Below are 288,358 nucleotides of genomic sequence, written 5' to 3'. Positions count from 1 at the left end.
CTATATCTGCCTTATATTTTATAAACACAAAGAATCAATTTATTAATATTCTTATTCATAAAACCAAGTCAAGAAGGTAACCATAAGTTTGATTTCTAATTTTTCTCTTCAAATTGAATGATTTGATTTAATTTTTGAAGTCAGCAAAAACTCCAAGATACCAGATCTTACATACTGTACTTCTACATCTAAATGGAATACAAAGACAAACCTAGAAGATTTATTACAGGTTGTAAATATGTCTAATGCAGAATTACTGGACAGTACACATACAGCTGGTGCCAAAAAAGCTTTTAGCTTTGTTGCTGAACTGGATTCTTTACTGCTGAGAAAATGAATTAATGGAGGAATTGAAAAGGTGGGGGGAGAAACTTTCCCGTCTTTGCTAGTAAATCAACTAGAATATACTGTTAAGAACTATATAGAAGTTTTTTTTTTTTTTAAAGTAGTTCTAGAGATAAACAGGATTTCAAGAATTTATACAAAAAATAATATGTAAGTTATAAATAATTACTAGAATCATAACATTTTCCCATTCTGAGATTTATATAATATATGGAATACCAATTATCTGAAAAAGGTTTAAGAGAAAAAAAACTCAAAGATAGTAAGGTCTGGCTCACTTTCATAATTTCAACTCGAATTCTGTTCTCTCTAATTTGTGTGACAAAGGTAGTGTGACAAACTTCAGGAATACAACAGCAAACACATAAAATAAAAAGAAATAAAATCTTACCAATTCCTGTTTTACTGGATGTTCCTTAGGATTAACTCCTTGAGTTGCCAAATAAACTAAAATAGAAAAATTTCATGGAATAAAATGGTGAATGTATTAATTTAAAATATTCCAATTAAAGAAACTAGTTGTTCACAAAAAAGGAAAGTCCTACAAACAATTAAACTTTAAATTATTCAATCTCCATGTAATACTAAATCTATGTGTGGCTCACTGGCATCCAGATTTAAAAATAAATATCTATTAAAATTGTTATGAAGTATAATTGTATGTAAATTGTTAGCATTTTAAAAATAAATCATCTTTCACACAATAAGTAATTTGCTTTCTAATGAATTCCAAAGTAGCACACATACCCCAAAACATTGAATTTAATGTGTATGCAGAAACCAAATCCACTTTCGCTTGTTCAAGTGGGTCCAACTGTTAAAAAAGAAAAAGAGAGAGAGGGAAAGAGAGAAAGTGAGACAGAAAAAAAATACACAAACTTGGAACACCATCTGATAACATTTTAAACTTTTACCAAGTACAACGTATCAAAGAATTTTTTTCACTTCATATAATCCAATAACCAAATGATCTGAAAATAATTTGTAAAAAGAAGTTTTCTTAATAAGTGACTTTTGTCCACAAATTTTCACCTTAGGGTATCATCTTTAGTTAGACAAGGAAAGTGTACAACCCAAGAAAAATTCTTTTGAATTATTTTAATTTCGAGAGTTACTGATCTGGGTTTTGTATGTCAAAAGTAATTTATCAATATAAACATTGTACATGATGCATTTATGTATAAGAAGCAGGCTAAGATGCTTAGGCAATACCAAAGACAGAAGAAACATAATGAGATTTGTTTTAGACTGTCAAAGTCAATTTACTGTTTTTGTCCTATAGGGTTTCCAGAAACCCTGATCACATCATTGTAATACTTAAAAGGTCAAAGATAGAGTCTGTCAAAAAGAATACTGTGAGTGCTCCTTTTTTTTCCAAAACCAAGTTAAAAACACAGTCAGGAGGTTATTTCCTAAGGCTGGAGTTGTGTTTTGTTTCCCCCCTAAAAATACCCAAACACTAATAAAATTGAAATAAAGGGGAAAAGGGGCATAGGTCATTAATCTGTTTCTTCTTCCACATGTTTCATAAAATAGCACTCTGTTTTATGAAATTCATTTTTAGGAAATTACATTTTTAAAATACCTTCTGCAACAACTCATTTCTAGAAACAGACATCATGGTCTTCAGCATCTCATCCACAGCACCAATGGAATTCTCAAACGCTGACAAATACTCGTGAATTTCTACTGGATAGTCTTCATTAATTTCTTCACCTGCCATTATGGCTGACTGGAAAAAATTAAATTCTTTGAATTCGTATTAGAGACACAGCTTGTTCTTTAGTTTATTTCAAAAAAAAAAATCAATAGGTCATATCATGTATTTCAAAGGCACTAAGAGTTAAAACCTGAAGATAAACAAATCTTTTTAGAATTTAATTCCAGATTAGATACATTCCAATTTGTCCCCTTCTTAAGTTTCCCGGGGGGCTGTGGAAGAAGAACCAACCGAAGCCCACTAATGCTATGCACACCAAACTCTCAACATTTTTGTTTTGTTTTGTTTTGAGATGGGGTCTCTCTCTGTCGCCCAGGATAATGCAATCACCACTCACTGCAACTTCCGCCTGCTGGGCCCAAGGGATCCCCCCACCTCAGCCTCCCGGGTTGCTGGACTACAGGCCCATTGCCACCATGCCCAGCTAATTTTTTTGTATTTTAAAGAACTTTTAAAGAACTAAAGACATGATTACCAAACATGAGATAGCAATAATCAAAATCCTACATTTTAAAAACTGTTGAATTAGTAAAGCAATTAAAGTTTGATAAAGAGATCTCCTAATGATTGCTGAAGAAATAGTAAGCAAAGCACTTTTTTAAGAAAAATATGTATTTCAGTCCTTCTAAATATAGGTGTCGATCTAAGAGCATGTTATATTAAACAAAAAAAGTAAAAATATTAGGTCTAAAATATGTATCACAGAAATCATTTTTCAAGCCTATATATATTTATATTTATATTCCTTAAGCTTCTTTAAAATATTAATAGGAAATCCAAAGAGTCCATAAATCACATAAAGTCCATAAGCAGAAAAGAGGAAACTTGGGGCAAATAAACAATATGGTTTTCATTTGTGCTAGTGTATACTCTGACAGCCCATACTTTAAAAATTCACCTATATCAATGTATTATTAAAGTATCTAAGTCCAAATTTTAGAAGCAATTCTAAGCCATAGGTAACATCTTTAGAATAAAAAAAAATTGTATTAACAGAAATACCTCTTTATCACATAGGTAAGGAGGACAGCATGAATGTGTATGACAGCAAAGAGCATAGCAGAATGGAAGTAAAGAGACTCGGGCTTTCCGTCTTGCTCACCAACTTTGTCACCTGAGATAAATCACTGAATCTCTCTCGGCCTCAAATTCCTCATCTATAAAATAAGGCAGTTGTTCTTACGATCTGTAAAGTCCCTTACAGTTCTAAATGTCAGGATTACTTTTAAGTTTGAAAAGTACTATTTGAGTATTCAGTGACAACATATCAACATTTCTTCTGAATGAGTATATTCCACTAAGACATCTGGTTTCATTAAAAAAATAAAGTGAAGTCTATCTATTACTACTTGAGTTGTGAAGTTACTATCCAACTATTGTGCAACCAGCAATTAAACAAGGCAATAAGAAAACTACACAGAAAAGAATTGATTTCCAATTTCAAAAGGTTAACTGAACATATGCATTTGCCTCTCATCCCTCCCCAAATCCCTACAATATGACAGAAGAAATATAAAAACATGAAAATAAAAATGCTGGAAACCAAGAAAAGCACAGATCTACCAGCAGACTTCAACAGTAGAAACTGTGTAAGCTAAAGAGCAAACTGGGCTGGACATGGTGGCTCATGCTGTAATCCCAGCACTTTGGGAGGGAGGCTGAGGCGGGCAGATCACCTGAGGTCAGGAGTTCGAGACCAGCCTGGCCAACATGGGGAAATCCCGTCTCTACTAAAAATACAAAAATTAGCCAGGCATGGTGGTGCACGCCTGTAATCCCAGCTACTTGGGAGTCTGAGGCAGGAGAATTGCTTGATCCTGGGAGGCAGAGGTTGCAGTGAGCCAAGACTGTGCCACTACACTCCAGCCTGGACCACTACACTCCAGCCTGGGCAACAGAGCTAGACTGTCTCCCAAAAAAAAAAAAAAAAAGAGCAAATGAGATCAGACTGGAAACAGGAAACAAAGCCAAGAAACCTTACAAACAAAAGAGAATGAGAATTTAGAAATATCCCCAAGAACAGAGCCATTAAGGGCTGAAAATAGCTAACCTAATCTCCAGATCTGTGAAAGGACAGCTCCAGCATTTATTGCCTAGATATTTCCTCACTTTATGTAGAATTTTGAACCAATAAATTTGAAAATGTAAATGAAAAGAATGACGTTCTTGGGAAGATATCAATTACCAAAACTAAAAAGAAGTACATAAAAACCATACAGATCATTAACCACAGAAAAAGAATTACACAGTAGTCAAAGACCTACCCTCCAGAGAGACTCTAGTCCTATAAGATTTTACAGGTAATTTCTTTCAAACCTTCAAGAAACAGTTAACTCCTATGGTATTTAGCTGTTTAAGAATATAGAGAAAAATGGAAAACTTTTTTCTTAACATACACAAAAATAAACTCCAAATGAATTAAAAATGTAAATGTATAAACATATTAGATTATATCAAATATTTATATCTAAATGAAACCCAAATGCTATAAAAGGAAATGGCTGACAAACCACATAAAAACTTTTTTGAAAAGTCATACATGGTAAAAGGATACCATAAGCAAAGTTAAAAGGCAAGAGACAGCTAGGAGAAAGTATCTGACAAAATATCACAAAGAATTAGACAGACTAAATAAACAGTTCCTAGAAAGCAATAAAACAAATTAAAATAATGAAGATATCATCACCTATCAGATTGGCAATAATTCTGAAGATTAAGAATGTTCAGTGTTAGAAAGGTTATACACTGAAAGTGGAATATAAATTGGTACAGGTTTTTAAAATGCACATACCCTTTGACTCAGGAAATTCTTTTAAGAATCTAGCCTATAAAAATCCTTGCACATATGCATATAAATTAAAATGTCCTCCTTAAATTTGTCTCTGAATTTCCTCCAGTTTGTCTTGTATCAAATTGTCCCTTTGCTGGACTATTACCCATAAGTTTAAATGTTTTACTTCTCCATCTAAGAAAGAAACCAAAAAAAGAAAAAAAAAAAATCTTGACTTCATATCACCCCCCAGCTAAGGCCCCATTTTCTCCCTTTTACAACAAACTCCTCAAAAGAGGTGCTTATACTAAGTCTCTAATTCCCCTCCTTCCATCCTTTCTCAAATCTCTTACAAACATACGACCTTACTTTTCTCTCAAAATTGTACTTAGCAAGGTCACCCACACTGCCACATGGTTAAATTCAATGGTCAATTCTCAGTTCTCCTTGAGTGACACTGTTGACTCCCTTCTCTTGGTTTTCTTGGTTTCCCTTCTATCTCACTGGCTCCTTTCTTGGTCTCTTAGATACAGCCTTCTCCCATTCTCAGCCCCTTAACCAAGCTTGAAGTGCCCAGAGGCTGTTCCTGACTCTTTCTTCTCTAATTTACTCCTAGGTGAGCTGAGGATTTTAAATTGCTTTAGTAAACTGAAGACTCCAACATTTGTTTCTCCAACCCTGACCTCTCCATTGAAATTCATATTTACATTTCCAACTGCAGAGATACTCAGCTGGAAATGTAAATATGAAATTCATATTTACATTTCCTACCAGAGATACTCAGTGTCTCTGGTAGGATGTCTAATAAATTCTCGAATGGAACCTGCCCAAAGCCAAATTCCTAACCTTGCCTACTGCAGTTTTCATCATTTCATTTCATGGCAACTCCAACTTTCCAATTGTTCAGTCCCAAAATTTCAGAGTGATCCTTGACAACTCTCTCTCACTTCATCTTTAATACACACCCAGAATTTAACCATGTCCTACCACCTCAACTGCTACTATCCTGGTCCAAACCACCATCAAACCATGCCTGAATGCCCTCCTAAATAGCTTTCTTGCTTCTGGCCGAAGTCTATTATCAAGAATATAGAGAGATCATTAAAAATGTAAATCAGATTACGCCATGCTTCTGCTCAGAAACTTCCAAAGGCTTGTCACCTCATTCGAAATAAGACAAAAATGCTTACAGTGGGCCCGGCAAGGTGGCTCATGCCTGTAAACCCAGCACTTTGGGAGGCCAAGGCAGGAGGATAGCTCGAGCCCAGGAGTTCGAGACCAACCTGGGCAACATGGCAAGACCCCATATCTATAATTAAAATATATATTTATAGGTTGGGTGCGGTGGCTTATGCCTGTAATCCCAGCACTTTGGGAGGTGAAGGTGGAAGGACTGTTTGAGACTAGGAGTTCAAGACCAGCTTGGGCAACACAGCGAGACCCCAATTCTATTTTTTAAATCAAAAAAATAAATAAATATTTATCTTTTAAAAATCCTTACAGCGGGTTCAAAAAGCTCAATACAATTTGCCCTGACTCCCTATCACCTTCTGTGACTTCATCTCCCACTCTCCCTTGCTTATTTCACTCCAGCCACAATAGCCTCATTGTTCTTCCCCCATGACATCAGGCACATGCCTACCTCCCTTTAGACTTCTCTCCTTCCTAGGATAATCTATTCCTCTCTTCCTCCCTTACCAACACCTTCAGAGCTTATTATGTTACCTTCACCAGATCTCCACTCAAATGTTATCTATTGGTATCTCTCTCCTAACCACCCTATTTTAAAATGCACACCACTCCCCCTCACTCCCTATCTCCTTCCCCACCTTACATTCCTCAAGTATCAACTAACATGTATTTATTTGTTGCCAGTCTATCTCCAAAAGGCAACTACATGAGAGCAGGAATTTTTGTGATTTGTTCACAAGCACTGCCTGACAGTCAATAAACATTTGTTGAAATAAACTATAACAAAATATTGGAAATAATCTAGATATTCATCGACAGGGAAACAGTTAAATGAATTACAGCATATTCATCCTTGAGAATATTACATGTCTTCTAAAAATAAACAAGTAAATCTATATACAGTAACACACAATGAGAAGGAAAAAGTCAGAGAACAGAGAACATTGTATATAACACATAATGTACCTAATATATGCCATTTGGCTTTAAAAAAAAAAAAAACTATATACATACATGTAGAAAAAAGTCTGGAAGGAGCATACAAAAAATAGACATTTTTTCTGAAAAGAGACAAGGATTAGGGAATAGGTTCAAAGCAGACTCATTTTTTTAACTCTTCATTCTTCATTGTTTATATTTTATTTCAAAAAGCACATATTAAATTTTTAATAAAAAACATTTAAATAAAGGCACAATAAAGTATTTTGGCTTTTAACAAATACTGTATGTATTTTTTAAAAACACAAAAGGTCTTTATTTAAATGTGAATTTTTTCATCAAATTTTCCTATTAGAAAACATTTCTTTTCTTCAGAAGAACATAGTAGAGATTTTTCCTGCAATTATTCCCTGTCCCTAAGCCCCAATAAACAAGCAGTTATTTGTTGTTAGAAAAGGCAAGGGGGACTAAAAAATAAAGGCTCTTCTATTATGAGAAATTCCTCCTAATTCAAGCGATTTCTACTAACATTTTATATAGGCAGTTGCTGAATATTTATTCCTTCCACAGAAAAAGCACAGAAATTTCCCTCCGTCCCCTTAGCTACTCTGACCCCAGGATCAAGCAATGACTCTACGGTATCAGCAGCAAACACCTGAATAGCACTGATTATGTGCCAGGCACTATTCTAAGCATTCCACATGGACTTGTTCATTAAACTCCAGATGCAAGAAGTGGCCAATGAAGTAAAGACATGCTAGGCCGGCCGTGGCTCAAGCCTGTATCCCAGACTTGGGACCTGACGGGGATCACGATGAGGAGATCGGAACCATCTGTGGAAACCCGTCCTACTAAAATACAAAACTGAGTGGCGGGCGCCTTGTCCCACTACTCCGAGCTGAAGGAGAATGCGTGAACCGGAGGCGAGCTTAAGCAGTGAGCTGAGTCCGCCCTGCCCCATCCGGGCACAGAGCGGACTCGCCTAAAAAAAAAAAAAAAAAAAAAAAAAAAAAGAACATGCCTAAAGTTGTAAATGTTAAAATTTCCAAAGAAGAAAATAACTCACCCAGCTCTGCTCCTCACCCTCCTCCCGGGTTCTATAGGTACTCCTCGCCCTTCCACACACTCCTTCTAAAACACTGGCTGCAGAGGTAGAGACAGACGGAGAAGGCGTGAGAAAACTTGCTTCTCTTCACCACTCAGTAGGGTGTGGCTGAGACTAAGGACCTGGGTTGGGGGGATGCTGCCCAGTAACCCTAACAGATGTTACTGCCACTCAGTCCCTCCTCTCACTGGTTATACAGAAGCCAAAGTACCGATAGCAGAAAAGAAGAGTGCATAGCATCACATACAGAACTGAAGTCATCAGCTACCTCTTTTCTTCAATTCTCCACTTCAGGGTGGCCAATCCAGGCATAAACCTGGGAGGCACCCCAAATCCAATCAGTTCCTGGCAATATGGCTTCCTTAATCTCCTCACACCACAAGCTTTCCTCCATTCTCACTGACTAGATTATTTCAACAGCCCTTGAGTAGTGTCCCTATTATCAATTTTTCTCCACTCCCAGTTTTAGAATATTACAAAACATGCTTTAAATAGTCTGGTAATGGTACTCCTCTGTTTAAAATTCTGCAGCAGTTCCCTACCACATGGAAGATAGTTCCAAACCTCTCAGCATAGATGCAAGGCCCATTATGATGTGGCCCTTGCTTGTCTGCCTAACCTCATCTCTCATGGCTCCCCTCTTTGAATCCTAGAGCTGTGGCCATGATGGCAGTTTTCCAAATGTGCCATGCTCTCTCACTCTCAACTTGCACCTGTGTGACACTCTAAGCCTGAAATGCCCTTCCAACTCCACTTTGTTCAAATCCTGCTTATCTTTGGAGGTAAAAAATAGCTTTCAGTTCGGCCAATGAAGACTTCTCTGCATGCTCTCCTTCTATGCTCTCTGTCTGGACAAATATAACAACTATAAGCTGTCATGTCACTTAAAACACTATCTCTTAATGTATTTTTATTTACTTGACTTCCCTTTTGACTACAAGTTCCTTGAGGGGCTGTGTCATGTTCATATTGTATCCCCAGTGGCTGACACACAAGGTGACTGTATCTCTCAATTTGCCCAAGACAGTTCCACCTTATGCCTGTTGTTTCAGCTTGCCATCAACTCGGCTCCTTTCCTTCTCCGAAGTCCCAGTTTGAACAAAAAAATTATATGGTTACCCTAAACAACGTGGTTCTCTGACCCTTATTACCACTTCCCACCCCATTTAGCTGGAGAACAGGAGCATCAGAGGAGTTACCCTTTGCACCAGTCAGGTTTCAACTAGAGAAGCAGAACCAGTAGGAGATATGTATTAACAGAGTTAAGGCAAGAAACTGGTTTACATACGGCAAGCTATCAAGGAAGGAACTCATGCTGGACCTCTTGGCTACTAGCTGAAACTGCTGTCTACAAGTGAAATTTCTTCTTTTGGGTCAGGGAAACCTCAGCTCTGCTTCTAAAGCCTTTCAACTCATTGAATGAGGCCCACTCAGATTATCTAGAATAATCTCCCTTACTTAACTGATTATGGATTTTAATCATAGCTTCGAAATACTTTCACAGCAACACCTATATTCATGTTTAACTGAGTATCTGCGGGCTACAGCCAAACCAAGTTGAAACATTAAAAAGACAATCACAGCCAGGCACCATGGCTCACACCTGTAATTCCAACACTTTGGGAGACTGACAGGAGGATCACTTGAGCTCAGGAGTTCAAGACCAACCTGGGAAACACAGATCCATCTCTAAAAAAGAAAATATTTTTAATTAGCTAGGCATGATGGCATGCACCTGTAGTCCTAGCTACTCAGGAGGCTGAGGTGAGAGAATCACTTGAGTCCAGGAGTTCGAGGCTGCAGTAAGCTATGATTACACTACTGCACTCCAGCCTGGGCAACGAAGCAACACCTGCACCCCTTTAAAAAAAAAAAAAGACTATTTCACTAAGATATATTCCTGGCATCACAAATACTATTGCTCTGACAATACTTTCTCACAACAAGCTTGTTATTTTGATTATCAGGTTCCCAAGTAACAGAACTAGACTTCAAATTCTAGCTAACAAATGTAGAAGAAATGACAACTTAAAAAAGAATCACGACTTTGCAACCCCTAATGAAATTATAGGTTTAGGCAATGACCACCAATAGATCACTAAAAGTAGGTGAAACACACATATTATGAACCTCCTGATGCGAGGCAATATAACACACACAGCACCATCTGCAAAGCATTCCCAACTCCCAAAAAAGCTGAATCTGAACAATTAAGCCTACAGAGCTAACTTCCATTTTACCGGAAATATAAAGGATAGAAAAACAAATTAACACCACAAGAAAGCAAACAAATATGGAGTGAGAAATACAGTACTCTATAGGACAACTGATCAGGTTTCTATAACAAGTCAATGGCATGAAGCAAAAAAAAATGGGGGAAGAAAGAGGAAGAAGAGATTGAAGAGATTTAAGAGACATAACAACCAAATGAAATACATAGACCTTGTTTGGATCTTGATTCAAATAAACCAAGCGTAAAAAGATAGTTCTGTGAGAAAGAAATCTGAACATGGACCAAGTATTAGATGACACCAACAAATTATTGATAATTCTGTCATCTATGATAATAGTAATACAGTTATATAAGAAAATTTCCCTGTCTTTTGAGGATGCACACTAAAGTATAGAGGGGTAAAATTAGGTAGTAACATTTTGAATTTGCTTTAAAAAAAAAAAAAAAAAGTAGCCTCCACGAATTATTACAACTTTGAGAGAAAAGATAAGAACCTATGTACATTATTTCTATAGTGAAATTAGATGGCTAACTCACAAACTAGCCTTTAGAATACAACTCAGTTCATATATAGGGGAATAACTAAAGAGAAGGTGTCATCTAGAATATTTAAGCAGCTCCATTATATCTCATTTCAATTCCAGACATAACTAGGGTGAGGAAGAGGAAGGTTACTGGGTGCTCACTATATCTGTGATACTTGCTGAACATATAGTCTCAAATGAAGTTTGTATTACTAACACTTCCAACAAAAGGCTGACATTCTAAAGTGTCTATTTATTTCAAGAGTATCACAAATTCCTTATTTTTTTTTTTTTTTTTTTGAGGTAAAGTCTTGCTCTCTTGCCCAGGCAGTGGCTCGATCTCAGTTCACTGCGACCTCTGCCTCCCAAGTTCAAGCAATTCTCCTGCCTCAGCCTCCCGAGTAGCTGGGATTACAGGTGCACACCACCACGCCCAGCTAATTTTTGTATTTTTTTAGGAGAGACAGGGTTTCACCATGTTGGCCAGGCTGTCTCGAAATCCTGACCTTGTGATCTGCCCACCTCAGCCTCCCAAAGTGCTGGGATTACAGGTGTGAGACACTGATCCCATCAAATTCCCTTTAAAAAAAAAAAAAAAATCCTAATTTCTTATATTTTTACCTGGCCCTTAAAAATGTGGGCAAAATAAACAAATAAATAAACACCCAAGAGTAATGCCAAATAAAAAACTAAAAAAAGACATATGCAACACAAAGATTTTTTTAAGCCTCTATGAATCAATTTAACAATAACAAAAAAAAGTACACACAATCGAAAAGAAAAATGGGCAAAGAAAATCAACAGTTCACAAATAATCCAGATGACCAATAAGCGTAAAGAAAGCTACTCAACCTTACTGATAATTAAGGAAACATAAATTGCTAGAATATGATGCCATTCTAAAAATTAAAGAGATTAACAGTACTAAAATGGACAAAGGTGAGCTGAGAACAGCCTCCCATTCACTATTAGTCAGGGTATAAATTAGTTTAGCATTTTTGTGGGGTAATCTGCACTATGCTTCAAAATCACCTATGTACACCTCCTTTGACCTAGCAATTTTACTTCTCAAAGTATATTTTAATGCAAGATAATGTTTAAGGACTTCCACTGCAATGATCTTTAAAACAGTAAACTTTAAAACAGAACAACCCACACATCCATTATTAGAACCTGGTTAAATAAATTATGGTATGCCCACCTATTAAAATACTATGCAGTAGTGAAAAGGTACGAGGTACAGCTTAGAAAGATTCCTAAGATATATTAATTAAGTGAACAAAAGTTGAAGAACATCATATATAAAACATCCTATTTATTTATTTATTTATTTATTTGAGATGAAGTTTCGTTTCTGTTACCCAGGCTGGAGTCCAGTGGTGCGATCTCAACTCACTGCAACCTCCCCTACTGGGTTCAAGTGATTCTCCTGACTCAGCCTCCCAAGTAGGTGGGATTTCAGGCATCCACCACCACGCCTGGCTACTTTTTTTTTTTTTTTTTTTTTTTGTATTTTTAGTAGAGATGAGGTTTCACCACGTTGGCCAGGCTGGTCTCAAACTCCTGACCTCAGGTGATCTGCCCGCCTCAGCCTCCCACAGTGCTGGGATTAGAGGTGTGAGCCACCATACCCAGCCCATCCTATTTATTTTGAAGAAAATAAGATATATGAGTATGGAGGCATATTTGTATGGTATATGCATACAAGTTTTCTTAAAGGATCCAAAAGAAGCTGTTAACTGTGGTCACTTCTGGGAAACAAAACGCAAGAAAGTGAGGAAGTACATTTTGTTACACTCTCTGAATTACAATTTTTAAAGAATAAAATATGTAACATAATACTTAAGTTTATAAATAAAAAGTTCAATCATCTCAAATTTTGAAATTTACTTTATTCTCAAACATACCAGATAAAAATGTCATTTCCCCCTACTTAGCAGCAACAATTAAACCTACGTTCTTTACCACTATTACATTCAAAGAACCATATAAATGTTTTTTCTACCTCTAAATTGTCTAGCCACCAAGTGGCTATTTTCCTCTATTCTCATGGTACAAAAGCCTCCTCTGGCCTGCTTGCTACATGGCTAAACATCCCAGTCAACTGGTTTAAAGATGCTTTTGCAAGTTCTCATCTTCTCTTCCTGCCCCCTAGCCAAACATTCTGGCTCTAGGCCTACTGAACATTCATTCTTAACGAAATTCAAAAAAGACATAAATTAATGCTACCCAACCTCAAGAGGTCCTCTGTCAGTTGCCTGACAGTTCCTTTATTTATCCCTGATACCTCCTCAGCACTTACTGCACAATGTCTTGTAAATGAATAATATTTACTGAGCATTTACCACATGCCAGTCACTAAGGACTCTCTTACTCAATAGATATTTAATGAGCCTCTATGACAGGCAGCCCTGATACTTGGAAGATAATAGGAAGCAAAAACTTGAATGCTCTGCACTTACTGTTTAGTGTGGATGATAGACACTAATCAAAGAATCACGGAAATATAAAATTACAACAGTAATATGAAGAAATAAATTGTGCTATGAGATAGTGGACATGACTTAATCTGAGGGAAGACAGAATGCTTCCTCAAGAAAGCACTCGATGACAGAGACTAGTTAAGCGACAAAAACTGTAGTGCGGGCGAGGAGAGTTCTCACAACTCTACGACTGGGCACTAAAATTAGCTTCACTTTACAGATGGCACAACAGAAACAGGTCACAGGGCTGGTAAGTGGTAAAGCTCGGCAGAATGGAACTCAAATCGAATGGAGGAGGAGCATCCCTCACAAATCCCATCAGTGGATTTGTGTGGGATGCTCTCTGGACAAAATCTTTTATACAATGTAAAAGGTTTGTTCCTCCCTGAAAGTCTATTCCTGTAACCCTTCCAGCCTTAACTCCCATCTTTACCCTATTCCCCAACGTCACACTCACCTTCTGTTCCTGTCACTACTCCATGTGACCAGAATCTCCAACTTCCTTAGCAATGTTCAGTAGGCCTGGAGCTACTGAACATGGGGCATTAGCAAGTGGCCACAGAGGAAAGAGGACTGGCAAAAACATCTTTAAAACAGCTAACTAGGAGATGTGACCATGAAGGAAGGGAACTGAGGTGCTGTCATAGCCCTTTCCCTCTACTTGGAATACCCGTGTTCCTCCGTTTTGCATTGCTATGCAGGAATACCTGAGGCTGGGTAATTTAATGAAGAAAACAGGTTAGATTTGGCTCCCAGTTCTGCAGGCTACACAACAAGCACGGTGCCAGCATCTGCTTTTGGTGAGATAAAGGGGGAGCAGACATGTGGCATGGCAGGAGAAGCGGCAAGAGAGAGGAGTTTCCATGCTCTTTTAAACAACCAGCACTAGGAGTGAACTAACAGAGTGAGAACTCAACTCATTACCTCAAGGACAAAACCAAGACATTCAATCTGCCTCCATGACCCAAATATCTCCCACTAGGCCTACCTCCAACACTGGAAGTCACATTTCAACAAGAGATCTGGAGGAGACACACACCCAAATCATATCAACCTCCTCTTCATAACTGTCTCCATTTTCTTGGCCTATCAATCCTTTAAAACCCACATCAAATGGTCCCTCCTCTATAAAGGTGTCCATACCTCCCAAACAAAGGTAGTCTCTTCTTCCTCTTTGCTCCCAAGTTTCTCTGAATATAACTGTAATACAGTTATCACACTGCCGTGCAACTATCTGCTTGACTTAACGTAATCACATATCTATCAATAACACTCCTCAAGTTCTTGATAAATCCAAAGGTGTCAATCCTCATTTCACCCAATCCATCAGCTGCACCTGACAAAATTGAACATATTACTCTACTCTAAATTCCACAACACCAGACTCAAAATTGTCCTTGTCCCTCACTGGCTGCTCAGGCTGTCTCATTTGGTGGTTATTCCTCATTTTCCTAACTTGTTAATGTTAAAATGCCTAAGGACTCAGGCCTTGTGCCCCTTCTCTTTTCTGTCTACATTTACTCTTTTAACGACTGTCTCCGGTCTCACAACTTTAAATACCATCTGTTCACTGACAACTCCCAAATGTCTGTTTCCAGCAATGACCACTCTGAAGTCCAGAATGAACATACTTAACTGCCTACTCAATCTCTCCCCTTAGATGACTAACAGACATCACAAACTTATCATGTCCTTAACTGAACTCCAAACCTTCCCACAAACCTGCCCCTCCCACAGTTTTCTACTTCTCAGTTAATGGCATTTCATTCTTCTAGTTGCTCAAGCCCCAAACTTTGACAATAAGCTTATTCTTACAATTCACTTTCAATCTGTAAGCAATTCTGTTGGCTTTTCCTAGAAAATACATCTAAAATTAAACTGCTTCTCCACCTTCACTTCTTTCCAATTAAGATGTTATCATCTCATCTGAACCACAACACCTCCATGATTAGTCTCCTGGTTTTCACCTACCCCACCCCACAACAAACTATTCTTAACACAGAAGCCAGAGAAGATTCTATTAAAACCTAAGTCAGGCCAGGCGCAGTGGCTGACACCTGTAATCCCAGCACTCTGGGAGGCTGAGACAGGCAGATCACCTGAGGTCAGGAGTTTGAGACCAGCCTGGCCAACATGGTAAAACTCCATCTCTACTAAAACTACAAAAAATTAGCCGGGCGTGGTGACACGTGCCTGTAATCCCAGCTACTTAGGCGGCTGAGGCAGGAGAATCGTTGGAACCCAGGAGGCGGAGGTTGCAGTGAGCTGGGATTGCACCACTGCACTCCAGCCCGGGCAACAGACCCAGACTCCGAACGAAAAGAGGAGGGTGGGGTGGGGTGGTGCAGGGCAGGGCAGGAAAGGAAACAAAAGAAAACAAAAGAACAGAAAATAAAGTAAAGTAAAACAAAATAAAAAATAAAGTAAAATAAAATAAACCTAAGTCAGATCATGTCACTCCTCTGCTCTTACCTTTCCATTGGTTATGTACTCACTGGGCTATTCCTCAAGGTAAGATTCATGTCGAGGTACATTTTGAACTCCACATCACTAACATAATGTCTTGTCATGTATTAGGTATTTAGCAACTATTTGTTAACTAACTAAAACCAACCTGGGTAACCTAAGACCTAATTTTGGAAACTCTTAATATCAGATTACAGTTTGAGCTTACAGATACTAGAAAGTCACCACATGGATCCAAACAAACATATGATCATGTACGTTCTGGGGCTCCTCCCATTTCTACACCAAATAATTATACACAGTTATGAACTAAGCCCGAGAATAAATCCAACATGATTGTGTTTTGGAACTTGAGAGCCACTTGCTGTTGCTGCACCAGGATTCTATCACTCGTAATGAATTACTGGAATGGCTTTTTTGCACTGCATTATCTCAGGAGAAAACAACAATGAAATGTACACACAAGTTCTCAATAAATATTGCTGTCTTGGGCAAACAGTGACTCCATGTTAGTATTGTCTGTGACTCTCCTTCAGTCTCACAGTACAATTCCTGAGTACATACAGACTTCTTCCTTTTCTAAAAAAAGATATTAACATCTAAAAATAAATTTATCCAGAAGTCTAATAATAGAGGAGTATATAAATTATGAGGATATTGCTCAAGATTGAGATGAATAACTACATTCGATTAAATTTACTTCTATTCAATGTTTAAATCAAAGCATTTCCAAAATTACATCGATCAAGCAGCAAAATTACCTTCCAAAACATATGGAAGTGGCTTATTACAATCACCTCATTTCTGAAATAACAGTAGATGGGGTTGCTGCATAGATTAAATAAATAATGTAGATAAAAGCCATCAGAACAGGGCCTGGCTCAGCACTCAATACATTAGATAGTATTTTACTAAAAGTCAAAGTTATCAAATACTCTAATCCATTGTGGACTATGTAGAGCCATGTTTGAAGGGTCAACTGTTTGGAAACAGTAGTTGAGATAATATATATGAAGAGCCATTTGAAAAGGTAAAAGCAGTTAAGAAAAAAATTGCATTACTTCTGAACTGTGATACATACAACACAGCTAACTGAAGGCAGCTGCAGTATCTTTTGACTGAGAATTTTATTTTGAAAAATCATTATTCACACTTATCATTACCTTTCAAAAAAAACAATGAGTTCTATCATTTCCACTAAACACAAACATTTCTCTGTACTTCAGTAGGGCTAATCTGTTATTTCTAAATCAAAAATACAGGGTTAAATAAATGAAAGTATAATTGGATTGTTTGTAACACAAAGGGTAAGTGCCTGAAGGGATGGATACCCCATTTTCCATGTGATTATTACACATTGCATGCCTGTATCAAAACATCTCGTGTACCCCATAAATATATACACCTACTATGTAAGCACAAAAATTTTAAATTTAATTTTTTTAAAAATCACGGTTAAGTCTTGTTTCAGTCTACCATCAGGCAGTCCTAATGGGTTAATAAGTGGATAGCAGACATCTCATTGCGACAAATACGTCTGTATCAAGCCAAAACAATTGTATTCAGCAAACATGAAGACATTAAAGCTATTTTCAAACAAGTTTTAGTTACACTTAACTTTCCCGGGTCATCAAGAAAAACTGCTCTCTTGGATTACCCACTACAGATTTCAGCTAAAGGTCGAAATTAGCCCACTATCTCAGATGGGCTAATACTGCAGCGGCAAGCAGTCTGTGAATGTGAATGACAAACGGAGCTAACACAGTAAAGTTACTCCCCTAGACGTCCCACTTTAGCCTCTCTCCCTAAGCAAGATTTGAAGACAGCTGAAAACTGTGAAGTCATGTTTTTTTATTTTTGTTTTTAATTTCTTCGTCTTCCAAGATTTGAGAAGGGGGTGGTTAACAAACTAAGAAAAAGAGAAAGACCGGGGCAAGAGAGAGAAATGAGGGGCCGGGGTAAGCCAAAGCCTGCAAGCAGCCCTAAAACAAGCGGAAGTGGGGGACCTGCAGCAATGCTGCCCCAACGAAGAGCTGTGAGAGACTGCATTCCTGGAAGGCTACGCAGCCAAACTCCGATTCTCTCAGTCTGCCCAGAGGATTACAGGGGAATCCCAGGAGAGGAAAAGCGGAGTTAAACAGGAGCAGGAGACAAACTGAAAGTACAACTTTGAAAAATACCTCACGGCCTTCGACTACAGTCTCCCGGAAAGCTGTCGGGCAACGATGACGACAATCACGCGCCGGCTGTGCACGCGCCGCGAGAGGCGCTTTCTGATGATCTCACGCTGCTCGCCACGCCCCCGTTCCTTCACTCTTCTCTAAAGGCAAATCTCAAATTGAGTAGTTCAGAGCCATGTTGTGGGAGAGGATTGCGGCGGCACTCTGGAACCTTTGTCTACATTTGTACGCGGCCAACACTCACCCCAAATACAGGTTGAGTGTATTTAACCAGGAAAGAAATCTTAGTTACTGAAACTTTGTTTGGGTTTTTACTTTCCCGGAAGCTTTTCCAGGGCCCTTACTGTTACTGGGCTTTTATTGTCTGCCTCAAGATCAGCCTCTTAGAGCAGCTTCCCAGATTATCCGTGGGGAAGAATGGGTTATTTTTCCAATCTGTCAGTAAAAGATAATTCTATAAAATACAGTAAAAATGAATTAGTAGAAAAATGGGGAAAATATGTGCAAAATACAAGCCCAAATGTTTTATTATTAGTTTCAATAAATGTAAAATTGCATTTCAATGTATGCAATCAGAAGAAACATAATATAAAATAAAGGCATTAACAGAAACTGCACATACTGTTCATTGAAAGTTTAGTATAAGCGCTTGAGCATTGTCTTAACATTTGTAACTTGTCATTCCACAGTCGTAATTTGATAAAAATTTATGCCTGAAGAGTTGTCCGTATATTAAATGCATGTAAAAGCATTTTGAACAAGCACCATGTATGTAATATTTAAAGTTTTGGAGGAGGTTACAAGATGGCCGAATAGGAACAGCTCCAGTCTGTAGCTCCCAGTGTGAGTGAAGCAGAAGACAGGTGATTTCTGCATTTCCAACTGAGGTACTGGGTTCATCTTACTGGGGCTTCTCAGACAGTGGGTGCAGCCCACAGAGCAGGGCGGGGCATGACCTCACCTGGGCAGCACAAGGGGTCGGGGAATTCCGTTTCCTGGCAAAGGGAAGCCGTGATAGAGGGTACCTGGAAAATCGGTACACTCCCACCCTAATACTGCATTTTTCCAACAGTCTTAGCAAACGGCACACCAGGAAATTATATCCCGTGCCTGGATCGGAGAGTCCCACACCCACAGAGCCTCACTCACTGCTAGCACAGCAGTCTGAGATCGAACTTCAAGGCAGCAGTGAGGCTCCGGGAGGGGCGTCCTGCCATTACTGTGGCTTCAGTAGGTGAACAAAGTGGCTGGGAAGCTGGAACTGGGTGGAGCCCACCGCAGCTCAAGGAGGCCTGCCTGCCTCTGTAGACTCCACCTCTGGGGGTGGGGCATAACTGAAAAAAAGGCAGCAGAAACTTCTGCAGACTTAAACGTCCCTGTCTGACAGCTTTGAAGAGAGTACTGCTTCTCCCAGCATGGAGTTTGAGATCTGAGAACGGACAGACTGCCTCCTCAAGTGGGTCACTGACCCCTGAGTAGCCTAACTGGAGACACCTCCCTGTAGGGGCCGACTGACAACTCATACAGCTGGGTGCCCCTCTGAGATGAAGCTTCCAGGGGAAGGATCAGGCAGCAACATTTGCCATTCTGCAATATTTGCTGTTCTGCAGCCTCCGCTGGTGATTTCCAGGCAAACAGGGTCTGGAGTGGACCTCCAGCAAACCCCAACAGACCTGCAGCTGAGGGTCCTGACTGTTAGAAGGAAAACTAACAAACAAAAATGACATCCACACCAAAACCCCATCTGTATGTCACCATCATCAAAGACCAAAGGTAGTCAAAACCACAAAGATGGGGAGAAATCAGAGCAGAAAAACTGAAAATTCTAAAAATCAGAGTGCCTCTTCTCTTCCAAAGGAACACAGCCCTCACCAGCAACGGAACAAAGCTGGATGGCGAATGACTTTGAAAAGTTGAGAGAAGAAGGCTTCAGACGATCAGTAATAACACACTTCTCGAGCTAAAGGAGGATGTTCAAACCCATCGCAAAGAGCTAAAAACCTTGAAAAAAGATTAGATGAATGACTAACTAGAAAAAACAGTGTAGAGAAGTCCTTAAATGACCTGATGGAGCTGGAAACCATGGCACAAGAACAACGTGACGCATGCACAAGCTTCAGTAGCCGATTTGATCAAATGGAAGAAATGGTATCAGTGATTGAAGATCAAATGAATGAAATGAAATGAGAAGTTTAGAGAAAAAAGAGTAAAAAGAAATGAACAAAGCCTCCAAGAAATATGGGACTATGTGAAACAACCAAATCTACATCTGATTTTTGTACCTGAAAGTGATGGGGAGAATGGAAACAAGTTGGAAAACACTCTTCAGGACATTATTCAGAAGAACTTCCCCAACCTAGCAAAGCTGGCCAGCATGCAAATTCAGGAAATACAGAGAACACCACAAAGATACTCCTCGAGAAGAGCAACTCCAAGACACATCATTGTCAGATTCACCAAAGTTGAAATGAAGGAAAAAATGTTAAGGGCAGCCAGAGAGAAAGGTTGGGTTACCCACAAAGGGAAGCCCATCAGACTAACAGCGGATCTCTCAGCAGAAACTCTACAAACCAGAAGAGAGTGGGGGCCAATATTCAACATTCTTAAAGAAAAGAATTTTCAACCCAGAATATCATATCCAGCCAAACTAAGCTTCATAAAGGAAGGAGAAATAAAATCCTTTACAGACAAACAAATGCTGAGAGATTTTGTCACTGCCAGGCCTGCCTTACAAGAGTTCCTGAAGGAAGCACTAAACATGGAAAGGAACAACCGGTACCAACCACTGCAAAAACATGCCAAATTGTAAAGACCATCAATGCTAGGAAGAAACTGCATCAACTAACAAGCAAAATAACCAGCTAACATCATAATGACAAGATTAAATTCACACATAACAATATTAACCTTAAACGTAAATGGGCTAAATGCTCCAATTAAAAGACACAGACTGGCAGATTGGATAAAGAGTCAAGACCCATCAGGTGCGGTATTCAGGAGACCCATCTCACGTGCAGAGACACACATAGGCTCAAGATAAAGGGATGGAGGAAGATCTACCAAGCAAATGGAAAACAAAAAAAAGCAGGGGCTGCAATCCTAATCTCTGATAAAACAGACTTTAAACCAACAAAAGTCAAAAGAGACAAAGAAGGCCATTACATAATGCTAAATGGATCAATTCAACAAGAAGAGCTAACTATCCTAAATATATATGCACCCAATACAGGAGCACCCAGATTCATAAAGCAAGTCCTTAGAGACCTATAAAGAGACTTAGACTCCCACACAATAATACTGGGAGAGTTTAGCACCCCACTGTCAATATTAAACAGATCAACGAGACAGAAAGTTAACAAGGATATCCAGGAATTGAACTCAGCTCTGCACCAAGCAGACCTAATAGACATCTACAGAGCTCTCCACCCCAAATCAACAGAATATACATTCTTCTCAGCACCACATCACACTTATTCCAAAACTGACCACATAGTTGGAAGTAAAGCACTCCTCAGCAAATGTAAAAGAACAGAAATTATAACAAAGTGTCTCTCAGACCACAGTGCAATCAAACTAGAACTCAGGATTAAGAAACTCCCTCAAAACCACACAACTACATGGAAACTGAACAACCTGCTCCTGGATGACTACTGGGTACATAACAAAATGAAGGCAGAAATAAAGATGTTCTTTGAAACCAATGAGAACAAAGACACAACATACCAGAATCTCTGGGACACATTTAAAGCAGTGTGTAGAGGGAAATTTATAGCACTAAATGCCCACAAGAGAAAGCTGGAAAGATCTAAAATTGACCCCCTAACATCACACTTAAAAGAACTAGAGAAGTAAGAGCAAACAAATTCAAAAGCTAGCAGAAGGCAAGAAATAACTAAGATCAGAGCAGAACTGAAGGAGATAGAGACACAAAAAAACCCTTCAAAAAATCAGTGAATCCAGGAGCTGGTTTTTTGAAAAGATCAACAAAATTGATAGACTGCTATCAAGACTAATAAAGAAAAAAACAGAGAAGAATCAAATAGACGCAATAAAAAATGATAAAGGGGATATCACCACCGATCTCACAGAAATACAAACTACCATCAGAGAATATTATAAACACCTCTATGCAAATAAACTAGAGAGTCTAGAAGAAATGGATAAATTCCTGGACGCATATACCCTCTCAAGACTAAACCAGGAAGAAGTTGAATCCCTGAATAGACCAATAACATGTTCTGAAGTTGAGGCAATAATTAATAGCCTACCAACCAAAAACATCCAGGACCAGACAGATTAACAGCCGGATTCTACCAGAGGTACAAACAGGAGCTGGTACCGTTCCTTCTGAAACTATTCCCATCAACAGAAAAAGAAGGAATGTGGCCGGGCGTGGTGGCTCATGCCTGTAATCCCAGCACTTTGGGAGGCCGAGACGGGAGGATCACAAGGTCAGGAGATTGAGGCCATCCTGGCTAACACAGTGAAACCCCGTCTCTACTAAAAATACAAAAAATTAGCCAGGTGTGGTGGCGGGCACCTGTAGTCCCAGCTACACAGGAGGCTGAGGCAGGAGAATGGCGTGAACCCCGGAGGCGGAGCTTGCAGTGAGCCAAGATCACGCCACTGCACTCCAGCCTGGGCCACAGAGCCAGACTCCGTCTCAAAAAAAAAAAAAAAAAAAAAGGAAGAAAAAAAAAGAAAAAGAAGGAATCCTCCCTAATTCATTTTATGAGGCCAACATCATTCTGACACCAAAACCTGGCAAAGACACAACAAAAATAAGAGAATTTTAAACCAATATCCCTGATGAACAATTGATGTTAAAAATCCTCAATAAAATACTGGCAAACCGAATCCAGCAGCACGTCAAAAAGCTTATCCACCACAATCAAGTTGGCTTGACCCCTGGGATGCAAAGCTGGTTCAACATACACAAATCAATAAACGTAATCCATCATATAAACAGAACCAAACACAAAAACCACGTGATTATCTCGATAGATACAGAAAAGGCCTTGGCAAAATTCAACAGCCCTTCATGCTAAAAACTCTCAATAAACTAGATATTGATGAGATGTATCTCAAAATAATAAGAGCTATTTATGACAAACCCTCAGCCAATATCATACTGAATGGGCAAAAACTGAAAGCATTCCCTTTGAAAACTGGCACAAGACAGGGATGCCCTTTCTTACCACTCCTATTCAACATAGTGTTGGAAGTTCTGGCCAGGGCAATCAGGCAAGAGAAAGAAATAAAAGTATTCAATTAGGAAAAGAGGAAGTCAAATTGTCTCTGTTACTTAGAAAACCCCATCGTCTCAGCCCAAAATCTCCTTAAGCTGATAAGCAACTTCAGCAAAGTCTCCAGATACAAAATCAATGTGCAAAAATCACAAGCATTCCTACACACCAATAGCAGACAGACAGCCAAATCATGAGTGAACTCCCATTCACAATTGCTTCAAAGAGAATAAAATACTTAGAAATCCAACTAACAAGGGATGCGAAGGACCGCTTCAAGGTGAGCTACAAACCACTGCTCAATGAAATAAAAGAGGACACAAACAAAAGGAAGAACATTCCATGCTCATGGATAGGAAGAATCAATATTGTGAAAATGGCCATACTGCCCAAGGTAATTTATGGATTCAATGCCATCCCCATCAAGCTACCAATGACTTTCTTCACAGAATTGGAAAAAACTACTTTAAGGTTCATATGAAATGGAAAGAGAGCCCACATTGCCAAGACAATCCTAAGCCAAAAGAACAAAACTGGAGGCATCATGCTACCTGACTTCAAACTATACTACAAGTCTACGGTAACCAAAACAGCATGGTACTGGTACCAAAACAGAGATATAGACCAATGGAACAGAATAGAGCCCCTGGAAATAATACCACACATCTACAACCATCTGATCTTTGACAAACCTGACAAAAACAAGAAATGGGGAAAGGATTCCCTATTTAATAAATGGTGGTGGGAAAACTGGCTAGCCATATGTGGAAAGCTGAAACTGAATCCCTTCCTTACACCTTATGCAAAAATTAATTCAAGACAGATTAGAGACTTAAATATTAGACCTAAAACCATAAAAACCCTAGAAGAAAACCTAGGCAATACCATTCAGGCCATAGGCATGGGCAAGGACATCATGACTAAAACACCAAAAGCAATGGCAACACAAGTCAAAGTTGACAAATGGGATCTAATTAAACTAAAGAGCTTCTGCACAGCAAAAGAAATTATCATCAGGGTGAATAGGCAACCTACAGAATGGGAGAAAATTTTTACAATCTACCCATCTGACAAAGGGCTAATATCCAGAATCTACAAATAACTTAAACAAATTTACAAGAAAAAATCAACCCCATCAAAAAGTGGGCAAAGGATATGAACAGACACTTCTCAAAAGAAGACATTTATGCAGCCAACAGACACATGAAAAAATGCTCATCATCACTGGCCATCAGAGAAATGCAAATCAAAACCACAATGAGATACCATCTCACACCAATTAGAATGGTGATCATTAAAAAGTCAGGAAACAACAGGTGCTGGAGAGGATGTGGAGAAATAGGAACACTTTTACACTGTTGGTGGGACTGTAAACTAGTTCAACCATTGTGGAAGACAGTGTGGTGATTCCTCAAAGATCTAGAACTAGAAATACCATTTGACCCAGTCATCCCATTACTGGGTATATACCCAAAGGATTATAAATCGTGCTACTATAAAGACACATGCACATGTATGTTTATTGCAGCACTATTCACAATAGCAAAGACTTGGAACCAACCCAAATGTCCATCAGTGATAGACTGGATTAAGAAAATGTGGCACATATACACCATGGAATACTATGCAGCCATAAAAAGTGATGAGTTCATGTCCTTTGTTGGGACATGGATGAAGCTGGAAACCATCATTCTGAGCAAACTATCGCAAGGACAGAAAACCAAACACTGCATGTTCTCACTCATAGGTGGGAATTGAACAATGAGAACACTTGTACAAAAGGTGGGGAACATCATACACTGGGGCCTGTTGTGGGGTGGCGGGAATGGGGAGGGATAGCATTAGCAGATATACCTAATGTAAATGAGGAGTTAATGGGTGCAGCACACCAACATGACACATGTAGACATATGTAACAACGCTGCACGTTGTGCACATGTACCCTAGAACTTAAAGTATAATAGTAAAAAATAAAATAAAATAAAAAACGAAAGAAAGAAGGAAGGAAAAAAAGAAAGAAAAGAAAAAGGAAAGGAAAAGAAAAGAAAGAAAATAATGGTCATATCGGTAGATCTTCTGATTGGACTTAGAGAAATATAGATTAAAAACAAAAATTAAAAATATGCCCAAGATTTAAACTCAAAGTTATTAATTGTGATTTTATTGATTAGGAATAAAAATAGAGTTAAATGCAGTTTAATGATATATAGAGTGGATGCCTTAATAAGCTATGGTTTCATTGATGAGAATCTATGCAGCCACTCATAATTATTAAAAGAAAATAGAACAGCATAAAAGAAAAATCCTATAGTATATTGTTAAAGAAAAGCAAGTTATAAAATACAATGATTTCATTTTGTTTTTTTAAGTAAAAATATATCAGTGTAAAAAAGTATTTATATTTAATCCTTATCAACATGGTAAATTCCTGGTACTCTAATGAATGACAAAACTATAATTATATCAAGTGTTCACAGAAAATAAGGATTTACTGGAAAATAATAAAATGTACTACACTTGAAAAAAAAAAAGAAAGGCAAAGAGCTTTAAATTGCTAATTTACTGGGAAAAATAATTAAGTTTTCATGTTCATACCACCATAAAAGGGAAAATATACTTCATGATTTTGTTGAATAATACCTTTCAATTGTATGGTAACTAAACTACTGATTATGTATGAAAATCAAGACTGTTATTTGGGCTATTTACTTTTCAATTTTTAAAATCAGATAATAAAATGAAATATAAACTTCACAATAAAATTTCTAAAAGGCAAAAAAAATAAAGTTTTTGAGTAGCAAATAAGCTCGTTCCTGATGATTGTATAGTTGGATTAAAGACAGCGCTTCTTGCAGAGCTTACAGAGGGTAGCATATATTTTAAACGTCTCCTCCGTTTTAACACTGTAGTGGGTACCAGTCTCCCATCACTACATTGACAGGAATGAAAGGGAACATTTTAAAGCTGTTTTAGCAAGCCAAGGATGTTCATTTTTAACTACAATGAAACAAATCATGTCATATTTTCAGAATTCATATTTAGTTCTTCATCAGTTGCCATTTCCAACAATTTATCCTTTAAATTTGTCATTATGTTTAAATTGTATTTTGATAAAATAAATCAATTCCAGATTTTAGACATTGTTAGGATCACGATTACTAAACTAAGCTGAAAATATCACAAACTTTAATGTGGTCGTACTGCACATGACTAGTACACAGTTCATATGACATGGGACTCACCATATGAGTTCAGCAACATCCAAACTAGTTTACGTCGTATTCAAGATAACCGGTTCACTGATCACCATCGTTTCAGCAATGTACAATTGCTATACAATTCTCTAAGTGATTCTTCTCAATTTCTGCACTCACCTTCTGGAGAGGTAATAATAAATAGCTCATGGACTGACACTTATCCATAGACCATACTTTGAGCAGTGCTGTCCTAAAGAGTTAGGTACAAACTTCACCACAAAGACTAAAGACCTGGGAAGACTTAAATGTCGCTCAAAATAACTTAGAATCTGACGGTTTGTCCTGATAATGAGGCTTTAATGCAAATTGTCACACCTTGTGTCATTTGAGTCCTTCAGGAAGAAAACACTGAAATGGTGTTAGGAGTACAAGAGGTTAGGGGCAGGGGGCAGGTCTCTGAAAAATAAAATGTTACTTCTCTGATCCTCAGTTTCCTCTTCTGGAAAATAAAACAATAATGATATCAATTTCTTAGGTACTATGAGGACCAAATGAGACAATGTGTTTCCATGTTAATCCTAGTGCAAGGCACAGAGTAAACACTTAATAAACGTTAATAAACATTATGAGTAACAGTAGTAGTGGTACTGTGTTATCACTATAACGGAGGAAATTAGAAACTTCTGATGTCAAATTTCAGAAGTTTGTTAAACCTTAGTGTTCAAATTATGAGCAACAAAATTAACTCCCAAACAACATCAGAGTAAAATATTAGAATTCTTTTTATTTTCTGAGTGATAGCATAAGAAAATCACCATCTTACAGCTGTCATAACAATAATTGACTTGGGTGAGACTCATCAATAGATTCTGAAATTATTGTGTGAAAGTTTGATGGGGAACAGGATATTTATACCACCTTAAATCATCACATATTATTTTCAAATTAACTTTATAGTAGATAAATCTGCTAGTTAACATAGACATAGAAACAAGTTCTAACATAGACATAGAACCAATGAGACAGAATCAAGTTCTATGTTAACATCACCAAAATGGGGCAAACTGATGTCATGTGCCTCCTTTTGTGATATGCCAGGAAAGACTACAACATTGCTTCCAAACAGCTTCCAAAAAGCTATTACCTGAATCTGATCCTCGGGAAATATCAAACACACTCAAATTAAAGAATAATATTTTGTTGTTGTTGTTCTTTTTACAGATAAATCTCACTCTGTCACCCAGGCTGGAGAGTAGTGGCGTGATCATAGCTCATTACAGCTTACAACTCCTTGACTAAAGTGCCTCTCCAGTTTCAGCCTCCCGAGGACCTGGGACCACAGGGATATGCTACCATGCCCAGCTTTTTTAAAATTTTTTGTTTTTGATTTTGATTTTTAGAGAGCCAGAGTCTCACTATGTTGCTCAGGCTAGTCTTGAACTCCTGGTACTATGAGTGATCCTCCTGCCTCAGCCTCTCAAAGTGCTGGAACTGCAGGTGTATGCCATCATGGTCAGCTGAATATTCTTTAAACAACACCAACAACAAAAAAACTGGAATGTATCTCAGAATGTTAATGTCATGAAAGAAAAAAAAGTCTAGAGAACTAGATTTAAAAAGTAAGAGACATGACAGCTAAAGACAATGTGTGGTTCTGGATGGGATCCCAAATCAATAAAAAGAAATTTAATAAATAATATTATTGGAGCAACTGGAGAAAATTGTAGATAGATTGCATATTGAATAATAGTTTCAAATCAGTATTTTCTGAATTCTATCACTGTACTGTGGTATGTTAGAGAATAGTCTTGCTCCTAGGAGATGCAAACTGAAGTATTTAGATTGGTGATAGAGAGGTATTGTCTGCAATTTACTCCCAAATTGTTCAGGAAAATTTTTAATAGTAATATGTGGAGAGAGATATCAAATGTGGCAAAATGTTTGGTTCATAATTGGCAAATCTAGGTCAAGAGTATGTCAGAGTTCATTATATTAGGTTGCCATTAAAATGGCCAAAATCTCAATTACTTTTGTGCCAACCTATTATTCTTGCAACTTGTCTATACATTTGAAATACAAAATTAAAAATAAAAATCATGAGGAGTCAGGAGACGAGAGGCAGAGCGAGCCTCTGCTGACAGACAGTTGTTTAGCTTTATGGATAGTTTGCGTACAAGACTTCTTCTGGTCTTGGTTTTTTGACCTTGAGGACCTGGGGTGAAAAAAGTACCACAGGTTACAGCCTATGTATTCAAAATATTACTTTGCAGAATATTTTCCATGGTCACTCTCCATAATCCTCCCCAATTCTAAAAAAGAAAAGCACAGGGCATATTAATGTTAAGAATTCCAATATCAAGCTTTGTTTCTATGTAACATGAATTCAAAGATAACTCTGAACTGGTCCGCATGACCCTGTTGGAAGCATGTACTCATTAACTAATTTCATTCATTAATTGTTGAGCCAAATGTAGCTGAATCACTCTCCCCCACCCTTCTCTGGTTGGGTATCAAGAGTAAATAGACAAGTGAAAGCTGGTTTAACACTCAACCTCACCTCATCCCATTCCATCTTCTATCCTTGCAGGAGAGCAGGCTTTTCTCACACAGGCAGGTGCTGAGGGATGGAAATCCCTGTATGAAGCCTTAGCCCCACTAAGTGTTATGACCTGCTTATTCAGAAGACAATTGGAAATCCACTCTATCTGATTTGACTTTTCCTCTAAGAATTAGCAAAGTTCCAGAGAACAACAATTTAGTAGCCAATAAGTTCAATGGAAGTGATTAAAGTTCCATGACATCCTTAGGAAGATAGCCCAATAATGAGAACTGTCTATCTTGAAACCAAGAATGAGAGGAGCAATTGATGCTGTTCCCTCTCTTTGGTTTGTCTAAATAATCTCAATTGAATCATGGGGTGGGTCTTTCCCATGCTGTTCTCATGATAGTGAATAAGTCTCATGAGATCAGATGGTTTTATAAGGGTGAGTTTCCCTGCACAAGCTCTCTCTTTGTCTACTGCCATCCGTGTAAGACATGCCTTTTGCCTTCTGCCATGATTGTGGGGCCTCCGCAGCCACGTGGAACTTTGAGTCGATGAAACCTCTTTTTCTTTATGAATCACCCACTCTCAGGTATGTCTTTATCAGCAACATGAAAACAGGATAATACAATGGGCTTCTTCCTCTTTTTCCTACTTTTTGTTTGTTTGTTTGTTAGTCTGGGTGTTCATGACTATTTGATTCATTTGAAACATTCTGGTGGAGTAGGAAAATTTAAGATAGGTTGCCAGCTCAAAAATTATTCTAAAAACTCTGCAAAGTTGTATTTGTTCACTCATCTTCACCTCTCTGTGCTTTATTTTCCCAAATGGTTTACATCAAAAAGTGGACTAAAGACAAGGTTTCAAAACCTTGCTAGAATTCGCCATTTCAAAAGATAATTGTGAAGAGGCAATGTTTATTTAAGAAATTGGTTTGCCATACTCCTTTAAAAACCCCTTGAAACCTTGCCGCATAATAACATCCTTAAAAAAATCAATGTTTATACGCATAATGAAAATAAATATATTTATTTATTACTCCAAATAAACTCTTCCTGTAAACTGCATGCAGTTGTGTGCTGTAATTCCAAAACTGCCTCCTACCATTCCCACATCAAGAATAACCTGAAGGCCTGGCATGGTGCCTCATACTTGTAATTCCAGCACTTTGGGAGGCCAAGGCAGGCAGATCACCTGAGCTCAGGACATCAAGATCAGCCTAGGCAACATGGCAAAACCCCACCTTTACGAAAAAACACAAAAATTAGCAGGGCAGGGTGGCACATACCTGCAGTACCAGCTACTTGGGCGGGGCATGGGGAGGTGCCTGAAGCAGAAGGATCGCTTGAGATTGGGATGTCAAAGCTGCAATGAACAGTGTTCATGCTACTGCACTCCAAGCCCTGGGCGAAAAAGTGAGACCCTGTCTCAAAAAACAAAAGCAAACAAACAAACAAAAAGCACCCGAGTTTTCTGGACTGACTCTTAAGGGTATTCAGGGAAAAAGCCTTGATCCAGTTGATCCAGGGTCCAGAGATTGGATCTTACCAGAAGTGTGGGTGTGTGTGATTCAATGAAGTACACTGAACCTATATCAATCTATAAAATCGTTGATTCCTGACCTACTAATTATAAGGAAAAGTGAGACTTTTGTTTCTTGTTAGTGAGGAGAGCACCTGGTGGCCATCAAGCTGAACGTTATCTGGGGAATTTAGAAGTAATTAGACTTCCCCATTATCTAAAGCAGGCATCTGGTTCCAGGCTTCTTTCCCAGAAATTTATAAGTAACTAGAATCTCTGTACATCTTCAGAATGCATGCATGTAGAAACTCATTGTGCAACCCTTGCTGACATTAAGGCACCAAAATATCTGCAAATGTAATCATTTATCATGACTTACATGGCTAACGTGGTCCCAATTACCCTTATGCTCCCACTTTAAGGTCCATAGGTACCCCTAAGGAAAAATCCACCATGGCGCTCTCAGTCTTCTCTTGCTGAGACAGCCTACTCCACCCTTCTGCAACATTCTTTCTATTTAATAAAACTCCTTTTCAAACCTATACTGTTGTCGATAAATCCTTTATACCAACCTAGGAGTCAACCACTTTCTGATACCAGGCCTCTGACACCTCGCCTAGCAGTTGGGAGAATTGTTGGAGGAAAAAAGAAAAGGAATGTAGGAGTATACCGAAAAGTATAAAAAGGTAAGGTGTTTTAACACTCTCAGTTGATCCTTAGCTACTGCATGTTGGTAAAGATCATTTGGACAATAACTCTTACTTTCAAACTATTCAACCTGGAAATGTTCCGGAAGTCCTCGGCATATATGAATTTAATTTTCAAATGCTTGAATCTTGTAAATTATTATTATTATTATTATTATTATTATTATTTAGCAGAGTCTTGCTCTGTCGCCCATGCTGGAGTGCAATGGTGCAGTCTCGGCTCCTGCAACCTCTGTCTCCTGGGTTCAAGTGATTCTCCTGCCTCAGCCTCCCGAGGAGTTGGGATTACAGGCATGTGCCACCATACCCAGCTAATTCTTGTATTTTTAGTAGAGATAGGGTTTCACCATGTTGGCCAGGCTGGTCTCAAACTGTTGACCTCAAGTGATTCACCCACCTTGGCCTCCCAGAGTGCTGTGAGTACAGGTATGAGCCAAATATGTACTATTTCTAAAATATGAATGGAAAACTATTTTTCAGAGCTACTTAGAAAGTGTACCTAGATTGCCAACGGGCATCTCCTTTTTATCAGGTTTCTGTTCTTCTCTTTGCATCTCATATGTTGTAGCTCTAGAAAAATATACATATTGTTGTGTGTGTGTGTGTGTGTGTGTGTGAACAATGACCCCAAAAAGAAATCTAGCTGCTGGTGCAAGTAATAAAAGTGAAGAGATCAAATGGAAAATGTAATTAAAGGATAAATCTTAGTATGAAAACGCGATCTGTAGATAAATCAGAAGATGTAATGTAGAATTCCGTATTAGCTAAATGTAAGACATAAATGAGTTCACATATACAGAAGAATTATCTACTGATGATTGTAGCTAGTGCCAAAATTGTTTATCAAATGAATAATTTAACAAAAAAGTTAGTACAATTCCAAATTGCTGTTGAATCCTTTCTAAAATGTGGTGTGTTTCCTATGCAAATTTTCACACCACATATTAACCTTTTTTTTAAACTCCCACCAGTGTAGGAGTTATAAAACAATTAAAAGGCTGAAGTCAGGGTTCAGGGATTACATTTCTCAGTAGTGTTTTTCCTAAAATTTATGCCAATAATTAGGTGATATATTTTACAAACTTAAGGATTTGAAAATGTTTTCATATGATTTCTTATAAGGCCAGGCTCTACTGAATTTTCCGCATTGTAGGTAAGCTAGGCCACTGTTATGAAAAAGCTAAATAGTTTAAACAAACAGCTCATTGACTGATGAGCTTTCAGCCCTCTCTGTGACTACGTCTTCTGCCATATGACTTTGTCATTCCTTCCATCAGCGGGAAGAGTATATTTTCCCACCCCTTGATTCCAAGTTTGATCATTTCACTTGTTTTGGCCAGTGGGGTAATAGTGGATGTGATGCAAGAAGAGGCTTAAATATGTGGACTTGCCACGTTGTACTTCTGCCATCCCAGTAAGAAGGATAAGGCCAGCTAGCCCAATGTCCCAGGAGGAGGATGAGGGACCCATGGGACAAACTTGAGTTGTCCAGCCAAGACGAGCCTCAACTCACAGCTGACTCATGGCCCATTCCCTAGGTACATGAGTGAACCCAGCCAATATCAGCAGGTAGTACAACTTAGCCGAACCCTTCAGGCTCCTGAGAAATAAACATATATTGCTGTATTCACCTGCTCAGGCTGCCATAACAGAATACCACAGGCTGGGTGGTTTAAACGACAGAAATTTGTTTTCTCACAGTTCTGTAGGATAGAAGTTCAAGATCTAGTTTCTGTCATGTTGGTTTCTGGTGAGGCCTCTCTTCCTGGCTTGCAGATGGCCACCTTCTCACCATGTCCTTCTCACATGGCCTCTCCTCTGCACATGCACAGAGGAAGTGAGATCTCGGTGTTTCTCTTCCTCTTCTCATAAGGACACCAGTCCTACTGGATAAGGGCCCCAGCTTTATATCCCATATAAACTCAATTACTTCCTAAAGGCCCTGTCTCCAAATGCAGTCACATTGAGGGTTAGGGTCTCAACGTAGGAATTTTGGGGGCACTCAATTCAATCCATAACAATTGTGCACCACAAAACAATTTGGTGGTACTAACTGCCACATTCAGTAAAAATATATAATGGAGAAGTGAGTTTGGCTTCTTGGAAAATGTTAATTCTCTAAGACATAATGAGAATATTTTATCAAAGTTAAAAATTTAGATTTGCCTTACTTCTAATATATAAGCTACATATCCACTGGAGCACATTTCAGAACAGTCTAAAAGTGACATTGTTGAAGTACAAGGAATTATTTCTATAGGATAAGTTTGTTTTCCTTTTTTGAGTGTATGTAAGTCCTACTGTAGAATTTACCTTTAAGTAATATTATAGATCCTGTACAAAATGAATTTTTTAAATTCTGAAAATGACTGCATTTAGAAGACACAAACATTTATAAAGAAAAAATATCCCACTCAAACTACTCAAGGAACAATATAATATTAATCTTGGTCCGAAAGAACATAAGAATATAATCTTATTAAAATGTCAAAAGAGCCTTCTGTTTATTAGTGGAAAAATCCTATCAGTACTTACAATCTTTAAGGACATGCTGTTTTTAGTGAAGTCAAGAGCAAGTCTTTCTTTCACTTTTTAATATGTTAAAAGTCACAGGCTTTTTATAAATTTAACTATCAACCTTGCTAGCAGTCATTTGTGGCTCATTTCTGTTAGATTCAATTTATCTTTTAATTAGGAAACCAGAGCCATTTCTGAATACTCCTGAAATTAATGAAACACTCTTTTTTTTCTATAATGCTGCATATACCTGTTTGAAGGTATATATTTGTGCAACAAGAGAGTAAAGAACATCTGATAATGCAGTACTATCAGGGTTTCATCTGAGGCTTCTATCATGCACCAAAACTATTTTGCTTTATTAAATTACTTTGTATATCTCAAAGACTGCATATTACAGAGTTCACTGACTATGCACAAATCAAACTCACTTATTCTTTTCATCCATAGATCCTCATAACATGTTGTTTTACATATTTTAAGAAAGCCCTTCTAACAATTTTTGTCATTGTCCAAGACAAGTCAGTATGATGGAAATCAATTAAAGCTTTTTTTTACAAATGGGAAGCAAAATTTCACAGTAGCTTATATAAGAAATGATTTGATTTGTACTCCAATTTGAAAATTGAAATTTAAAATATGACTTAAAATGTATCATTATTTAACAAACTTCTGGTTATAACTGCAACTCACTAATTATTAAAATAAATAAAGACTGAATCAAATGTTGATTGGGATTTTTGTTACATAAAATTTTTATGAAAAAATTGTTAGGTGCTAAATGCAATGCCATATCCTGGATTTGATCCTGGAAGAGAAAAAGGACATTCATGGAGAAAAATCAGTGAAATCTGAATAAAATTGGGAGTGTAGTTAATAGTAATATACCAATGTCAGTTTCTTAGTTTTGACAAATATATCATGGTAATTTAAAATGCTAACATTAGAGAAAACTAGATAAGGGATAGGCAGGAACTCTGTATTATCTTTGCACTATAAATCTAAAATTATTTTAAAATAAAATTTACTATAAAATTATTAGATGACCTGATGTGATATTCTTCATTCAGTTTAGCAGCACAGCCATAAAGAGATTCATCTTTCCGGAAATATGTGAAGGCTGTACCAATTTTCCCAAGAGCCTCTCTTAATCCCTTGAAACACAAATCTTCCTTTCTTGAAGCACATAATCCTTGTCATAATCCTTGTAGATTTTCTCTTCTTTAACAGTAACTGCTCTTGAGTCCACTATAGCCTCATTGTCTATGACTTTCCATTTTATACATCACTTTGCTCAATTAAATGAAGTCTAACATCCTTTGCAATATTTGTGATTGCACTTTGCAGTCAATATATGCTCCCCACCCCTTCTCATAGCACTTGAAAGGCAAATGCCTGTTGAAAGATGATGAGACTCTAGAGTGAAGAGGGGAGAGAAGTTGGAGGGGAGACAAATTTTCTAAGTAGTCATTTTTTTTTTTTTTTTTTTTTTTTTTACAAAATAGCCTATATAACCTTATAACTAGAGGAATGCAGGTAATATTTGGAAGGCAAGGAACTTTATGTTTCTACCTTTCCTGTAATGTAAATATATGAAGAATTGAAGAAATAAAGCACCTAATGAGAATTGGCAGCCAATTAAAAAAGAAAAAAGACTCAAGAAAGATGCAAACAAGAGGCACAAACTATGTACAGAGATTTTCTGTACATAGAAAATGTACAGAAAATGGAGCGCCGTGTCATAAGAAAGACTCCCAGAAACAGATGACAAAAATGTCCAACTTTCAATCTTCCCATAGTTGTGGTTCCATAGAAGGTAGGGATATACATAAACCCACACTCAGGCATAAGGGAAGTTCGATACAGGCCCATACCCAGTTATAATGTGATCATCCTGACACCATTATGTTTGTTTTTTTCAGGCTATCACAAAAGGGAAGAACACAGAATCCCAGGCTAAAGTGCTGGGATTGCAGGCATGAGCCATCATGCTTGGCCCTGGCAATCTTTAAGTGGAGACATTTGTAGTAATTTGCACCATGTACTCTGCTGTGGTACAGTGTATGCTGTGATCTTTATTAATTGGAAAATAAGTAACGATTCATGAAGAGGACCCCATCCTTTGATAGATCTTCTGTAAAGCTCCTATCCCTAGAGTAAAATAGTTGCATCTGTAAACAAGAGATAATGGGTTTGAAAATCTAAATTAACAAAATCGGCTTAGTCTCATTGATAACATAGTTAATTCTCTGCACTCAGAAACAAAGTATTTGATGTAAAGGAAAAGTAGAGTGCTCTATGGTTTTATTTGCTTATTTTGCTTTGTTTTATAGGGTTGGTAGTGGAAACTTATTTTTATTAGCAACAGTTATTGATGAGTGTTTCTTGAATTCCAAATGAGGGAGAAACCTCTGTTTTTATGTCTTATTTCAATAGCATATTTTATTCCCTTCATATCAGGTAATAAATGATAACTCACTACCTTATTAGTGTTATGTTCACTTATTCCCCAAGTACCTATTAGCCCTAGGGGCAAAAATCTTGAAAGGATCAAGTCACACTGACTCTCTCCCATAGTGGCCAACATATAACTGCCCTGGGGGACCCTCCCTAGGTTGATTTCTCTATTACTCACTTTTCACTCTCACTTTTATCAGTGTCCTTGGCCACAGCTGCAGTCATCTAATAGGAGTTCAAAGGAGGTGGCATAAAAATACAATGTGCAGATAAATATAGCAGGGAATCCAATCTTTGAGTCCAGATCTGGCACTTCTTTTGTAAGCTACTCAACTAGATTTTGAAGTTCTTAAGGACAGTGACCTCTTTTCTGCCTCTTTCGTGTCTTTTTCTGTGCCTGGTATGTTTCTATAATTCTATATAGTTTTGACTGGTTAGTTGATTGATCAGATTCATTTTTCTGCCTATTATACCAAAAAGGTCTCTAAAATGTATATAAACTAGTTAATATAAAGAATTCTGGCATCATTTTCTCAACATGAACAAAAATATAGTAGAAATGTTATTATAACACAATTGTTGGCCGGAAGAAACACATCTGTATTTTGAAAGAAAAAGAATATGTTCTGTTCAGCCAGATGTGGTGGATCATGCCTGTAATTCCAGCACTTTGGGAGGCCAAAGTGGCCAGATCACGAGGTCAGGATATCGAGACCATCCTGTCTAACACGGTGAAACCCTGAAAAAAATATATATACAAAAAATTAGTTGGGCATGGTGGCAGGCGCCTGTAGTCCCAGCTATTCGGGAGGCTGAGGCAGGAGAATGGTATGAACCCAGGAGGCAGAGCTTGCAGTGAGCCCAGATCGAACCACTGCACTCCAGACTCTCTCCAGGTGACAGAGAGAGACTCCCTCTCAAAAAAAAAAAAAAAAAAAAAAAAAAGAATATGTCCTGTTTAATCAGTACAATTAAATGTAATGTGTAGAGAAACTCAGAAAAAAATATATAATTATATAAGGTAATTACATGACATTTGAGTGATGTTTTTAAATTCTATTTCTCAAATATTCTATAAAAAGTTATATTATATTAAATGTAAGAAATACAAAGGAAGAAGCATGGCAGACACAACTTCGTAGATTAAAAATGTTTCTGCTCCTTCATTAGAAAATTTTAGAATGAATAAATATTTCATTTAAAAATAGGTACACAGAGTCTGGGTGTGGTGGCTCACGCCTGTATCCCAACACTTTGGGAGGCCGAGGCGGTTGGATTGCCTGAGATCAGGAGATCGCAACCAGCCTGGCCAACATAGTGAAACCCCATTGCTATTAAAAATACAATAATTAGCTGGATGTGGTGGTGTGCACCTGTAATCCCAGCTACTCGGGAGGCTGAGGCAGGAGAATCACCTGAGGTGGAGGTTGCAGTGAGCCAAGATTGCGCCACTGCACTCCAGACTGGGCAACAGAGTGAGACTCTGTCTCAAAAAAAAAAAAAAAAAAGGTACACAAAAAAAGTTAGCCCTGAGAAACTTTCCATTGTGAAAGAGGAAGTAAAATTATATTGATTTTTAAAATTGTCATCAGTTTATTGGTAAAGCTATGGCTACTATAGCTTCGGAGGTCTTAAAAATAGACTTTGCAAAAGCAACTACAGTCACCATAGTGTTTCAGATAAAGGATCCTTTCTAAATAGGTGGTATTTACTTTATGTCCTTAAATGTAAGCCAATCCCTTGGCCTAGATCAAAATAACATAGCAGGCAGGAAAAACAGGAGAGAATTCCAAAGACTTGTGGCTTAAAAGACAGTGGAACTTGTTGAAATCACCACATGTGTAAGTCCAAACCCCATATCCCTACATTAATTTGTAAACAACTCCCAGAATTGTGTCCCCACAAAAGACGTTGAAGTCCTAACATCCAGTATTTGCGTATGTGACCTTATTTGGAAATAGGGTCTTCACAGAGGTAATCAAGTCAAATGAGGTCATTACGGCAGACTCTAACCCAATATGACTGGTATTCTTATTAAAAGAGCAAATTTGGACACACAGACAGACATGAACATGGGGAAAATGCCTTTGAACATGAAGGCAGAGATTGGGATGACGATTCTACAAGTGAGAGAACACCAAAGATTGCCAGCAAACCACAGGCTATGAGAAAGGCATGAACAGACTCTCTCTCACAGCCCTCAGAAAGAACCAACCCTGCTGGCACCTTCATATTAGATTTTGGGCCTTCAGAACTGTGAGACCACACATTTCTGTTGCTTAAGCCAGGGGTCCGCAACTCCTGAAACTGGTCCATGGCCTGTTAGGAACCAAGCTGCACAGCTTCTTCGGTGTTTACAGCCACTCCTCATCACTTTCATTACCACCTCAACTCCACCTCCTCTCAGATCAACAGCACATTAGATTCTTATAGGAGCGCGGACCCCATTGTGAACTGTGCATGCAAGGGATCTAGGTTGCATGTTCCTTATGGGAATCTAATGCCTGATGATCTGTCAATGTCTCCCATCACCCCCAGGCGGGACCGTCTAGTTACAGGAAAACAATCTCAGGGCTCTCACTGATTCTACATTATGGTGAGTTGTGGAATTATTTCATTATATATTACAATGTAATAATGATAGAAATAAAGTACACAATAAATGTAATGCACTTGAACCATCCCAAAACCATCCGCTACCAACCCAGTCCATGGAAAAATTGTCTTCCATGTAACCTGTCCCTGGTGCCAAAAAGGTTGGGAACTGCTGTTATAGACTACACAGGTGACTGAAAGAGGATGTTTAGGCTAAAAACCAGTATGGTGTGTATACACACAAAATGTATTGAAAGCGGAGAATATGTCATGAGGAACCAAGAAGGAAAGTGCTTTAGGTCATCAGATTTTTAAAAAATAGTTTTTTTCAAGATTAATTTACATACAGTAAAATGCATACATTTCAACTGTGCAATTCAATGAGTTTTGACAAACATGTAGACCATCCCAATCAAGCTATAAAACATTTCCCAGAAAGTTCACTTATGCCCTTTCCAGCCAATCCCCTCTACGGCTATAGCTGCCAACCACTACTCTTCTATTACTGTAGGTTGATACTGCCAGTTCTAGAACTTCATGTAAATAGATTTACACAATATGCACTATTTTGTCTCTCTTCTTTCACACAGAATGATGGGTTTTTTGTTTGTTTTCTTTCTTTTCCAAAACTATTTCTTAGTGTGAACAGCATGATTTTTTTTGAGTGAATAAATGAGTCAAAAAGATATGAACATTCAGATACAAGTCTTTGTGTGAACATATATTTTCCTTTCTCTTTGGTAAATACCTGACAGTAGAATAGCTGGGCCATATGGTAAGTGTATGTTTATTTTAATAAGAAACTGTCAAACTGTTTTCTAAAGTGACCATACCATTTTATATGACTACTTTTCCTACATTGGCCTTTTACAGGCCAAAGAGTAAATAAACATTTCAAGCTTTGTGGGCCACGTATGGTGTCAGTTACATATCCTTCTTTATTTTACAACCCTTTAAAACTGTAAAAATAATTCTTAAGTCAAGTGCCATACAAAAGCAGGCCATGGTTAGACTTGGCTCCAATGAAAATTATGTATCAATTCAGGGTTCAACCAGAAAAACAGGACCACCAAAAGATATATAGAGAATTAGGGATTTGTTACAAGAGTTTGGCATTATATAATTGTTGGAAGCTGGTTAAAAGTTTTGTTATTTTGTAAGGTTGTTTTCTCTATATCTTGTCCTGGAGTTTGAAATTCACAGGGCAGGCCGTCAGGAGGGAAGATGGATGTACAGTGGGGGAGGTTAGGAATAGACTGGACTTTACACACCAGTTGAAGACCATGAGGAGAGACTGACATCTGCGTCAGTTCTTGCTGCCACTGACCTTGGTAGTGTGGGTATCTGACAGAAATCAGAACCTTCAACCACAACTTCACCAACACTTGCCATGGTCAGTTTTTAGATTTTAGCCATTGTATTGAGTGTATACTGATATCTCATTTTGGCTTTAATTTGCATTTCCATGATGACTAATGATGCTGAGAATATTTTCATGTGTTATTGGCTGTTTGTAGGTCATCAGATTTTAAGGGTGCTTTTCTTTTCTTTCTTTCTTTTCTTTTTCTTTTTTTTTTTTTTTTTTTTTTTTTTTTTTTTTTTTTGATAAAGCAGTATGAGGTCAAGAATAGCTCTACATGGCTGGGTATAATGGTTCACTCCTGTAATCACAGCGCTTTGGAAGGCTGAGCCTGGCAAATTGCTTGAACTCAGGAGGTCAAGACCAGCTTGGGCTACATAGCAAAACACAGTCTCTACAAAAAAAATTAAAAATTAGCCCAGCGTTGTTGGGCACCTGTAGTCCCAGCTACTTGGGAGGCTGAGGCAGAAGGATCACTTGAGCCTGGGAGGTTGAGGCTACAATGAGCCAAGATTGAACCACCGCACTGTAGCCTGGGAGACAGAGCAAGACCCTGTCTTAAAAAAAAAGTAAGTAAAAATAGAAGAGCTCTATAGCTTATTTCAAAAAGCTACTTAGCATTTGGAACCTTAGTTAGCTTTGAGATTGCTAGACCGACAGTTAAACACCTGAGCAATGTCATCAGGTAGGCCTGGGTCAAACCCTGACCCTGCTGTCTCCTGGCTGTGTGATCTTGGGCCAGTTCCTTAACTTCTCTCAGCTTCAGCTTCCAAATACATAAAACAATACCTACCCCATGGATTGATTACGAAGCATGAATGAGACAAGATCAATTTACTATTTGGGGATTCACATGGTATGTTCACATAGATATCACAATCCTTTACAGCCTGGTACAGAGTAGATGTTCAATCAATGGTAGCACATTGGTCTGTGTCTGAAATTTAAACTTCCACCATGGGGATTGCGGAGAGACATTTAAGAAGGGAAAGACAGTTGTCTTTCCAAAAATGCTGTAGCTGTGGTAGTATACATTGTTATGCTTTCTTTTATCCCTTTTCTTCCTTCTGGATTCAGTGTCCTTCATGAAGTACATCCTTTAGAAGCTCTTTCAGAGAGGGTTTATGAATGGCACACTCAAAGCCTTTATTTGAAAGTGTCTTCATTACACTCTGTCATACGAGAGTGAGGACATAATAAAGACACTTTTACATTTTTATTCTATATCATACCGTGATTCCAAGAAGAGACTCAGCTCATTAAAAAGGACTGCTTTAGCTTCAGGAAACCACATATGTTTTAGTTAGGTGAAGCAAGTACTTTTAATTGTTGTTGGCGCTGTCATTTATACCCTTTTAAGTGGATCTACCATCTCAAAAAATGAATTTGTTCAAATTTATGTTAAGGAAATTCATCCTTAGTAAGCAAATATTGAATAATGATGGAAAATATGACCTGTATGCTAGAAATATTCCTCAGGTTTCAGGTGTCCACTGCCCATCAGAGGCAGCACTGGGCAAGGTATATTCAGCCTTTGCAGAATAGATGGACTTCTTAGAATACAGCTGACCTGGTTTGTACACCTTATCCATGCAGTGAAACAACGTGGTTAGAAAATACAACCACCACTGAGAACACACAAATGCAGTGGTTCTCAAACTCGAGCATGCACCAGAACACCCAGAGGGCTTGCTGCAACACGGCTTGCTGCCCTGACACCCCAGAGTTTCTGATTCATCAGGTGTGGGGCAGGTTGCTGAGAATTTTCACTTCTGACAGGTTCCCAGGTGACAGTGATGCTGCTGGTTCAGGACAACACTTTGAGACCCAAAGATCTATGGTATTTAAATAAACCAGGGCCATCTATGCTGATCATCAGAATCTAACAGACCTAAGTTCTTTTTTGTTTCAGGATGTAGATAAGTTCTCTCCCTGATATTGATCACTACTAAAAATAATGGAGGAAATGTTTCCAGTAGGAAAAATCATTGCCTATCTGGAAAATTATTTGAAATCAGTTATTAAAGCTTGAAGATCAACTTACTATTTGGGTTTCACATAGTATAAACAATCATAATGAAAATGACACCTAGAGCTAATGTTGAATAAGCTACTATAAAACATGTCTTTAAAATGAGACTATAGGCCAAGTGCAGTGGTTTATGCCTGTAATCTCAGCACTTTAGGAGGCTGAGGCACATAAATTGCTTGAACTAAGTTCAAGACTAGCCTGGGCAACACGGTGAAACCTTGTCTCTACAAAAAAAAATTAGCCAGGCATGGTGGCTCATGCCTGTAGTCCTGTAGTCCCAGCTACTAGGGAGGCTGAGGTGGGAGGATCACTTGAGCCCGGGAGGTCCAGAAGTTGCAATGAGCTGAGATCTGCCACCGCACTCCAGCCTGGGCAACAGAGCCAGATCCTGTCTCAAAAAAAAAAAAAAAAAGAGAGAGAGAGAGAGACTACATAATTAAGTCAATCTTACTCATTTATCCTTGTTTGGAATAAATATTCTGGGCTATAGCAGAACCCCAGGCCTGAATAGGTTAAAAATATAAATTAACATATTTAAACAGAAATTTTTTTATATTCTCATACTCTTTGTCCCTGTCTTTACCTTTCTTATCATGGTGCGCCTTTTGTTTTCTGCTCTTTCTCTTTTGGCTCCACTTTACTAAACACTTCCAATGTTTTTTTTCCTTTTCTAGGGTTTGATATGTAGTACTACATACCAAATAAACAAACAAGATAGACTTCTTAAAGAAATCTATTTCAAACAGCCAGACTTACTGGGTTGAATGAAGTTCTTGTGTCCTCTGCATGGATCTGAATAACTTTTCCAATCTAATGCTATTAAGATGTCAAGTGGAATGGCTTCTCCATCCCACCCCATCTTAATGAGATCCTGACCCTCCGTGCTTATCTAATAGTGTGTATCACACAAAGTTAGGTTGTATGTGTTTAGCTTACACATTCATTCAGAGGGGAATAGTGAAGTCATCGGAGCAGGGCTGAGCTATGAAAAGATCAACTCCTTGTGTTTAAAGGAGCACAGAGATTACATTGATTTGCGGGCTCAAACTCTGGCAATTGGATTTTACCGCTGTCACAGCAAACGTATGGAAGCTTAATGTATGTTTTAGGAGAAGAGTCATTGTAAACACAACACCTTACTTCCTTTACATAGTTGATGTTTATTCAGTGAGTTGATTTATTTTATGAAACTTGCATCAGTATGGTTTGTCAGACCGAAGCAACTAACTTTTACAGAACCGTGTTTGAACCCAGCCATCTCAGTTTGCAGGGACTGGGGGGATGCAGGTTATTCTAATGAATCTAGCACATGTGGGTGCTAAGGCATCACTTCTGATGGTAATAATCCATTTCTATGGGGCTCTCAGCCCCCACCAAAGGACATGCGATTTGTGTGAAACTCAGAGTCCTTGAATAACAAAGGCAGCTTCTACCCCAGGGTTAGCCAAACTGAGCGCTCAAGGTTCACAAGCGTTCTCTCAGAGCCGGTGACTCCTGTCATCCTGTCGCCTGTCATAAGTATACTGCTGTCTTGGCTCCTCACAAAGCTTTTTAACCTTATTTTGGTTTCTCTGTGGTGCTCTGCACCAGAATTGATAGGGTTAGAATTTCAGCTGCCTCACTTCTCTCTTGTAAGGTAGGGCTGATCATACAAATCACCCCAGGTAACCGTGTAGAGTAACAAGGTAATGAATGAAAGCACCCAGACCTTTGCCCTGTTCATGGCTCCATAACTGTTGTGCAAACGTGAATATCACCCCCCACTTTGATTTTCTACCGATACCGATAAAGAAGAAAAAAATCAGTTCATTATAACAAGCAACCTCTAACTCATTTCTTAGAGCCCAATATTTTTTGTGTGAGCTGCTTGAAATAGCTGCCCACCCCCAACCGAAAAAAATGCTTTTCATGGAAGCATTCTATGAGAACACTGCAAGTGAAATTGTCTGTTCAGAAGGTGCTGGCTTACTACATATGTTAATGAATGTTTTCTATCCTATAGACCAAATCTCAATCAGAGACCTGAGCAGAAGATGCAAATTCAGGCGCAGACCTCTGGGAGCCCTGAGATGGTCCAGATTCTGTTTAAATGGTTTGTCTTAAAGAGTTAGAGGTAAAGATGAGGCTCTCCCTGATTTCTTTACATAAACAAAAATATAGGGCAGTGGGGTAAGAGGTTTTCAAAACATTTTTATTATAAAAAAATTCAAATACACACAAAAGCAAACAAAATAGTACAATGGAGGGGGTTGTTTTAAAAAACCTGAAGCTATATTGCAATGCAGGGAGTAGAATGATAAAAAGAAAATATTTAAACACTATGTTTATGCCTTCCATGATGAATAGCTTATTTAAGTAATTATATGTTTCTATTCAAATTGTTACATGACACTCTCTTATCAGCAGTGACTAGCACAGACCACAGTAAGATATACACGTGGCCTAGACTTTATGTATGACTAAGACCAAAGTTTCATGAAATGATTCTTAGTATTTGCAGTGCTCTCTTGATTTATTCACTGACTTCTTCATTTGTTCAGTATCTATTCGTAAGATTAAATAAAATAGGTGTTACAACATTTGTTCAGAGAACATGAATATAGAAAAGAGAATACACACCCCATTTAGTGTCAATTTTCCATCCATTCTTTCTGAAGATCTAACTAAAATTCTCCAGGGGACATAATTTCTTTTCTGCCATAGAACAAAAGGTAGCCCACAAATCTAATATTCATGTGGACAGTTTATTTCAAAGGAACTTCTAAGCATTTTTATCATCATTTTGTGAATAGGAAAACCTAGAAAAATGTAACTTACATTCTATGACCTGTCTTTGGTCAAAATGCATAATCCCAAAGGAAGGGCAGGACTTGTACCTCAGGGCAACACTCTTTCCACTCCATACTCAACACTGGCCTATCGGTGGATTCAAATTTTCCACTGCAAGGTAATTATGGCCTTGTACATCCAAGCAGCTCAGAAAAATCCTAAATCTGAAACAATCAAGTGTACTTTTTGCTTAAGCATTAGGCAGACTCCCATTCACCTCTGTACCGAGAGAGAGAGGGGAGGGAGGGAGAGAGAGAGAGAGAGAGAGAGAGAGAACATTTGGATATGCCTAGCTTTGGTAATATAAATTAAATTAGAATTATTCTTTATCTACCCATCTAACACTTTTTCCCTTCCTCTTTTTTCTTAAGAAATAAGCACAAACTAGCTCATCAAGCTAGTAATGACTATTTGGTTTGAAAGAAGCAGCCCATGTTTGATGTTGCTTTGTTTCTAACAGAATTAAAAAAGAAAAACTAAACTCGAACCCTATAATTCAGCCCAACCTGTTGCTATTCTTTGATGAAAGCATTTTTAAAATAACAGATAGGAAGCTGAGATTTGCCTGAGATAAAAATAGTTAGCATAGATCAAAAGCAATCGTACACAAGTCGGTTAGATTCAGTGATCAGATGTGGTAAGTGGCTGGTCCCGTATCTAGTTACTTACGTACAACCACATTTACTGAATGCAGGCACTCTAATAGGCTAGACACTCACATATGGCAATTAATGGAAGGCAATCTATAATGGTTAGGCTGTTTGTTTTGGTATAGATCCAAGACTACATTTCTCCTAATTAGTAATATTACCATAATTTTTTATAACTGTCTATGCTGCCCCGCCCAGAATAGTAAACTATCTTTGAAAGTTTTATCTGGCATTTCTGAGGGGGTCAGCATTATCTTATAAGTACTTATATCCCACATACATAAACTTAGAATTTAGACATAGACAATTTCCCCAAGCCTATTAGAAGGAAATCCTCCCCTTAAAAAATCTATCTAGGGCATTTTTTTTGTGGGGGAGGGTGCAAGTAATATAAAATAATGTCAATATCAATAGGGCCCAGAAGAGAATGCTAAATTGGTTTTGAGGTGAAGTGGGATCGTGGAGAGGAGAGGATGAGAAGTAATGGTTTACTTGGTAAGTAAAGTGGAAGAGTCCTAACGGTGGTTATTTTTCTGGAAGGCTGAATTGCAACAGAAACATGTTGATAAAGACCACAGTTAATGCTACATGTTTCTTTGGGATGCCAGCCATACATTACCACTCGTAATGAAGATGATCTTAGATAATCAAAGCCAGGCTATAAATCACAGATATTAAAAACCCATATTAGGGAATTTCCATGCAGCTCAATATGGGGGTTGCTTCCTTACTTAATATATTCATGAAGTCTAAAATTCTAGAGCTGAATCTTTTCACTTACTTTCACCAGGCTTGAACACCCGTCATCTGTAATAATCAAGCCAAATTACCTTTTAGCTAAAATGGTGTTCTACCATTGATGATTCAATAGGCCAGGGCTAGTGTGAAGCAGCTGAGGCACTTACCTCGGGCACAAAATGTAAGGTAGGGGGTGCCCACAGCTTCAGTAATCAAGATAAATAACATTTTAACTTCTCTACCATAATCCTATCTCTGTTGAATCCTGTCTTTATTTAAAATTTTGATAGCTTGTACACCATGGATATTTTTGCACTAAATTTGAGTTTCTAAATATTATTTTTCTTTATTACTGAGGTATGGGGCACTCTTTCAAATTTTGTTCCCTGAAGCAGGTCCATAGTAGTCCTGGGCCTATAACCTTATTCTTCTATTTACATCACTTCAGATTCAAAAGTTATTGCTTACTTCTAGCCCAGAGTTTCCCAGCCTCAGCACTTTTGACATTTGGGGCCAGATAATTCTTTAGTTACAGAGGTGTCCTGTGTATGACAGGATATTCAGCAGCAACCCTGGCATCTCCCCACTCAATGCCAGTAGCAATGCCAGATGTCTCCCCGCTCCCACAGTTGTAATGGTTAGACCAAAAATGTCTCCACATATTGCCAAATCGTCCCCAGTCGAGAACCACTGATCAAACCAACACCCCTCATGCTGCAACCACCCCATTTCTTCCCATTGCTTTCCTAAGAGAGACAGGAAGCAGCTTTTCTTCATCTTCTAAACAACCTCATGAGATTCTTTGCTTTGTAGAGCATGTGTTTACTTTATAATCAGATTAGAGTGATGATAATTACATTAGCATGTCTAGACTTCCTAAGGTCAAACCTTTGGCCTCTGTAAAGTTTATTCCTGTCTAATATCTGACATCTCAGTAGGCCACTTGACCATCTGAAGCAGTGGCCTCTCCTGCAATTCAGAAATGTCTTGTGATCATAACCCCCTGTCAAACTGTAAACTCAACTCCTTCATTGCATTATGCCACAGGGATTAGTTACCCCCAACAACATTTTACTCCCTTCAAAGTGAATTTCATCTTGGAATTTATCAGTAACATTTATGTAAATCATCATATTTTCTTCCATCTCAGAAACTAAGGCTCTAATGAGTCAGCTTATATTAAATAATTCAGCAATTCACTTCAACTTCCTCTGTGATCTTAGCTTTTTAGCTACTACAATTTCAGGAAGCCATTTTGCCTATAATGAGCCAGAAAGGTATTTAGCATTTTTCTTTCTGATCATTCAAAGGAAAAATTTACTATGAAATTTATAAAGCCCAGAGTCAGATTACACTGGAAGGTAAAAGTCCATTTTTGAACACGAGTTTTATAAGAATTTACTAAAAAGTCCTATAACCATCCATGCAAATTGCCAAATGAATCATAAGTAAGTAGTCAGATGGATAAACTAGAAATTGTTCCTGATGATACACAATCTGTCACATTCACCCTCTGCTCTGTTGAACATTCACAACATTCTGGTTACTTATGTGTTTTTTTTCTTCCAGGTGAGAATGATGTATGTGAGAGTCTTATAGTCAAGATAATAAGTTTGGATATTATACCAGTCAGAGTTGTTTACTGCAAGCAACAGAAAATAACTCTACCTGATTTAAGCAGAGAAAAGCATGTGTTGCTGTGTTGTTGAATAGCTCAAGGCATTTCAACAGTGTTGAAACCAGGCTTAGAAAAGGAGGCCAGACAAGGGAAGCTAGGCAGCAGGTGGATAACTAAAATCACACCACCTAACCCACCTAATGGGGAAACAACCATCGCTCCCCTCACACTGAACATACATATCACAGGCTGACTGGCAGCCACACACACAGGACTTTGAACGGTGCTGCTGCACCTCCGTGCCTCTGGATTTGCTGCTGTCTCTATGTGTCACCAGCTCCCAGTTCAAAGGCAATAGTAGGTGCATCCATTTAGTCAAGCCTGGGTCACATACCTGCATCCTAGCTGCAAGGGAGGCTTAAAAATGTCTGGAGTTTTCAGCTCCTAAAGTGGGAGTCAAGCAGCTAAAAAAAGAGAGACAGTTTCCAGTGAGATGCGATAAGCAGAGATAATTAATAATAACAGATGAAGTCTTGGGCTCTGGAGTTAGACTGTCTGAATTTGAATCAATGCTATGTGATCTATGTGACCTTGGATAACTCACTTAAACCCTTACTTGTTTCTATTTTCTCACTTCTCAAATAGAGACAATACCATTATCTGCATTAGAAATCCCTGTGAGGGGCCGCGCGCGGTGGCTCAAGCCTGTAATCCCAGCACTTTGGGAGGCCGAGACGAGCGGATCACTAGGTCAGGAAATCGAGACCATCCTGGCTAACACGGTGAAACCCCGTCTCTACTAAAAAATACAAAAAAAAAAAAAAACTAGCCGGGTGCGGTGGCGGGCGCCTGTAGTCCCAGCTACTCGGGAGGCTGAGGTAGGAGAATGGCGTAAACCCGGGAGGCGGAGCTTGCGGTGAGCTGAGATCCGGCCACTGCACTCCAGCCTGAGCGACAGAGCGAGACTCCCTCTCAAAAAAAAAAAAAAAAAAAAAGAAATCCCTGTGAGGATGTTTGTATTTAAAACATCCATGTAAAATTTCTTAGCACAGTACATGGCACATAGTAAGTATTAATGCTTCTATATTTCTATGTGTGTTTAAATGAACACGTTTATACCAACACACAACATTGATAGCAGAAACAGAGCTTCTCTACTCCCACTCTCTTTCCCTTTTATAAACACCTACCAAATACTGAGAGAGTACCGCATATCTCAGACGTTCATTTAGTTTAATGCTAGGCAAGGCAACTCGATTTAACTTTGGTCTCCTCCCTTAAAGTATACATGATCTAGCAGAGAGACACCAAGGATGAAATAATTATAATTCTACGTATGTTATAATATAATAAAAACAAAAGTTCAGAGAAGGATAAGATTAATTTTATCTAGAGAGCTAGAAAAATCAAATAAAAGGAACCCAAAAGGGAAAGCAAAGAATAGATAACAAGAATTTTCCAGAGAATAAAGAGAGATGGTTGTTCACCAAGCAGTGAGAATACTCCCAGCACAGCAGTATAAATGCAGGGTGTCTGGGAATGGGGAAGAATTCAGAAAGACAAGAGCATGGGTTGATGGGAAAGTTAAAAGATGAATTGAGAAAGATCAGGGCCAGATTGTCAAAACCCTCTGGGGTCACGGTGGTTATCCTGTCACCTGCTAGCATGCATGCTAGCAAAACTGCTAGGAACTGACCCAAGGCCCTAGCAATGTGCCACATTATTGGCATCAATATCTTCATATCTTATTTGTTCTTTTTAAATTCATTATTCAGAAGTTAAATCCCAGGGATTAAGGTTGGCCTAAACAAAACAGTGGAAGAGGTAAAGTTTCTCCTGCTCCTTCGTTGGGTCTTCCTTTCCCCCTTAACCTCCATCCCAGCTTCCCAGTGCCTTCTGAAAGCCTCTGGCTGTGCATCACACCCATTGCAATGCTGCCAAAGCTTTAGGCCCTCATGTGTATCGCCAGCTCCAGATCCTCCCATTCTTCTTCCTCCACCAATACACCAGAGCCCTGATTTCTGTTTAGCTGACAAGACTGAGAATGGGCTAAACAGATAAACCAGACTTAACTTCCGTTCCTGTCAGTGGCCCTCTTAATAACACAGTATCCTGATAGTGACAGTGGCCTCCCCAGAACAGCTCCTCAACCTCAGTTTCTGTCAGTTGCTACACCTACATCTTCCCCAACCTCTCACCTCCCCATGCCCACCCTGCCACAGTTAGAACACATGCTCTAATACGGACAAAATAATTCTTATAGACCACAAAATAAGAATGCTCAAAAGCAGGATTGCTCCAGAAAATCTGAGGCTAGCCATTGCTTCCTGGTTTCTTCTCAGGAACCTGAATCTGCTTTTCCCTCTGGACCAGAATCTGATCTCAAGTTCTCTAAGACCATCAACTCAGGGCTAGGAGCCCAGTAACTCCAGCATCTGTGTGACCGGAAATGGGATGATGTGGCCACTTGCTGGAGACGTTTCAGCACATTGATTGCAAAGCCCAATGAGTTTCTTTCAGGTTTTGTTTCAGCTGCCAAGAGCCCAGGGCCTCAAGCCTTGTGAGCAGCTCCAGGAATCGCAGGGAATCGAGAAGAGACCCAGGGCACTGGCATTGGCAAAGATGTTGCTGGTGTGGCCGGGTGTGGTGCTGAAGTGGCCTGGAGGGTGCGGCCCATTCAGAAGAGCTGTGGCTGGAAGGAGTCTGTACATAAGGGACAGGTAAAAATGAGCAATTATATTTGAGACAGATCCGTTCATTCAGTGGCAATGTATTTTTTTCACATGCTTTTCTTTTTACAGCAAGCAAATGCACATGAAGCCAGTGACTATGAAGTCGGTCAAATTGGATTGACTCAGTTTTTCTCAAGTCTTCAAGCGTGAAGCATTGCAAACCTTCGAGTGTACACTGGGGAAAGAAAGGAAGGAAAAAAAAAAAGGACTTCACAGCGAAAACTAAGGAAAAGCCTGTGAAAAGAAAACGGCAAGATAAAGCAACACAATTTCAAATCTTAATCTCCTGAAATGGTGGTTCTAAAGCTGTACTTTCCACACTTCTAAGTGAGACTCTTCAAAACTCCATGTCGAATCATGTTACAACCTTGCTTCTTATCTGTCTGCGATGGCTTTCAAGGGCCAGTAATTCCCCACATGTGGCAGAAAGGTTCACAGTAGAGATCTGCGCACTTGGCTGAGCTTCCCGCCTTGCTTTTTGTGGAGCGCTGGTAGGGGAGAGAGATTTGTTTTCCCTTTCAGAACAAATGCAACTGCCAAGGACACAGGCTAGAAGCAAACCCAGTCACTCACTTGGACACATACTCCTCAGGACAACAACTTAATATTAGACTCTCTGCTTTTGTCCAGTAAAACACATGGCCAAGTAGAATGCCCCTGCAATTTTTTAAATTAAAAACCAGCAGACAAGACCACAACTATGGGGGAGACTTTTTTGCTGCCTTCTTGCCAGACACCCTCCCTTGCCCCATCACCAGAGATGACCTGGAGTCTTGGGCGCTGCCTGCTGGGGTGACAGCAGTGCTGGCGGCTGAGGAAAGAAGAGTCATGGAAATCTTAAACTGCAGAGAGACAACGTCATCTGCCAAAGGAAGGGTGGAGGCCAACTCACTGTCTCTTTCCCTACCTGCCTACTGGCCCTTGGACTGGCCTGAGGGTTTGCACAGGAAGAGGCAGGCGTGAAGAGATCTGAACAGCATTCCCTGCATCAGGAGCCATAAATGCAAGTGTCAGCCAGGGTCTGGCAGGTAACATCAGCAAGTAAAATGGGTGAGGTCTAAGAAAAGAAAAGGAAGGAACACATTATCTACTATGTTATTTGTTTTTATTTTTAATAAAGACTGTTTTATTTCTTTTAAAGAAAGATTAAGATGGCCGAGGCAGGTGGATGACTTGAGGTCAGGAGTTCGAGACCAGCCTGAGTAATATGGTGAAACCCCATCTCTACTAAAAATGCAAAAATTAGCCAGGCGTGGAGGTGGGCACCTATAATCCCAGCTACTCGGGAGCTGCAGCAGAATTGCTTGAACCCAGGAGGCAGAGGTTGCAATGGGCCAAGATTGCACCACTGCACTCCAGCCTGAGAGACAAAGCAAGACTCTACCTCAAAAAAAAATAAAAATAAAAATAATAAAAATTAAAATAAAGATAATATTCCAAAACAAAAACAAAATTAATTCCTCTTGGCAAGCTGATATACTTTCTTGTATTAGGCACGAGATCTATTGTTCCCATTTTCCCTTGACTTCCAAGAGGCTCAAGCCTATATTTTGTGCTTCCCTTTGATTTTTTTGGACACAACTGTCTTTTTCTAATTCCCACCTGTCTCCTCTCCCAATGTACACACACACTTTATACACACATACATAATATACACACATATATATGCCACACACATATACGAGCATCATAGGCTCTTCTATTTTTACCTCTGGCATTTTTCCCTTTATTGTAAGTTTTATCACAAATCCTTATGACAGTATGCAGTGTAAAGTAATAAATTAATAAAACTAATGCTTTCTACACTCAGGAGGCGGATGTTTCCAATTCTTTAACTAGACTACCATACCATTAGGTGCCAAGGAATCCAGACAACCTAGAAACACAGACCAGATTCCACCCTTGGTTCCTAGAGAGGTATGGAGGACAAAACCTACAGGATTCTGCCCACTCTTGGGTGAAAAAAGTCCAAAATAGAAGAATCCAGAGTCCTATTTTTTAACCACCTTGAAGCACTTTCTCCTGTTCCTCCCACTCTCACTCTCTCTCTCTCTCTCTCTCTCTCTCACACACAGACACACACACCTGGTAGTCTACACAGATGTGGCACAGATAACAGAAGTATAATACTAGTTTAAACATTCCAGAGTTCTTCATTCCTTACTATCAAGTCCTGTATTAATACGTGCCAAATTGGTCAGGCATGGTGGCTCACGCTTGTAATCCCAGTGCTTTGGGAGACTGAGGCAGGAGGATCATTTGAGCCCAGGAGTTGGAGATCAGCCTAGGCAACATAGCAAAACCACCATTTCTAAAAAAAAAAAAAAAAAAAAAAAAAAAAAAAAAAAAAAAAAAAAAAAATTAATTAGCCAGGCATAGTGATGCATGCCTGTAGTCCTCACCACTTGGGAGGCTGAGGAAGGGGGACCACTTGAGCTCAGGAGTTCAAGGCTGTAGTGAGCTGTGATCATGCCACTGCACTCCAGCCTAGGCAACAGAGAAAAACATTGTCTCTAAAACACACACACACACATATATATGCTAATGTCTTATTTTTTATTTTCTTCTGTTTTAGGTTTTTGGTTTTGTTTTGGAGATGGAGTCTCACTGTCACCTAGGCTGGAATACAGTAGCGTGATCTCATGTCACTGCAACCTCCGCCTCCTGGGTTCAAGCGATTCTCCTGCCTCAGCCTCCCGAGTAGCTGGGATTATAGGTGCCTGCCACCATGCCTGGTTAATTTTTGCATTTTTAGTAGAAATGGGGTTTTACCATGTTGGCCAGGCTGGGTCACACTCCTGACCTCAAATGATCCTCCTGTCTTGGCCTCCCAAAGTGCTGGGATTATAGGCATGAGACACTGCACGTGACCCGTTTTAGGTATTGCCATGTAAAACTCTGTACCAAATGTCCAAACTCAATGGAAAGGGCCATTAAATTAATTCCAAATTCTAACTCCAAAAGTATTCTAATTTTTTTTTTTTTTTTTTTTTTTTTTTTGAGACGGAGTCTTGCTCTGTCACCCAGGCTGGAGTGCAGTGGCCGGATCTCAGCTCACTGCAAGCTCCGCCTCCCAGGCTCACACCATTCTCCTGCCTCAGCCTCCTGAGTAGCTGGGACTACAGGCGCCCACCACCTCGCCCGGCTAATTTTTTGTATTTTTTAGTAGAGACGGGGTTTCACCGAGTTAGCCAGGATGGTCTTGATCTCCTGACCTCGTGATCCGCCCGTCTCGGCCTCCCAAAGTGCTGGGATTACAGGCTTGAGCCACCGCACCCGGCCCAAAAGTATTCTAATTTTCAAAACATCCTGTTATTTTCATTTTAAGGATTCAAAAGATTTCTCTTTGGAAATTTTTTGCTTTTGTTTCTGTTTTCACTATTTTCTCTGTCTGCAAGCCAAAATTATGACTAGAGATGATATACATTAGGAAGGAGCTATAGATTCAAAATTAATCTCCACCAAAGTTAATTCCTGCATAAATTAAGCTGAATGTGTTTTTTCAACACCATGAATCAAGTTTAATAGCTATAAATAAAACATGAACTTGAGTTTCCTCATTTATAACTTCAAATCCATGATACTTTAGCACAGGAGGGGCAACATTTTCTTTTTTCTTCTTTTTTAGAGCTCTGAGGCTAGTCATCTCAGAGATTGTAGTAAATATTGTTGGTTCAAATAAATTCCTCTCTATGGCTGAAAAAGCTAATACTAAGAAGTGCACAGAAAAACTATCTCTGCATTCCTTTGTATGCTTATGCAAAACATCATGACCCTCCTTTCAGGACCAGCAAACCAGTAGAAAAATTGCCAGAGATTTGAGCTTTGGGGATTGGGAAGGCTGTTCTGCTGCATGAAGTGCATGGCCAGTTATTGGCCTCAGGTTACTCTATAGCTATAATTAAACCATGAACTGGGATTAAAACAGGATGTCAGGGTGACCTGTTGAGACCTAACCTGTAGTAGGTGCTGTGGTGCACCCCCACCCCCTTTACTTGGCCCAGTGCACCCTCCCCAGCTGTGTGAATGTCTAGTGTCAACACACTTACCAGAGAAATTATGCCCTGCCTCACTCTCCCACCAAGGCCAAGGCAGCCCACAGTCAATAAGAGCACAAGAGGCCAACCCCCTTGCCTCCATTTTGTCTTGAGGTTTATATTCCATAACTACATTGTTTGATGTGGTAGCCATTAGCCACATTGACTATTTAAATTTACATTTAATTTAATTAAACATTTAGTCCCTCAGTTATACTAGCCACACTGTAAGTGCCCAATGGCCGTAGGTAGCCAGTGACAATTCTACTGAACAGTGCAGATTCTATAGAACATTTCCATCATCACGGTAAGTTCTAATGGCCAGCACTGCTTTAGTGTCTACCCCTATGGATCAGACCAATGTGAGGCTTCCCCTGAAGCAACGTCCTTGCTCAGCTGTTTCCCTCTCCCTATCCAGCTTTCATACCGCCCCCTTTAAGTTTTTAAATTGTGTTTCTTAAGAACACTCCTTCAATAAATCTTCAGCATTTGAATCCCTGTTGTGGACGCTGCTTCTAGGGAATTCTATCCAAGACACCATCTCTATTGCTTTCAGCTTATTGTGAACCAAAGGGTAAGCATTTATGCATGGACGCCTTGGATTTCCTTAGTCTAGAGATAAAGTGTAGTCATGTTTTCTGAAGTTTGGCTTGAAGCATCAGTGAGCCTAAATTTCATAAAAGGAAAGGGGTTCTGAGAACATAATGAAGTAGTTTCATTTCCCCACCGGAGCAGAAGTGACTGAGGGCTGCAAGTCTCTGCAGGAAGCTGGGTCCTGTGCTCCACTTGCATGCAATGGCCAGATGGGGGCACTAGCTGAGGGATGCTGGGAAAGCCGACGGTGAGAGGTATGGGTGTGAAAGTAGAATACATGGTCCGCGGTGGGAGACAAGCTGTTGACGATGTGGCCAACAAGGACTAAGCAGTAGGCCACCACCCCACTTGTATCTAGAAGTAAGGTATGCTCTAATGACAGAGGGAAGGGAGCCCCAATACTAATACTGAATAATCAGGCTGCTGAGTGGACTTCCAGAACTGGATAAAATGTGTTATAAACACACAAGTGTAGCCATCAGGGAAATGCAAATCAAAACCACAAGGAGATTTCACTTTACACCCATGAGGATGGCTATGCTCAAGAGGAAAAAAACAAATGTTGGCAAGCATGTGGAGAAACTGGAACCCTCGAGCATTGCTTGTAGGAATGTAAAATGGTGCAGTCACTTTGGAAAACAGTCCAACAGTTACTCAACAAACTACCCATAGAGTTACCATATGACCCAGCGATTCCACTCCTAGGCATGTACCCAAAAGAAATGAAACATATGAAATGATACAAAAAAAAAAGTGTGTAGGTGAATGTTCATAGCAGCATTGTTCATAATAGCCACATAGTAGAAAAAACCCAAAAGTCCATCAACTGGTGAATGGATAAATAAAATGTGGTATACCCACAAAAGATTATGCAACGACAAAAAAGAATGGCGTATTGACATGTGCTACAACGTCAACAAACCATGAAAGGACACAACATGAATGGATCTTGAAATGTCAAAAATAGATAAATCTATGGAGACATAAAGTTGATTAGTGGTTGCCAGCAGCTGGGGAGGTTTGGAGGAAGTGTGGAGTGACAGATAATGAGTTACAAAGTTTCTTTTTGGGGTGATGACAATGTTCTAAATGTGATTGTAGTGATGGTTGCACAACTCTGAAAATACTAAAAAAACACTTTAAGTGGGTGAATTGTATGGGATGTGAATTACATTTCAATAAAGCTGTTAGAAACACACACACACACACACAGACACACACAAGCAATGTGAGTTTTTTGCACCATAGCTGTGTGACAAAATCATTTACATTGCAATGTTTGTTTATCTTTAAATTTATACCTGGGGACTTCTCCTGTACTTTTTCAATGAGCCTGTGACTCAGGCTGAATGACTGGCAACGGCACAATAACCTCTCAATTTCTTGAACATGTTCTATTTTATCTTTGTCTTCTGAAGTAACTGGTCAGATAAATATTAAATCAGAAGTATTGTCTGATGAATGGGTCACCAACAGCTTCACACAAGGAATGTAAAAGCTAATGTGAAAATAAGGGCATGCCACATTCATCCTCAAACAGGAACACATACTGGGAAGATTATGAAATTTAATAGTCTCAATATAAACTTTCTCATCCTAAACAGGAAAATAGATTTTAAGTAGAGAAAATCAATGTATTCCCTGTTCTGACCTAAGTCTTCCCTTTGAGTCTTCAAATAAGTAGGTTTTCCCTTCCCAAATAGTCCAACCTGGAACAGTCCAATAGAAATAAAATGCAAGCCACCTATGTAATTTTAAATTTTCTGAAAGTCACATTTTAAAAAATCAAAATAAAGGTGTGAAATTAATTTTAAAAGTATATTTTATTTAACCAAATAGATCCAAAACATTAACAATTCAACATGCAACCAATATAAAAAAGTATTGAGACATCACTTTTTTCAGTATTAAGTCTTCAAAATCCTGTTTGTAGTTTACACTTATAATAGACCTCAACTTAAACTACATTTCAAGTGCTTGTGTTGCTGTATTGGACAGCACAGTTCCAACTAACTTAAACTTAAAATCTATGCATCAGTCTGCCTGGCACAGTGGTTCACGCCTGTAATCCCAGCACTTTGGGGACTGAGGTGGGCAGATCACCTGAGGTCAGGAGTTCGAGACCAGCCTGGCCAACATGGTGAAACCCTGTCTCTACTAAAAATACAAAAAAAAAAAAAAAAAAAAAAAAAATAGCTAGGCATGGTGCCGGGCACCTAGGCACCTATAATCCCAGCTACTCGGGAGACTGAGGCAGGAGAATCACTTGAACCCAGGAGGCAGAGGTTGCAGTGAGCTGAGATCATGCCATTGCACTCCAGCCTGGGCAACAAAACTGAAACTCTGTCTCAAAAAAAAAAAAAAAAAAAAAAAAAAAAATCTATCCATCAATCAGTAGACCAGTGATTATTTTCAGTGATCAAGTATAGATAAGTTGGTCTTCCAGGGCCTCATCTAAAACTACCTGAACCCTAAGATCCCTTTAAGCTAGAACATTCTGAGACTCTGGGATTTCTCATTCTAAAATCTCCTCCAGCATATCTAACCAGTCTGATTTTTAGTCATGCCTCCTACCAATCAACCAAGATTTGAAATACTTTTGTATGTGTTTGGGCCTGTGCAAAAATTGGCCCATTTTCAGATGATGTGGTCCATCTACATATTGAGGAATGAGACAGGTCGAGGAAAAGAGAATATTTTGGTTCATGGCTTAAGGATAATTAAATCAATTTTTAAACCATTTTTTATTTAGTCTAAAAGCGATGAGTTTTACCTACATGTGTGTGAAATGTAATAATATATCCATACAATATTAAGTAAATACAAACACACAGGCCGGGCATGGTGGCTCACACCTGTAATCCCAGCACTTTGGGAGGCTGAGGCAGGCAGATCACCTGAGGTCAGTTCGAGACCAGCCTGGCCAACATGGTGAAACCCCATCTCTACTAAATATACAAAATTTAGCTGGGTGTGGTGGCAGGTGATTGTAATCCCAGCGACTAGGGAGGCTGAGGCAAGAGAATCGCTTGAACCCAGGAGGCGGAGGTTGCAGTGAGCCGAGATGCTGCCACTGCACTCCAACTTGAGTTACAGAGTGAGATTTCATCTCAAAAACAAAAAACAAAAAAACTAACAAACATGCACACAAGGATATTTATTGCTGTGCTTTTTATTATAGTAAAATATTATAAATTAATTAAATGTTCACCCAAAGACAGTTGTTTTTTTTTTAAATCAGTGAGGCAGCTCCAGACTAAGGTTGAAAGATCCCCAAGATATTTTGTAAAGTGAAAAAAGCTAGATCCAGGACAATAGATATCTTTATGTGTATGAGGAAAAGAATGTGTTTTTATAACATATTTTATCCAGTTCTGAGCCAATTGCTTACAATTTCTTATAATAAATTTATACACACACACACACACATTTAGCTATTGATTGTTTTTCTAGAGAACCCTGACAAACATAGGTAGTTCATACAAAAGCCCATCACACAGTGGTGTTAACAAGTGTTCAATAAGTGTTATGTGGTTCTGTGGTTAAGGCTAGCTTCTTGTAACCTCAGGCATTCCTTGGCTTGTACACTCATCGCTCCAATCTTCCATCTGTACATGGGTATTTTCTGCCTATGTGTCTTCACATTATCTTCCTTCTGTGCATGTCTATCTCTATGTCTGAATTTCCCTTTTTTATGAGGACATCAGTCATGTTGAATAGGGCCTAGCCTAATTCCCTCATTTTAAATGGACTGCCCTTTTCCTGTTAAGATGCGTGACCCTATTTCCAAGCAGTTACCACATTCTGAGGTGACTGTGGGTTTGAAGTTCAATATCTATTTAGGGGGACACAAATCAGTCTATTACATGATCCAATGACAGCATCCAGGGAAGACAAAAACCTGAGAAAGCGTTGGGAGCCAGCAGCTACAGACAGAAGAACTACATTAGTCATGATGCTGTAGATTGCATTTCATTAGAGAGTTAGGGGTTTGGCGGAGAATGGAGGCAGCTAGATATGAGCATCCCCTTTCATCTTTGTTTCTAGCCAAGGAAACCAACTGCAATTCTGAAGAACACAAAGAGAAGCACTCCAAAACATACTGCAAAATGCCTGTTCCCTAAGGCCAATGCAATTGGCCTGTGCTGTACTGAAACTAAAATGAAAATAAAAAGTAGGGGAAAACGCAACTTTGTACTTATTTTTCTCCAGTCCCAAGGGTATAATGAAAGCAGACACTTTCAGCTCAAGATTTTGCTGCCAGGATTCTAGCCGGATTTGTCACAATGCCCTAGCCAACTATACATTAATTATTTATTGGGAATCCAAGTTCCGAAGGAGGCATTTTCACAACACATTCAGATCCCATCAGCATCCAAATCTTCCTAGAGGGATATTTGTTGATTTTATTTCATCCAGTTGAATATCTCGGTTGGAGCCCTTAAGTATGCATTGCTTAGATACTACTCACTCAGAGTTTCATTAAGGACCAAAGAAAGCCATCCAAACACATTCTGAAGCAATAGCCAGATCTGCTGAGCCTAAAGCAAGGAAAATTCTGGCCTTTTGTGCTTAGGAGTCTCTTCTTGGCAACCATCTTTAAAGACAGAGCATCTTTTAATGGTCTGTCAGACAAGCCCTGGATGCTGTTCATGTTTATATTTGTGAGATTACTTGTGAGGTGGGAGTGGAGGGAAGAAGGTAAAGATGAAGGCAAAAAAGGTGAGATGCACTGGGGAGGTGAAGGTGGAGATGAGTAGATTGACACCCTGACAGATGGTAATCAATGGCCTTGATTACACACAATGAACACTGTGAGGGTAAATTCAGAAGTAATAATAATAATAATAATAATTTCTCCTTACATTTACTGAACACTTACTAAGTGCTCTGAGTATTATTTTATATAAGCCTCATAATAACTATGAAGTGGGAACTACTATTGCTCCCATTTTAAGGATGAGAATACTGAGATTTAAAAAGATGAAGTGATTTACCCAAGGTTGAACAACCACTTAAGTAGTAGTGCCCGGACTGAAAATCAGACACTCCTACTTGGAAGCCAGCCTCACAACTCCCACTATTTATTATTTTGTATGTAATACTTGATATATACACAATGTATATATAAGACACATATGTTATTGTCTTAGTCTGTTTTGTGTTGCTATAAAAGAATACCTAAGGCTGAGTACAAGAAGCATGGCACTGGTACCTGCTTGGTTTCTGGTGAAAGCCTTGGACTGCTTCCACTTATGGCAGAAGGTGAAAGGGATCCAGCATGTGCAGAGATCACACGGAAAAACAGGAGGAAGCAGTGGCAGGCTGAAGGGAGTGGCAGAGAGGAGAGGTGCCAGGCTCTTTTTAACAACCGGCTCTCTTGGAAACTAATGGAGTGAGAGAGCTCACTCACTCTCAAGGGAGGGCATTAACCTTTTTATGAGAGATCCACCCCTATGACCCAAACACTTTCCATTAGGCCCCACCTCTCAACAGTACCACACTGGGCATGAGGTTTGGTGGGGACAAACAAACCTTATCTAAATTATAGCAGTTATACAGCATCATAATAACATGAACACCCATGAACCTATCATGCAACTTAAGAACTGTCACTCTTTGTCTGATACCTTTGAAGTGACCTGTGTGCCTCTACTCATCCCCTCTCCTCTCGACCCCTAGCAGGATCCATCATTTTGAATTTCGTGTTTATCATTCTCTTGGTTTTATAAAATAGCTTTACCAAATAGGTAAATATCCTTAACATTTTAGTTTTAGTTTGCTTTTTGAGCTTCTATAAAATGGGGTCAATCTTCTATATACAATTCTGTGACTTACCTTTTTTAAACTCAATGTTATTTACCTAAAATTTGTCAATGTTGTATCAGTTAGCTGTACTTTGATCATTTTCACAGAGTCCATTTGTATAAATAGACCACAATTTATTTATACATTCTCCCATTGAGGAGCATTTGGGTTATTTCCAGTTTTTGCTGTTACAAGCAATGACGCTATAAACATTCTTGAACTTGCTAATGGGTGCACATGTGCAAGAATTTCCCTGGGGTATTGCATGGTGGTAAAGCATGCTTAATTTTATGAGATAATGTCAAATTATTTTCCAAAGAGCTTATACCCATTTACACTCTTCAGTCATGTTTTAAGAGTCCTTCTTGCTCCACATACTCACCAACAATAGATATTGTCAGGCTTTCTAGTATTTGCTAAGTTAGTGGGAGTAAAATGATATCTCCTTTGGTTACAGTTTGTATTTGTACACTATTATTGTTACTATAAGTCATATCCAGACAATATTTGTTTGCATTTACCTCAGTTTAACCCTCATGTTTACTGGCTATTTCTGAAAGTGGCCCAATATCCCCATATAACTGATGCTTATGGTCTTTGGATAGACATAGAAATTGACTCTCTTGGTCTTTAAGCTTGAAATTTACATTTGTCTTATCTGAGTTCCTTTCTCAGGAAACTGGTCCTCAGGCCTCCTAGATAGTATCAAAGAAATGAAACTTACCAGATCACCACATCCATACAATAAGACACCAGACCCCTCATCTGTCATGATTGTTTCCTTACTTCTCCCTAATTCCTGTTTTCCCACACATAGTTACATTTCTTCCCTGCTATACAAATCCCTAATTTTAGTCAGTTGAGAAGACAGATTCAAGACTTACCTCCCGTTCTCCTTGGCTGCAGCACCCTGATGAAACTTTCTTCCCTGGCAGTGTTTGTTGTCTCAGTGATTGGCTTTCTGTGCAGTGAGCAACAGGACCCAGACCGAACCCCTAGCATTTCAGTAACATTTCTGTTCCTCACTTTTGCTTATATTTCTGAACTTCCTAATGGGATAATTATTCTTCTTCCTGAATTACATCCTTTAGAACTTCATTTAATTAAGAACCATTGGATGTAAATTATCTTATTCTTTGCTACCTTAAAGATGTCTATATTTAGCCCCTTTTCCTGGGAAAGTACTTTTCCTGGAATACAGTATGTTAATCAGTTGGAAGATATTATTCTATTGTTCTCTAGTTTCCCTTGTCAATGAGTCTCCTGTCAGCCAACTTGTTTTTATTTTGTAGGTGATCCTTTTCTCTGGCTATTTTTAAGATGTTCTTTTCGCCTTCAGTATTTTGTTCTATTATACAAAAATGTGCCTAGGTGTGGAATTTTAATTTGCTTAGTATTTGTTGGTCTTTATAGCTGTGGATTCATGGCTGTCATCTTATTTGGAAAATTATAATCCATGATATGTCAAATATTGTCTGTCCTCTATTTGTTCATTTTATCTTTTGTATTGCTTAACTTCTCTGCCATACTTTTTATCTCCCTATGCCCTTATCTAGCACTAACAATAATTCATCCTACTTTTTTTGATAGCTCACCAATTTTCTTGTCAGCTATTTCAAATCTGTTGTTTAACCAATCCTTTGTGTTATTAATATCTAGGTTATGGCTGGATGTGGTGGCTCATACCTATAATCCCAGCACTTTGAGAGGCCGAGGCAGGAGGATCACTTGAGCCCAGGGGTTTGAACCTAGCCTGGGCAAGATGGCAAAACCTCACCTTTACAAAAAAATTTAAAAAGTTAGCCAGGTGTGGTAGTGTGTGCCTGTAGTCCCAACTAGGAAGGCTAGGGTGGGAGGATCCCTTGAGCCCAAGAGTTCAAGGCAGCAGAGAGCTGTGATCACACCACTGCACTGCAGGCTGGGTGACAGAGTGAGACCTCATCTCTATTTTTTTAATTACAAAAATTATATATATATATAGAGAGAGAGAGGTTATAATTTTTCATTTCTTCATTTTATTTCAAATCAGAAAATGAATGCCATTTCTGATTTTCCAGGTAGCTTGCATAATCTCTTCTATGCATATTTTCTAAGTAAATTTTTTTATCTTTAAATTTTCTTTAAAATGCTAGATGTCTAATAATTACAATGTCTGAAACCTGTGGAGTATGGGTCTATATCTGTTTTTAGTTTCAGCTAACACTCAATACGTATTAATTTCCTAGTGATTTCTATAACAAATTATGATCAAATTGGTTACTTAAGACAACACAAACTTATTATCATATAGTTTGATATGATATCATATCATATCATATAGTTTGGGGTCAGAAGTCCAAAAGCACTGAGCTAAAGTCAAGGTTGATTCTTTTGGAGGCTTTTGGATTCTTTTGGAGGGAATGATGTTCCCTTGCCTTTTCTAGCTTCTAGGGGCTTCCATCATTCCGTGGCCCATGACGTCTTCCTTACATCATTCCATCCTCCAACCTCTTGCATCTCTTTTTCTTTCTTTCTTTCAGGGGCTTTCTTCTGGGATGGTTGTGCTGCGGTGATTGAGGTATGTATGTTTTTGGGGGGTGGGGAAGGGTGGCTTGAGAGAGATGTGAGGAGTTACTGAGGTCTGTAGGTATCTTCTGCGTCTACCTCTCTTCTTCTTCCTTCCTTCCTTCCTAGTCTTCCTGTCCTTCGTCTTCTTTCTTCTTTCTTTCTTTTCTTTTTTCTTTTTCTTTCTTTCTTTTCTTCTTTCTTTTTCTTCTTTTTTATTTCTTTCTTACTTTCTTCCTTTCTTCCTTTCTTCATTTTCTCTTCCTTTCTTTCTTCTTTCCTTTCTTCCTTTTTCTTTCTTTCTTTCTTTTTGTAAAATGAAATGAGATCTTGCTATGTTGCCTAGGTTGGTCTTGAACTCCTGAGCTCATGCAGTCCTCCCACCTCAGTCTCCCAAAGTGCTGGGATTGCAGGAGCCACCGCACCCAGCCAACATCCTCTGCTTCTGTAGTCACACTTTCCTCTGCCTCCCTCTTGTAAGGACACTTACACAAGTGTGATAATACAGAATAATCTCTTCACTGCAAGATCCTTAATCACATCTGCAAGGTCCTTTTTGCCATGTAACGTGATACTAACTAACAGTGCAGTGTGACAGCTTCCCCTACCAGGTTACTTAAAAGTATATGCCCGCTGCCTGAACCCCGAAGACCAGATAGTAAGCCACGGCCATGGTACCCAGCTGAGGAGCAGGTGTTCCTGAGAGCCTAAACATCCCAGGGAGTGTGTGAGAACCTACCAAAGAAAACAGTACCATCACATAAACACAGCAGGCAAAGGGCCCGAAAATTAGCTTAAAAGCAGCTTAGAGAAGGGAGATGGCACAGATCTCTAGAGCTGTGCTGCTGCCACTCAGGAGTGCCCTGCCCAATATGTCTCAATAAACTCATCTACTTGACAAGCAGGACTTCTCTAAATCATTCTTTGGTCTTCCGGCACCTTCCCAACTTGGGAGGGAAGGGGATGTTACAGTCTCAAGTTTTTCTCTTAATACACAGGATCCAGGGCTTAGGACTGAGATATTTGGGGGTGCCATTATGTAGCTCATTACACACTCTCTGTGTCAGAGACTCAGTTGACAATAAGTATCCATTCCCCAACTCCCTTTCTAGTAATGAAAATACTAATTTTTAGTCGTTTGTTGTTGGCCAGTTAAAACTCCCTAGTTTTTGTTCACGTCAAGACGTGATCATTGTGGTTGAATTTTTGACAATAAATTTTAAGTGGCAGTACTGTGTGCAACCTTCAGAATGTATTTTTTTTTTTAATAGGCATGCCCTTCATCCCTTTCCTTCCACAACTGGCCTGGAATGTGAGCATCTGGAGCTCTAGCTGCCATCTTGGGTCACAAGAACAAGGAGCATAACATAGATTTGGGAGGACTGATGAACTGTAAAGAAACAGGTCCCTGATGAATTTTTGATGAATCTGCCCTGGACACCTACCTCATGACGTCTTTTAGGTGAAAACAAATAAACTGTGTGTGTCTAAGCCACTATTATTTGTTCTGCTGCGTGAGGCTAAACTTAGTCCTAACTCATATCATCATTATGTCTTTTGTTTCTTTGTATATTGGGGGATTTTTTCATTGTAATTATCCATTTGGTTTCACATAATCTATAGGAATCCTGAAAACCTGAATTAATGACACCTTCCTCCAAAAGGGATTTGAATTTTTGTATTTCTGGAATTACATATGCTAACAACAGGGGACAGCGTTAGCCTCCTTAATTAGGGCACGGGGCCTGGCAGCAGGCTCAGAGCTTAGCTTTCAATCCCTCATTTGTGACTGACATTGGCATTTCTCCTCCAAGTTTTGCAGTTTGTTTACCACGCAATGCTAGCTTTAGCTTACTATGCATGTTTGCATGTTGTTGTTCTATTTTGTTTTGTTCACATTGGAAAGTTCCCTTTGTTTCTCGTAAGAGCTCAATGTATTAAAAAAAAAACATGTTATAATCTGATTGTATTGCCATTGTAGTGGAATATGACTTCAGAGGTTTGTTCACCATTCACCCAGAAGCAGCACTGATGCCCTTCCCATGCCAGTTTCACCATTAAATGTGTTATGAAGGCTTTATGTCTGATTGACCCATCCAAGACTTTGACGCAAGCTTGGTACAAGCAGAGCTCTTCTGAAAACAAGCTTGTTACCACTTTCTATATGTGGTAACAATTCACTCATGTATTTGTATTGGGGATTCGGTTTGCACTCATTACTATTATTTTCTTTTAAAGTTTCTGGGACCTCTTTCAAATTACACGAGTTCATTCCTCTGCCTGCAAAGATTCTGACCCCTCCCCAGGGATGTGTGTAACAGAAGTCTACTAAGGGAAATATACTATTACTCTGCAACTTGCTTTTTTCATTAATAACATGTCATTTTGCCTTTCAGTACCTATAATCACCTCATTCTTCCTTCATAGCTGAAGAGTATTCCGTGGTACGTACCACAATTTATTAAACAATTTTACCATTGATAGGCCCTTAGGTTGTTTCCAATATTTTGATATTATTAATACTGCTGTGCTATAATAAACATATATATACTTGTATATGTGCATATTTGTGAGTAAATTTATAGAAAGGCTCTGTAGAAGATAAACTTATTGGTTCAAGGGGTATGAATATTTAACGTTTTGATGGATGTTGCCAATTTGTCTCCCCTAAAAACCATGCTAATGTAATGTGTTTGTGACAGAGACTACTAATGCCAACTTAATATTAATTTTCCCGAATTCTATACTGAAAGAATCCCTGTTTTGTTTCAGAGTGGTGGTATGCCTAGCCAAAGGCAACGTTTCACAGCCTTACTCTGAGCTAAGTGTGGTCACAGGACTAACTTTTGTCCGCTGAACTATGAATGAAAGTGTTGTGTGGGGCATGCTGGAGTGCCACTTACTGGAAGACGTGCCACTTTCCGCCCTTCTACCTTTATTCCTTCTTCAAACCTTCTCAGTGGTTTGATGGCAAAGTCCTTGCAGTCATCATGAATCATGTAATCATATTGAGGATAGGGGTAGCGGAGAAGAAAGAATGGAGGCTGAATCATGGAGAGCCACTGTGCAACTTTAGACTACCTACAGCTTGACTTTCATTATATGGGAGAATTAACCCATTATTTTCCAGGTCTTTGCTCCGTGCAGGTAAATGCTATTCCTAAATAACACAGTGCCCCTTTCAATCATGTAAACAATACACCAGTTCCACTGAGTACTTGCTGTGGTCCCTGTCATGTGCTGTGGACTGTCACTGCAGTGTCCTTGCTCACTACCACAGTGGCTGTCCTTTCTGCATGGGTCGGTGCAACCAGGTAGGTGGCCTTGTACATTGACTCCTCATCCTTTCTTTCCCAACTGGTGACCTCAGTCCACAGGACTAGTAGAACAAACTTTAAATTTTCATGTTTGGCTCAGATCATCTAGGGAAATCAGTCTACACAAATACACGAACACACACACACACACACACACACACACACACACACACACACATCCAGTACATACAGAAAACCAAACGTCTTTTCAGAATCCACAAATCTTTCCATACTTGAAGCAATCCTTACTTCAGTCTGAAGAGTTTTCCAAAATAACCCTTCAGTCCCTTTTAAGAGAAGGCCTATCTAATGAAAAATGTAACCATTCTATGGAATAAAAAATTGCAGACTTAATAATTCAAAACTGCTACTAAATCAATGTACTGCTTGTTGGTTTGTCAATACAGCTTTTTCAATTAGACAGTTTTATTACAGTGATGAATACCAATGGCATAATTGAGAGACTGCTGTTCTAAATTATGGTCTGTTTAGCTTAACAATCCATATTTGCTACTGAACAAATGTGATGACTATAGCCTTCTGAAGATGAATGGTCCTCTATTGGCAGCTGACCTGTCCCTGGTGAGGACTGGGCAGGAACGATTCTCATCATATTCCTTCATGGGATCCTTCTGGCTGACCATTGTAATGGCACTTCGCCTCCCTTCACAGTGCCCTCTCCTACACCAGGAACACCTACCCTGCTGGTGATGGGTGTTGTAGATAGTGCCTTTCAAGTAAGCTCCGAGTTCCACACCAAATCCCACTTTTCCTGGTAAATAAAAACAGCACAAGGTGAGGCACATTGGCTTTTTTTCCCAGCACTTAGGGAGGTCAAAGCAGGAGGATCGCTTGAGGCCAGGAGTAACAGAGCCTGGGCCAGGTGCGGTGGCTAACATCTGTAATCCCAGCACTTTGGCAAGCCGAGATGGGTGGATCACCTGTGGTCAGGGGTTCGAGACTAAGTTGGCTAACATGGCAAAATCCGTCTCTACTAAAAATACAAAAATTAGTCAGGTGTGGTGATGCGTGCCTGTAGTCCCAGCTACTTGGGAGGCTGAGGCAGGAGAATCGCTTGAACCTGAGAGGAGGAGGTTGCAGTGAACCAAGACTGCACCATTGTATTCCAGCCTGGGTAACAGAGTGAGGCTTTGTCTCAAAAAGAAAAAACAAAACAGAAAAACCAGAACCTGGTTTCCTTATCAGCAGAATGAGGATAATCATCTCTACTTTCCAGAGTTGTAATAATTACATTCTAAGTGTGTGTACATTCCTCCGACACATAGCAGATACTCAGAAAAGGTTACTTGACTTTGAATCTATCAAACATACAGACGCAGCAAGCCCTATTCCTCAAGGAAGAGGCAGGAACCTCCACTTCTCCATGTGTTATTGCTTTCCTCCTCATCCTTATCAGAAGTACCTGCTTTGGGGCCCATGAATGTCAGTGGGCAGCATTTTTGCTTCCTCCCTGACTTTGTTGTAGGCTCTTAGCTTCCAAGTCTTCCATGTTCAATGCCAAAATGGGCTCACCTGCATTTAAGTGAATGACAAAGCACCAGAAAGCAGACAACTTGACTTCTTTCCTTGTTTTATGCCCCCAAGGCATGGGCAGGCAAGGTCCGAGTTGTCTCTGTTTGCCCTCCCTACCCACCCTTCCTGACACACTTCTGGGCCTCTCCTTGGAGCCTCCACAGAGGACAATTCAATTTAGCTCATAAAGGTGGGGTAGGGCAACCAACTCATCTTGCTTTTCCTGGGAATTTCTGTTTTTCATACTAAAAGGCCGGCAGCATCCCAGCACAGATGGTCACCCGAGGTGGGGGGCACCACGGGCATGTGGATCTGAACCTCTTCTTTTGGGGGGCTTTGCCTATTGGGTGTTGAGCAGGCCTTGTGAATCAGTGCCTGACCCTGTGGGTTTCCACTGCCTTCCGTCTTGACTTCAGAGACTCCTCTGTAAGGACCAGCACCAGGGTCACCGCCCCTGGTCTCACTAGGCCTTGTAAATAACAGTCCAGCCAGAGGGAGCAGTGGTTCTCAGCGTGCCCTTTCCTCACGGCAGATTGGCCGTTAGATGTGAGCTGCACTACTTAACAATCCCCATTTTCCCCTCACTTTCCCAGGTTGCTCATAACAGAACCATGAGGAAAGGGAGGCCCTGGGGCCCCAAACTGAAGCCTGGTCTCCCCGCTGGTAACTAATGAGAGCCTCCGAGGGCTGAGGCCCACATTTGTTACTGTGTTGACTCTTTCGTGAGGATTTATCCTTTGGTAACATATGCCCTCATACATACATATATATACACACAATTTTTTTTAAGGTATAGTTTCGCTCTGCCTCCCAGGCTGGAGTGCAGTGATGTGATCTCAGCTCACTGCAACCTCCACCTCCTGAGTTCAAGCAATTCTCCTGCCTCAGCCTCCCGAGTAGCTGGGACTATAGGCATGTGCTAACACACCTGGCTAATTTTTGTATTTTTAGTAGAGACAGGGTTTCACCATGTTAGCCGGACTGGTCTTGATCTCCTGACCTCATGATCCGCCCACCTCTGCCTCCCAAAGTGCTGGGATTACAAGTATGAGTCACCACACCTGGCCTATGCCCTCACATTTAACATCAAATAGTTACTCAGCACCCACACTAGCTGCCCAGCATGGCACCGTGGGGCATATTCCCCTGAACTTGAGGAGTCCCTTGTCTGTGTTCCTACGTCCTCTTCAGGGTTCTGTGACATCCATCCTAGGCACTTTATTTCTCATATACTTGATCTGGCTGGGCGCCATGGCTCATGACTGTAATCCCAACACTTTGGGAGGCCAAGGCAGGAGGATTGCTTGAGTCCAGGAGTTCAACACCAGCCTGGGCAACATAGGGAGATCCTGTCTATACAAAAAATAAAAAATTAGCTGTGCATGGTGGCGCATGTCTGTAGTCCCAGCTACTCAGGAGGCTGGGGTGAAAGGATTGCTTCAGCCTAAGAGGTGTTGCAGTGAGCCATGTTTGCACCACTGCACTCCAGCCTGGGCGACAGAGTGAGACCCTGTCTCAAAAAACAAAACAAGGCCAGACGTGGTGACTCACGCCTGTAATCCCAACACTTTGGGAGGCTGAGGTGGGTGGATCACTTGAGGTCAGGAGTTTGAGACCAGCCTGGCCAACATGGTGAGATCCCATCTCTAAAAATACGGGGGGAGAAATAATAGCTGCATGTAGTGGCACGCACCTGTAGTCCCAGCTACTCAGGAGGCTGAGGCAGGATAATTGCTTGAAGCCGGGAGGTGGAGGTTGCAGTGAGTGGAGATCGAGTCACTGCACTCCAGCCTGTGTGACAGAGCAAGACTCCATCTCAAAAACCAAAACAAAATAAACACACACATGTACTTGCTCTAAGTTGCTCTAAGTGTTCTTTCTTGTCTGATCAGGCTGGTCTCCTCTTAACAATGGCTCTTGAGATTTGCAGGAGGCTCTGTCTCTTCAGAAAGCCTATGCACACCTTATCCTGTTTGACTGGCAGACTCTCCATCGCCCGTTTTTCAGGTTACAGGTAGAGGCCTGCAAAGGTTGAATGACTTGTCCAAAGATCCAGAGCTTATGAAGAGCTGGGCTGGGACTGAGTCCTCCAAAGGCATCTGCTGTTCTTGCCTGCCCAGTGTCAGTTCCCCTTCTCATGGTGGCAGCCTGACTTTGCTGTGGGAACTACCTCAATACTCGATTTGTTGTTTGAAATTTATAGGCTCATGACTGGACCTGAATAATGAGAGCACCCATCCTCCCTGACTGTCACAATTAGCTCAAGGATGGGCTGGTGACCCAGCCAGGCCCATGAGCCTCAATCCCAAGGCTTTTGCAGGAACCGATGGAGGGGAAATTGTTCTCTGCCCACTGGGGTTGCTCAGCTGGGATGATATACACCCAGTCACTTTTGCCACCATGGAGGGAAAGCCTGCCTGAGAATACAGTCAACCCAGAGGAAAGAGATCCAAGACTCTAATAGACACTGCCCTAGAAGCATGATTTGAGCTTTTCATGTTTCATTCAGCCATGCCAGAAGGTAATTTATCCCTGCACTTCATGGTTTCACACCTCCTCTTTTTGTATTAACTCAATGTGAGTTGGGTTCCTGTGTCTTGAAGCCAAAAAATAATTACTGACACAATCACAGCCTCTTTCTCTGTGATCAGCGTCTCTTTCTCCCAACATGCCACACGCATTCCCATCATCAACATCTTCACTCCAAGTGATCTCCCCTGGCCTGTCCCATCATCCCTCCACCCCAGGCCAAGGCTTCTTCCCCCTCTGTCCAGCCTTCCTTAGCTTCCGCGTCCTGCACTGCTCTGCCCCCTTCTTGATTTCTGTATATGTTGGAACCACACAATTTAACACTTAATGCCACAGTTGTTGGCTCTTGTTTCCATATGTTGCTCTTGTCTCTTAGATTAAGTTTTAAGTTCTTCAAAATCAGAGATTGTGTCCCACCCTTCTACAGATCTTGAAGCAATGTTGGGAAATAGTAAGTAAATTTGTGTTGAGCACATCCTGTGCACCAGACACAAGCCTAAGACCATTACATGCACTAATCATTAAATCCTCACAACAAACCTGTGAAGTAACTATGATCATTACCTCTATTTTACAGATGAGGAAATCAAGGCATAAAAAGGTTGAGGAACTTCCTCAACAGGCTAGGAAGTGGTAGAATTAGGATTTTAACTCAGGCATTCTGGGCTTCAGCGCCCAGACTTAATTATTACACTACACAGCTTCTTAATCCATCTTTGATAAATATCAATTGATTGAACATACAGAATTGCAGAGTTACACCAAACCTAAAGCAGTAGGTGGTAGCCTCTAGGGAGTCACTCTGATCATCTGAAAGGTTTTGTATCCTTCTAGAAATTGCATGTGCGTACACATGCACACACACACACACACAAACACACACACACACATACACGCACCCCTGACAGAAGGAAGAGTGGTAACTAGAAGCCCTGATTCTGGGGCTGCTTTGCTGTCTTCACCGTAACTTCAGTTCTTTGTCATGATTAGGCTTTGGGAAGAGTATGAGAAAGATGTTGTCTTCACTCTCCAAAAGCTTGACTTCAGAGTAAGGCTAGAAGCTGACCTGAGCAGCAAAGAAATTTGTTTTCAATGCCTCCTGCCTCCCTATTCTGTAGCATTAACAGGGCAGTAAGCATTCATCATGGCTGTCTGCCCAGCATCCACTTCCCTCACTCTCATGACAGCGCTTTGGTTTCCCTTTGGGGAACCAGCATTCCCCCATTGCGTGCAATGATATTGGACAGTCAACCAAGTGTCCACCCTCCCCCGGCGAAGGAGTAAGTACATGACCCACAAGAGCCACCTGGCCTCTGCCCTGGGAATTTGAGCAGTACAAGGAGGAAATTCAGTCGGAGGTAATTCAAAGACATAGAGCATGAGTGCCCATCTGCCACAGCGAACTCCTGAGCTTCTTGCTTTCTTTCCTGTCCAAAACCTGATTCTTGAGCTTTCTCCTCAGTTCCACATGCTACCCAAGGTGCCTTTATAAATGCCAACCTGGCAAGGTTGAATTACATTTCCCAGAATTCGCTTTCCTGTATGTTTCCAGTTAGGGTGGGCCATGTAGAAGCTCCTGGTGTGAGATCTGCAGGGTGGAAGTGAAGCAGCAGCAGTTTTTGTAGCTTGTACACCTTGTCACTTTCCACTGGCTCACCGGGTCAGCAGGAGGCAGGGGCTGGGCCTGTAACTGCTCTGCCCTTCTCAGGATCCTCCTTCAGCTTTCCCGACTTCTGAGCCAGACAGGTCTGCTTAGCTCTGTGATGAAGGATCCTGACTTCTGCAGGAGACCCATGCCACCCAAATCAGAAGCACGGTTTCAGTCCCTCCTCACGGTCTCCAGTGGGTGGTTTCCAGCTTGTTCTTGCTCACCCCATCTCTCTGACCCAGCTGCCTGCCCTGCGGACTGTAAGTTCAGCATCAGACCCGAGGGCAAGAGCCTTACAGAGACTGCGTCAGCAGCTCCCATGGATGGGTAAGATCAAATCTGGGTAAGAAATCCCTAGTGCTGATTCCTGTTACAGCTGCTTCCTGGAAGGCAGTGCCATGTGGAACCTCTAAACTACAGCATTTGGAGCTCCAGGAAGGGAAAATTTCAAGTCAAATAGAATTCTATACACCATGTCTTTGGAACCTTCAGCCCTCAAGATTCCAACATCATGACCTCAGTTTCAACACAGTTGAACTTAGTTCTCATGTCACGCCTTTGATGCTGCCTATTGTCGAAGCAGCAGAAGCCAACGATGCAATCACTCTCTTGATAGGTGTGGTTCTCAGCATTACAGGCATCTATGCTTGCTTGAAGGTGTATGCAGAAAAGAGATATGGACAGATGTGACTTTGAAGGGCTTACTGAATCAAACCTCACCCTGAAAACCTTTGTGCTATTGAGGCTAAACCTGAGCTTTGGTGTCTGATAGTTTCCAAGAATCAGTAAATAAGGGAGTTTTACATTCTTCATTAAATAAGGGAGTTTTACATTCTTCATTGTTTCCATGAAATGGGAACAAACAGATACATATATAAAAATTTTAAAAAAATGTTTTCTTTACAACAAATAATGTGCGGAAAAAATGCAGCCTATAATTTGTATTTGCTGTTTAGAAAGGAAGTCAAAGAAGTAAGATGGCTGAAACTGACACAAGTAACATTTCATAGTTTTAGACTTCTCAAAGCATGTGAAATAGGAAGAAGGAAGTTCTTGCCCAGAATCTTAGGAAACCATCACTGTTCAGTTATAATCACTGCCTCCTGATTCGTTGAGGAGTCTTTTCTCCATATTTTTATTAGATTTTTGTTTTGTTGTCTTTCGAGGTAATATTGTATTTAGATATCAGATAGTCAGCCAAAAAGGGAAACTTCTATCTCTGGGGAAAAAATGTTTAGAAAAATGTATTTAAGGGCTAGGCACGGTGGCTCACGCCTGTAATCCCAGCACTTTGGGAGGCTGAGGCAGGTAGATCACAAGGTCAGGAGATTGAGACCATCCTGGTTAACACGATGAAACCCCGTCTCTACTAAAAATACAAAAAAAAAAAAAAAAAAAAAAAAAAAAATTAGCCAAGCGTGGTGGCAGGTGCCTGTAGTACCAGCTAGTCAGGAGGCTGAGGCAGGAGAATGGCTTGAACCTGGGAAGCGGAGGTTGCAGTGAGCCGGGATCCTGCCACTGCACTCCAGCCTGGGTAACAGAGCGAGACTCCGTCCCCCCCCAAAAAAAGAAAAATGTATTCAGTGTATCTAATATTGAAATGAAATGCAGAAAAGATTTAAAATTTAAAGAAAACAAAAACAAAAACAAAACACTATAGGCCGGGCACAGTGGCTCATGCCTGTAATCCCAGCACTTTGGGAAGCCAAGGCAGGTGGATCACGAGCTCAGCAGTTCAAGACCAGCCTGGCCACCATGGTGAAACCCCATCTCTACTAAAAATACAAAAATTAGCTGGGCATAGTGGCATACACCTATAATCCCAGCTACTCGGGAGGCTGAGGCAGGAGAATTGCTTGAACTGGGAGGTGGAACTTGCAGTGAGCCGAGATTGCACCACTGCACCACTCCAGCCTGGGCTACAGAGCAAGACTCCGTCTCAAAAAATAAAAATAAAAAAATAAAAATAAATAATTTTTAAAAACAGAAAAAACACTATAGACATTGACATAGAAAAGAGATTTAATGTTAAGAAAACAACTTTATATTAACTGAGTAACATCCTCCTGATGAGAAGTACTATAGTAAATACCCATTATGTTATTTAAAAAACAAAAAGGAAGAGGCCAGCTGTGGTGGCTCACATCTGTAATCCCAGCCCTTTGGGAGGCCAAGGCGGGTGGATCACTTGAGGTCAGGAGTTTGAGACCAGCCTGGCCAACATGGTGAAACCCCATCTCTACTAAAAGTACAAAAATTAGCTAGGGGTGCTGGCACATGCCTGTAATCACAGCTGCTTGGGAGGCTGAGGCAGGAGAACTGCTTGAACCTGGGAGGCAGAGGTTGCAGTGAGCCAAGATGGCACCACTGCATTCCAGCCTGGGTGAAGAAGCAAGACTCTGCCTAAAAAAGAAAAAGAAAAGAAAAGAAAGAGAAATCCCTAGTGCTTTGCTTCTCTAATTGATCCCTGACTAATTTTACTACCCTAAATCTTCCTAAGAGTCCTCTTTCATATAAGTTATTCAGTCTATTTCTGTTGCTTGCAGCCAAAAAATTCCAACTGTACACATTCCATAATATATAAGAAAATATTTACAAATTATAAAGCACCACATACACGCATGTTCCAATTACATTCGTTAGTATAGACTATGCTGGAAAGATGAAGTCTTGGATCAGACAGACAGATTCAAAACCGAATGCTGCCAGGTAATAGTTGCAGGTCTTTGGACAGTTACTTACTTTTACTGAGCCTGTTTCCCCTCTTTAAAAATTTTTACAAGTGAGTAGCTAGTAGTTAGGCTTAGGTGTCTGCTATGGTTTAGATACGGTTGGTTTGTCACCACCAAAGCTCATGTTGCAATTTGAGCCCTGATGCGGTGCTGTTGGGGTATCAGGTCCAGTGGGAAGTGTCTGGGTGACAGTGGTGGATCCCTCATAAATGGCTTGGTGCTCTTCTCCCAGTAGTGAGCTCTATCTCTTGTGAGACTGAATTAGTTCTCATAGGGATGGAATCATTCCCCTGAGAGTGGGTTGTTATAAAGTCAGGAGCCCTCCAGCTTTCCCTCTCTTCTCGCATGTCTGCTTCCCCTTTGACCTTCTCCACCATCTTGGGAGGCAGCATGAATGAGGGCCCTCACCGGAAGCCAGGGCTGTGTCCTCGAACTTCTCAGCCAGCAGCACTGTGAGCTAAATAAACGTCTTTCTTTTATAAATTATCCAACCTCAGGTATTCTTTTATAGCATTACAAAATGGAGGAAGACAGTCATCCATGCATACAAGGGAAAGCCCTAACCTCTCATTGGCTTAAACAAGAAACAAGTATTTTTGTCTATTGTCAAAGTTGTCAAGGTAAACAGCCTAGGGCAGGTATGGTGGCTTCCAAATCACCAGCGACAGACTCCTTATGCTTTTGTTTTTACCCCTCTGGACAACAGGCCCATCCTCATGCTCCACAGTGTCCACACCTTGCTGATAGGGAGACTGGGAAATACAGTCTTTATTCTGTGCTGTGATTAAAATGGGCTCCTGTTGTTGAGGTGGGAGGGGAGAGTGGACATGAGGAGGCAACCTGCTGCTCTGCTGCCACGGAGACAGTAACAGGCTGTGGCGAGAGTGTGTGGAAATCCCTTCCCTCTCCTTCCCTTTCAGGCTCCTGTGCTCTCTCCCTGTTCTCCCCAGCACCCTTCTGAATGCCAACATTCACTGTGACAACAGTTTGTAATAGGACTTTCATCCTTAAGCCCAAGTAGCAAAATGGATGAAGAAAGTGCTCTGACAACCTCAACTTCTATACAAAAATGGTGAGGTTAAGAGTTTATTATCATGCCTGTAATCCCAGAAATTTGGGAGGCCAAGGCAGGTGGATCACCTGAGGTTAGGTTAGGAACTCAAGACCAGCCTGGCCAACATGGTGAAACCCCATCTCTACTAAAAATACAAAAATTAGCCAGACATGGTGGCTAACACCTGTAATCCCGGCTACTCGAGAGGCTGAGGCAGGAGCATCACTTGAACCGGGGTGGTGGAGGTTGGAGTGAGCTGAGATCATGCCACTGCACTCCAGCCTGGGCAACACAGTGACTCCATCTCAAAATAACAACAACAAAAAATAGTACTTACCCCAGAGTTTTGTGGTGGGGATTTAAAAATATAACATATGAGAAACAATATAGTAAGCGCTCCACAAATATTAGCAGCTATTATTATTACTCTTATTGTCAACAGTATCATGTTCAAAAGGTGATCCTGATCAAGACTCTAGAGACAGGCCACTGGTTTCCCTCTGAGTTTACTCTTCACTGCCTTCTTTTTCTTTTTCTTTTCCTTTTTTTTTTTTTTTTTTTTGGTTGGAGATGGAGTCTCACTCTGTCACCCAGGCTAGAATGCAGTGGCATGATCTCAGCTCACTGCAACCTCTGCCTCCTAGGTTCAAGCGATTTTCCTGCCTCAGCCTCCTGAGTAGCTGGGACTACAGGCATGTGCCACCACATGCAGCTAATTTTTTGTATTTTTAGTAGAGATGGTGTTTCACCATGTTGGCCAGGCTGGTCTCAAACTCCTGGCCTCAAGTGATCCACCTACCTTGGCCTCCCAAAGTGATGGGATTACAGGCGTGAGCCACCGCGCCTGGCATACACTGCTTTCTTTAGCTTCCATAACCTCAACAGTGAGCAAGAGAATAAGGCTTCTGACATTCTTCCTAGGAAGCTTCATGGAGCAGATTATAAAATTCGTAACTGTTTGGACGAACGGAGGCAAGATGGCGCACTTCCGGGTTCTTCATCACCAACTTTTCTCGTGCGTGTGAAAATGCAGCCAGCGCCCGGGAAGGTGCAGACCAACCGGGCATGCACCAGGTGACGTCAATCTGAAGAGACCAAGATTTACCTGGTGGCACCTGTGGAACGCCCCCCGACATGCCCGTGCCCCGCCTATTGCCCTCCCACTCCCAGAAAAGCCGCTCCCGGCGAGCCCGCGGCGCTGACTTCCCAGCCCCCACTCCTGTCGGGACTGCATCAGGAACTCCGCCCGAGAGCTCCACCGGGTGACTCTCTTGGCCTCCTTTGCTGGAGGCTGACAGACCTCACCCCCACACCTTCTTCCCTGAAGCTGGGTGACCAAAAATAAATTTGCAGTTTTGCTCCTACCCTTGCCTACTCGCTGGTTCTTTTGTGCTCGCTCTGGTGGTCTTAGAAAAACAAATCAGTTGGTGCTGAACCTGGGAGGAGACCCCTCCTCAGGCCTCTTAAGAGTTGAGGAACCTCCTCCTGCTTCCACGCCGCGGACGGACCAGGACCTGAGACCCACTTCCCTCACTCTCACGGCCTCTCTGAGGTAAGTGCCCTTGTCTCCTCTTTACCTCCCTTGGCCAAAAATCCTGCGCAGGTCCGAGGCCCACTTTTGAGCCACCACGTGGCTCGGGAGACCCGTTCAAGATGGAGACGTCTGCCTGAAGGTAATCTCCACCTTGGCTCCAAGAGCCTCCAGTCTGTCTCTGGTGGTTCCAAAGGACGCTTTGAAGCCAGGCAGAGATCCACTTCCATTTCCATTGTGTCCATTGTGTAAGTAAAGAGGAAACAAATGGGAAACCCCTAGTCCAAATTTCCAAAGAGCACTCCCTTAGGGTGCCTCCTAGCCAATTTAAAAACCTTACAGCTTGAACAAGACCTTAGGAGGAAGTGGTTAATTTTCCTTTCCACTGTGGCGTGGCCCTGATACAAACTAGACAATCAGTCTCAGTGGCCACCAGAGGGCACCCTAGACCGCAATGTTCTGATTGACCTCAGCAATTTCTGCCAGCGGCTAGGCAAGTGGTCCGAAATTAATTACATACAAGGCTTTTGGGCCTTACACTCTCGTCCTGACCTGTGTAGCCGGTGCTCTTTGGCCCAAGTTATGCTAGCCAAGGACGCCGGCTCACAGAAACCCGAAAAAGAGGAGTCTTCATTCCTTTCTGTTCAGCCGGAGGACCTAGGGTTTCCCTCACTTCCGCCCTACACTTCTCCTCCTCCCTCCGTCCAGACTCCTCCTTCCTCTTCCTTATCTACTAGTAATCTACTCGGTCCCGTGCCTCCTTCGGGGCCCCCAACTGGCTGTCTTGAGTCTCCTGTCTTTGCCCACACCCGCTCTAAGTGCCCTGCTGATGCCCCCACTCCTGCCCCACACCCTCCTACAGTGTTAGCACCTTTGCGAGAGGTAGCTGGGGTGGAGGGGGTAGTCAGAGTACATGTCCCTTTTTCACTGGCCAGTCTTTCCAAAATTGAGAAGCATTTAGGTGATTTCTCAGCTAATCCTACCATATACATAAAGGAATTTAGATACCTTTGTCAGGCCTATGACTTAACTTGGCATGACCTCCAGGTTATCCTAACCTCTACCCTAAACCCTGAGGAGCAAGAGCGCATCCTAGCGGCCGCCAGGCAGCACGCCAACCAACTACATTTAACTGACACCGCCATTCCACTAGGGGAGCAAGCAGTCACCTTGGCAGACCCAGACTGGAACTACCAAGCAGGCCAGCCTGGGCGCCGTAGGCGGGACATAATGGTCCAGTGTTTGTTGGCTGGTATGCAAGCAGCCTCAAACAAAACTGTAAATTTTAACAAATTAAAAGAAATTGTTCAACATCCAGAAGAAAATCCAGCCAGCATTCTTAAATAGGCTGACTGAGGTTCTAACCCAATATACCTGGTTAGATCCAGCCTCCCCCACAGGGGCCACCATTTTGGCGTCTTATTTCATTTCTCAATCAGCTCCTGACATTCGTAAAAAACTTCAAAAGGTAGAGGATGGTCCTCAGGCACCAATACAAGACCTGGTTAAATTAGCCTTTAGGGTCTATAACTCCAGAGTGGAGACGGCTGAGGCACAGAGACAGGCTCGCCTCAAACAGAAAGCACAGCTCCTAGCAGCGGCTTTACAGCCCAGTCATAACCCCAGGCCAGAGAGCACACACCCCGCAGACTCCAAGGCTACAAAAGGAGCCTGTTATAAGTGCGGCAAGGCAGGACACTATGCCAACAGGTGTCCGCAAGGTCCCCGAGCCCCAACGCAGCCTTGCTATAAGTGCAAGGGATCAGGACATTGGGCCAGTGAATGTCCTAACCCTCGTCCACCAGCAACCCCCTGCCCTGCTTGCCAACAGGGAGGACACTGGAAGTCTGATTGCCCCACCCTGAGAACAGGTGCTGCGTCTCCACGTGACCCCCTTTCCCAGGATCCTGGGAGCTCCTTCCAGCTCCTATATCTGGACGACGACAACTGAAGGTGCCGAGACTCAGGGACCCCCATCACCCTCGCTGAGCCACAGGTAACTCTCCTGGTAGCGGGTAAGACAATTAATTTTTTAATCAACAGCAGGGCTACCTATTCTGTTTTGCCGTCCTTCTCTGGACCCAGCCTTCCATCCAATATCTCTGTAGTAGGAGTAGACGGAAAGCCATCCACTCCACGAAAAACTCCACTCCTTAATTGCTGCCTGGCCAACAACTACTTTGCGCACTCATTCCTCATTATACCCTCATGCCCTACCCCCTTACTAGGCCGAGACATCCTGAGCACCTTAAAGGCCTCCATATCCATTCCCACCAACCCATCCACTCCCCTTCAACCCCCTCACGACCTGTTGCTCATGCTTTGTGCAGGTGCACACGCTCCTCCTATGTCGCCCCCACCCCCCATCTTCCCTATTTCTGTACACCCTCAAGTGTGGGACACTTCCACCCCGGTCATAGCGGCCCACCACCCACCAGTTCTTGTCAAGCTCAAAGATCCCACTCGTTTTCCAAACCGCCCCCAATTCTCTCTCTCTCCGACACATCTACAAGGTTTAAAGCCAATTATCACGCGACTACTTAGCCAACATATTCTTGTCCACACACATTCCCCCTGTAACACTCCAATACTTCCAGTTAAAAAGGCAGATGGAACGTATAGGTTAGTACAGGATCTTCGGCTAGTCAATGAAGCTATCCGTCCAACGCACCCTGTAGTTCCCAACCCTTACACCCTTCTGTCCCATATCCCCACCAATTCTATTTATTTTACTGTGCTAGACCTTAAGGATGCTTTCTTTACCATACCCCTACACACAGACTGCCAGTTCCTTTTTGCTTTCACATGGGAGGACCCAGACATACCTCCACTCAACTGACATGGACAGTCCTCCCACAAGGGTTCTGGGACAGCCCCCATTTCTTTGGTCAGGCCTTAGCAAAAGACCTTGCCTCCTGCCCTCTCGCTAATAGCAAAGTTCTGCAGTCTGTAGATGACCTCCTAATCTGTAGCCCACCAAACAAGACTCTCTTCTAGACACTGTGACTCTCCTCAACCATTTAGGCTCATTAGGTTATAGAGTATCTAAACACAAGGCCCAAATTTCTTGCCAAACCGTCATATACTTAGGAATTGAAATCACCCCAACAACCCGGTCACTAACTACCGACCGTATGGCCCTCATATGAAACCTTCTTCCCCCTCAAGATGCAAAAGAAGTTCAATCTTTCCTAGGTCTAATAGGCTTCTTCAGACATTGGATCCCCAATTTTGGAATCCCAGCCAAACCTTTATACGCCGCAGTTAAAGAAACCCCACATGGGCCTTTGTCCAACCCCAAGTTAATCTCGACTCATTTCACCCACTTAAAAGCTTGCCTTCTCTCACAACCCACTCTCTCACTGCCTGATTTCCAGCGTCCCTTCCAATTCTTTACAGATGAAAGGCAGAAAGTGGCAGTTGGTATTTTAGCCCAGCCTGTCGGCAGCACCCACCGCCCTGTGGCCTACCTATCCAAACAACTAGACCCAACTGTATAAGGCTGGCAACCGTGCCTGCGTGCATTACCAGTGGCAGCCTGCCTGACCCAGGAAGCAAAAAAGCTCATTAGAGGCAGTAATCTAACAGTCCTCTCCACACACCGTCTTCAGGATCTCATCTCTCATAAAAGTATTAGCCACTTAACTCCATCCCGGCTCCAACTTTTCCATCTCTTATTCATAGAAGACCCCACTGTTACTTTAGAAGTTTGCTCCTCTCTAAATCCAGCCACTTTACTGCCAGACCCTCTTAAACCACCCCATACTAAACATTCTTGTCCTGAGGTCCTGGAGGCTCAACCCCCCAGCCACCTACACTTGCATGACCGGCCCCTTCAGAATGCACAACTAACCCTATTTGTGGATGGCAGCTCCTTTATCAACCCTCAAGGAAACAGACAGGCAGGATATGCAGTAGTTACCTCCTCCACAGTTTTAGAGGCAAAACCCCTACCACAAGGGACCACATCACAGCAGGCAGAACTCACTGCACTAACCAAGGCACTCGTCCTATCAAAAGGAAAAACAGTAATCATATACACAGATTCTAAATATGCTTTTCTAATCACACACCCATTCAGTCATCTGGAAAGAGAGAGGGTTTTTAACCACCAGCGGTACCCCTATTATTAACAAAAACCAAATACTCAAACTACTAGATGCACTGTCGGCACCTTCCAAGGTAGCCATTATACATTGTAAAGGTCACCAAACTTCATCTAACCCGGTAGCAGCTGGCAACAATTTTGCTGACGTCACTGCCAAGTCAGCCGCCGGATTTTCCACCCCTAAGCCTCCTTCTGTCTGTTTTCTCTCCCCCCAGTATGCCCCTAATTACACTCAGGAAGAAAAGGTTAAGCTATTACAAAATCCAACAGCCAAACTAACTACAGGTGACTGGATATATATTAATAACAACTTAGTTATTCCTGAAACACAACTCCATACCATTCTAACAGACATACATAATTCTTTACATATAGGACCCAAAGCCTTATATGATTTCCTAAATCCCCTCCTCCACTGTCCAACACTACAAAAACACTTACTTACAATCAACCAGCAGTGCTCTACCTGCCTAAAGGCAAATCCTCAAGGCGCATTGCATAACCCCCATCCCAGCCATCAACTCAGAGGACACCAACCAGGTGAAGATTGGCAAATTGATTTCACACATATGCCAAGACATAAAAAAATTCAAATACCTCTTAACCCTTGTGGACACCTTTTCAGGGTGGATAGAGGCCTATCCTACCACAGGAGAAACTGCTAACATTGTTGCCTCTATACTCACTGAACATGTTATCCCTAGGTTTGGCCTCCTGGTCACTCTTCAATCCAACAACGGTCCAGCATTCATCTCTAAGGTAGTCCAACAGGTGGCAGCCCTCCTACACATCACCTGGAAACTCCACATCCCTTATAGGCCTCAGTCTTCTGGTAAGGTGGAAAAGGCTAACGGACTCATCAAACAACAGCTCACCAAACTCTCAATTGAAACCCGGCTGTTGTGGGTAACTCTCCTTCCCTTAGCCCTGACCCAGCTGTGGGCAGCACCTCGAAGCCCAACAGGCCTCAGTCCGTTCGAATTAGTCTACGGACGGCCCCTAACCCTCCAGCAAATAGCTTCCCTGCCCGCCCCTTTGGCGAACTACCTCCCATATCTCACTCTTCTCAGACAACTCCTAAGACAACACGCTGAGTTAGCACACCCTCCTCCAACAGACGCCTACAACCCACATCTCTCCCTCAGTCCCGGAGACCAAGTATACATAAAAGATATCCAAGCCAAAAACTTACAGCCCAGGTGGAAAGGCCCATACACTGTCCTCCTGTCCACACATACAGCAGCAAAACTCCTAGGACACATGCATTGGATTCATATTTCCCAGCTAAAAAGGGCCCCCACCGAGAACAATCAGTGGACATCAGTTCAACTTTCCCCCATTCGCCTCAAACTTACAAAACTTCCTTAACTATCTCATGCTCCCTGACCCCTGGCGCTTAGCTCGCTTTCTCACCATCCTCTACATAAACCTATCAGACTTTCAATACATAACCCCAGACCCATATCTACCTCCAGACAATAGTCCAGAGCAGTGGTTCTCCTGTCTCCTAACCTTCATCGAACATCTTCAGTGGCAAGGGACACTCTGTGACTACACTGAGAATGAAGCAATACTTATATTGCTGTCTCACTCATACACTCAGACCTTTGCTAGTCCGCCTACTGTATGGCAAATTTTTTCATCACTGAAACTTGGTCACAAGACAGCCGAACACACTCAGTAGTACATAGTGCTGCCAGTTGTCTTCCTTAAGGCTGTCAAACTTCTCTCCGGACAATAGAGACCCCTTCTCATGGCTCACACTTATCCGCCAAGGGCTAAACTTAACTTACACTGTGAATATAACCAATCTCTCCCATTGCTTCCTCTGTGAGGCTTTAGAAGCCCCCCCCCCCCCAGGGGCAGCCCCCCTGCCCATGGCCTTCAACACAACTGGTCAAACATCCCACAATTCACTCACACTCCAGGCGCCACAATACCAAAATCCAAATAGCCCAATCCTTCCTTTTTGTTATTCAACCCCAAATTCATCCTGGTGTAATCATCCTCAGGTGCCCAATGGAGGCCAAACAGCTCCCATTGGAGGCTATTTCTGGTACAAGGGGTCCCTTTCTAAAACCTTTAACCAAACTGTCACAACTCAATCTCAATCTCTCTGTGTCCCAGTATCCTTAGTGCCCAGCCTCACCCTGTATAGCAAGGCTGAACTAGTCAAACTGACACTGCAGCTGCACCCTCCTGCCAATCGCTTACAAAAACGGGCTGTTTTCCTCCCTCTAGTTATTGGAATCAGCTGAAAGCCTGGCCTCCCTGCAGCACCAAATTACCTCAATAGCCCAAGTAGCTGCCCAAAACAGGCGAGCCCTAGACTTGCTTACAGCTGAAAAAGGAGGCACTTGTCTCTTCCTTGGAGAAGAGTGCTGCTATTATGTTAGCGAGTCAGGCCTAGTAGACACTAACATTCAAACCCTCAATAAAATAAAAACTGAAATACAGAACCTTAATACCCCAACCTTGCCGGGACCATCCTTCTGGGTTTTGCCCATATACCAACAAATGCTTCCATTCCTCATTCCTATACTAATACTGTGCCTTATTTTATGTTTCGCCCCCATTTTAATCAAATTTCTCTGTGCCAAGATTCAAGAAATCACTCGCGTCACCTTCAACCAAATGCTTCTTCATCCGTGCGTCCAAATACCAACCATAGGCCCCGACCTTAACGACGCCCCTTAACAGCAGGAAGTAGCCAGACAGACCATGGCGCCCCTTATCACTATTATCAATAAAAAGTTGGACTGTTTGGACGAACGGAGGCAAGATGGCGCACTTCCGGGTTCTTCATCACCAACTTTTCCCGCGCGCGCGAAAATGCAGCATGCGCCAGGTGACGTCAATCCGAAGAGACCAAGATTTACCTGGTCGCACCTGCGGAACGCCCCCCCCCGACACGCCAATAGTGCTCCTCCTATTGCCCTCCCACTCCCAGAAAAGCTGCTCCCCGCGAGCCCGCGGCGCGGACTTCCCAGCCCCCACTCCTGTCGGGACTGCGTCAGGAACTCCGCCCGAGAGCTCCACCGGGTGACTCTCTTGGCCTCCTTTGCCGGAGGCCGACAGACCTCACCCCCACACCTTCTTCCCTGAAGCTGAGTGACCAAAAATAAATTTGCAGTTTTGCTCCTACCCTTGCCTACTCGCTGGTTTTGTGCTCGCTCTGGTGGTCTTAGAAAAACAAATCAGTAACATGCCCTAAGTGGCCCATAGTGGATTCGTGGGGACTGTGGCCATCAGGACTCCCCTAGCTGAGGCTTCTCTGTCTGTTTTCTTAGGGCCCGTTAGCCTACGAACTCTCAGAGTGCAGGAAGACCGTCTCTTTCCCCCTGCGTGGTAACAAAATTTCCCCTGGTCCATCGTTCCTGAGCCCTAGTTCAGTTCATGTGCCGGGCTGGCCAGGTCAGTGCTCAATAGGGTTCCAAACCTGTTGGCTGCAAACACAGACTCCCTCTGCGTGTGAATGTTATCTCGCACCAGATAAGGCAGGTGCTCAGCCCAGATCAAACACTTGTTTATCTACAGGGTGGTGAGAGCCAAAACTCTGCTTCTGTTTCTCCCTGGTGGTTTATTTGCTTACCCTTAACACCTCTGAGCAGTGGTGTTGTTTGCATAGAGTTCTCGGTTTCTGGCTTGTTAAATTGAGAGGCACCCCAGCTTCTTGGAGGGATTGGAGTGTTGAGCGGCTCCTCAGGGAGGTGCAGGAGAACAGCACTGGGTGAGGGGTCAGGAGATGAGGGTCTGGGTCCGTCTTCAAATGCAGAAATTGAGAGCAGAGTTTTCGAAGGCCTCTTCCAGCACTGATGTTTTCTGACTGTGAAAGGGTTGGGTGTGATAAAGAAGAAAATTTGAAGACTTAAAAGGAGGAAGTGTGAGTGTCTTCAGCCTCCTGTGTGAGGGAGAACTGTGAGTCTCTTTTGACCACAGTTTATTTTGTGTTGCTTCTTTTAGCTGCATGGTCCATAAGCCAAAGGTGGGCAGGTGGAGGGCTGCTCCTCACTAACTTGGTAGTGTGGAAATGGCTTTTAAAAACAGTGGCTATATGGCTAGGCATGGTGGTTCATGCCTGTAATCCCAGCACTCCGGGAGACAGAGGCAGGCGGATCACCTGAGGTCAGGAGTTCAAGAACAGCCTGACCAACATGGGGAAATCCCGTCTCTACTAAAATACAAAATTAGGCGGGCATGGTGGTGGATGCCTGTAATCCCAGCTACTCGGGAGGCTGAGGCAGGAGAACTGCTTGAACCTAGAAGGCAGAGGTTGTGTTGAGCCGAGATTGTGCCATTGCACTCCAGCATGGGCGATAAGAGCAAAACTCCATCTCAAAAAAAAAGTGGCTACATCCCACGTAAATCTGGGAAGCAAAGAAGATGGGGAGAAATTCTAAAATTCCTGCAGGAAGTTAAGTGATGGTATAAAGAAGTCCTTACTCTGAGAAATACTTCATTAAAATCAGAACTTACAGAATAAATGATTGGTGGAAGATAGAGGCATATACTATTTACTTTACAAAATAATTCCTCACTTTATAAAAAGCCAAATATTTTCTCTTGGAAGTCAGCCTTGTGATGCTACCAGTAAGGCTGAATCTATAATAAAGCTAATGATCCAACTTTTGGTTAAAAAACCCATTCTGCAAAAACAAGCATAGGCATGCTATGCAATACAAAGTGGGTTTTTTTCATAAACGCAATCACATTTTTTATTGGAAGACATTTCTGTAAGATAATGTCTTTCTCAAGGTCCAATTTGGCTTGCGTGCCTCCTGGGAATTAAAAAGGACAGATTTTTCCAGCTGCATTTGAAAGACAAATTCCGTTTCCTTGTGATGAAAGGTCTGCAATGCCCACATCTCCCACAAGGGGGCAGCGCACCACTGGGTCTTCAGTTACAAGGACGGCCTGGGACGCGCGGCTGGAGGAGGGCCTCCTTCCCAGAGGAAGAAAATCCACTGCAAGTCGTGAAGAGGCGGACCTGATGTACCACGACATAATTGAATTTCATGACTCACGAACGCTGTGTATTTGCCAGAAACTTTTGGGCTGTTCTCATTCAAAAAAGGATGAAATCATTTTGTGTGTTGAACAAAATTTCTTAGACATTCCCAGAAAAAAAATATTTTTCATGTATATATACAAAGTGTATCCAGCTAAATCACAAGCAAAAGTGATTTTAAGCAGGTACCAAGACACGCCGGATCATAAAGACACTGCTCTCCCTTCAAGCTCCTTTGGTGAGTTTATGGACACGCATGATGTAAGCTGCACCGTTCATGTTCTACTGCGTGTGACTTTGTACTGACCCTGAGTGAAAAAGGTATTTGGGATTCAAAAAAAGTTATTAAGTAAAAGTAAATTTGCAAGAAAAGAAATGTAGTATGAAAGATCAATTTGAGTGTTTAGGGGGAGTTTTCCTTTCCTATTTTTGTACTGAGCTGGGCTTGCACTGGTGCACATCAAGGATAATAAAAGTAACTTAAAAAACCAAGGGATTCCACGGTGTCTCGTTTACAACAGCTGATGGAGAAGATACAATTGCTAAAAGGGAGTATTGGGTGCCAGGACCCAGATCTGGCCTAAAGAAGCATATATTGGTCGCGCCCTAGTTGTCACCTCATGGGAGGAGCAGCCAGGGAGGCTGTGTTTGATGGCTCTGTCAGGCGGCGGCAGAATCCAGTTACCCCTCCCAACATCCATTTCCCTGCTTCCTCAGTACCAGAACTCCCAAACGGTGGCCAACATCCATTTCCCTGCTTCCTCAGTCCCAGAACTCCCAAACGGTGGCCAACATCCATTTCCCTGCTTCCTCAGTACCAGAACTCCCAAACGGTGGCCAACATCCATTTCCCTGCTTCCTCAGTCCCAGAACTCCCAAACGGTGGCCAACATCCATTTCCCTGCTTCCTCAGTCCCAGAACTCCCAAACGGTGGCCAACATCCATTTCCCTGCTTCCTCAGTACCAGAACTCCCAAACAATGGCCGACATCCATTTCCCTGCTTCCTCAGTCCCAGAACTCCCAAACAATGGCCGACATCCATTTCCCTGCTTCCTCAGTCCCAGAACTCCCAAACGGTGGCCAACATCCATTTCCCTGCTTCTTCAGTACCAGAACTCGCAAACGGTGGCCAACATCCATTTCCCTGCTTCCTCAGTACCAGAACTCCCAAACAATGGCCGACATCCATTTCCCTGCTTCCTCAGTCCCAGAACTCCCAAACAATGGCCGACATCCATTTCCCTGCTTCCTCAGTCCCAGAACTCCCAAACAATGGCCGACATCCATTTCCCTGCTTCCTCAGTCCCAGAACTCCCAAACGGTGGCCAACATCCATTTCCCTGCTTCCTCAGTCCCAGAACTCCCAAACGGTGGCCAACATCCATTTCCCTGCTTCCTCAGTCCCAGAACTCCCAAACGGTGGCCAACATCCATTTCCCTGCTTCTTCAGTACCAGAACTCGCAAACGGTGGCCGGGTATATGACTGCACACAATCAGGTTTATTCTTCTCGGTCTCACTGTGATAGGTGTGAACATAGGACCACATCATGATCAATGGATACAAGCAAAAGTGTTCTTCAAAGTGGCAAGATGTTCTTTTTCTTACTTTTCCTACTTTTCTGCTGTCTGGAATGTGGATGTGATGGTTCAACTGGAGCAGGCACACTGGATGATGCGTTGGGAGATACCTCATGAGAATGGCGGGGGAAGAAGACACAGGGCGGCAGGTCCCTGGTCACTGTGGAGCCACTAGAGCAGCCCAGACTGCTTACCTAGATTTTGATGACAGACATAAAAAAAAAAATCTGTGTTTTGGGTTTTCAGTTACTTGCAGCTCAACCTAACCCTAATCAATAACAATGCCTTCAGAAAACAGGCCAGGGGTTAAGATGGACTTTTTTTTCTAATTACTTATCATTTTAATCACCAATCAACATTTTCATTTACTTATTTATTTTTGAGACAGGGTCTCTCATTTTGCCCAGGCTGAGGTGCAGTGGCACGGTCACCACTCACTGCAGCTTCAACCTCCTGGGCTCAAGCGATCCTCCTGCCTCAGCCTTCCAAGCAGCTGGTACTATAGGCTATGGTACCACACCCAGCTACTTTTTAAAAAAAAATTTCTGTAGGGACACGTGTCTCACTATGTTGCCCAGGCTGGTCTTGAACTCCTGGCCTCCCAAAGTGCTAGGATTACAAGCATAAGCCACTGTGCCTGGCCTAACATTTATTAAATGTTGTATAAAGGGGCCGGGGGCAGTGGCTCATGCTTATAATTCCAGCACTTTGGGAGGCCAAGGCAGGCAGATCACTTGAGGTGAGGAGTTTGAGACCAGCCTGGCCAACATGGTAAAACCCCATCCCTACTAAAAACAAACAAAATTAGCTGCGTGTAGTGGCACACGCCTGTAATCCCAGCTACTTGGGAGGCTGAGGTGGGAGAAGTGCTTGAATCCAGGAGGCGGAGGTTGCAGTGAGCAGAGATCACACCACTGCACTCTTCCTGGGTGACAGAATGAGACTCAATCTCAATTAAAATTAAAAAAAAAAAAAAAGTGTTGTATAAAGGGTATTGCTGAGTGATCTGGTTTTAAGCTGGCTTAGGGATAGAGTTGGATCAGAACACCATAAGCAAAGCTCAGTTGTTAAAGAATCCTTCATAAAATTGATCCACCATGACTATATAAATGCAGCTGTATTTGGTCACAGACCTTTTACCTAGAATCTCCTCTTATGCTTTAAGTTAAAAACACAAAGTCAAAATCCTGTTCCTTCATTCAAGCTTGATGTTTGATGTAAAATATACAAAACCTATGGACAACTGCATTCATGGCCATGGCACTGTGAGGACAATCTGCATCTGCTTCCTCTGTGCTGTTCTACTAACAACCATTTTTCTGATTCTGGAGTTGAGGACAAGGGTTTAGCCTCTAGATCCCTACACAGTGACAAAGATTCACAGAGTTTTCATACTGCCACTTGTTCATCCTAAACCTGGTAGGGAAAACGGATGGTTAAAGAATTTCTCACCACTCCAGGCAATATGCAGGTACTTAGGGTGGAATAACAGAGGACATTGTCCTAGCAGCTCTGAGTCCTCAGCTGGTTGGACAAGGGACAGGACTTCTGTCAGCAGGTCCTGATAACTCTGAGTGCAGCATGGGCCCAGTGCCCCCAAGCTCTCAGAAGAGCAGCATTAGGCCCCATTTTATTGGGACAGCTGGGTATGGCCCTGAGAATGGTGCCTGGCAGTCTAGTCTCATCCAAAGCAGGGAGGTGGGGCTCCACAACACAGTGAGAGTGGCCAGACATTCAGAGATAGAGGCTTCCTGGGTAAGCGTAACCAACCTGCCTTTTAAAAAACATAGCTAGCAGATGCCGACGCCGCCAGGAGCCCAGCACTACCAGCCATGGTCAACTCCACCGTGTTCTTCAAAATCGCCATTGACGGTGAGCCCTTGGGCCGCATCTCCATCGAGCTGTTTGCAGACAATATTTCAAAGACAGCAGAAAACTTCTGTGCTCTGAGCACTGGAGAGAAAGGATTTGGCTATAAGGGTTCCTGCTTTCACAGAATTATTCCAGGGTCTACATGTCAGGGTGGTGACTTCACACACCATAATGGCACCAGTCCATCTACGGGGAGAAATTTGATGACGAGAACTTCATCCTAGAACACAGAGGTTCTGGCATCTTGTCCACAGCAAATGCTAGGCCCAACACAGACGGTTTCCAGTTTTTCATCTGCACTGCCACGACTGAGTGGTTGGATGGCGAGCATGTGGTCTTTGGCAAGGTGAAAGAAGGCATGAAGATTGTGGAGGCCATGGAGCGCTCTGGGTCCAGGAATGGCAAGACCAGCAAGATCACCATTGCTGACTGTGGACAACTCTAACCAGTTTGACTCATGTTTTGTCTTAACCACCAGACCATTCCTTCTGTACCTCAGGAGAGCACCCTTCCACCCCACTTGCTCATAGTATCCTAGAATCTTTGTGCTCTTGCTGCAGTTCCATGCTTTCCTTATTCCCTTCCATGCCTTCCTTATTCCCTTCCATGCCTAGCTGGATGAATTGCAGAGTTAAGTTTATGATTATGAAATAAAAACTAAATAATAACAACAGCAACAAAAACATAGCTAAAAGCCAATTGCCCACATATTTTTCAAACGAGCCATAGCACCTGATTGCAGACTGCTATGTTATAATCAGGTTGCACAAGCCAGCTTCATATCTGAAGCCTGCATGTCTCACTTACTTTAGAGGACAGTCTGGTGGTCAAAAGAAAAAAAAAAAAAAGTCATTACAAAGTAGCATTTCCCTGGAAGGTTCCCCACCACCCCATGAGAATTATTCCAGAAATCCCTTACTAAAACAGTCTACAATTTACCACCACACCTAGCAAAGTTAAAGAATGGAAACATATTTGCAGTAAAAAGTGCACAATAGCCTACAACTTCATGGTTCTGAGACGGGTTTTTTTTTTAGGCTTCACTAAGGCCTGGATGCATTATTCTAAATACTGTCAACACCTGTCTCTAATTCCACTCTCACAGAAAGACTTCAAAACAATTACACAGAATCTCAGATAAATGGACATGAAGAAGGTTCTCAGTTGGCAAACCTAGGCATTTTGGCACCTAAGGGTTCATCCCTCACTACATATGAATGAAGTGCCATTTTGGGTTTTGCATCAGTTTGGTTTATATGGTCTAGTGCTGGAGAGCCTCATCATTTCCTGGCATACTGAAACACAAAGCCACGGACTGGGGGAGAGGGGTGTCCAGTGACTCCTGGTCCAGGAGGCTACCTGTTTTTCACTCTCTAGATTCAGGAGAGTAAATACTTTTTATCTCACTTGCCAGCAGTTGGTAGTGGCTCCTAGCAGAGTGTGATAAAGCTTGTGAGGCTCAGGGAGAATGAGTGGCATGACTGATTAGTCATGTCTGCAATAAATTAGGGGCAGGGAGGGGTGTATGTAGATGGGTGGGATAGGAGTATCTGCCTTTGAAGCAATGCATTTCATCAATTCGAATGAGAACATCCTTCTGTCCATTCACGCATCTTTGAAATTAGGATGAATCTTATAATCACTGCACCAGATTGTCTTTTCCAAAACTAGCCACAGTATTTCAAAGTCTCACATGCTTTTTTTTTTTTTTTTTTTTTTTTTTTTGAGACGGGGTCTCACTCTGTCGCACAGGCTGGAGTCCAGTGGCATGATCTCAGCTCACTACACGCCTTCGCCTCCCAGGTTCAAGCAATTCTCCCACCTCAGCCTCCCACGTAACTGGGATTACAGGGGTGTACGACCATGCCCGGCTAATTTTTGTATTTTTAGTGGAGATGGGGTTTCACCATGTTGGCCAGACTGGTCTCCAACTCCTGACCTCAGGTGATCCGCCCGCCCTGGCATTCCAAAGTGCTGGGATTCCAGGCATGAGCCACCACATCCAGCTCACATGCTCTTTCAGAACCTAGTCAAGACCCCATCAAAAAGTAGAATTTACTTCATCTTCACAAAAAAAATTTAAAAATGTAGCTGGGCGTGGCAGCACACACCTGTAGTCCCAGCTACTCTGGTAGCTGAGGTGGGAGGATTCCTTAAGCCCAGGTCGAGGCTGCAGCGAGCTATGATGGTGCCACTGCACTCCAGCCTGGGCAGCATAGCAACAGAGTAAGACCTTGTATCTCTCTCTCTCTCTCTCACACACACACACAAACACACACACACAGAAAAAGGAAGTACCATTTATGTCCTCTGCCCTTGAACTTGGGATAGGAGGTTGTGATTGCCTCAACTAATAGAGTGTGGCAAAGTGATGCTAAGTAAATTATGAAGCTAGGTCATTAATAAATCAAGATAGCTTCTGCCTGGTGTTTTCCTGGGATGCTCACCCTTGGAACCTGGCCACCATGCTCAGAAACCCTATGCCATGTGCTAAGCTCAGCCCCTGCTTCTCAGATCTGGTTGAGGTCCCAGCTAACAGCCAGCATCAACCTGCAAATAGTATGAGTGAGTGCCATCTTGGAAGCAGGTCCACCAGCCTTTAGTAGAGCTGCCTGCCTCACGCTATCTGGGGCATAGATGAGGCTTCCTTGCTGAACCCTGCCCAAATCAGACTCCTAAGCAAAATAAATGATCGTTAGTGTTATAAGATATGAAGGTCTGCAGTGGTTTGTTATACAGCAAAAGACAACTGAAATAATCGTGGTCAGCCAGGCTGCGGTCTTGACAGTTGTCACTGCCTGCATGTATGTATACACAAAAACATGTTGAAGAAGTGTAAGTAAATTGAAAGAAAACCCCCGAAGGCAATAGTGGAACATGTTTTAAAGAAATGCTACATACTGGCCGGGCGCGGTGGCTCAAGCCTGTAATCCCAGCACTTTGGGAGGCCGAGGCGGGCGGATCACAAGGTCAGGAGGTCGAGACCATCCTGGCTAACACAGTGAAACCCCGTCTCCACTTAAAAAATACAAAAAATTAGCCGGGCGAGATGGCGGCGCCTGTAGTCCCAGCTACTCGGGAGGCTGAGGCAGGAGAATGGCGTGGACCCGGGAGGCGGAGCTTGCAGTGAGCTGAGATCCGGCCACTGCACTCCAGCCTGGGCGACAGAGCGAGACTCCGTCTCAAAAAAAAAAAAAAAGAAATGCTACATACTAACATTTTTATGCACAAAGGACAATATTATAAGGAAAACCATGAACACTGATGGCTCTGAATTCAAAGTGATTTAGAAGAATTAAACTCTGAATATGAAGGAATCTGAGGAATAGCATACCAAATTTATTTTGTATAAATTTTCCTCTATTTTAATTTTTTTATTTCCATAAGTTTGGGGGAAACAAGTGGTATTTGGTTACATGAGTAAGCTATTTAGCGGTGATTTGTGAGATTTTGGTGCGCCCATCACCCGAGCAGTATACACTGAACCTGATTTGTAGTCTTTTATCCCTCATCCCCTTCCCATCTTTCCCCAAGTCCCCAAAGCCCATTGTGTCATTCTTATGCCTCTGCATCCTCATAGCTTAGCTCCCACTTAGGAGAAATGCAATGTTTGGTTTTATTAAGTTACTTTACTTAGAATAATAGTCTCCTGTATATATTTTTCTTTTTAAGGATGCACACAAGTGATACATAATGGAAAAAAAATCTATGTGTAAATAAAAAGAACACTCAATTAATATAAAGCAAACAGTAAGTGATTAAAAAAAAAGCATTTGATCATAGTTTCATCATATCAGCCTAGCATCAGTGGTATCAATGACATCTTAGATTTAATAAAATACAGGTGTTTATTGTTGTTGACTCTATTATATTACCAAATACAAGTGTCCTAGGAGAGATTTCCACAAATTTTCCATTTTTTCTTTGCAAATTAAGAAAAAGCAGATATAAACTTTTTAAAAGTTCAATTTAATTTTTACTTTCATAATTATATCCCATTGTTCTATAAAACATTGGGGCTGGGGGCAGTGGCTCACACCTGTCATCCCAACACTTTGGGAGGCTGAGGCAGGCGGATCACGAGGTCAGGAGTTTAAGACCAGCCTGGCCAACATGGCGAAACCCCATCTCTACTAAAAATACAAAAATTAGCAGGACATGGTGGCACATGCCTGTAATCCCAGCTACTCGGGAGATTGAGGCAGGAGAATTGCTTGAACCCGGGAGGCAGAGGTTGCAGTGAGCCGAGATCGTGACACTGCACTCCCGCCTGGGCAACAGAGCAAGACTCCGTCTCAAAAAAAAAAAAAAAAAATGGAAACAACAACAACAAAAATGCTTAATTTTCTCAACTTAATACTCCAAACAAGTGACTCTCCATGATGACTTGTAATCACATACATTTTACATATTATGAATGTTTTAGTTGGCTCCGTTTTCTTGAATGGCATAGCATCAATGGTATCAATGACATCTTAGATTTCATAAAATACAGGTATTTCTTGTTGTTGACTCTATTACCAAATACAAGTGTTCTAAGAGAGACTTCTACGAATTTTCCTTTTTTTCATTGCAAATTTTTAAAAAACCTGCAGATATAAGCTTTTTTAAAGTTCAATTTAATTTTTACCTTCATAATTATATCCACAGCATTATTCTATAAAACACTGGGAAAGTAAAACAAAAAAAAAGAAAACCTTTATTTTCTTAATATTCCAAATAAGTGACTCTCCATGATCCCCTGAAATCACATATATTTCACATATTATGAATGTTTTAGGTGGCTGCATTCTCTTCAATGGAGGTGGGGGAGGGTAGGCTTAATGAAAGTGTGATAAAGTCAATAATTCCAAAGGCTTAAAGGTGAACATTAAAGAAACAAAGTGAATTAACTACTAATTAAGCATTTATAAGGCAAAATGATGTAACAATGTTAACTTTATTACTACTGTTAAGGTAACAGAATCAAAGCTTCCGTAGATCTCAAAAACAGAAGTTTATTCGTAAAATGCATTTTTAAAGTATGACCAAAAATAAGATTACAAAACCCCTACAATCTTGTACATTTCACCACCACTTACCACAGTCAATAACCAAAAGTCTCACCAATTCAATTCCTGTATTTTAAGTAAAAAAGAGCTTTATAAATCATAGCATTTTGTTTTATGAATTAAATTGCTGAAAACAGTTACCCAAATCTAGACCAACCGTGCCATTTTGAGCGAGAGAGAGAGAGAGAGAGAGAGAGAGAGAGAGAGAGAGAGAGATTTTTTTTTTTTTTAAAGACAGAGTCTCACTCTGTCGCCAGGGCTGGAGTGCAGTGGTGCAATCTCGGCTCACTGCAACCTCCACTTCCCGGAGTAGCTAGGATTACAGGTGCCCGCCACTACGCCCAGCTAATTTTTTGTATTTTTAGTAGAGATGGGGTTTCATCATGTTGGCCAGGCTGGTCTCGAATTACTGACCTCGTGATTCGCCCGCCTCAGCCTCCCAAAGTGCTGGAATTACAGGCGTGAGCTACCATGTCTGGCCCACCATTTTGATATTTTATACAATAATATTATGTCCACAAACTTACTGACACTGAAATCTCTCAAAATGTATTTCTGAAGGTTAATTCAGTTTTTCCAAGGCAAACTCTTTTAAACCAAATGAAATGATTCCCACCACAACATTATAGACACTAAAACATAACACAAGCATAAAGATAAAATATAGAACTTCAGGGACATAAAACAAAACTGAAATATGTTTAATTATAGACAACTATTGACTTAGAAATGGAAGACAGAAGAAAAGAACTGGCCCTGGAGACAGTTTACTCGGTGCTTCTGATACCCACATGCAGCAGCAAGCAAGTCAGCAAACACGCCCCGAGAGGCTGGAGGCTGGCCCAGGGGCTTGTGTCTGGGGTCTTTTGTCATCAGCCAAATCCAGCTTTGTTCAATGAGGGTCAGAAGATTCCAGAACCTATCTTAAATTCTATGAGTCCAAAGTCTTGAAGTCAAATTTTATGGAGTTTCGTAACAATTAGTACTCTCACCGTTTGGTCAAATGAACTACAGACGCAAAGACCCCTTTTATCTGGACTCCAATCCAAACTTGAAACGGGCTGGGTGGACAACGTAACATTCTGCAGAAGGCTTACAGAACCTGCGACTCCCATCTCTATTCCCTCAGAATCTTTCTTTGACCGCTGAATAGGGTATTCACTGAAAACAAGATCAAAATGTTAAGAGCGCATAAATCTTAGCTTTCACCATTTTATTTCTACACATACACTTCAATGACTCTATTTCTCAGTTGGTTACTGTGACTAATAAATACTTACAGAATCTTTCTAATACTGAGTTGTTTGCAAATAAAGAGACAATTTCAACCTCAATCCTATCCCCAAAACATGTCATAAAAAGGGTTATTAGTTCTACTAAAAACTTCTAAAAGTCATTTCTGTTCAACATGTATCTACGTTTTCTCTTTTAATATGAAAGTTCTAGGTTGATCTAGGATTCTTTAATACATTTACTTGGTGCTTTTGATAATCTTTTATTTATTGTAATTTTTCTCCAGATTTAGATTGCTGGATATCACAGGCAAACAATGTGCAAAGGCAATGGCTGTGAGTAACATTTGCAGAACTTCATCTAAACACTTCCAGAATGAAAAACTGATGCCAGCTTCTAACCCCCAAGCTCCATTACACAGACCCAAGCCTAAGGACCTTTTGTATACCACTTCTATGGGAAGGCGTCACAGAGTGGAGATGTTAGACCTAAATGTAATTGTTTCAAACAAGAAAAAAGTGGTTCTGAGAACATTTGATTTTTTTCAGCTGAAAATATAAATTTATATGGTAAGAAAAGCAGAAGGTTAAAGTCATAAATCCCATTTGGTCTAGATTTGAAAAGGGGAAAGAAAACACTCCTCCCCAATGGAGATGTGTTCCTAATAAAATACAGAAGCATCACTCCTCAGAAGGCTTTTAAAACCTACTAGTATCAATTATGACAACATCTTTATTTCATAAATGCTGGCAAAGGCCAAGAACGTAAGAAGCACAAAGCCAATCAGAAGCAAAATGGAAATGGAAGAAGAATCTACAGGTAGATGAGCTACTATTTTCTCTTCCTCTCAAACCCTACAAATCAATCTAATGAAAAGAAATAAAACATTCAGATGAATAAACGGTTTAAATACAGACATCTTTCACATATCTCTTGGCAAAGGCTGCAGTTATTTAGTATTCAAAAGATAACATAAAGATTTTTTAAAACCTTCCATATTACCTGTTGAAATTTTAAAAGAATATGTGTATATGATTCAAATAATACTCAAAAAAAAATCAGCATGTTGAAGTTATTCAAAAAACAAGTCGTGAATAACTAGATGATTTCTTCTAGGAGTTGTTGGTTCAGTGGCCAATAAATATTTACAATTTAATTGCATTACTACCAAGACAGACTGGCATATGAAAATAAAACTAAATATCATTGTGCTTAAACCAATTCCCTTTGCTGGTACAATACTTGACAGTAAAACTCCAAACCGATTTGAAGATTAGACTGCACATCTGTTCTGGTTAAGTGTAAAGTTTACATTGCACTAAACTTCAAATTTGCATACAGACCTAACTTGACTGACAGAACTAAATCCACTGTAGTAAAAACTTCCAGCTGCAAAAGTGTTTGTGTGTCTCATGGAATACAAATCCACGTGTGGATTACAAAGAAAACTGGGACTAGTTCTTCAAGAAAGCAGCCTAAAGATTTGGTCACCAAGTAAAATAGTGATGTGCCACATGGCTTCACTAAGGGGACTGGCAGAGCCTAACATGGGGAGGAGACCGGGGTGGAATCAGGGAAGAACAACGGGCAAAGGTGCCCGAAGAAGGGAAAGTAGCAAGTGATCTGTCTACCCCACATTCTCCCAGAACGCCTCAAACTTTTCCTCTGCTTTTCACTCACAGAAACCATACTGTTTGTTTGTTTTTTGAGACAGAAAAGGTCTCTGTTGCTCTGTCTCACTCTGTCGCCCAGGTTGGAGTGCAGTGGTGTGATCTCGACTCACTGAGACCTCCACCTCCCAGATTCAGGCAACTCTCGTGCCTCAGCCTCCTGTGTAGCTGGGATTACAGACGTGTGCCACCACACCCAGCTAATTCTTGTATTTTTAGTAGAGACAGAGTTTTGCCATAACCATACTGTTTCGATCTAAAGCATTCACCATGGCCAGGCGCGGTGGCTCATGCCTGTAATCCCAGTACTTTGGGAGGCCGAGGCAGGTGGATCACCTGAGGTCAGGAGTTTGGGACCAGCCTGGCCAACATGGTGAAACCCCGTCTCTACTAAAAATACAAAAATTAGCCGGGCATGTTAGTGGGCACCTGTAATCTCAGCTAATCGGGAGGCTGAGGCAGGAGAAGCCCTTGAACCTGGAGGTGGAGGCTGCGGTGAGATGAGATCATGCCACTGCACTCCAGCCTGGGCAATAGAGCAAGACTCTGTCAGAAAATATAAAATAAAGCGTTCACTCTGGTTTTTTGTCAGCGGTATCCCTGCACACAGTACTTTAACAAGTACTTTCCAACTGTAGCCCTGTTTTTCAGAACCCCTTCCAGCTTCTCAAAGGAGCTAATAGAGAAGAATTTTATAAATGTGAAAGTCCCAGATATATTGAGGATGGTGTTTTTCTTCTTACATTATTAATGAAACTTTATTTTTGAAAGATCCTTCATTTATAGGCTTGCTATTTTTTCCCTGAGTGATGTTTAAGAAAGATGTAATTTTTCCCCTCCAAGTACATATTGCTTAGCTAATAAAGTATTCGGAAATACCACTAACTCACAATTTTTATCAGATCTTTAATTTTTGTTTTGTTTTGCTTTTTCTCCTTTTCACAGGCCAACCCTGAGCAAGTATATCAGACCTTTTAAATGATCTAGTCGCTACGATGTTAGCGCCCTTGGGATTCAGAGAGTAGCGTGCATAGTAAAGCATTCACTGTAACTCACCCAGCCTAGATATGCAGAAAGCAAACTCAGTAATAAGGTCTTTCCTGAAGACCAATCAGGAGCCTCAGGCTCTGTTGGGGTCTATCACAATGATGTTACTAAATTTAGGCAAGGAACCCTTTCCCCATCTTTTAGAGGCAGTGGGTGTTCTAATCACTTCAAGATAATATCTGATAAAAGTCTTGGGCCAACTTTTACATCCTTAGAAGACACAACTAAAATGATAAATAGACTTAATGTATCAAAAGAAGATTAGTGCACACTTTACTAAATGTAGTGTATTTATACAAAATGCTTAGAAAACAAGTTATGTAATACCATGAAATTTTAAATCATATCAAAATGAACTAAGTCAAAGCAGGAAAAAAAAAAAAAGACAAAAAAGTTCAATCTAATCCTACTTTACACCCACAGGTAACTTTAAAAGGAGCAGTGTGCACTGGCAGACTTACTACTTCCAGAGGTGAAGGCCGCCGGCACCTCCAGCTGTCAGAAAGAGCTCCCTGTTCTGCGGCAGGTGTCGGACCTGCCACACAGTAGATTTATGAGCCTAAACAGAACAAGAGGCACACAACTGGTTTATATGCTAAATGGTGCCCTGGAAGAGAAACTCTGCAAATAAAGAACTTTTACTACTATAATTTCAATGGTTATAAAAGTAATTAAGGTTATTTTCTGGCATGTTTCTTTATAATGGCTATAGAGATTTATAGGAGCACATAAGAAATTAGAAAAAGCATCATTTTTCTTTATTGCTTTATAAAACAAAGTTCTACTGCATTTTAAAAAAGACAGGTATTAAATTTAAAGTCCATTTAAGTTTACAGTACCAAATACATTATGGATAGATTTTACATATGTAAATTCCTCTAGTTCATTCTGAGGGGAAAACACTCAAAATATAAAAATATATACTTTTGTTTATATATACAAAAAATGTGGACTGAATTTTTAAAAATGCACTTTAGTTCTGAGAACAGTTTGAAGTTCACAGCAAAACTCAGCAATAAGTATAGAGTTCTTCTAGACTGAATTTTAACTAAAATTTATAGACTGAATTTTAACTAACAGCTCCCAGAGCCTTATTTTCAACATATTGCCACTGACCTGTCCAGTCTTCAAAATACGGACCATGAGGACTTATAGACAATGTTTACGGTCATAATAAGCTAAGGTCTTTATCATTCACATTAGACTAAAAACCAGCAGCTGGAAGGTTAACAGTTTGTTAGCACCTCAATAGCAACCTGTAAATCCATCCTGGCAATACTGCATTAACTGGGGGGAGTTTAGGAGACAAGAGAGAGACAGAGGGAGGGAGAGAAAGGAGGTGGGAGGGAATGAATGACTGCTGCTTTGTAGAAGCAGCGGGGCTGGCTATTGTGGAACACCACATTTTAGTGAGTGATTAGTCTTGACCTTTGATTTCGATAGTCTTTTGAGAGAATTACCATTAGCTGATAAAGACTCATATCTCAAAACACATATTTTAAGTGTGTAACGGTCTCCCAGTGATTAGGTTCAAGCTGTTGAAACATTTTATTTTGTAGCTTAAACTTCTCTTCTTCTTCAGGAAGTTGAGAAAACACAAAAAGCAAGAGGGGAAATGACCTCTTAAAATATACCAGAGTCATCTATTTGGCAGATTTGGCAATTACTGAGTTAACTAAATATAATTTTTAAAAACTAGGCCAGGTATAGTGGCTCACGCCTCTAATCCCAGCACTTTGGGAGGCTGAGGTGGATCACTTGAGGTCAGGTTTCAAGTCCAGACTGGGCAACACAGCAAGACTCTGTCTCTATGGAAAAAAAAAATGTCTAATTAGCCAGATGCAGTGGTGTGTGCCTATACTCCCAGCAACTTGGGAGGCTGAGGCAGGAGGATCACTTGAGCCCAGGACTGCAGTGAGCCATAATCATGCCACTGCACACCAGCCTGGGTAAGAGGGCAAGATTCTGTCTCCAAAAAAAAGAAGAAAAAAAATAAAAGCCAAACAAACAAAACAAAAAATTGGAGATGACACTATTATTTATAGATAATGATATATGTGTTGCAAATTATACATGTAACAGTTTAGTAAAGTGATCTATGTTGTTGATAGATATTTAATATATTCTGAAATGACAAAAGCAAACCAATACTTTATAATTATCTTAAGAATTTCATTTTCATAAGGCAGTGACAATAATTTACACACAATTATAATAATGAGACAAAATAGGAAGGTTCAAAAATTCTACTGAATCCACAGGAGAGAGAGAAGCAAGGGAGTAAATTCTTACTTCATGAGCAACTTGTGTATTTTAATCTTACGGAAACAAGGAATCCGTAATTGATATTTCTTTCTTTTTATACTTGAGGAAGCTCAAATCACATTTCCAATCCATTTCTTGTGAATGACAGGATCTTTTTGTATGAATTTTCTGTAATCCCCCCAGTCCAGAAACTATCTTTTTTTTTAAACCAGTATTTTCCTTTTGCCCTGCTTTCCTCATCTATTGGTCTAATGCTGCAATACCATATTTCCCTCTCAGCTACCTCAAATGCAAGGCAAAGTTAAGTAAGTAAATAAAATATTTTCGAACATCTACTATAATCATAGTACTCAGTGCTTTCAATAATTTCATTTAATATAGCAAACTGGAATATAAAATAAAATGTAATGACATCATGTACATATAGTTATATTTTGAAAAATATATAACCAGGTATTAGCATAAATATTATATACTTATTAGGAAACACGAGGATGGGTTTTGTTGATCAAATTCCTATTATCAGCTAGGCTTCTTCTAATTGCTCCTAAACTACAAAATAAGATTCCTACCTAACTGAGATCTTTATTATAATCAAGAAGTCTAAAGTTGATAAACTTTGGGGAAGTACTCTTTGCACAGAAAAACTTGTCAAGATCTCACAGGAATATATCAAAAATAGCTCCCCTCACATAAAGACCTGGAAGAAACCTTGGTGACTAATTCTACTTATCAGTCTAAACCAAGCTATCATTCTTCTTCATATAAAGACATTTCCCTCATATTTACCTTTTCTGAAACAGAGGCAAAACCTTTGGTTGGATGCTGTGTTCTCATGTCAAAAACATGGAACTTTCCTTCCAGAGATGTGGCTACTAACTTATTCATACTTATGTCTTTTCTGTCAAACTCCAAGCTACACACCTGAAAACAGAGAATATTTATTACTGGTAATCTCACCAGTATTAACTCAGGAGGCTCTTTTAAACTAAGTAAAACAGCTTTAAAATGGTCAGATAATGTGAAAGCACTCCAACAATCATTTTCTCTTTTAACTTTCACCATAAAAATTTTTTTCCAGCTGGGCGCAGTAGCTCATGCCTGTAATCCTAACACTTTGGGAGGCCAAGGCAGGTGGATCATGAGGTCAGGAGATCAAGACCAGCCTGGCCAACATGGTGAAACCCTGTCTCTACTAAAACTACAAAAATTAGCCAGGCGTGGTGTCGTGTGCCTGTAGTCCCAGCTACTTGGGAGGCTGAGGCAGGAGAATCCCTTGAACCTGGGAGGCGGAGGTTGCAGTGAGCTGAGATCATGCCCTTGCACTCTAGCCTGGGTGACAGAGTGAGACTCCGTCTCAAAAAAAAATTCTTTTTTTCTGGCCAGGCGCGGTGGCTCACGCCTGTAATCCCAGCACTTTGGGAGGCTAAGGAGGGTGGATCATGAGGTCAGGAGATTGAGACCATCCTGGCTAACATGATGAAATCCCGTCTCTACTAAAAAATATGAAAAATTAGCCGGGCATAGTGACAGGCACCTGTAGTCCCAGCTACTTGGGAGGTTGAGGCAGGAGAATGGCGTGAACCTGGGAGGCAGAGCTTGCAGTGAGCCAAGATCGCGCCACTGCACTCTAGCCTAGGCGACAGAGCAAGACGCCGTCTCAAAAAAAAAAAAAGAAAAAACCTCTTTTTTTTCCCATTAGTAAGATCAACAAAACTATCTTGGGTTCCCATGCTCAATGAATGCCTTTGGGGAATCATTATTTAACTTTTTATGTTATTTAACAGTTAAGTAAAGGCTGACAGAAAACAGGAGGAAACCACATTCTTTGCTAAGGGTGTACAACGGAGGAACCAAAAACAGAGCTGGGGAGGTGACTACTGTTTCAGGCTTTCTGTATTGGCATAAAAAGGCCTTTTACTTGCTTATTGTGAAATCTTACTACATGGCCCACAGGGGTCTGCAGACAGGCTGAAGGGGCTGGTGGCTCCCCCAGCACTGTACATACCACACGTGGGTGTGAGCCTGGTGACTCCCCCAGCACTGTACATACCACATGTGCGTGTGAGCCTGGTGACTCCCCCAGCACTGTACAAACCACACGTGGGTGTGAGCCTGGTGACTCCCCCAGCACTGTACAAACCACACGTGGGTGTGAGCCTGGTGACTCCCCCAGCACTGTACAAACCACACGTGGGTGTGAGCCTGGTCACTCCCCTAGCACTGTACGTACCACACGTGGGTGTGAGCCTGGTGACTCCCCCAGCACTGTACAAACCACACGTGGGTGTGAGCCTGGTGACTCCCCCAGCACTGTACAAACCACACGTGGGTGTGAGCCTGGTCACTCCCCTAGCACTGTACGTACCACACGTGGGTGTGAGCCTGGTGACTCCCCCAGCACTGTACAAACCATACGTGGGTGTGAGCCTGGTGACTCCCCCAGCACTGTACAAACCACACGTGGGTGTGAGCCTGGTCACTCCCCCAGCACTGTACGTACCACACGTGGGTGTGAGCCTGGTGACTCCCCCAGCACTGTACAAACCACACGTCGGTGTGAGCCTGGTGACTCCCCCAGCACTGTACATACCACATGTGGGTGTGAGCTCATTTTCTCAAGAGAGGATTCAGGATTTTCATTAGATTCTCAAACGGGTTGGGCCCCAAAAAGTTAAGAACCGTTGGCAGAGGGGCTGACTGAGATGAGTTACTAGAGGTGTCTTCCTTTTGCAGTAGTTCAGAGGTGAATGGAAACATGCGCAGAGAAACCAAAAGCATCAGAATGTACTTTACCCCATTTTTGATGTTTGTCTCCCACCGTAATGCCATATTTCTGAGATCAAATAGTTTGATATCCCCATTGTCATAACCAGCACAAACAACACGTTCTTCTTGATTATAAGCATTGCCTGGAAATCAAGATACAACATTTCACATCCTTATAAATGCATTCTTATAAAGGTTGCTTAAAAGAAATCTTATGAAACTATACATACAGTTTATACTAAATCAGATTTTAAAAATCACACTGGGTAGAATCCCATCTTACCAGTCCTGACAGGACATCAAGATTATTAATGTGGTATCACCCATTAGTTTTTTGGTTTGTTTAAATCTCTGATAAGAGTTTGGATATTTGTCCCCCCAAATCTCATGCTGACGTAAGATCCCCAATGTCGGAGGGGGGGCCTGATGGGAGGTGCTGGGTCATGGGGCTGGATCCCTCGTGAATGGTTCAGTGCTGTCTTTGTGGTAATGAGTTTTCGCTCTTCCAGTTCATACGCGGCCTGGTTGTTCAAGAGTCTGGCGCCTCCCTCCTCCCTTCTCTCTTGCTCCCCCTCTCGCCATGTGACACGCCTGCTCCCCTTTTGCCTTCTGCCATGAGCAGACACTTCCAAGGTCTCACCAGAAGCAGATACTGGCACCATGCTTCTTGCATACTCTTGCAGAACCATGAGCCAAATAAACCTCTTTTCTTTACAAACTACCCAGTCTCAGGTATTCCTTTATAGCAATAAAGGAAGTCAATGCAAAACGGACTAATATAAGCTCATTCACTGTAATTCCATACTGAAAGGATATGTGAAAGCGTTTATTGAATTCAATTTAAAGAAAATGTTTTATAGGAGATGGAGACCATCCTGGCTAACACAGTGAAACCCCATCTCTACTTAAAAAAAAAAAAAATTAGCCGGGCGTGATGGCGGGCGCCTCTAGTCCCAGCTGCTCGGGAGGCTGAGGCAGGAGAATGGCATGAACCCAGGAGGCGGAGCTTGCAGTGAGCCGAGATCCCGTCACTGCACTCCAGGCTGGGCGACAGAGCGAGACTCCGTCTCAAAAAAAAAAAAAAAAAAAAAAATGCTTTATACTATATCTGCAAAGGCTAGCAGGCCAACTATAACTCAAACACAAAGGGGTCTCAGAGAATAAACACAGTTATACTTCTGTTGCTTTCTTGGCAGTAACTATAGTTGAACGCAAACAGAAATTTTAAAACTAATTTATCTTGAAAAATGTTCTGGTGTGATCCCATCTTTACAAGGAAATCTGAAAATAAGCTGTAACACACTGTAACATATTTTTAGTAGATCATACCTGAAGTAAGTTTATAATCTGTCGTTAAACTCATCCTCCTGGAATTCAAGGATTTTTTCCAAGTACCTCTTGCTGAGGAAAGAGTGTTAAGTGAGGAGGCGGCCCCTGTCACTGTGCTAGGCTCTCTGGGCATCCTGTCCCCAAGCTTTCATTCTCTACTGCCTCTAACTTTGTTTTTCTCATAAACTCCAGCCCTGCGTTTCCACTGTGGGCCCCAATTAGATGGTACGCCATCATCTTTAACTCATGATGTCCTAAAATGACCTTACCATTTTCCCTTACAAATTATCCCACCCCTTGTATAATAACATCATTCACCCCACAATCAGCCTGAAAACTCAGTCATCTTGGACATAATCCTTTTCTTTGTTCTTCATATCCAAAAAAATTCCCCAATTCTATGTATTCTGCATAACATTATCTTCTGAATCATCCACTCTGCTCCCTTCTCAGTGCTTGTAACTTAGGTCTTCCCTGGAATACTGCAAAGAGCTCTTGAACTCATATTCACTGTGCCAGCCATCACTCCCGCTAAATACCATTAGTTCATTGTCCTAAAGCTCGGATTTCATCGCCTCCTTGCAAAAACCGTCAAAAACTTAGAACGATCTTCAGGCCATCCTAACACCTCTGGCCATTGTCCTGAGCCATCTCTAAGGATATTCCTACTATTATTCTCTTCTACCATCAGCCCTCCCTATCCATGGGTTCTGCATCTATAGGCAACCAACCATGGATCGAAAATATTTGGAAAAAAATTCGCATCCACACTAAAAATATACAGACTTCTTGTGCTTGTCATTATTCCCTAAACAATACAACGATTGATGCAACATTTACATCATATTAGGTATTATAAGTAATCTAGAGGTGATTTAAAGTATACAGGAGCATGTGTTAAACCATTCATGAGAACTCTGCCCCCATTAATCTCCTCCCACGAGGCCCCACCTCCAACACTGGGGATTACAATTCGACATGAGATTTGGTGGGGACATAGATCCAAACCATATCAAAGGGCAAATGTCAATTAGTCTTACAAAATCAATATTCATTTTAAGTAAATTAATAAAGGAACACAGTTATCAAAATTTATAAGAAATAACTTTGCAATGGCAAACTATTTTCTAGAAAATAAATATACTCTGTATACAGTGTAATGTATGATTTGTTAGGTTACCGTTTGCATCTGAGGCTTGGTTTATCCCCTTTAATGGTGTCTGATTTTAAATTAGGTCAATATTATCTAATCAAACAGAAACACATAATAATAAGCACAATTCTCAGCATTTTACATGTAATTAACTCATTGAATCTTCATGACGACACAACTAAGTAAATTCTATTATTAATTCCATTTTATAAATGAAACAACCAAGGAACAGGTAACTTTGGTAACTTGCTCCAGGCCACACAGCCAATATACTTATTGCAGGTGAGAATTCAAATCCAGGATCCAGAGGCTGACACTAACCACCATGTATATTTGCCTCAGTAAATAATCCACAAAACAGACTATAAAGAGACTAGTGTGAAATTTATTGCAGGATCGTGCTTTTTACCATCTGATAATTCAAATGCAAGAATTCTTCAATAATTTACCAAATGCCACAGTCCAACAGTCTCTCTTGTTTTCTCCTTGTACAGGTTCCATATTAGCAACAGGATCATCTTTTTGCCTTGGGTCCCATACCTTCACAGTTCCTGCCATGCATAAAAGTGAGTTGGCAAAAATTCAAAAGTGAATGATCATGTTTCTTTTCTACATTCTTCTTCTATGACTTCCTGTGTACATGGCAATATGACAGATGTTATGACATCTGAAAATATCCACATTGTTCTGACTTCTAATTGGGTAAGTTTTACTTAATATCAGAGATATCACCCATATGTGACTATCTGGCATGGTTTCCAAATTAATAGACACACAGAAAAGCCAACAAGTGTACCTAAGTTATCTACAAGTGATGACTGACAAGGCAAATGTGAATGTTATGTAATTCAAATCATGAGCCTAAAACAAATGTGTTATTTATTAGGGAAAATACCAGTGTTGCTTTCATTTTTGCTTTTTTCCTTACTACCCATTTAACCATCGGCATGAATACACTCTAATTTTGAATTAATGGTTTCTTATGTTGTGAGTTCTAGAATACTATTTCTTTTCTTTTTTTTGAGATGGAGTCTCACTCTGTCACCCAGGAGTGCAATGGCATGATCTTGGCTCACTGCAACCTCCGCCTCCCAGGTGCAAGCGATTCTCTATCCTCGGTCTCCCGAGTATATGGGACTACAGGCGCCCACCGCCACACCCAGGTAAGTTTTGTATTTTTTTAGTAGAGATGGGGTTTTGCCATGTTGGCCAGGCTGGTCTCAAACTTCTGACCTCAGGTGATCCACCTGCCCCGGCCTCCCAGAGTGCTGAGATTACAGGCATGAGCCACTGTGCCTGGTCTAGAATACTATTTCATATACAATTAAGTTTAATTTTCCTGTGGCAATAGTGAAGAGGAAAATGTTAAATAAAACTAACAAATTCCCAATTTAATTTCAACCCCCTCGTTTTAATTCATGTTATGGGACTACTTACTAAAATAGTGTCACTACCTACAAGAAATGCAAATGTATGTAATAAAATGGCTAAAAGGCAAGTACCTGAGAGAGAATAAGAAAAGGGCAAAAAAAAAAAAAAAAAAAAAAATCCTTAAAAGGAAAATAACTCAGGAAAGGTGGAGGTACAACATTAGATTTACCTCCAGGGATAAAATAAAGATCATTAAGAGGTTGCTTGCTTGACTTTAATATTTATTTATTTAGAGACAGGGTCTTGCTCTGTCACCCAGGATGGAGTGCAGTCATGAGATCATGGTTCACCGCAGCCTCGACCTCCTGGGTCCAAGTGATCCTCCTACCTCAGCCTCCCAAGTAGCTGGGACTATACCACCATGCCTGGCTAATTTTTAAAGTTTTTGTAAAGATGGCATCTCCCTATGTTGCCCAAGCTGGTTTCGAGTGATCTTCCCACCTCAGCCTCCCAAGTGCTGGGATTACAGAGATGAGCCACTGCACCCAGCAAAAGCCTGTTTAAAAAAAAAAAAAGAAAAAAAAAACCCATATATAGAGATAAGAGATTATCTTTCTCTACAGGATTTATACACATTGATAAGATTTACAGTAAGTCTGCAAAAGATAAATGAGCAAAAAACACAGACTATTCATAAAACAAAATTAACCAGTAAATATAGAAAAAACACAAATTGGAAAGGAATACCATTCTGTCTACAAAATAAGATAGAAAAAAAGAAAATCAACGCTAACAGGGTAGACTTGAAATCTACCTCATCTACTGTAGCTGACTATAAATAAGTACTTTGGAACATTTGCCAATAAATTTTAAACTTTTTTTTTTTTTTTTTTTTGAGACGGAGTCCCACTCTGTTGCCCAGGCTGGAGTGCAGTGGTGCGATCTCAGCTCACTTCAACCTCCCACTGCCAGGTTCAAGCAAAACTTGTGCCTCAGCCTCCTGAGTAGCTGGGATTACAGATGTGTGCCACCACACCTGGCTAATTTTTGTATTTTAGTAGAGACAGGGTTTCACTACGTTGCCCACGCTGGTCTCAAACTCCTGGTCTCAAGTTATCCGTCTGCTTCGACCTCCCAAAGTTGTGGGATTATAGGCGTGAACGACTGTACCTGGCCCAATAAATTTTTTTTTTTTTTTTTTGAGACGGAGTCTCGCTCTGTCGCCCAGGCTGGAGTGCAGTGGCCGGATCTCAGCTCACTGTAAGCTCCGCTTCCTGGGTTTATGCCATTCTCCTGCCTCAGCCTCCCGAGTAGCTGGGACTACAGGCGCCCGCCACCTCGCCCGGCTAGTTTTTTGTATTTTTTTAGTAGAGACGGGGTTTCACCGGGTTAGCCAGGATGGTCTCGATCTCCTGACCTTGTGATCCACCTGTCTCGGCCTCCCAAAGTGCTGGGATTACAGGCTTGAGCCACTAAATTTTTTTAAAAATCATAAAATAAAATATGTTTATTCCAAAAGAGTTACACATATGACAATACTCATTTACTCATTATTTTTAAGCCACTCTCATAAGACAACAAAAAAAGCAAACTGAAGGCTTATAGGGGAATGGCCATATGATGGAATATTATATAGTCATTAAAATGATAACTGTGGAAACAGCAATATGTGCATATGACAAAACATTAAATGAAAAAAGTTTCTAAGATACAAATTCATATTCACACTTATAACTATGCAAAATTATATATAAGACCTAAAAGGAAAAGAAAAATCTAATGGTTGTGGTAGCGTGGTAGACTGAATACTATTTTTTCCCTCTATACTCAATATTGCTTTTATGAGTAAAAAAAAATAAGTGATTTCTAAAACACAGCTGCTCTTGAGTACCTATTAGAAAATTATATCTCACTTTTCTTTTAAAGCAATTTCTTCATGGTCTTGAGCAGCCATTAAACAACTAGCCAAATCAATTATAATAGGTACCAAATTTCTCGTGTACCCCTCGTGAAGCAATAACATTTCTGACTCTATTAAAGTCATGCAGTACCACTTTGGACACCAAAAGACCTGGCCCTTCCTTGTTGGTCACTGTAGGGTAGAAGAGCTGAGCTGGTGCCTTTGGAACTCTCCAGTGGATGGATCACAGAACTTCAGTTTTCAACCAGCTGTCAATATGACAGTTTTCACAAGTACTAATTCTGCCTTTTAAAAAAAGAAAATGAAAAGCTGCCACCCACATTATATCGTCAGCTGCCTCAAAAGCCTGTAAAGACATTTTAAACCCTTCAGGGTTCAGAGGAAACCATCACTGTTAGTAGTTGAACCAGCTCAACACTAAAATAGTGTTAAGAAGTGCTATGAATCTATCTCCAAATACCCAAAAGTCTGAAACAATCGAGAGATAAGCAATCAAACTTGCCTGTTAAAAAAGTAGCAGCGAGACTGTTAGATTTAGGGAGTCAAGGTAACTGAAGGGGATTTTTACTCAGAGAGGACATACTGCTGCATAGAGATTTCCATTAAAATAAATAAACAAAATACATAGAATATATGGACTCACCATCTCGGCTGCCGGTCACAATTTCAGGTGCTCCTTCTCCAATTCCTAGTCCACCTACGCCATCTATGGCATTTATAATTTCTTTATGGCCCTTTACAGAATATACTGGCATCTCTGGAGCTTCTAAATTCCTAAACAACAAACACAGCTTTTTACACCACATGTCCCAAACATTTAAGTCTGCTACTGAAATTCAAAAATACATATTACAGTTAGATTTTTTTTTTTGTATAGAAATTAAGGTTTTGCTATGAAGATAGTTTATACATTTATTTACACTTTTGAAATTTTCTCTCCATTCAGCTTCTTTGAAGTCCCCAGTGAGAACTGTCATCATTCAACTTGAAATTCCAATCCTGAGCTCACTATACATAGTGTTCAAAGACGATCTATCCAAGACCCCCACAGATGAATTACCAGGTATGCTTGTGGATAAATGTGGACTCAAGGGCTTCTCCCCAAACATAAGGAATCAGGATCTCAGATGGGTCCCCAAAACAATGACTGTGGTACACTGAAGTCTGAAAACATACTGCTTCAAATATACAGTAAAGCCCAGGAAGGTCAAGGCTGCAGTGAGCTGAGATCATGCAACTGCCCTCCTGCCTGGGTGACAGAGCAAGACCCTATTTCAGGAAAATAAAAAAAAAAGAAAAAAACCAACCATGTATCTGAGGACCTGGCTCTCAGGACAATTCTTTTCAATTCTGGATTTTAGTGGCTGTTACAAAAATATGGGAAGTGAACAGAAGATGGACACCATTAGCTGGCCTTACTAAATTATCATACTCATTGTTAAATTCCATCCACCAAATATGCAAAGGCTTTTGTTAAAATGCAGCTAGTATATTTCTATCTAAAAATATATATATGTAAATTCGAAGTGATATAGAATTCTTCCAAAGTAGGCCTCAGTAGTTGGATCTCATGACCTTTTTAAAGCATAAAATATGAGTAGTGTTTACTTTGTACACATTTCTTCCTTTATAAGGTACTATTTTCCCACTGAAGTCCACATTGATTTTTATCTACTGACGTATTTTTCAGTGTGTCATCGTACAACAATATGTATTACTGAAAGACAGGCTGAAGTTCGTCTAATAGGTCAATTCACAGAAAGGCATTCAGGAAAGTATTGATTACCACAGCTGCACTACTGGGCAATGAATGGCTTGACTAGGTGATCCTCACACATTCCTTTTCTTGCCCATCTCCATTTCTCCCCTTCTTTTGCTTTTCTACTAGAACTTCTATTTATATTTCTCTTAATAATTTAGTTTTCAATAACTTACGGATTTTAAAATGAATGTGGCTATTCATGAAATATAATCCCAATTTATTATTGGGCCAAGATTTATTAATAAAACCTTCCTAATAAAAAAATCTGTGGCCAGGTGCAGTGGTTCATGCCTGTAATCCGAGAACTTTGGGAGGCCAAGGTAAGTAGATCACCTGAGGTCAGGAGTTTGAGACCAGCCTGGCCAACATGGCAAAACCCTGTCTCTACTAAAAACGCAAAAAACTGTCAGGCATAGTGGTGGGCACCTGTAATCCTAGCTACTCGGGAGGCTGAGGCAGGAGAATCACTTGAACCTGGGAGGTGGACGTTGCAGTGAGCCGAGATCGCATCACTATGCTCCAGCCTAGGCAACAGAGCGAGACTACATCTCAAAAACAAGAAAAATTTTTTGAGATATTTCAACCTAGTTTAGAAATTACATTTACCATCACTATGAACTAATCAAGAGATTAAACAAGATTGTGGTTCTACTTGAAATGACTATTTTACTATTTTATAGACTTTAAAACATTATTTTTTAACATGAAATTATAAGATTTATCAATGAAAGTAAGTTGGTAATATCTGTACTATACTAGGAAACTGTATTAGAAAGATGGTCAATGGTACTATTTAATATTTTGAATACTCTTGTGTTGAAATATATTTATTTTTTAAAATAGCCTTCAAACTTGCCTCTCTCCCAGTATCTCTCAAAGCATATGACAAAGCATCTAAGAACTAACGAATACATGTTAATTTAATTATTAAGGAGTTAAAGCAAGGAGAAATTAAAATAGTTTCATTTTGTTTAATGTTATGATTCTAAGACAGATAAATATGTTAAAATAATGTAATTATAAAGTAGCAGGTTCTAAGTGAGACTCAAGAAAGGTCATGTTAGAAAACATGATGCAGGAAAGATAGTTTTTCTAGAACACTCTAGAACTTTCTCCATAATATTTTAGAACACTGCTGTACACTATAAATGATTACAATAATAGATTTTCCTGCAAAGTAATTAAAAAGGAATTTCAATTCATTCCACTCTAAATAAGAAACAACTCTAGGTAAAATATGAAAAAGGCATTTGGCAGAATTGTGATTTTGCCCATTCAAAACAAGTTTATTTTGATTTGTTCAACAGATATGCTTCTAAAAAGTTGTGCTTAGATGTTAAAGCTTGAAAAAACAAACATTCTGCAGTGCTAAATCTATTGCTGAAATATAAATAATTAATATTTACTTTTTTAATGTTATTCATGTGCATTTTTATATACTGTATTTTTAAAGTTGGAGGGGGAATAGACCTTTATTTACAAATACACGGCATTAAATGCTAGCACCAAACAGCATGTGTGAAAATAAGCATTGATAATATTATCCAAAATATCTAAAGAAAAATAGGTTAGTATTTTTAAATGGATTTTGAATATGAAATCTAGAAATATGTATTAAGAGATAATTCTCATATTTTTATAGTTAAAATTGAACATATAAAGAAAGATTTTAAAATTAAAATTCTCTCTTTCAGAGAAAGAGTAATAAAACTATCAAATAAATTGCCTGTCTCATCTGTCTGAATACTGACTAAATCATCTTACCATATATGAAGGTTTCCACCAAAATCTCCAGTAGCTAAATATCTCTGCTGTAAAGATGTTGCACCAAATGTTCCACATTTAATAGGTTTGGCCTTTTCAATCTTGATAGAAAGGAGGAAGACAGGATATATTATTTATGTAAGCAGATATTTATAATCTATTAATATCATATTTACGGCTCTATTATGGCATTTAAATAAGACAATATAAAAGGCAATTAAAACATCTTCTGATGAAAATAATCATACACTTTTTCCTTTAGTCATTTTTCTTTAAAGTATGTAACTGTCAAAAAGAAAAAGTGTTAATTTGCCTTTCCTCTCCTCTCACTAATGAGACATTCAAATGCTGACAGCTCTACAATCTCTATTGCAGATATGAAAGTTTCAGCATTTCATGTGATATTCTTTAAGATCCTCAGCAGAAATGAGAACATAATGAAGATATTATCTTTCCAGATGGTTATGGGAACAAAAATGTTACGTGTCTCTTATAGTTTTCCCTGCAGAACCCTATAAACTAAAGATGTTTATGTCCCACTTTCTCTGGGGCCTTTTCAATGCAGAGAGATTTACAAACCTGTGTGTATCAAGGCACTACTATTGGTATGGATCAGCCAATCTTTTAAGGTTTCTTTACTTTAAAAGGCTACTGCTCCAAGTATCATATATAATCACATTAGTAAAACAATCCCATACAAATATATTATTTAAGGTATGGGGCTTATGGAAATCAGGTGAAGAAGACTATGTAGCCAAAAAGGTCCTTGGAAAGGATCTAATACAATACTCTCCTGTCATAAAAGGAGACCAAAGCATAGGGCTTTACAGATTTGCCCAACTCATACAACATTCAACATTTAATGGTTGCTACTACATGCAAGTCACTGAACTAGGCAAAAAAGGATACAAAGATGAATGAGATTGGCCAGTCCCTCAAAAAGCTAACAACTCAAATATCAGTTCCCATCTGGTTGCTCCAAAATATACATATTCATTATACTACTCCTACACCTCCCTGGGTCTTCTATTCACCTTCTTTTACTTCCTGATGTTTCTGGTTTCTCCACGGCCCCTCCCGCCACCAACTCTACCTGCCCAGGTCACTAAAGTCCCTCCTACAGTCTAACTGCTTTTCCTGCTGCCTTGGCTCCTGAGATCTCTGGAATCTGGAATTAGATGAGGCCACTGATGTCTGCCCCACACCACACTCTTGCCATATAACACTTCCCACTGACTGCCAGCCTCAATGGGGCAAAACTATCTCTCTTGGTCTCTAACAATTGTTACATTTTTAAATTCTTAATGTTTATAAAAGTAATACCTGCTCCCTATAAAAATTCAAACAAAAGGATGGAAGGAAAAAGTGAGTCCCTTTAACACTTTCCAGAAGTAATCCCCATCCTTCTAGATCTTCTACGCATTTACAAACACGCGTTTGTTTCAATACAAGGCAAATCACAGTACACTGTCATTTGATTTGTTTCACTTAACAATACATCTAGATAAACTTTATTCTTTTTGCAGGGTTCTCCAGTTTCCAGGACATCTCCCCTTGTAACTCTGCAGTTTTCATCCCTCCCAGGTTGGCCTGTTTCAAATAATTTTAAAAATAATTTCCCTGCCTCTTTCAGTGTTTAGCCAGGCATTTCCATATAGGTATACATACCAATTTCCATGAATAAAATAAAAGTCACTTAACACAAACTATAACAACTTTTTTTCTCTGATTCAGAAGATACCATTATATGTCATAGGGCTTTGGAAACTCCCAGACTGTTGAACTTTCCTACTATTTGTGATCTGGATAAATTGGAGTTACTATGGCCAAGTCTAAAAGCATTCATACCCTCCTCAGAATTGTCTAGTTAATGAAATCAGTCATCTACAGTAACGTCTGTAAAAGACCCTATTGATGAGAAGCACAGAACCACAGAATGTTTCTCTTTTTAATGCACAAGTGGTCTGAGATGGCATCAGTTATTCACTGTACCAGAAAATTAATACTCGTTTATTCCCATTTTCCCCCAATTTTATGAAAAAGAGTATCTTAAAATGGGGCAACACAGAGGATCAAAATTTTGTCAACTTAACAACACACACAGTTTCTAACTCCAATTTATGTTTTCCTCACCTTTCCGCTCTCCTCAAAGTACCTAAAAATATATTAATACTGCTGGCCGGGCACGGTGGCTCAAGCCTGTAATCCCAGCACTTTGGGAGGCCGAGACAGGCGGGTCACGAGGTCAGGAGATTGAGACCATCCTGGCTAACACGGTGAAACCCCGTCTCTACTAAAAATACAAAAAAACTAGCCGGGCACGGTGGCGGGCGCCTGCAGTCCCAGCTACACGGGAGGCTGAGGCAGGAGAATGGCGTGAACCCGGGAGGCGGAGCTTGCAGTGAGATTGCGCCACTGCACTCCAGCCTGGGCGACAGAGCGAGACTCCGTCTCAAAAAAAAACCATATATATATATATACAGTGCTAAAGCACTTAATCACTATTAGGGCATGGTTTCTACGGTGAAATTAATTCAGAGTTCCAACCTACACCAACTGATGAAACAGCTATCCACCTCTCCCTCCCCTTGGTCTCACACTGAACCTGGGTCTTGCCAGCTCTAAGTCATTGATAATGGCTTCCATGTTCTGAGGCAGAGGGTGGAAGCAGACCCTCTGAGGTAAGAAGCTGGTAGTCCTGATGCACAGCAATGTGGTTCCAGGAGACAGGGGATTAGAAGCTGTGCAGAGCTTGCATCATCTATTGACCCAATTCTCTGGGAACATTTTTCTCAGAGAAGCACTGGGAAGACTGGTCACCCATTTTCTTCCCCCCAACCAACTAAACCATTCTGCTTCCCAGAATTCCACTGCTATCCCCTGAAACCTCTGATGGGGGTTTCTGTGCTTCCTAGGCCATGGAAGAGGTAAAAACTAACCTACACTCTTTGGTCCCTACAGTCTTCTAAAATTTTACAGTTGGTAATAAAAAACTGGAAGCAAACACTTTCCTCCCTGTTATTCTTTTACTCAGCTTTCACTTTTAGACCCTGTAGACTAGAGAATCTCAAACTATACTCCTGGAACACACTTATCTTCTGTTACTAACATAATACATTAATTAGAAAATTCGCCAAGAACAAAAGCCGATGGATGTGTTTTTTTCAAATTTTAAAGTTTTTAAAAAAATAATTTTCTTAGCTTGCCTGGTAGAAAATACTAGCAAATGAACACCAGTTAAAAAAACTTGGACCGGCCGGGCGCGGTGGCTCAAGCCTGTAATCCCAGCGCTTTGGGAGGCCGAGACGGGCGGATCACGAGGTCAGAAGATCGAGACCATCCTGGCTAACATGGTGAAACCCCGTCTCTACTAAAAAAATACAAAAAACTAGCCGGGTGAGGTGGCGGGCGCCTGTAGTCCCAGCTACTCGGGAGGCTGAGGCAGGAGAATGGCGTAAACCCGGGAGGCGGAGCTTGCAGTGAGCTGAGATCCGGCCACTGCACTCCAGCCCGGGCGACAGAGCGAGACTCCGTCTCAAAAAAAAAAAAAAAAAAAAAAAAAAAAAAAAAAAAAAAAAAAAAAAAAAAAACTTGGACCATGCGCAATGGCTCATGCCCGTAATCTCAGCACTTTGGGAGCCCAAGGAGGATGGATCACTTGAGGTCAGGAGTTCAAGACCAGCCTGGCCAAAATGGCGAAACCCCATCTCTACTAAAACTACAAAAATTCGCCAGGCATGGTGGTGGACACCTGTAATCCCAGCTACTGGGGAGGCTGAGGCAGGAGAACTGCTTGAACCCAGAGGGCGGAGGTTGCAGTAAGCCAAGAGCGCACCACCACTCTCCAGCCTGGGCGACAGAGAGAGATTCCGTTTCAAAAAATAAATAAAAAAATAAAATAAAATAAAACAAAACAAAAAAATTAATAAAAATAAAAAACCTTGGAAGTTAAGACTTAAAAACTGTGTGGTTACTTGTGATGTAAAAATCAGAATATCTATATGTATATAGAGTCAGATTTTTCTGCTGAAAATCTCTTCCCCTGTGCAAAGATGGAACTGACTACTCCAATATTTTATGGTGTTCCAAAAACAGCACCGCAATGTACAGATTCTTTGACACCTGTACAAAAATATTTTATTCACACAATTATGTCCCCCTTTCCAAAATGTGAGCACCATGAGAGCAGAGCCTTGCCTAACTTTTTTAACACATAGCAGGCACTCAACATCTGTTGAATGAAGGTATAAATGACCATCCATGAATCTCTCAGCCCTGAGACTAGGGACGGACAAACCAGGGCTGGAGTTCACTTTCTTTGTTCTCTCTTTTCTCCTACCGTACTTTCATGTGCCAGGGTTCTGACAAACTGTTCAGTTTCTGGTGTCATTGACATTCAATCACGAAAATAGCGTCTAGCTATTGAATACCTACATATCAGATATGTTTTAGATATTCTTCCAGTCTAGACCATCCCTTTTCTAATATATAGAACACTGCAAACTAAGTGTTCAGAACACCACTTTCAAGATGACAAAACAGGTTCAGAGGACTGAGTGACTTGCCTAAGGTCCCAAGAGCCAGGTAGAACCCAGGCTTTTTCTTTTAAACTAGGCTGCCTCCAGGTTTATATGTAAATCGATTAAATAAATATTTTATTATTGGAGTCCTCATTCTGTAAACCTGAGAGTTATTGGAAGTATCAAAGGAATGTTCCAATCTTGATTGCTAAGGTAAATGGTACAATGGCATGAATTAAACCTACTTTCAGATCTCTGTCCTTTGGTTTTTACCTTCATTCATGTCTTTACAAGATATAAATATAAGATATTATGCTTCCCTCATGTTCTTTGTTCTTTTCTTATATTAAAGAAACCCAAAGATATTTATAGACACTAGTGGTCTGTTGTATAAGAACCAAATTAAACTCAAATTGTACATCTTGAACATATTAAACGTATTAAAACTGATCATTTGTGTGCACTGAGGACTGCACTTTGCTCAGAAGGGCTGAGCTCTGTTGGCAAACGGACTTACAAAGTAGGCATGTTTCCTCTTTCCTCAGACATTCATGGAAATAATAATAATAGCTAAATTAACAGGACAAAGGTGAAGCTAATTTTTCATAGTTCACAAAAGGGTTCCCTCTTTGCCCCGTTAGATAGTTTATCTACGGAAAAGAAAAGATGAAAATAAGTTGGTGGTAAATCAAAATTTTTCTTGCTAGAAAACTAACTGGCAAAAAAAAAAAAAAAAGTTCTATCTTGCAAAAATTGTTCAACAAAGAAAATCTGTATATACTAACAATTTTTGCTATATGATACTGAAAATGGCCATCACTGATGGTCATCATTGACCTAGCTGTTCGTTTTCTTGCTATAATAAGAAGTTAAAATGATTAAAGAAGCTCAAGATCAATAATTTCTGTGTGAGCTATTTTTGTTCTGCATGTGGGTGGGTCTAGTACAGCTTGTCAGTACTTCCTCCTCCACATCCTGGCAATACTTAATTAACATTAAAAGATCTAGCCAACCAAATGCTAACAAGCAGTAAATTCAGTAGCACAGGGACTAAAAAAGCAGAATTTTATTAGCTTATTGCTTTTTTTTTAATATAAACATCTACAACTGTGATTCCATTTTTCAGGGCCATCCCTAGACCATATGGTATCTTTGTGCCAATTAGAAAAAAGTTGCCCTTTAGAGGCTGATGAAGCCTCACACATGTAAGCCTTAATGAAGGAAAAAGAGCTTTTAACTCCCATTTGAGCACTCAGCCAGACACCTTTGTGTGGTGCAAAAAACTGCTCAACTGAACATGGAGGCCCTGCCCTCCATTCCTTATCTATCCTTTTAGAACTAAGATAAAGAAGACTTCGACAAAGACTGATATGCTTCCTTTACATCTTTTTTTCTTAGATGCACGGGCTTTGCGAGCTCCAAGTCAGTGATAAATTAAAAAAAAAAAAAAAGAAAGATGCATGAGCTTTGAAGCACATGACTTAGGGGTAGCTCTACAATGATAAATCAAGTCTGTTTCCTAATGTTTTAATAAGTGACCCATCTAGCTCAATGGTTCTCAGCCTTGGGACTCATTAGAATCACCTCGCAGAAGTTTAAAAAAATTCTGATTTCTAAACCTTACTTAGATGCAATAAAGACGTACCACTGTGTCAGAATTTCTAGGGGTGGGACCAAGGCACAAATGTTTTAAAACACACACACACACACACAAGCCACAAAATGCACTCAAATGATCCTGATGCACAGTAAGGAGTGGGAGTTACTGGAACAGTATTTAACCTATATTTTTAATCTTTTTTTCCATTGCACCAGAGCAGCCAAATACAATGTAAGTTCTTTTTTGTTTTGGTTTGGTTTTTAGACAGAGTCTTCCTCTGTTGCCGGGCTGGAGTGCAACGGCGGATCTCGGCTCACTGCAACTTCCGCCTCCCGGGTTCAAGTGATTCTCGTGCCTCAGCCTCCTGAGTAGCTGGGATTACAGGCACCCACCACCACGGCCAGCTAATTTTTGTATTTTTAGTAGAGATGGGGTTTCACCATGTTGGCCAGAATGGTCTCACTCTCCTGACCTTGTGATCCGCCCGCCTCAGCCTCCCTTAGTGCTGGGATTACAGGCGTGAGCACCGCACCCGGCCCACTGTAAGTTCTAAAAGGTATTTCTGTATTAGTTGTACCCTCTTTTTGGACAGTAGGCTCTTTAGAAGAAAGGACTCAACTTTTAAATATCTTTGGTCCTTGTTAAACACAGTACCTTGAAATAGTGTGTTCTCAGATAATTCATGGTAGAAAGAAAGATCTAAATGATCCAGGTGAAAACACACTTAGTGATTATTCCTGGCATTGAGATTATGGGTGATATTTCATTTTCCTATTTTCTAAATGTTCTCTCATGAATACATACTACTTTTGCTGCAAAAGAAAATTATCTTTTTAAAATTTGCTGAAACTTCCCAGAGTCTCTACGAAAGACAAAGTACTCTATTCCACTTGATGGAGTAAGTGTACTTTTGAAATACGTACAAATCATATATTTTCATTTTATTATTTTTTGAGACAGGATCTCTGTCACCCAGGACAGAGTGCGGTGGTGCGAACATGGTAGCCTTGACCTCCTGGACTCAAGAGATCCTCCCACCACAGCCTCCCAAGTAGCTGGGACTACAAGCTCGCATCACTTTGCCCAGCTAATTTTTGTATTCTTTTTTATACAAAAAATAGAGACGGAGTTTCGCCATGTTGCCCAGGTTGGTCTTGAATTCCTGGGCTCAAGCAATCCACCCCTCTGCCTCTCAAAGTGTTGAGATTGCAGGCGTTAGCCACTGCACCAGGCCTGTTCTTATTTTAAAAAGTCACAAGTCTGAGCCCTGATCCTGCCACTGCACTCCATCCTAGACAAGAGTGAGACCCTGTCTCAAAAAAAAGAAAAAAGAAAAACAATCATGTCCCATTTTTCTTTGAAAAAGGAATAAATGGCCAGGCGCGATGGCTCATCTCTGTAATCCCAGCACTTTGGGAGGCCGAGCTGAGTGGATCACCTGAGGTCAGGAGTTTGAGACCAGCCTGACCAACAGGTGAAACCCCGTCTCTATTAAAAATACAAAACAATTAGCTGGGCATGGTGGCAGGCGCCTGTAATCCCAGCTACTAGGGAGGCTGAGGCAGGAGAATCACTTGAACCTGGGAGGCAGAGGTTGCAGTGAGCCAAGATCACGCCACTGCACTCAAGCTTGGGTGACAGAGCGAGACTCCGTCTTAAAAAAAAAAAAGAAAAAGAAAAAGAAAAAGGAATAAATCCTTTAAATGCCTTTTTTTAAAAAAATGGTGGTTTACACCTGATCCAGCACTTTGGGAGGCAGAGGCGGGAGGATGGTTTGAGCTCAGGAGTTCCAGGCTGCAATGAGCTATGACAGTACCACTGCACTCCAGACTGGGACAGAGCTATGCCATCTCTAAACAACAACAACAAAAAACAAAAACAACCCAAAATGCAATGTAAAGAAATTTTACTTTGTGTAGAAATCAGGAAGGGCATCATACATTAGATAATCTGAACTAGACATCAGAATAGCAGCAGGTAGCCAGGCTTGGTGGCTCACGCCTGTAATCCCAGTATTATGGGAGGCCGAGGCAGGCAGACTGCTTAAGCCCAGGAGTCGGAGACCAGCCTGGACAACATGGCGAAACCCAATCTCTACCAAAAAAAAAAAAAAAAAAGTACAAAAAATTAGGTGTGGTGGCACACACCTGTAGTCCTAGCTACTCGGGAGGCTGGGGTGGGAGGATTCCTTGATCTGGGAAGGCGAAGGTTGCAGTGACAGTGAGCTGTGTTTGCACCACAGCACTCCGGGCTGGGTGACAGATTGAGATCCTGTCTCCAAAAAAAAAAAAAGCCACTGGTTACTGGAAGCTAAGTGATGAACAATATAAGGAAAGGTAGAAAAGAATAAGCCATGTTTCATGTTTGTCATTCAGGGAAATTTAAAGCGGAATGGGGTCTTACATACTTTTTATTCTAGGCTTAACAGTCCAAATTGTATCCATCCTTTATCTACCAGTTTAATCCCTACCTCCTCCAAGCCGATTTTCTCCATAGATTTTGATCCCCAGAGTTCTTAACCTACCCTGCACTTGTAGTCTATTACAACTCTGATCTGATTATGACTGATCTTTTTTTTTTTTTCAGGTAACCGAAATCAAGATTTTTTAAAAACTGTAAACAGCTACAAAATGCTAGTTACTGTCATTATTCTCTAATTCTTTCACTAGTAATCTTCAAAAAACAAAAAACAAAAACTTGTAAACCTAATCTCTCCACACCGTGCTTAAATCCTTTCAATCGTGTCCCGTTTTTCTTAGAAAAGAGGCATAAATCCTTTGAATGTCCTACAGATCTTGCAATGTCTGGTTCCTGCTTATCCCTCTAGTTTCTTAAGAGGATAAACTTCTTCCCATCACTGAGCTTCTGCATGTGCAGAAGCCCTGGAAACCTTGTCCTTTACTCCTAGTTTGGCCTAGTTAGCTCCCGCACATACCAAAATCTGTTTTCACTCATCCCAAATCTGTTTTCACTCTCACTGAACCGTAACCGTGTTCCTTTGTGTGAGACAACTCATCTCGGTTTGTACTTATGTATCGTTGCTTTGATTATTGAACTGAGTATCTCTCCCACTAGAAAACAAACTCCATGAGATCGGGGACATTGCCATTCACATGCCTAGGAATACCAGGCACTCAACTGATACCTGTCGAATGTGTTAGGTTGCCTCTTCCAACCACACTGCAGGCATCCTAGTGCCCGCTTTGGCTGAACTGCACTTGGGGTGGCAGGAGGGGTGGGCGCGGAGGAACTACCCCGCGGATGAGAAAGAGGTTTTAAATGGGAAACATTCCTCAGTCGGCGGTCAGCTTCTCTGGTCTCGCTCGGCTCAAGCCATGCTTTGGGGGACGCTGGACGAAGGCGCTGGCAAAGAGGAATGCAGACCCCAGGATCCGCACTCGCGCCCAACGGCAGTCCGGATCGTCGACCCGGCACCCACCTCTCGAAGCAGCTTCAGGTCCCCGTGTTGGATCTCGTACAGCTGAATGACGCCGGTACCCCGTGCGAAGTTGCCCATGGTCACAAATTTGGCGCTGCAGGGCACCCATTTACAGTCAAACACCGTGTAGTTGAAGCCCTTCTGGATATGGGCGATGATCTGAGGCTTCTCGAAGGCCGACATGGTGCAGCCGATTTCAGTTCCGCCAACCGCCACACCCAGAGCCCCCAAAACACCAACCTGGAAACCAGACTCCAAACATCGGCAATTTGTCCCTCCCGCTTTCCGTATTCTGCCCCACATGCCCTAGGAAGTTGGCTGTAGTTATCTCCAGATAATGCCAGATGTGCTCCGACGATCGCACAGAAAGTTCCTTCACACCAGCACAAATTTCTTTATTGCCTTTACCCATTGCCTTTCGCACACATACATATTAGAGATTATAAAATACTTGGGCTGGGAGTTGGACGCCTGGAGTGAGACCATGAGCATCAGGCATACCTTAGGACAGCCGAAATCCCGTTTTCCCCCTGGCCCCAAATCCTGCAGGTCCCCGGCCTGTGACGTTTTAGGAAAGGGGCGGAGCTGCGGGGTTAGTTGGCATAGGCTGGCTCCTGCGAGGTGCAGCAGCGCACGTGTTTCAGCCGGAAGCGCCTTAGGAATCCGGGGGATGGAATCCGAAATGGAAGCGCAGAGCGCCGGGGCAGAGGAGGGCTTTACCCAGGTCACCCGCAAGGGTGGCCGGCGGGCGAAGAAACGACGGGCTGAACAGCTGTCCGCATCGGGAGAGGGCGGGGATGCGGGCCGGATGGACACAGAGGAGGCCAGGCCGGCGAAGAGGCCCGTCTTCCCTCCCCTTTGTGGGGACGAGCTCCTGGTATGTGGCTAGGACCCTAGGACAGCTAACCAGGCAAGGGCCAGACGCGGATCAAGCCGGTGGCCTCTGGGGAATGTTGAAGCTGCGGTGGGGCTCTTCTACCGCGATGCTCAGAGAGAAGTGATTCTTTGAAGTGTAACTAGTTCAGTTAAAGGCAGCCCTTTATGGACCAGATGTCATTTTACAACTCCATCACCATCCCTCCATAGCCTTTTGAGTTGTGTGTTCTTTTATTACAGAGTGGAAAAGAAGAAACAAGGAAAATTCCAGTCCCAGCTAACAGATACACACCGTTGAAAGAAAACTGGATGAAGATATTTACTCCTATTGTGGAACATTTGGGACTTCAGATACGCTTTAACTTGAAATCAAGGAATGTAGAAATCAGGGTAAGGAAAATCTCAACCATTTCCCAATACACCAGGCTTTCTGTCATACAGAGATGAAAAGGCGTGAATAGACTTTAATTAATGGGACTTATTCTGTTGAATAGTTTTTGTCCAGTTTAAAAACTTGCCATATTGAGTTTGAATTCCCAAATGCCTTAAAATCTGCATTTGATACAAATATTAATTGAATTTGTAAATTAGTTCTGCGATCATACCAAAATACTGGCTCTGCTTCTGTGTATCTTTTGTAATGTTCTGTGTCAAATTGAGAAAAGGTCGAGTAAAGAGATTGTCATAAACAGAAGTAAGTAAATAATGAACATAAGTACTTGCTGCTTTACAAGAAGTATATACAGTCAGCGTCGGGGATATGTTCTGGGGTATGTTTTGTCAGATGACTTAGTCCTTGTGCGAACATTGTAGAGTGTATTTACACAAACCTAGATGGTATATGTATATTTGTTTATATATTTTTTCATATGGAAAACGAAATGTTCCAGCACCATTACTGAGTATCAGTCATTTCATCTACTTGATCTGCATTGCCAGTATCCAGTGCCATATATCAGATTTCTGTATATTTTCCATTATACAGTTATGAGACCACCATGGTATGAGCAGTTGGTCATTGATCAAAATGTCATTATGCAGTGCATGACTGTGTTTTAATGGTGCTTTTTTGATAAAACTATTATTTGATAAGAAACATATGCGCATATGTGTGTGTGTGTGTATATTTTTTTTAATTTTGCGCTTTCGCCCAAGCTGGAGTGCAGTGGCACGCTCTCGGCTCACTGTTAACAGGCGCCCGCTACCACACCTGGCTAATTTTTGTATTTTTAGTAGAGACTGGGTTTTAGCATGTTGGCCAGGCTGGTCTTGAACTCCTGACCTCAGGTGATCCGCCCATCTCAGCCTCCCAAAGTGCTGGGATTACAGGTGTGAGCTGCCCTGCCCAGCCTATATATGTGTATTTTTTTTTTTTTTTTTTTTTTTTTTTTTTGAGACGGAGTCTCGCTCTGTCGCCCAGACTGGAGTGCAGTGGCCGGATCTCAGCTCACTGCAAGCTTCGCCTCCCGGGTTTACGCCATTCTCCTGCCTCAGCCTCCCGAGTAGCTGGGACTACAGGCACCAGCCACCTCGCCCGGCTAGTTTTTTGTATTTTTTAGTAGAGACGGGGTTTCACCGTGTTAGCCAGGATGGTCTCGAACTCCTGACCTCGTGATCCGCCCGTCTCGGCCTCCCAAAGTGCTGGGATTACAGGCTTGAGCCACCGCGCCCGGCCTATATGTGTATTTTAAATTCCATGCTATCAATCCAGGAACAAGACATTTAAAATTAATTTACTTTGGGCTTTCTTTTCTGGGTACCAATTTCATACCAGAATGTCCATTTTTCAGTCATATCTTCAGTGCCTAAACTTTTCATGTGCTTTACTGTCCTATTTATTGCAGGATAATCACTTTGGATTCCACTAACATTTATTGATGCTGCCATATACCAGACACGTAGTGGTATTACAACATGCTCTACATCATTTAGTCTTCAGGATATTCCCATCTTAAAGATGTGAGGAAACTTGGCCATAGTTATCAGGCTAATAAGAGAAACTTCCTATTATACTAGTAGGGAACACTCAGGATCTTCTACTCTGACCTCCTTATTTTACTGATGAGAAAACTCAAGACCTAAAGTAACTAGGAGACTTGTCTAAGGTCACATGTAGGATTGGAACTAGGGTCTAGTTCTAAATGGGAAAGCCCGGAGGACTTTGTCATTACACAAGCCCATATGGTTTTAAATTTGTTGAGTACATGGTCTCCTCAACTAGATTGTGAATGTGCATGGTACAGTGGAAAGAACCGTTTTGAAATCAGACCTGTGTTTGAATCTTAGCTTTTTTGCTTTTTAGTACTTTAGTTTCCTCACATGCAAAGGTAGTCGTATGACTTAACATTCAAAGTTGTTGTGAAGGTTAGAGTTATGGTGTGTAAAGCATGTTATTTATAGTGCATGTTATTTACAGTGTGTGTTATTTACAGTGGTAGGCATTTTATGAATAACAGTTATTTCTGCATTTCTCAAATAAACTTTGAGGACAGGTTCAGTGCTTCTGTCATTCTTTATTTCCCCAGTCAGCGGGTGCAGGTAGTTAGGCCTGTAGCTATTGGTTTAAGAAACATCAGCATGTAAATGATAACTAAGAAGATTAAGTCAGGAATCCCAAGGAAGACTGCCTTGAGAGAGAAGAGAAGAGGACAAGCTTGGGCATTGAAGGGATGGACAGAAAGTAGAGGTTCTTCAGAATGCGAGAAATTGGGTTGTGCCAGAGGAGTCTTGCTGTTAACCCCAAAATCTGATCATATAGTGTGGTTAGTTATTTGACACTCTTTGGGTGGAACAGCCAAGCTTTGGAGCTGGAAAGGTTTTGTTTTGCCAATAAAATATAGCACTTATCCAACCAGAACCTATGTCATACAGAATATATTAGGGAAAGGTGGTGGTGAAGGAAATTCTCTGATAATGGGAAAGGACATTTCTAGTATTTTGTTAGGACATTTTCTGTTTGATTCTCAACGGTATTTTGTACCCTTTTTTGTTTTTTAACAGACTTGTAAAGAAACCAAGGATGTTAGTGCTCTGACAAAAGCAGCTGATTTTGTGAAAGCTTTTATTCTAGGCTTTCAGGTGGAGGTGAGTAATTCTATGATATCTAAAATGGGGACTTGAAAAATACTCAATGTGAACATCTCAATGGATTAGGCATTAAAAAAAAAAAAAAAAAAAAGGCCTGGCTCAGTGGCTCACACCTGTAATCCCAGCACTCTGGGAGGCCGAGGCAGGTGGATCACTTGAGGCCAGGAGTTCAAAACCAGCCTGGCCAACATGGTGATGCCCTCCATCTCTACTAAAATTACAAAAAAAATTAGCCAGGTGTGGTGGCACAAGCCTGTGATCCCAGCTACTCGGGAGTCTGAGGTGGGACAATTACTTGAACCAGGGAGGCAGAGGTTGCAGTGAGCCAAGATCACGCCACTGCACTCCAGCCTGGGCGACAGCGTAAGACTATGTCTCCAAAAAAAAAAAAAAGCTTTCTAGCTCTACAGTTTATGGATTTTCGTTCCATAGTGCTTTGCACTTTACTCTTTTTCAGGTGTGCAATGGAAGGGGCTTCACAGTGTTTGTTTTATATTATAGGATGCACTTGCCCTTATCAGGTTGGATGACCTCTTCCTAGAGTCTTTTGAAATTACAGATGGTGAGTGTGTGGTGGTTTGTGCTCTTGTGTCGCTGACTTTGTATTGTGATGTGACTCAGTTTTCTAATAGCATCAATTGAGCTGTATTTTTAGCAACTTTTCAATATGTATATATACACTTTGTGTCATTTAGATAAATTTAGTTTATAATTAAACTTCATGTGGAAGTGGGTGGTGCACTAGAATGGCTTGCCTCCTGAGATCTTGCTTTTCTTGTTTAGTTAAACCCCTAAAGGGAGACCATCTATCCAGGGCAATAGGAAGAATCGCTGGCAAAGGAGGAAAAACCAAATTCACCATAGAGAATGTGACACGGACGCGGATAGTTTTGGCTGATGTGTAAGTATCTGATCTTGAGAAAATTATTGTCATAATTTATATTTGATCTATTGATTTAAGAAAGTCGTAACAGTTGTATTTTATGTATAATGTTGCTGCTAAATTTTTGTCAGTACAGATGCTCCTCATAAACCCATTGTAAATTGAAAATATCATAAGTCTAAAGTGCATTTAATATACCTGACTTGTGGAACATTATAGCTTAGCCTAGCCTATCATAAACGTGGTCAGAACACCATTAGCCTACAGTTGGGCAAAGTCATCCAACAGAAATTCTACTTTATGACAGAGTGTTGAATATTGAATACTGTACTAAAAATGAAAAACAGAATGGTTGAATGTGTACTTGAAGTAGAGCGTTCTGAATGTGTATCACCTTTGCACCCTTGTAAAGTTGAAAGATCCCAGTTCAAACCATGTTAAGTTGGGATTCATCTGTATACTTTTGGGTGAATAGTCACCAACTTTGAAAGAGGCTTAAGTGGAGAAAATTTCAGAAATTGTGTATTTTCTCATTTAACAATGAGGAATGCTATTAAAAGAAATTATTATTACAGATGAAGATCTCAATAGTATCTCGGGTTGGGCGCAGTGGCTCACGCCTGCAATCCCAGCACTTTGGGAGGCCGAGGTGGGTGGATCACCTAATGTTAGGAGTTCGAGACCAGTCTGGCCAACATGGTGAAACCCCATCTCTACTAAAAATACAAAAATTAGCTGGGCGTGGTGGCGCACGCCTGTAGTCCCAGCTACTCGGGAGGCTGAGGCAGGAGAATCACTTGAACCTGGGAGGAGGAGGAGGTTGCAGTGATCCGAGATCGTGCCACTGCTCTCCAGCCTGGATGACAGAGCGAGACTCCATCTCAAATAAATACATACATACATACATACTCAAGGGAATCTATTAAATCAGTAGGGGAGAACAAGCAATCAGTATTTTGGATGCCCTTGTGAGTCTTTGGAAATATATATATCTATTTTATATATATACATATATATATTAAGGCCTTATATAAAAGGAGGTATCGTACATTAGGCAAAACTAGAGAGCAGTTTTATGTGAACATAAATAAGATGATAGGTGCTTAAAATAAAGGTGCCAGAAGTGAAGCTGGGATTACCCCTGTCTGAGGTTGAAGCTGCCCAGGCTGGGGATCTTACTGGCAGATGGCTCAGAGATTATATAATGCTATGAAGTTGGGAAACTGAACAGTTGACTGAGAGGAGGAGGGTTCTGCTTGCAACTAAATCATGAAATAATTTCATTTAATATCTCAGTTTTACTCTAAACTGAAGGATTCCTTATTATATAAAATCTAAATTTTGTATATTCTTTACACTTTAAGGATAACTATAGTACTGTGTTGGTGGCCCTCTTTACCTGAAGCCAGGAATATAATTTTATTTTTTGATCTTTATGGATTGAGTCTAGAGTCAGAAATACGGAGGCTTGGGAGAAGCTATTAAAAAATGTGGAAATGCACACCATATGTAAAACTGTGGCCAAGCATGGTGGCTCACGTCTGTAATCCCAGCACTTTGGAAGGCTGAGGCAGGTGGATGGCTTGATCTCAGGAGTCTGAGACTAGCCTGCCCTTCTCTAAAAAAAAAATACAGAAATTAGCCAGGTATGGCGGCCCACACTTGTAGTCCCAGCTACTTGGGAGGCCGAAGTGCGAGGATCGCCTGAGCCCAGAAGGTGAAGCTGCATTGAGCCACAGTCATGCCACTGTACTCAGCCGTTGGCGACAGAGTGAGACTCTAACAAAATAAAAAGAAAAATACCACATATAGTCTGGGCACAGTGGATCATGCCTATAATCCCAGCACTTTGGGAGGCCAAGGTGGGAGGAAGGATTGCTTGAGCCCCAAAGTTGAAGACCAATCTGGGCAACATAGGGAGATCCCATCTCTACAAAAAAAATACAAAAATTAGGCAGCCGTGATTGTGCACACCTGTAGCCCTAGCTACTCAGGAGGTTCAGGTGGGAGGATTGCTTGAACCCAGGATGTCAAGGCCACAGTGAACCATGATGGCACCGCTGGGTGCCACTAGCCTGGGTGACAGAGTGAAACCCTGTTTCCAAAAAATAAAAAATTAATTTTAAAAAATCCATATATAGATGCTCCTTACCGTATGGTGGGGTTATATCCAGATAAACCTGTTGTAAATTAAAGATCTCGTAAGTCAGAAGTTCATTTGATACTTCATTTGATATCATAGGATACTGCTCTTTGAAAATTGAAGAGCTTTCTGAATGCGTATCACTTTGGCATAATTATAAAGTCAAAAAAAAAAATCTTCAGTTAAGTCATGGACTGGCTGAGTAGCCCTGAAAGCTTTCATGAATTTAGAAATCCATGGCCTGTCGCAGTGGCTCACATCTGTCATCCTAGCACTTTGGAAGGTCGAGACGGGTGGCTCACCTGAGGTCAGGAGTTCAAAACCAGCCTGACCAACATGGTGAAACCCAGTCTCTACTAAAAATACAAAAAAACTAGCCTGGCGTGGTGGCACATGCCTGTAATCCCAGTTACTTGGGAGACTGAGGCAGGATAATTGCTTGAACCCAGGAGGCGGAGACTGCAGTGAGCCAAAATCACGCCACTGCATTCCAGCCTGGGCAACAGACTCCATCTCGAGGAAAAAAAGAAAAAAAGGCCGGTGCGGTGCCTCACACCTGTAATTTCAGCACTTTGGGAGGCTGAGGTGGGTGGATCACCTGAGGTCAGGAGTTCGAAACCAGCCTGGGCGACAGTGAGACTCTATCTCAAAAAAAAAAAAAGAATGAATTTAGAAATCTAAAACTGTAACTGATTTGCCAATGAAATTGTATAGTTAGTCTGTCCATTAAGTTTATTACTGGTAAATTTATAAGTATATTTATAAGCGTTAACCTAAAATTACTAGTTAAACCAACTTTTTAAAAGTTTATTGTGGCATAATTTACACACAATAAAATTCTCCTGTTTTGAGTATCCAGTTCAATGAGTTTTTGGCAAATGTTGTATATTGTAGTTCTATGACACTCATACAGTTCTCTTATCCTGCAAGTTCCCTCGTGCATGTTTGTAGTCAATTGCCTGCCCCCACCCTGTTCCGAGACAACCACTCCTCTAATTTCTATCACTCTTATTTTACAGTTTCTAGAAATTCATATAAATGGAATTATATGGTATGTAGGCTTTGGTGTGTGACTTCTCTTAATTAGCGTGTTATTTTGAATTTCTCCATTTTGTTGGGTGTATCAGTGGTTCCTTTTTATTGGCGAGTACTATTTCATTGCACAGGTATACTGTTGACCCCTCAATATTGCAGGGATTAGGGATGCTGAACCCCCAACATGGTTGAAAATCCATGTATGACTTGACTCTCCCAAAACTTAACTACTCCTGCTTTTGGCTGGAAGGTATTCCAATAACAAATAGTTGATAAACACATATTTTGTATATTTTACGTATTACATGCTGTACTCTTTCATAAAGTAAGCTAGAGAAAAGAAAATGTTAAGAAAATTATAAGGAAGAGAAAATCTATTTACTATTCATTAAGTGGAAGTGGATTATCATAAAGGTCTTCATCCTCGTCTTCATGGTGAATAAGCTGAGGAGGAGGAAGAAGGGTTAATCTTGCTGTCTCATGAGTGGCGGAGGTGGAAGACGTTGAAGGGGAGGCAGGAGAGGCAAGCATACTCTGGAACTTTACAGAAATACATTGTAATTTCTGACTTTTTTGTGCTTTCACTTCTCTAAAAATGTTTCTGTAGGGTACCAATCCTCCTCCACAGTTTGTTTAGTTTTAGTGCCCACATCATAAAAGGGTCTGTGTCATAAAAGACATCAAAAGCATCTTGAATAATCAGAAACCTTCTGCCAAATTGCCTAATGTCACCTTGTTTTCTGACACTGCTGCTTCTACATCATCTTTCCTCATCACCCGACACTGCTTCAGAAGCACTCACCTCCATCAAGTCGTCTTCTGTTAATTCCTCTGGCATAGTGTCTCTTAGCTCTTGATTTCTCTGAGATCTGTATCTTGAAACCCTTCACCCCTCATTTTTGGCCATATCCGCAGTTTCTTTCATGATTTCTTGTTTGGCTCTGTCGTAGATCCTGCACTGTTATGCAAAACCTCTGGACATGGTTTTCTCCAGCAGGAATTTATAGTTGCAGGCGTGAGGCTTTCACAGCTTTTCCATAATAATGACAGCATCTTCAGTGGTGTAGTACTTCCAGACTATGATGTTCTTTCCATCGAGTTCTTTTCCATAGCATTGAGACTATTTTCCATAGAGCACTGTGTGTAATGAACCTTAAAGATCTTTATGACTGCCTGTTCTGGGGGCTGAATTAGAGCGTGTTTAGGTGCAAGGAGACCACGTTGTTGCCTTTCAGTGTTGAACTCATGGGGTTCTGGGTGGCTGGGACATTGTTCAATAGCAAAAGAACTTTAAAAGGCATTCCTTACTGGCAAGACACTTCGTGACTTCAGGGACAAGGCGTCGATGGAATCAATCCAGAACAAGAGCTCTCCTTGTGCAAGCCTTCTTGTACATCCAAACAACAGGCCTCTGGTGTTACCTTTTCCCTTCAAGGATCGGGGTTAGCAGCTTTATAGATAAGAGCAGTCCTGATCGTAAACCTGACTGCATTTGCACAAAACAGTACAGTTAGCCTAGCCTTTCCTGCCTTAAATCCTGGTGCTTGCTTCTCTTCTTTACTAATAATTGCCCTTTGTGACATTTTTTTTCCAGAATAGGACATTTTTCATCTGCACAAAAAATCTGTTCAGGCAGATATTATTTCTCCTCAATGATTTTCTTAATGGCATCTGGGAACTTGTCTGCTGCCCTTTGGTGAGCAGAAGCTGCTTCTCCTGTTATCCTGACATTTTTAAAGCGACCTCTTTCTAACATTATCAAACCATCCTTTGCTGGCATTAAGTTCTCCAGCTTTAGATCGTTCACTTTCCTTTTGCTGTAAGTTGTCATATAATGACTTAATTTTTTCTCCATCATATTAGAGTCTGTAGATAGTCTTTCTTAGAACAATCCTGCACCCACATAAAAGGTGCATTTCCAATTTGAGATTGTCAACAAAAGAATGACAAGATCTATAAATTTGGAGAGGAAACGTTATTTCTTATAAAGGGTTGCATTCTGCAGGGTGGCCATTCTGACAGGCTGGGAAGTAGAGCCTTCAGCAGAGACCAAAAGCAGGCACTTTGAAGGAGGAAAGAATGAGACAGGAATTTATGCTGAATGGGTTGGCCAGTATACTTATTTAACAGGTTATAGGAGGAGCTATGAATATAAGAGGGGTCCTAATGCTTGTATACCGAATAAATGTAACATACGACCCCTGGACGCTTTGGGGTGGAGACTTAACATTTAAAATACGTGACAGTTAGGTCCTGTACAAGATGAAGTAGGGACAAGGATGTGAAGACTGAATGCACTGCCTTTGGAAGCTGGTAGAACCAGTCCATGGTCAGTGATCTCTTATCAGGAGAATGTTACTGGGATCAGTCTCTTGTCGAATCAAAGCTGTAGTTACGGTTCGTGGAACAGAGTGTGGGAAGAGGGAAGCTGGGGTCAATCTGTATCTAGCTATTGGTGAGCTGTAATTGTTTTAATATTGTTTATCACAAGGCCAGTGCTTGTTAAGCTGCTAGAGAAAAAAATATCCTGTGACAGTTAGAATGTCATTTACTCTTTAAGTGTAGGGTGCGTGACAACCCTTGCCCGGGTGGTCTTAGGTCTTGTTTACAATTTGGTGTCTTATTGCCATGGTCTGTTCTGTCTTGCCTGGGGGCCTAGGGGAAGATAAAGGGGTATTTGGCAAAACTGCAGGTGTTGTCACATCTGCTGTTGTAGCTGCAGTGACACCTTCATGAATTTTGTTTTCATTTTTTACAATGGGTCCTATGGTATAGTCATTTATCTTGAAGTGGTGGACAGCTGCAGCTGCAGGCCTCAGTCAACAGTACGTGTCGAGCAATTCAGCTTTTCTTTTTTTTTCTTTTTTTTTTTTGAGATGGAATCTCCCTCTGTCGCCAAGGCTGGAGTGCAATGGTGCAATCTCGGCTCACTGCAACCTCTGCCTCCTGGGTTCAATGGATTCTCCTGCCTCAGCCTCCCAAGTAGCTGCGACTACAGGCGTGTGCCATCACGCCTGGCTAAATTTTTTGTATTTTTAGTAGAGACGGGGTTTCACCGTGTTAGCCAGGATGGTCTCAATCTCCTGACCTCATGATCCACCCGCTTCAGCCTCCCAAAGTGCTGGGATTACAGGTGTGAGCCACCGCACTCGGCCAATTCAGCGTTTTCTTGAGGTGTCATGACTTTTGTGTGCTTCTTTGGAGCACTCCCAACATCACGAGTGACACTTTGTGTGGGACCCACGTTGTGTAGGTCACATGGTCCCAAAGCTTGCAGTATGCACTAAGATTAAAAATAGGCAAGAACCGTGAGAGATCACTTTCTACTGTAATAGACAATTTATTGGAGAGTCAAAACTGCTCATGGGAGATGATCAGCATCACATGGCATTCTAAGTGGATACTTGAAACAACTGAGCTCACCACAAGAGCAGTGGGAGGAGGCTGTGAAATTGTCGTACAGTATGCACTACAGATAATTTTGTGGAGTTATGATTTAATACTGCATCTTTGCATTTGTTTCCATTTCTCTTGACTACAGATGGCACCATATATGGCTTGTGTTTGTGTGTGTAAGTTTTGATTAATTTTAACTTTTTTATGGTAGTAAATAAGATAGACTAGTACCTACATATAATTTATGCATCATGACATAGCTTTTTCTATTTTTTTTTTTTTACATTTCTACAATACTCAGCTCCTCTCTGGGGTTTTTTCAAATCTCTAAAATACCTTCCAGTATATGTGTTGAAAAAAGTTTGTGTGTAACGACCCGTGCAGTTCAAATCTATTCTCAAAAGTCAGCTGTATTATATTTTGTTTGTCCAGTCACAGTAGATGGACATTTGGGTTGTTTTCAGTTTGTGGTTATTATGAATAATGTCGCTACTGAATTACTTATATCTTTTGTGTTTTCTTACAAACTAAATTACAGACTACTTGAAATTAAGAGATGTACTATCTCTTTTGCTATAGACAGGCTAGTTGGAAATCCACATTTAAAAGTTTATATTAATTATAATAAAGCTGTAAGATGGGCTGTTATGTACCTATAAAAGTTATTTTTGATGAGTTGCTAATAACCTGATAAAATACAGTATAATGTGAGCCAGATAGAATACTAAAAACAATTGGTTCCAGGTATATTTAACATAGCAGATGGGAAACGATGTTGCCTCTGTATCTTGAAGCCTCCATTCCTTTCCAACTGTTGCCCCATTACTTTGGCTCTTTCTGCAGCGAAACTACTCCCACTTTATCTGTTCTTTTCGTCTTTATTTCCTCATCTGTCATGCTCTGTTTTAAATAATTTTACTAAAAGTTAAACATACACATAGTTTTAAAAAGCCAAAAATTGGCCGGGTGCCGTGGCTCACGCCTGTAATCCCAGCACTTTGGGAGGCCGAGGCAGGCAGATCACTAGGTCAGGAGATTGAGACCATCCTGGCTAACACGGTGGAACCCCGTCTCCACTAAAAATACAAAGAATTAGCCAGGCGTGGTAGCGGGAGCCTGTAGTCCCAGCTGCTTGGGAGGCTGAGGCAGTAGGATGGCATGAACGTGGGAGGCGGAGCTTGCAGTGAGCTGAGATCGCTCCACTGCACTCCAGCCTGGGCAACAGAGTGAGACTCCGTCTCAAAAAAAAAAAAAAAAAAAAAAAAGTCTGCTGCCTACCTCCATTTCACCCTTTTCAGGGGAACCAATTTCAACTCTTTTAGCTTATCTTAAAAAATTATTTACCTCTGTATTTCCAGATATTTTGTTCATATACAGCCTTTTCATATACAGTTCATATACATATACAGTTCATATACAGTTCATATATAGTTTTATTTTTCAGATTCACTATTGACATTCTACCATCAAAGATGAAGATTTAGCTGTGTTTCACTCCCTTACTTCCACCACGCATACTCAGCCTTTCTGACACTCCGATTTATTCTTCTTTGCCCTCCTGATGGTCCCCTTGTGGTTTTTGTTAGATTAATGTTCAGTATTACCTGAAAACAGAAATCAGTGCTCAGTGTACTTATAGCTGAGCCAGGTGAAATACTGTGACTGCCTTATCTTTCTTTTGCAGCATTGTTTTCACTTGAGGAAGTAACTCTTATGTGTCTATCTCCTTTCTTCGCTTTCATCTTACTAATTCAGTAAGAAGCTATACATTGTATCTCCTCTTGATGTATTTGAATGCATCTAATATTTGAAAAAAATCTCTCCTGGAGATGTCTATTCCCAAAACGCCCCCATGCTCTCTGCCTGCATTCTGGCTGCACAGCCATCATCCTGGGTTCCCTGTCGCCTGCCTCTTGGAGTCTCTTTCCCGGAGTTCTGCTTCTTGATATTCCCGCTGCTGATTCAGGCAGCAGTTGACTTGGGTCTGCACAGTCAATTCCATCTCCTCCATCTGCTTTCCACCTTTCTGGACTTCACTACTGTTATCACTCTCTTCTTCCTTTTGGGCTTATATCTTTATTGTCATTTTAGTGGAGTTTGGGGAGGAGCATTTGTAAATGTTTGTTTGGTTCATCTGCAGGTGTCTGGAGAAAGAGTGTTACAGAGGAAGGGGAAAGCACAAAGATCTTAAGTCGAGGGCACATCTGGCAGTGAGTGAGGAGGCTTGGCCAAGGACAAAAGGGAGAGAGTGGAGAGTGATAGATGAGGTCAAAAATAATAGGGTCTTCAGGTCCTCATAAGGACTTCGGCTTTTACTCTGAGTGAATAGAAAGTCATTGGATGATTGTGAGCAGAGGAAGGAGGTGGGATATGAGGGGGCGAGGGGCAGTGAAGGTGGGTAGGATCCATAGATGGGAGGTCCTGGGGTGGGAGTGAAGGCTTATTTGTGTTGATAGGAGCTGGAATGACAGAAAGTGGTGGAGGGAGAGTTGGATGTTTGAAATCGAAATTATGAGGGGTTGCAGTTTTTGGTAATGACTAAGTCCAGGTTGTGACCATGGACATAAGAGGCTGGAGTAGGGTGGACGGTACCCCGTGTTGGCATAAAGAATATCAGGGACCTCAGAGACTGGCATGTTGGGATTATCATCTTCGTGGGTATTGACATGATCGAGCATGGTGATGGGAATAGCAGGAGAAAGACAGCAAGCCAGGAGCTGATGTCCTCACAGGTGATCTGCAGGGGCAGCTGAGGACCGCAGCCAGGCAGGGTGGGGGTGATGTGGCCTGAGAGTGGATCCAAAGCCAAAGGGTTTTCAGGGAGGTTGGAGGGAGAGCATGTGGTCTGGATGTGGCACGAAGGCACCTGCTCCTCCCCAGCCCCCAGAGGTACCTGGTTTGTGGAGGAAAAACGCAACCATTTGAGATCTGGCCTTAGTTAAAGCCAGAATGTGAAGGGAATATTAAGAGGGGTTGAAGATATAGAAGCTTTAGCTGGTAACTGTTGTACAGGGCACAGTGAAAACAGTTTGGAAGATGGACTCAAAAAGGCAAAATTGTATCTTGTCAGTTTTGTCATTCAGTAAAGAATGTTCATTAAAAGGGTCTAAATGATCCTCAGAGCCCTGAAGAAATTTAGATAATCTTTAGAAAACTTTGCAGTTGAAAACCAATTATGTTGAAATTGAGTACAGTGTTGCGTTTATGGGTTGTCAGTAACCAGCTCAGCCAGTGTGTCGTCTTGGGCAGGCTTTTTGATTTCTTTTAAACTTCTTTCTTTCCTCATCTGTAAAACAGGAAGGTCATGTGAGGATTAAATGAGGGCATGTATAGAAAGCCCTGGCACATAAAGCATTCATGGGATGGGAGCCATCATTAACGAATAATCTTCACACACTTTACTTTTTCAAAAAAATTCTGTCTTTTCTAATAATTTTTTATTGGGATACAATTTATATACCATAAAATTCACCCTTTTAAAAAGTGGTTTTTAGTATATTTGTGGAGTTGTCCAGCCATAACCACTGCCCTCATTAAAGAATCTGACTCAAATATGATTTTCCAGCATTTTTGGAGTACAGGACTTAGGTAAGGAAGTGCTTTTTTGTTTATAATGTCTTTTTTTTTTTTTTTAAGAGAGGGTTTTGGTCACTCAGGTTGGCATGCTGGCACTCTACAGGCACATGCTGCTACATCCAGCTGTTGAATTTTTTTGTAGAGATGGGGGTCTCATTATGCTGTGCAGGCTTGTCTGAAACTCCTGGCCACAAACCATCTACCTGCCTTGGAGTCATTGCATCCCAGCCACTAATTTGTCTCATTTTATTTCTTTCAGGAAAGTTCACATCCTTGGCTCCTTCCAAAACATCAAGATGGCAAGAACTGCCATTTGCAACCTAATCTTGGGTAATAGCAGTTTTTCTTTGGTGTTTTCTCTGGGAGGGATAGGGAGTTAATTGCGGAAGTCAAAACTACATTTGCAAAGCAATTTAGGGTAATATTAAAGATAGCAAGTAGAAACCCTTGGGAGTTGGCAAAGGTGGACCTAGAGAAGGAAGTAGAATTTTTTTTTTTTTTTTTTTTTTTTTTGAGACTGAGTCTCACTGTGTTGCCTAGGTTGGAGTGCAGTGGCATGATCTTGGCTGTCTGCAACCTCTGCCTCCCAAGTTCAAGCGATTCTCTTGCCTCAGACTCCTGAGTAGCTGAGACCAAAGGTGCATGCCACTACGCCCGGCTAATTTTTGTATTTTTAGTAGAGACGGGCTTTCACCATATTGGCCAGGCTGGTGTCGAACTCCTGACCTTGTGATCCGCCCACCTCAGCCTCCCAGAGTGCTGGGATTACAGGCGTGAGCCACCGCGCCCAGCCAGAAGTAGAAATATTTTTGCTTAGACTCCATTTGTCTGCAAGAGAAGAGAAAGTGTTTATTGGGTAATATTGCTTAAATCTTTGCTGCCTTCCTGATAAGGTGCAGAGAATAGCAGGGAACATCACATTTTAGGTTCAACCAAGGAGGAGCTGCTGAACAGCTTCAGTTAATTTAATTGATCCACTTAACCCATTTTCTTGATCCCACAGCACAGTCAGTACTTTCTGATAAGAGTTACAGGATCTTAGCGGCTTGCTCAGAAAATTGGGATTCTCTGGTTCCCAGGCCTCCGTGGCTTCTTTTTGAAATATTTTAACAACACAGTGCCTTTCGCTCTTAGAAGTTTAAAATATTTTTTGGAGAATATTTGGGTATTATTTCCTGTAAGGTTTTTTTTTTTTTTTTTGTAATTTCAAGAAAATGTCTCTGTTTTTTCTAGGGTTCTAGACCCTTTTTCATGTACAGTCTGCCCTCTGTATCTGCAAGGTCCACATCTGTGGATTAAACCAGTGGCAGATCAGATACTCAGAAAAATATATAAAAATATCACGGCAAATTAAAAATAATACAAATTTTAAAACACAATACAGTATTAACTATTTACATAGCATTTACATTGTATTAGGTATTATAAGTAATCTAGAGATGATTCAAAGTATATGGGAGGATGTGTGTAGTTAATGTGCATATTTTTTATATAAGAGACTTGAGCATTCAAGGATTGTGGTGTCTGTGAGAGTCCTGAAACCAGTCTTCCTTAGACACTGAGGGGCGACTGTAGGCTCTATACATGTGAGTCTATTTGTGTAAATACTTTTTTCCCCCTTTGCAGGAAATCCTCCTTCCAAGGTTTATGGCAATATTCGAGCTGTGGCTAGCAGATCAGCAGATCGATTGTGATTTCAAGTCAGAGACTTTTTATCTTGCCTTTGGACTCTGGAGAAAAATGCTTTATGAGTGGTCGGTCACAAGAAACCGTCTGAAGAATTTCAGTCATTTGAGGCCTCCGTCCCTTCTTCCATTCTCAGCCAGAAGCATAAACAGAAAAGAAAGATTTAAGAGTATTCACACTCAACAGGTTTTAGAATAAATTAAATATCAAAAATTGATTCTATTATACTTACACATTAGGTATAATTTATCATTTATCTGAAATTACATGTAGCAGATTACATAGTCTGTAATCCTCAGAGGGAAACTTCTTTAAATAAGAAGTTAAAACAGCTCTATATGAATTTATACTTTTATATTTATAAATTTATAACTTCATAAAAATGTATAAACATTTTCTTCTTTATAATTGTAATTTAATAGATTATCTCAGAAAAACCTCTCTGAATGATAACCCTTCCTTACTACTGGGTGATATGTAAATATTTGTTGGGGGACAGGGTCTCACTTTGTCACCCAGGCTGGAGTGCAGTGGTGTAATCTCAGCTCACTGCAGCCTCTACTTCCTGGGTTCAAGTGATCCTCCTGCCCCAGCCTCCCTAGTAGGTGGGACTACAGGTGTCCACCACCATGCCTAGCTAATTTTTTGTATTTTTTGTAGAGATGGGGTTTCACCATGTTGACCAGGCTGGTCTCAAACTCCTGACCTCAAGTGATCCATCCACCTCGGCCTCCCAAAGTGCTGGGATTACAGGCATAAGCCACTGTGCCTGGCCTTGATGTGTGAATATTTGAGAGGTCATAAGCAGTGGTTTTGGCTATACTGTACTACACCATATACATCAATAAGAGCTCATCTTGGAACCTGTTTTGCAGTTTTAAAAATTAAAGACCTACATCACAGGGTTGATGTGAAGAAAGTTTTATTTTTCAAATGAGTATTTAATGAAAGTGTACATAACCAATGTTGGGTATACAGATGCTTCTCAACTTACAATGGGTTTATGTCCAGATAAGCCCATTGTGAGTTGAAAAGACCAAACGTCGAACATCACAGCGTAGCCTACCTTAAAAGTGCTCCGAACACTACATTAGCCTACACTTGGGCAGAATCGTCTAATACAAAGCCTATTTTATAATAAAGTATGTTGAATGTCTCACGTAATTTTTGAAGATTACATTCAAAGTGAAAAACAGAATGGTTGGGTACTTGAGGTACAGCTTCTACTGAATGAATAATTCTAAAGTTGAAAAATAGAACCATCATAAGTCTGTTTCCTCTAGTAAAGGTGAGATAAATGTTTTTTCCCACCCAAAAAACTATGCTCTATAAATTCAGATTCGCTAGTTTCTGCATGTTTAAATAGTATGATTATACATTATAAAATGGAAGGAACTTACTTTATTAAACGTGACTTTGATACTTCTCTTGGGCATCTCTAAAACCCTTGATGAAAACGTAAACTTCAATGATGGGAGTATTAGAAAGTTCATGTAGGAACTAAAAGAAAAATTGTTAAGCTTATTTCCTTTCTATCAGTTACATATGCCACTGTTTTAGTTTGTACAGTACGTGGGATTGGATATACTTAAATGTTTTTAAAAATGTGATTCATTCATTAATGCTTTATCCAACTGGAAATTGCTGAGTATGTCCCACCTCCAACTATTGTTTTATCCTCTGGCAATAGCAGCATGGAGCAAGGATGTGTACAATGGTATCAGATCCTTTTACTCATACCTTTTTGAAAAAGAGATTTGGGACTTTTTTTATTCTGGAGTCTGTACAGGTTTCCAAAGGTACTTGCCTGCCTTTGTCCTTTACCCAGGAAGTTAAATTCAAAATTGTGACCACTTCATTTACTTTCCTGGGGAATGGGTCCATGCCTGTAATCAGGTTTTCCAAGCACTTGGACTGAACTGAACCATTGCTAGGTGACCATAAATGTTTTGAATCGACTTTGAAGGAACGGAGGAGGCAGGAAGTTAAAGAAGCATCATTTCAACTGGGAAAATATGGGTTATCTGTATTAAAGGGAAATAATGTTTTGGTATTATCCAAATTACTTCCTTTTGAAGATTTCCTATGTAATTACAACTATCAGTAATACAAGAGAGCAAATACATTTCCCTAGCAGCTGCTAAAATTTGGAATGCTGAAATTCGGTTTAAAGACTTGCTTTGGGCCCCCCTACTTAGTTAAGTGTTTGTATCTCCTGTTCCCCAAAAGCAGTAGTAGTACTACTTGGGGCTTTTGAAAAGGGAGAGAAAATGTTAGGGGGAACCCAACTAATAATTCTTGGGATGGGAAGGTATGAAGAAGGAATAGAGGTAATAAATTTGACCATCATACTGGCTTCCAGGTTCTTAACCTGGATCAAATAATTTCATTAAACCCTTCTCTAAGACCAAGACACTAAATCTAATACTTCCAACCTTACCTGTTTCTATGGCACTTGTCCCTCTATGTTGTAATTACTGTGTCTGCCTGCCACCCTAAGGCTTCTGACGATTTTGGATACTCAGTATCTGGTACGATTTCCTGACATATACTTTACATATGTATTCATTGATACATTGCCTGGGGGATGGGCCTGAGAGAAGAGCATTTTCTTAGGTATTCGTGGCTGACAAGGGAGACCCATGGGGTTTCCTCCCAGTCACTCGCTCCAGAAGATTGGGCTCCAACTCTCATGCCACCTAGAACTAAGATGGTATGCATGAAAGCTCATGCTCCTTGGATATTCATCTTGTCTACTTTTAAGACTTAGAAGTAGGTTAAAAAAAAGGGCCGGGTGCGGTGGCTTAAGCCTGTAATTCCAACACTGGGAGGCCAACGTGGGAGGACTGCTTGAGCCCAGTTTGAGACCAGCCTGGCAACGTAACACCCTGTCTTAACAAAACAAAACAAAAACAGCCAGGCACTGGCATGCATCTGTGGTTCCAGCTACTCTGGAGGCTGAAATGGGAGGATTGCTTGACCTCAGGAGACTGAGACTGCAGTAAGCCTTAATCATGCCACTGCACTCCAGCCCAGATGAACAAAACAAGATCCTGTCTCAAAAAAAAAGTAGGGGGGGAGGGTTTGGGGCTTAAATTCATCTACTTGCTTAGACTTAACCTTTATTCCTGGGATGTTTTAACAAGTCACATAACCCATTGTAACTAGTGCACATCTGGTGATACAGGTGTTCTGGATATAAAATATCCCCCAACTTCTCTGGGCCAGGGGTGTCATTTGCCGGAGCATCTCAAGTGCCTATTACAGTGATGGACATGTAGGGGCTGTAAATAAATGAAATAATGACTAAATGAAAGCAAAGTTACCAAATAAATGAAGTCTCAAGAAATACCAATTTTACCTTTTGCAGTGACAAAACACTGAATAGCACTTATTATAAAATCACAACCTGCATAAACAGTATCACATTATTATTTATTGGGTAAACACTAAGAGCTAGGTAATACTCTGGACAACTGGGCTGGGGCTATCAGTGAACAAGAGACAAATCACTACCCTTGTGGAGCTTTCGTTCATTTTATTCAGTAGTCGGGGAATACAAAATATGTAAGTAAACTGTGTCAGAAAAGGATAAATGCCACTGAAGGAGGAAAAATACAGAGGAAAGGAGAGCCAGGTATATCTGTATTTTTAAATAGGGTAGCCAGGACAATTCCTTTTGAGTTAGGCCATAACTGAACAAACACCTGAAGGCATTAGCTATGAGATATGGGGAGGGGAAAGGGACAAATAGCGCAAGGGCCTACGAGACGCAAACCCAAGACTCCAGGTACCACAGGAGACTAACATGGCTGGAGTAGAGAGGGGTAGTAAGGGAAGTCATGGGGAGGGGGATGGGAGAGTACTACAGGAATTTGTAGGTTTTTATAGAGATTAAATGTCACTTTACCAGGCTGTTTCTAAGAATTTAAAAGACTGGGAGGAAAAAAAATTCTCATAGCTATGGAGAGCCATTAAAGACCACTGAATACATTCAAGCAAGTTTCAAATATTTTATTTTCTTATTCATACAGTATGAAGTTTTCTAAAGATCCCACAACATGACGTATCATGCAGAAGAAAAACTAAACATTCAACATAAACCACCCCCTCCCCTACCCACCCCCACACACAAACTAAAAAAAAAGAAAAAGAAAAAAAAAAGAAAAAACCCTCATTCCCCGGTAAGGAAATAATGTTTGCACTATTTTTCTGTAACGCCAGCCAAGATATGCACAAGCAAGAGAAATAGAAAGCATTTGCTAAAATATTTGTAACAAATACTTATGTACAAAAAATTCACAAAAGACTAGTTCCCCCCTGAAGCAGAGCACATGGCAGTTGACACTGGAACAGTTCAAACCACTGGCTGGGATTATAAGCCATGCCACCGATCCAGAGGAAGAAAGTTACATGTAGTGGAGAGTTTCAGTCTGAACATTAACATTTCCAAAGTTTGGCAACATTATCTTTCAAAATTATGCAAATTATGTAAACAAGAGGTACATTTTAAATTGATCTACATGCAAAACTCCATGTCATGCAAGGACACCAAGCACCGGGATTTTTCTCTCACAGACAGAGCCCATGATGTGCAGCACTCAGTTGAAGGAACAGCGATGACAGGCAGGTGTGCTCAATTTCAGATTCATTCACCTTGATTCAACCTGCCCTTTTCTACTGATTTTAAAACCAGTTTTTATAGAAAAAACTATAAAGGGAAAGACTACTGTCATACAAAGCTAACCAAAATGTTTTTCTTCCAGCCAATAGTACCTTTGCAGAAATGGGAAGGGATAAGATCAAATGGTAGAACATGATACACTACTTTTATATCACACAAATTTATTAAGTTATCATCCATTACCAATTATATAAGCAAATCAAGAAAAAAATTATGCATGCTCTATCCCTCGTGGTAAAGAAATTTAAGACATACAAATTTGGATAAAATTTTGCTCTTCTGTGGCATATACATTATTAGCAAGATTTCTCACACTTAAACCACAAATATATGTGGGTGTTTAGATACATACATGCATATTAAATATCACCAGTTTTTTAGATTAGCTGCAAGTCTTTTGAAACACAGAAGGGAAATTCATGATTCAAACACAAGTTTAATGACAAATTATTTACCCATGTAATCAAACAAATGGATATCCTAAGTAGTTACATGATCACTTCAGGTATTCTTCAGTAAGTGATACATAACAATATTAGTCATGATTGCCTCAGACAGCATCTGGCCTTTATGTATAAAATCACAACTAGCACTTACGTTACTGAGGGACATTTAATAAATGCAATGGCTCCTAGTTACAAAGTAACAATGAAGCAGCCATAAGCACTGTGCAGTTACTATATGAACACAAGAACTAGCTCTTGGCAGTAGCAATGAACTAGACTTTCTCCTCAAGCAGAGGTGTATTAAAAGCTGCTCAGCAATGAGTAGTAGTCCCTGGAAATATATTCATAAGTATAAATAAAGTTACAGACTCCTTTGTTACAAAAATGTAATTAAGGTAAATAATAGGACGTTAACAAATGCTTTGTCAATCTCTCAGAGGAGAAAGCACAGGAAAAGGAAAATAGCTGGCCTAACACCCGGCTCAAATTGTACAGTCTTCTATCTATATATAAAACTGTGTGAAATAAAAGTAAGGATGTTTTATGTTCTGCTTGGCACTTTTGTACTCTATTGTTTTGTTTCTGAATCAAGTATATTAAATTAAAGCCAACCTACTACATATATAGAAAGCTACATATATCTATATATAAATATTTACATATGTATATATAGATACTTTCTTGTTATAAAAGATGAAGAAAAATAAATTAAAAAGCCAACCCCTTCCCTTTCTCCACCACATTGATATGCTCTTTTCATGCTGCTGTCCTTCAGACTTTAAAGTGCTACACTGAGTTATTGAGAGAATTACAGTTCAATAACACTTAGTTGGCTTCATGAGGCTCATGTTGGAAAATGTGGCTTCACAGAGAAAAATACTTCCATTTAAATACACAGAGAGCATTGCTGGACGTCTTGAGCAGATCTTCAGAGATGGAGAAGAAAGCAAAAGTGTTGGGTGGTACTCTCTTGATAAGAGTCACACATCTACCACCATCTTTTTGTGGATATCTAGGCCACCTACAACCTGCAACAGACAGGAACAAATCAAGCTTCAGTGTCTGAGAAACTCCTCATTCATGGTCTGCTTCATCAAATTGCAATTTTAAAAAATATTACTAGGGGGCTGGGCGCAGTGGCTCACACCTGTAATCCCAGCACTTTGGAAGGCCGAGGCAGGTGGATCACAAGATCAGGAGATCGAGACCATCCTGGCTAACACGATGAAACCTCGTCTCTACTAAAAAAATACAAAACATTAGCTGGGCGTGGTGGCACGTGCCTGTAATCCCAGCTACTGGGAAGGCTGATGCAGAACCGCTTGAACCTGGGAGGTGGAGGCTGCAGTGAGCTGATATCGCGCCACTGCACTCCAGACTGGGCAACAGAGCAAGACTACATCTCAAATAAATAAATAAATAAAAATTACTTTAGCTATATTCAGGTGGTGAATTTAAAGACACACAAAAAAACAAAACAACAAAACTTGAGTGACCTCCAGTTAGAATTTTCATGGTTTCTTTCTCCTAGGATAACAGGCATTATTTTTTGGGTATTCTTGTACAAGGGCCAGATAGTAAATATTTTTAAGTTTTGTAGGCTACATGTAGTTTCTTTCACATTTTCTTTTTTTTTTTTCCAAAACAACACTTGAGGTAAAAAGTATTCTTAGTTCAAAATCAGACATAAACAGGCCATGGACAGGATCTGGTTTGGTCCGTAGTTTGTTGGCCCCTACCTCAGTAGTTTAATACTACACGATAACCAGATACTATGACAAAAACTGTCCTCACAATCAAATATGCACGTCACTGTCAGTCTGTTCTAGAAAATTTAAAAATTACCAAGTAAACATTTCTGCATATTATTTTTCTGTAGAGTCAAATACATGTAGTTATACACATCTCAGTGAATACTGACATGGTAATGTGAAAGTGTTTTATCTGTATCATTTGGGGGGAATGTTTTATTACATTTAATCTACATAAAGAGAATGCATAGGTCATAAATGTCCAGTTTGATGAATTTTCACAAAGTGAACACCCAATAACCAGCACCCAGATCTTCTAGTCACCAGACATCTCCCCTCCCCCTCCTCCCACCCAACATGGACACACACACACCAGTAGCTATTTTCTGTTTCTGTACATTTTATAAATGGAATCTCTTTCATGTCTGGCTTCTCTCAACTTTATGATTGTGAGATTAATCCATATTGTCATGTATACTTGTATCTGTATTATTTTTAAATTCAAACTAAAAAATAGCCCCTTTATTTGAAAAGTAAAGCACAAAGTGCCAACTAATTCTACAACTCCTGCTGTGGAAAAAAAAGCAGTTTGTCACCCTGGCCTCATTCTCTATTTGCTTTTATGCAGTGGCAATAAAGTTTTCAGCTGACTTTCACTATTTACCTCCAGGTCTCTAAGATTTTTAGCTTTCACACACATTTCTTCCCTCCATCTCCCCCCCTACACACTTCACAAACTCTGTACCATTCCAATGGCTGTATCTTTATTTTCATTAGAAATTCAGCATTTTTCAGCCGGGTGTGGTGGCTCACGCCTGTAATCCCAGCATTTTGGGAGGCTGAGGTGGGCAGATCACTTGAGGTCAGGAGTTCAAGACAGGCCTGACCAACATGGTGAAACCAGGTCTCTAATACATTAAAAAAAAAAAAAAAAAAAAAAAAAAAGATTAGCCGGCATGCCTCCAGCCTGGGCAACAAACTGAGGCAACACTCGTTCCCCCGACTTCACCCCCCAAAAAAATCCAGCATTTTTCATTGTTATAACTATACAATACAGATAAACAGAACTAGGTATTATGATTAGTTTTTCTTTCCTGCACATTTGTTTGGTACACAGTTAATTCCTTTGCTGGGTGTTCTATGTTAATTATAATTCAACCCCTAACTTTTGTTCTAAATACATTCAACTAAAAATATTATGTAATTCTATCAATTTTATTGTCTGGAAAGCACTCCTTGAGCCTTCCAACCTGCTGCACTCTAGACTTTTTGTCTTCAGGCCTGTCATCTCTGGCGCTCTTCATCATATCGGGGATCCTCCCTCTCATGCTGGACCCTCAGATTCCTGGATCCTATACTCTCTACTTTTTTGATTTATGACCTTATTGCAGTGGGAGCACATCCTCCAGTAGTTTCCAAAATGAGAAGGCCTTACATACCTAAAAGTGTCTTTCTACTACCATTTGAGTTTATAGAGAATTTTAAGTTGGAAATAACTGTCCCTCAGAATTGCAAAGGCAAAATGCTCCATGTTCTTGTGGGTTTCTAACACTGCCACTAAGAAATCTGGTGCCATTATGACTCCTGGTTGTTTATACGAAGCCCTACTCCCACCACTCCACCCTACTACCCCAGCTCTTTGGAAATCTACAGAACCAGTTATTTGTTCCCACTGTCTCAAAATTTCATGACAGTGTGCCCAGGTCCAGATGTTTACAGACTACGCTGGATCCTCCATAAGCCCTCTCAGAAAACACATTATTTTTGACTTTGGAGTATTTCCTTGACTCATTTTTGATTATTTGTTTTCTTCCTTCCTTCTGGAATCCTAGCATTCGGGTGTTACAACTCCAAAAATAGGTATCTAAAATTGCATTCCCAAGAGCTCTTTTATGTATTATCCAACTTTTGTTTCAAAAATTCAATATACAATATCCCCGAGGATAATGACAGGTTTCGGGTTTGCTTTAAAGTTTTTACTGGTCTTGGCTAATCTGTTTGTTTTGAACTTATTTTTTTGGACCTGGTTTCATCTTTATATTCCATACATAGAGGTTTCCTTCAGTGTTTGGTGAGATCTTTGGCTTTGCTTCTGTAGAAAGGGCACTGGAACTCTGGGTGAATGATAGGGTTGTTGAGTGAGAGCTATACTTTGAGTGATCTAGTAGCACCATTTCTTTGGAGAGATAAGATTTCCTAAACAGGGCTTTTTCACATCTCTTGCCTAGACAGTATAAGTCCAGCTGCCAGGGAGTCAGGAAGTCAGCTACAGGGCACAGATGTCAATATGCAAATATGCTTACTGTCACTTAGTTCCCCAACACATATACCCCATCTCTGCCTCATGTTTGCCAGTCTAGAGACTCTCCCCAGTCTCCTGCTAGGGTGCAGGAGAGAGAGCTGTCCAGGTGAACAGAGTAGGGAAGGCGATCTTGTGTGTTCCAATTCCTTCTTAAAACAGACTTTAACCAATCTTTGATTTTAGCCTCACTCTCATCCTCACTTCCAGTTGCTTGTGCCATCAATTTCTGAGCCTTTCATGGATTCTCCATTATAACTCAGTTTGGTTCTCAGATTTCCAAGCTGATAAAGCTTAGAATCATTCTGCTAAGTTAGTTAACCATTCAACTTTCTAAATGTTCTGAATTACCACATTTAGATGCTGTCTCTTCTCTGCTCTTCATTTTTGTCCTTGTGAGTTCATAACCCTTTCTTTTGATTGGAGTTTGGGGAGGAGGTAAAAATAAATCATACATGGGTTCAATTCACCAACTTTAAGCCTGTCACTAATTATTTGTAAGAATTATTTGTATATATTAAGTACTCTGAAAATTTTGAAGTACACATATAGTATGCAATCTTTTAAAAAAACTTCCAATCTTTCACTGTTATAAATTGAGAAGTCAACATAAAAAGAACTCAATGAAGCCAAAATTACAAGTGCTTCATAGTTGGTTTTAAGCACACAAAGAACATTTTTCTCCACTCGTAAACTAGGCCCCTTAAAATTACAAGCAAAAGGCAATTGATTACAAATACTGGTGGCCAGACACAGTGGCTCGTGCTTGTAATCCCAATACTTTGCAAGGCTGAAATGGGACGATTGCTTGAAGCTATGAGTTGGAGACCAGCCTGGGCAACATAGCAAGACCCCTGTCTGCGAAAACTTAAAAACAGGCCAGGCACGGTGACTCATGCCTATAATCCCAGCACTTTGGGAGGCCAAGGTGGGCAGATCACAAGATCAGGAGATCGAGACCATCCTGGCCAACATGGTGAAACTCCCTCTCTACTAAAAATACAGAAATTAGCTGGTCATGGTGGCGTGTGCCTGTAATCCCAGCTACTCAGGAGGCTGAGGCAGGAGAATCACTTGAACCAGGGAGTCAGACGTTGCAGCGAGCCGAGATTGCGCCATTTCACTCCAGCCTGGCGATAGAGCGAGACTCCGGTCTCAAAAAAAAAAAAAAAAAAAAAAAAAAAAAAAAAAAAAAACCATGAAAACTTAAAAATAAACTAAAATAAATATTGGAAAATAAACTCAAAACTTAGCTTATGTCTTCAATATAGATAATAGCTTAATTTCCTTCCACTGATAAGTGCTATACTTATTACATTTTATATATGCAAGTAATCTTCATTTATATGAAGATTATATAAATACCATTTATATAAATATAAATACCTCTTCCAATACCACCGAAGCCAAGAATTTTCCATTTATTTTATTCCCCTAAGGCTTAGAATTTCTCCTTTCCTTCTTTTGAAAACTGGCTCCTCTTTATGATGGCACTACCAGCCTGGTCTCATGTCACACTCAACCATATGCCAGTCCACAGGAGTCTTTCAGTGATCCTTGGCAATGGTGAAGGAGGTGAAACGGAAGGGAGAGAAAAGGTTTGCGGTAGCGCCCCTTGGGAGTAGTTCAGTGTCTTAAAAGTCTCAAACCCATCTAACTCTTCCAAAGAGATGCAGTCTATTCTTTACAGTGCCACCCCACTTTTTGAAAACAAAATAAAAAGATGGTTTTTGCTTAAGGATAATATGAACTTCTACTTAAAGGTCAAAGTAGCTACACTTCAGCTCTTGCATAACAAACAACTATCAAACTCACTTGTTTTTCCTTGTGTGATTTACATTTAAAAATAAAAAGGAGAAAGAAAACCTTTCTATGGAAGCATCCAATCATTACTCACAGAAAAATGTCAAACCTTTGTTATCTTTGCCTCTACTCTAGATGCTCTAGTTTTCTCTAGTATCTCTAGCTTGCAGTTTAAAATCCTTGTAACACATCAAAAAGCCTACTATCTATATTTTTAGGGCATAAGTAGAGAAGAGAAGCTAAGTGGTTGTGGTTGTGCTTCTGTTCAGAAGCAATGAGTGATTAAATGAACCTTAAGAGTATAACCTAGTCGTAATTTGAGGGGCTATCAACAGTAAGTAAAGTAGTGTCCTTGTGGCATTTGATCAGAGGATCACTGAGAATGTTAATTCTTGAGAATAACAATTGTTAATTTTGTTAATTAATAATTACAACAAAGAACACACTTCAAAACTGAATGTGGGCAATTAGGAAAAATCAAATATATAAGTTTTTAGGACAAAATACGGAAATTCTCTATTAAGTGGTTTTTAAAATACGTTGCTGAAACATAACAGAAGAACCAGCTCTTTTGTACTTACAGCACAGAATTCTTCAAAGGATATTCTTCCATCGCCATCCTTATCTGCATTTATTATGGTTTTGTCTACAATTTGCTGTAACTGTGTATCTTTCAGATTGTTCCCCACCATCATCTTCAATACCTGGAAGAGTTCCCCATTGGAAATATAGCCATCTTTATCCATGTCATAGATACGGAAAGCAACTAAAAAAGGGAAGGAAAATCAATTCCAATTACAAAGCAATCACAAGTAAATGCTTTCAATAAGAAAGAAAATAGTAAACTGACAAACATCAAAATTACAACTATGAGGATGTCTCCTTCCTTAAAATAGAGTTGTCCTTAGGCACAGTTTAACATAGTTGGTTAAAAGTATGGGCTTTTGAGGCTGCCTGAGCAGATTTAGTGGAGCTTAGAGTAAGTTAACTGTCCCTGCTAAGCTTCAGTTTCTGCACAGAAAAAACACTAGAAATAATAACAACTCCAACCTCTCTTGTTCTTTAGAACATTTCTTCCCACTTTCACTAAAAAAAATCTCTTCTCTAAATTACAAATGTAGTTTACATGGCTGTTTTCAGTAGAAAGAAACTGTTTTGCTTCTATCCAACTAAAAGCAACAATAACACATTATTCAAATATAGTAGTGGCAAATGTCTTAAAAGGATTTTCACCAGAATGTAAAATTTCAGTTATGTCTAAGGATCTGGAATAAAAGACATCTTTTTCATTATTTTAAAAACCGTTCTATAATACGGTATGAAATGATGGTAGTGTAAGAGAATGAAGTCAGTGAAGAAAAATACTTACACCTCAACTTCTGCTCCTTATCTCCTTTGACACTGAACTGAGAGACGCCTTCAATGAATTCTGAATAAGAGTTAAAAGTGTTCACAAATCAGAACTTCCAATTTTTTACATAAAAAAACATATTTACCTTACATTCCCATAAAAGGATATTTCCTTGCTGCAAAACAAAAGTACTACTAGCAACATTTAAAAATAAAATTGTCAAATTTGAAACCTCAACAAACAAGGTCTCTCTGTATTTTTTATTTGAACTTGGAGTTCTCTAAGGTCAATTTAAACAAACGTTTGTTAAGTGCAAGATAAAAGAACACTCAAAACATATTTTAAGTTAACTCTTTCCTCTTAGAATATGACTGTGACAAGGGGCTTTAAAAAGAAACACTATAAATTGTTCTGACACTACAAAAATAATTTTAAATTTCTACTTCAAAACTGTGAACCAAATATGCTGTTAGAAGTTTCACGACAAATCATTTTTCTTCACTGCCTGATAAGCACTAAATCATAATCAGTTTTATATCCCTCCACTTATAATTCTGTTCTCCAAACTAAAATAACAAAATCTATTGACAAATCTCTAGTGAAATGTTGATTTACTTGTTAAAAAAAAAAAAAAAAAAAACTGGGCATGGTGGCTCATGCCTGTAATCCCAGCATTTTGGGAGGTTGAGGCACGTGGATCACTTGAGGTCAGGAGTTCGAGACCACAGCCTGGCCAACATAGTGAAATCTCATCTTTACTAAAAATACAAAAATTAGCCAGGTGTGGTGGTGCGCACCTGTAATCCCAGCTACTCGGGAGGCTGAGACAGGAAAATCACTTGAACCCAGGAGGCAGAAGTTGCAGTGAGCTGAGATTACACCACCACGTTCCAGCCTGGGCAAAAGAGCGAGACTCCATCTCAAAAAAATAAATAAATAAAAGGAATTGCAGTTTCTAATGTTGTATATAAGAATATACAGTATTGTCCTAAAGTGAGATTAATTTTCTAAAAAGAAAGGAAATACTGAGTCTCCCCTGCTTTTTGGTAGATTATCCTAAAGAACAACTTAATCATTTATGAACTACAAAGTAAAAGATCCTATTTCATTAAGGTGCATATACCACAGATGTTGAGGTTTTAACATAATCTATTATTGTAAGGTCACAAGAAATATAAACTTTTTTTTTTTTTACATAGAGCTGTAGGAATACAAATAGGTTATCTAACTTGTGATTATAAAAAATAACTACTTTCTTACCTTTAAAGTCTACTTCTCCATTCCCATCTGTGTCGAATATATCTATTACTCGCTGTACTAAAGGATTCTGTTGTAACTCAGGCAGAGACATGAACTCTTCCACACTCAAAGAACCAGAATTGTCCAAATCAAGCTTCTTAAATCTCTTTCCTAGCCTTTTAATTTCATCCGCATCAACTAAAAGCAAACAAAAAAGGTAGCAAGAATTTTTTTACAATGTTCCCAAATCCTTTCTAACAGGCAGTAGCAAGATTTTGAAAAAATTTTTTAATAGTTATAAGGGGAAAAAAATCCAGCAGTTATCCAATAGTTTAATTTCCAATTTGATAAAAAGAGGTATATATTATAATGTTAACTAATTTCTTCTCATAGAATAAATACAACATAAATACTTCTATTTGATTACCTTTCTGTTTGTTTGCACCTGCCATTACATACATCCGCTGTATGCTGAGTCTCAAGATATTCCAGGCCTGATAATGCTAAGCTGATCACGGAGGTCACAAAAGATTATTTCAGGACTGACAATGCCAATGCTAAGCTGATCATGGAGGTTCTACCAGACAGATTCAATCAACCTCTGTTCTGTACACCGAAGAACTTTCATTTTCATTTTTCTTGTTAAATTTTAATTTACTTTATTTCTAATAGTTCATGACTCAAAAATTCAAAGGGTATTCAAAATTCAAAGTTTCCCTCCCTTCCCACCCTGAGATATCCATTTCCTTTCCCTGAAAGCAATGTTGCCGTTTCCTGAATATTCTTCCAGAGTTACTTTACAAGTATGAGCAAATAAGCCAGCTTTTACTTAACAACCAAATAGCTAACAAAATTCACTTGTCAACACCTTTAAAAGAGAAAGAATAACTAAAAAGAAATGTTTACATTAGTTTGTAAGTACTCCATAAAAATTCAGTGTCTCTTATATACATTCTTGAAAAAGCTGGGTTTAAGCTGTTTTCTTCTAAATTACATCATTTTAATTCCTTTAAAATATCTAATACACATAAGTAATTTTGATCATGACTTAACAGAAATAGTAATTACAAATATATTTTTTAAATTACACACAACAGGCCAGGTGCAATGGCTCATGCTTGTAATCCCAGCACTTCGGGAGGCCAACGTGGGCAGATTACTAGAGGTCAGGAGTTACAGACCAGCCTGGCCAACATGGTAAAACCCCACCTCTACTAAAAATACAAAAATCAGCCGGGCATGGTGGCACGCACCTGTAATCCCAGATAGGAGGCTGAAGCAGAAGATCACTTGAACCCAGGAGGCAGAGGTTGCAGTGAGCCGAGATCACGCCACTGCTTTCCAGCCTGAGTGACAGAGTGAGACTCTGTCTCAAAAAATTAAAAATAAAAATAAAATAAATACAACAACTTTTAAAAAGAAAATTAAGAAGGCAAATGTTATACTGCCCATGAGTATATATGTATTATGGCCCACAATGCTAGAGAACAGTACAAATACAAGCTGTCTTGACAGCTTAAATATATGGCATCCTCACTGTAATAACTTAAAAATTAAAGCATATATTTTAAATATAAATTATATTAAAATAGAACTATAATTATCTATACTATCAAAGTAAAAACTACAGCTACAAGGTGGTGTTCTAATATGAATTAGTTCACACATAATTGGTAAAGAGGAAGGAGAGTAGTATTGTCAGTAATTATGGAAATTTCATTGATTCACAGGGATTTTACACAGTATGTTATAAAAGGATCAGGGGCAAGTTTCTTAAAAAAAAAAAAAAAAAAAAAAGGCCGGGCACAGTGGCTCACGCCTGTAATCCCAGCACTTTGGGAAGCTGAGGCAGGCTGAGAAACCTGAGGTCAAGAGTTTGGGACCAGCCTGGCCAACGTGGTGAAACCTCACCTCTACTAAAAATACAAAAATTAGCTGGGAGTGGTGGCGGGGTGCCTGTAATCCCAGCTACTCGGGAGACTGAGGCAGGAGAATAGCTTGAACCTGGGAGGCGGAGGTTGCAGTGAGCTGAGATGGTGCCATTGTACTCTAGCCTGGGCAACAAAAGGGAACCTCCGTCTCCAAAAAACACCTCAATATATGAAGACCTAAAGAAAACAACAGTGAAGAGGTGCCTTCCTTTAGAGAAAACAAGTTTAGTGGCTTTAAGAACCTCAAGTCTTTCTAACATTGTTATGTTGTCTGGTGAAAACTAAGGACACAGATGAAGAAGTTGTGAAGACAATTTCTTCTGTTTTTATGCTCCCTCACCCCCAAAAACTATTAATAAATGTAGCCATACATTGGCTCACCACTGAATTTTAGAAAAGTAGCTTCTACTAAAGCAAGTAACTTCAAGAACCTATACCATACCTTAATAGAAGCACAAGTCCCCATTTAAGGCTCATATGTGATGGGTTACGGTGTTTTATTTGTACAGTTAATTTGTACTTGTATTTTTAAGATCACCGTTTATGTTAATACTCTGTTACAAACAAAGCTGCATAATTTGAATGGTCTACTCTATCCATGTTTTTCCCAGATGTGATTTCATGGCATGTGAGGTTTTCTAGAAAACATGTATCAGAAATGCTGGGATAAAAAATTTATCTAAATACTGCTGCAAACAGCAAAATACATATACAGTCATGCATCACTTAACGATGGGGTTACATTGCGAAATGCATCATTAGATTTCGTCATTGTATGAACATCAGAGTGTACTTACACAAACCTATGTGGTTCAGCCCACTACACACCTAGGCTATATGGTCCAGCCTATTGCTCCCAGGCTACAAAATCTGTACAGCATCTTAATGTACTGAATACTGCAGGCAATTGTAACACAATGCTAAATATCTGTGAATCTAAACATATGTAAACATTCAAAAGCTACAGTAAAAGTATAGTATGAAAATTTTATTTAAATGGTACATCTGTATAGGGCACTTACCATGAAAGGAGCTTGTGGGACAGGAAGCTGCTCTGGGTGAGTCAGTGGTGAGTGGTGAGTTAATGTAAGGGCCTAGGACATTACTGTAGACTTTATAAACTCTGTACACTCAGGCTACACTAATGATGCATTTCTCAATGTAACCCATCGTTAAGTGACACATGACTGTATGTGTATTTTCAGCTCCATTATAATCTTACAGAACCACTGTGTATATGTGGTCAGTCACTGACCGAAAATTATTATGTAACACATTAATGTATACAAATAATCTTATCAAAAAGTTCACATAAACACTTCAAGCACATCAACTACATAAGGCATTTTATCCCTCTATTAAAGAGTATTCCTTCTTTACTGGAATATGTGACATAAATGCAAACTGTTCAAATAAACCTTATTTCCCCATTTTCTATCTATAAAATGACATACCCTTAATCCTGAAAGAGAAAAAATATAATCAAAGTCCTACAAATGCTTTTCGCTTATTTATTTACATGTCTACTCCACCTCAGGGCACAGTCCATGACTTTTTCATTGGTGCTCTGGGCATCACATATAACAGGTGCTTAATAATGGTTTTAATAATGTTTTAAGTGAGTATTAAGTATTTCAAATGTAAAACTTATTGATTAAAATGCCACCAGTATTTAAAACTACTAGCTAACCAGGTACCAATCAGCAAACCATCAGAACAGTGTCTCAAAGTTCACAGATTTTGCTGAAGAGGTACCCTCTTCAAGCTTGCCTTAATTTTTTACACATATACTAAGGATGAGTTATTCTCTTCTTCCAATCTTTAGTTTACAATCACAGACTAGGAAAGGTGATGGGGAAATTAAACATAATAGATCACAAAGGTGATATGCTATGAGTGGATAAGAAAAGACAATGTCTCCACTAAGTGGACAAATCAGGATCATTTCCTCTAGGCTGTATGATTAATGGGAAGAGGAAAGGCAGAAATGTAGTATCATAATATTTATGCAAACTATTTATTAGAGTCTATTTATTGAAGCAGGGACATTAATTATAGTTTAGAAAGTTGTTTATCAAGAAACTGAAATTGAGGCACTTAAAGGATTATGTTTTAGTTACTCAGAAAACTCCTCTAATCCAGGAGATAGCATTCTAGTCTTAATAAATGAATAAAAAATACTAAGAATACTTGAGAATAAAGAATCATAAATCAAATAAATATATTTGGCTCAATCCATCTTCTTCACACTGCCAACAGTAATCTTTCTAAAAGGCAAATTCAGTCAAACAGCTAGCTCCCGTGCTTCACATTTTCTAGTGGCTTTCTAACACAAAAAGTCTAAAGTCCTTAACAATACTAGCCTCAAAATTAAATTTCCATCTTATCTCTTTCCCCATTTCCTTTTCTTTGGCTACAATGCTTTTGGCACAACTCTCCTAGAGTACAGATTTTATACCTCATTTCCTTATAAACCTCCTGCTGGAATGTCCTTGCCTGAATCCTCCATTTATGAGACACCTGTCAATTTCTCTCTAGGGAGAAAGGTGTTTGTCACTAATGATTTATAGTTGTATCATTACCTCACTCACTGGCAAAAGCCCTTAGAAGGAGTAGTTAAATTTTATTTACTTGTTTTAATATCTTGTAAAACATTATAAAGTAGTTGATACCTGTTCTGGATGAATAGTCAAAACTTTCCTCAAAGGCAAAGCAATGTGCCAGTGATCACGTTTTACCTTGACAATAAATGACTTCTTAAAAAGCCCCTTTAATATGACTAGGAGGGAACAAGCTCTAATCTTTCCATTCATCATCATTCCCACATACCCTATGTAGCTAAAACTGATCTTGAGCTAAGAAGCCAGAGCAGTGTGTGAGGAGGCAGTATCTTTTCTCCAACCACTGATTTATTTCCTCATCTCCCTCCCCTCCTTTCAGCTAGGATTACAGTGATGAGTAAAACAGACTAAATACTCAGTATTTGCAATCTAGTTGAGACTGAGCAACTAGAGGAATCCATACCTAAATATCCGGAATATTTTTAAATGGCCAGCTTGGAAAGCAAAGCCAGGAAAAAATTTTAAAGCCAAGATCTAAGAAAGTTGTCTTTCAAAAACAAATGGTAAAAATAGTTATTTTAGGTATCAAACAAAATGATTTATTTGGTCATTACTGGCACCCGAGGGGCAGTTATTTAAGCACTTCCGTTTGCCAGCAGTGTTGCTGTGTTGCAGTAGGATATCAGAGTATGAAACAGAGTTTTAATTCTTGAAATATCAGCATTAGCAATCACCTACAAATTAGGAACAGATCTCTAAAGTAGATCAAACCCATCTTGTTCGCACCATTAAATTTAGTTTCAGTATATTTATAGAAGATCTGCACTTAGCACGAGTTAAATACTGAAGAACAAATTCCAACTTTTGGTGCCACTTTTCAGAAAATATTTTTTTTTCCTACTGCTTATGATCATATTCCCTTAAAAGAGATGGACAAGGAAAAACAAACAAACCTCACCCTCTTGACTCATCTTGTGACTCAGAGATACTCTTTTTCATATGTTTTGCCAGGCTGAAACTCATGTTATTTTTCTACTTTTTGGAAGGACAACTTTGGCAGGAATGCCTTAACAGTTGAAAATGCCTACATATTCAATTGAAATTTTATTAGACAAAATGTTAAAATAATCTTCTCAAGTCATATACTGTTATCTAAAATTTAAGCAAGGTGGCAAAAACAAGATATTTTAGTCAGAGTTTATAAAATATAAAAATTACGAACAAGAAATTGGTAGATTGCTTATACAGAAAACCGTCAATCAATGCACTCTGACGGTTCTTAGGGATAAATGTGAAATTCAGATGGTAACTCATTTAAAAAAGTGACTTCAAGAATCTTGTTAATGTTACTACATTAAAAGTATTAAGAACTTGCTCACGTTGCTACACTAAATTTGCTATACTAAATTTTAGTATTTTCAACTGGATGTATTAATACTGCACCAATATACTACTAATAGAAACAGAAGGTTACATATTCATTCATCATGCTTTCAGATGGTGAAACATAAATCATCTCCCTTATACTTATATATTTCTCTCATTTAGAAAAAAAGGAAATAAGAAATTTCAAAATAGGAAGAAACCAGTCTCCTGGTTCTGAAAGCATTCCTATTAATACACACACACACCAAGCTGCTATTCAACTGTTGAGATTAAAAGTAAAGACAACTTAAAGAAGTGTAAACTGTTTTAGGTGATGCTAAAATTTTTCAGAATGAAAAGAAAATGAAATAAACAGAATGGCAGAAAAACAAAACTTTCCTCAAATTTTAGCCAATTCTCAATAATTGTGTAGTAGAAAATAGCAACAAGACTATTGCTTCATCAGGAAATTCTTTTAATAGCTACTTTATAAATAAGTTTTACCTATTAATACACCAAATTATTAAAAACACAGCAAGTCTCTCTAAATTCTAACAATAATATTTTGAAAGAAACAACTGTATGTAATGTGGGACCCAGGAGAGAATCCTGGAAAAGAAAAACACTTTGCAAGTTTCACCATTTTTTCCAGTCATGTATGTGGTTTAATATTCTTTAGCCAATGTTAATTTCTTGATGTTGATTACTGTACCATAATTCCGTGAGATGTTAACATCCTCACATTAACGGAAGTTGGCTGAGGGGTATTCAAGAACTCTATTATCTTTGTAAGATTTTGTAATTTCTCCTGAGTCTTGGCTCCAATTTGTGACAACTCTTGATTGATTGTCCTTCATGACCTTGAAACTTTTGATCCAGTATTTTGTAAAACTTCCCTCAGTTTGAGCTTCCTGAATGCATGTGGGTAAGAATACCACAGAAATGATATTGTGTCCTCCAATACACTGTATCAAAGGGCTCATGACGTCAACATGTTAACTTTGATCAATTGGCCAAGGTGGTGGCTGCCAGATTTCTCCACTATAAATCTACTATCTTTTCCTTTGCAGTTAAAAAAATATCCTGGGCGGGGGCGGGGGGGGGGGTAGGGAATACTTTGAGACTGTGCAAATACTCTTTTCTCCTCAAACTCTGATCTAATTTTGGCATCCATCAGGGGGTCCTGTCTGATTTATTTATTATTGTGGTATTTGCCTAATAATAAATCTTTTCCCCTCTTCTCTCTACATTAATTGGGATGCTCCTGTAAAACACACACACACACACACACACACACACACACACACACACACACAAAACCAAAACCAGTGCCTTCTCTACCATTTATTAAAATACATCAGCATGGACTCATGAGTATTTTAGTACGTGAATTAAAATCCAATACTATCATTATTTTGTTAGTCACATTGTTCCAGCTTTGGTCTTTATTAGATCTTCAGGTTGGCTCCTATATGGCCTTTCAACAATCTCTCTCTTTTTTTTTAAAGTAATTCCTTAATTTCTGGCACCATAATTATGTTCAAGGCTTATCCCAACTACACATTACTATTTCTAAGACACGATCCCCCAATCTCTTTTGTACAGCAAGAAATTTAGAATCATATTATAGAATGAGAACTATTAGAAACTACTACTCCAACACAGGATCCCGGAATCTCTATCTTAGAGGTATTTTGAAAAAAAGCCATCTGACATGGCAAAATTACCTACGGAGAAGCTTGTATTGAATAACTCTTGTGAAGATCACAAGAAAAAAACCTCATAGTGTCATCAATAGAAGTTACTGAGAAGTTTTTCAACATAAAGATTAACTTAAAAGCTTTACAGTCTTTATTTATAAAGACACCTCCTACGAAGGTAAGTGGCTGTATTTTCATGTGACTCCAATGAGAAGTAAAATCCACCAGGGGGCGCAGCAGATAAAACTTTCAAAAAAGAGCTCCAAAAAAATTCTCCAGTTTTATAATGACCTTGTTGTGTACCAAGCAGAAGTTTAATATTTATATTCTGCACAGTTTGACTACCAAATGAACAAAGCAAAGAGAGCACCCTACCAATATTATGACAGACTTTAAATAGTATATTATGAAATGAACATGAACACAGTCATACATGTATGTGTTGTACCTTTTCTTAAATACATGAAGAACTTTCATCCACTTAAAAGGTCTACATTTGAGAAATATATCATAATCTTAGACTGCAAAAAGTAATGAGTCTTTTTGGAGCTCCTAGATTACATTTCTTACATACTTGAAAGATTATCATGCAACTGTCAAATATGCAAAAACTCAGTATCACCACCAACAAAAGTAGTATCAAATTGTAACAAAAATGCTAATTTCTTTCTTTTTTTTTTTTTTTTTTTTGACATGGCGTCTCACTCTGTCACCAAGGCAGGAGTCCAGTGGTGTGATCTCAGCTCACTGCAACCTCTGCCTCCTGGGTTCAAGCAATTCTTGTGCCTCAGCCTCCGGAGTAGCTGGGATTACAGGCATGTACCACCAAGCCCTGCTGATTTTTGTATTTTTGGTAGAGACAAAATTTCACCATGTTGGCCAGTCTGGTCTTGAACTTCTGACCTCAGGTGATCTGCCCACTTTGGCCTCCAAAAGTGCTGGGATTACAGGTGTGAGGCACCACGCCTGGCCTAAAAAATGCTAAAAATAATTTAAGCCAATTTTGAGAAATAACTGACCTTGAAATGATGCATTATTAAGTATATGGTTCTACAGGTTTTGACAAATGCATATACCTATGGAAGCAACACTACAATCAAGATAAAAGAATATTCCATGACCCCTAAACACTCCCTTCAGCCTGTTTGCAGTCAATCACCCTTCTCTCACCACCCTAGGCAACCAATGTTCTTTCTCTAAATTCTATCTAGAATTTCATGTCTACAGGACCATAGAGTAGGTACTTATCTATCGTCTTTTACTCACCAAGTTTTTGACACTAATCCAAGTTGTTGCATGTGTCAGTAAGTTTGTTCCTTTATACTGCAAAGCAGTATAGTCCACTATATGGATATACCACAATTTGTTTATGCATTCATCTCTTGATAGACATTCCTGTAAAGCTACTATAAACATTAATGTGTAGTTCTGTCAACAAATGTTTTCCTGGAATTGCTGGGTCACAGGGTTAAGTTTTCAGAAACTGTCAGTTTTCCAAAGTAATGTACCATTTTACTCTCCCATCAGCAATATATGATTATTCCAGCAGCTCCACATCCTTGCTCACATGTGGTATTGCCTTTTTCATATATTTTTATTAGTTAATTGTACTTTTTTTAAAAAAGCATTATCTAAAAGATTTGTGAAATTATATACTGATCCAAGTCCTTTGTTGGGTATTTTCTAATACTATTTTCTCCCAGTCTGTGAGCTGCCTTTTCATAGGTGTATTTTAAAAACCAAAACCTTTCAATATTAATGAAATCCAATTTTTTCCCCTTATGATTCCTGTTTTGCGTGCACTAAAAGTCTTTGCCCATCCTTGATCATGAAGATTTTCTCCTATGTTTTCTTCTAGATGTTCCATTGTTTTATGTTTAAATCTATGATCTATGTTATTTGCCTTTCATATATATATGTAGATAGATGACTTTTTATTCCATACAGAAATATAGCTGTTTTGTTGAAAAGGCTCCCTTTACAATGGCACCTTTGGGGGAAAAAAAAATATATATATATATACACACACACACACACACACACACACACACACACACACACACACAAATATAAATTTTCTGACTCTTCTAATACCTGTGCATGTCCACATGGAATTAACCACCAATTTGGTAAATTTTTAAAAATCTTGTTAAGAATTTGATTGGGAAGGTCTTGAAGAAGTTATAGATAAGTCTAAGTAGAACCGACACCTTTGTAACAAGTCTTCTAATCTATGAATGTGGTATGTATCTTCATTTGTGTAGGTCTTTTTAAGTTCCAATAATTTTCTGTAATTTGGTGTACCGATTTTACACATATTTGGTTAAACTTATACTTGAATACTTTACAATTTTACTCTATTATGCATGGTACTTGTCCATTTCTTTTTTCTTTTCCTTTTTTTTTTTTTTTTTTTTTTTAAGACAGAGTTTCGCTCTGTCGCCCAGGCTGGAATGCAGTGGCATGATCTTGGCTCACTGCAACCTCCGCCTCCCGGGTTCACGCCATTTTCCTGCCTCAACCTCCCGAGTAGCTGAGATTACAGACATGTGCCACTACACCCAGCTAATTTTTGTATTTTTAGTAGAGACGGGGTTTCACCATGTTGGCCAGGATGGTCTTGATCTTCTGACCTTGTGATCTGCGTGCCTCAGCCTCCCAAAGTGCTAGGATTACATGCGTGAGCCACCACGCCCGGCCCCATTTCATTTGTAATTGTTCTCTACTATTACATAGAAATTACATTGTTTAGGTATATTATCCTTGTATCCTACAATCTTGCCAAATTCACATCAGTCCTAGTAACTTAGCATTTGCTATATATATATAAAACCACGTCATCTGAGAATAAAAACAATTTTAATCCTTCCTTTCCAATCTCAGTGTCTTTTCTTTTTCTTGACCATGCTGTGACTAGGACTTCCTAATACAATGCTGATTAGAAGTGGTCAAGAGTGGAAAATCTTGCTTTCTTCCCCAATCTTAGGTAGAAACCATTCAGCCTTTCACCATGAGATATGAGTATGAATAAAGCAAAGGTTTTTTAGTAGATGCCCAGTATCTGTCTGAGGAAGTTCCCTTCTATTCCTAATTCACTAATATCATGAATTATATTAAATTTTGTCAAACACTTTACTATAATTACTGAGAAGATCACGTGTTTTTTTTCGCTTTTATTTGGTCAAAATAGAACTCATTCACCCAATGAATGATGTCCAAAGATGTCACAAAAGAAGCAGAACACTTATAACAATCCTAACAATACATTCTTAGAATTGTTTTCAGAGCTCAGTGAGCTTCACATTAATTTTTGAATGTTAAAATCACATTCCTGGTATAAAAATCCCCTTGGATGTGTTATATCATCCTTTTTACACACCACTGAATTTGACTTGCAAATACTAAATGATTGTTTGCACATATATTCTCAAATAATGTTGGTTTATATTCCATATTGATATTCTTATAATGTCTTTGGTATTACCATCAAGGTAATGCTAGCTTCTATTTTCTAAGAGTCTAGATAAGTAAGACTGGGTTTCTTTCTTTCTTGTTATTAAATGTGACAGAATTTACCAGTAAAGCTGTTTTACCCTAGTATTTTCTTTGTAGAAAGATTTTGAAATATGAATTCAATTTTATTAACTAATAAAAGGCTATTACGATTTTCTATTTCCTCTTATTGTCAGTTTTAGTAATTTGTTTTGCAAGGAATTTGTCCATTTCATCTAAGGTATAGAACTTATTGGCATAAAATTGCTTATAACATTCTTTTGTTATCCTTTTAACATCTGTAAGGATCTGTAATGATTTCAGTGCTTTCATTACTGATATTGTGATTGTGTTTTGTTTTCTAGACTGCTCCTTCAAAATACAAATACCACATATCACTGACTTCTTCCTTCCTTATATAAAAAAATGACTAAAAATGACCAACACACTAGAACTCATTGACCCAACGAATGATGTCCAAAGATGTCACAAAAGAAGCTAAACACTTATAACAATCCTAAAAATACATTCTTAGAATTATTTTCAGAGCTCAGTGAGCTTCACAAGACAATCCAGCATAGAAAAGCCATGTAACATAAACAGTCACAAGAAACCTTGAAGACAACACACTCAAGATGAGGAAACAAACCCAAGGAGTTAGGTAAGCTGCTCAATGTTATAAAGCTTGATGACAAAGTGAGGTGACTGGGATTTCTTGAAATACTTTCTGATCTAATTTCTTTTCCTATGTTAGTTCCATCTGAAGAGTCAGCAAAGAGCCCTAGACTAAGAGATACTATGCATCACTGCTATTCCCCCAACCTGCATTTCTGGGCTAAATGTGGAGAAAAGAGAGTAAGAGTCTTCCCACTCCAGGTAGACAAAAATCAGACCACGGATTTCTAAGACGTCCTTTCTAACCCTTCTCTCAACATGTATATTATGTTTATCCTACTGAAGACTTGTATATTATTGTTTTTCTCCTTTTGGTTTATCCACCTTATGGTTCAAATCAATATAGGCAGTAAGTTAATGAAAAGCATGTATTCATAGTATCATACAGATATACCTTCAAGTATTCTGACTGTTATTAATAACGCTGCTTAAAGAAATATTTTTTAAAACCAAAATGTGTATTGCCTAGTTCAATGACACATCTTATTCAAACGGTTCAAATCAAGGTAAGCAGTAAATTTAATAAAAATATAGTTATGATATCATACAAATACATCTTCAAGTATTCTCACTGTCATTAATAACCCTGCTTAATGACATACTGTTTTATTTTTTAAATGAAAATGTATATTGCCTAGTTCAATGATACATCTTATTCAAAAGATCTGGCTCCTGAAGCATTTCTTTGTTCTATATATTAAGTCCAGTCCCATCCTATTACACCACATTTTCCAGATCTTCCTCTTATTTTATCTACTGTCCTATGTGATTTTGCATTTGAATGTTAGTTGCACCTTTCTTTAGCTTTGTACCACACTCCACTCCCCACCCCATTTTCCTTTTTAAAAAATTGTATTTCCACAAAAGAATGCATATTTAAGAGTCTTCTTTTACTTTCAGCCTCCATTATTCAAGACTTACTTACACGTATGGCTCCTCCAAAGCTTAATGTGGTTTACTGCCAAGAATGTCATACTGCATCCCCCAGTTTCTTTTTTTTCTCGTTGACTTTATCTTAACATTAAAAAATTCCACGACACAATTCATATAATGGTTTTTACTTTCTTCCTAAAGACATTCTTCATAGACAACTCTGTCATTTCGTTCTAATTTGAACCAATTGCTTTCTAGGCCTACAGCATAGTTATTATCCTGAGATTTTCACTGGTGTGTTAGTTAGGAATTCCGTTTCTGGGAATTCATTTCATCCTCTTTCTTGAACTTCTACTTCATTTTGCTGGGTTCATATTCAAGAACTCACGCAAGTTAACCTTCCCAAGTCCTTAAATTTCTGAAAATGTCTTTTTTTGTTCTTACATTTGAGTGATCATTTGGCTGGTATCAAATTCTGGATTAGAAACTCAGAACTTTGAATGTTATTACTCCACTGCCTTCTACCAACTACTGCTGCTGTGAAGAAGTCCAATGCCAGCGGACTTCTATTCTTTTTAGGTAACAACTTCTACGCCTGGAGGCTTTTAGGGTTTTTTTTTTTTTTACTCTTGAAATTTTAAAATTACAAAAGAAGTTGAAACTAAATGTAGATGTTCTTTCATCTAATCTTGGCAATCAGAATGCTTTTAACCAAAAGTTTCAATTTTTCAAGAAAGAGAAATTTCTCCTTTTATTTAACTGATTATTTCCCCTTCTATTTTATCTAATATAGCTCCTGAAATTTCTTTCAGTCAGATGCTATCACTCTGTGTTCTCCAAATCATTCTTTCCTTGCACATTTTTCCATATATTTTATCTTTTGCTCTAACATTCTGAGAAAGATCCAAGAAGTTTTATTTTTGTTACACAGATAGCTAGACTTTTTCACTAGCCAAAGTAACTGACTTCTTCAAACTACTCAAATTTGTGCCAGATAACCAGATTACTATACATCAAGAACCTCATTACTGAAACTACAAATTTCTTAGTGCTGCCACAATACCAAAATTTGACAGTGCGGATAAAGAAAATAAAGCTAGTCCTTCCTTTTCTTTTCTTTTTTTTTGAGACGGAGACTCGCTCCGTCGCCCAGGCTGGAGTGCGGTGGCATGATCTCGGCTGACTGCAAGCTCCGCCTCCCAGTTTCATGCCATTCTCCTGCCTCAGCCTCCTGATTAGCTGGGACTACAGGCGCCCGCCACCACACCCGGCTAATTCGAATCCAGGGATTTTTAAAAAAGGTCTGGAACCCTCAAACAAGGTAACTCAAACCATTTAAGTCCATGTACTATACTTAAGAAAATCCTTTGTTCTTCTCGTCATTACTCAATTCTAATGCTTTACTGAGAGCAGGCAAAGCATAAGTAATTCTCAGTGACTAGGTGAAATAAATTAGAATTCAGATCACTAAACTACCAAGTAAATGACAAATGACAGCTGGTAAATTATCTAAGAAACATTAACTGTATGATATATTTATGAAGATGTTAATCTAAAGCAACAACTGCACAAGTCAATTTCAAAATTAATGGCATACAATGTTTTAATGATAAATGGCATTTTAGGGCCAGGCACAATGGCTCACGCCTGTAATCCCACCACTTTGGGAGGCCAAGGTAGGTGGAGTTCGAGGTCAGGAGTTCGAGGCCAGCCTGGCCAACATAGTAAAACCCTGTCTCTAATAAAAATACAAAATTAACCGGGTGTGGTGGCGCACGCCTGTAATCCCAGCTACTTGGGAGGCTGAGGGAGGAGAATCACTCGAACCCAGGAAGCAGAGGTTGCAGTGTGCCAAGATCGTGCCATTGCACTCCAGCCTGGGCAACAAGAAAGAAACTCTGTCTCAAAAAAAAAAAAAAAAAAAAAAAAATGCTGAAATGAAGGAAGAAATCAAATTAACTACAGATAATCTTTTTCTCTGAAAACACTGTTTTCAAAACTGCAAACCTTCTTAAGACAAACGTGATTAAGAGCAAACATTAACAGCAAAGTTATTATGCTTAAACTTTCACATCATCTGTAAATACTCAAACCAGAAACAAAACTGCTTGAATGTGAAACTGTTTACTAAAAACAGAAACAGTGTTCTAATGGCTAGAAAGGTTTCTAGTGGCAGTTCATTATGCAAAGGGAGAGGTTCCTTCAGAGTCTGCCAAGCTCTTCTTAGGGGACCTTCTAACAAAAGAATATTTTTAGATAAAAGATTTAATCTTTCACCTACATTTAGTCTACAAAACAGCCCTTGTGTTTACTAATTTTATCTAAACCATTCAGAATTATACTGGCTTTATCAACAATTAGCTGAATCTGATTTTCCACTCTTACTTTCAATTGTGCCCCAATCTAGTCCTCTGCTTAAATTATCTAAAGTAGTATCTTGAACTCAGTCACTTTTCCAAGTTATCATGTCAAGTTAGAACTAAGGCCTCCACTTTAAGCAGAACACCTCAACAGAGTATACATTTCCTAGTCCAGAGAGGTTAGTCAACAGAAATAAAGTCAGAATGGCCTAGAATAAATTTATTAAAAATTCAACACTGAATTGAATGACATATATATACACACACACATATACTGTGATATATATATATATATATATATATATATCAGAATACCTATGTCTTAGACAAATCTCGTCTTACCTAGAATTATTCATGTAGACAATTATAACATTAATTTTGTAAGATTTACTAAAGACAGACCATATAATACTGTGATTAAAAATATTGACTATGGGCCGGGCGTGGTGGCTCAAGCCTGTAATCCCAGCACTTTGGGAGGCCGAGAGGGGCGGATCACGAGGTCAGGAGATCGAGACCATCCTGGCTAACACCGTGAAACCCCGTCTCTACTAAAAAATACAAAAAACTAGCCAGGCGAGGTGGCGGGCGCCTGTAGTCCCAGCTACTCGGGAGGCTGAGGCAGGAGAATGGCGTAAACCCGGGAGGCGGAGCTTGCAGTGAGCTGAGATCCGGCCACTGCACTCCAGCCTGGGCAATAGAGCGAGACTCCGTCTCAAAAAAAATAAAAAAAAATATTGACTATGAAGCACGATGGCCTAAGATCAAATCATGGCTTTGTTACTTCACCTGCTGTGTGACTTAAGCCAGTTATTTAAAGTCTCTTTGCTTCTATTTTCTCATCTGTACAATGGGGAAAGTAACTGTGCCCCTCTCCTGAGGCTAATATGAGGATTAAAAGAATTAATGTATGTAAGGTGCTTAGAATAGTTCCTGGGACATGGTAAGCACCATACCATTATGGGTTGTTATTACGTATGAAAACAAATGGGGTGACTAGTAACTACCAGGTTTTCCCAAAGGTATACAGGCTTTAAAATTATCCGAGTTGATAATTTTATCCAGCTCTGAGCTCTTGCTAGCTGATTCAGTCAACCAATATTTACTCAGCATCTGCTTTATGCCAGGCATTATGCTTCTACTGTCAAAGTCCCAATTCTTTTACTGGTGAAAATTAGCTTAAGTAGTCACTTATTCTTATTAAAGCTCACAATCTGCATGCCATTCTGAATTGTAATTAAATAATTATTTCTTGTTGATTTTATTACTGGTTACTTCCTTCTTCCCTTTTCCATTTATTTAAAAAGCCCCCACTTTTCAATAACAGAAATTTCAAACACACACAAAGGTTGAAAAAAGAGTATAATGAATTCTATATGCTCATTATCCAGTTTCAACCACTAAACATAAGAAATATTTTATCTATATCCCACCCCAGTTATTTTAGAGCAAATCGCAGACATACCATTTCCTTGTAACTAATCAGTATATATATATATTTTTTTTTGGAGACTGAGTTTCACTCGTTGCCCAGGCTGCAGTGCAATGGCGCAATCTAGCTCACTGCCACCTCCGCCTCCCGGGTTCAAGCGATTCTCCTGCCTCAGTCTCCCAAGTAGCTGGGTTTACACGCATGCACCACCATGCCCAGCTGATTTTTTATATTTTTAGTAGGTTTCACCATGTTGGTCAGGCTAGTCTCAAACTTCTAACCTCAGGTGAACCACCCACCTTGGCCTCCCAAAGTGCTGTGATTACAACCATGAGCCACCGCACCCAGCCTAAACAGTATTATCTCTAAAAGATAAAAACTCTTTAACACATCATAACATTATCACACCTAAAAATTAATTATGTGGTATCAAATAATCAGTGTTCAAATTTCCCCAAAGGTCACAAATGATTTTGTAGATTTTTAACATCAATCCAGATGTAGCAATTAGACAATGTGTTGATAAAATGAAGATGACCTTGAGAGCAGTGTCAGTGGAGTTATAGCAGCCGAAAGCCAGACTGCAGTAGACCAAGAATTTAGCAGAAATAAGGAAATAAAAGGTAATTGTGTAGGCTCTTCTTCAAGAGGTTCAAATACAGGAAAGAACAGAGAGAAACTTCAAGGTACATGCAGGATCAAAATCAAAGAGAAGTTGACTGTGTTTATAAACTGAAGAGAGGAAGAAGCTGAAGACATATGGGAAAATAAAGATAAATTTAACAAAGTAAGATCCTAGAGATGAGATGGCACAAGATCAAAAGCACATGGTTAGCAAAGGCTAACCATGAAAACGGGAAGGCCTGATACTAAAGGAAAGGAGGTTAAGATTAAATGTGAGATCAGGCAAGTTTCTCTTGTGACAGGCAGAGGTGAGGGGGGAATGAGGCCAACACTTAATCATCCCCAAGTTTTCTTAGTCCCTAGTTTTCTCAAGCATTAGGAGCAAAATCATTTATTAAAACCAGGTAATGCAGGCAAGTTTGGGTAGAATGTTGATGATGTAGGTAACATATAAAGAGACTGAAAGAAATAACTACACAGTCAAAGAATTAATCCACATTCTAATCCTACACGGCTTTCAAATGTCACCCCTTCCACGAAGCTTTTCTTAATTTCCTTAACTAAAGGTAATTTTTCCTCCTTGGAACCTGTGTTTTTATTTCTCATAATAGTTTACTCATACTGTAATAATCTATGTATTTCCCTTTTTCCCAGTGGCTCATCTGTAAGTACTTGGTAGGTGCTTACTTATCTGTGTGGCACATGAAAGAATACAGTATGTTACAGTATGTAATTTAGAGTCCTGTTAACTTTTTTAAAAAGCAGCACAACTTTACACTGAAAGAAGAAAAGCTGAGAGGACACTGGGCCTGGGGCAATTAAACAAGGCCAAACAGAGAACACTGGCTTGAGCTAGGTATGGAAGGGATGAGAAGGCACGACAGGAATTAACCTAAATAGGGAAGTATAAATAGTGAAGTGTGTCAAGGGCTGATTTAAACAATCTTATAAAACGACAGTACTATTCACAGAAAAAAACTAAGTAAAACTAAGCTCTTCCAACAGTAAAGAGGTTTTGGAAAAAAAAAGCAAAAAAAAAAATTACTACAATGTATGGGTGAACAAAGAAAGTGGCAGTTTTAACGTGGACAAGCTCATTTGAGGAAATTGATCCAAATCATAAGTAAAATATGATAAAAAAGCATACAAGATTCTAGTGAATCAAACAGGAAAAGATAACTATATAACAGACAAAATAATTTAGGCAGATTCACAGCTGGCTGTGAACAATGACAAGTATAGCTCTTTAGTGACAAGGCTCAACAGTTTAATCAAAGTGTGGATTAAAGTGATAAAGAAGACTTACTACTAAGTTCTGAGGATTAACTGAAAAGGACAGCTTTAACAGTGTATGAAATCTATTTCAAATGCTTACCACACAAAGAAAAAACTGTGACTTTTGCCATCCCAGATATATGTAAGGAATATCCATCTGCTTTTTGCCCTAGGACATTTTTCTCTGGCCCTCAGTCCCAGATTTAAAGAATGAGCAGAAAAGAATCTGGGAACTATGGTTCCCTCAAGACCTCTGTTCCTTGACTGAGAAATAAAAAATTAATGTCCTAGTACCTCATCCCCATTGGAGTTTATGCTAGCAACAACCAATCCCAACTCTACTGCAGCCTAAAGCCTAGCTAATTACAGACCTCTGCACCTCTTTCTTTCCACTGTCAAGTGGAGGAATAATTCATGTCACACGCTCAAACTAAACGGTAAGCAGCAGCTCAATTTTGAGTGGAACTCCTTCCATTCTAGAGAAACTATAAAACAGATTCATCGCAGAGAGCAATGGCTCACACGTGCAATGCCAGCATTTTAGGAGGCCGAGGCAGGTGGCTCGCCTGGGATCAGGAGTTCGAGACAAGCCTGGCCAACATGGTGAAACCTCATCTCTACTAAAAATACAAAAATTAGCCTGGCGTGGTGGTGGGTGCCTGCGATCCCAGCTACTTGGGAGGCTGAGAGAGAATTGCTTGAACCCAGGAGGTGGAGGTGGCAGTGAGCCGAGACTGCACCATTGCACTCCAGTCTGGGCAACAAGAGCAAAACTGTCTCACCACCACCAACAACAACAAAAAATCTGACACACTGACTTTACCAGAAACAAGTATTATAGATCTACGTAACACCCAAAGCACCAGTCTGTGACTCTGTCTTGACCATATTCTGGAGATAAGTTAGCGGTGCAGTAGTGACTCAAATAATAGTTCTCAAGTCCAGAAGGCCACTATAGTCTATAAGAGGGTTCAATAAGTTTTTTTCTAATAGGCCAGATGGTAAATCTTTCAGGCTTTGTTGACCATATGGTCTCTGAGCAATTACTCAACTCTGCCACTGCAGCACAGAAAACAGAAAAATGGGCATGGCTATTTTTCTGTTTTAGTAATAAAAACTGCTGGCAGGCAGCAGTTGACCAATATTCCTGGTGTAGAGGGTAGTAATTAGGTCTAGTTTTGGTCCATTCTAACACTATTCTAGATATAACATTTTATTTCATGTTTTAAAATAGAAACATACATGCCTTCATATGATCCTAATTACATTAAAAATTCATAAAAAGGCCAGGCACAGTGGCTCATGCCTGTAATCCCAGCACTTTGGGAGGCCAAGGCAGGTGGACTGTTTGAGGCCAGGAGTTTGAGACCAGCCTGACCAACACGGTGAAAACCTATTTCTACTAAAAATACAAAAATTAGCCAGGTGTGATGGCGCTCACCTGTAATCCCAGTTTCTTGGGAGGCTGAGACACAAGAATCGCTTGAACCCAGGAGGTGGAGGCTGCAGTGAATCGAGATCATACCACTGCCCTCCAGCCTAGGTGACAGAGCAAGACTCTAAAAAAAAAAATTGTTTTTAATTTTTAAAAAATCATTTTAAAAAAAAGCCTGGGAGGAAATAGCAAAATAAAATGTCAGTAGTGATTGGGATGCAAAGATTATGGATAACTGGTCATAGATACCACCATTTTTTTTTAGTTTAAAAAACTGTGGAAGTTACAAAATAGATAAATTAATAAACAAGTAATTTGAGTTTATGTTAACTGCTATTAAAAAATAAATAAAGGCCAGGTATAGTAGCTCATGCCTGCAATCCCAATACTTTGGGAGGCTGAGATGCATGGATTGCTTGAGCCCAGAAGTTTGAGACAAGCCTGGGCAACGTCGTAAAATCCAGACTCTACAAAAAAATTTTTTAAAAGCTTAGCCAGGAGTGGTGGTACATGCCTGTGGTCCCAGCTACTCCAGAACTGAGGTAGGAGAATCGCTTGAGCCCCAGTGAGCCAGGCTGCACTGAACCATGGTTATGCCATGGCACTCCAGCCTGGGCAACAGAGGCCGACTTTGCCTCCCTCTGTCGAGTTTTAAACTCCCTCTATCCAAGTTAGTAAGACACAACAAAAAAGCCCCAACAAAAACAAATCAGGGTACTATTAATACCTGACAGTTGAAGGAGAACAAAGTCAAATAAAGAGCCGACCAAAGACCACTCTACCCAAACTCATAAACAAGCGAAGGTGGTAATAGGAATGAAAGAAATTGACATGTGTTTTTGGGGAAAAAAAGGAGATTGCTGAAACATAATGAGCAATGGGAAAGTGGTCTTAATACAAAACAGAGTGACATCTCATCTCAACGTAAGAGGTCTCCTCAAGCAAGGCAAGACCAGCCTCAAGAAACAGGGGTTGAAGAGGTTATGTCTGCTTGCAAGGAAGGCTCAGAATGGCTGTGGGAGTTCTAGAACCTCATGTTATCTTAATATATTGGCCTCTATTCCAACTTTTACAATCTCCTCTTTCCCAACCACTGTCCTTTCACACAAAAGATCTTATTATTTTTAAGCTCCCTGGTCATCTTAACTGGTCCTTCAATCAAGAACTTCTAAGTAAGTAATTTTCTTTAAGTTCTCCAATACAGCCAAAAGTAACCAGCCAATCCACACTCCTTATACTCCTCATTCTCCAAATATTTTACAATAGCAATTTGGTCTACCAAAGTTCTGCCTTCAATAAGCACTTTATTTTATGCAACCATAAAATAAGTTAATGTTTCAATTTGTTCATGATAATGGGATCATTATTATCTCCAAATCCAACTAAGTCAGATAACCAATCCAGATTTCCATTACTTTGAGAGTGTATAGCCTACAGCATTCCTGGAATTATATTTTTCATGGGTTCAACAGACAACAAAATCTAACTCTATGTAGTTGAAGCAAAGGTTGTTTTTCAATGCTAAAAATTGTTAGGAGGCTAAAAAATGAGTCTGGGTTGAACTTTTAGGAACAATTCACAAAACGACACTACAGAACGAGGCCATCAAAAAACATGGTTTGACCATCCCAAATCTAAATATCTGAAATCCAAAATATTCTGAAATATGAAACTTTTTGAGTGTTGATATGGCATGCAAAATAAATGCTTTTTGGAGCATTCTGGATTTCAAATTTTTAGATTTGGGATGCTCAGTCAGTATATATAATGCAAATACAGGCATACCTCAGAGACACTTTAAGTTTGCTTCCAGACCACCACAATAAAGTGAATAAAGTGAACTACATGAATTTTTTTGTTTTCCAGTGCATATAAAAGTTATGTTTACATATTACTGTTGTCTACAAAGTGTGCAATAACATTATGCCTAAAAAACAACATATACACCTTAATTTAAAAATACTCTACTGCAGCCGTGCACGGTGGCTCACACCTATAATCCCAGCACTTTGGGAAGCCAAGATGGGCGGATCACAAGGTCAGGAGATCGACACCATCCTGGTTAACATGGTGAAAGCCTGTCTCTACTAAAAATACAAAAACATTAGCTGGGTGTGGTGGCGGGCGCCTGTGCTCCCAGCTACTCGGGAGGCTGAGGCAGGAGAATGGCATGAACCCGCGAGGTAGAGCTTGCAGTGAGCCGAGATCGCACTACTGCCCTCTGGCCTGGGCGACAGAGCGAGACTCCGTCTCCAAATAATAATAATAATAATAATAATAATAATAATAATAATAATAATACTTTATTGCTAAAAAATGCTAAGGATCATCTGAGCTTTCAGTGAGTTATAATCGTTTTGCTGTTGGTAGGTCTCGCTTCAATGCTGATGGCCACGGACTGATCGGGGTGGCTGTGACAATTTCTTAAAATAAGACAGCAATAAAGTTTTGTCACATCATTTGACAATTCCTTTCATAAAAGATTTCCCTGTAACATACAATGCTGTTTGACAGCATTTTACCCACAGTAGAGCTTCTTTCAAAATTGGAGTCAGTCTTTTCAAATCCTGCTGCTGCTTTATCAGCCAAGTTTATGGAATATTCTAAACCCTTTGTTGTCATTTCAACAATGTTCACAGCATCTTCACCAGTAGATTCCATATCAAGAAACCACTTTCTTCACTCACCCATAAAAAGCAACTCCTCATCTATAAGTTCAAGTTCTATCATGAGATGGCAGCAGATCAGACACATTTTCAGGCTCCACTTCTAATTCTAGTTCTTCTGCTCCTTCTATGACATCTGCAGTTATTTCCTAAATGAAAGCCCTGAACCCCTCAAAATCATCCATGAGGACTGGAATCAGCTTCTTTCAAACTCTTGTTTATACTGATATTTTGACTTCCCATGAATCAAGAATGTTCTTAATGGCAAATCTATAATAGTGAATCCTTTCCAGGTTTTTTTTTTTTTTTTTTGGAGACAGGGTCTCGCTCTGTCATCCAGGCTGGAGTGCAGTGGTGTGATCTCTGTTCACTGCAACCTCTACCTCAGGAGTTCAAGCCATTCTCGTGCCTCAGCCACCTGAGTAGCTGGGATTATAGGCATATGCCAGCATGCCTGGCGAATTTTCATATTTTTGGTAGAGACGGGGTTTCACTATGTTGGCCAGGCTGGTCTCAAACGCCTGACCTCAGGTGATCCGCCCATCTTGGCCTCCCAAAGTGCTGGGATTCCAGATGTGAGCCACTGTGTCTGGCCCTTTCCAGAATGTTTTTAATTTACTTTGCCCAGATCCATCAGAGGAATGACTATCAAAGACAGCTACAGCCTTACAAAATGCATTTCTTAAGTAATAAGACTTGAAAGTCGAAATTACTCTTTACTCCATGGGTTACAAAATGGATGTCATGTTAGCAGGCATGAAAATGTTACTCTCTATATACATTTCCATCAGACCTCTTGGATGACTCGCTGCATTGTCAATGAGCAGGATTACTTTGAAAGAAATCTTTTTTTCTAAGAGGTAAGTGTCAACAGTGGGCTTAAAATATTCAGTAAACCATGCTGTAAACAGTTGTGCTGCCATTTAGGCTTTGTTGTTCCATTTATAGAGCACAGGCAGAGGAGATTTAGCATAATTCTTAAGGTCCTATGATTTACAGAATAACTGTGCACTGGGCTGTAACTTAAAGTCACCAGCTGCACTGTCCCCAAGAGGAGAGTCAGTGCCACCTTCATCTTCTGGATGACTTCCTGCAGCTTCCGCATCAGCACTTGCCGCTTGAACTTGCAAGTTATGGAGATGGCTTATCTCCTTATACTTGAAGAATCAACCTCCGCTAGCTTCAAACTTTCCTCCGGTAGCTTCCTCATCTCTCTCAGCCTTCACAGAATTGAAGAGTTAGGGCTTTGCTCTGCACTAGGCTTTGGCTTAAGGGAATGTTGTGGCTGGTGTGACCTTGTATCCAGACCATAAAACTGTACCTGTATCAGCAATAAGGCTGTTTCCTTTTCTTATCATTCGTTTGTTCACTGGAGTTAGCACTATTAATTTCCTTTAAGAACTTTTTCTTTGCATCCATATCTTGGCTAATTGTGTGGCACAAGAGGCCTAGCTTTTGGCCTATCTGGGCTTTCGACACACCTTCCTCAATATGCTTAATCATTTCTAACTTCTGATTTAAAATTAAACATATCTAATTCTTTCTCACTTGAACAATTAGAGGGCAGTGTAGGGTTATTAACTAGTCCAATTTCAATACTGCTGTCTTCAGGAACAGGGAGGCCTGAGGAAAAGGACAGAGTTGTGGGAATGGCCAGTCAGTGCAGCCGTCAGAACACAGACAACTGGACTAAGTTCACCATCTTACATGGACACTGTTCATGCTGCCCCAAAATGATTACAATAGTAACATCAAAGATCACTAACCACAGACCACCATACAGATATAATAATGAAAAAGTATGAAATACTGCAAAAATTACCAAAATGTGACACAGACAGGAAGTGAAAACATGCTGCTGGGAAAATGGCAGAGACCGACTTACTTGGCATAGTGTTACCACAAACCTTCAATTTGTAACAAACACAATTATCTGCAAAGTACAATAAATCAAAGCATAATAAAACGAGATACACCTGCATACTACCCAAAGCAATTTACAAATTCAATGCTATTTCTATTTAACTACCAATGACATTCTTCACAGAATTAGAAAAAACTATTTTAAAATCCGTATGGAACCAAAATAGCCAAGGCAATCCTAAGCAAAAAGAATAAAGCTGGAGACATCACACTACCTGATTTCAAGCTATACTACAAAGGCTACAGTAACTAAAACAGCATGGTACTGGTACAAAAACAGATACACAGACCAATGGAACAGAATAAAGAGTCCAGAAATAATGTTGCACACCTACAACAAAGTTGACAAAAGCAAGTGAAAAGGACTCCCTAATTCAACAAGTGGTGCTGGGATAACTGGGATAACTGACTAACCATATGCAGAAGATTTAAACTGCCTTCCTTATGCCATATACAAAAATCAACTCAAGATAGATAAAAGACTTAAATGTAAAACCTGAAACTATTAAAAACCCTGGAAGATAAGCTAGAAAATACCGTTCTAGATAAAGGATCTGGCAAAGATTTCATGACAAAGTCACCAAAAGCAATTGCAACAAAGACAAAAACTGACAAATTGGACCTAATTAAACTAAAGAACTTCTGCCAAAGAAACTATCAACAGAGTAAACCAGACGACCTACAGAATGGGAGAAAACATCTGCTAACTATGTATCTGTCAAAGGTCTAATATCCAGAATCTCTAAGGAACTTGAACCTAAAAGCAAAAAAACAAATAACCCCATTAAAAAGTGGGCAAAGGACACGAACAGACACTTTTCAAAATAAGGCATACATGTGGCCAACAATCATATGAAAAAAATTCTCAACATCACTGATCATTAGAGAAATGCAAATCAAAACCACAATTAGATACTGTCTTACACCAGTCAGAATGGCTATTACTAAAACGTCAAAAAGTAACAGATGCCAGCGAGGATGCAGACAAAAGGGAACGCTTATACACTACTAGTGAGAATGTAAATTAGTTCAGGCTTTGTGGGAAGCAGTGCAGCTATTTCTCAAAGAACTTAAAACAATTACCATCTGACCCAGCAATCCCATTACTGGGTATATATCCAAATGAATATAAATAATTCTACCATAAAGACACATGGACACATATATTTACATTATTCACAATTTATTATTCACAATAGCAAAGACATGGAATAAACCTAAATGCCCATGAAGAGCAGACTGGATAAAGAAAATGAGGTACATATACAACATGGTATACTACGCAGCCATAAAGACACAAGATCGTGTCTTTTGCAGCAACACGGATGCAGCTGGAACCCATTATCCTAAGTAAACACACGAACAGAAAACCAAATACTGCATGTTCTTACTTGTAAGTGGGATCTAAACAACGAGAACAGGTGGACACAAAGATGGGAACAACAGACATCAAGGCCTACTTGACAGTGGAGGGTGGGAGGAGGGAGAGGATCAAAAAATGACCTATCAGCTACTATGCTTAGTACCTGGTGGCAAAATAATCTGTATACCAAATCCCTGTGACACACAGTTTATCCATATAACAAACCTGCACATACCCATGAACCTAAAATAAAAGTTAAAAAAAAAAAAAAAAAAGAGGTACACCTGTTTTCCAAAACCCCCAAAATTCAAAACCCAAAACATTTATGGTCTCAAGATTTTTGGATAAGGAATACTCAACCTGTATTCCCTGTCCGTAAGAAAGCTGCATAGTAAATTTGAAAGCTTCTGGCTCCAGAGCATTACACATATCACATAAATCCAAATCACAACCAGAATCCTACCAGCAGAAACAATAAAAATAGGAAAATAACAAATTCTAATTCACTTCTACCTTCCATATCTCAGGAGTATATCTGTGGCAGAAATAAAGTAACATTAAGAACTCTGACTGCAAAGGAATCTGAGATACGTACTTGTGAGTTTTAGTTTCTAAAATCCCAGAAAGTTTAAATACTATTGAATACCTTTGGTAATATAACATAAAACTATGGTTTCCACATCAACAAACATACTACAATGGAAGAGTATAGAAGACAACCAAATTAAGGGAATGAAGTTGCTCAGAGGATATAAAGAAATTAGGATTCGAAGATGGAGGGGAAAGTGGGTGGGGAAAGAGGAGATGAGGCTAAATAAGTAAAACTACAATGTATATGAACAGTATAAACAAGGACTTAAGAATTACTAAGTCCTTATTTTATATTACTAAATACTAAAATATAAATAAAACACACTGTAAGAATAAATGTTGTTTTATACATCAATTAGTGGTTTTTTAGACTTAATTCTTAACCCTAAGAGCTAACAGTAACCAAATAAAATAAATTTATATTGTAATAGAAAACCATAGAGGGACAATCCTGTATTTTTTAAAGGAACGGCAAAACGAACATGCCCTTGATACAACATCCCATTAACCGGCTACAATCAAATTGGATATGGTAAGTGACCAGACCACTGGTCTAACCTAAGTCTTTAAAAAAAAAAAAAAAACAAAAAAGGCTTACTGGAATATTAATACAAGCAAATTAATTCTAAATTAACATCCAATCTTTCAAATATTAAACTTCTATCAAAGGTATACATTAAAGACCTTTTTCAAATTTAAAAATAAGACATTTTAAACATCAGAAAAAGGCTTTACACAACACTTTTATTCTGAAAGTCTGCTCTTCAGTCAGAGAAAGAATCACCCCCACCCCTCCCTAAAATGTAAAAAACAAAAAACTTAGTGATTCTATTTGTTCAAAAAATAAAAAAAAGGACTTAATGAATGCTATGTGCCTTGTCTGTCTCTCCTTCCAGAAAATACGGAAAACTGTACTTTTCAGCCCCAAACAGGGGCAGTTTGGTGGTGCTGCAAAACTAGCTCTGGCCTATAAATATGAAATATGAGCACAACTGATATAAATCACCTCTGGGCCAAGGCAGATAAAAGCACGGCCTACAGGTCCTTGGATTTCCCTCTTCCTCACTGATCTTGGGAACATGCATTAGAGATGGTGGCATTCCAAGACAAGGGAGCCTGGATCACTGAGTCATCAAAGAGAAGAGTTCCTACAAATTTGCTTTGAAACTTCACTTGAAAAACTTCTGTTAGTTTAAGACACCGAGATTTTGGGGTTTATTTATAACTATAGCACAGTGTAGATATTAGTAATAAACAAGTCTATTTAAAAATATTCCTACTTTGGTAACATAAAAAGACTGTATGTCAAATTCACTATCCATTTTAAAAGTTAAGGGCTAACATTGCTACAAAGGTAAGTAAATATACATTACAGAGGTATATGATACACACACACACAAACGCGCAGAGACAGAGATGAGTGAATAAAAGTAACTCTTGAAAACAAGAATATGACTTACAGTGTGAGCACATTTCCAAAGGATAACTTGCCTCATTTCCCTGCGGGGCGGGAGGGGGGAGAAAAAAGAAATAATTAGTCATAAAATAGGCACAAATTTCTTTAAAATATTAAACCTAAATATTTTAAGCCAAAAAACATAGGGAAATAAGCCATAAACTAATAATATGACCACATCTATAAATTACATTTATATTTTTAAAAAATAAGTAAGAAAACAAATAGTACTGTAGAAAGAGTTCTTGAATCAAACTGTTCTGATTTATGGCTCTGTCACTTAGGATTTACGTAAATATTTGATTGCAATATATTTTAAATATTTTCTACACCCTAAATATGTTATATGCCAAATTTTAACACATTAGGGACTGTCAATGCTCCAACTTGTCTTGCTAGGTGAACTGATTTTGCGGTAGAGCTTAGAACAAAGATCCCCTTGCCAACTCTAACTGAAGAGTTTCCTGAGACTGCAAAATGAGCTGTTAAAAAGAAAAAAACAGAAATCTGTTACCATTTTTCCCTGTATTGAAACGTAATTTTCTATATGCTGAGCAACTAAAATAAGAAAAATATTAATGGAAAGGTGAGTCTAACTTGACAGTCAGCCACTTGAAAACCATTTCAAATTTTTCTTTTCATACAAAATCTTATTTCATGAATAGACCCTAACTTAACATAATTTATCTGAACTCCTAATTTATATATATAAAAAAAGTAAACCTATCCGTTTTCTATACCAGGATTTTACGTTAAATATATTTAAGGAAAAAAGTGTTCTAGAAAAACTAGAAGGCCGGGCGCGGTGGCTCACGCCTGTAATCCCAGCACTTTGGGAGGCCGAGACGGGTGGATCACGAGGTCAGGAGATCGAGACCATCCTGGCTAACACGGTGAAACCCCGTCTCTATTAAAAATAAAAAAAAAAAATTAGCCGGGCGAGGTGGCGGGTGCCTGTAGTCCCAGCTGCTCAGGAAGCTGAGGCAGGAGAATGGCGTAAACCTGGGAGGCGGAGCTTGCAGTGAGCTGAGACCCGGCCACTGCACTCCAGCCTGGGCGACAGAGCGAGACTCCGTCTCAAAAAAAAAAAAAAAAGAAAAACTAGAGACCTGGGTCAATGCCTACATTTAACAACTCTGAGAACTGGGCCCAGGGAGGTCAAATATCTGCTGGAAGATCACACCATTTGATCAGCCGTGGAATCAAAAGTAGTTCTAAATCTAAAACAGTAAAAATCCCAAGTAGTGTAACAGACTCAGAAGTAGAATCATTAAGATCTTTAAAATCGTCTATAGAATTTAAAGTAACATAAGTTAAATTTTTAAAGTTCAGTGGTAAATTGAATACCAAGCATCCTATATTCTATTTATCTAACCTTGACCCTGCCTAGCAATTAAATAGCAATAAGTATACAGTTGCTATTAATTCAAGTGTACAATTAACATTGGTATATTTAAATATATATCTTCAGAAGCTATTGAAAACCTAAATTGTTTTTTTTAGTATGGCTGGCTTTTAAACTCCTCAACATACCTTTAATCCTATGTAAACTTAAAGTCTAATCAGTAAGTTACAGCATTCAATTAACTGACATGGTACCAATAGCTACTCTTTTTCTTGCAAGTTATAGCAGATAATTGCAATTTTCCATAACTGGTAATATTAGGTCACTTTAAATATCAAATGTATGTTAAAGTGAGGATAAAAGAAAGCAAACATTAATAAAGCTTGATATTAAGAGATGGATTTCTGCTTATTTTGCACATTACTTAATTGATCTTAATATTCTTACCATGATTCTTATCTTCACTGCCTTACATATTCTTGTTTGTCTTAATTTTTTTTAATGCTTTTTTTTTGTTTTCCTTATTCCACACTACCTTAAAGTTAAGTATGTTTCTTGCAAGACTCTCAAGAGCATACCAGTATTTTATTTACTAAATTTTGCACTGTCACTGTGAGGTTTTTTTTTTTTTTTTAAATAAGTATCATTACTGTTTTATAAGTAGGTAAAAAGTAGTTATGTGGTAGTTTCAAGCAGGATTTTAAAACTAGGTCCTTTTTTCTCCAGCCCACTAACCTTTAGAGTGTTATCAATTCTTTGTAAACGATACCATCTATCTCACACTAGACAACGCCCACAAGACCTAAGAACCAACCAGGCCAGGGCTCCTAAGGACTTTCCCATTAACAAGGAATAACTCGTTGTGCTCCTAAACTTGGAATCCATATATCCAAAACATTATTGCAACCACAATCTGTCCCAAACTGACCACATCACATCCCTGCTAAAATTCAATAGCTCCCACTGCCTTCACAATAAAAACTAACACTTTTTAGAAAGCTAAGTAAAATCCTTTAAGACAACTCGTATCTCTGCAGTCACTCTCCCAAGCAGCACCACCATCTCTACCCTACATTCCCCACTTTTTACTCTACAGTCTGTATTGTTTGAACTTTTACAGCAAGAATGTCTTCATAGTTTACCTTCCATTTAAAAAAGGAAACCAAAGCAAAACATGGCAATATAAAGATAATTTTGTCAATATGGTCAATATAATTTTGTTCCATGTTCAGTCTTCCTCATGCTTAGTCACTAGTAAAAAACAGGAGTTTTGGAGATTCCCCTTTATATTCCTCTCCCCACCCCCTCATGGTCAGCTTCTTAAGCTACTAGCTGGGAGTATTACATTTATCAGTAATTGTTTCATTCAGGTTTGGCGTGTGGGCTATAGTTTATTGATCCCTGAATCTAATGCATAATTACATTTAAACAAAAAATACACATCAGTTTGTAAATTATTATATCAGACTTAACTGGAAAAAATAGCATTTCTGAAGGTAAATTAATTCTTCAGTGAATTTCTAGCTGATAGCTCCAGTCTAGGATTGGGAAATACTAAAATAATGACAGATACTGTGAGAGATATACCCAATAAGGTACCTGACATTTACTTCTAAGAGAACCACTCAACTGGGGGAAAAAAAAACCATAAAATTACATCTAAATATGAAAAAAGTTCTAAAGCTAACATGTTTTAAGTTTATATAAGAAAGCTTGAAGAATTCAAGCATCATCCCACATGACCAAGTTACTGACAAGATCACTTGATGATGAGGTCCTTAAATAAACCCACTTGCCTTAAGTTCAAGATAGACTTTCCTTACACTATACTGATTTAAAAATTCAGTAACATCTGCCTATGAAGGAGAAATGCTACATGAACCACTCGACCAGTGTTTAAAAAACTACTAAATCAGAAAAATTTTATCAAACAACATTCATCAGGCATTATCTGTGATCACCTACATAAGAAAACAAAAGAGGTAAGCCCTTATCTATGTCCCAGCTTACTATCTGGAGAAAGTTTCCAGGTTGCAGCACAGGAATGGGGAACAGAAACACAGTCCCAAGACATTGCCGAATTGAGAAGTCAGAGATACATGAAGTTCGCAAGGCCAAGGAGGTTAGACTTATGAGGAAGAGTACTTTAGAAAAGGGAGACGCATGAGAGACCTTTGGAGATCTGCATAAAAGTCTCCTCCAGTCTCTGCTTAAGTCTGAGAGGAAACTTCCCAAGTCCAGGAAAAGAACTAGTAGCAGGTTGAGTAACTTTTGGGAGTTTGCGCAGAGCTAGGAATAGTTCATCATCCCATGAGCCAAAATGGAGAAACTTCTAAATACACAGGGAATTGGGTCCAGTCCTCAGAACGACTACATTGGCCATGAATTAAAGGCTGTTCTGAACTTACCTTACGAAAGATAGAAAACAAGTCTCAGATCAAATTTGGGTCTCAGTAACTTAAGCAGATGACAAAACAAACTCTTACATTCTTTAAAGGAATAAAACAAAATCTAGCACAACAGCATAAAATTCACAATGTATGACATCCAATATAAAACATAATAGGATGCTACAAAATGGATGAACCTCAAAATCATGGTAAGTAAAAGCCAAAAACAAAAGGCCACATATTTTATGATTCCATTTATATGAAATATACTGATAAAGAAAATACACAGAAACAGAATGTAGAGACTGGTGGGTGCCAGTTGCTGGGGGAGAAGGAATGGTGAACAATTACTTTTTGGCTATGGGGTTTCCTTTTAGGGTGATGAAAATATTTTCAAACAACATAGAGGTGGTGGTTGTACTACATTATAAATGTACTAAATGCCAGCCTGAGCAACATGGCAAAACACCATCTCTACAAAAAATACAAAAAAGGCTGGGCGTGGTGGCTCACGTCTGTAATCCCACCACATTGGGAGGCTGAGGTGGGCAGATCACTTGAGGTCAGGAGTTCAAGACCAGCCTGGTCAACATGGTGAAACCTCATCTCTACTAAAAATACAAAAATTAGCAGGGCATGGTGGCGGGTGCCTGTAATCCCAGCTACTCGAGAGGCTGGGGCAGGAGAATCACTTGAACCGGGGAGGTGGAAGCTGCAGTGAACAGAGATCGTACCACTGCACTCCAGCTTGGGCAACAAAGCGAGACTCCACCTCAAAAACAAAAACAAAAATATGAGCCAGGCATGTTGGCATATGCCTGTAGTCTCAGCTACTCAGGAGGGTGATAAGGGACGACTGCTTGAGCCTGGGAGGTCAAGGGTGCAGTGAGCCACGAGCACACCACTGCATTCCAGCCTGGGCAACCAAGCAAGACTTTGTCAGTAAGTAAGTAAATAAATAAATAAATAAATGTCACTGAACTGTTTACTTTTAAAATGATTTTGTTATGTGAATTTCATGTCAATAAAATGTTTTACTTTCTGTTTAAAGAAACAATGGCTCCAAATCTTCCAAATTTGATGAAAACTTTAAATCCCCAAATCCAAGAAGTTCAATGAACTCTAAGTAGAAGAAACATAAAACAAAAAACACACATACACATAATAAATTGCTGTGACACAGAAAATCCTAAATATAATCAGAGAGGAAAAAAAATTAACTACATACATATAACAAAATTACTACAGCATATTTCTTCTTAGAGACACCAAGGACAGGAAACAATGGAATCTGTTTAAAGTGTTAAAAAAAAAAAAAAAAACTATCAGTTTTTATATCCAGCAAAAACATCTTTCAAACATTATGGCAAATGCTTTTTCCAGATAACAAAAACTGAAAGGAAAGATTAGGCTCCAACATATATTCACTACAAAAAAAAAGTCAAAAGAAATTCTTCAGGCAGAAGAAAAATGGTATCAGATGGAAAGCTGGATCTAGACAAAGAAATGAAGAATATCAGAAATGGTAAATGGTAAGTATAAAAGACATTTTTCTCATTTTTAAATGTCTTTAAAATATGACTATTTAAAAGCAAAAATAATGTATTGTGGGGTATATAAAGTGAACATATGACAACAGCACAAAAGGGCAGGGAAAAAACGAATGCATGCTGTTGCCAGGATTTTACACTGTAAGAGAAACACTGTACCATTATTTGAAGTACAGCACGGTATATTAAAGATGTATATTGTAAACTCTAGAACAGCTTTAAAAAAAAGGAGACAAAATAAAATGGTATCATTGTGATGGTTAATTTTGTGTCAACCTAACTGGGTCAAGGGATGCTCAGCTATCCAGCTAAACATTATTTCTGAGTGAGAGTCTGCTAGGGTGTTTGTGGAAGAGATTAGCATCTGAACTGGTGAACTAAGTAAAACTGATTGGATAATATCCTATCTGTCCAGCACCTGAATAGAACAAAAAGGCAGAAGATTGAATTAGTTCTCTGCCTCACTGCCTGAGCTGCAAAGTCAAGCTTTTCCTTCCCTCAATGCTCCTGGTTCTCAGGTCTTCAGACTCAGACTAGAATTTACACTATCAGTTCTTTAGCTCTCAGGACTTCAAGCTACAGCACCAGCTTTCCTGGGTCTCCAGCTTACAGACAGCAGGAGCAGAACTTCTTAGCCTCCATAATCATGTGAGGCAATATCATACAATAAATCTCTTTCTAGACATATGTATCTCCTACTGGTTATTTCTCTGGAGAACCCTGACTAATATAATCAGAAAAAATAATCCAAAAAAAGGCAGACAAATAGGTACAAAGAAACAAAAAGAAAATAAGAAACATAAGAAATAGCAAGAAAGCAGATTTAAAAGCAAACATTTTGAGAATTATACATTTCATAATGCTAAAAAGAGCCAATTCATCAGAAAGATGAAGTCCAAAAACATACCAATCCTACACAAATTCTTTCAGAAAGCAGAAAGGAAGGGTACTGTCCTGAACTCATTTTATGAAGCCAGCATTACTGTGATGCCAAAATCAGACAATATCACAAAAAAAGAAAACTATGGCCGGGCATGGTGGCTCACGCCTATAATCCTAACACCTGGGGGGCCGAGGCAGGAGTATCACTTAAGGTCAGGAGTTCAAGACCAGCCTGGCCAACATGGTGAAACCCATCTCTACTAAGAATACAAAAATTAGCTGAGCATGATGGTAGGCATCTGTACAATCCCAGCTACTCAGGACGCTGAGGCAGAAGAATCGCTTGAACCTGGGAGGTGGAAGTTGCAGTGAGCTGAGATCATGCCACCACACTCCAGCCTAGGCAACAGTGCGAGACTCCGTCTCAAAAAACAACAAAAAAAAGAAAACTATATCTAATGTTTCTCTATGATCAATAATGTAAAAATCCTTCAGAATATCTTAGCAAATTGAATCCAAAAATAAACATCATGACCAACCAAGGATTATTCCAGCAATGGAAGGTTGGTTTAATACTCAAAACTAATGTGATTCACAACATTAACAGAGAAGAAAGAAAAAACGACACGGTCAACCAAACAGATACAATAAAACCATCTGACAAATTCCAACACCCATTTTTGATAAAACAAGAGTAACTCAGCAAACTAGGAATATTTCTCAATCTATAAAAGGTTATCTACAAAAATTCTTCAAAAAATGTTACATGTAGTAAGATTCTCCCTAAGATTAGAACAAGATAAAGACATCTGCACAAACACAGAAGGCAAGACAAAAGAAACAAAAGGTATACAGATTGAAAAGGAATAAACTGCCTTTAGTTGCGGATGACATAATTGTATATGTACATAAATCCTAAGCAAATTACTAAAAAGCTATCAAAGCTAATAAATGAATTAAGCAAGACGGCAAGATAAAAGGTCAATATACAAAAGTTAAATATATTTCATATTCTGGAAACAAATGGAAAACAAAATTCAGAATACACTTCCATTTATAAAATCATCAAAAATACAAAATACTTAGAAATAGTTAATAAGAGATGTGCAGGGAGAAGACTATAAGACATAGCTGAGAAAGATCTAAGAAAATCCAGCTATATTTATTAATAGATGAGAAGGCTCAATGTTGTTAAGATGGCAATTCTTCCCATAACGATCTGCATATAGAAGACAATCCCAATAAAAATCCCAGCAGAATATTTTACAGAAATCAATAAACTAATTCTAAAATCCATATGGAAATGCAAAGAACCTAAGAGCCAAGGGATCTGAATGAAAAAGAAGAACAATGGTGAAGGACTTACAATATCTGACTTAAAGAGTTATAAAGGGCTGGGTGCAGTGGCTCTTGCCTGTAATCCCAGCACTCTGGGAGGCGGAGGTGGGTGGATCACTTGAGGTCGGGAGTTTGAAACCAGCCTGGCCAACATGGTGAAACGTTGTCTCTACTGAAAATAAAAAAAATTAGCCGGGCATGGTGGCAGGCACCTGCAATCCCAGCTACTCAGGAGGCTGAGGCAGGAGAATCACTTGAACCTTGGAAGCAGAGGTTGCAGTGGGCCGAAATCGTGCCACTGCACTCCAGCCTGGACGGCAGAGCAAACTCGTCTCAGGGGGAAAAAAAAAAGTTATAAAGCTAGTCATCAAAAGAGTGGTACTGGTGTAAGAACAGACAAAGATCAATTGGACAGAATAAAGTAAACACACACAATTTTCAAGAAAGGTTTACAGGTAATTAAATGGGGGAAAAAATCTTTGCAACAAATGATGCTACAACAACTAAATAGCAATATGCAATTAAAAAAAAGGACACAAAGATTTGAACAGATATTTCACAACAAAATATATGATTAACATCAAATAAACACAAGAAAAGACGTTTAATATCACTAGACATTAGAAAAAGGCAAGTTAAAACCAAAGTGAGATATTACTATACAGGCAACTAGCATAATAAATATGTCTATACTTTTAAAATGGACATACAAAGTATTACTGAAGATGTGGAATAAATGATTATGTGGTGAACAGAATTCTTAGCCCTTTGAAATTCTGAATCCCTTGTATACATACATTTTCTCCCAATTACTAAATCAAACACTAATCTAGTTACTGCTGCAGAAGGATTTTGCACATGTAATTAAGGTCCCAAATCAACCACCTCTGGATAAGATTTATCCAGGTGGCCCTGACCCGTAAGAGCCCTTTAAAAGCAGTTTTCCTTGTGTGGTCTAAGAAGGTGAAAATGAAAGAGTCAAAGCGGGAGAGGAATTCAACACAAGGGAAGTGGAAGGACCACATGGCATTGAATGCAGGCAGCCTGACAGGGATGAGAGTGAGCTCTAGTGAACAGGAGCAAGGAAACAGAGTGCTCAATCTCACAAGGGCAAAGAGCTGAATTCCACCAATAACGTGAACAGCTTGGAAAGCAGACTTCCCCAGAACCCCTGGAAGAGCACTCGGTCTGGTTGGCACCTTGATTTCAGTCTTGTGATGCTCTGAAGAGAACCCAGTCACGCAGTGGTGAGCTTCTGATTTACGGAACTATGAAATAATAAATGAGTGCTGTTTTAAACTACTATGTTTATGGGAATTTGTTACACAGCAACAGAAAACTAATAACCAAACTTACAGTGTATGTGGCTAAAAGTAAAAACATTGACATACCAAAGTGTTGGTGAAGATGTAGAGCAAATGAAAATTTTATATCTTGCTAGTGAGAACTCAAAACTGTACTGCCATTTCAGAAAACAGTGTGTTGGACTCTTAGCGTAACCGGAAATGAAAACATGTCCACACAAAAATTTGTACTCACATGTCCACAGCAGCTTTATTCAGCTTTATTCTCAATAGACCACTCTGGAAACAACCTAAATGTCTTCAACTGGTGAACAGATACACTGTTATATCCAGACAACAGAGTACTATTCAGTAATGAACAAGGAAAAGACTACTAATACACCCAATAACATAATGAATCTCAAAAGCAATACGCTAAGTGAAAGAAACCAGACACAAAAAGCTATGCGCTGTGTGGTTCCATTTATAAATGCTACAAAAAACAAACTACAGTAACTGAAAGTTCTAGGGGTTTTGGGGTAGAGGGGGAGAGCAGGGAGTGAATGAAAAAGGTACCAGGTAACATTTCAGGGTGATAGACCTACTCTACATCTTGTCTGTGGTGATTACAAAACTATATACATTTATCAAGGCACATTAACCATACACTTAAAACTAGTTTTTATTATAGGTAAGTTGCACCTCAATAAAGCTGATTTTTTTAACTCAATATATTAAGGACCTTAGTCCCAAATATAATGGAATTGCTTAATACATAATTTAAGTCTCCAGTTAAGAAACAATCTCATCACTTTCTTTAAAATAATCAAGTTTCACAGCTGTCATATTATTCAAAATTCAAACTATATGGATTTATTTTTATAAGACACACATTTCAAGGTAATGTATTCATAGCAAATAACCTTTTCCAGATTAATCTTACAGAATCATGAGAAACCAAAAATTATTTACATTTACAGTAATCTTGACATTTGTAATTCATCCCTTAGTCTCTCCTTCCCTGATTTTAAACTCCATGAAGGCACCAACTGTCTTATTACCTTTTGATATTCTTTGCCAGATTTAACGTTGTCCTAAATTTACTTTAAAGGAAGAATTTTATTAGGTGCATGGTAAAAGTCTGGAACCGTTTAAGTCCTATTTAAGCATCAATGCGCTGAAGTACAAGGTTAGATTAAGGGCATTAGAAGACCCAAATTCTTAAAAGTCCAGTTATTAAAGCACTTTAGATTTTCTCTTTCCTTTTGATGCTCACTTTTCATAATGAGTATTAAGCATTTGGATCTGCATACATTTTAAATAAGCAAACAGTACTCTAATACTGAAGTAATATTTATAGTTCACAAAGAGTCTACAACCAAATAAGGAAATGTTGTCATCTCTTAAAGTCTACTAGATAAAGATAAATGTCTAAATATTCTGACTGCATATCCTCTGAAATATTCAAAGCTTTACAGAATGTATCCATAAAATTTATTTTTATTCTTTCAAACCTTGTCACTTTAAGATCAAAGCAACTCTAAACCAAAGAGAACCAAGTTTTTTTCATTTCTTTGCCAGAAAAATTTTTTAGATAATATTTTCCTGATTCCTACTGATTTCGGATCCCAAAACTGACAATCGTAATAGAATTTTTTTAAATGTTGAATAACATGAACTTGAAGAAAGTTACCTTAGGAATCAATCCAAATGTCTTTACCTGCTGAAAGACAGCTTGATGGCTGCACAATTAATGTAATTATTATAATGAAATTAGTTTTTTCTACAGTAAAGTCACCGACCATCTTAGTAACTGTTCTAGAACAGATTCTCCCTCTTCTTAAGAAATACAAAGCAAAAGGCATAAAACCATGGATGCGTGAATGTCAGGGACAGGGAGTGAAAAGATCAAAAGACAGAAATAGGAGATAAAAATCAATCATACCAATGACAGATCCAAGCTTCTTTAATGATTTTAGGAGGGGGGGAAAAAACCCTAAAAATTTCTAGTCTGATAAATGCTGCCGTAATTACAATCTATAACTTGTTTGAATCCATCCAGCAAATGTATGAAGGCACATAATATATGTTAACTATTTTAAAGATCCTATTACTCACTTTGACAGTTAAAACATATTTCCCATTAAATGACACCTACACCTACATTACCCCCACTCCTGTTTTTCCTTCTACTATTTAATGTTAACCACAATTTTTGTGTTTATCTTGCATTGTGCACAATTTCGCTGAACTTATTCATTAGTACTGTAAGTTATCTTTTGTAGATTTCTTGAAATTTTTCTATGTAGATAGTCATACCATCTGCAAATAGGATCTGTTTTTCTTCTTTCCAATCTGTATGCCTTTATATTCTTCTCCTGCCTTACTGCACTGGCTAGAACTTTCAGCACTATGCTGAAAAGAGCTAAAATCCTTGCTTTGTTACAGATCTTACAGAGAAAGTACTCAGTCTTTTGCCATTAAGTATGTCAGCCGTAGGTTTTCACAGATGTTCTTTATTCAACTGAGAACATCTCCCTCTACATTTTTCTAAGTTTTTGTTTTGTCTTGGGTTTTATTCTTTAGCCTGTTAATATAATTATACAGACGAAGTTTCAAACAGTGAACCAGCTTTGCACCCATAAAACACCCATAACTGATTATGGTGTATAATCTTTTAAAAGTATTAACTCTATTTGTTAATGTTTTAAGGGTTTCTGCATCTACACTGACATGAGGATGTTGATCCATAGTTATCTTTTTTGGATTTTGGTATCAAGGAAACAGGGCTACTCAAATTCTATTTCACACTGGAAGAAGTGTGATAGTTTGTGTTTAAGGAACTGGTTCATTACTTCAAAGTTGTCAAATTTATGTGTATAGAATTAGTTATAGTAATCCCTTATCTTTTTTCACATCTGCAGGGTCTACAGCGATGTTCCCTATTTCATTCCTTATAATGGTAATTTCTGTCTTATTACTTGTCAGTCTTATTTATGTTTTTGAAGAATGAGCTTTTTTTTCTGAGATGGAGTCTTGCTCTGTCGCCCAGCCTGAAGTGCAGTGGCGTGATCTAGGCTCACTGCAAGCTCCGCCTCATGGGTTCACGCCATTCTCCTGCCTCAGCCTCCAGAGGAGCTGGTACTACAGGCAACCGCCACCACGCCCGGCTAATGTTTTTGTATTTTTAGTAGAGACGGGGTTTCACCATGTTAGCCAGGATAGTCTCGATCTCCTGACCTCGTGATCCGCCCGTCTTGGCATCCCAAAGTGCTGCAATTACAGGCTTGAGCCACCACACCCAACCAGAATGAGCTTTTTTGTTTCAAAGGTTTTTCTCTATTGTTTTTGTTTTTTTATTTCATTTACTATTTCCTTCCTTCTGCTCGCTTCAGGTAGATTTTTCTCACCTTTTTTTCTAGGTTCTTGAAGTGGGAGCTTAGATTATTGATTTGAGGGGTTTTTCTTTTCTTTTTCTCAATTGTGTGCATTTAGTGCTATAAATTTCCCTCTCTGGACTGATTTAGTTGTATCCCACAACTTTTGGTATGCTGTATTCTTATTTTCGTGAAGTTCAATGTATTTTTTTAAATTTCCCTTGAGACTTCCTCTTTCACTCATAAATTATTTGGCAGTGTTTAGAGATTTTCCAGTTATCTATTATTGATTTCTAGTTTGATTCCACTTTGGTACAACACACTTGATTTCAATTCCTTAAAATGTATGTTTATGTTTTTTGGGGGGTTTTCTGAGACAGGGTCTCCCTATCGCTCAGGCTTGAGTGTAGTGGCATGACATGGCTTACTGCAGCCTTGAACTCCTGGGCTTGAGTGATCCTCTCCCACCTTAGCCACTCAACTACAGGCATATGCCATCGTGCTCAGCTAATTTTTTTTTTTTTTTTTTTTTTTCATGGAAACTGAGTCTTTTTACATTGCCCAGGCTCGTCTCAAACTCCTGGCCTCATGCAATCCTCCCACCTTAGCCTCCCCAAGCATTTAGGATTATAGGCATGAACCACCATGCCCAGCTGAGGTTTACTTTTATAGCCCAGGACATAACTTTCCTTGCTATATGTTCTCTAGTCACTTGAAAAGATGAAGCATTCTATAAATTAGATAGTCCTGGATGATTACATTGTTGAGTATCTTTCTATATCCCCCTTGCTGATTTTCTTGCTTGGTTATTCCATCATTTGCTGAGAAATAGGTGTTGACGTCTCCAACTATAATTCTGGACTTGTCTATTTCCCTTTTCAGTTCCATCAGTCTTCATGTATTTTGCAGTTCCACTGCTAACACTTTTAAAACTGCTATGTCTTCTTAGTGGATTAACCCTTTTAACATTATATAATGCCTAGTCACTTTCTCTGGTAATTGCTTTGTTATGAGGTCTACTTTATCTAATATTAAATATAACCATATCTGCTTTCTTTGGATTCATGTTTGCATGATAAATCTTTCTCCTTCCTTTCACTTTTAACATGCCTATATTGTTATATTTAAAGTACAGTTCTTACAGAAATCTTATGATTGGGTAATGTCTTTAATTCATTCTGCCAATATGTTTAATTGGGGTATGTGTGTGTGTGTGTGCATACATACATATATTTGGAAACAGGCTCTCACTCTGGAGTGTAGTGGCACAATCTTGGCTCACTGCATCCTCCACCTCCCAGGCTTAAGTGATGCCCCCATCTCAGTCTCCTGAGTAGCTTGGACCACAGGCACTCGCCACCATGCCCAGCTAATTTTTTGTATTTTTGGTTGAGACAGGTTTCACCATGTTGCCTAGACTGGTCTCAAACTCCTGAGCTCAGGCAATCCACATGCCTCAACCTTCCCAAGTGCTGGGATTACAGTTGTTAAGTCACCATGCCCAGCCTTCATTTCTGTTTTCTTTATCCGGTCTCCTGGTGGGTTAAACTTTTTTTAAATTCCATTTTGATTTATCTATAATGCTTCTGCATGTATCTCTAGAGTTTTCTTAGTGGTTGCTCTATGTACATTATACAGATAACTTTTCACTATCTTATTAGTTCATCATTTTACCCTCCCCCTGCTCACAGCTATCTTAAATATTTCCTCTACATACCTTTAGAACCACATCAGTGTTGTAATTTTTGCTTCAATACTCAAACACAATTTAAAAACTCAAAAGGAGAGTATCTATTGTATTTACCCATACTTTCACACTCTGAATTGTTCCTTCCTCTTTCCTGATGTTCCAAGATTCTTTTATCACACCCCTTCTGTTTTCAGAATGTCTTTTGTTACCTTTCTAGGGTAAGTCTGCTGGTGACATAGTCTCTTAGTTTTCCTTCATATGAGAATGTCTTGATTTCCCTTTCATTCCAGAAGGATGTTTTCTCTAGATACAGGTTTCTGAGTTGACAGTCCTTTTCTTTCAGCACTTGAAAAATGTGAAATTTCCTTCTGGCCTCTATGGTTTCTGATGAGAAAACTGCTATCATTTGAACTGTTTTCCCCATCTACATGAAGTGTAATTTCTCTCGTGCTCATTTAAAGACTTCTCTTGTTTTTATAAGTTTGACTTTGAGATGTCTTGGTCTGGATGTCTACAGGGTTTGTCCTGTTGAACATTCACTTGGCTTTTTAAAACTTAGTGTCTTTTGCCAAATTCGCAATATTTTCAGCCATTATTTCCTTAAGTACTTCTTCAATCCTGCCCTCTCTCTTCCTCTCCTTCTGTGACTCTGACAACACAAGTGTTAAATCTTTTTATAGTCTCATGGTTCCCTGAGGTTCTGTACATTTTTTTTCTTTTTCAGTCTGTTTTCTGTTGTTCAGATTGGGTAACTACTTCTGCCCGCTAGTTCACTGACCTTTCCTCAGTCTGTTTGCTATTAAGCCTACTCACTGGGCTATTGTATTGGTTATTATATTTTTCAGTTCTAAAATTACCATTTGGTTTTTCTGTATGTCTTCTATTTTTTTGCTGAAGTTTTCTTTTTTTTTTCCCCTGTTTCATGTACATCAGTTTTTTCTTTGAGTGACACAGGTTTATTTTTGAGAAAATGTGTGCCAAATACTCAAGTGTGAATAATAGATTTTATTAGTTGTTCTCGCTGTTTTGGTATCCTACGAAAAAAAGCAGCTAGTTCAGCTTATAAATCACACAAGTGCTTGTTTTTCCTCAAAACTACAATTACGATTTCACATGTAAAAGTAGTGCTTTACACTTTTTATCATAGAGAATATTTAAAATATGTGTAGTTACTGGTTGAGATTTAACAAAATAGTGCTTTATCAGTGATATTCTTAAGAAAAAGTGGTGTTTTTTAAAACTGCAAGTACACAGTAATAAAGAATACAACTTCTAGTAAAGTAGGGTGCTCCTGTTTCAATTCATGCTAAGGTACCATCAAGTTTTACTAATGATTGCTTTTGCACCATCAGTACAAATAGAAACACAGTAAAGACAAGTCATGTTTTAGTGTTATCATGAAAACAACTTTGACCTCATGTGCTCCCTAGAAAGTGTCTTGGGGATCCCCAAGTATCCATGAACCACTCTGAAAACTGCCAATCTAACCTTAAGATTTAGTTAGGCCGGGCACCGTGGCTTATGCCTATAATCCCAGCACTTTGGGAAGCCAAGGCGGGTGGATCACCTGAGGTCAGGAGTTCAAGACCAGCCTGGACAACATAGCAATACCCCATAACTACTAAAAAAAAAAAAAATAATACAAAAATTAGCCAGGCGTGATGGCAAGCATCTGTAACCCCAGCCACTCAGGAGGCTGAGGCAGGAGAATCACTTGAACCTGGGAGGTGGAGGCTGCAGTGAGCCAAGATCACACCACTGCACTCCAGCCTGGGCAACAGAGTGAGACTCTGTCTCCAAAAAAAAAAAAAAAAAGAACTGAAAGAGAAATTTATCAAAGAAAAAGAAAACGCATACAGCCACAGAACCAGTGGGCTATGGATCTACTCTATTTGTCTTAATATTCTATTATAGTGGTTTTTTTTTGTTTTTTTTTTTTTTTTGAAACAGAGTCTCGCTCTGTCGCCCAGGCTGGAGTGCAGTGGCCGGATCTCAGCTCACTGCAAGTTCCGCCTCCTAGGTTTACACCATTCTCCTGCCTCAGCCTCCCGAGTAACTGGGACTACAGGCACCCGCCACATCACCCGGCTAGTTTTTTTTTATTTTTTTTTAGTAGAGACGGGGTTTCACCGTGTTAGCCAGGATGGTCTCGATCTCCTGACCTCGTGATCCACCCGTCTCGGCCTCCCAAAGTGCTGGGATTACAGGCTTGAGCCACTGTGCCCGGCCCCTTTTTTTTTTTTTTGAGACAGTCTTGCTCTGTCACCCAGGCTGGAGTGCAGTAGCACCCAGGCTGGAGTGCAGTAGCACCCAGGCTGGAGTGCAGTAGCACCCAGGCTGGAGTGCAGTAGCACCCAGGCTGGAGTGCAGTAGCACCCAGGCTGGAGTGCAGTGGCATGATCTCAGTTCACTGCAGTCTCCACCTCACAGGTTCAAGCAAGTCTCCTGCCTCAGCCTCTCGAGTAGGTGCGATTACAGGCATGCACCACCATGCCCAGCTAATTTTTGTATTTTCTATAGAGACAGGGTTTTGCCATGTTGGCCAGGCTGGTCTCCAACACCTGATCTCAGATGATCCACCCGCCTCAGCCTCCCAAAATGCTGGGATTACAGGCTTGAGCCACCACGCCTGGTCTCTATTGTATTTCTATAATAATCTATATTATCCTATAATACATATAACAAAGATACCCTGGTAAGACTACTATCTACTATAATCTACTATAATACACAATCACAAATACTTTCTTATTTACTTCTTTCTTTCTTATTTCTTATTCACACAAAAGCAGACCACATTATTCTGAGTCTCTCTCTTATAGAAAAATATTTTCTCAGTAACCACACAATTACTTTGGCTATGGATGAGACAAGATTCTATCTTAACTAATACCTAAATTAAATGCAAAGAGATGTTTCCACACATGGCATCAGTTTCTCATTAACTCACTACACTGCAAGCTCCATGACAGCAAAGAACTTGTGTGTTTTATTTACTCTTCAGTTCATGATACAGAGAATATAATAAATATTTTTGAATTATCATTAAATATGTTTTTATAAGTACTTATTAAGTAAATCCCTTTTATTTCTTTGGGAAAATATATTGACTCCAAAACAACTGCAGTTGTAGTTTTATAGTCCACTTGCAAGTGGATCTTCCTCTGCATGCCAACCACAATTTTTCTATTTCTAGGAATGAGACCTCCAACATTTAGGCAAATTCTCAAGACTGAGTATTATGTCCAAAAAGGTAAAAATAATATTTTACAAATTGCTTAGTACACTGTAAGCAATCAATTAATAAAGCTAAATATTCAAAATCAACACCTAAAATCTGATAGCTCTTTTCTTCTAGTTTTCTTCTAACCATGGAATTTCTTTTCTACTATTCTTTAAGTTCTAAAATCCTTCAGATACCTCAGATAAACTAATTTACATTTCAAAGACTTTTTTCAAACTGAACACAGAATAAATGTTGCTTTCTCAAGTTTCAAAAGATTTTTTTTAGGTAGAAACTAATGGATCTAGAAAGTAATCCTTAAAAGTTAACTCTGTGACTACAAACAGGGATGGAAAAAAGAAAGATAAAATTTACTGAATACAAAAAAACAGAGAAATAACATTTACATGCTGAGCACTCTATTAAAAGACTTTACATACATTATCTCATTTATCCTCCCAAACAATCCCCTGGGTAAATAGAGGTTATTAAGAAGCTTAAAGCTGGGCGCAGTGGCTCACGCCTGTAATCCCAGCATTTTGGGAGGCCAAGGCAGGCGAATCACCGGGTCAGGAGATCAAGACCATCCTGGCTAACACAGTGAAACCCCATCGCTACTAAAAATACAAAAAAATTCGCTGGGCGTGGTGGTGGGCGCCTGTAGTCCCAGCTGCTACTCGGGGAGGCTGAGGCAGAAGAATGGCGTGAACCCAGGAGGCGGAGCTTGTAGTGAGCCGAGATTGCGCCACTGCACTCCAGCCTCGAGGACAGAGCAAGACTGGTCGCAAAAAAAAAAAAAAAAAAAAAAAAAAAAAAAAAAAAGAAGCTTAAGCAGCTTGCACAAGGTCACGCAGCTGGTAGTGGTAGAGACCAAATTTGAACTCAAGCTAATATAAATCCCATAACATTCTTACCAACATATAAAGCCACAGCCTTTCTGGATTATACAAGAGGAGCAAGAAGTTATTGCAGCCATTTTCTTCTCATCTTAGAACACTTAAATGCAAGTGGTTTGTTAAACTGCCAACTCACACTGGCATAGCAATTTTAAATGTCTTCCATATATCTAAAACAGTAGTCAGAATCACAGAAACATGACAGTGAGAGGGTGTCAGATAGGTGAAGACAGCTGAGGAGTAAATGGATGAAAAATGTGAAATACTATTACATGGAAACTTTCCAACAACTTCTTGCAGGTAGCAACAATAACTTGGTACTACTTTCTATTTTAAAAACACATATAATAACCCCCTCAAAAACCAGAAAATTATATATGTATGGCATTTTCAGTAATTATAACTGAGAAAATAATCTCAAAACAACAAACAAAGTCCTGGCAATGGGACAGTTCGGATAATGGTAAGATACCATATTGACTATGGCCACAGGAAATAGCTGATGTAGAGAGAAAACTAAAGGTTAGTAAAACTGAGGTGGTCAACAAACACTAAAGCTAGAATGTCCATAAAGATGTAAAGTGATGGTGGAACACAGAGGGATATGTGAGACAGGTACTTAAATTCTGAATGAAAAATTGAGTAACGAGAAAGATTTGAGTTAGCAATGAGAACAGATAAATGGCTTAGCAGGAAAATGAAGAATAATCTATTATGGGTCAGCAAGCTTTGGCCCTAGGTCAATAAGCCTACTACCTGTTTTGTTTTTATTACAGCTCTATTGAGATATAATTTATATACTACACAAACCATCCATCTAAAGTATACAACTCAATAGTTTTAGTACATTCATACCATTATGCAACCATCACCACAATCAGATTTAGAGCATATTTATTCCCCCAAAAGCCTGTATCTACTGGCAGTCATTCCCCAACTCCCCCGCGGGCCAGCCCTAAGTAACCACAAGGTCACGAAGCTGGTAGTGGTAGAGACCAAATTTGAACTCAAGCTAAGTTCAAGTCAGCCCTAAGTAATCACAAATCTACTTTCTGACTCCACATATTTGCCTATTCTGGATATTAAATACAAATGAAATTATACAATATATGATCCTTTATGACTGACTACTTAGTGGAGTATTTTCAACATTAATTTAATGTGTTGTAACAAGTATCAACACACCTTTTACTGGTGAACATTTCGTTCGTACGGACATACCATATTTATTTATTCATCAGTTAACAGACATTTGGACTGTTTCCATTTTTGGCCATTATGAGTAACATTATTATGAACATTCATGTCCAAGTTTTTCACTTCATTTCACATGTTTCATTTCTTTTAGGTATATACCTAGGAATGGAATTACTAGGTCATATGGTAACTACGTTTGACATTTTGAGGAATTATTTTCTAACGCAGTTATAAACATTTACATTCCCACCTGCAAGGTTTGAGGGTTCCAATTTCTCTACATCCTTGACAATACTTATCAGTCTTTTTTGATTATAACTATCCTAGTGGGTGTGAAGTGTTATCTTGTTGACATTTTGATTTGCAATTCTCTAATGACTAATGACGTTGAGCATCTTTTTATGCACTACTGACATCTGCATATCTTCTCTGGAGAAATATCTACTCAGAACCCTTGCCCATTTTTAAACTGAGTTATTTGTCTTTTTATTGCTGAGTTACAAGAATTATTTATATATCCTGAATAGAAGTTTCTTATCAGATATGATTTTGAGAAACTCTCCCTTTCTGAGCATTGTCTTATTTTCCTGTCCTTTGAAGCTTAGATTTGTTAATTTTGATGATATACAATTTATCTTTTTTTCTTTCATTTCTTTCAATGAAAGAAAATGGTTTTGGTATCATATATTAAGAAACTATGTGTCACCTGCATTTGTAAAGTTTTATTGGCATACTGCCATGCTCATTCATTTATGTACTGTCTATAGCTGCTTCACACTACAATGGCAGAATTGAAATGCTGCAACAGACTGTATGCCTCATAAGCCTAAAATATCTATTATCTGGTCCTTTGCAGAAAAAGTTTTCCAACTCATGATCTAAAACAATGCCAGCAACTCCTAATTACCCCTAACCTAAAATGAACAGCTATGCTCCACCTGAAAGAGCTTCAGGGGAGATGACAACCTTCAGAGAGGAAGCAGAATTTTGGTTACAGTAACTAGACAGATTATTTTGGTGAGGAGAATGACAACATGAGGGGATAGCTATGTACTGGTGAGGGAAGAGGTCAGTATAACATCAGAAGCCAGATATAGTGGTTTTTTTGTTTTGTTTTGTTTTTTTCCAGTAATCTGGGACCTTTATTCAGAGTACCTAATAAAATGGTGATGAGGTTGTTTTTACTATCATATGGCCTAGACTCCGGTGATGGAAAATAATCTAGGGGCAGGTTATAAAAACTTAAATGCCAGAGTAAGGAATGTGGCCTTTCTCTAGTATGCAAGAGCCATTGAGAATACAATGAGACCTAAGGAAAAACCTTCTATGAGACTTTTAAGAAAGTTTTGCTCCTTAATTAATAAAGAAGCATTCCTTGCTCTTCTTCGGCCAGATGTTGCTGTCTAAACTTGGGGCAGCCCTCTGCTGACATGCAGAGGAGCTTTAAAGTAAGCAGGGCTTATGTTCTTGATGAAACTGAACTGCTTTCTCAAGTTTCAAAAGATTTTTTTTAGGTAGAAACTAATGGATCTAGAAAGTAATCCTTAAAAGTTAACTCTGTGACTACAAACAGGGATGGAAAAAAGAAAGTTAACATTTACTGAACACAAAAAAAAAGAGCAATAACATTTACATGTTGAGCACTCTATTAAGAGACTTTACATACATTATCTCATTTATCCTCCCAAACTGAACTGCTGAACCAACCCTGTAACTCTCTGGCTCTGAGCTTCTCATTCTGTGAAATAACAAACTGCTTATTATTTAAGTCACTTTTAGTTAGCTATTGTTACTTGTAGCCAAAAATACCTTGATACATTCTTGACTGTTAATCACTACATTTCTGAATAGTGGGCTGCACAGAAATTAGGATTATGAAACCTAGACCTGCCAAGAATACTACATACTGGTTTCCAGTAGTTCAACTGATTCTTAAAAAAATATAAACAGCATTTTACAATTTATCAAACATCTTAATTACCTACACCAACACTCAGAAGAACTGTGAGGTGGGCAATCTTTAGGTTATTTTACAAATACAAGTTTTTTTTTAGAGTACTCCAAAACAGGCCTTCCAATTCCATAGCCCAATCTTGCTCTACCAAATCATGTTACTTCTCATAATATTAAATTAAATTTACTGATAAGCGATGTAATCAACAACAAAATTACAGTATTCTTTCAGCACTTGAACAATTACTTGACATTACACAATTCCATGAGTAATGTGACCAGAATGAATAATAAAATGCCAAAACAGCTGCTACATGTTAAGTTCAACCTGCACAAGCAGAGTAGCCAGAAGAAATCTAGCACTTTATAGTAGCTCTACTGAAGCACTCACTATAATATTTCCCTCCACAGTTTCTGGGGCTGTATCTTTTTTTCATTCATCTTTATACCTGAAACTATGTTTGATATATCCAGTAAGTGAACATTAAATGTTTGCTAAGTGAAGGATATCAAAGATGTAGACTTGTACTAACACTTTACTAGCTGTTCTAGAATCTCCAGAACAACAACCAAAAAAGGCCATGATAAATCAGCTTAGGTAAACAAAGGAAAACGCTGTTCATAAATTTTGAGTTTCCTTCATTTATGAAAATGTTTATTTACCCTTTACAAATGAAAGTAACACCCTGACATATAAGTCTCTACTCACATATGTAACAAGAATTTTGAAGCATAAAAGAGGCTCTCTTACAATCAATAGCATTTTCCCTTCTGGTAGCTCTCCCATTTGTGCCTAACACACTGGGGGTTTTCTAAACATTTGTCCACAGGACTTGCAAAGGTCTCCCTAGTCCTAGACAATAAATATAACTTAGCTCCACTGCACTTCTGCATTAAGTGACAGATACCACAACAGCCATTAGATTTACAAAGATGAAAAAAACGCATCCAACGCCCTTGAGGAGCCAACAGCTTAGGAGGGCAGGCAATTAAACATAATGAAATATGGAAGGTACCAGTGAAAGTTACTTACAAATGGCCATTAACTGCCTGGGAGAGTTGGGAACATTTTCACAGAATGCCACTGTGGATCTTGACGTTTGCCAGACAGAGAAAGGGGAGAGACATTGCCGACAGAAGAAAGAGTACAAAGGCACCAATAAGTGAAAAAGGATTAGGCATCTGAGAAAGCAGCAGTTTGAACTAATTACAGCATAAGGATGGCTAGAAGTAAGGGTCAGAGGCTGAGTGTCATGCAAAACAGTTTAGATTTTTAATTCTGGAAGATGTAGCCTTGACTCTCAAATCAAAGCACTGACATAAGATTTCCTCATCCAAAGAAACACTCTCACAGCAATAGCTAAGGCAGAATGAAGGAAGAAACTACAGGCAAAAAGAAAAAAGAATTATGTGGGCTATCAAAATAGCCCACCTGAGAAATAAATGAAAGCACGACAATGTCAGTGGCAACGGGGATGAAGAAGTAGCAGATTCAAGAGGCATTTGGGGGATCTAAACGAAAAGACATGTTTGCTATGTAATATGGTATTTATGTTTCTCAAAAAAACTTCATATTCTTAAAACCACCCATTAAAAATAACATGGCTTAAGGAAAATTTAGTCCAGAAGAGACACTTAAAAGCTATGCAACTTTGTAACCACAGTACTAACAAAAACAATACAAATCCTAATAAAAATATTAACGTGAAGATGTGCTGAATAAACATAATAAAAGACTTTTCAAAGGTACAAACGAAAGTAACAGAAAAAGGTATAACAATCATTTGAAGCAAAGTTATCAAAACAAGGAAAAAATGCATAAAGATCTAGAAGAGTTGTGCAATACACTGTTCCAACACAAATAAATAGCCAGTATGAGTCCAGAGGAAGTATGAGTCCAGAGGAAGGATGTGAACTAAATGGACTGTATACATATTCTGTAGCTTGCTGCTTTCAGCTGTGTTACTATATTTTGAATTCATCTACCACCACTTGGTGGCACAAAGCATTAATATGCTGCGAATATTATGTTTCCCTGTTTACTGAGAATAAGTCAATTTGTGTTACAGAAATAAACAATATATTAAGTGCAACTGAAAAATGCCTTAAGACTTAGTAGTGAAAAGATAAAGTATGACTGTACAAGGTTTCCAGGTAAAAGTGCATGGATAGACACTGTCTCCATTAAGAAAAAAATAGAGAATAATGAAGCATCAATATGAAGATAAATGAATGTGGTTTTGGTTATATTTAGTTGAGTTTGAGATGTCTTAGAAATATCCTTATTTAAGTAGTATCCAGTAAGCAGAACTATGAACAGGAGAAGAGAACAATGTGGACTGAAAAACATGAATGAATCATCAGTACACAGGAAATAGATGAAACTCTGAGGGAAAAAAAAGGAATTTGTGCATTCACTCAAGAAGTATTTACTGAATTTCTATAATGTGTAGGGTCCTATGCTGGCAGCGGCGGCATATAAAAGGTGTTAAATTAGCTTAAATTTGGCCTCAGGATGCCTCTGAACTTGAGTCCTTACATAACCACAGCCTGCCTCAGTAAACCAGTTGAAAACCTAAGAGTACACAGATGGTCCCTAACTTAAAGCGGTCTGACTTACGATTTTCATCTTTACAATGGTACCCATACAACCATTCTGTTTTTCACTTTCAGTACAGTATTCAATAAATTAAGTATTACAAAACAGGCTTTGTGTTATCTAGTTTACCAACTGTAGGCTAATGTAAGTGTTCTAAGCACATTTAAGGTAGGTTAGACTAAGATGTACATTAGGTGTATTCAATGCATTTTCAGCTTACAATGGGTTTATCGGGATGTAACCCCAACGTAAGTCAAGGAGCAGCTGTAATTTTACAACACAGCTGAGTCTCAGTCAATTACAGCACCCCAGCTTCAGTCAATCGCAGGCAACCCATGACTCAAATAAGGTAAATGACCTGTAACCAATTAAGCACTGTACCTCACTTCTGTCTTATACTTCACTTCTATTTTCTGTCTTTAAATACTACTTGACCATGTTGCTGGTTGGAGTTCTTAGATCTGTTCTGATTCTCAGAGCTATCCCACACACAGATTTTTCTTTCTCAAACTCTGCTAAATTGAACTTGTATAAAGATTGTTTCCTTTTAACAGATGAAAAACAAGACAGACAAGCTGCCCATTCTCACAGAGTTCACATTAAATCATGGGGAGACAGAAAGTGACCAAATACCTCAAAACTAATCAATTATGTGCTACAACGGAAACATTAAAGGTACTAAAAGACATACAACATGACCCGACCTGCTCTGGAGTGTGTGGGTCCCACTTAACTGAGGGACTTTTGAGGCATTCCTGTAACATACGCAAAGGTTCGGATGGTGGAATAAACATAGCTAACAATACTGGGTCAAATGACACGAGGCGAAGTGGCTAGAGCATAGAAAACAAGTAGGAACATGGTGGAAGAGACAGAAGTAAGCAGATGTAGAATTTATGGAGTCTTACAGGCTACGTTAAAGATTTTAGTCTTTATAATGCCAGAATTTTAAACGGGAAAGTAAGACAAACATATATGAGAGAGTCTTGGATCAAACCTAGATCAAAAGCTGGCAACAGACTAAAAATGGTCAGAGAGGTAGAAATAGCAACTAGCAACAGTAGAAAAGGTCACAGAAGCCAAAAGAGGAGAATTTCAAGAGTTCCCAACAAGGTCCAACATTACAAAGCAGAAAAATGTTAAACCAAATGCATTTAATGAATTCCTATGGGATCTCCAGACACTCTACAGTGGTCCCTCAGTATCCACTGGGAACTGGTCCCACTTCCCCACCCCCACCCCCACCCCTTAGAAACCAAACTCCACAGAGCTCAAGTCCCTGATAAAAAATGGCACAGTATTTGAATGTAACCTATGCACATCCTCCTGTATACTTTAAATCACCTCTGGATTATTTGCAATATCTAATACAACATAAACAGTATTTATACTAAATTTTTTTTGTATTATTTTTCATTATTTTTTATTTTTTTTCCAAATATTTTCAATCCATGGATCCAGAACTTATGGGTATGGAAGGCCAACAGTATACTGTCACCACAATTTAAGGTGTTGTTATTCCCGCTTTTGATACATATGTACTGCACTAAATAAGGTCTAGAGAGCTTATGATATTTGTTCAAGGTCACATTGCTAATAAATGGCAGAGCCAGAATCTAAATTCAGATGTTCCCAACTCCAAATCTCATGCTGGTAATTAGAAGATTACTGACAATGTGGCTGGGCACAGTGGCTCATGCCTATAATCCCAGCACTTTGGGAGGCTGAGGCAGGCAGATCACGAGGTCAGGAGCTCGAGAACTAGCCTGACCAACATGGTGAAACCCGTCTCTACTAAAAATACAAAAATTAACCAGGCATGGTGGCACATGCCTGTAATCCCAGCTACTCAGGAGGCTGAAGCAGAAGAATCACGTGAACACAGAAGTCGGAGGTTGCAGTGAACCGAGACTGTGCCACTGCACTCCAGCCTGGCCCACAGAGTAAGACTCCATCTCAAAAAAAAAAAAAAAGATTACTACTAATGGAAGTAAGTTTCATTGACATGCAGGTGCAAAATCATTGTAAACAAGCAGTATCTAACGGAAATTTCTGCCACAATGGATATGTTCTTTATCTACACTAACACAGTAGCCACTAGCTAAATGTAGCTATTGTGTACTTGTAGATATTGTGAATGAAGAACTGAATTTATACTTTTACTTAACTTTAATTAACTTTAAAATTTAAACAACCAATATAACTAGGGTCTTCTGAATTAAACATCACTGAACTGTGATGGACTGAAAAACAAGAAATGTGCCGGGCACGGTGGCTCACGCCTGTAATCCCAGCAATTTGGGAGACTGAGGCAGGCAGATCATGAGGTCAGGAGTTTGAGACTAGCCTGACCAACATGGTGAAACCCCATCTCTACTAAAAATACAAAAATTAGTCAGGTGTGGTGGCACACGCCTGTAACCCCAGCTACTCAGAGGCTGAGGCAGAGGAATCGCTTGAACCCGGGAGGCTGAGGTTGCACTGAGCCAAGATTGTGCCACTGCCCTCCAGCCTAGACAACAGAGCAAGACTCCATCTCAGAAAAAAAAAAAAAAGCAAGAAGAAAAAGAAAAACAAGAAATGTACGAACAGATGTTAACAGTCCAGAAGCAAGGTAAAAGCAGCGTGACTGCCAGAGAGCGAGACAGAGCTGAAGTATTCCTCTGCTTATAAGCTCACTCTTTACTTGAGAAAGAGTATGTTAGTAATTTATAATTCATGAAATTCTATTTGTTAAGGAACATAGGTACACCATGAACAAATATATAAGTACAGATTTCTCTTATTACCCATTATCACGTGTTTTTCCAGAGATTCCAATTTTTATTAAAGATTGCCTTACAAGATATACTAGACAATGCCAACCTACTGCACGCCTAAAATAGGGGCTTGCTTATGGCATTACACTCTGGAGGATATGAAAGAAAAGCATCCCTGAATCTAGACACATTAAAAATAAAGTACTAGTGGATAGTGCTAGTAAGGGCCAAGGGTAACATCCTTTCTGCAGGCTGCTATGCTTCATTCTATTGTAACTAGGTTTTAAAATGCATACCTAATTCTAACATAAAAATAAAAATGAATACTCTGTGTTTAAAGAGCTGGCCAACGCACCAGTGATTTTACTAACACCAGAAAAACAAGTCAGTGTAACATCTCATCTACCGGAATGTTTTTTGGGGATACCAACAGGGCTACCAATGTGGCCCTCTTTTCACTACTTACAAGAAATGTTTAAAAAACAAAACAAAACTCTATGAGGAAGAAAAGTGTAGGAATCTATGAATTGTTTAAATTATTAGTGCTAAACTTCAAAAGATTTCCTACAGAAATCTTCAAACATTTTAAATATTTCATAGTACAAGACTATAAAATCCAAAGACAAACCCAGGATCACATTTATCAAAATTTTATTCCTGTGCCAGACCTATAAATTAGCCAGAATTATACTGTCAACTCACAAACACTGAGGACATACGGGAGTCTATGGAGAAAATTCAGAAAGGGAAGAATAGATGAGGGCTACTGGAGAAAAGGATTATTTGGAAAGGTAAAAATGAGGAATAAATTTTAATCAGGCTTGAGTTAAAAAAGATGCTTTATCCATTATACTTCAGAGGTCATTTTCTCTTTTAAGAATTTGTTATCCATGTGATGTTTAATAAGATATTAGGTAGAAGTAAGTACAAAAAAAGGTTCTAGTAAAATGTTATTTTCCCCAGAGTAATTTCTTAAGAACATGGTCATAGTTCAGACCCTCGTTAAAGTAACAACCTCTATCATTATAAAATTGCTAATTAGAATTATCAATTGTTTCTGACTCATTGTTTACATTTCAAATACCATTAAAAACTTCGGAATAAAATTGACTGTAAGGAGTAAACTATGAGTTTACTCATAGTTTGTAATAAGTAGCATATCATTAAAACTCTTACAATCAATCTTTTAAATAAGAACTAAATTACAATAAAATCCATATGTTGCCACAGGCGAAAAAAAAAAAGGAAAAAACCCCACACAAAAAACTCTTCAAAGAATATGTAAACAAGAAACTTAGTATTGGGGGAGGAGTGGCCAGGGAAGACTTACTTTCCATTTTAAATCTTTCAATATTATTTGAATTTTTAAGTGACTATATTAATATAGTGTCTTTAGAACTTTAGGAAAAAAATTAAAATACGGATCTAAAACTGCATGTTCCCCCTTCCATAAAAGCTGAACTCAAAAAATGATTCCTTTTAGACCTATGTAAATTGATCAGAAGAACAAATAAATCTGAGTTACTAAAGCAAAGACTGCCCAAGTATTAAGCTCTTTTTTGGTTAAACCCCCTGTTTTCTAGATTTATCTCCTAGGTCACTGACCCACTGTTGCCTTCTCCGAAGTCCTAGCTACTATTTAGTTATATTTATTTACTCCTTGTTAACTGCCTAACAATTCCCCAAACTGGGTAACACAATCCTCTTCCACAGCCCTCACCCCTCAAAACCACCCCAGTTCCCTCAGCCTCAATGTCAACCTCAGCAAATTAACTTGCCTCAAATTATCCTGAGATACTAAGACGATTTAGGCCACCTGGTATGAACTCCATTATTAAAACATATCTGTTGTCATGGCCTATTTCTCTTCACTCTGATTTTTTCTCTCTCTTTTAACGTCTATCCTTTCCTTTTACCCTCTTCTTTCTAACTTTTCTAGAGCTCATTCCATTAATCACGCTCTTACAGCTCCCTCTCCTGGCTTTTCTAATTCTCAAGAACATCCACATCTTTCCCTTACCAAAACAGAACTTACTCCAACTGTAAACCACTGAGGTTAATTATCCTTTGTCTTTCATAAATGTCTCAAAAAAAAAAAAAAAAGGAACTGACACTCATTGCCTTCAACGTCCAATGAGCACCTATTTTCTCAGTCCACTTCACATACTCCTCCTTCAAAGAGTACTTACCATCTACTATATACCAAGCCTATCTGGAATATAAGAATGAAAAGACAAAGACAAGGCTTCTGCATTCACAGAGTTTACATTCCCCTGCGATCTTAAGTTTGTCACCTAGGACATGACTGAAGTTAGTCTTAAAAATTATCAATATTCCTCTAATGACCAAGTCCATCAGTATTTTCTTAATCTTCATCTTTACAACTATCCAAGCAGCTATTACCCTGACTCAAATATTTTACTTCCAGGCCAGGCCTGCTGGTTCACGCCTGTAATCCCAGCACTTTGGGAGGCTGAGGTGGTCGAATTGCTCGAGCTCAGGAGTTTGAGACCAGCCTGGGAAACATGGCAAGACCCTGTCTCTACAAAAAATACAAAAATTAGCTGGCTGTGGTGGTGTGTACCTGTAGTCTCAGCTACCTGGGAGGCTGAAGTGGGAGGATGGCTTAAGCCTGGGAGGTGGAGGCTGCAATGAGCTGAGATCGCACCACTGCACTCCAGCCTGAGCAAAATAGCAAGATTCTGTCTCCAAAAAGAAAAAAAAAATATTCTGTTTATTTTCCATATCACATTTGTTAAATAATTACAGTATAATGTCTCAAGCCTATCTAACTATCTATCTAAAACCAAGCTCACCTTCTTCTAACACTACTTCTAACCAGCAACTCACTCCTACTTTCCTGGTTTTATTTGTAGTGTGCCAGCTTTATATCTAATCACTAGGTTAGGTCATCCTTCATGACTGTTTCCTCATCAGTTTCTAACTCTTTTGAACTCTGTATTTAAAATGCCTCCATTTTTATTTGCTTTCAAATCCTCATAACTTCATACTTGTAATACTACAAAGCAGTATTCCTTTGTGGAACTCACCTCATCTAGTTTCCACCCTTTCCAAGTCACCCAGCATCTTATTTCCAGATTAATCAATGGTTCCCCAGTGGGACCAAACTGAACTCACAGTTAAACCATTTACAACTTAACACATGATTTCCTTTCCAGCCTAAACTCTTATATGACCTACATAATAGTTTTCATCTTTTTCTCCTTCCTTTTCATATTAAAAGGATAAGAAAAATTCCCCTTCTTGTCTAAGGAGAGTCATATACTCCCTTCTACCTCCTTGGAGACATTAAGTTGTCAATAATCCTGTCTTTTCTCTTTGAAAAGATGCAAAAGATAATCTCTCCTGTTTTACTGACATTTTCTTTCTTTCTTTTTTTTTTTTTTTTTTTTGAAACAGAGTCTTGCTCTTCGTCCAGGCTGGAGTGCACTGGCAGCCTGTAACTCAGCTCACTGTAACCTCCGCCTCCCGGGTTCAAGTGGTTCTTCTGCCTCAGCCTCCTAAGTAGCTGGGATTACAGGCGAGCGCCACCAAACCCGGCTAATTTTTGTATTTTTAGTAGAGAGGACTTTCACCATGTTGGTCAAGCTGGTCTCTAACTCCCGACCTCGTGATCCGCCCACCTCGGCCTCCCAAAGTGCTGGGATTACAGGAGTGAGTCACCGTGCCCGGCTTTTTTCTTTCAATCCAAAGATAAATCCTTCCTCAACACTAAATTCTCTAGCTTTCATCCTCTCTGCTACTCAGTTTTAAAGAGCAATCTAAATTCAATGTCTCACTACATCCTGGCTTCCCTTGCCACCATTACAACAAACTACTGTTGCCCAAGTCATCAAAACTCTCCTGTTATCTCCAAAAGACATCTTTTTAAGTTATCTTTCTTGATCTCTGCAGTATTTATTCACTGCTGACTCCTTCCTCCTTAAAACTCCCTTCAATCTGGTATCATGCTGCTCATTTCCCAATTCTCTCACAGGCTATTCAATGACAAACTTCACAGGCTCCTCGTCCTCTACCTGCATTTTTACGTGTACCATCTTTAGAGTTTACTCTCTTCACTTCCCATTTTATATTCTCTCTATACAGGATTTCATCCAGTTTCATGGCTTAAACTACTACCTAATATAAATGCACAGACAATGCTCAAATCTTTATTGCAAGCCCCAGATGTCTCTTCTGAGCTCCAGATACAGACAGCCAATTACCTGTTGGCCATAATCACCTAGATAACCCAAGATTAATATTCCCTCCCCACCCCCTGCCCCCCAAGACAGTCTTGCTCTGTCACCCAGGCTGCAGCGCAGTCACGCAATCTTGGCTCACCACAACCTCTCCCTCCCGAGCTCAAGCTATCGTCCCACCTCTGCCTCCTGGGTGGCTGAAACTACAGGCGTGTGCTACTTTGCCTGCCTAATTTTTGTATTTTTGTCCAGATGGGCTTTCACCATGTTGCCCAGGCTGGTCTGGAACTCCTGAGCCCAAGATCCACCTGCCTCGGACTCCCAAAGTGCTTGGACTGCAGGGATGAGCCACTGTGCCTAACCAACCCATGATTCCTTTAAATTCAACATATGCAAAAATAAAAATTCTCATCACTACCCCAAAACCTTCTCCTACATCTCCTAGGAGAATATGCATTTCTAACAAGCTCCCAGATGATACTGATGCTGCTAGTCCAGGATCCACTTCTTGAGAATCACTGTTCAAACACATGTGCCTCCTTCTACCTCCAGGCTATCAAGTTCTTTCTGCTATCTCCTAGGCCATGATATGTACCTAGCAGGCATTGTTAATATTTCACAGCACTCTATCCTATTCAACTTGGAATCTTGCAACATAGCATCCCAAACACTAATTACCAAATAATAGAAGACTAGAGATGAAACAATAGTCATCCCAGCAAACTGGAAGTTTCTCCAGGACAGGAACAGTATTCCCCATGTATCCCTAAAACCTAACCTTAACCAAGTAGGTGCTCAATAAATATTTGCTGGGTGGATAGCATTATCCAAAGCCAGAAACCAAAGCAGAATTCACCACCTCTTTTCTTCCCCATAATCCAATAGTTACCAAGTTCTTTCTTCTACCACCTAAATGTATCTCCTGTAGGGTCCCTACTATTCCCATCTGCATTGTTACTGTATTCTCCCCATCTGCATTGTTACTGTATTCTTTCACGTTCTTCTGTGTCACATAAATTACTGCAATTATTTCTTAATCCCCATGTCTAGATTCATCTATCCTATTATCCATAGGGCCATCAGAATGGTCTCTTTAAAAAAGTAAATGAGATAGTATCATTCTCCTGCTTGAAAATAACTCCCCATTGCTTTCAGGAAAGAAAAGGTTAACTCCTTCATGATACGCAAATCCCTCTATGATCTAGTGTCAAACCACCAGACACTACCCCCTTCCTCTGCAGCCACGCTAAACTAATACTTTAGTTCTCTGGATAGCTTGTATAGCTCATGCTTCCATGACTTCTAACAGAAGCTCTCTATGTGGTGTGCCCTTCCTCATTGGCTAAATACTCAAAGACTCAGTTCAGACACCGTCTCTTCCAGGAAGCTTTAAGTGACATTCATTCCCAGTGTGGATTAAGCCTCTTCCCATGTGCTCTTACAGCATCCCATGTTTGTTAATAGCACACAGCACACTGCATAATCACTGTCTTATTTACCCTACTTGATTAATTTCCTTGGAGATAACAATCATGTCTTATGTACATATAGTTAGTGCTAGGTATATTAACAGACATTTGACTAAACTTTAAATAAACACATTCCTTCCTATTCTCTAAACAGTGGTTCTCAAAGTTCAGCCCACATCACAATCATCTGGAAGACCTATAAAACTTAAGACTGTTGGCTCATCTCCAGAATTTTGGATTCAGTTGTTCCAGGGTGGGGCCTGACAAGTTTCCAGATGATGCTGTTGTTGTTGGTTTGGGAACCATTTTTTAAGAATCAGCGCTCCAAATGTACAGTTTCTTCCTACCTTTAGGATTCAAAGTGCCTTCTTCTAGATGCCTCCAACTCTGCCTACTGCAACCCTGATCTTTTTAGACCCAGCTAGCTCAATTGTCACCTCCTTCATAAAACTTGTCCTAATCCCAGGTGAAAATGATCTTGCTCCTTCCTAAATTTCTATCATGCTTTGTGTGTACTATTCATATGACACTCATCATACGCTAACTTACTTCACAGTTACTGGCATTGTCTTACATTCTCTACTTAAATGAAGGTAGGAAACCTGCCTTAATCATTGCAATATCCTCCACAACAGACAGCACAATAACCAGTAAACAGCAGACAAAATCTGCAAGTATTTGTTGATAGAAATGAATCCCTGTAGCTTGCCCCAGAGTCTGGGACCATGGTCTGACTTAATCCTCCTGGCCCAAGGTGACTTCCTTATACTGCCTTACTACCTATAACAGTTGCCTGATCCTTCCATACTTGTCTGTCCCTCTCATTGCTGACTGACCCTTAGTCAGTTTTTTTACCTTATACCTTGAGCCATTTTAATTTTCTCATTCACTATGGGACAAAATGAGTGGACAAATTTTCTCAGGACAGATGTGAATTTTAATCCCGCTGGTCATAAGACAGGTTGTTTTTTTCTAAAAAGTGGCCTTTGCCACAGAATCTGAACTAGAATATGTTGTGTAAAACTCTACATACAGTTATAGATGGCAATAAATTTGTTTTAAGTTCTAGGTGCAGATCATGGAGATGAAAAAAACTTACAAGTTTAAAAGCACAAAGACACGAAAAGGTCTTTATAAAATTTAAAGCTCCCTTAAGAAACAAAACGTAAAACTACCTTTATATTATGTTCATATAAGTATCCAGAACAAAATCCGTATTATCTATTTCAACAAAAACGGATATAAAACACCTGGTTCAGGAGAAATTCCTAGGAGCTCAGTATTTACAGAATTTTTTTTTTAACATATAACCTTCATTCTCCCTGGACACTTAACAATTTAAAACTCAAATAAGGGCCGGGCGCGGTGGCTCAAGCCTGTAATCCCAGCACTTTGGGAGGCCGAGACGGGTGGATCACGAGGTCAGGAGATCGAGACCATCCTGGCTAACACGGTGAAACCCCGTCTCTACTAAAAAAAAAACAAAAAAACTAGCCGGGCGAGGTGGCGGGCGCTTGTAGTCCCAGTTACTCGGGAGGCTGAGGCAGGAGAATGGCGTAAACCCGGGAGGCGGAGCTTGCAGTGAGCTGAGATCCGGCCACTGCACTCCAGCCCGGGCTACAGAGCGAGACTCCGTCTCAAAAAAAAAAAAAAAAAAAAAAAAAAAAAAAAAAAACTCAAATAAGGGTGAAGGGAGGGAAAGACTTTAACTTTCAGAAAACAAAAGAAATAAACTGCTTTTAAGGCACCAACTAAATACCTGTCAGAAAAGATCCTTGAGAGTTCAATTAAATCTTATAAGCCTTTTTACTTTCTCCATACTTGAAATAACTAGTGATACTTCATAAATACTGTAAATGCTGTTGACAAAATGTAAATAATAAGAGTTCTAACAGATTTTTCCAAAGGGTGTGAAAGTTTTCAGAATTGCATGTTCAATTAACCAGAAAAATTAACCAGATCATTCCAAAGCCTGATTTATTTGGGTTAATCGACATCCCATATGGCAAAGTTGAGTTACGAGTATGGTCTTGATACTTTCAAACCAGTACTGTATTCAACAGACCAAAATAACCCTAAAGTTGGAAAGCCACTGCCAACATTACGTAGGTTCTGAAATGGTATTGGGAGGATGAAAGAGGGAAAAAAGAAAAAAGAAAAAGAAAAAACCAACAGTTGAAGTAGGAAATAAACACTGAAAAGGCAGCTGGAAAGAAAAGGAACATATTGACCTGGCAGGAAACAATATCGTTTGATACATCGTAAAATATTTTAAAAGACAAGAAAACAGAGTAACAGGAAAATAAGAAATTTAAGAGCTAAAGGAGAATTTCCCAAATTCAGTCTGTTGTTCAAAAAACAGAGGAGAGGGTGCACCGCAAGAGAGTTACTATTTGGAAACCATATCACTTCGCTACATAATACATAAACAACAAAAGGCTAGATCATTGTTCCTCAAATGTGTTGTTTATAAACCTAAGTAAAAACATTCCCTGCAATGAACAAAGATCTTCAAGATCCTGACCTTCAAGTAAAGTATGTGCGTAAGGAAATTCTATTAAAGCACTGAAATGTAATTTTTCACTTCAAAAGACTATGCCAACAAAAAGATTATACGATGAATGGCTATGATCTTCCTAAAGTGTTTTGTGACTTTCGGGTGCCAAAGTTGCCTCTCAGAGCTGCCTCGCAAGTTGGCAGGGGAAAACTTTCTCTACACATCAAAATCGGCGATCATCTAAGTCTGCTTCTAATCTGGGTTTTAAGTGCACCAGTAAGCACTTACTCATTTGCCCTGTATTTTAAATAAAAGCTGACTTACCTGAACATTCTACTTTCACTTTCTTCCCTATCACCACCAAATCGATTTTAAGTTGTAAGCAACAGCTTTTCTCCCTTCAGTAATTCACCACATACACTGAAGCACTTAAATTCTACATACAGGGTGGGATACCATACAGTGAAAATATGCAAGAAATTACCCACCGTCAACCAGTTTAAGTCTTCTGACAACTGTTCAAAGACTTTTAGAGAAAGCCTAACAACTGAATCACATGATGGAGTATCTGATATACACGGAATAGCACTCTGAACTTTCTCTACTGTGTATACAACTCTTGATTACAAAGAGGAAGCTAACGACAAGGGCTTCCCCGAGCGAGAGAACCGGTAAGGTAACAGGCTAAAAGGGCGTCGTTGATTTCTTGGCTACAGCGACAGAGACGGGAGACACACCCCTAGCGTCGGTCTGAAACACTACAGCAGCAAATTCTACCTAGGGATTAATGTGAGGGTAAGGAAAGACAAATTTAATTCGCCATGATTCAAAAACAACCACTCCAAGACAGAGACACACGAAGGTAGCAAAGAAAATGAGAAAACCCTTGGTAGTAAAGAAAGCATGAAAAAGTAAGCGTCCCCATTTCTCCCAGACCAAGTTCGCGTATGTTTTCGTGAACACCTTGGATCTTTCCGGTTCGCCAGGGCAGCGAGGAAAGCAGCAGCGAAAGGAAACCCCGCAAGGCTGCGCACGGCAGCTAAACCGACGCTCGCAGGAGAGGAGAAGTGAGTGGCAGGGTTCCCTGCCAAGACTCTCTGCTGGGAAATAGGGAGTGAGTGGGAGAAGCAGCAGCTCTGGAGAGAAAGTGGGTCTTATGTAAAGCGCCATTTGTCACATATTGTTATTCTCATAGGATTTCAGAATACCCTCGAACTTGAAAAACAGAGTGAGCGTGGAGGGGAGGGGGGCTCCACGTGGAGGAGGGTCGAAAGAAGGGGAGCGCGCCGGGCTGATGGCCGGGGGTGCCGGTGGGGGTCAATGCCCGGCGGGAACGGCGCCGCGGGGGTGGGGCGATGGCGGGGCGGCGGCCGGGCGGCGGAGGGGCGCCCCGCAGAGGCCGGGGGCGGGCGCGGGGGCCCCGCCGCCGTCCTGTCAGCAGCCGCCCCGCCGCCCTCGCGGGCTCGCCCGCAACCGCCGCGGGACCCGCCGGGCCTGGGTCTCTGGAATTTTCCACGGGGGACAGCCGACCAGGGGCGTAAGGACTCGCCCCCGCACCCGACCCGGACGGCGGCAGTAGGGGGAGGGATAGTGCATCGAGGAAGCCAAGGTCTCACCATTTTGCTCGGCGGGTCGGCGGCTCGCTGGCTCGGAGAAGTGTCGCGCTCAGGCGGGCTCGCAGGAAGCGGCGGCGGCTGCCCAGCTGCGGCCCTCGGGTCGCCGGCGGGGAGGGGGCGCGCGTGGGGGAGGGGAGGCGGCGCCGCGGGGCCCGCGCCGGCCGGGTGATTGGGCACGCGACGGAACGGGCAGGGCAGAGGGAAATAAATTAAGGTCGAGATTCAGAGCCACAGAGCGCTGGAGGAGCAGCGGCGAGAGGCAGGAGAGGCAGAGAGGAAGAAAGGAGGGGGAGAAAGGGCGAAGAGGGCCAGGAGACTCGGGGGCTGCAGCCTCGCGCTCGCGCCAGAGCCGTGACGGACTCACTGCAGTGGCTCGCGCTGACCCGCAACCTCAAGGCACGAAATAGGGGGAGGGCGTAGAGGGAGGGGAGAGCGGAGAGCTGCCGCGCGCGGGGCGGAGGCGGGGGCGCGCGCGGGCCGGCGGCGGGGGCGGGGCTTCCGCGAGCGCCGCACATCCGGGAACCCGCGCGCCCCGCTCGGCGGCGGCTGCCGCGGTGCTCTGGCGAGCTCTGGTTGGGGAACGCTGCGCGCGCGGACCACGTTCGCCCCTCAGCCGGCCGTCCCATGCGTGCAGGGTTGGTGGGGGGAGACCAGGGGCGGGGGCGCGGACGTCGGTGACGTCGCGTGGCGGAGCCCTTCCTGTCATGTGGCTGGAGGCGGGCGGGGAAGAAGGCAAGACAAGGAGGGGAAGGAGGAAATGCGAGGGTTCCCGGGAGGGAGGAAGCGCCGGGGTGCGCGAGTGCTAGCGAAAGGGGGACTTCGGCCCTGGATTGGAAGCCTTGCGGGAAAGGAGGAGCAGAGGAACAGTCTTAGTGTGATGCCGCACCAAAAAAAAAACAGGAAAAATCCAAGTCCTGCGAGAGGCAGTCAAAGGTATCTGTGTATCCGTGTACCGACTTGGATCCACTACAGAATTGCACGGCCCCTCAGGACTGCTGTCGCCCCGGTGCAGCACCCGCAGGCCCATCTGTAATATGATTTGGCAGAGTCAGGAACCAGGTTGTAAAGACAGGGAAGCGAGCCAAAGCTGGCCGCAGCTCGAGGCATGGGGAGAACCTGGACAAACGAGGAGAAGAGATACTTCCCACTCGCAGAAAGACTTTCCACCCAGCTCTGCATTCGCATAAACCGTCCAGACTCCCCTTTGGCGGAGTCCATCGGTCTTTGTTTAAAAAAAAAAAAAAAAAAAAAAAGAATGTAGATTGCCCGCTTATCCTTTTAGTAGAGCTGTATCCACTCTTGTGGCAATTATCTTCCCAGAAAATTCAGATTACAATAGGAAATTACATCCGGAAAAACATAAGGAGGAAATTTATGTTCGAGAGAAGAAATAAAGCTGCCAGGAGAGGTGTGATGAGGATAACCAAGAAAACATTTTGCAACTATTTTAACCAGTTATTCCTTTTAAAGCCTTGATAATCGCGCGCGCTCTTGTGTGTTTCTGTGTGTGTGTGTGTGTGTATGTGTGTGTGTGTGTGTGAGAGAGAGAGAGAGAGAGAGAGGATGTTTTCTGAGTGATCGGAAACTCCTTATTGATAAAGTCTTTGAGTCGTTTTATAAAAAGCCATTGTGTTTTTTTTTTTTTTTAAAGTCTTAATGCTCCTTATGTGAGAACGTTATTCTTTTTCTGTGCTCATTATTTTTCCATATGATGAGCATGCATTTTTTCTAATAAACGCTCAGCGATGTGCCCTAGGAGTAAATGGTGCCTCTCTCTCTCCCCAGCCCCCACCCGCCCCTCCATGCCTCCCCTCCCCCCTTCAGGAGCTACTTTGCTTCTTTGTCAGGATGAATAAGGAAAAGAACTTAGACATAACAAGCTATGTCACACAGTGAATGTATCAAGGAAAGGCCAAGAAGGGACACTTTCTTCCACTTTCTTCAACATATTCGATTTAAATATGTTGCTATTTGGTACCAATATATTACAGAACAAGAAAAAGTCCCTAAGCTATATGTGTAACGTTTTCTAGGTGTACTATTTAAAATTAGTTTTTTTATCATAAAAAGACGTGCTTTTTAAGAAAAAGTACTATATGCAAAATACTTCCTCTCTCAACTGCATTTGTTTGTGTCCCTTGGACATTTTCAGTGAAAATCAAATTATTTTAACTAAGGGGTATGTATTAAGAAGGAATTCGAGCTATTTGGAATACAGTGGATTTAAAACAACCCATAATTTCGTTGTGTTGGAGGCAATTTATACTAGTCCGAATCCAGTAAGATAAGTAAATCCAAAAGGCACCTTTAATAGGTGCCTCAAAATGCTGGGGGGGGGGAAAGTATGATAAGCACTCATTCTCCTTTTTGTCTCTTTCCATTAAATTTTGGTGTAAAGCTTGGTATGAGTGGGAACAGGTACCAAATAGTCCTGCAGAAGCATACGTATTTTTAAATAACTAGATAAATGAATAGGTAATGGACATATCTTTGTGGCTTGTTTTTCCTAGAAAATTTAACAAGCTTTTAGATGATTATCAGAAAGAATTACATCATATAAATTGAAGGGAGAAACACTTAAGACAGGGATGCCAGTTACAAGCATTAGTAACAGGTAGGCGTGAGGTGATAAAGGATACCAATGGCAGAGGAAAGGAAAGGCGAATATGAACAACTTGAAGCAAAAATGCACTGGCTATGCAACATAGTAGATGTGTGGAACAGAGAGGGAGAAATAAAAGGTGACCAGTTTTCTTTTTGATGATAGGAAATAGTGTTACCATTAAGAGAAATGGAGAAGTCCAAAGTTTGGCTATTGAGTGAAAAGAGATGAGTTTAGATTTAAAGATGCAAAGTTTTAGTTGCTGATGAGCTATCCCAGTGGAAGCACCCAAATAGAAGCTGAAAGTGCAGGTTAGAAAGGAATACAGATATGGGAATCAACTGTAAAACAGATTAAAATGAAATCTTCAAAGTTTTCCTTATTTAATTAGTGATAGGAGAAAGAAGAGACCCAGAGATAATAATAAAGCTGCTAGGTAGAAAAAAAATTAAAGGAAAAGAAAGTTTTAAGAAACAGGGTAGACCAGGTAAAGTGGATCACGCCTGTAATCCCAGCACTTTGGGAGGCCAAGGTGAGTGGATCACCTGAGGTCAGGAGTTCGAGATCAGCCTGGCCAAACTGGTTAAACACTGTCTCTACTAAAAATGCAAAAATTAGCTGGGTGTTTTAGCATGTACATGTAATCCCAGCTACTTGGGAGGCTGAGGCAGAAGAATCGCTTGAACCTGGGAGATGGAGGTTTGCAGTGAGCCAAGATGGCACCACCATTGCAGCCTGGGCAACAGAGCAAGACTCTGTCTCAAAAAAAAAAAAAAAAAAAAAAGAGGTAATGTTTACAGTCATGTTTGACCATAGGCAGCCAGCCTCAGGCTTCTGTGTCTCCACAGTTACCGTTAGGAAGTTAGAAATGTCACAGGATATTACTTCCTCCGTAGACCTTTAAGATAATAGTGACATCCAGAAAGTTGCCTTACTCTTAAAGGACTGATCACTGCAATTAATTCATATATAATATTTAAGGGTTGCAGGAGAAACAAATTACCTTTTCTGTAGTTGTTCAAGGTATTCTTTACAGCATTACTTCCCAAATGGCCACTTTTAGTAATGATTATACTTACTACCATCAACTAGAAACTGTTTGATTTTTCTACTCTTGTACATAGGAAGAAAATGCCAATTAAAAATGAAAGTCAGTTAAAACCACTTGAAGCCAGGCGCGGTGGCTCACACCTGTAATCCCAGCACTTTGGGAGGCCAAGGCGGGCGAATCACGAGGTCAGGAGATCGAGACCATCCTGGCTAACACAGTGAAACCCCGTCTCTACTAAAAAAAAAATACAAAAAACTAGCCGGGCGAGGTGGCGGGCGCCTGTAGTCCCAGCTACTCGGGAGGCTGAGGCAGGAGAATGGCGTGAACCCGGGAGGCGGAGCTTGCAGTGAGCCAATATCACGCCACTGCACTCCAGCCTGGGCGACAGAGCGAGACTCCGTCTCAAAAAAAAAAAACCACTTGAAAGCAATGTCTGTTCCTTTTTAGAATGGAAAGTTGGAGGAAACTTCAGCTTCTCCTCTTAGATAAAATGCATGCCCCAGGTTAAGAATTCCAGGTATAAGAATACTTTGTACCTTTTTGCCACATAGTTCCATACCACAAGATTTCCTTCTCAGTGGACACTGAGATTGCATAGGGAATAGATCACCTTCCTTCCAGAATTCTTTTTTGTAGTGAGGAGAACACGGGGATGCAAGCTAGCCCTCTGCTCCAGGGTGTGGTTGAGAAAGGGTTCCCAGGCACCTGAGATGCCAAGAGAACTGGGTCATTCCCTTCCTGTTAAGCAGCAGAGGTTTTTGCCAAGGATCTAAATTCCATCTTGGAAACTCATTTCTCCATAGAAACCATTTCACAAAGAGTTCTATAAACAATGGCCTTCCTGCAGAAAGCCTACTTAAATTATAATGTAGCTGAAATTCTGTATATTTGCTACTAAAAGTTCAATAATAGAAAATAATACTCTTAAATATATGTATCTTTTTGAATCAATGCATTTGGGAAAAAAATGTATTCCAAGTACTAGATGGGTTTTTTTTCTTTAATTGTAAATATAACTACTTTTAAAATTATGGACTGAAGGCCGGGCGCGGTGGCTCAAGCCTGTAATCCCAGCACTTTGGGAGGCCGAGACGGGTGGATCACGAGGTCAGGAGATCGAGACCATCCTGGCTAACACCGTGAAACCCCATCTCTACTAAAAAATACAAAAAACTAGCTGGGCGAGGTGGCAGGCGCCTGTAGTCCCAGCTACCCGGGAGGCTGAGGCAGGAGAATGGCGTAAACCCGGGAGGCGGAGCTTGCAGTGAGCTGAGATCCGGCCACTGCACTCCAGCCTGGACGACAGAGCGAGACTCCGTCTCAAAAAAAAAAAAAAAAAAAAAAAAATTATGGACTGTATGCAACTTTTCCAATTCCCACAAGAGAATTAAGAATATTGAATTTGTTCAAAGTTAAGCCTTCTATCACTTACTTTTTAGGTGAAATACAAATTAGGACAGTTTTTAAATAAGATTTATTCCTAAACCTCTTGCATTCACATCTAATTTTGTGTGTTAGAAGAAAAGTCCACGGTGTTTTTAAACACGGTTTGTTAACACTCTTTACATAATGAGCTTTATTCTTTTTCTATGCTAATTACTTTTTCATATATAAGTACATTACAGTTGGGTAATTATCTACATAAAAATGACTTGAAATCACGAAACAGAGGACAGAAATCAGAGAGTTTAAACAGTATAGACCTGGGTCAAGGCAGAACTAAAGGGAGCATCTACATTTGAGTGGCAGAAGGAAAAAGGAGTGATAGGAAAGATGACGAACAAACCAGGAGGGCAGAAGACCCAGTAAGGATACACTGGAAGCTGAAAGGGAGGAATTCAAGATCAAAGGTTGATCAACATCATCTAGTGGCTAGCAAGGTCCAGCAGTGTGGTCAGAGAGGACCAAGACAGATGGAGGTGTCCATTGTGGTGTACTAGATTATGTCATGATGATGTTTATCTGAATTAAAAGTCTGTCTCATTTATTTGGTCTTCATCACATAAAAGTGAATACCAAGAAAAAGCCTGGTTATTTGGACTTTGATAGTATTTCCATTTTACTAGTTTAGTAAGAGTACTTTATACCATCTTCTTAAACATAACAGAAAATATGATGTAAATGTAAAACAAAACTATTATGGCACTGGAGAATACCTGTCATACTTGTTGACCCACTAATGCATGTATGCACTCAAAACTATCTGCATGCTTAGCTCCACACATGAATCAGTGACTGGAGTAAGACCCTAGTTCTAATCTCACTTCTGGTTCCAGGCCATTCCTGTGTGAATTTTGGATAGTCATCTAGCCTAAGTTGCCTAATGTGATAGTCAATAGCCACTTTTAGCTATTTAGGTTTACATTAATTTAAATGAATAAAAATTCAGTTCTGTCTTGTTAACTACATTTCAAGTGCTCAATAGCTGCATACCTAGTGGCTATGATATTGGACACTGCAGAAAGTTCTATTGGGCAGTACTCATGTAAGTTCTTTGCCTCAAAGTGTTCACCACCAACCACTAATGTAATGCTTGTTTATTACAAAGGTAGGAATGTTTCCAATATAATGAGTTAAACAACCTTAAGTAGTCTTAACAATTTGAACAAACATGCAATTAAAACCCCTTTGGGGGAAAAAAAAAAAAAAAAAAGAGGGCCCGGCACGGTGGCTCACACCTGTAATCCCAGCACTTTGGGAGGCCAAGGTGGGCGGATCACGAGGTCAGGAGTTCCAGACCAGCCTGACCAACATGGTGAAACCCTGTCTCTACTAAAAATACAAAAATTAGCCAGGCATGGTGGTGCGTGCCTGTAATCCCAGCTAGTCAGGAGGCTGAGGCAGGATAATCGCTTGAACCCAGGAGGCGGAGGTTGCAGTGAGTTGATACCACACCACTGCACTCCAGTCTGGGCAACAGCAAGACTCCATCTCAAAATATATATATATATATATATTCAAGCAAATGAAAACATACTAATATCAGAAAATATATATTAGATGTTATATATATGAGAGACTGAAGACAAATGTTAAAGAATATTGTCAGTACTTTTACCAAAATGCACGTATTCTTTATTAAAATGTGTCAGTCAAACAATATATTACAATGTAAAAAGATATTTTGCAACAAATGTAATAGAAAATTTTTGATTTATAAAAATATTTTAGCAACTGCATAAAATTAATAGTTAATTTACTTCAGAAATTGTACTTTGTTTTCATGAAAGATTTTTATTTTTCCCTATAATCCAATTTTCACATTTTACCCACAGCCTTAAGATAGATTTCAAGTAGCAATCAGAACACTATAGGAAAATTTTTAATGGCCAGGCACAGTGGCTCACACCTATAATCCCAGCACTTTGGGAGGCCAAAGTGGGTAGATCACAAGGTCAGGAGATTGAGAGCATCCTGGCCCACATGGTGAAACCCTGTCTCCACTAAAATACAAAAAATTAGCCAGGTGTGGTGGCGCACACCTGTAGTCCCAGCTACTTGGGAGGCTGAGGCAGGGGAATTGCTAGAACCCGGGAGGCAGAGGTTGCAGTGAGTCAAGATCGCTCCACCACACTCCAGCCTGGTGACAGAGAAAGACTCCATCTCAAAAAAAAAAAGAAAAAGAAAAAAGAAAAATTTTTGAATGCAGAGGGCGTGTGGTAAGGGATATTTGGGTCATCTCACAACAATTCTTAAGAGATCTTTAATAAAGGATTAGGATTTCAGTTGTTTATTCTATCTAAAAATATAAAAATAGCATTTCTTAGTACTGAATCAGGACTTGTGCATGGACATACTGAATCCAGTTCTTTCAATTGTCAAAATTTTTCTCAGGGAACTTTGATGGTAGACTGTGGCTTCCAAAGAAAAAATAAGAGTACAAGCTATTTTTGGAAGGAAAGAAAATGAGTAGACTAGTCAAAGAAGATTGGTTTGGTGTAGAATATTCATTGATTAACTTAACTCATCTGATACTTGAAAAGGTATGTACTCCAGGATCAGGCTGACCACTAGAAAAGGGAACATTATTTTCAAACTATAACTCACATGTACTAGGGATTAATTGGTTTTGGATGGCAGACCTCAAAAGTCCCCACTGACTCCTCTTGGGAATAAGGAGCCAATGCCACTGCAGTGCCATTCAGTTGTGAGTAAACAATGATGAGAACATAACTTAGGGTAGCATTTTCTAGGTGGGGATGTATACAGAGCAGGGGACACTGAGGCCATATATTAGGCATTAGTAACCTGTCTTTGCATGTCCTTTACTTCTGTTGTTTCCACTAGAAGAAAGTGCTCTGAACATCGTGCTATTGTTTTTGAGTAAGCCTGTTCTCTCTTTTGCCTGACTGTGGACACTACGTAATTGTTTAGTGGCATAAATGGAATAGCTTAATTCTGAAATATCCTTAGGGGAAACAGTATTGGATCATTAACATGGTTATTATAGAAGATGTTTTAAATATGGAAAAGGGTAAAGAAAGGAAAACCGTCTGTAATCGTAGCACCATAATCATTATTTATATTTGGATTTATAGTCAATCATATATATATATAATGTATAGTGATGTATTTATTGGTGATGTACTGTTTTATTAAATGCTTTTCCACTTAATATTTGGGGAATGTTCCTTACATCTTTCAATATTCTTTATGAATATTTTTGATTTTATATATCCAATTATGTTAGTATATGCCTTAATTTATTTAACAAATCCCTTATAAATTTTGATTTTGGTTGTTTTCATTTTTTTTCTGTTATAGATAATGATATGTTTATCTTTGACAAGGTCCCACTTTGTGGCCAGGCTGGAGTGCAGTGACACAGTTGCAACTCACTACAGCCTTGGCTTCCTGAGCTCAAGCAGTGCTCCCTCCTTAGCCTCACAAGTAGCTGGGACCGCAGGTGCATGCCACCATACCCGGCTAACTTTTGTATTTTTTTTGTAGAGAGGGGGTTTTGCCATGTTGCCCAGGCTGGTCCCAAACTCCTGAGCTCAAGAAATCAGCCTTCCTCAGCCTCCCAAAGTGCTGGGGCTATAGGTGTGGGCCACTGCACCCGGCCGGGCATAAACATTTTTTAAAGTTTGTGTCCCCGTAAATGTGTACACCCATATGGGCTGAATAATAGTGGTACTAATATATAACCCAAACATTACCATCTTTAACCTAATTATTTATTTTATTCTTACAACTACTGCATTCCTAGCACTCAACCTGAATTCAGGCACCACAACCCTATTACTATCCCGTGCCTGAAACAAACTGACATGACTAATATCCATAATTTTATCAATTTTATTATCCCTAGGGGGCTTACCCCCATTAACAGGATTCTTGCCTAAATGAATTATCCAAGAATTTACAAAAAACAAGAAGCACCCATTTTCCCACAACTATACAAGCTATATATAGATATTTCCTTTAAATGTAGGCTTTTAAACAAGTGGCATCTCATCTTAATTTGCATTTCTTGGTTTTATGGTAATATTGAATATTTTCCAAAGTTTTGACCTTTTACATCAACCACTAAGAATATATCCCTGTGACTTACCTTTTCAGTGACCACTTTTCTTGGGGAAATTTGTCTATACATTTTGTATGTGAAGGATATGATCCCCATACATTTGTTAGGATGATTCCGCCAAGTTTATAGTTTGACTTTTGTTTCCGTTTGTGGCATTTTTGAAGTTTATTTTTCATCCTGTGTGTGGGAGAAAATACAACATATGGATGACAACTAAAAAGTTCATATCCTTAATATATAGGTATCCTAGTTAAGAACTATTTTTTCTTATTATCAATCTATGACTTCTATGCTGAAAAGTGCATGTGTATATATATATTCAATGACTAGACTTGAAGGAAAAATAGTAAATTAATGAAAACTTTTACTTATAGAACATGGATTAATTCTTACTTGACATTGCCTACTTTATCTACTATTGAATAATTGATCCGATTCATCAAAAACTTCATTTTTACCTTAAAAATAAGCAAAACTAATTTATCAATCATTTTTTCAATGAAGGGTCAAATAAAGTATGCAAATACTACATTAAGGCCACATAATGAGCTACCCATACAACTGACAAATGACGTCTTCAGAGATTTTTTTTAAAAACAATTGAAGATAATATGGTCTGAAAATGTCATATGATATAGGGTCAACTGCATGTATTATTTTTATAATTTGTATCAATTGCACACATAAACCACAAATGTATTGGTTATAAAATGTTTATATGTCATATACATTGCTTTACAGCGTTTCTCTATCCAAGCACATACACCATTCTAAAAATTATGCATAATTTTTTTGGGAGGCTGAGGCAAGTGGATCATGAGGTCAGGAGATCGAGACCATCCTGCCTAACATGGTGAAAACTCATCTCTACTAAAAATACAAAAAATTAGCCAGGCATGGTGGCAGGCACCTGTAGCCCCAGCTACTCGGGAGACTGAGGCAGGAGAATGGCATGAACCCGGGAGGTGGAGCTTGCAGTGAGCCAAGATCGCGCCACTGCACTCCAGCCTGGGTTACAGAGCGAGACTCCGTCTGAAAATAAAGAAAAAATTATGCAAAATTTTATATAATGTTGTTCTTTCTCTCCATGGTACCCTAAGTAAAGCAACTGACAGAAAATAAAACCAGCCACTCATTTGTACCTAAAGTTAACTGCAATGTTGTTCCTCTATATCTATGTTCTATGAATGTAATAGAAGGATTTGCTTCAACAAAAGTAATATCATAACTAGATACAGTTACAAGTCTGATTTAAATTCTAAGTAGTTAATTCCTTCTGTTTTCCTGGTAGAACAGATTCTTCCTTGTGCAATATTCTGAATTAGAAATATCTTTTATAAGAAAGAATTGACTGCTTGTATCAGTTCTCTTTGTAATAATTAAATTTGTCATATACATTTGTTTTTTATTTTAGGGCAAACTTGTTGGAACCAAACTCAAAATATTCACTAGCACATTATCTACAATGCTGTTCTTCCAGGAAATAAGAGTAATCAAAAAGGTATATTTTGAAGAAATGTAGTTGTAGAAATAAATACATATGATATAATTTATGTATATATGATGTTGTAAATTGTTAAGGTATAGTAAATGAGCCATGCCTCCTTGTTCAAAATTATATCACGAAAATTAATCAGTGTGCTTTAAAAAATAGTCTACTCTTTTGAAAAGAATTTATAACTTTGTATAAGATACATACAATTTATAATGTAAGTAGAACTTATTTTTGCATAAATGGCAAATTGCACTAGTGCTAAAATTCTCAAGGTCAGAGCTGGAAATTGCACTGTAAATACATTTTGTGCATTGTATCAGAATGAGGAAGTTGGTTGCATTTCTAAGAAAATATTTAAAAGTGTGTATTTTTGAATAAAAATGAAATGTTTGGTAAATAAGTTTTCTTTTTCAGTGAATTCCACATGTTCTTTGATTTTTAAAGAGCATGTTCATTTCCTCACAAAATCAAAAAGTTCTGTTAACCACTCAAGTGACAAATCTGAAGGAAGAGAGGCATTAACATGTAAACAAATTACCTATATTCAAAAGTAGTAGAGTTTCAGGGCCCATTTCACTTTAGGCACAAATTTTGTCAATGGTGATTTTGCTTAGTTTCAATTTGTTTTTCCCATTATATATTAAAATTGCTGCTCATTTTAGTTCCAAGACATCACTATAGTCATTAGTTACCCTGCCTAAGAAGAAAAGATTCTTACTTTACTATAAATCATGTATTTACGATTAGCAGGGACCTGTGTCTTTTCCCATTGTCAGCATCTGTATAAGCATGGTTTGCCAAGAAAAAACAGACTTTTCAAAAAACAATGGGGAACAGTGAAGTGTGAAGAATGAAGAAGCAATAGAGCCTCCAGCATAACGATTGCAATCAGGTCCTTCCAGAAACTCATACTCGAGCTGTATGCTTTCTGGCCGTCATCCCTCCTTTGTTGCCTACACTAATCTCAAATTCTGAGCTTTGAAATCTCCACCCTACACCTGTTTCCAACCCAGTCTTCTATCTTTGCTTCTTTTTATGAGATCCTATAAAGCGCTGAAATTAGCAATTACAGTGGATCTACCCAAGAGCCAGAGGATGGTTTTATTTGCAGAAAGCAGGTAACAGAAAGCACTTTAAAATTGATTGTGCTGTCTACAATGTTGTGTAAACATTTGGTGTGACTGAACAGAACCTCCCCTGTCAGGTAATTGGATAAATTACAAAGTAAGAGTACTGCCCACTGTGATATTTTGTAATCTGCTTTTCATTTAAAAAACTGATGTTATAGAAAAAAGACCTTTCTTCTAACTTAGAAGCATTAGACCTTATGGTCCTTTAAATGTGACTACATTTCCTATTTTTAATCTTTTTTTTTTTTTTTTTTTTTGAGACAGGGTCTCTCTCTCTGTCACCCCGGCTGGAGTGCAATGGCGCAATCTCGGCTCACTGCAACTTCCACCTCCCAGGTTCAAGTGATTCTCGTGCCTCAGCCTCCCCAGTAGGTGAGATTACAGGTGCGTGCCACCACACCTGGCTAATTTATGTAATTTTAGTGGAGACATGGTTTCACCATGTTGGCCAGACTGGTCTTGAACTTCTGATCTCAAGTGATCTGCCTGCCTCAGCCTCCCAAAGTGCTGGGATTACAGGCATGAGCCACCACACCCAGCTTATTTTTATCTAAGTTACACAGCAACACAAGAAACTCTTCTTAATGGTATATCATAAAGAGAGATTGCATAAAATGAAACATTGCATAATGGTATTCATTTTAAATTAAACCTAAATATGTAAATATCCAAGGCCTAATTAGTAATGGATATTCTTAGTGTACAATAAAACTGCATTAATCTGGACACCAAAGATGTTGAATCATTTGCCTTTAGCAGATGCTTTGAGAAAAAGATTGGTCTTTGGAGACCTAAACAGAAAGATCCTGGTGTTCAAAGGATGTGTTTAAGAATAAGGATTCTCAAGCCTGTAATCCCAGCACTTTGGGAGGCCGAGACGGGCGGATCACGAGGTCAGGAGATCAAGACCATCCTGGCTAACACGGTGAAACCCCGTCTCTACTAAAAATACAAAAACTAGCCGGGCGAGGTGGCGGGCGCCTGTAGTCCCAGCTACTCGGGAGGCTGAGGCAGGAGAATGGCGTAAACCCGGGAGGCGGAGCTTGTAGTGAGCTGAGATCTGGCCACTGCACTCCAGTCCGGGCGACAGAGCGAGACTCCGCCTCAAAAAAGGATTTATGAGGCCGGGCGCGGTGGCTCAAGCCTGTAATCCCAGCACTTTGGGAGGCTGAGACGGGTGGATCACGAAGTCAGGAGATCGAGACCATCCTGGCTAACACGGTGAAACCCCGTCTCTACTAAAAAAAAATACAAAAATCTAGCCGGGCAAGGTGGCGGGCAACCTGTAGTCCCAGCTACTCTGGAGGCTGAGACAGGAGAATGGCGGGAACCTGGGAGGCGGAGCTTGCAGTGAGCTGAGATCCGGCCACTGCACTCCAGCCCCCGGCGACAGAGCGAGAAGACGTGTCAAAAAAAAAAAAAAAAAAAAAAAAACAAAGACTAAGGATTTATGAAGTTGAGGTCATGAGAGGAGTCTCAGAAAACTCAAATCAAGGAGTGGTAGAGATGGGCATGTTCTTAGAGTAACTTAGGCGTTGGCTAAAAAAGATCTACAGGATGTTTAGACAGTGATGGGTAGGCAGGTTAGACACTATGAACACTGAGTTTAAGAACTTTGAACCACAACAGCATACTCCAGGACCCAACATTGGTGGAGAAGCATTGAGAGATCTGAGCCTGGCTGGTTAGCGTGGAACTAAGAATCACAGGTATGGCTGGAAGAGCGTGGGAATGAGTATTCATAGTTTATAAAGACACAATTTTAAGCACTTTGAAGCCTCTACCATGTACTATTTTTAAGTCTTCTCAGTTGACTGAGTCTAGGAAGAGTGGAGATTAAGTGCTGGGGCTGGAAGTTTAACCTAGATCTGTGTGACTCTAAAACCCAACCTTTTCACCACTATGTTATACTGCCATTTGGTGCATAACTATGGGGCGGCGGGGGGCGGGGGGTGCGGGTGTGCGTACACACGCATTGTACATTTCATTATATATTTCATTTTCTTTTTAACATAAAATAGGAGCATGCTGTTTTGTAACTGTTTCTCTCATCAAATCTTGTGTTCACATAACGCATTAAATTTTGGAGAGCTCTGGTAACAGTGGTTCAAGGTACCTGAACCTAAGCCTAAGAACCATGTGTAAATAAAAGCCAATTCCCTCCGTAAAGAACAGTCCCAGAAGGTCATACTAAAGCTACCAATGACTTGGGCAATTTGTCTGTCATCCAGTAAGCCCAGAAGTTGCCGTGAGAAAAGAAATAATGGTCCAATTTCTTTGACTTTGTCAAAACAGTCAAATCATGGAGACATTTTAAGACATTCATGACCACAAATTCACCAACATTTTCTCATTTAGAACATTTTGGGCTGTTATGTAGAAATGGCAGAAATACAATCTTCTCTATTGTTTCCAAACAAGTTTCTACTCATTAGATGATAATATGCAATAGTAAATTTTTAAAGAATTACAATATTGCTTATACAATAAATAAATAAATGTATTTCCGAGATATATGGGAAGCAGATATGTGGAGTGAGAAAATGATCTTTTAAACTGTCGTTTTTTGTTTAAACCACAATCTTTCTTTGGTTCCATTGCTTGAGCATGTAATCCTGCCGAATACTGTTTTGTTATTTCAAAGTTGTTAGTTGTATATATAAAATATAACATTGAAATAAAAATCTGAGAAGTAATTAAAATGAAATCTGAGAATAAGGTAGGGAAATGAAAATCTGAGAAGAAAAAGGTTTTAAAAATCCATTTTTATTACTCATATCTCCAATTTCACAAGTTTAACTGTTACTCTTTTAATTAAATCCATAAAGCCCATTATAGAGATCAAAAGAGGCAATAAGCAGCTCATAAATGAAACAGCCTAAAAAAGGAAACATATTATAAGAAAACATAGAATAGGGAGAGGTTTTGTTTTGTTTTGTTTTGTTTTATGGCCTTTGTACAGATTTATCTGGAAAGGCTACTAGAGCATTTGGGATGTGGGTGAGGTCGTGTTATAGGTTAAAGCCTTTATTTTTAAAGGAATGATTTACTTACTATTTGTTATTAATAAAGTCATTATTGAATAAAGCCAGAGATCTCAGTGATTTTTGAAATGTGAAAACATTTCATTACTTTCTATTTAACATTATCATTTGTATTTCACACTTTCCAATACAGAAAGCTAAAAGAAATACCTTCTTCCTCAAAACTACATTATCCTTAACTGGTAACTATTCAAAAAGTCCATTTTAATTTTTTTGAAAGTCTTTCTTTAAAGGCTAGATGACAACAAGTTGTACTATGGTGATACATTGGTTTTAGACACAAATTTCATTTAAAACTTAGGTTTCATATTTGGAACTTTTTATCAGGTTGGTTCTGTGCTTGAGGTGCTATCCACATGTTGAAGTTGTTCTTAATTTATAATGGTAAGGAAACTTTTTAAATCGAGGTAAACAATTTGTTCTTAAATAAAAACAGACTAAACTTGATTATCAAAATCTTAGCATGGCAAGCTTTCATTTATTTACAATGACAATATAAATAATTATCCTTAAATGTGACATAATTTTTTTAAAAAACAACATACATATGACATCCTAGCCAGATCAATCAGACGAGAAAAAATAAAAGGCATCCAAATTTTAAAAGAGGAAGTCAAATTATTTGCTAGCAATATGATCTTATACCTAGAAAACTTTAAAGACTCCTCCAAAGACTCCTAGATTTAATAAGTGATTTAGTAACATTTCAAGATACAAGATCAGTGTTTACAAATCAGTTGCTTTTTTTTTTTTTTTTTTGAGACCAAGTCTCACTCTGTCACCCCGGCTGGAGTGCAGTGGCGAGATCTCGGCTCACTGCAAGCTCCGCCTCCCGGGTTCACAGCATTCTCCTGCCTCAGCTGGGACTACAGGCACCCGCTACCACGCCCGGCTAATTTTTTGCATTTTTAGTAGAGATGGGGTTTCACCGTGTTAGCCAAGATGGTCTCCATCTCCTGACCTCTTGATCCGCCCGTCTCGGCCTCCCAAAGTGCTGGGATTACAGGCGTGAGACACCGCGCCCGGCCCAGTTGCATTTTTATACAACCATAACAACCAAGCTAAGAACCAAATCAAGAAGTCAATTCCATATAGGATAGCTACAAAAAACAAAACAAAACAAAAAACCCCACACAAGATTCCTAGGAATGTATTTAACCAAGAAGGTGAAAGATCTCCACAAGGAAAATTATAAAACATTGATGAAAGAAATTGTAAATGACACAAATAAATGGAAACATCCCGTGCTCATGGATTAGAAGAATCAATATTGTTAAAATGGCCATATTTTCTAAAGCCGGGCAATCTACAGATTCAATGCAATTCCTATCAAAATACCAACTTCATTGTTTCACAAAATTAGAAAAAAACAATTCTAATATTAATATTAACCAAAAAAGATCCCAAATAGCCAAAGTAATCCTGAGCACAAAGAACAAAGCTGGAGCCATCACATTAATGGACTTCAAATTATATTATAAGGCAAGAGTAACCAAAACAGGATGGTACTAGTTTAAAAATAGACACATAGATCAATGCAACAGTATAGAGAATTTGGAAATAAAGCCACTTACCTACAGCCAACTGGTCTTTGACAGGATCGACAAAAGCATACATTGGGGAAGGGACATGCTATTCAATAAATGGTGCTGGGAAAATGTGGACTGCCATATATAGAAGAATGAAAGTGGAACCCTATTTCTCACCATATACAAAAATTAAGATGGATTAAATATTTAAATATAAGACCTGAAAATATAAAAATACTAGAAGTAAACCTAACCAAAAACTTTTCCCAACATTGGCCTTGGCAAAGAATTCATGACTAAGACCTCAAAAGCAATTGCTACAAAACCAAAAATAGACAAATGGGACTTGATTAAACTAAAAACTCTTGCACTGCAAAATAAGTAACAGAGTGAACAGGCATCCTGAACAATGGTAGAAAATATTTGCAAACCATGCACCAGACAAGGGACTAATATCCAGAATCTACAAGGAATTCAGACAACTCAACAACAACAAAAACCAAGTAACCTCATTAAAAAGTGGGCAAAAGCCATAAGCAGACATTTTTCAAAAAGAGACATATAAATGGTCAGCATCACTAATCATCAGAGAAATGCAAATTAAAATCACAATGAGATATTATCTTAGATCAGTCAGAATGGCTATGATTTAAAAAACACAGATGCTGGCAAGAAAAGGGAACACTTATACACGGTGGGAATGTAAATTAGTACAACCTCTATGAAAAACAGTGTGGAGATTTCTCAGAAAACTAAAAATAAAACTATCATTTGATCCAGCAATCCCACTACTGGGTATATACCCAAATGAAAGGAAATCATTATATCAAAAAGATACCTGCACTTGTAGGTATCTATGGCACTATTCACAATTGCAAAGATATAGACTCAACCTAAGTTTCCATCAATGGATGATTGGATAAAGAAAACGTGGTGTATATCTATACCATATATACTTAGCCATAAAAAAAGAATGAAATCATGTCTTTTGCAGCAACATGGATGGAACTGGAGGCGATTATCTTAAATGAAATAACTCTGAAAGTCAAATACTACGTGTTCTCATTTGTGAGAGCTAAAAACTATGTACACATTGACATAAAGTTTAGAAGAACAGACACTGGAGACTTGGGAGGACAGGAGGGTTGGGAAGAAAGTGAGGGATGAGAAATTACTTAATGGGTACAACATACACTATTTGGATGATGGTTACACTAAAATCCCAGACTTCATTACTATGTAATTTATCTATGTATCAAAACTACACTTATATCCCCAAATTTATACGAATAAAAAAATGGGCCTCTGAATTTGGAACACCAGACTTTGATATCCTAAGAATATATCTCTATTTTGATTTGTGTAGTTCAAAATTATCAAGTGTATATATTTTAAGTCGCTTACAGTTTTCAAAAGAAACACTTTGTGCTTGTGGTGTTGTGGCTTCTATATATAGATTGAGTAGAACATCATATAGATGTCCTTCTCACAGTAACACAGTTGGAGGATGGCAGGCCTGTAATTAAGGAGGAGTGATGTATAAAACTGAGTTCAATGCAGTTAGCTTTTGTCATCATCCTAAAATGTATCAAACATCAGTTAATATAGGATGTTTACTTGAAGGACAAATCCCTCAGAAATACTCACAGAGGCTGGATGAAGATCAGTCCTAAACATCATTAAATCCTGTTTTGATATTTTAATAATCATTCTTTGAATCTGATTTCTCCTCTTCGGCTTTTTCAAATGTGTTTGAATTAAGATCACTCATTGGTTTATCAGACTTGTAAAATGAGAAAGGGGGTCCCGAGGTGGGTGCAGTGGTGCAGATGTGTAGTCTCAGTTAACTGGGAGGCTAAGGCAGGAAGAATGCTTGAGCCCAGGAGTTCAAGGCTGCAGTGCGCCATGATGGTACATGTGAATAGCCACTGCACTTGAACATGGGCAGCAGAATGAGATCTGGTCTCTTAAAAATAAGAGAGTTCTTATGAAAGGAAGTAATCAATGCATTCTTAAAATCAGATAATGTGTTTTATTAATACAGAGGTTGGTGAATCAAATTCAGGTCTTTAAGTTTTCTGTATTTTGCTCTGCATTTTCTTAGTCCTTTCAGGGGAACAAACTAAAACTTTGCCCCAATTTCTCCACCATGTGGATAGAGCAATCACAGCACATTTTGGGGTCCCAGTCCGTTGGTAGGATATAATTTTTTTTTTTTTTTTGAAACGGAGTCTCGCTCTATCGCCCAGGCTGAAGTACAGTGGCGCAATCTCGGCTCACTGCAAGCTCCGCCTCCCGGGTTCACGCCATTCTCCTGCCTGAGCCTCCCGAGTAGCTGGGACCACAGGCGCCCACCACCATGCCAGGCTAATTTTTTTTCCTTTTTAGTAGAGACGGGGTTTCACTGTCTTAGCCAGGACGGTCTCAATCTCCTGACCTCATGATCTGCCCGCCTTGACCTCCCAAAGTGCTGGGATTACAGGCGTGAGCCGGCCGAATATAAATATTGTTAATGTGAACTTGAATTAAAAATGGCTTTTTAAAATGAGCAAAAAGTCCAGTGCAGTGGCTCATGCCTATAATCCCAGTGACTCTAGAGGCTGAGGCTTGGAGGATCTCTTGAGCCCAGAAGTTTGAGGCTGCAGTGAGCCACGATCGTGCCACTGCACTTTAGCCTGGGCAACAGAGCCAGACCTCCACTCTAATAAAAAATTTTTCTTTTGTTTTTGAGACAGAGTCTCACTCTGTTGCCCAGGCTAGAGTGCGGTGGCATGATCTTGGCTCACTGCAACCTCCGCTTCCTGGGCTCAAGTGATTCTCATGCCTCAGCCTCCCAAGTAGTTGGGATTACAGTGTGTGTCACCATGCCCAGCTAATTTTTGTATTTTTTTGTACAGACAGGGTTTCACCATGTGTTTCACCATGTTGCCCAGACTGGTCTCGAACTCCTGACCTCAGACGATCGGCCCACCTCAGCCTCCCAAAGTCCTGGGATTACAGGCGTAAGCCACCATGCCCAGCCCAAAAAAAAATTTTCTAAAAATCACAGTTCCTCTCTGGGATGCATTTTTCTCATCTCTAAACTGAGAAACTTGGAAGAGATGAAGGCTAAGCTCCATCCCTTCCACTCCTGAAGGTCTATGCTTCTGTTTTTTCCAACAGACCTTTTGAAACTTAGCAAGGCAAAACCAAGCAAGGTCCAATTGCAGCCTCTAAGAGGAACACAGAAGAGCCTCTTAATTTCTTGGGCTCAGCAACCGCAACCATTTTACTTCAGGATATTATTTTAGTCTTCTGGCTACAGAACTGAATTTCCAACGTGAATCACATGGATCAATGTCAGAGTGAATTAGGCATTCTTATTTAAAATGTACATATGAACATATATTTTAAAAATAAATCTAAATAATATACCAATATTAAAAAGTTCCCAAAACAATTTTTTTTTTTTTTTTTTTTTTTTTTTTTGAGATGGAGTCTCGCTCTGTCGCCAGGCTGGAGTGTAGTGGCACAATCTCGGCTCACTGCAACCTCCGCCTCCCAGGTTCAAGTGATTCTCCTGCCTCAGCTTCCCGAGTAGCTGGGACTACAGGCACATGCCACCATGCCCTGCTGATTTTTGTATTTTTTAGTAGAGATGGGGTTTCACCATGTTGGCCAGGATGGTCTCGATCTCTTAACTTTGTGATCCACCCACGTTGGCCTCCCAAAGTGCTGGGATTACAGACGTGAGCCACCGCGCCCAGCCACAAAGTGATTTTTAAAAGGGAAGGCAGGTAAATGGATCATCATGTGTGCCTGTAATCACCATTTACCTGGAAGGCTGAGACAGGAGAATCATTTGAGCCCAGGAGTTCAAGGCTACAGTGAGCTATGATTGTGTGACTGCACTGCAGCCTGGGTGACAAAGCAAGACCTGGTCTCTAAAAAAAATTTAAAAATAAAATTTTGTAAAAATGAGCATCAGATATCTCTGAATCACAAATTGCTTTTATTCCTGGGAATAAGACAAAACCACCAAACCTCCAAACGTCCAAAGACAGCATTCAAAGATGCCTTTTGCAGTTTCAAAAGATCCTTATTTCTGCCATGATGCAGCTAATAGAATATGTACAGGAGCTTGCTTTCTTTCTTTCTTTCTTTCTTTCTTTCTTTCTTTCTTTCTTTCTTCTTTCTTTTCTTTCTTTCTTTTTCTTTGAAGGAGAAAGGTCACTAGTAGATTAGACTTTAATGTTTAAGAGATTCCTTGGCATAGAAATTATTTTCAATGCCCAGAATTATGGAGGAATAGAAGATAAATGGGAGGGAAAATGGTTTGGATATATTTAGAAATAAAGATCTTCTAAAATAGCAAACACAAAAGGAGAACTAGTGGTAATTTTTATGTAATTGTTGAAGATGTTTGAAGGCTTTGTTGTCTTTCTTCACTTATGACCAAATTATTTTCTAAATTGTTAAAACTCAAAATACTTAATTTATCCTATATATCCTTTACATGCATTAAATTATTATGTAATAATAATTTTATTGAAGATTCAATCAGCAACACAGTTACAGCAAATGCATGGTACAAGACCTCATATTATAAATCATACTTAATGTGTGGTATCAAAAATAAATTCACAACCTAACAACCATTCTGAAATCTAACTTCTCGTCAGAGGAATGAGATGTATTTTAATTATAGGTAATTGATTAGGTTTAATAATGAATTTAGAAAGCTTCCAGGTTGCCAGCAGTCAAAGTTATAACTAGGGCATACCAGCAAAAGGTAGCACTGGAATTAACACACAGACTCAAATGTTACTTCACCCACATTCTGCCTACTATCCCTTCTCCTCCTGAACTACACCCCCATGCGTCTTTTGCATACAGAGCTCTCTTTGAAGCCAGAAAGTGTTTCATGCGTGGGAAATAAGGGGAATCAAAGCTACCTTATACAAAAGCATATGGTTAGGAGGGCAGGGGATGCTGAAAAACACTGCATACATACTTAACAGTCTCCCTATGGGGAGCTCATCTGACTGTGAGACCCTCAAGTTTTGCATTTCTTATGCCTACGGTGTTTAAATTGGTGGCCTCAATTTTATAACACCAGGGTTTGTTTTCACATTTAGTTCCCTAGGATTTTTTTAAACTGACTTTGACAAAAAGGAAAAAAAGAAAAAGAGAGTGCAAAATAGGAAAAGAAGGCAGGGAGTGGAGAAAGAATAAATCATTATGCAGCTCTCAGCCCCCACAGGGAAACAGCAGTACAAACCCACAGATCCAGAATTGTCAAGCAATGGGGCTGTTTGTTTACAAGTCACAGAATCGGTTACGTAACTAGGGAAGTTAAAGAAACCTGGTGATTGTGTGACAGACCGATTCTTTTGAAACAGTCAAGAGACTTCATCTCTGAAATAGATTCATGCAGATGTTGTTTTCTTATTTTTAGTTGCTCTATAAATTTAGTTTTTGAGTTTTCCATGTAGATAATGACCCCTTATTCTTTATTATTTTTATTAGATACATTAAAACACTTTCTTACCATAGGAGTTGCTAAAGTATCAGCATGCATTTTTAAGGGAAATTGGAATAGCTTTTTATCTTCTGACGTATTATGTTGGTAGAAAAGTAATTGCAGTTTTTGCCATTGAAAGTAAGGGCAAAACCACAATTACTTTTGTACCAACCTAATAGAACTCCTGTCTGCTTTAGCAGAAAAAATGTATTACATGACCAATAGATCAATTCTAGATTCTGTCCACCCTTCACCCCATTACTTCTTCTTTAAAACAAATATTCTTTTTACTTTTGTTCTCAAAGGAGGTGATCTTCTTTTTTTAATTGATGGTTTTTTGTTTGTTTGTTTGTTTTAGTTCTGGGACCATAAAGTGTTTATAAGATGCAGACCTTTAAAAATATTTCCATGTAAGCCAGGAACAGTTGCTCGCCCTTGTAATCCCAACAATTTGGGAGGCTGAGGCAGGAGAATCGCTTGAGGCCAGGAATTTAAGACCAGCCTGGGCAACATAGCAAGACCTCATCTTTAAAAATATAAAATGTATTTCCATGTAAATACATTTTTTTAAAGATCTGAGACAGTGTAAAAATTTCAAATCTAAAGAAAAAAATTAGAAAGTCAAATGATTTAAATAAATCATCATATTGGGTTATAATAAATTTCATAAATAAGTTATTCTCAACAAACATCTTAGATAAGAAAGTTTTTATGATCTCTTTAGTTGATATCTACATTTATATTTAATACACTTTAAAAATGTGATTTTTTTCCTGAAAACTTATAGCCACATTTCAGTGCTATATTAGTAAAACGGGAATCGACTCTGAAAGATCATAATTAATCAACTTCTGATAGCAAATTAAACTAAAACTATTGAGGTTGTGAAGTCAGTAACTTTATGAGACATTGTTTTTCTCATTCAGCTAACTCATTCTTCAGTGGGGTCAGTTTGGTGTCGTATGTTACTCTATAGGGAAAAATCCCAAAGGGATTGATAGAGTAGGAAAAATCCTAAGGGGATTAATGGAGAAGAATTATGTTTTTCACCAGGCAGAAAAAAACTCTGAATTCGGTCCCTCAGGAATCTTCTCAGGGTGTTTTCTGCTAGTGGTGCCAGAGCCCTATGGCCCTATGGTGCCAGAACTCTATCAGTTCCAGGAGGGAGCTGCGCCACTGAGACTCAATGCCCAGAAGGCTGCTCAGCTCTTGTTCCTGCTACAATAGACACTGAGAATAGGGATTAAAGCCTCATTAGTCTTTTGAGGTATGTGGGGAATGGCTATTTTGTTTTTGTTTAATTAGGGTCTTGGTATAGAGCAGGACATTTAGTCGCCTATGTCCTTCTGTCCAATTTAAAGGTAGGGCTGAGCTGATTCACTGTCCAGAGATTAGTAGTGCAATGAACTACAATTAAACAATAATAATAATAAAAACCTTTGCTCAAGGAGAATGTTTCAATAACTTATATGTTCCCAGGCCAGCAGCATCATAAAGCTTCTGCAGTTGGGCGTCTGATATTTACTATCTTAGAACAGTGGTATGAATTAGCCAAGGTCTCTCCATTTATTTAGTTGTCGGTGAATGCTAAATAGAAATAAATGAGTCAAAATTAAAGGAAAAGATGGATATCAACTTAGCATGAACTTCTCTGAATTACTATTCAAATTCTTGGGTCCTTCTGGACTTTAAGACCACATTTTTTCTATAATAGGCAAGAAAGATGATTTATACAGTTTATTTAGAAGTAAACTTTATGGAAAAAATGTTATACACATCCATACAATATGTGGGTTATAATCATTGTTTTAAGAAACAATGATAGCATACAGAGGTGCCTACAAAGTTTTTATTTAAAGAGTCAGGGTCTCTGTCACCCAGGCCAGAGTGCAGTGACATGATCCTGGCTCACTGCAACCTTGAACTCCTGGGCTCAATCAATTCTCCCTCCTCAGCCTCCCAAGTAGCTGGGACTACATGCACATGCCAACATGACCAATACATTGTTTTTTGTTTTTTTCAAGATAGGGTCTCACTGTGTTTCCCAGGTTAAATTTTAAACATTATCTTTGTCTTTTTTGCCTGCTGCCCAAAGTCATAAGAAAATATATCATTATTATTTAAAATGAAATCATAGTTGTAATAATACTTTACTAATAATATTTTAATTTCAATACGGAGCTTAAACTTTCAAAGCACTCTTAGCTATGTAGGCTAATTTATTCATGATTAGAGTTCTTTAGCACACATAGTCCATTCCTCTGAGATATGAAATGGCAATGATATGTACTCGTCTTATTACAAAGCGAAGATGGGATAGATTTTAGATATTTCAAAAAATAAGTACTTTTTTTCTGTTTGTACAGTAGTACCCCCTTATCCATGGTTTCACTTTTCACAGTTTCAGTTGCCCAACATATAATGCAATAAGATATTTTGAGAGAGAGACCACATTAACCTTTATTACAGTATATGGTTATAGTTGTTCTATTTTGTTATTTTTATTGTCAACTTCTTACTATGCCTAGTTTATAAATTAAACTTCATCAAAAAGTTATGCATGTATAAGAGAAAACAGTATATATAGGGTTCTGTACTATTTGCCATTTCAGGCACCTAGTGGGGGTCTCGGAATATATCCCCCATGAGTAAGGGGGAACCACATACTTCAATACAAAGTTGAAAAGGCTCTGACCATATAGTATTCATGTTAATTTGGTATTTAAAAAATCACTAAACCTGAGTGAACTAATTCTCAAAAAAGGATATGTGTAGCTTTTGTTTCTTCAATAAAAATGTATGGAAGTATCTTTTAAGAGTGATTTTAAACTACTTGTCTTTTAAGATAACTTTTAACTGATGATTTGGGGGCACTCATAAGCTCTCTGGGGATAAAACTAAGATTCCATTAGAATATCTTGATTTAGGTCGGGGACAGTGGCTCTTGCCTGTAATCGCAGCACTTTGGGAGGCCGAGGCAGGAGGATCGCTTGAGCCCAGAAGTTTGAGACCAGTCTGGGAAACATGGTGCGATTTCTTCTCTTAAAAAAAAAAAAAAAAATCTTAGTTTAATTTTTAAGTCAAAGAGAGAGAGAATAGGGATAAAAAGAGAAGAAATTCCTTTCTGTACAGGGCAGCTTTAAGTGTAACTTCTTGGCGGTATCTGAGGTGGCAGAGAAAGAATGGTGTCTGGGATTTGATTATCTGCACTGTGATTTAAGTTCACTGAACCTTGGTTTCCTCATCTATAAAATGAGAATGTTGTCTTGAAGAGCAGGTGCTTAGTACTATTATTGTAGGCAAAGGAGTTCAACTAAATGACTTCTTGGGTTTCTTTTAAATGCCAGAATTAAATAGTAGTAAAATAGATGAACCAATTTCCCTTCAATCGTGAGTAGTTTAAAATGCCACCGAAGATGGCAGAATGAGCCATTAAAATGGCTTTTATAAAACTTTCTTCCTTCTGTTTTTATGAACTATAAATTAAAGCTATTCTATTCATAGTCTAAAGCTGAGGAAATAAGCTTTTGTAACTTGGTAATATTTTCACCCCGGGAAAATAATTGTTCTTAGAAAAGCTAAAATGGGCCGGGCACCATGGCTCTCGCCTGTAATCCTAGCACTTTGGGAGGCAGAGGCAGGTGGATCACCTGAGGTCAGGAGTTTGAGACCAGCCTGGCCATCATGGTGAAACCCCATCTCTACTAAAAATACAAAAATTAGCCAGGAATGGTGGTGGGTGCGTGTAATCCCAGCCACTTGGGAGGCTGAGTCAGGAGCATCGCTTGGACCCAGGAGGCAGAGGTTGCAGTTAGCTGAGATCATGCCATTGCACTCCAGCCTGGGCAACAAGAGGGAAATTCCATCTCAAAAATAAAAAGAAAGAAAAGCTAAAATATTCCTATGCTTAATCCTACTGTTGGAAGCATAAAGATTTGTTATATTTCTTGCATGGTTTTAAAAACCAAGGACTGTTTTCAAAACTTAAAGCAATGATTAGGTGCCATATAAATGTCAAGTTATATATCACCTGAGGACTTTAATGGAGCACATAATAAATACTAATTAATTTAACCAACACCCCTGTGGTAAACACATTATTACCCCTCCTCCCCTTTGAACAGGCAGGGAGACTAAGGTTCCATGAGACCAAGTAACTCACCCTGGGGATGTGTGGAAGAAGTTGCTGAGCCAGAAAAAGGAATGGAATCTGAGCCCTATATATTTACAGCTTAAGAAGAGTCTTATTCTTCATGGATGAAAACATTTCTGCTTCCCTTTACATTTATATATTTGTGAGGATAGAGTGGATTGTGTATATTACTGAGACACCACCCCCCTTCCCAAATGTTAGCTCTTTGTTTCCGGGATGTGCAATGACAAATAATTTGTTGGTAATGCTAACACTTCAATTAGTTAGATCTACACTTACTTAGTAAGCTTCAAATTGTTCCTGTTGATGGATTAGAAAATGGAATTTAGTAAGAACAATGGAGACTGAAAGCAACAAGGAAAATAAAACAGATTTTTCCATTAAGCAGATAGGTAATTTTTTTATATTTTATGTTTTGAGACAGGGTCTCACTCTGTCACCCAGCCTGGAGTACAGTGGCACAGTCATAATTCCCTGCAGCCTTGATCTCCTAGGCTTGAGTGATGCTCCCACCTCAGCCTCCTAGGAAGCTGGGACTACAGGGTATGCCACAATGCCAGGTTAATTTTTTGTATTTTTAGTAGAGATGAGGTTTTGCAATGTTGCCCAGGCCGGTCTCGAACTCCTGGACTCAAGCGATTCACTTGCCTTGGCTTCCCAAAGTGTTGGGATTACAGGTGTGAGCCACCACGCCTGGCCATGCAGATAATTGATTTGCTTTTTTGTTGTGATTTTACTTTTATAATTTTTCCCAGTAATTGTTACTGGTAAGGTAGTCTAGGAATTATTTTGTGATCTCCTGTCCTACCTCCTCAGTTTATAGAGGGCACTCAATAAGGACTTATTGGCTGAAACATAATACTCCTCCCAGTCATAGATTCATCAGTGACTAAAAGGAAATGTTGTGTAATGGATAATACAATGTTTGAGCAATTTACTCATTCTAGCATTCAGTTAATATTGTGCATTTACTCATTTAATCAGGTAATTTGTGATTAGAAGAATCCAAGAAATAAACCAGAACTAGCCATGTTGATTTCAACTCAGTTAACTTTGACAAACACCCAGTGTAATTCTTTAGAAACTAAAATTTTGATAACTGGACTATGACTTATGATTTTTAAAAAACGAAAAGAGATTGAATGTGTCAAGAGCCAGCATAACATACATTTGCCCAAATTTTATTTTCCAGAGCATCACTTTTCCTAGGCAAGAATAAATGCTAGAGGCTGCCTGACTACCCCTATTGGGTAGCATAACAGAATTCACCATCACTGGGTAGTTTTTTTTTCCATACTACACTGCAATACTGGTTTATTTAGCATATGTATAAGTTCCTTTCTGTCATACTTTTGGAGTTTTGATGTATAAAATAACACCTTGAAATTGTTAGCTATAACACAGAAAAATAAAATTGAATTTGGTCAACATCAAGGTACTGCAGTACGCTTCTGAAAATAAGCCTTGCAAATGTTTTTCCACTAGAATATTTATGGATATAGCAATTTAGGTAGTCATTCACTAGAGGAGTTTATGACATGCCAGTAGCTGAAAGATGAGAATAAAACCTACAGTTTCCAGTTGCAACTAAAGAAAGATGCAAAAACAAAAACAAAAAACCCAAACACATGCACTTTTTTTAAGGACCTTTTTTTCCTTTTCTTTTCTTTTTTAGATTGGTACTAGGTTTAAGAGGTTTACACATTTGTAAAACTGTATGACTATTTCTGAAAGACCACATTCTTTCCTGTTTAAAGTTAAATAACTCCTGGAATTTTAATTTTAGTTTCTCAAACAAGACAAAACCAATTGAACTGCTTTATATTATTTCCTGAGTCAGGAATTGAGGCCAACAGTATTGAAAAGGTAACCGTGAGTTGACTTTTTGTGTTTTGTAGGTTAATAGTAGCAAAGAAAAGGGCAAGTTGTTTATGTCCTTAAAAATAATTTCAGAAGAAATTAAAGAGTTTTCATCTCACTATTAATCACATTATTTCTCACTCCTTTGTCAGAGGAAGAATTTATAAATGTCAGTAAAGTTCTTTTTATGCAGAAATTATTGAATTTAAATACATGCTAATTGCTGCTACTGATAGCTCTATCTGCAAGAGGATTAAAGCTGTTACAATATATTTTAAGAGTCTTGGCAGATGAGTGTTCTTATAATCATCACATTTTAGAGAACTTTCTAAATCACGAGTTACATGAAATAAAGAACCTAAAACAAATTAGGCAAGATCGTTTCATTTGTACGTATTATGTGCCAGGTATTTTTTTTTTAAGTAAAAAAAAAAAAAAAAAAAAAAAAGAAAGATTGTTTCAGTGGGCTTCCCTTTCCCTCTGGGGCCTATTAAATACTATACAAACAAGTCTGCCTCTTACTTTGGCTTATTTGGCATTGGTACACACCTCTTAGGCAAGTGGGGCGAGCTCTCTAGAACTGGCAGTCTCGTCTTGAACAGTTTGTTATTCATATTTCAGTCCTCTTTTTTTCACACCTGTTTTTCATTTCAGGATATTAGAGTATCTGATGTTGATCAAATCAATGGAAAGTAGACTGGGATACAAGCATTTCAGACTAGCACATTAGGACTGGGTTTATCTCACTCACTGGCATAAGCTGTATGATATCTGAGTGGGAAAATATTTGTTTAGAAATGTCTTTTCACCTCTCTGTCAGGCTTACAATGGCTTGCCAGGCCAAGCATTGAGCAGAGAAGAAAGGCATCCATTTTGAGAAGCCACATACTTTAGATGACATATGCAGAAGCAACGTGCATTGGCATTTCATCATTTAGAATCTTATCCAAGTGCCAACATTTATCCTAACCTGGAAGGGAAGGGTGCCAAAGTAAAAAAATGTGTTTACTTTGGCCTCATGAAATTCATGCTTAGGCAAATCTTAGGGGTATACAGTCTTCTGTACGTTCATGCATAACACCTATTACTGTTAATAGGAGTTACCACATAGGTCCAAAAGAAAACATAGCCTTTAGAATTGAACTTAGACCTTGGGGATCAAAAGATCTCCCCAGCTAATAGCTGACAGGAATTGTGCAGTCTCAAATTTGCTCCCTGCTAACCTGACATCATTGAATTTGGAGAAGCAGAGCCAGGTTCATTCAGGGGTAGCAGAGACAGAGAAAGTGAAAAAAAAATTGTTTTGAAAATAAAAGTGATTATAAATCAGGCTTTTAAATTAAGTCACAGAAGTCCCTACCTAATTATATCATGAAAACAAGTTCCAGCTCATAGTTCTTAGAAAAGAGAAGGTTGTGACAGATTTATTCTTGTTTACTACTTTCAACCCCAAGCACTCTTGATTAATTTTTCTCAAAACAATTAAATTAGACTCAGCTAATAAAATAATATGTCAATTTGGAGATCAATTTACTTTTAATTTTCAGGGATTCATGGTAAGGGAAATCAGATGGTCAAAATAATCTGACCTATAGAACAACACAAATTTTGATTTATATCCCATCACTAACCTTCTCGACCCCAGATGTGAACAAGGGGCCAGCGAGTTACTGAAGCAACAGAGTGTTGAGAAACTGCTGTGGGCGGAACATTGTGTGAGGTGCTGAAGGGAGACAGATGTAATAGAAAAGTATAGTTCTTGTATTCAAAGAAATGTATAATTAAGGCTGAATGTCAGTACAAAGCCTATGGATAGGTTTACATTTACTTTTGTGCTTTGACCTTGCATCTCTCCTTTGAAAATGATAGTGAACTAGGGGATGGGGGGGGGGGGAAGTAAGGTCTTCAGTAGTCCATTAATTGGGGATATGCAAAGATCTCTGAACAATTAGAGCCCTTAACTGTCTTCAGAATAGGATAGGAATTAAGAAGACAAGATTTGAAAATAGATAAACCTGAACCTGTCCCTTGAAACTTTGCAAGCCCCTGTTTTCACAATTGTAAAATGGTAGCAATAATTTTCAGGGAGGTTGAAGAAATTGAGTAAGAGAAAATATATGAAGAATTTAGCACAGGGCTTGTCAGATAGCAAAGGTTCAAGTAAACAGTAGTCTTCATGGCCAGGTGCAGTGGCTCACGCCTGTAATCCCAGCACTTTGGGAGGCTGAGGCAGGCAGATTACCTAGGTCGTGAGTTTGAAACCAGCCTGGCCATCATGGTGAAAACCCATCTCTACTTAAAAATGCAAAAATTAGTTGGGTGTGGTGGTGGGCACCTGTAATCCCAGCTGCTCAGGAGGCTGAGGCATGAGAATCTCTTGAACCCAGGAGGCGGAGGTTGCAGTGAGCTGAGATGGCACCACTGCACTCCAGCCTGGGCAACAGTGCAAGACTGTCTCAAAAGACAAACAACAAAAAAAAAGTAGTCTTCATTATTATTAATGACGGATAGTGGCTAACATCCATTCAATAGCTAATATCCTATGCATGGAATGTTCCTGACTTTCTTCTCTAGTATTTATTGGTGGCTCAATTGACCACTCAGGGAGTGTCAAATACAACTGTATAACCTTGGTCAATTTCTTCTTGGGTTCCATCCAAAAACTGACTCTGCAAACTGCCCCTGCTGGAGGTGTCGGGGTTTGGGGGTGGGGTGAGGTAAGGGGGTGAAGAGTCATGCTGTACTCAGTGAGGATTACAACCAGGAGCATGTGTTAGCCAAGTTAGAGCCACTGCAGGCACCTCCTGGCTTTGTACCTATTAGGACTGAGTAGCGTTGTGTGTGCCAGGCTGGCCCCATGGGTATCCTTAGTAGGTCATGTGAGTGTTTTCACTGTGTCCCTTCTAGACTATGCAAACTCCAGTAATGGGAATCTCGTTTTGGAATGAAGTGTTGTTTTCATACAAAGGAAAATACAGTAGCTAGTTCAGACTGTTCCGTGATATAAGAGGCAATAAGCCCTGCTTAAAAGGAAAAAAGCTTCCAGAAGTGAAATCACAAATACTGCATTATGATGGGTTGCAATAAACATGGGTGTGTGTAGAAAGAGGATGTGGCAACACTTTTGTCTCCTGCCATGTCAACTGAGGTGATGGGAAACATGACAGCCTAAAAGAATTAAGGGTAAGTGGTTGGAAAGAAAAGCCAGTCTTGGAGTTAGAGAGAACAGGTGAATAGTGCCATCACAGAGTTTCATTATTTTTGTGCATGTGATTAAGATTTGACTTGGGAATATCATTAAAGTGGAGAGCTTGAGAAATGTCTAGAAATATGTGAACCAAACTGTGTGCAGCTTAGATTGATGCAGAAAGAATACTTTTTTATACTTGTAAATGTTTTGATACAAATTAAATATAGAAAATACTACATTTTCTATCTAAGAAGGAAGAAAAATAATCTGTGGACTTTGACTCCTAAGCTCTGAAGACACATGCTAATAATAATTGGCAAAGGTATTTGTTTTACTCTGTAAAGTTAAGAAATTAAACCCATATGCAGGTGTCTAAAATTCGATGGATATGCAAGTGTCATGGATGAACACAGGAAGTGTAAAAGCTGTTCAATCTGTCCTGCCACTAGTACCACCTAGTGGTAGCCAAGAAGATGTGTAAGCATCTTTTTAAAAATTGCTTTAAAAAATTGTAAAAGCAATGCATCAATAAAACTCATTGTTAAAACAATTGAAACATGCACAATACTTCAGAGTAAATTGTCAGGGGTCTTTCAATTCCAGTCTCTCCCAACCCCACTTGTCTTCCTTATCAATAGTAATCTTGCCTTTCCTATGCATTTCCTCAAATTTCAGCCTCTCTCTCCCCTATCCTCTCTCTCTCTATGTGCTTAACACTTTTAGAATACACATGGAATCATTTAATCACATATTTTATGGGGTGATGTTTTTCACTTAACAAGTATCTTTAAACTTATTCTCTAGCACAGTAGAAACTATTGCTAATGGGCCCAGACACTAGGAGTTGCTCATAAGCTCAAGCATCAGGTCTGCTTTCAGATTCTGAGCTGGAAGAGTTATGTGGCTATTGAAAATGCCTTCCCTGGATGAGGTTCTTGACTCAGATTAGCCTTTATCAGACATGGTCAGCTTCCCACCTCCTTCTTCCCTCCTGTAGTCTCATGGTCTGTTACTCCGCCTCAGAGACCCCAGCTGCCATCATCCTCATTTAGCTTCCCCGCCCCTCACCACTGCAGAAGACTCTGTTCTCATCTCCTGCCTCCAAACTGCCTCCAGGAAGATTGCTTCATAACTCAAATATCATTCTATGATTTTACATTTAAAAACTTCCTCTGGTTCCCACTTTCTGTAGAACTAAAACTGCTCAGCATGTTTAGAAGGCTCCTCATAGCCTCGCCCCAACCCATGCCTCTCTTCCCTATGCTCCAGCCACCCAGAGTTCCTTCTTCCAGAGTGGATCATATATTTTCACATGCCAATACCCTGCAGTACCTTCTCTATGCCTGAAAGCAGCTCAAATATCATCTATGAAGCTGCTTCCAATTCCCACAGGCTCCTCCTCTATGTTTTGATGTATTTTGTATTTTTCCTAGTATAGCACTTGCCTCATTTTATTGTAATTATTTGGCTATAAGCAACTTGATTACTTATCACACTCCTATTGCTATCTCCTGCCTCCAGGGGACCTGGCACATGAATGTTTATTGAATGAATAAATGAACTTTAATAAGGAGTACAGTGAGTAAACCCTAGGGTAGTGTTTTCCAAACTTTAATATGATAAGAATCACCTAAAGTGCTTATTGAAATGCAGATGCTTTGGATTTACCCTCAGAGAGTTTGCTCAATTTAACAGGTCTAAAAAGGTAGAGTTTAGGAATCTACATTTTAACAAGCATCCCCAATAATTCTGATGGCCTGTGAGAAGCCCTCTCCTAGAATGCAAAGCAAATAATTTGGGGGCGGGGGGAAAGAAAGAACATTTGTTCCTCATGATGGCACACATTGAAGAATGTGCTTATTCTTCACATTCACATGTAAGAGAGATCCCTTGGGGTTGTTGTTCCAGGCACTCCTGAGAATAAATAGATACCAGAATAAGTTTGAGAAAACCACAGTTGGCTGGGTGCAGTGACTCACACACTTTGTAGTCCCAGCACTTGGGGAGGCCAAAGCAGGCGGATCTCTTGAGGTCAGGAGTTCCAGACCAGCCTGACCAACATGGTGAAGCCCCATCTCTACTAAAAATGCAAAAATTAGCCAGCTGTGGTAGTGGTGCACCTGTAGGCGCAGCTACTTGAGAGGCTGAGGCGGGAGAATTACTTGAAGCCGGGAGGCAGAGGTTGCAGTGAGCTGAGATTGTGCCACTGTACTCCAGCCTGAGTGACAGAGCGAGACTCTGTCTCAAAAAAAAAAAAAAAAAAAAAAAAAGAAAAGAAAAGAAAACCACAGTGAAGCGAATTCCGTGAAGACTATAAAGAAGCATCAAGCTCTGTGTAGAGGGCTAGATTGTTTCTTTGTAAGGACAATTGTCATCAACTCCCATATGTTTGTTTTGTTAAAATAGCCACTATTTAGCCAGGCCCAAGCTGTTTTCACTAATACATTGCATTTGTGTCAAGCTTCTCTTTGGATGTTCTCCAAGCGTTTTAGCAGCTTTAAGCCTGTCTTCCCTTGTTCCCTGAGGGAGGAACAAGCACAAGTTCACGACAACTCATTAGAGAGGCATTGCTCAAGAGCAGCTCCTGGGGCACCAGATGCAGGCAGGAGCGAGGGAGTGGGATCCCTTCCAGCCCCCTCCCCTCTGTGCTGTCTCATTTTCCCCACCCACCCTCCCAAATGCTCCTTATTGTCTTCAGCAGGTGGTTTCCACCCCTGCCTTCAAGTCTGCTCAGACAATCTCCCTCCCAAGATAGATAAGCTCCAAAAAGATTCACAGGTTCTAGGACAATGCAGAACTGCCAAGGACCACATTGGCCAAAGCAATACCTTCGTACAATCAACCTTAAGGCATTTTCCAGAGACAATGGTAAACGTGGATTAGGCTTTTGATCAGAAGGCAGAATGTTCATGACCAGCCTGGGCAACATGGTGAAATCCATCTCTACAAAAAATACAAGAATTAGCTGGACGTGGTGGTAGCCACCTGTGGTCCCAACTACTTGGGAGGCTGAGGTGAGAGGATCACTTGAGACTGGGAGGTCAAGGCTGCAGTGAGCCAACATCGCACCACTACACTCCAGCCTGGGCTGTTACAGAGCAAGACCCCTGTCTCAAAAAAAAAGAAGAGAAAAGAAAGGCAGAACCTTTAGGCAGCAGATGTCCACCAGATGCATGTGTGCATGTGTGTGCGTGTGCACGTGTGTGTACAGCCATGAGTTTTAATACATGTATAGATTCATTCAACCACGGCTGCTATCGGGATACAGAACAGTTCCATCACCCCTAAAAGCTCCCTCCTGCTACCCTTTTGAGTGTATCCAAGCTTCATTTTAAGGCTTTAGTCTTATAAAAATGTTCAGGGAAAGGTTAAATGCTATAGAAAAGTTAAAGGTAGTCTGTGTTCAATTATGAAGAAACTTGTCATTCAGTGTTAGATTATTTCTATAGGGTGAGGACAAATTCCCTTGACCTATATAGGTACTTAGGTTGTCTTTCCAGGCAAGTTTGGTTAGCTATCCCATCCTACCCCAGGAGCTATCTAGTCCAGGATAAACTCCCTTAGTGGAAGCCTGATTATTTAAAATTACATTACCATACCCATTATTTTTAGATTAATTAATAGGAATCCAACATCATTAGCTTGTAGCCATGAAAACTCTGAAAACAGACTCTCAGCATGGTCATATGAATTGCATTTCAAAGTGTAACCATCTAGATTTGGGGGGAAATTAAGGACCTTACACACACACACACTCATATACACATCATATAGATCTACTTCACACCAAACACAAGCCTAAAAAATAAACTGTGAAAAGATCAAGATTCCAACTGGGTTTTGAGTTACAAAAAACAACATTAGTATTTTTAATTTTTTTTTTTTTTGGTCAAAGAAGGTGACTATCTGATAAAGGTAAAGGAAAAATCAGCTGTTTCAGTTTTGGGAAATTCATAATGCTCCTAAGTTTAGTGGGCTTGTTGAACTTTTCTGAACATTCAAATATTTTTGTCAAATAATTTTGACATTTCAAATTCTGCTTCAAGCATGGAGGGAGGAGGTTGCCACTAACACCATTGTTACCTCTTGGGTCATCGTCCCCCTTGGGATGGTCATTTCAGTGGAAGGAAATACCCTTGGCTATCAGAGGCCAAGGGTCTGTAAACTTCTAGAGGAGGGTAAGCGTGTTGGAGTCATACTGATTTGGATTTTCATTCTGTCTCCTCTATTCACACTAGATATGTGACCTTGGGCAGGTAGCCTAACCTCTCTGAGCTTAATAGCCTCATTTTAAAAAATGTAAATCATATGTAATTTTCAGGGTGGTTTTGAAAATTAAATGAGATCATATATATACAAAATGTCTGCCATACAAAAGATAGTCAATGGATGCTAATTTTGACTTTCCTTTCCCCATTTAATTCATCTCTCTACCTCCAAATACAGCCTCATCAAAACTAGGTCAGTTACAATTTATCTTATTTTTTAAGACCATGGAAGGAAAAAAAGATGGTTTAATCCTTCTCCTAATCCACCTTGTGACTTCTGACTTTCCCTGGTAGGCAATGATTTCTTAGAACCAACTTCAAACTATTACTTTTTTCTTTTTGGAGAAGTTTTACTTTACTGTCTTCAGTAGAAAAGAAGAGTAGGTGGTCTGGATTCCCCAGATGCGGATCAGGAAAGGCAAAGTTATGCTGCAGTAATGAACAACCCCAGAATCTTAGTGATGGTTTATAGAATAGTTTATTGTTCATCTCTCCACCCCAAAAAAGCAGATTGATAACAACATAAAGGACAGATAAGGGATAGAGCAAATATAGCAAAATGTTAACTGTGAAATCCAGGTGATAGGTATGGGAATGTGTCTTATGCAAGTCTTTCAACTTTTCTATACATTTCAACATTTTTCACAATAAAATATTGGGAGAAAAGTTTATTTCTCACTTATGCTATGGGTCCAACAAAAGTTGGCTAGGGTTCCATGCCGTATCTTCTCACTCCAGGACATAAGATGATCAATCATCTCGAAAGTGGCTATTTGCCATGGCAAAGGGAAAAAGAGTTCTGTTGGCATTGCACAGACTGTTGGATAATTTCAGCCTGAAATGACATGTGTCACTTCTGCTTACAACTCATTAGCCAGAGCTACCAGTACATGGCCCTAGCCCAGGCCATGGAGGTCAGATCCTATCATGTGCCTTGATGGGGGAGGGCTGGAAACATTTGGTAAGCAGCACAAGTGATTACCCTGATGAAAATAAACAACTTCATAAACTTCAAAGAATAACATACCTTAGGACTATCATCATTAATAATACGAACGTGACAAGGCAAATTCACTGGAACAAAGTCAGTAAGAGAATTCAGAAACTTTTTTCTTTCTCATCCACTTTCCTACTTTTAGTCTCCTTTAAAGGGAGCAGGAGAACTAACCCCATAAAGGCTGATATATTGCAAACTTCTTGCTGGCTAGTTTGCAACCGGTCAGCCAGCTAGCCAGCCAGCCAGCTCTTTCTAGAATCTCATCACCTTTTTGTTGAGTCAGCTCATCTTCCCTGAGTCAGTAAGATGTGGAAGCTGTCCAGAGATCTTAAGAAAAGCAGAAGTTAGGTTGAGGGTTGTAAAGCTTTTCAGAAATAGGATAATAAAATATCTGAGTAAACAATATTTCAATATTTTTCTTGACTCAACGTTTTAGAGGAGTCAGGAAAGACTTCATAGTGACATTTAAGCTGGCACTTGAAGGCGTTTGCAAGGTAGGAAATGGAGTAGGGCATTCCAAGCAGAGGGAACAGGCTGTGCAGTGGCAAGAAAACTGCTTTGGACTTGGTAGATCTGCAGGAGAATAAGAAATTCACTGTAACCAGAGACTAGAATGCATGTCGGGATTACTGTTAAAGTAGGGCCAGAAATACTGTATTTTTCATTTGTTAGCAAGTGGAGAATGAAATACCCTACTTGTTAAGGAAAAATTTTAGTCTTACCTAGTGCTCTAACTGTAGTTAACATGGCTTCAAAGAGAAAATATGTGCAAGTAATTTGCTATAAAGAGAACTATAGGCAAATGAGTTTCTAGCAACCGAATACTTCTGTTTGTTGGCAACAATTGTTGGCAACAATTAATATATCCACAGTAACTTTCTTTGGGAAAACAAGCTACCTGCTAGGCTGCAAACAAATTAAGGCAAAACTACCAGGTTATAAAAACAAACACTGCAGGAGAGTGGGCAGGTAATGAGGTGATTTTAAATGAAATACATTTGTCAAGAGAACAGTGATGGGGAGAAGAAAAACAAGGAACTTTACATGTGATATATCATTTAATCCTAACACATGTTGTGAAGTGAATGTTATTATCACCATTTCATAAATGCGAAAACTAAAGATCAAATAAAGTAGCTTCTTATAAAATGAGCTGTTTAAATTTGAGCCCTTATTTTTGAATCTCTGAGACATTTTTCCTCTGTAAAATGGAGACATGACACATGCTGCCTACCTCACAGGGCTGTTAAGAGGATTAAAAGAAATAACAAAAGAAACTGACATCATTCTTGACCTTATCTTTTAAATCAGAAAATCTTAAGTTTTCTGATTGTCTTGATGTCTGTATATTCTTCAAAACTGTCTTTATATAGGAGACTTAAAATGCCTGTTTGTGGAAAAAGTCTTTCTAACATATCTTAAAATATACTATTTTAAACTATTTTTAAATAATTAAAAATGTTACCTTTCCAAGCATCAAAATAGAGTATAACCTTTGGCCATTATCTGAAATCCATTCATGGAATATTTTAGGAAAATAAGTTTTATTTTTTAAACTCCTTTAGTTTCTCTCTTGGCATTTTAAATAATTTTGTTTGAAAACGTATCACTCCTTTTCTTTTACTTTTTTTTTTTTTTTTTTTTTTTGAAACAGAGTCTTGCTGTGTCACCCAGGCTGGAGTGTAGTGGTAGGATATCAGCTCACTGCAACCTCCACCTCCAGGGCTCAAGAGATCCTTCCACCTCAGTCTCCTGAGTGGCTGGGACCACAGTTGCACACCACCACGCCCAGCTAATTTTTGTGTTTTTCAGAGACATGGTTCGGCCATGTTGCCTAGGCTGGTCTCAAACTCCTGGGCTCAAGTGAGCCGCCTGTGTTGGTCCCCCAAAGTGCTGGGATTACAGGCATGAGCCACCGTGCCTGGCCTCCCTTTCTTTCTTAATGAAATATACCGAATAATGATGTTTTGTGCCAGGAACTGTTCTAAATTTGTAATGTGCATTAACTTATTTAATCCTCATAACCATTCTGCAAGGTAAATACTATTATCTCCATTTTCCAAATGAGAAAATTGAGGCACAGAGGTATTAAGTGACTTGCCTAAAACCATTCAGCTAATAAACAGCTGAGCCGGGATTTAAATTGAGGTATTTTCACCCAGAATCTGAATTTTTTTTTTTTTTTTTTTGAGAAGGAATCCCCTCGGAAGCCCAGGCTGGAGTGCAGTGGCGTGATCCCGGCTCACTGCAACCTCCTCCTCCTGGATTCAAGTGATTCTCCTTCCTCGGCCTCCCAAGTAGCTGGGATTACAGGTGTGCTCCACCATGCTGAGTAAATTTTATATGTTTAGTAGGGATGGGGTTTTGCCATGTTGGCCAGGCTGGTCTTGACCTCCTGACCTCAAACGATCTACCCACCTCAGCTTCCCAAAGTGCTGGGATTACAGGCGTGAGCCACCACACTTGGTGGAGAATCTGAGTTTTAAACACTGAACCATGATACAATGCTGATGATAATGGGCCCTCTTTCTAAATTAATCAGGAATATCATTATGCTTATCAATTTTTGATATCTACAGAAACTACTGCGGTTTTAGTACAGGATTGTGTACCTACAGCATAGAGATGTCCCCATCTGCTATTCTTTTGACTTACTTTGTCTGCTTTTTATAGTTTTCTGTCCTCTCTGAAAAAAAGAATATTTTCAGTATATCTACTGTAGAGGTAGATATTGTCTTCTTCCAATTGTTCTACTTCCAATTTTGTAAGAGTCAGAAACCAGATCACCCCACCTGTTAGAACTGTGTCTAAAATAGGAGTCATGAGGACTTGAGAGAAGACCCAAGCCTTTAGTGAATGGACTTTGTGACATCTGACAGGGATCTTTATTTTTTGGCATGTTTTCTGTTCTTAACTGTGATCCAGATAGTTTAGATGGCTGGATAAGTGACTTCTCAATAAGCGAGGTGTCACAAAATATAAACTCAAGGCATTTCTATTCTTCCACCTGTTCAAAAGTGTTTTAGTCATCATCATAATTGGAAGGATGGCCTAGTTCCTCAAGCTTCTGGGTAGCCATCTGATGCTTGGAGGTAGAGAGACGTGGCTACAACTCGTGTAAAAATAGCCCTTCCAGATGGCTGAGGGGCAAAGTTACAACTCAGCAGCTCGATATAGCTGAGCACTCAAATTTTGGAGTAGGAGGAGAGCTATGTGAAAAGTAGCCAGAGAGACTGGGCTGGAGCCCAATCATAAGTAGAACAGTATATGCCAGGAGAGATCACTTAACGTGCAGATTAGCTGTTAAGTTTTTCTGTTACTTCATCTCCATCTCCTCCCCACCTCCCTTGATTCAACCTGACTTCTGGCCCTAAGGGAACACATACACATACAACATACACAGATATGCACACACACTTTCCTTTTTTTTTTTTTTTAAGGAGTGTAAAATAGAGGTACAAACCATAACTCTCAAAAGGCTTCAGAATTCTTCTAGTCTACCCCTTTGTTTTAGAGCTAAGCAAACTGAGACAGAGAAAGGTGTGGTGACCAGGATGTGAGCAGGACTCACACGCTCCAGGTGCTCTGCCAGGGCTCATCTTCTGGCTCGTTTGTGGGACAGTGTGAGCAGTTATCCCAGGACATGTTTCCTCCATGTCTGCCTTGACTCATTTCAAACTCTAAATAAAGCCTTTAGTTAGAAAAAAAAAAAAAGTATGGGCCCAGTGCGGTGGCTCACACCTGTAATCCCAGCCCTTTGGGAGGCCAAGACAGGCAGACCACGAAGTCAGGAGTTCAAGACCAGCCTGACCAACATAGAGAAACCCCATCTCTACTAAAAATATAAAAATTAGCTGGGCATGGTGCTACGTGCCTGTAATCCCACCTACTCAGGGGGCTGAGGCAAGAGAATTGTTTGAACCTGGGAGGTGGAGGTTGCAGTGAGACAAGACCATGCCACTGCATTCTAGCCTGGGCAACAGAGCGAGACTATCTCAAAAAAAAAAAGAAAAAAAAAAACCTATGGATTATTGCAAACGTCATGATAATGTCTCCACCCTTAACACAAATACTCAAGCTCTAGTCACTGGCTTGGAAAACTGTTTCACCAGTGAAAATATTTACTAACCAAAGTAGTAAATATTAAATTAAAATGTGTAGTTCCCACTTTTTATTTTAAATCTTTTAATCACTCTGCATTTCTATCGGATATTCTGGAAGAAAACCTAAGCCTCTGTAGTAAATCCATTGTTTTAAATATCTCAATGTCTGTTCAAATAATTGAGTGTTGGTTTTAAAAAAACAGTGATTAGGAATGGGTTAGTACTTATGTTTTAGCAATTGTAATGAAGACTTTTTTTTTTTTTTTTGAAAAACAAGCTTATTGAGAAACATGTTACACTCCTTTAACATCATTTATGATCCCCAAAGGCAAGGCATTGCTGTTCCCTGGTGGCTGCACAGCATCACTGCAGGTAAGCTATTTGCAGGTGGAAAAGGTGTTGAGTGCCAGCCTTTGAAATTCAGTTCTACAATGAATCAACTCTTTAAAATACTCCCAGCAGCTTGCATTTTCTTATAAGAAGGGTTTACAGGTAGCAAAAACAAACAATCCCCAACCAACTTTTTCCAACACAGTAGGATTTGTGCTGCCCAAGTAAATATTACAATATTATTGGAAAATAGCATGTTACTTTTCAAGAGGAAGTTTCTTGACTTCTTATGGAATTTATCCTTAAACTGTATGGTATATGGGCTTTGTGCAAGGTGCTGGAAGTAGGCAAGGAGGCCTCAACCATGATGTACACACACTATTATAGCACCATTGCTCTCCTGCTACTGAACCACATAGCTCACCAACTAGGGAGGGGTCACCACAGAAAGAGTAGTGGAGCGAGATAGGGACAAGCATTTTTTGATTGCCCACCAAGCACCTGGGCCTGTGCTAGCCCTGTTAAATTTGGCTGGAGCAATCCTGCTAAAAGGTCAGACTTGATTCATGAATAGGTGTGCTAATTCTACTCCAGATACATTCCCTCATCCTGGGTAGCATAGAGGCCTGAATGAAGCTGGCCTAGAGCAGGGATCCACCTGCGAGATAGCTATTGAGGGCATGATTTTCAATGCCTTTATTAAGAAATATCAAAAGTTGGCCGGGCGCGGTGGCTCAAGCCTGTAATCCCAGCACTTTGGGAGGCCGAGACGGGCGGATCACAAGGTCAGGAGATCGAGACCATCCTGGCTAACACGGTGAAACCCTGTCTCTACTTAAAAATACAAAAAACTAGCCGGGCGACGAGGCGGGCGCCTGTAGTCCCAGCTACTCAGGAGGCTGAGGCAGGAGAATGGCGTAAACCCGGGAGGCGGAGCTTGCAGTGAGCTGAGATCCGGCCACTGCACTCCAGCCTGGGTGGCAGAGCAAGACTCCGTCTCAAAAAAAAAAAAAAAAAAAAGAAATATCAAAAGTTGATTACAGGTCCATATGCAGTTTTACAAAGTTCAAGTGAAGAAGAATGTAGGGATGCCATCAATGTGCATGTCTGAAGACTATGGAAGCTTGTCAAAGGGGTAACCCTACAACTCCTGTCACTTTAACAATGGTCCACGGCAATGCTTTTCCCCCATTTCTACTAGGCTAGGCCATTGCACAATACCTTAAGTTACTTACAAGAGTTTTAATACATTATAAATACGTACATAATTGTCCTTCTGGTTTGTTATCATCCTTCCCTGAAAGAGTGGAGCTGTTGATAGGAAGCACAACATTGGAGCCCCATTCGCTGCTGTTTGTGTTACATTTTCACAAAGCCTGCTTTGAAAGCTGACAAACACTGCAAATTACATGTTACCGTATTACACATGGGAGGACCCATACACATGGTTATTTTTAAATTTAACATTGAACAAAAAAAAGGAGGAAATCACTTTACTTGGAAACAAAACACCATAGTCAGTCAGTGGAACAGTCAAGATCAAGATAAGCCTGCCAGTGCCACTGAACTCCGGTCACGAGTGGTCAATAGTATGACTGAGAACAACTGGATGCAGGAACATCAGCACAAAATACAGACGGAAGTATTCTCGGGGGTGGTACATCACCATCTTGAATGTGAGGGATATTGTATCAGAGGGGAATTACACTTTCAAAATAATCAGGGCTAGTAGGTCATCGGGACCAGATGGGGAACAGCAGTGGTGCAGCGTGCCTTGTTTAAGGCTTGCGCTGGTTTATCTAAAAGTGGGTTTCTGAAAAGATTGTCCAGCAGCATCAGAAAGAGCCACTTTCAGAGGAAGGACTCCTTGTTCACCCACATCAGACTGCGTGTCTCGTTGGGCTTGCATTCATACTCAATGACGGAGAAGGGGCTTCCCCACTGGCAGTGATCCCGCTTGTGGTAATTGTAGAACTTGACTTGCCACACCGTCTCGAAGGTTCCGATGTCTGTGAACTGAGGGAAGAGAAACATGCCTGATAAAAACCTCATTCTGCCATGAGCAATAGAAGAGAGCTAACATTAGTGTCATAGCTCCTGGATAATCAAGCAGACCCAGTCCGGATTCTCTTGGTCTGCAAGGCTCGGAAGCCTTTCCTTTAGTGTTCTAGCTCCCTCCTTTGTGATGGGAGATATTTTCCTAAAAAGCTGCCTGTAAACCATTCTTCTCTATAAAATCTGATTTCCATTGTATGTGTGCCACTTGCTATCATATTGCTTTTAATAAAAATAACTCCAAAGTTTATCTTGTTTTTCAAGTTTAATTTTTTGAAAACTTAGAATTTTAAAGCTTACTCTAAAATGGCCCCTGCTGGCCAGGTGCAGTGGTTCATGCCTGTAACCCCAGGCTGAGGCAGGATGCTAGCCTGAAGCCAGGGGTTCCAGAATAGCCTGAACAACAAAGCAAGATTCTGTCTCTAAAACAAACACCATGTTCACCCCCCAAATGGTCCCTGCTACAGAAGGGGAATGGCAAAGGGAAAAGGAGGAATAAGGTTTACTGGCTTTTCTCAAAATACAATGGTACAAAACAACCTATGTACAATACATCTACATAAGATATAATTTCCACCATTAGTTTTAATTCCAAAGAAAAATATTTCATTCAAAGTGATAACCAAAAATATTTCATTGGAAGTGTTTGTTAAAGGCTCTATTTTAACTACTAAACATTGAGTACTTATAAGTCAGGAGTCCATGCCTACATCTTGGGCTTATACATTATCCAAAACCATATTTGAGTATCTACTATGCATGTATAAAAATTTGTATAAGGCAGGATTGTTGCTCTTAAGAAGTTTGCATTCTACTTCCAGAAGGTAGGCCCTGTAAATCACTGCACAGAGCGCTCCTGAGGTATAAAGTACACATCTCTTGCCGCTGAGAAGAGTACACGGAATACCCTGGAGGCCACTGGGCAGATGCTCAAGTGGCCTGTGGGGTAGCCTGACCCTGCTACTGCCTTCTGGAGCTATTTAGGGGATCTGGCATTAAACCACATGATGCCTGTCGTTATTTTCTCCTCTGACCCTCCCCTGTCATGGGAGGGGACAGGGACTGACTTGGCAGTATTCTTAGACTTGTCATGAGCCAGAAGACGTGGACAGAGGAAGGCAGTGAGCATTAGGAGTCTTATGCTTCTTGCTGATACAGGAGGAGGGTGATCAGGTGCTTCCCGGATAGCTTTCCAAGATGCTCTCAAAATTATATCTTGCACCATTGCCTCATCCTGCTAATTTGATCCCAAAACAAGATCTAGGCTTTCCTTTGGGAAATTTGCTCGATTTGAAATAGTGGATGATATACCTAGAGTCCACAGACCTCCCAGGTATGAAAGTGAATTATCTCTTTTTAGAGATTCGTGGCTTACAGACCTATATAAGCATACAGTAGCTTTATTCACAATAGCCCCAGGTTGGAATTGACCCAAATGTTTATTCACCTGTTGATAGGCAAGTTTTGGTATATTTATAAAATGGCCTTTTGCTGAACAATACAGGAAGACATGCTGATTCAAGGAGCAACAGGGGTGGATTTCAAAGACATGCTGAGCAAAATAATCTAGGCCCCCAAAATACATACTGTATGAGTCCATCTACACAGTGACAGAATGCAATCTACACTGACAGGAAACATCTGTGGTTATCTAGGGCCAGGGTGAGAAGGGGAATTGATGCAAATGTACAAGAGGGAACTTTTTAGGGGTGATGGAAGCATTCTACATCTTGATTGGGGTGGTGATTACATGGCTGTACATATATGTTGGTCAAAACTCATTGAACTGTATGCTTAAGATGAGTCAATTACATGTAAACTATACCTCAAAGTTAAGAAAAATAGAAATACCCATTTTTAATGAGCTATAAGAAAACAGGTATTCTAAATGCTGCTAATGGGAATTGAATTAGTCTTTTGGAAGGATCATTTGTATGAAGCTAAAGGTGTGAGTACATTCAGGCCCAGCAATTCCATTTATAATTTATCTTAAGAACATCACAAAGTTTAGAGTAGTAAACAATGCAACACTAAAGGTCCATCATCAAGGCACTATTTGTGGCATATCTATATAATGGAATACTATGTAGTATTTTAAAATGTAAAGTATTTAATACAATTTTTATTTTATATTGTTACATGAACTAAGCAGAGTACCATGAAGAACATGAAGTATTAATTCAATTAAAATTATACTTGGCTGGGTACAGCACCTCACACCTGTAATTCCAGCACTTTGGAAGGCCAAGATGAGAGGATCGCTTGAGACCAGGAGTTTGAGACTAGCCTGGGCAATATAGTGAGACCCTGCCTCTACAAAAAATGTTTGAAAATTAGCTGGGTTTGGTGGCACACCCTGTGAGACTGAGATAGGAGGGTTGCTTGAGCCCAGGAGTTTGAGGCTGCAGTGAGTTATAATCATGCTACTGCATTCCAGCCCGGACGATAGAGAAAGACCTTGTCTCAAAAAAAAAAAAAAAGAAAAAAAAAGTATATATATGTGTGTGTGTGTATATATATTTAATATTAGAAATTCTGATAGACTGTTTTTATTTTTTCCTGTGTTCTTTTTAAATTATTATTATTTTGAGATGGAGTCTAGCTCTGTTGCCTAAGGTTGGAGTGCAGTGATCTTGGCTCACTGCAACCTCTGCTGCCCAGGTTCAAGCAATTCTCCTGCCTCAGCCTACCGAGTAGCTGGGATTACAGGCGTGTGCCACTATGCCTGGCTAATTTCTGTATTTTTAATTTTTATTTTATTTTATTTTATTTTGAGACAGAGTTTTGTTCTTGTTGCCCAGGCTGGAGTGCAGTAGCATGATTTCAGCTCACTGCAACCTCCGCCTTCTGGTTTCAAGCAATTCTCTTGCCTCAGCCTCCTGAGTAGCTGGGATTACAGGTGCCCACCACCACGCCTGGCTAATTTTTTTTTTTTTTTTTTGTATTTTTAGTGGAGACAGGGTTTCACCATGTTGGCCAGGGTGGTTTCGAACTCCTGACCTCGTGATCCACCAGCCTCGGCCTCCCAAAGTGCTGGGATTACAGGCGTGAACAACCGCACCTAACTGATTTTCTTCTATGTTCTTATTTGTATTTTCAAAAATTTAATGATTGCTAGAAAAAAAAATTAAACCAAAACTGTATTTCCCAAAAGTATTACCAAATAGTCATTATCCTTAACATAAAGGACTATATGCTTTATCAGTAAGTACTACTAAGAACATTGGAATAAAAAATTGGAACAGTTCATCAAAAAAAAAAAAAAAAAAATTGGCTGGGTGCAGTGGCTCATGCCTGTAATCCCAGCACTTTGGGAGGCCAACATGGGAGTACCACTTGAACCCAGGAGTTTAAGACCAGCTTAGACAACATAGTGAAACCCTGTCTCTACAAAAAATTAAAAACATTAGCTGGGCATGGGAGTGTGTGTCTATAGTCCCAGATACTCAGGAGGCTGAAGTGAAAGGATCACTTGAGCCCAGAAGGCAGAGGTTTCAGTGAGCTGAGATCCTGCCACTGCATTTCAGCCTGGGCAACAGGGCAAGACCCTGTCTTTAAAAAAAAAAAAAAAAAAGGAAAAAATGACTAACACCTGCAAAAACATTCAAATGTAATTAGTAATTAAAGAAATACAAACTTTTAAAGAGACACTATTCCTCTAATAACTTGGTGACAATTTCTGAACACCAGAAACAATCTAAGCATCCAACATTAGGAAAATATGAAAATGGCAGCATATCCATATGATAAATTTACAGAGCCATTAAAAAGGAGTTTAGGGTTGTCAATGCTTCAAGGAAATGCTTAGAAAAATGTTAAAAGATGAATTGGAATGGTTTATATACATTATGAGCTCACATATGTAAAATTATATAGAAAAAATGAAAAATATAACCTTCTAAGAAATTGAATTTTTCTATTTTCACTCAGATTTTTTTTATTATACTTTATGTTCTAGGGTACATGTGCACAATGTGCAGGTTTGTTACATATGTATACATGTGCCATGTTGGTGTGCTGCACCCATTAACTCATCATTTACATTAGGTATATCTCCTAATGCCATCCCTCCCACCTCCCCCCACCCCACGACAGGCCCTAATGTGCGACGTTCCCTTTCCTGTGTCCAAGTGTTCTCATTGTTCAGTTCCCACCTATGAGTGAGAATATACGGTGTTTGGTTTTCTGTTCTTGCGATAGTTTGCTGAGAATGATAGTTTCCAGCTGCATCCATGTCCCTACAAAGGACACAAACTCATCCTTTTTAATGGCTGCATAGTATTCCATGGTGTATATGTGCCACATTTTCTTAATTCAGTCTGTCATTGATGGACATTTTGGTTGATTCCAAGTCTTCGCTATTGTGAACAGTGCCACAATAAACATATGTGTGCATGTGTCTTTATAGCAGCATGATTTATAATCCTTTGGGTATATACCCAGTAGTGGGATGGCTGGGTCATATGGTATTTCTAGTTCTAGATCCTTGAGGAATCGCCACACTGTCTTCCACAATGGTTGAACTAGTTTACAGTCCCACCAACAGTGTAAAACTGTTCCTATTTCTCCACATCCTCTCCAGCACCTGTTGTTTCCTGGCTTTTTATTTTTATTTATTTATTTATTTTTTTTTTTGAGACGGAGTCTTGCTCTGCTGCCCAGGCTGGAGTGTAGTGGCCGGCTCTCAGCTCACTGCAAGCTCCGCCTCCTGGGTTCACGCCATTCTCCTGTCTCAGCCTCCCGAGTAGCTGGGACTACAGGCGCCCGCCTCGTCGCCCGGCTAGTTTTTTGTATTTTTTAGTAGAGACGGGGTTTCACCGTATTAGCCAGGATGGTCTCGATCTCCTGACCTCGTGATCCGCCCGTCTCAGCCTCCCAAAGTGCTGGGATTACAGGTTTGAGCCACCGCGCCCAGCTCCTGGCTTTTTAATAACTGCCATTCTAGCTGGTGTGAGATGGTTTCTCATTGTGGTTTTGATTTGCATTTCTCTGATGGCTAGTGATGATGAGCATTTTTTCATGTGTCTGTTGGCTGCATAAATGTCTTCTTTTGAGAAATGTCTGTTCATATCCTTTGCCCATTTTTTGATGGGGTTGTTTTTTTCTTGTAAATTTGTTCAGATTTTTTCTACAATAAATGTTACTTTTAAAATCAGAAATTTTTTAAACAGTGAAATGGATTTATCATCTTACAATAATATATACAGCCTGCAAGCCTAAGGGGTTTTATAAATTCTATTAAAAATATGTGCATTCTAAGGAAATTATGACTGTTCACAATAGGTTAGTGGTGGTATGTATAAATCAAAATCCCATTTTATACTTCACCAAGAGTTTTAGAGGATTTAGTATTCATTTATTTATTTTTTTTGAGACGGAGTCTCGCTCTGTCGCCCAGGCTGGAGCGCAGTGGCCGGATCTCAGCTCACTGCAAGCTCCGCCTCCCGGGTTTACGCCATTCTCCTGCCTCAGCCTCCCGAGTAGCTGGGACTACAGGCGCCTGCCACCTCGCCCGGCTAGATTTTTGTATTTTTTTTTTTTTTTAGTAGAGACAGGGTTTCACCGTGTTAGCCAGGATGGTCTCGATCTCCTGACCTCGTGATCCGCCCGTCTCGGCCTCCCAAAGTGCTGGGATTACAGGCTTGAGCCACTGCGCCCGGCCTAGTATTGATTATTTTTGACCAGCACAGGGCATTGCACACTTTAAGTGCAACTAAATTTTACAATTAAAATTTGAATTCTAAATTATAAAAATTTTGTAATAACATATACACGGAAATAAACTTTATACTAAAAATATTTTATAATATTTTTCAAACACCAGCTAATTTTTTGAAGGAAGCAGCTTAAAATCATGCTAGGTAAGTGAGAGAAACAATGCTGAGATTTTTATTTTTCGAAATAAAAGTCAGTTATAAAAATAAAAAGCCCACCAAGCTGATTACAACCACAGACAAGAAAAAACGTAAGGCTTATGTCTGAAAAAATTTTTAGAAGTCTCAATCTAAGAATTCTCAGTAACAAGGGAGACCAAAGTTAAAAGCTGCTGATGGCAACAGTCACAGCTAAAGATATATTTAAGTGTTCATATTAATATTTCAAATTCAGTTTATTAATGTTGGACCTAAGGTCACACTGAAGTAAATGTAAGTGCTAGTAACTATGTATATGTCTTCTTCTCCCCCATGCCTTAGCTGTTTACATTTCCCATTAGCCCTCTTCCTATTCTTTCTTTTGGAGTTCTATTTCTTGGGCCTCTTACTACCTAGCTCAGAATTTCTTCTTGTCTGGGTAGGAACAGATGGGGTCTTGAAAGCTGACATTCTTAAAGAACAGGAACAACTATACAGGCTCTTCACTCCCTCCCAGCCCATCTGTGCCTTCTAAGGAATATCTACCCAGGCAGGCTTCCTGGGTGGTACAATTTATGCATAGGTATAATTCTGTCTATTTGTATAGCACTCTATTTTATGCGATACTTTCACATACATCATTCCACTTTAATATTGTGCCTGGTTTTGTTATCTCCATTTTATGGATGAAAAAACTAAGATTCAGAGAGGTTAAATGACTTGCCCCCAGTCTAGACTCCAAAGCCAGCCAATGATAGGAGCCAGACAAGAACCTAGGTCTCCTAATTCCCAGGTAGGAGCTATTTATCACTGTACAAAACTGCTGATATGAATCCTTATAGTGGACAGTTTTTTTCCTCCCTGAATGAGAAATTACATGGATTGTTACAGGTAGAATGCTTTCGGGCATTGCTGTGGACTGAATGTTTATGCCCTCCTCCAGCCCCAATTCATATGGTGAAACCTAAATCCTAACTGTAATGGTATGTGGAGGTAGGGCCTTTGGGAAGTATGAGGGTCATGAGGGTGGAGCCCCCATGAATGGGTTCAGTGGCCTCATAAGGGACATGAGAAAGATGAACTCTTTCTCTCTCTGCCATGTGAGGATACATCAAGAAAGTGTCTATGGATGAAAAAGAGGGTCCTCACCAGACTATTGCCTTGATTTCTGGACTTCCCAGCTTCCAGAACTCTGAGAAATAGATGTTTGTTGTTTCAGCCATCCAATCTATGGTATTTTGTTTTAGTAGCCCCAGCAGAGACAGACACTCTACCTGGACATTTTATTTGCCATAGTATTCTTATGAGTTGCAAGCCTGGGTCCACTTTTTACTTCACAACTAATGTGGAAGAGAACACATCTGATTCCAAGGAGAGGAGACTCATCTGTTGTCCTCAGTAACAAATGATGAATCTAAAGAGCTTGTTTTAAACAATTTTGGTGGTCTTACAACCCATTGGCATAGAATCTCCAGTGTACTTCTTTCTATTCACCATGCCACCTACTTCTACTGCAGACATGAAATTAATCAAGATCACTTAGAAATCCATTGACTTGGGAGGACAGAACAATCTTACAAGAAACATGATGTTACTTTATTCGTAAACAAATTCAGTATAAATATATATCTGTGACTTTTAGTGTGGTGTGACCTATCAATTTCCACTGAATTTCAAGCCTTTCTATTCCTGTATTGTTTGAGGTTTTTTTAGTAAATGTTTCCCATTTCTCTTCACTAAATAGGACTAAAAGTTCTAGGTCTTATAAAGTACATTTATCTTTATAAGAAACTGTTAAACTTTTCCTAAGTGATTGTGCCCATTTTATATTCTCACCAGCAATGAGAATTTCAATTGCTCTATATCCTCTCCAACACTTGGCATTGCCAGTCCTTTCAATTTTAGCCAGTCTGGTGACTATATAGTGATAAGACAAAGAAAGGAAATAAAGAGGCTGGGTGCGGTGGCTCATGCCTGCAATCCCAGCATTTTGGGAGGCCAAGGCAGGTGGATCACAAGGTCAGGAGTTCAAGACCAGCCTGGCTGAGATGGTGAAACCCTGTTTCTACTAAAAATACAAAAATTAGCTGGGCGTGGTGGTGGCTGCCTGTAATCCCAGCTACTCGGGAGGCTGAGGCAGGAGAATCACTTGAACCTGGGAGACGGAGGTTGCAGTAAGCCAAGATTACGCCACTGCACTCCAGCCTGGGCATCCGAGCAAGACTCTGCCTTAAAAAAAAAAAAAAAAAAAAAGGAAGTAAAGAAGATATTAAGGCTGGGTATGGTAGCTCATGCCTGTCATCCCAGCACTTTGGGAGGCCGAGACAGGAAAATCACTTGAGGCAAGGAGTTCAAGACCAGACTGCGCAACACAGCAATACCATGTCTCTACTAAATATAAAAAAGTTTTGCTGGGTATGGTTGTGTGTGCCTCTGGTCCCAGCTACTTGAGAGGCTGAGGTTGGAGGATCACTTGCCAGAGGTCAAGGCTGCAGTGAGCTAGGATCATGCCACTTCACTGCAGCCTGGGCAGCAGAGACCCAACCTCTACAAAAAAAAAAAAAAAAAAAAAAAAAAAATTAGCCGGGTATGGGTCGTACACAGTGGTAGTCCCAGCTACTCAGCAGGCTGAGGTGAGAGGATTGCTTGAGTCTGGGAGGTCAAGGCTGCAGTGAGTTGTGATCATGCTGCTGCACTCCAGCCTGGGTAACAGTGAGATAACAGCCTGGTAATAGTGAGATCCTATCTAAAAAATAAATAAATAAAATAAATAGGAAAAAAAAAGAATATCAGGATACTATTTATCTCTAACTGTGTGATCCTAGACATAACTTGGTGGGCCTGAGTTTTCAATGAAAAGTGTATTCCACTATCTAATTTCTAAGGCCACTTTTAGCTCTAACATAGTATAAAGATTACAAACGGCGGTCAGGTGCAGTGGCTCATGCCTGTAATGCCAGCACTTTGGGAGGCCGAGGTGGGAGGATCATGAGGTCAGGAGATTAAGACCATCCTGGCTAACATGGTGCAAACCCCGTCTCTATTAAAAATATGAAAAAAATTAGCCGGGCTTGGTGGTGGGCGCCTGTAGTCCCAGCTACTCAGGGTGGCTGAGGCAGGAGAGTGGCGTGAACCCGGGAAGCGGAGCTTGCAGTGAGCTAAGATTGCGCCACTGCACTCCAGCCTGGGCGACAGAGCGAGACTCTGTCTCAAAGAAAAAAAAAAAAAAAAGATTACAAACTGCTGGGCATAGTGGCTCATGCCTGTAATCCCAGCATTTTGGAAGGCCAAGGTGGGCGGATCACCTGAGGTCAGGAATTTGAGACCAGACTGGCCAACATGGTGAAACCTCGTCTCTACTAAAAATACAAAACTTAGTTGGGCGTGGTGGCAGGTGCCTGTAATCCCAGCTACTCAGGAGGCTGAGGCAGGAGAATCGCTTGAACCTGGGAAGTGGAGGTCGCAGAGAGCCGAGATCGCAGTATTGCACCATAGCCTGGGTGACAGAGCAAGACTCCATCTCAAAAAAAAAAAAAATAAATAAATAAATAAATAAATAAATAAATAAATAAAACAAACTTACCCTTAAGGGTGTTGCACTAGTTATTTTTTGAAGAAAGTCAAATTCTCAAATACTGTCATTTATGATCACACCAAACAGAACAGAAAGCCATTCAAGTCCCTGTAGAATTCCTTTTTGGTTGGGCACAGAGGGGAAGGCTGGGAATGTGTCCCAGCATCTTAGATGATTTACATGATTTTAAAAAGTGAAATAAGATTCATAAATTTGAGCAGGGCGCGGTGGCTCATGCCTGTAATCCCAGCACTTTGGGAGGCCCAGGCAGGCGGATCATGAGGTCAGGAGATCGAGACCATGGTGAAACCCCGTCTCTACTAAAAATACAAAAAATTAGCTGGGCGCAGTGGTGGGCGCCTGTAGTCCTAGCTACTCGGGAGGCTGAGGCAGGAGAATGGTGTGAACCTGGGAGGTGGAGCTTGCAGTGAGCCGAGATCACGCTACTGCACTCCAGCCTGGGTGACAGAGCGACACTCTGTCTCAAAAAAAAAAAAAAAAAAAAAAAAAATTCATAAATTTGAGCAAATTTTTAAAGTGGCAGTAATCCTTACATTTTGATTCAGCTGATTTTCAGGTCCCCTTCACATAAACATATTTCACAGCTGCAATTATTTAACATTATATGTTACACAATTGTATATATTGTCTAACTACATACTCATTGTTACCATTTTGTCACAATGTTATACAGTTGTATATATTGTCTACATATTGTTACAATTTTGTCACAATGTTATATAATTGTACATATCGTCTAACTACATATTCATTGTTACAATTTTGTCACAGTGTTATACAATTGTATATGTTGTCTAACTATACATTGTTACAATTTTGTCCTTGTTTGTTGAGGCAGGATCATTCTGTGGCCCAGGCTGGAATACAGTGGTTTGATCACAGCTCACTGCAGCCTTGAATGCCTAGGCTAGAGTAACCCTCCCACCTCAGTCTCTGGAGAAGCTGAGACTACAGGAATATGTCACCACGCCTGGCTAATTTTTTTTTTTTTTTTTTTTTTTTTTTTTGAGAAATAGGATTTTGCTATATTGCTTAGGCTAGTCTTGAACTCCTGGCCACATACGATCCTCTTGCCTTATCCTCCCAAAGTGCTGGAATTACAGGTGTGAGTCACCGTGTCTGGCCTAATTGTTCCAATTTTAATGATGACATAGGACTCTATCATGATGTATCATGACAATTAGACTACTCCCCAGATATTAGATATGTCAGTTGCCCTCTAACAAAAAGTGCTTTAATAAATAATTTTGTATATATGTCTACTTTAATAGGAGTGGAATTATTTGGTCAAAAGAAATGAATCTTTATTGCTCTTCCCATATATGGCCATTTTGGTCCTTTTAAAGTTTGCAAACCGTTTTACAATGTTGACAGCAAAGGCGGCATTGTTTAGAAAAATGATACCACTGGGCTAGGCGTGGTGGCTCGCCCCTGTAATCCCAGCACTTTGGGAGGCCGAGGCTGGAAGACTGCTTGAGCCCAGTAGTTTGAGATGAGCCTGGGCAACATAGTGAGACTCCATTTCTACAAAAATTTAAAAAATTGGCTTGGCCTGGTGGCATGTGGCTGTAGTCCCAGCTATTCAGGAGGCTGAGAGGCAGGAAGGTCTCTCAAGCCCAGGAGTTTGAGGTTACAGTGATCTATGATCATGCCACTGCACTCTAGCCTGGGTTACAGAGTGAGATTCTGTCTCTTATTTAAAAAAAAAAAAAAAAAAAAAAAAAAAAGATGTCATTGGGAATTACTTTTAAAAAATAGATTTCCTAGTTTACTTTTCACTACCATTTACAAGAATGCACATTTCTACATTTTAATTTAGTTTCTTCTTCTGGAAAATGTTTTGTCAATATTTCTGTTGAAGATTGGTATTTTTAAAATATCACAGACTCTTCAAGAAGTGTCATATTTCTCACTATTGTTTTATTTTCACTTTACACTGTGTAGAGACATAATTTATTTTTCTTCATGATTTCTATTTAAAAATCAAGTATTAATTTTTCTAGTCAATTTTGATTTTTCCATAATTTTAGATTTTATAATTTAACTTTCCCACCTTATTTAACCTTAATTTATATATTTATACCTATATATCATTTTACAAAGAATTTAAGATGGTGTTTAGCATTTTACATAAAATGAAAAAATACACATGATAGTCTGAAATATAAGCATATTAAACACAATGCTTGATTTGCACTTAGATTTGATGCTGGGCGGTCTGGTTACTGGTGCAAAAATTAAAAAAACACATATGGTCAATTATCAGTGATTTTAAAGTTTTTTTGGTTTTGTTTTGTTTTGAAACAGGGTCTCACTCTGTTGCCCAGGCTGGAGTGCAGTGGCACGATCTCAACTAACTGCAAGCTCCACCTCCTGGGTTCACACCATTCTCCTGCCCCAGCCTCCTGAGTAGCTGGGACTACAGGCACCCGCCACCACACCCGGCTAATTTTTTTGTATTTTTAGTAGAGACAGGGTTTCACCGTGTTAGCCAGGATGGTCTTGATCTCCTGACCTCATGATCCACCCGCCTTGGCCTCCCAAAGTGCTGGGATTATAGGCAGGAGCCACCGTGCCTGGCCAATTTTAAAGATTTTGCAGAACTTTTTTCTACCCAATAAGGCATCACATGACCAGATGAACAAGAGAGATGCCTGCCCTCTCCCCACCCCTTTCAGTGAGCACTGAAATATCTCAGGTGGACCCAGACTTCAGAAAACAGTCTGAAAAAGAATGAGTTAAAACATCTCATTAGAAGGGAGAGAAATATTCTGTTTCCCAGAAGAAAAAAAAAGTTAAAAAGCTTTTCTAGCTCTAATTTGTAACAAAACAAAATAAAAATGAAAACACTCCACATGGAACAGTTAGGGCATTTAACTATGAGCTGCTTTTACACACAGCTGTTTCTTAGAGCAAATTTTCGTAACTTTTGGAAGCCCAACGTCAGTGTGCAACTCAGTTAAAGTGCTTCTAAACTTGTTTAAGGGTGTGGTTTTTGATGGATTAACTGGTTTATCAGTAGCATTTAATTTTCTAGAGGTCTGAAAATACATTTTGAAATTCTGTAGAAATGGATGTTTTCCTCAGAAAAACATAATAGTCACTCAATAAAACCCCCAAAAGGCAAAAGTCATGGGCTAAATTGACAGCAAGACATTCTTTCTAAATATCTTTACTTTCGGTCCTGACTTTTATGGGAAATTTCTGTCAGACTTTCAAGTAACAGTTAAGTCCTATGGTATGTAAATTGTTTCAGAGCATAAGCTATAAAAAACATTCCTAATTCACTTCGCAAAACTATTAACCCTAATACTAAAATTTAAGACTGCAAAGGCCTTCTAATTGTTCTTTGCTTTTCTGTCTCCCCTTCTAATCTAAGCACTGGCCACTAGAGTGTTTTTAAGGTGCCTATCTTATCACATTACCATGAAGGGGTACTACACAACCCCTTGAAAGCCTGGCAGGAGAAAATGACAGCCCTATCTGTTGGAAGTGGCAGAAGACAGCATCAGGACTGGCAGAGAAGCTGGAAATAACCTAGAAAATCCTGGTAGAAAGATCTGCAGAAGGAATAGAACCTCAAATCTGACTATAAAGTCTGCTGTAATTCCTAACTAACTGCATATGAAGGATAGTGGGACAGGGACACCCTACAGGGGCCATTGAAAAAGCAGACAAACCAGCAAAGAATCAATCCTTAAAAGATAAAGTTGTGCTAAGATTAATAGTTGCTTTATATTTATGTATGTATGTATGTATGTATGTATGTATGTGTGTATGTATATATTTTGAGTGCATTTCCTAACCTCAGAAGTAGGTATCAGAGTAAAGAGTTTTGGATTGGCTGGGCATGGTGGCTCACTCCTGTAATCCCAGCACTTTGGGAGGCCGAGGCAGGTGGATCACTTGAGGTCAGGAGTTCAAGACCAGCCTAGCCAACATGGTGAAACCCTGTCTCTACTAAAAATACAAAAATTAGCCGAGCGTGATGGTGTGCGCCTGTAGTCCCAGCTACTCTGGCGGCTGAGGTAGGAGAATTGCTTGAACTCTAGAGGTGGAGGTTGCAGTGAGCCGAGATCATGTTACTGCACTCCATCCTGGGCGACAAAAGTGAAACTTCGTCTCAAACAAAACAGTTTTGGATTGACAGAGCAGCTGGAGAAATAGGGGAACCTCAGGGTGGGTATGTTAAAAAAATCTCAGTATAAGCTGTCCAGTTCCTTGGCTGACTGCTAAGCTCCATGGGCACAAAAGGAGACCAGGCTAAAAAAGCAGTAACTAGAAGTTGTAAAAACTGAGCAAAGAGATCAGCTGCTGCAAACTGCTGGAAGACAGAATTTGAAGTTTGAGTACAGGAATGTTTACTGCCAGCTAGAATACAAAAAACTAGTAATACCCAGAAGAATAAAGCAGAAACTAGAGTTGGTAATAAACTACCCACAATGTTAAGTTTGTAGCCAAAAATTGCCAGACATGCAATGAAACATGAAAGTGTGACCCATATTCAAGAAAAAAAAGTCAGGCTATAGTAATTTACTCTAACTAGAGACAGGTGTTAGATTTATGAAATATTTCAAACCAGCAATTACAAATGTGCTCAGATAAATTAAGGAAAACATGGTCTCAATTAGCCAACATAAGGAATCTTGAGAAACTGAAACTACAAAAAAGACAAATGAAAAGAGCCAAAAAATATAATAGAATTTAGAAGATAAGCACAAGACTAGAAATAGGAGAATCAGTGAACTTAAGGATACATCAGTAGAAATGATCTAATCTGAAAATCCATTTAAAAAAGAAAGAAAATTGAACATGTCCTCAAAGACTTATGGGACAATACCAAGCTTTTCAACGTATGTTTAGTTGGGGTCCTATGAAGAAAGGAGAGAATGAAGTATTAAAAAAGTATTTAACAAAACAATGGTTAATAATGCTCCAATTTTGGTGAAAACATTAACCTCTAGATTCAAGAAATTCAGTGATCCCCAATGGGGAGAAAAACCACTTAAGTGCATCATAACCAAACTACTGACAAGCAGAACTCTATGAAGGGATCATTTTACTGTATATTATACTTAAGTTAAAATATTTCAAAACGAACAAGGAAAGGAAATAAATATAGGATTAGAAAACAATGAAGTAGACAGAGTGAAGCATGTGAGAGAGAAAAAAAAAGCTAGGATTTTGAAAAGGCCAATAAAACTGAAATCTCTAGCTAGACTAATCAGAGGGGAAAAAAATAAAAATTTTGAATATCAAGAATGAAAGAGTAGACAGGGTGCAGCAGCTCACGCCTGTAATCTGAGCCCTTTGGGAGGGCAGGGCAGGCGGATCACCTGATGTCTGGAGTTTGAGACCAGCCTGGCCAACATGGCAAAACCCCATCTCTACTAAACACACAAAAAATTAGCCGGGCATGGTGGTGCGCACCTGTAATCCCAGCTACTTGGGAGGCTGAGGCATGAGAATCGCTTGAATCTGGGAGGCAGAGGTTGCAGTAAGCCGACATCGGGCCACTGCACTCCAGCCTGGGAGGCAGAGCGAGACTCCATCTCCGGGGGGAAAAAAAAAGAATGAAAGAGTAAGAGTAGACATTATTAAAGATCCTAAAACATTAAAGAATGGCGGAGATTATAAACAACTTTATGGCAATAAAGTTGACAATTTAATTGAAATAAATGACTTCAAAGACTAATTACAAAAACTCAGGAAATAAAATCTGAATAGCCCAATATCTATCGAGAAAATTGGATTTGTAATAAAAAATATTCAAATAAAGTATAATCTATGCCTTCATTGGTGAATTCAATCTGACATTAAGAAAAATACCAATTCTGGCCGGGCACGGTGGCTCAAGCCTGTAATCCCAGCACTTTGGGGGGCCGAGACGGGCGGATCACAAGTTCAGGAGATCGAGACCACCCTGGCTAATACGGTGAAACCCCGTCTCTACTAATAGATACAAAAAACTAGCCGGGCGAGGTGGCGGGCGCCTGTAGTCCCAGCTACTCCGGAGGCTGAGGCAGGAGAATGGCGTGAACCCGGGAGGCGGAGCTTGCAGTGAGCTGAGATCCGGCCACTGCACTCCAGCCTGGGAGACAGAGCCAGACTCCGTCTCAAAAAAAAAAAAAAAAAAAAAAAAAAAAAAGAAAAAATACCAATTCTATATAAACTCTTCCAGAAAATAGAAGAGTGAACACTTTCTAAATCATTTTATGTAGCCAGCATTACTCTGATAGCCAAAATGAGACAAAGGCATTATAAGAAAAGAAAACTATAGACCAATATCCCCCCGGGAACATAGATGTCAAAAATCCTTAACAAAATATTAATGAATCAAATCCAGCTATACATACTGAGAATAAACCATGACCAGTGGTATTTAACCTGGGAATTCAAGGTTATTTTAACATTGAAAAAGAAATGTAATCTACCATAAACAGAATAAAACGCCTTATGATCACTTCAAAAGATACAGAAAAACAATTTGAAAACATGTTATAATACGTTCATGATAAAAAAAAAAAAACCTCAGTAAACCAGGAATAGAAGAGAACTTCCTCAACCTGATAAAAAGATTTACAATAAAAAACCTTACAGTTACTATACTTTGTGTTGAAAAACAGAATGCTTTCTCCCTCAGACTGAGGGACAAGAATGTCCACTCTCACCATTTCTATTTAGCAGCAAACTGCTAAGGTCCTAGCCATTGTAATCAGGCCATAAATAAAAGGGAAAAGAGAAACTATTTACAGATGACATGATAGCATATTTTAAAAATCCTAAGGATCTTCCAAAAATAGCTATTAGGATTAGTAAGTGGGATTAGCTAAGTCTCAGGATCCAACACCAATACACAAAAAATCTATTTTATTTCCATATACCAGCAAAGATTCCACTTATAGAATTCAAAAATATGAAATAATAAATTTTACAAAATATGTATAAAGTCTGTAGAGGAAATACTGTAATATATTGTGGAGAAAATTAAAGATGACCTAAGAGATATTTCATGTTCATGGTATAGAAAACTCTATATTAAGATGTCAAATATCTTTAAGTTGACCTATAGATTTAATGGAAACTCTATATCCCAATTTTTGGAGGAACTGACAAGTTCCATTCTAAAATCTATGTAAAACACAAAGGACCTAGAATAACCAAAATAACTTTGAATAAACAAAGCTGGAAGGTTTATGCTACCTGTTTTAAGGACTACAATATAGATCAAACAAGATTGTTTTGGGTCTTCTATGTCTTTTGCATTTCCAAATTAAAAAAACTGACATACATTGAGTATGTAAAGCAACTAGAATTCTCATACACTGCTGGTGGATATATGAAATGATACAACCGTCTGGCTATTTCTTACATAGATAAACACATACTTACCATGTGATTTAGCAACTGTCCTCTTAGGTATTTACTCAAGAGAAATGAAAATGTGTTCACACTGAGACTTACACTCAAATGTTCACAGCAGCTTTACTCGTAATAGCAAAAGCTGAAAACAACCCAGATGTCCATTTATTGGTGAAGGGAGAAATTATGGTATATCCATACAATATAATGTACTACCCAGCAATAAAATGAACCAACTACTGATACATGCAACATAGGTGAATCTCAACATTATACTAAGTGAAAGAAATCAAACAGCACTGTTCTATTTACATGAAATTCTTAAATAGTTAAAACTAATATTGAGACAGCAAGCTCAGGATAGGCTAGGTTGGGGAGGAATTAACTGCAAATAATTTTCAGGGTAATAGACATGTTCTGTATCTTTACTGGGGTGGTGATTATATAGTAGCATCTACTTGTCAAAACCTATGTAACTGTAAAGTTGGTGCATTTTATGTTAATCATATTTCAAAGTTAATTTCAAAAACTTCAATGAATCTCTATCATTAGGATAAATCCAGTAGCAAGAAGGTTCTATAACATCTAACCCCTACATACCTCTCTGGCTTTATCTTGTACCGTCTCTGCCTCACTTCATGCCAGCCATGTTGGGCTTCTCATCCATTAGAACACATATGCTGTCTCCAGCTCTTGACTTTTGCAACTACTCTTTCCTCAAATGCTCTTTCTTTCCCCAGCTCTTATTCATCCTTGATTTTTTCCTCAAGAAAACCATCCCCCAAATCTTGGACTAGGATAAGACCTTTGGTATATACTCTAACAGCACTACTTTCTCACTATACTTTTCATGTTAGCAATTATTTGCCTTATTATTGATAGTCATGTATAAAGTGTGTTTCCACCCTCTAGATCAGAAGCTCTATGAAACCCAGGTTATCTATTTTGTTCACCACTCTTCTGAGTCCCTGATATACAGGAAATCCTCAAATATTTGCTGATAAAGCGAGCAAATTTTAAAAATCTAAAAATTCTAAATAAAAGAGCCTATATAATTTAACAATATATTAACAATACATGTTTAAGTAGGGCTTATTGTAAGAAAGTTTAGTATTTGGAAGTGTATTTCTTTTTTTTTTATTTCTTTATATAATTCATCAAATATATCAAATAAGATAAATTATCTCCAACTACTGCTAGTAGCAGTAGTTGACCGCTACTAACAGTCAACATTATTCTAGAAACATTAGACAATGCAATACAAATAGTAAGTGAACATGTCAAGATTTCAAATTAACAGTAAGTAAAAATTAAAGTATTTCAATCAGATTAAAAATGACAAACTATAACTAGTGCAGAGAGAAATGGATACTTGAATACAGATGATAGGAGTGTAAATTGCCTAGCTTTTCTAGAGGTCAGTGAGGCAGTCTTATAAAATGCCTTAACATGCACATTTCTTCTAGGAATCAAGAAAACATTAGACAATTGTACAGTACTGAGTGATTTTAATGTGGTTTTCTTTATAATACTGAAAAATAGAAATCATCAGCAATAAGTGGCTGAGGATAATTTGATACATTCATAAAATACAATACCCATACAGACTTTAAAATGACATTCCATATATATATGGGCATATATTTGACATTGACAGATGTATACAAGTAGAAAAAAAGTGTATATATATGGAATGACACTCAAATATACATATTTAGTGACAGGGTCTTACTCTTGTCACCCAGGCTGGAGTGCAGTGGTATGATCATAGCTCACTGCAGCCTCAACCTCCTGGATTCAAGCGATTCTCCTGCCTCAGCCTCCCAAGTTGCTGGCACTACAGGTGTAGTATCACCACACCCAGTTAATTAAAAAAAATTTTTTTTAGACACAGGGTCCCATTATGTTGCCCAGGCTCACACATATATATTCAAAGACATAGAAACAACTTTCTAAGAACTATTTATTGACGTGTTAACAACATTTCTCCCTTGCAGGAATTATACATTTCCCTCATTTTTGTAATTTTCTCTGTTGAAGGTTGATAGAACAACAGAGCACTGTCTAAAAATAGTTCAAACATCGGATGCAAACGGATGAGCTGCTAGGTTATTTCCTTAGGTGACTGTTGTGGTTTTTAAAAGTATACTGGGGACTGTGAACACTTTAAGGTTCTAAAGATTAGATAGGTGTTTCTCAAAGTGCATTCCCACACCATCCTCTTCAGGATCTGGTATGCTAAGAGTTTCTTTGTTCCCACCCTAGCTGTATTGGGCTAAGATCAATGGAGAGGGAACCTAGGACTGGAATTTTAAACAAATTCCCAAGGAGATTCTTATGCAGAGTGATATTCGAGAACCCCTGTGCTACTGCCTATAAAGCTAGAGGGCAGACAGTTCAAAGTTGCTCTTGCAGAGGGAAAAGGCTGCCCAGTTTGCAAGCAGCAGTTTAGGTGAACCTTCCTTTCCCTTGCTTCATCACCTATTTATTATGTTTGCACATATAGTTAAATCTATATCTTGACTCTATCCTTTCTACCAGTTTGTTTTATCTTACTTGGGGCCATATTACCAGGGTATATCATTTTATTATATATGATATCTGATAGGATTATCATGTGGCTATCACAAGGATATCACATAGGATTATCAGATATCATATATAATAGGTATATTATTATAATATAGGTATATTATATAGGTGTATATATAATAGGTGTATATTATATATAATAGGTATATTATATTATATATGAGGTGTATTATTTCCCATGACACTTTTTTTTGGCTCCTCCATTTAGCTTTAAGTAGCAAAGTGTCATTCAAATCAGCTTTCTCATAACCAGAAAATTGTGGCCTAACTGGAATCAGAAACTTTTCACAGCCAATTATCTAAACCAGTTCTGATGTAGACAATAACTGGGAAATGGCAGTGTAGGTACTGTCTCTTCCAGAACCATCTGCTTCTACTTATAGTGTCTTTTCAGCAGCTATAGGGTCAGGCTGTCATGCAAAAGAGCATTAATTAAGCAGCTCTCTCTCCAGCAGATACTTGAAGGAAATTCACAACTCAATTTCCACAGTAATTGGCTCCCAATACACCTTTTCTTAGAGAGAGATAGTGACCGTTTTCTTTTCTGTGGTTTCCATTTTCCATGGCACCATACTCCTACACCCCCAAGCGGGCCTTACCGGCATGGTGATCTGGATGGGTTGCCGTTCTCCACTCTTGGTTGGGGTCACACCTTCTGTGTCATATGTACCCGTATAAACAACTCTGTCCCCATCAGGCTCTTTTGACTTCAGTTCCAGTGGGACAAGCACACCGCCAATGGAAATATTCCTGCAATAGACTTGAGTTGACCACATATGGTTGAAATTAGCCTATGCACCCTGTCCTGTTCTGGACCAAAACTCTAGGCAGGAAACTTACAGGGTTTAGCTAAGGGGACATTGTGGTGTGGGAGAAAGTTCTGAAAGTTCAGGAGGCAGTGCTTCTCCTCTTTAGTTAGGAATTAAAAAGCAACCTATATCACCAGCCCCAGATATTAGGATTCAGTTGGCCTGATATGAAGTTTGTACACTGTTAAATTTATTTTAAGGTTATCTAGGTGATCTTAATATGCAGGTACGATTGAGAATACTGAACTCGTCCTCTAATATTTTTTTTTTTTCTCCTGTTCCAACAACCAGGGGTCCTATGATTTGGAGTACCTCAAGCCTTCTACACCACCAGAAATTCTCACTGGCATCATTCCTTTTTCTCAAAGCTAAGTCCTTGGACCAGCAGTATCAGCATCACCTGCAGACCTTAGAAAACAAATTCTTAGGCCCTACCATAGACTAAACTAGCAACTCTGGGGAGAGCTCCAGCATCTGTGTTTTAACAAGCCCTTCAGGTGATTCTGATGTGTACTCAGGTTTGAGAACCACTGGGTTAGAGTTGAAAAATCCTTGATAGCATTAAAATGTAACCAGAAAAAATAGTTTTGTTCCTAACAAATTAACTTTTAGATTAGTTTGAACACTAGAGGAATACTCTGGAAAAAAAAATGGAATATAGAACAGATAACTCCGGGGATAAGGTTAGCAGGAAAGAAGGGAAAGGAAAAGCCTGGATTATATCCAGGTGCACAACACCGGGAAATGTGAGAATAAAGGGTGCATGGAGCTGCGGGGGATGCTGACAAATAGATGGACCAGGAGTACCAGAAACCATCCAGATTTGGTTCTAGGTCCTGGCACCTTGGAAGACTAATACAAATTTATTGAATTAAAACGTAAGCTATAAGTAGTGTCTGATGAATTCAAAGTCCTTCCACCCCTCAATAATGCCCACCATGAAGTAGACACAATAAAGGCTGGTTTATTTTCTCTCTGCAGACTAGACTTTTTGGTAGATAGAAGCAAGAGGTAAAGGGCTCTACCCGCAGTTCTTCCCGGTAGGCTACTGCATGCTCCCACACACTTTCCCGCCAGAGGTCTACTGGGTGCATCATCCAGTGGTCGCTGGGAGGAGATCATCCCCGCCATGCATAAACCAAAAAAACATCCTCTTGCTGTGAGGATGTTGCTAATCCCAGGCACCATCACCAGGCTGAACAGACAACTCAGGAGAAAAAGAAAAGCTTGCTTACGGCATGGAAAACCGTGAAACTAGGCCAGAGAAGGGGCTGCCGCTCTCTTACTAGTGCCTGCTGCTCCATCCCAGGGTCCCAGCCACGGAATGGCGAAGGGAGTGGGGGAACATCCCTCAGGGAGCCCCAGTAACCATCCCTCCCCTGCCTTTCCACCTCATTCCTCCTTTCTCCCTCCTTCAGCCTTGCGGGCAGACCCGGTGGGCCGCCTGGACGGCGCAAGAGGGCTGGGATTGCGGTGGGTGAACCCTGCGGATCTCTCCCATCTGCTCCACCCCGACCGCCTGCGGTTCCGCGCCCAAGGCTGGACATAAGGCAGGAGAAATTTATAAGAAACAGACAAGCAAAAACCCTGGCTTCTTGTCGCTGATTTTAAAGAACTCATTGAGGTCACCGCGATAGGTGGAGGGAAGCGAGAATGGAGGACTACAAGCCAAAGGGAAGGAAGGGGACGAAGGAGGATAGGGAGTGACCTCTTCCCCCAACCCCCGGGCCCGATAGGCGCGGAGCGAAGCCAGAGGCCCCTGAGAGGCTCAGGCTGTCCCGGGGGCCTTGGTCCTCCGCCTGTACCCCATGGGGGACCCTACCGCCACCAGGTGCCCCACACTCACTCGACCTGCAGCGTGCTGGGTTTAATCTTCACCTCAACCTTGTAGGAGGAGCCGGTGAGCAGCTTGATGGTGCGGTTCTGGCCGAAGCGCTGCCCGTCCACCTTGTAAAAGACCGGACCGTCATTGGGCTGGATGCGCAGCGCTATGGAGAGGCGCACGAGGCCAGGCAGGTCCCCCATGTCTGGGCGAGGGTCTGGCGCGGCGGCTCCGGGGGGCGGAGGACAGCGCGGGCTGCGGCCGAGTGGCTGGAGCGCGAGGGGCGGAGAGGAAGCGCGGGGAGGGTGAGGGAGGTGGTGGAGCTGAGGCTGCCGCTAGGAATCCGCGCCGTCGCCGCCGTCCGCCCAGGTTTTTGGGGAGCAACTCCTTAGGCTGTGGCCCCCCTCCCCACTTGGCGAGGAAGTGGGCCCAAGAGACTGCTCCAAGGCCGCGCGATTCCCCATCCCCCGCTCCCGTGCGGCGCCCTCCGCGCACCCGAGGGCTCGCTCCGACCCGCAGGCCGCGGCGCAGATCCGCGCAGTTGGGGGCGAGGGAGCTGATCCTGTTTACGCACCACAATCCCCTTCAGCTGGGGAGGCGGTCATTTAGGCTCCTCCTAGAACAGCCCCGGGCGGAAGGAGGAGAGGCTTGGGAGGCACTGGGAAGGCGCTGGGGTTAAGCGACCACTATGGCAAGGAGCGAGACCCCCGGAATCTGGATACCGCCTCGGCCAACTACGTGAGGTGGACACTGCTGCTCGCGGATCCGGCGCCAGCTAGGCGGGAGGAGGCTGAAGGGGGAAAGGGAGACGGGAAGGGGGACAGGAAACCGCTAGCTAGTGATTTAAATTTCAGGAAATACGAGTCTTTCCAAGGCTTAGGGGAAATGGCCGAGGAAAGGCGCAATTCCACGTGATGGAGCCACACTGGATTAGGAAAGGATGCAAGAGAAAGAAAATAACCATATTCAAGGAGCTACATCTTCTTGTGGGTGTGCATTTCCATTATACGTGTGCTCGTCTCAAAAATGATATACATAAATATGTGCAATGAATTACATATATTTACACAGATTTTGAAGGGTGAGCTGTTAACCATGTAAAAGGCAACTGGCATGAGCCTAAGGCATTCTGGTGACAAAATGGTGGGAGGGGTCAAAGGATTATTGGCAGGGCGCCCTATGCGACACCGCAGAGTTTAGATTTTCATATTAAGCGTGATTAGACAGTTTTTGTGGCAGAGGTCGGTTGACAGCTGACTTTTGGAAGCGAGGGGAGACTCAGGGTATGAGGACTGTGCTGGGAGTGGCTTCTCGGAGCAGAGAGAGCACCTGCTTCAGCACCACCCAAGTGGATAGTACCAGAGCCGGGGAGCACACCTGGGAAATGAAGTGGGCTAGTGAGAATAAATGGGTAGGGATGGGTTTGCTTGGCAGTTTTTGTTTACCTAAGTTAGACTGCTTTTTTAAAAAATAATAAGCTATATGTATAATATACATGTAATATGGGTGTTTATTGCAACATTGGTTGCAAAAATAAAAATAAAACCTAAATCAAATGCTAACCAATAAATAAATGATTGAATAAATTCTTATACACCCATACTATAGAACGTTACAAAACTATCAAAATAATGAAATATAGGTTGCATTGGCAAACACATATGCAAAAACTGTTAATGATAAAAGTGGGGTGGCTAGGAAACAGCCTGAGAGTGAGCATTTTGTCTGTTTGTTCCTGTTTCCCCAGCATGCCCAGAACAGTGCCTGACACATAGTAGGTGCTCCAGAAATAGTTGCCGAATTGACTTATGGTTGTCGTCTTAATCATGTCCATATGTAAATTCTTTCATATCTTTAAAATTAATTAGATCCTTGTGATTTACCTGGAATGATGAAAAGAAATCTAATTGCAAGTAGCATCTCTAGTGTTTTAGAACAATGAAAATTTTAAAAGAATATAAATGTATATGTTTTTATTAGCACTTTTAAAAGAATGAGAGGGTTACACAGTAAACTTAATGTTGGTTTTTCTGGTGTGTAAGTAGTGGAAAGCGGGTATCTTTTTGGGGTCATTTAAAAGCCTTTTTGGAAATTTTGCCTTTTTTCCTCAACATTTTGTTTAGCATCCCCACAATCTCAAGCCAACTTCCACCTGTGTATCAAAAAGAGCAGTGGACTTGGAGGATGATGGCTCCATTTTAAAACCTGGTTCTAAGGCCGGCATGGTGGATCATGCCTGGAATCCCAGAACTTTGGAAGGCCAAGGCGGGCAGATCATTTGAGGCCAGGAGTTCAAGACCAGCCTGGCCAAAATGGCAAAGCCTGTCTCTACTAAAAATACAAAAAGTTAGCCAGGCATGCGGGCGCATGCCTGTAGCCTGAGCTACTTGGGAGGCTGAGGCATGAGAAGTGCTTGAGCCTGGGAGGCAGAGCTTGCAGTGAGCCGAGATCATGCCACTGCACTCTAGCCTGGGTGACAAAGTGAGACTCCGTCTCAAAAACAAAACAAACCAGAAAAACAGAGAATCCCTGGTTCTAGCCTGGCTGGGTAGTGCACTCTTGTAGTCCCCACTACTTGGGATGCTAAGGTGGAAAGACCACTTAAGCCCATGAGTTTGAGGCCAGTCTGGGCAACATAGTAAGACTGCCATCTCATAAATAAATAAAATATAAAAATAAAAAAACCTAACTCTGCCACTTCTTAGTTTCTTTATGCAAATAACTTAACATCTTTATGTTTCAATTTTCATCCTTTGTAAAATGAGGATTAAAATACCTCCTTCTCAACATTGTGAGAATTAAATGAGGAAAAGCTTATAGGATAGGAGGATAATGCTGGGCAATATCCATTAGGAATAACATTTTCAGGACCATACGATGTAACGTCTTAAAACGATATTAATACATGTAAAAGTAATGGGAAAATTTGTCATCACTGATACATATGTGCAAAGAATATGAATATGGAGTCTGATGGACCTGTGTTTGTGTTGCCATATCTGTGAATTACAAGCTGAGTGACCTTGAGCAAAGCTGCTTTAGCCTCTTGTAGCTGCAGTTTTTTAATTTGCAAAATGATGATGGTGACATAGATGATGTTCACAGAACCGAATGAAATGGTGTAAAACATGTAAGAGTATCAGGCCCATATAGACACTCAATACATTGTAACTATTTTTATTTAAAAATATATTTACTGAATATATCGCATCTTTTAGTTTAGATTTAGGTTTGTTACTGGGGTGTATTGCATGATGCTAAGGTTTGGAGTAGAAATGATCCTGTCACCTAAGCACTGAGCATAGTTCCCCATAGTTAGTTTTTCAACCAACAGCTAGAAGTCCTCAGTGTCTATTGTCACCTGTGGAATAAGGACTTACTAGCCGGGGAGGGAGGGAAAGGGGTAAGGGTTGAAAAACTGTTTTATGTCCATGGGTACCCAATGGTTAGCACCCACTAAAAACGAGAACATGCGGTATTTGGTTTTTTTCTTTCTGCATTAATTCATTTCTTGCTATATATTTTTAAGGTATCTAGTGCTTTCAGTCTTATTGTAGATTTGTTAATTATTACCTTGGATTGGTGACCTTTAACATTGTCTGTCTAATGGACAATGCTTATTGTCATTCTTTTGAAAATTGTGAAATTGAGCCCAAGTGAACAATGGACTTAGTTGTCATTCAGAGGAATCACATGCTATGGTTCAAATGATCCTCCTGCCTCAGCCTCCCGACACACTTGTGTTCCCCCAAAATGCCTATGTTGAAACCGAATCCACAAAGCAGTAGTATTAAGAAGTGAGTTCTGTTGGAGGTGATTAGGTCATAAGGGCTCTTCTGCCCACATGAATGGGATTCGTACCCTTGTAAAGGAGGCTTGAGGGACTCGTTTGCCCCCTTCTACCCTGCATGGATGCAGCGGGAAGTTGCCATCTATAAAGCAGACAGTGAGCCCTCACCAGATACCAAATTTGCTGGTGCCTAGACCTTGGACTTCCAAACCTCCAGCATTGTAAGCAATAAATTTCTGTTGTTTATAAGTGATCCAGGCTAAGGTATTTTGTTATAACAGCATGAATAGACTAAGACATTGTGCTAACAACCGTTCCATATTTCACTGCTCCAGTCTCTGCTGAATTCATATTGTAGAGTTCAAAAACAGCATTATGACACAGGACATAGCTGTGTGCATGTATATGAAAATAAAGTAGTTAAGAGTGCTGGGACTGGATTATACACATACATATGTATACAGACAATTATGTCATGTGCCATAATGTGTCCTGGGCTTGGGTTATACACACACACAAACACATATACGCAATATAATACCAGCACATTTAACAATGTATTTTCCTCTTTATTCATGTTTGTTTTCAGGTACAGTTTAACATCTGCAGGAGTTATTTCTTATTTTTATTTTTAAATTAGTGTCAATGATTTATGATGTGCTTGACTCCTTCCCTTTGCCTGCCTTAGAATGTCTTAGCATTAGAGATCTTAAGTGGTACACTTTACATTTTATTTTGGTTTATTTTATTTTTGAGATGGAATCTAGCTCTGTCACCCAGGTTGGAGTGCAGTGGTGCGATCTCGGTTCACTGCAACCTCCACCTCCCAAGTTCAAGCAATTCTTATGCTTCAGCCTTCTGAGTAGCTGGGATTATAGGCATGTGCCACCAGGCCTGGCTAATTTTTTTTTTTTTTTTTTTTTTGGTAGTTTTTGAAGCAGAGATAGGGTTTCACTATATTGGTCAGGCTGGTCTTGACCTCCTGACCTCAAGTGATCCACCTGCCTCAGCCTTCCAACGTGTTGGGATTGCAGGTGTGAGCCACCGTGCCCAGCCAGGTACACTTTACATTTATATCAGGGCTTCCTTTCTGGCTAGATTTAATATACATAAAGACAAAGCCATCCTCCTGGACCAATTCTGAAGAACCTAGGTCCTCCCTTAGGCCCCCCCAAAGGATTTTGTAGCCATGGCAATGAGCAATAGGCCTCATTTGTCTGCTAGGCTCTTAGGGGATCTGGTTTCCTCCTTCTACAGTCACATGCACCTTGGTCTGGGTGATGGCGATAGTAATGTCAGCTTTGTATTTTGTTCTGGGCCAATTTAGCATAGCAATTTATGTTCCAAATAATACTTTTGCTGTTTCCCGACATAAATCTTATCTGTCCTGAACAACCAGGACAGCCCCACTCACTTTTTCTCCACAAATGTAAGTGAAGACTCAATTAAATCTAGATTCCATGATGATAGTTTTCTACTTTTTCTGTTCTTGACTCCTTTTGTGAGGCTGGCTAGAGTTCCATGGAAAAAGAACACAAACCTCCTTACATTAGGTGGAAATATCTGTATTATTTCCACCAGACCAATACTTCTAATTTTTTATCTCCAGGTTCAAACATTTGTCTACGTTCCAGATTCACATAACCAACTCCTGATAGAATATCTCTACATACATATCTAATAGGCTAACAGGTGTCCCAAGCATAACACGGCTGAAAGTGAATTTTCAATTTTTTTTTAACCTCAAATTCATTCTCCCTGAATGTTACTTTTTTTTTTTTTTTTTTTTTTTTTTTTTTTTTGAGACGGAGTCTCGCTCTGTCGCCCGGGCTGGAGTGCAGTGGCCGGATCTCAGCTCACTGCAAGCTCCGCCTCCCGGGTTTACGCCATTCTCCTGCCTCAGCCTCCCGAGTAGCTGGGACTACAGGCGCCCGCCACCTCACCCGGCTAGTTTTTTGTATTTTTTAGT

The 288,358-nt window shown here is 39.7% G+C and overlaps 6 protein-coding genes and 1 pseudogene across 13 annotated transcripts in view; 2 read left to right on the top strand and 5 right to left on the bottom strand.

Annotated features, from left to right (window-relative positions):
* Window positions 1-18,024, bottom strand: part of C1D (C1D nuclear receptor corepressor) — a 20,767-nt gene extending 2,743 nt beyond the window's left edge. Inside the window, exons 1-5 of one of the 4 annotated variants that reach the window (XM_010360053.2) lie at window positions 17,957-18,009; window positions 8,032-8,108; window positions 1,931-2,077; window positions 1,093-1,159; window positions 737-792 (exon numbers count right to left, since the gene is read on the bottom strand). In XM_010360053.2, the coding sequence (XP_010358355.1) occupies window positions 737-792; window positions 1,093-1,159; window positions 1,931-2,068 (261 nt within the window). In that variant the 5' untranslated portion in view covers window positions 2,069-2,077; window positions 8,032-8,108; window positions 17,957-18,009. Of the gene's footprint in view, window positions 1-736; window positions 793-1,092; window positions 1,160-1,930; window positions 2,078-8,031; window positions 8,109-9,673; window positions 9,695-13,767; window positions 14,025-17,956 lie in introns of those variants that run through there. The other 3 variants (XM_030921467.1, XM_030921466.1, XM_030921468.1) reach the window with 3 other exon arrangements.
* Window positions 18,025-67,467: 49,443 nt separating this feature from the next.
* LOC115894170 lies at window positions 67,468-87,136 on the bottom strand. The gene is made up of 3 exons (XM_030920517.1): window positions 86,956-87,136; window positions 85,725-85,958; window positions 67,468-67,769 (listed from the first exon to the last, which is right to left on the bottom strand). The coding sequence occupies exons 1-3, from the start codon at window positions 87,134-87,136 to the stop codon at window positions 67,528-67,530; spliced, it is 657 nt and encodes a 218-aa protein (XP_030776377.1). The 3' UTR covers window positions 67,468-67,527.
* On the top strand, window positions 73,219-73,397 carry LOC115894305 (annotated as a pseudogene).
* Window positions 87,137-95,970: 8,834 nt separating the features above from the next.
* WDR92 (WD repeat domain 92) lies at window positions 95,971-123,783 on the bottom strand. The gene is made up of 8 exons (XM_010380632.2): window positions 123,488-123,783; window positions 113,929-114,029; window positions 111,046-111,176; window positions 107,560-107,661; window positions 104,656-104,771; window positions 102,649-102,783; window positions 100,056-100,153; window positions 95,971-96,805 (listed from the first exon to the last, which is right to left on the bottom strand). Exons 1-8 carry the CDS (start codon window positions 123,668-123,670, stop codon window positions 96,598-96,600), a joined length of 1,074 nt encoding a protein of 357 aa, XP_010378934.1. The 5' UTR covers window positions 123,671-123,783; the 3' UTR covers window positions 95,971-96,597.
* Window positions 123,784-124,058: 275 nt separating this feature from the next.
* Window positions 124,059-142,285, top strand: PNO1 (partner of NOB1 homolog). The gene is made up of 7 exons (XM_010380633.2): window positions 124,059-124,364; window positions 124,604-124,753; window positions 127,364-127,447; window positions 127,952-128,012; window positions 128,234-128,351; window positions 138,743-138,813; window positions 140,110-142,285. The coding sequence occupies exons 1-7, from the start codon at window positions 124,158-124,160 to the stop codon at window positions 140,175-140,177; spliced, it is 759 nt and encodes a 252-aa protein (XP_010378935.1). The 5' UTR covers window positions 124,059-124,157; the 3' UTR covers window positions 140,178-142,285.
* A 1,877-nt stretch (window positions 142,286-144,162) lies between these two features.
* On the bottom strand, window positions 144,163-218,158 carry PPP3R1 (protein phosphatase 3 regulatory subunit B, alpha). Of its 2 annotated transcripts, none has more exons than XM_030921464.1 (6): window positions 216,603-216,799; window positions 181,469-181,508; window positions 153,764-153,940; window positions 152,522-152,581; window positions 151,734-151,918; window positions 144,163-146,327 (listed from the first exon to the last, which is right to left on the bottom strand). In XM_030921464.1, the coding sequence occupies exons 2-6, from the start codon at window positions 181,479-181,481 to the stop codon at window positions 146,280-146,282; spliced, it is 483 nt and encodes a 160-aa protein (XP_030777324.1). In that variant the 5' UTR covers window positions 181,482-181,508; window positions 216,603-216,799; the 3' UTR covers window positions 144,163-146,279. The 2 variants fall into 2 exon arrangements, with proteins under 2 accessions (XP_030777324.1, XP_030777323.1); XM_030921463.1 differs by lacking the exon at window positions 216,603-216,799 and adding an exon at window positions 217,731-218,158 and having other exon boundaries at window positions 144,168-146,327.
* A 32,251-nt stretch (window positions 218,159-250,409) lies between these two features.
* CNRIP1 (cannabinoid receptor interacting protein 1) lies at window positions 250,410-283,453 on the bottom strand. Of its 4 annotated transcripts, XM_010380637.2 has the most exons (4): window positions 283,174-283,349; window positions 282,624-282,868; window positions 280,568-280,718; window positions 259,524-260,528 (listed from the first exon to the last, which is right to left on the bottom strand). In XM_010380637.2, the coding sequence occupies exons 2-4, from the start codon at window positions 282,800-282,802 to the stop codon at window positions 260,364-260,366; spliced, it is 495 nt and encodes a 164-aa protein (XP_010378939.1). In that variant the 5' UTR covers window positions 282,803-282,868; window positions 283,174-283,349; the 3' UTR covers window positions 259,524-260,363. The 4 variants fall into 4 exon arrangements, with proteins under 4 accessions (XP_010378940.1, XP_010378939.1, XP_030777655.1 ...); XM_010380638.2 differs by lacking the exon at window positions 259,524-260,528 and adding an exon at window positions 250,410-250,728 and having other exon boundaries at window positions 282,624-283,453; XM_030921795.1 differs by lacking the exon at window positions 283,174-283,349 and having other exon boundaries at window positions 282,656-282,747.
* Between the last annotated feature and the right edge of the window lie 4,905 nt (window positions 283,454-288,358).

The sequence above is a fragment of the Rhinopithecus roxellana genome, chromosome 17 (assembly GCF_007565055.1).
Source record: "Rhinopithecus roxellana isolate Shanxi Qingling chromosome 17, ASM756505v1, whole genome shotgun sequence".
Lineage (NCBI taxonomy): Eukaryota > Metazoa > Chordata > Mammalia > Primates > Cercopithecidae > Rhinopithecus > Rhinopithecus roxellana.
Note: the sequence above shows the minus strand (reverse complement) of the source record. Positions and strands in the feature narration are given on the sequence as shown.

Coding starts and splice junctions, on each gene's coding strand:
- LOC115894170 (XM_030920517.1), bottom strand. CDS start 87,136: ATGTCGTGGTACATCAGGTCCGCCTCTTCACGACTTGCAGTGGATTTT. Junction 85,959..86,955: donor ATCACAAGGAAACGGAATTT/GTCTTTCAAATG, acceptor ACCCTTTCACAG/TCAGAAAACATCAGTGCTGG. Junction 67,770..85,724: donor ACTGCTCAGAGGTGTTAAGG/GTAAGCAAATAA, acceptor TTTATTTACCAG/GAAAAGTGGGATTTGGTGTG.
- WDR92 (XM_010380632.2), bottom strand. CDS start 123,670: ATGTCGGCCTTCGAGAAGCCTCAGATCATCGCCCATATCCAGAAGGGC. Junction 111,177..113,928: donor GGTGGAAACCTTCATATATG/GTAAGATGATTT, acceptor TTTGTTGTTTAG/GAATTTAGAAGCTCCAGAGA. Junction 102,784..104,655: donor AGACAAACATCAAAAATGGG/GTAAAGTACATT, acceptor CTCTGTTTTCAG/GTGTGTAGCTTGGAGTTTGA.
- PNO1 (XM_010380633.2), top strand. CDS start 124,158: ATGGAATCCGAAATGGAAGCGCAGAGCGCCGGGGCAGAGGAGGGCTTT. Junction 124,365..124,603: donor TTTGTGGGGACGAGCTCCTG/GTATGTGGCTAG, acceptor CTTTTATTACAG/AGTGGAAAAGAAGAAACAAG. Junction 128,352..138,742: donor CGGATAGTTTTGGCTGATGT/GTAAGTATCTGA, acceptor TATTTCTTTCAG/GAAAGTTCACATCCTTGGCT.
- PPP3R1 (XM_030921463.1), bottom strand. Junction 152,582..153,763: donor TGGAGAAGTAGACTTTAAAG/GTAAGAAAGTAG, acceptor ACTCTTATTCAG/AATTCATTGAAGGCGTCTCT. Junction 146,328..151,733: donor CCTTTGAAGAATTCTGTGCT/GTAAGTACAAAA, acceptor TGTCTGTTGCAG/GTTGTAGGTGGCCTAGATAT.
- CNRIP1 (XM_010380636.2), bottom strand. CDS start 282,802: ATGGGGGACCTGCCTGGCCTCGTGCGCCTCTCCATAGCGCTGCGCATC. Junction 280,719..282,623: donor CCCAGCACGCTGCAGGTCGA/GTGAGTGTGGGG, acceptor AGTCTATTGCAG/GAATATTTCCATTGGCGGTG. Junction 260,529..280,567: donor CCATCCAGATCACCATGCCG/GTAAGGCCCGCT, acceptor CTCTTCCCTCAG/TTCACAGACATCGGAACCTT.